The following is a 262,589-nucleotide window of genomic DNA, read 5'->3' on the forward strand; positions in this document are numbered from 1 at the left end:
GGATTTGTCAAAATGCCCCCTCCCCTAGGACTAGTTTAGAGCAGCTAAAAGCAGGTCTAAGCTGTGGTGCAACACCATTTTGGAGGATTTGATCGAGCTGCAGGCAGACATCATTTAAGCTCTGTACGTAAACTGTCCATCATTCTAAATGGTTGTTTGTCTACATTCTACCTAATGGGCTGGCGACCAATCCAGGGTGTATTCAAGGGCAAGACATTTTATTGCACTAAAGTCGGTCGAATAATAGTGACAACTATAGACATCTTGTGATCGAGAAAAGCTGATTGGCACATATACAACATAGTATATTTGTACCTACAAGATATGAGTCTTTTTGAAATCAAGGCCAGTAGCACCTTTTTGCACTTTTAGATTGATCAACTTCGAGACATAATAAAGACTTCTATATGTTACTCTTCAACGTTATATGTAAACACTAATGCTATTCATGTTGCTTTTCACTCGAACTGCTTAAATGTTACAAATGTTTTCCTCCTAAAATAAATATTGAATGAAGAAATGCACACGAATAAAATAGCGATCGGTACATATTTTGGGCTTTCCCAGCGGTCTCCGAAGGCGTCATAGCACCTCGATCCATTGATCTTCTGCTCCGGACGGACGTGTGTAGGACTGTGCGTTTCCACGCCCCCTACTTTCACCCCCATTGTGGAGAATCTCGGGCTCACACACACACACATAGACGCAAGCTGCAAGACCCGTTGGAGTTTGAGCTGCGGGGCCACGATTTTGAAAGAAAAACTTCGCTTCTACTCATGGATTTATTTGCTTCTTTTCAGAGATTTCGAAGACGGGCAATGCTTCGCGTCGCCAGGCATTTCGGAGAGTCATCCGGGAGGAAAAGGCCACACGTACCCCTCTGCACAAAGTTGTAAAAAAGAAAAAGTAGTAGGTTCTTCTCCTCGCTCACACTCGGTATACGCGTTGAAGATCCCCGATCATCATGGCGAGGTGGAGCAGGCACAGCACTTGGGCTTTGACGCCGACACCGCGCGCTCCTTTCCGGGATACGTTGCTCCGTCTTCGTGGGAGCTTGTCTGCTCGTTTGTGGAGCTTTGCATTCATGTGCACGGCTCTTTCTTGGGGATATTGTCGAGCCGACACGGAGTTTTCCATTTTGGAAGAAGCACAAGTTCTGTCCGAGCAGATGAAGAAGCTGTCTACGCAGGAGCTGGGAGTCTTTACTATGCAGGTAAATGGCATTTTCTCGGCTGGCTGGCTGGCGTGGAAATGAAAACCTGTGTGTTACTACTTGTGCCACTTAAGAGTGGCTGCAATTGACACGAAGCTGGCATAAAAGGCTTGGGGGGAGGATAGGAAGGGGGAAAAAAGGTTGCCTTCTAAACTACTGTCATATACATAAGCGAGACAATGAGGTGCCAAAAACATAAGGTAGTGCCAAAACAACAAGTTACTCGGCGTGTTTATGTGGAACATCAACACACTGGAGGTTCTCTTCGACCCCCCCCAGAAATCACATTTCTTAACCTTGTTGATATCTTAATTTATCAGTCAAAAGTGCCCAAAATAACCTTCCTGTCAACATAGGTGTCAGAGGTGCGCGCCTGCGTGCGTGCGCGCGCATGTGTGACTCTCCCTTGGTAAACCAGTTTATTTTCTAACCTATTTAAACAACGGTATGCGTTCGTTTGGGTTGACGTCATTCATTAAAGTCCATCTAAAATATATCATCCAACAGAATTTATAGCAGTGTGTTAAATGGTTGCATGCAGTTTTACACTTCGAGATTGAAATGATATATGTATGAAAAACTTCTCACTGAGATGTTTTTCTGCAACTGCAATGTAAATATTTGTGAAGGCATGTCATGCACAACACAGCACGAATTTGATGGTGTACCTAATCGAAATGTCTGCTGATTCAATGTCTGAAATGTACTGTTGCCCATCCCATCGATGTTAATTAGACCTGCAATGCTGTTTTCTGCCTCCAAAATAACCCCGAAAATTGAAAATTACATTCACTGCAGCGGCTCTGTTATTTGCTGTAGGGTGCTGCGTTACCGATTATATAATTGGGTTTCTCGATTTATCTCTGGTTAGACCCAAGCTGTGGATCATGCTGATTAAAATAAAAAAAAGGTAATTGATTTGACTGTCATGATCAAGTGTCCCAGATTTTACATGTTATCTCAGGCCTTAAATATTGAAATATATAGTATGTAGAATATGCAGCTGTGTATTTTTTTAAATCGATGAAAAGAATTTGGTTTTAGCTGAATTGATGACTCGGTCGGTGCACAATGGAAAGGTGAGATGCTTTGATGATGGATTCATTGGTTTAAATGGGAAAAGGAATCAATAATAAATGCAGTTTTCCTCAGCGTTAGCAAATTGTCTTCCTGAGAGCGTCAATGTTGTTTTTCCCCCCAGAAATGTGTGGGTTTTTTCCCCCCTAATGAGACGCCTGCATGTCCAATGACTTCCTCACTATGAAACTACAAAAGCATTGATTGGTTATTGCCTTGTGCATGTATAGCGGAGCTCCATTGGGTCGCCAAATGGCAGCGAGCGAGCGAGCGCTGAGGTGTGTGTGAGGCAGGAAGGCTGGAGGGGGGGGGGGAGAACTTCAGAGGCAGAAGAGCTCCCAGGCCCTGAACACAGAGGCGAGGCAGTGGGGGAGCCCCGGCCCCAAATGGTGTTTCATCTCTTCTGCTGGCACACTGAGATGCCTTTATCCTGCCTGTGGGAGTCAGCTTTGAGGGCTTCCTCTGATCCTGGTGGCTCTTCCTTTGTCACCCCTGCGCTCCCTCACCTGAGCTCTGCTTGGGCCTCGGCTGCCTTCTTTCTAATGCAGTGTGTTCCTCTTTACACGGCAACATCCTTTGCGGTCTTTTGACTTTTGTTTCCTATCAGGTCAGAAAGAGAGCAACGTTTTGAATGGACTTGATGTGGTTGCTCACAATTTTGTATATTTCTGATGGCTTTTGGCTGAGGAACCAGAGCGAATGGCGCTGTCTTCCTGAATTGTTCCGAGAGCTTTGTTGTGGAGGCGAGAGCATCCCTTTTTAAAATGTAATGCAAGCCTTCACTACTCCACCCTTCATTCTCTAGCAAATATGAAACTCCCTAGCCAACGCTTCGGAGTCACCTTTTTCAATTTGTCCTTCACGTGCGTAATTGTTGCAGAAGATCAGGCAGATGCTCGATATAGCTATAGTTGGAGGAGGGACTCTGATTTATTCGAGAAAAGTTATTCCGGTGTGTTGTTATTCAAATAATGTGAGCGTGCAAAGTTCTTACCTGACTGTAAGCAAGTGATCAGTCAGTGCTATGTAGCTGGACATTTGATTTGTAGCCACTGGCTGATGAATAACCTTGAGAACCTTTGTCATGGATTTGTCGAAGGAAAGAAGTTTGATGTAGAAAAGAAATTGGCTTGTTGTCATCCGCTTTATCTCAGCAATTGCAAGATTCAGTGTCCTGCATGTTTTCCTTGTGTCCGCTTGATTCATCTTCTATCTACACACAGTTCTTTGTCGCGACATAGTTTCACTCTCCTAACTCATGAGAAATAATAATGTGCAATGAGAAATTCCAGTATAAAGTAGAAACTTGAATCATGCCAATGCTTTCTTCGAAGCCACTTCACTAAATTCATGTTGGACTTCTTTTGGCATACGTTAGAAAGTTTTTACGAGTCACGGTGGATTTAGTCCTGGATGAAACTAAGTCATGTAATCTTCTGTTTCCATGTCATTAAAACAGATCTCGCTACAGAGATCCCGAATGTTTCCGAAATGTGACGGGACATGCGCTGCAAGCATATCAGGTGTCTCCTGTGCTTTTAACCTGACCGAATCTTGGACTATCGACTGATTCATTACAAAGGGAAGATTTCATTCGAAGGACCTTAATCTTCTGAGTGCTGGTAGTCTTGCTCTCCTGGTATCTTCCACTTCCAGAACTGAAGCTTGATAGTGAAAGGTAGAGGGTGTTTGCAAAGAGAAAAAGACAATTGAGCTTTATGGAAGCACCAGTTTTTCCTGTGAATTTCAAACTTGATAGTTTTCGATTGCACTGTTTGGGCAGCGTTGTATAATGACAATAAAAGGCTTTCTGATTCGGAAGCACACAAGCATGATCCTGGAATAGGGAGTCTAGGTCTTGCAGTATGGAGTAGAGGAGCAAGTTGACTGCATCATCTACAGACCGTTTGGCTCTCGTATCTGTGCAAACCTCACGCAGATAATAAGTCACTTGATTGAAGTCATTCCCATCGTTGATCTTCTTTTCGAGCAGTGGCTGTCCATTCCAAATTGCCTCCCAAGAGTATCTTGACTACCTTTGAATGTACCTGCAGCCTTTTTTTGCTTTGGCTACCTTTGTGCTGGTGGCCTGCATCCGGGAAGAAAGATAGTGAGGGAAAAATCTTTTTCCAAAAATGTCTGTCTGCCCCTCGACACAACAGGACTGGTTTTCATTTCAATCAAGCTGTGTTAATTCCTTTGCCAGCCTTCTGCACTCCCTCTTGGCTTCTGCTGGACTGTGGTCAGGCAAGATCTCTCCCTTTTTGCTCCAGCTGTTGTGCTTTAAATCTTTCCGTCTTATTGTGGACATCCTTTTTGATGGCTTTGCCACGTTTCTCAATTGAAGATGGCCTCTCTTGCTTTGGCCTTGACTGTGTGTTTTTGAGCCATTGCTTTGCCGGCCGGCTTTCCATCTGATCTGATGTGATCTGATGCTGACGTGCCCTCAAATGCCAAACTGCTGTTAAGAATCAACATTTCTATGCTTGCTATCTCTGGCTAAGATTGTTATACTTGGTCAAAATAAGATTCTCTTTCGGTCCTTATCTGTTTTACCGTAAAAGTCAGGATGGTGCTTGCTTTTTGTGCATCGTTTCCCGCTCAGGTCTGTGTACTGCGACAATTGGAAATGACTTTTGCGTTTCCTTTAGCCCCACTGGGACTGACCAGAGACCCCCAAACACACCCCTTCCTTCACTACCTTCATTGGGCGCAGCTTGAAATGAACTATCCTTGACATAATGCTAAAAAGAAAAGTGTGAGTCTCGAGTCAAAGGGGGCAGTGAGCAAAATATCCCATTGGGAGGGCAGGGAGTGAAGAGGGACTGGTTCTCTCCCCCAGACTTTTTAAGTACCCCATCCCCCACAACACACACACACACACACACACACGCATGCACTAGCACTGAAGAGGCTTTGCATTCTGGATGAGGAGCTTGGAGTTCCTATTGTGGAGAAGCACATCAGACTGTTTTCATGCCATTGTGTCCTTTTTTTTCCCTGCGTGTGTATGAATAAAAGCAGGGCCGTGGTAAATGGCAAGCCCAAACACAACGGTTTTCCAGTTCTTCGAGCATTTTTTGCTTTTTCCCCAAAATGCAGATGTAGTGTAGTGTTCTGCTCTTCAACAAAGTCCGTGTGGAGGTCCGAAAAGTGCCTATTTGTTGAACTTTTGTTCATTCCCAAGGCTTGCAATCTTCTCATATTTTGTCCTGTCATTTACACTGGAACGATTGATTTCTCACACAGTTGAGAAGGTCAAGTAGGTCTTGACTTTGTTCATCAAAGCTTCTGCACCCTGCAGTGTCTCCCGCTTTTGCAAAACCTAAAGCGCCATCCCATTCATTTCATATACGTAATACTCACTGACTGGTTGTTGTCTGAAAGAAATGAGTCAACACTGTTTAAGGTGTCGTATCCTTGCAGCCAGCCCAGCCCAGCCCAGCCCTACATGTTGTGGGCGCTGACTACCCCCAAAGTTCCTGGAATGCTCTTAGCTTTGAATAACAGTCATCAAGACTACTTTGTTTTGTTAGAGTTGCCGACGTCATTTGAAAGTCAAGTGGATTAGCTCGGAGCAACAGGCAGTTCCTAGTTCATTGTGAAAAGGGTTTGAACAGAATGAATATAGAGGGAAAACCACGTGTTGCCCTTCTCCATGACATCCCAATTGAAACGAACATTGTGACGCAAATAGAAATCGTTACCTTATTTTGTCAATGGTTATATACGTATTAAAAAGAAATAGTCGTGTCACTCACCAATGGAATAAAGCAGTAGGTGTATTTAAGTGAGGCTGGTTCTGGTGATTCTTTGATTGTCTTCTCCAGCTGCCGCTGTCGCTGTTCCTTGTTTTGCACGTTATGTTTGGTTACATTTCATGGCTGTGAAACAAAAACAGAATGCGGAAAAGGGTGAAAAACACATCTGTTCGTTTTGTGACTCCAACATTTTATTTATTTTTTTAAAAACCTATGGCCTACTTTTTGAAACCCCCTGCTGCTTTATATGTGGGAGTAATTATTATTAATGATTTCACATTTAGCGTCTTTATTATTGAAGCTTTTGAATGAATGAAGTCTTAAATTTGATCTTTGCATCCATTTGACATGTCTGCTCTTTACTTGCCACAATATCTTGTTGGATTGTGTTTTGAGCAAGACATCCATTTCTTACATTATAGAGGACTACTATTTACATGACATTACAATGTTTACGTGTCCCTTTGGTCATCACATCAACAGGCCAGCTGGCTGAAAAGTGAATCCCACAATGTCAATGAGTGAAAGGACTTTTCCTCACACTCTGTGGCAATGCTCGAAGTGTGTGTGTGTGTGTGTGTGCTTGTGCTGCTGTGGTATTAACGTGTCTGTTTACATTCCTTTGCATGCAGGTGTGTTGGACAGGCTTGAGTAATCGTCAGACAATGAAGAATTGGCAGGCTTTTTTTTTTTTATTATCATGGGGGAAGCAATGTCTTCTAGAAAGGCCATGCATGAAAGCAACGCAGTGTATGTTTTTCAATAGAGAAATGATCTACAGAGGAAGAGGTAGGAATGGCTCAGTTCATTTCTATTTTTAATCTGTCCCTCCCTCGCTTGTCCCCAACACTCGTCTTCCTGCTTTTCATTTAGCAAACTGTATTTAGCACATCTGTACACTGTGCGTGTATTTGATTTGGCTTTGTGGCTTCCTGCTGCAAGTACAACACATCATGTGTTCTCACTGGAAACCTGCCTGCCTGCCCTCCTGCCTGCCTGCCTGCCTGCCTGTATGTGTGTAGCAGTTGTGTTTAGAATTAGGTCAACATCAAATACGACCAGGCTTTATCATTTTAGTTTTTTGAAGTTGTTTAATTCTGGGAAGCGTTAACTTTGTGTGTGTAAAATGTCAGTCTCAGGCTATATGGTTGATTTTGTGGGTACAGTTTGTGCCTATATTTTCTTTACCAAGTTGCCTTCCCCGCGACACAGAGTTGCCAACACAAATTCTAGAGCCAGTTAATCATTCCACATCTTACTACGCTTCACCGTGTTCAACTTTACAGGAGCCCATTTTATTACACAGCTCACAGTTGTCTGATTGATATTGCCATTTATGATCTTCAGCAACAAAGGACGTCTCTTCCTCCACCCTTTGGTTTGTTTAGGATTAGTCGAAACACACCGCACATGGAATGAATATCAAATAAGATTTACTTCGGAGCTATTATGATAATCGAGGTGTCCTTGTGGTTATTGGGAAGGGAGAATTGTGGCTAAAATCAGGCTAATTGTGTGTGCGTGTTTGTAAAATGGTTAAACATTTCCAGCATTCTTTCATTTGAATTTGCGACCAAAATTGGAAAAATACTCTGAAGATGAGCAATTTCAATTTTGAAAAGTGCCTTCAGACTTCATAAGTCTGCTTTTAGTGGAACCGGTGTGACCACTGTGAAGTTTATTTTCATTCTTGTTCAATCTGACATTTTATCACCATAATGGACAAGCCCAGGTATGCGACCTTGAGCTTCCTTTGGAACGTTTTCACCTTGGCTCTACTTTAGCAGCGAGTTGTTACTCCCAGGATGCAAAGTGGAAAATTGTCCTCACAAACTGCGATTTGAAACATAAAATTAAAATTGTATCAAATAGAATTTAGAAAATGATGTCATGTATCAAATCTGCTGCACAAAGAAGCCCCAGAGATGACACGCCATATCACAGCAGGTTGTTGCTGGTGTGCAAGACAGACGCTGGCAGGCAAGGCATACGTTGACGACGTAAGCAGGGAGAAGTCCCACGTTCAAAATGGTAGACAGCTCCCAAGGTGGTCGACAACAGCCGGGCTAGGGGCCCATTCATACGAGGGAGGACGCCTGAGGGTGAAAACGCCAAAATATTTGCTTGCAAGTGACAGAGGCTTGAATACGGCAATATCTGAAAGCACCCTTTGGGAAAGGTTCAATACGCTCCGCTGTCGGGTTCCCATATACACGGCCCAAAACTCAGCTGGTGTACACGGTTCCGTCACATCCGTCTGACGCTACGAGGAAGTCAACAAACATGTGTGACGGCATTCGGCCGTCGCCACCCACAAATTGTTGCAGGGCGGCCCGGTCTCTTTTCCCCGTGACTGTTTCTATATGCCTTTCCTTTTCTACACTGACCTCCCCCCAAAATGTCTCCAGCTCCTGTCCCCTCTGCCCTCCTCCCCCCAGCCCCAACATGTGGAAAGCATTATTTTCTGTCTGGTGGAGAGGGTGAGCAAATATCCCCGGACGGGACCGAGAACTGCATCATGAGGACACTTGCCTGACCTTAACACTTTTTAGGAAAAAAAAAGGGAACCATAGCACCTGACAGACTGCAACCAATTGATAGTTTTTTCTCGAGCCAAGATACAATTAGTCCTAAATCTCGACTAACTCAAAAATGTGTTTTCTGCTTGCTGCTGCAGTAGCTTTTCTGAACCCTCCAAAAATGTCCCATTTCTCACTCGGTGTGTATTTTGGTCTATTTCCTGTTTTACTCTGCGAAGAGCAGGACATCTTTTTTTTTTTATATACCATGGTGTCACTCTTTCGACTTTTTATCTTTTGTGTGTGTGTTTTAGTTGGGGAAAGTGAGGGGAGGGAGAAAGTCATGGCACAGGGTCGTAGAAAAGGGGGAGCATTGCACACACATCAGAGGCAAAGCTCTAATGCTGCATTCCTAGCTTCAGCTGTTTGTAGTGCAATGAGTGGCTGGGAGCAGAAAGGAAAAGGAATACAACAAAGGAGAAAGGCAGCACCGTGAATCAGGCTGCAGTTCATTCAGTCTGCCGGTTGAATTAAACCCGACATTTTTGCCTCAACGGATAAAGGGTACCTATGTGAATACTCCATATGAGTGGAGCCACATTTTGGCTTCAGTCAACATTTGGTTGGGCCCCACCAAAGCGCTATACCCATTGTGCCATTTTCACACGAAAAAACATGTCCGACTGATCAACACACCCCAAGGACAGGATTAGTGCGCTTGTGCCCGCCCGCCCGCCCATGTAACTCCAGATTAATGCTGCACATAATGATACACTCTTATGTACTTTGTTTCCATATCCCTCATGGTTCATACATGGATGGATCTGCCTAGACATCTTGCTCTGACTGTTACGTCGCATTTTTGGACTATATTCCAGAATCCATAATACAAGAATGGGTTTAAAGCAGAAGAGTCACCACTTGATGGTATCCCCTTGAAAGGCTGGCAAATGAGAAGCAATTAAAAGGATTCCATCTGAACAGCTGGGTTCCTTGCTTCAACTGCTTGTTTGGCCGCTTTGGAAGAAAACATAATCCCCGTCCGTATCTGCTCCACCAGAATGAGTGAAACAAGCTAGCTTTGGGGAATTCTCTTCATGTTTATGGTGAGAATTCCTCTGAACTAATCATCTGTGGTTAGGTTAACCCCTAGGCGGAGGGATTTAAGAACTGGTTTAGTGATACAAAAGAGACCGACCGCCCTGTCATCAATAGAGGAGATTGTGAACATTTGGAGCTATTGTCCCATGAGTGCATATTAAATTTCACCCCAGTTTAGCCTGAACTTTGTCAAAGAACCAGGCTGACATCATCGATTTTCAAAAATATGCCATGTAAATTGATTGTCCTGATTTCTTTTTTTTTTACCATCTCGCATCACAATCCGATTTTTTTTCTTGAACACTTTGAAATGTACATTCCCTTCTTGAGTTGTGTTTTTGTATTGGACGGCTGTGGACAAGTCAGTGTTTGTTTGATTGTGGGTCAGGGGAGGCCACAATGACCCAAGCAACTTCAGGCCTCTCAGGTTTCAGAGGCCAGCATTCCTCCCTGGCTACACCATAGCTGTGAAAACCACAACGCAGCTCCAACAACAAACACTGGAGGCACTGGAGGGGATAGAAAGAAAGAAAGAAAGAAAGACGGCTAATCGACAGCAGCTTCACTTTTAACCTTGTTTGTCTTTGCATGTTCCTGTTTATTTGACTTTTGGAAAAAGCCCTGTCCTCGTTTGTTGTTGTTTTGCACCAAGGCTGCGAAAGAACAATACACTGTTTGACATTTTGCTTACAAGCAAGGTAGCCACACTTTTTCTCCAGAGTGGAAGCAATGCTTCGAATTCTGCTGATGTTTAGAAAATCAGGTGACACCTTTGAATTAGCTCAGGGGGAAGAAAGTTCGTAGCCAATCATAACAATCTACAAGGAATCGAGTTCATTAGACGTGCAATGTAAAAACGGTTCCGTGTTCCGTCTGCAGTGGAATGAGGCCATTTTAGGCCTTGTCATGACAATAATCATAGGATGCAACACGCAATGATGGTTTTTGAAATTGGATCCAAATATTGATCTAAGCTCACTGTTTTGTTCCCTCTCTTTTTCTTTGCAGAGGATTTTCAACTCGTTTGTGTACACAGAGAAGACATCAAATGGAGAGTCAGAAGTCCAGCAGGTGAGTAACAACATCTCACAGATGCTCTGTTGGTCTTGTCGAAGGTACAATTGATTACAAATGCAAGGCACATACACACTCCTAGTCACGTTATCCAGCTGGTTGAAGGTGATTTGAAAGGGAATTGAAATTCTGCTGCTGCCGCCGCCGCCGCCGCCGCCATCTCATTGGCTTTGACGTCATGCCTGTGTTTTGACACTCCTGCGTTGTCCTCAGACACACTTACAAGTGACAGCCACCTTCATGAATAGGCAAGGTAAATGGAAACTGCAGGAATTTCTTTTTTTTGTTTGTTTTGAGAATCCGTCATAATCCACCATTTAAAAAGCAGACCATCCCGTGTTGTGCTCGTTGTTGTTAGCAGACTACCAACAATTCCAGATTGAAACGTGAGCCCATCAGAAGGCGCTGCGCCTTACCGTGGTGTTGCGCTCATGCGGTTTCGGTCCCGGCCCCGGCCCCGGCCCCGGCCCCGGCCCCGGCCCCGGCCCCGGCCCCGGCCCCGGCCCCGGCCCCGGCCCCGGCCCTGGCCCTGGCCCTGGCCCTGGCCCTGCTCATCCCTATATTAACCTCAAGCATGCGCTCGCTCGCTCGCTCGCTCTCTCCCAAATAAGAGCCAGCAGTGGCTGTGGTTGAATGTTGTCTGGCAGTCATCAAAATCCGCAGCGTAAGATTTCAAAGTGTAGATGTGCGACTGCAAACGCCCAACACACACACACACACACACACACACACACACACACACACACACTCTGGTTGGTGAGTAGAGAGGAGCAGTGTGTTTGCTACAGCGTACCTGTAGAGCGCAGGTTGGAATGGTTTTCTTTGTCTGCACTGAGGCAAAGTGTAACCCAAGATTTAGCTCCCATGCTCAAAGCTTCTGCTTTGTGTTCAAAGTGGACTCTATCCTCCAGCCAGTCATGGAAACACTTCCCATCTGAACACTGGCCCGTTTTCCTTTTTTATAGAAAGTTCATTGCCACTAATTGCTATGCTGCAACAGACATGATGTGTGTTAGTACAGAACACATTTTTGGTGTTAACTTTATTGTCTGCGTGTAAGTGTCTCAGGAGGTATGTACGGGTGGAACCGTGTTTGTGGTGCTGGGGAAGTAATTGCGGGCTGTGTTGCGCTGACAGAATCTAATGGTTGCGTGATTAGGCGGGCCATCGGTCAGTGGGTCACTCAGCAGTTTCCTGTTCCTCTTTTGAATTACACCACTTTAGTTGGCGCTGGTGCTAATTATGGAATGTGAACAAAGGGCTTTAGTTAGTGTGGAAGCCAGGGTGAGTTTACGATGTATTGAGTTCAACAGCAGGAGTTATGCCTTTATTATATGTATTCCTTGCTTTGGAGCAATGTTGCCTTTTCACGGCCACAAATAAAATATGTCTTTTCGGCCAAATTGTCGACCGAAAATGACATCACAGTTGCTTGGGGCTCGGGTAACAACCAATCACGGCTCTCCGATTTTCCAAAGCTGGCCTCTGTGTGTTCAAGTCGGCCGACCTATGTAGTTGCGGAGTCTTCCGTTGATCATTGTTGTGTTTCTAACTCGACTGTCTTCCCTTTTTGCAGCTGGCCAAGAAGATTCGAGAGAAGTTCAACCGCTACCTTGACGTGGTGAACAGGAACAAACAGGTGGTGGAGGCCTCGTACACTGCCCACCTTACGTCTCCTCTCACCGCAATACAGGACTGCTGCTCCATACCAACATCTATGATGGAGTGAGTCACTGAATTATTTCCCCATCTACAATTTGAGCCCAAAAGAATTGAACACCCAAAAAGCTGTTTTAAAAATCCATTTTTAGCAGCTTGAGTTCCGTTGGGCTTATTACTTTTTGACGGCCCCTCATTGTTGAGCGTCTTTCTGATGGTTTGTGAAAAAGTTTTTTTTTTTCCTTAAAGTCCCACAGGGTGTCTGCGGCTGTTTTTTGAATTTCTAGCTTTAATACTGAAGATACACCATTCCAGCCAGGCCTGAAATCAAGTTGAAAGTGAGGCAAAGGAGGAGTAGCGCTAATCTACAGTGGTGCCGCTTTCTCCCTCCATTTCTGTCTTCTTCTGGCTGTGAGCAGTTCTTGTTCTCTGATTGTTTGCATTTGCAGTGCAAACTTCACTTGCTCCGAGGTCATCTCAGTCCTGTCTGGCTCAGGACCAACTGTAGCCAAAGCATGTGGATGGATGCACATACATCCTCCACAGACCAGAGCTTATATTTTCATAGCATTTACATCATTTTGCAGACAGGCAGTCAGGCTGAGGGAAAAAAAGTAAATGGAGGAGGGCCTGCGTCGGAGTGATGTGGGAACTCATCGGGCCAGTGGAGTCGGTTGCACATAGCAGGATAAAGTAGAGTGTGATAAGTCCAAAAAGTTCAAAGCATCTTCCCTTGGGGGTGGCAAACTGCTTCCATTTTCGCTTGCATGTGCAGGATTGCGAGATACGCAGCGCACACTCCCTCCCTCATTTCGCACATCAGAGCAGCATGCAAATTTGGAGAATGCTGTTTCTGTTTTTGGACGCCAGTTTTTCGGATAAAATCCATAATCTGTTCATATTGATTCATAGGATGATGCATTTTCCATTTCCAAACATTGGGTCTTTAATCTTGTTGTCAACTGACACATTTTCATTGCGATTTATGTCATTAGTTGTGTGTCGTCATTGCAAGACTTGAAGATTCCATCTTTAATATTTTGATAGGCTTTTGAAGAGGTTTTACTGTCAACATATTTGTTAGTCACAGTATCAATTTACCAAAGGGAAAAAAATCCCGCATTGAGTAATAAAAGAAGATGACACTCACTCAGTCTGTGCAATCATTGTGATTGCCCTCAACCATGACAAAGAACAAGCCAAAATGATGCATGGGAAATTATGGAAAAAAGGACAAAAATGAACATTTCTACCAAATGTGCTTAATTCAGTAAAGGTGTGCTGCTGTGTACCTTTTTGGCCATGCAGCTCCTCACATTGACTTTTAAATGTGTCACACGCCATGAAGGCAAAACATCATTGGAGTTATTTTAGCTGCTCTCCCGACCAATCGGCCCACTCCTTTGTTATTTATTTATGGAGCGCGAGTGATTCTTTTCTCCATTCTATAGCAATTGGGCAATTCTATAACAATGCTTTTCAAATGTTATCAAGTCACATTTGGTGTGAGATGAATTCCTATTCAGCGCTCCAGTTGTGTAATTCCCGCAATAAGAATCATTTAATTGCATTGAATGGAATCTATTGAATTATGTATGATAGCTGTTACCACAATTCTCGCCATCCCACGTGTGTGCTGCTGCTGCTGCTGCTGCTGCTGCCGCCGCTGCTGCTGCGGCTGCTACTGCCACTGCCGCTGCTGCTTTGAAGAATTGAAAATCCACTTTCATTTTGATTTGAGCTCTGGCGCAACAGTCTTGCCTCTTCGGTATAAATTTCCTCCCAGGGATTGATTTTTGATGTTCCGCTCTGTGGGTGCATTTTATTCTAATGCATGATACAAATAGTCGAGGAAATGTAGCAGGTAAACATGACTGCTTCAGTCAGTCTTTACTACCACACAAAAGACACCGGACCTTTTTTTTGTGTGTGTCAGTTTGCAGAAAAGAAGTACAGTCAGTCTGAATACTTAAATGTGCCAGTCACAATCTTCAGGCTTCTCTCTAATTAGTGCATGGAGAACATTCCCCCTTTTGGGCAGGTACGTATTTGCTAATCAATGCAAATTCTATTTTGACACAAGATTTCAACGTAAGCATTCTGCAGATGTCAATTGAACAATTAAATTTGTGCAAATAAAATGGTGCTGAAATATTTCAGTGCTCTTGTGTGGTGAGGCAGAAATAGATTTGAGTTTTTCTGCCTTCATTAAGATTCCTGATCAGAATGGAAGCCCCCTTCCAGCTCTCGCTCGCTCGCTCGCTCTTGCTCTCGTTACACAGGTTTTGATGTGAAGTTCAAAGCAGCCGCAAATGTATTTTTTATCTGGCGCACATTTTGCTGAGCGTCCTGCCCACACCTTCTATGCAAACCGGATTTAAGGAGAATAGTAATGACTTTGGCCTTATGGGACTCCAAATGACTGAAGTACAAACACGAGCCGTACATCACAGCATCTGCCAATCAAACTGGGCCAGGGCTCGCTCACTCGCTCGGCTAGCAGAGGGAGCCAATAAGTGTGTGTGTGTGCGCGTGTGTGTGTCGAGTCGGACCGAAGCGATGGAAGGATCAAAGCTTTGCAGCCTTGGTGCAGTGCAGAAGCTGCTGCTTCTCTGCATACTTCTCCTCCCCCCTTTGTGCTGTAGAAAGCATTTTCAATGTTAACATATACAAATGAGATCATCTGGAAAAAGTGCATATTTATTGGAATTTAATTTAGGATTAGGAGCAAGTGTGTGTTAAGCGCTATGTAGCATGCAGCTGCAACACTACTAAGCTTTTGGATGCTCTTGCCTAGCCGAGCATCTGTACCGTATTGCTGTTTCCTTGGCTCCCCACAAATGTGACGGATGGAGAACGTGTCCTATTTAAGTCGCGTCTTTCTGTCATTCTGAGTTTCCTGGGATACTTGAAGCAGAGTTGTAGTTCTTTTTTCAAACTCAACTTCCCGTGCTTTGGTTGCTCATTTAAAAACAAACAAACACAACCTAATCCTTCCCTGAAAACGCATTTGGAGAATTTGTTTTGAGTTTTTCTTGGTCCGTTTTATGAAAGTGTTGGCAAAGGATAAAGCAGCACAATTTAAAAACCTCAAGACTGTGCCATATAAATATCAACACAATAATCCATCTCCAACTTAATGTTCAGCAGCCAAAGGGAGAACTGAATTTTCAAGACTTAAATTAACTGTAGTATATTTTCCAAATCTGTAAATGGTTTACAGACATCAGGTCAAAAAAAAACATAACAAGTTTTATACCAATAAATGAGGAACGCAACTATAAGTAGCAATATGTATCGATTGTAATCAATATGCACTATTCCATTTGAAGTTTTGGCCGAATCCAGCATTTTCTGGTTCGTTGAGTCTTTTCAGCTCTCTCACTGTGAGATGTTCCAACCATTGTAGGTGTGCAAAACATGCAGTGTTTTTTCTCTGCTTCTTTTCATCGGGTCTCTGTGTTTTTTTACACGTGCGCCTTTCTTGCAATGATGCTACACAGAGAGCCCTTTCTTCGATACTCGTCCCGTATATACGTATCTGGAAACGTTGCTTTGTTGGGGAAAACACATTTTGGGCACTTTTCCATGGAAAATGTTATTCACCAAGAGTCGTAAATCCTACTTTAATAAGTAAGAGGTCTGGGCAACAGATGAATGTAGCTTGAATGAAAAGAAAAAAAAAACGGTCTAACTTTTCACCAGATGTTTTCTTCAATTTCATTTAATTCACAACAAACATTTTTTTTTTTTTTTTGACTATTCCCGCCAAGAGCGATGTCGAAATCCTAACACATGCACATAAAGGAATGCACGCAATACCTGCGACTTGACTTTTATTGGATGTAAAAGTCTGGAGTAGTAAACCTGTTGGTGCTGAGAGAGAAGCCAGAGCCAACAAATGGCTTTGGAAGTCTTCCATAAATTCTTCAATGTTGTGCCTCTTTTTTAGGTTTGATGGAAATTTCAACGCCAACGTGTCCAAGACCATCTGCTGCGACAGACTGTCCCCCACCGTCAACAGCCGAGCTTTCAACCCCGGAAGAGACCTCAACTCGGGTGCGTGTTTTTTTTTTGCAATTGAAGACTCTTGTAATTGTCATGATTGACATCCTATTGTCGATCTAAAGATGGCAAAGATGTGCAGCATTTGTCCTCATGTTGCTTTCTCGTCTCGTGGCATTTTAATGAGGCCCCGAAACTTTCTTTAATTGCGCCGCCTCACTCACTCACTCCTTCCTTCCTTCCACTGCGAGCGGCAAGAAAATTGCTGGCTTTGTGATGGCTGCTCCATGAGGATAATGTTGACTCTGTGACCCTACGAAAATTCACTTAGTGTCGAGCAAATACAGTTAACCTCGGAGTTTGGAGTTAACGCTGTTTTCTCAGCTTGTCACATGCACACATCCGGCCGGACATGGCGAATCAGAATCATCTTCGTTGGCCAAGTGGTGTTGAAAACGCACAAGGAATTCTAGTTTGCGCCACTCTGGTATTGCAACTGTAATAAAATGAACATTTTTTTTTTTTTTTTTTTTTTTTTTTTAAACGTTTATTTCGAACATTAAAGAAATACAAGAAAAAAATAAAAAATACAGAAAAATGATAACTCCATAGTACAATAGAATATAAAACAAAAAAGATATTGCATTATAATTTTCCTTTATCGTAAAATCATATTTGTTCAAAAAGGGAGTAGAAGGAAGCCTAAGCTTATCTGACTCTACCCCATGTAACTACATGTTTCTATTTAATTCTGTCAAGAAATTGTCCATAGTCAATATATTAAAGAAAAAAAAACCATATATACATTTTATACATATATATATTTATATATATATATATATATATACATATATATATATATATACTATATATTTTCTCATTAAAATACAAAAGCAACTTAAACAACTTCACAGCATGTTACGGTATCCCGTCAATGTTTTGTCCTTATACATTTTTTTAAACTTAGGTAAGGTACTACAGTTCTTTAATTCGTCACTGCTGGTGTTCCATAGTTCCACACCTCTAACTGTTATACAATGTAACTAAGTTTGTTCTCACCAAATCTCTTTTAAACATTTTAAACATCATTTAACATTTAGGACGTGACGCAGAGTTGTGAAGGATACCAGCTGCCCATTATTATTTGATTTCAATGTTTTAATTTGCTAATTGAGTAATTGTTTAGAGACATTTAGAAATCATCTAATGTTGGGCTCTCAACAATAGTTATATTTTATTTTTGTATTCATTCATAAAAACTGATATTATATATTTGCCCAAGAATGTTTTTACTTTGCAAAACAATTCATCAGGTGCTTCTTTGGGTTGGGACGACGAGCAGGTTATTTCTTCGACAAAGCTTTCGGCTTTTCAAAAACGTATAAAGACTATTCTTTGTCTATTGTCCCAGATTTGTTTTTTGTTTTTTCCAGTCTGTACTTTTGTGTCAAATTCCATCCTCGCTTTTCCATTGTTCTTGCTAATGCGTGGTTTGCATCTGCTCTAGTCTTTAGTCATGTTTATGATCTTCGCTTCATCTGGATGTTTCAATGACCAACTCACATGCCTTTTTTTCCTTTTTAAAAACTTTTATAGTCTAGTTGGAAGGCATGTTTTTAACCAGAGGCAAAAATTTGCTGCATGCCATCACATTGATTTCACGCCACCATTACACAACTTGGCCTGTACTTTTGGAATGACATCATCGGTCCCACCAAGCCAATGCTTGTCTTCTTTCTGCAGTGTTGGCGGACAATCTCAAATCCAACCCAGGGATCAAGTGGCAGTACTTCAGCTCCGAGGAGGGCATCTTTACAGTGTTCCCGGCCCACAAGTTCCACTGCAAAGGGAGTTATGAACACCGCAGCAGGTACAACACCAACTTTGTATGTATCTTTTGTTGGCCACACTTGTCTTCCTTCCTCTTCCTCACACACTTCCTTCCTTCCTTCCTCCCTCTATTTTGTTTTTGGTATTCCTCTTGATTCCTTGCCCTGTCACACCCAGTGCTCCTCCTCCCTCCCTCCCTCCCTCCCTCCCTCCCTCCCTCCCTCCCTCACATTGCTGCTTCTGCGCCCGCCTCCACCGCTGCTCATCATCGCCATCTGCCAAAGCATCTCCTTCTCTTTGCTTTTAGCCATCCAGTGTCACCCAGTGTCTGTATTTGTCTTTTTGCTGCAACCTGGGGGGGGGGGGTGGCTGGCGTGCTGGCGGCACGCTGGCGGCATGCTCCGCTCCTTGACCAAACATACCCTTGGCAGGAATGTGGCTGGGTACCACAGTGGAATTTCACACCTCCACTGTTGTGGTTTTTATTTGAGTGCCACTGAAAGAGCTCTCTTTCAATTGCGTCCTTCACCTTTTTCACACTTGCTTGGGGTCAAAGGTGCTTTGAGAAATTCTTTTGTTTTTCTTCAGGCTCATAAAGTGGCACATATCCGCAAGTGCGATTGTGTTCCTTTTCTTGCTTTGACTGTGAATGAGGCTTTGTTGAGTACATGACTCCACTTCTCCACCCTGTGTTATTGTCCACAGACCACACACACTGAGCTAACCCTTTAGCCTCCCAAATCCCTTGCACTCTACCCAGCTGTTATGAGCACATAGCGACACACTGAATGAAAAGCAGAGAAAAAATGATGCAGAAATATATTTGATATCTAGAAATCTATTTTAAGTTCAACCTACATTGCCTTTTGACTGAATGTGTGTATTTCCCACAGGCCGGTATATGTGTCTGCAGTGCGTCCTCAATCGAAACATATTGTTGTGATGGTGGATCACGGCGCATCTGTTACTGAAACTCAACTTCAAATCGCCAGAGACTCTGCACTGGTTATCCTCAATGCAATCGACGAACACGACAAGGTACGAGCCTGTATGAAATGAGTGTTGTTCTCCTTGGTGTAACGGTGGGTGCCTCTATCATTGCCGTCAAGATCGCCGTTCTGTCAGTGGCCGAGATGGTCCGCTCCTGCTCTCTGGACCAGTGCTACAAGAGTTTGCTTTCTCCGGCCACCAGCGAGACCAAGAGAAAGATGAGCACCTTCATCTCCAACATCAAGTCCTCTGATGGCACCACGCAACACGCCGTGGGTTTCCAGAGGGCTTTCCAGCTTCTCCGCAACACCAGCAGCCTCAGCAAGCCTCAGAGCGCCAGTAAGAGAATAACTCTGCGGGATTGCAAACAAGCTTCTTATCTGCCATTTGTGCTCAGCCACAGACATGGTTATCATCTACCTGTCTTCTGGGATTACATCTCGAGAGTCATCAGAGCCGGAGAAGAAAGCCACGCTGAGTGCGGTCAAAGAAGAGAACAGACACTTCAACAACTCTGTCATGATCCTCACGTATGCACTCATGAATGGTGAGTTCACCACTTACTAAGTGACCTCTGGAAAACAAAGTATTAGTCCCTTCCACACAAACAAGGGGGCAGATATAAATAATGCATTTTACTATGTTCATTTTCATTTATTCGTTCGAACTTAAAGCTATTTTGGCACAGTATGCTGGAAAGTAAAGCAGCAGACATTGATTCGACTCAATCACGACCAATGGAATAATTCAAACAACCTCCCTAAATTTCCCGAATAATTTGTGCATGACACACGTGTCGCAGCAACATGCTACTTTGTGCGTTGAGAGCAGACTGGATGATAGCGAAGTGCTCGGAAACCTCAAAGGCCTTTTTGTTTTGTCTCTGTGCGATTCCTTTTCCTATTTTATTGTCCATGCTGCCCTTGTAAGTGCCTCCTCTCTCTGCAACGCACATACGCTGCATGCATTAGCAAACAAATCATTTTTGCACCCGGGGAATGTAAATGAGGTCCATCTAAGAGGAGAGCGAGTGGGGCTTCAAAGGACGCATGGCTCATTGTGCTTGTGTGTGACTGACAGAGGACCTCGCCAATTTAAAGAGGTCTGGGATGAAAAGGAAGCAAACATCTATCATCCTGAATTTTATTAGCGATGCATGTGCTCGAGCTCACGCGGAGATTCTTCATTCAGGTTTGTGAGCCGTGCTGGCTGAAAAATCCTCACTGTGCTAAATAGCCAAGGCCACAATTGGATCATTTTCCAACATTAGGTCTGGCTCCTTGAAGATCTTCATTGTTTACTCTGTCAGCAAGAGTTGTGTTCATCTGACATTGCCACCCGTGATGACTTTGCCTTGCACGATGAGCCGCAGACGAGCCTCGGCATTAATTAGGGATTTTGGGCTAATCCTGTCACTGACTGGATTGGGGCACACATTCTGCTCTCCGTCGGAGGTGCCAACTCACTGTTCCAGGTGACAGCCGCGGCAGTGGTGGTTATCCCGTCCGGCTACATTTAATGACCTTCAACCGTACATTTCCACTGTCGGCTCTACGCTTCCATCCATTTGGCGTTTTGTCTACATGTAGTAATGATCTCGTATTGTTGTTAACGCTGCCTGAATATCTGTCCGCAGAGGGAATCACAGGTCTGAAAGAGCTGGCCTTCCTGCGAGACCTCGCTGAGCAGAATTCCGTAAAGTACGGCGTGGACCGTTTTCCCGTGGCGTCGTCATCTGGCTCAGCCGCAGTGGCGCCCGTGATGCCCGTCGTGAAGGGCAGCATGATGGTGCTCAACCAGCTCAGCAACCTGGAGACCACGGTGGGCCGTTTCTATATCAACCTGCCCAACCGCATGATCGACCTGGTCCGCTTCAGTCTGCCTTACGCCGACCCCATGGGAGACGGTGCGTACAAAGTGACAAATAAATGATCTACGTATTTTGCTGCACATTTGCTAACTGCAAACATGACAGTAGATTTCATTTACATACGTGTTTGTGTTGCGAATGCTCGGGGCTAAACGTAACCACAAGATGAGATGCCACTGATTTGAAACGTTGTCTTTCTTCAGGCTTTATCATGACCGTGAGTCGGCCGTGTTATTTCGGGAACCTGCTCCTGGGTGTGGTCGGAGTGGACGTCAACCTGGCCTACATTTTGGAGGATGTCACATATTATCAAGACTCTTTGGCGTCGTACACCTTCCTCATTGACAACAAAGGTCAGTCCAAACAAAATCTGGTCGCACGACATTTGAATCAGTTCTTTTTTTCCTGGTGTCATCCCAATAGTCCAGAGGCCATATTTGTATGGTGTGATGTAAGACAAGTCATTTATTTCTGAAGCACCTTGGAGACCATGTCCTCATTTTTCCTACAGTTTGGCAGGAAATTCAAATCTCTTTTTTTTTTTTTTTATGTGGGGTGTTGCATAAGCGCATTTTGTTTTTCCCAGGTTATACCCTGATGCACCCATCACTAACGCGGCCTTACCTGATGACCGAGCCCCCCCTTCACACAGACATTATCCACTATGAGAACATTCCTGGATTCCATGCGGTGCGACAGAACATCCTCAAGTGAGAATACTTGCAGTACTTGAGGGGAAAAGGTGAGCGTCCATCTGCTGTTTATTGACGAATGCCACGTACTTCCCGCAGCCTCCCATTGGGCAGTCAGGTGATTGCTGTTCCAGTCAACTCATCGTTGTCGTGGCACACTAACCGGCTCAGAGACAACAGCAAAGATGCGTACAATGTCAGCTACGCTTGGAAGCTGGTACGTAGGTGACGCAGGAGAACACGGTCTGCATCGATTGCGTTAACATTCTGAAGAGATTCCAAAATCCAATCTTGTTTTAGGTCCAGGACACGTCGTTCATCCTGTGCATCGTGTACGTGCAGCCAGAGATTCCAGTCAAACAGCTGAAAAATCTCAACACGGCACCCAGCTCCAAGCTGCTGTACCATCGTTTGGACTTGTTGGGTCAGCCCAGCTCTTGCCTCCATTTTAAACAGCTTGCGTCCGTCGGTAAGACCCGGCTCAATTCCCCACAACTCCAAATGTTTTTGTGTGTGTGTGTGTGTGTGTGCCGCTATGGGCTCTGAATAGCTCTCCGTCCGTCCCTCCCTTTCTTTGCCTTTCCTTTCTCAGAATCCCCCACAGTGATGCTGGCAGCTGGTAGCTTCTCATCTCCCTATGAGCACCTCAGCCAGCCAGAAACAAAGCGCATGGTGGAGCACTACACAGCCTATCTGAGTGATAACACTCGGCTCATCGCCAACCCAGGCCTCAAGGTAAATAAGAAGGGGAAAAAAACACTGTAATCCAAATATTTGTATTCATCACGAATAGCGCGACACTCAATTAGTGTGTGGCTGCAGAAGAGCGAGGAGAGATTTACCTAGAGTGATTCTAATGTCATGAAGCTCTACATCTTTTAAGTTGGGGACAAAAGCCCCATGCCGTTTTGGCAGTCTGTTTGCATTCCTGGTGTGGGGGTGATGTGATGGAGTAAGGGCTTTCAACTGTCTTCAAGGAAAAACCTCCGGCCAGTGGGCCAGGTCCAGTCGCTGCAGTGACTATTTTGGGACTAATTTCTGAATGTACTCGTCATTATTTGCACAAAAAACAACTTGAACAATTTGGAATAGTTATTCAAAGCTTATTAAGTCACAACTTATCCGACCGACCTTTTTTTTGTGGCAAATCTCAAAAATGAAATGTTTGTCTTCAGCTGTTGCCCTTCTTGTCTCCATCCTACTGCAGTCCTCTGTCAGGAACGAGGTTATGGCGACCAGTCACGTCACGGATGAGTGGATGACACTAATGGAAATGAGTAGCCTCAACTGCTACATTGTGCGCCGTTACATAGCAACGCCCAGTGGGGTGCTCCGGATTTACCCTGGATCATTGATGGACAAAGCCTTTGACCCCACCCGCAGACAATGGTGAGGCTTACTTTGAATGGAGCCAAGGGGCAAGTTTCTATTGGGGGGGGCTGAATGTGTGCAATCATTTGCAGTCATTCTTGTGTCAAGATGTTTTTAACTCATTTTAATGAATGCCGCTCTACCATCTACTGTAGAAAAATACTGCCATGTGGACTCATATCGTTTCTTTAATGTTTGATCCTAATTTGCCAAATATGCAACCTGTTCCTTTTGCTGTTTTGTGTACCAGGTATCAGCACGCTGTGGCTAACCCAGGCCTCATCACCTTTACCGGGCCTTACTTGGATGTGGGCGGCGCAGGCTATGTTGTTACCATCAGCCACACCATCCATGCATCCAGGTAAGAAGATGGAGGGAGGGAGGGAGGGAGGGATGGATGGATGGCCCACTTTGAAAAAGAATTTCACTCATCTCGCCTGATTGAGTCAACTCCAAAATGTAGTCCTAAATGTTGAGTTTCCAGAATGCAAATGTGATGGGGTTTATTGAGGGCAAATGAAGATGTTTTTGTGCCCCTGGTTTTCCTTCTCTAGCTCGCAGATGGCCCCAGGCTATGCAGTTGCAGTGATGGGGATAGACTTTACCCTTCGCTACTTCTATAAAGTTCTGCTGGACCTGCTTCCCATTTGCAACCAGGACAAGGGAAACAAGATCAGGTGGGTAGGCAGTCAGTCACCTGGGTGTCTCTGGTTCTGTTCTTTTTTTTTTTTTTTCTTCTTCCTGAGTTTCTTCTGTTTTGTGCATGAGTGAATTTACAAGAGAAGAGATAAGCTGATTATCTCTTTGGAGATGAGCCTTTCTGTATCATCTGCCCCACATACTTTCTTTGGGGTTTCTGCCTTTATTTATTTTGACTTTATCTGATGCTTTCACTCCCTCCTCCCTTTCTGTCTCCCAGCTGCATATCTTTTCCCGACGTCCTTTGTGTTGTCGTTCAGAGGGCCATATAAAACCGGATTAACGGAGAGAGGCTCTGGTGTAGAGGATCCGGCACAATGAGTCCAATTAGTTGCTGGGTCCTGTGAGAGGAGGAGGGATAAAACAACCTAGCATGTATTCTTTTGACTGCATATGACCGTAATCACATAAGTGGAAGCTTCAATTGCCTAATACCGTAGCTTGTACATATATTTAAGCCTTTAAGAAATGTTACTACTGTGCAGTTATTTTTTTTCTTCATATGTTTCTTTCTAAATGTTTAGAATCCCACAGCATAATAATAATAAGCAATGATTAATTGTATGTGAAAAAAAGTCATGACATGATCTATCTATCGATCTCTATAAAATATGTGTGTGTCTTGTAGGTGCTTTATAATGGAGGACAGAGGTTACTTGGTGGCCCATCCTACTCTCATTGACCCAAAAGGTCATGCCCCTGCAGAGCAACAGCACATCACACACAAGGTAAAAAAAAACATCCATCGTTTGTACTGTTTGTCTTCACTAGAACACAAATTGAAACTCTCTCTTTGTGGCGTACAGGCTCACTAATCTGGTTTGCTTTTTTACGTCAGGAGCCACTGGTTGCCAATGATATACTGAACCACCCCAACTTTGTCAAGAAAAACCTGTGCAACAGCTTCAGTGATCGCACCGTGCAGCGCTTCTACAAGTTCAACACGAGCATCATGGTAAGGACGCCTTTGTAAGGCCATGTGATGCTGCCATCGTGTAGTCATCGAAGGTAGTGCAACTGTGACTTGAGCTTCCATGAATTGGTCCAGTGTTTGTATTTGCTGTGGATGCTGTTAACGCTTTTCATATTGATATGGAGCCCTCCTGTCATCCTCAGGGCGACTTAACCAACCTGGTCCACGGCAGCCATTGCTCCAAGTATCGTTTGACCCGGATACCTGGCACCAACGCCTTTGCCGGTATCGTCAATGAGACGTGTGACTCTCTGGCCTTCTGCGCTTGCAGCACAGTGGACCGCCTTTGTCTCAACTGCCACAGGTATGCCACAGGTACCCTGGTGACCTCATACCCAAGTTTCAAGTGCACACATGCTTGTGTTGATGCCATTGCAGAAAGCCTTTCCCCTCCCCTCACAAAAGTATTTTCATTTGACATTTTAGAATGGAGCAGAATGAGTGCGAGTGCCCATGCGAGTGCCCTCTTGAGGTGAATGAGTGTACTGGCAACCTCACCAATGCTGAAAACAGGTCAGTAGCGCTGATCCACACATTTCACTTGATCTTCAACCTCTGCAACTTTATTGGAGTTACAAAATGTACTTGCTTTTGTCCATTCATTATTGACATTTATACCTGCAAGTACACAGCTGTTTCGATAATGCAGAAGTAATAATTAAAAAAAAAACATTTCATACTGCTTGACATTTCAGGACTGTTTTGGAGAAAATTGTATTTGGCGTGTGATGAGGCAGAGGAAATATTCGACTTGTAGATTTGAAATAGCACATGACTATAGTTATTATTCTCGTGTCAAATCGTGATTTTAAGATTGTTTGATTTGCCTCCTGCTGTTGCCTGCATTTGCTTTGTGGACGCATGTGCTCGTTTAAATGTCAAGAGTTTTCGGGGTGTTTCTTAATTGACTGTTCTGACTTCTTCTGTCTTTGCTTCTGTAGCTGTCTCCTTTCTTTCTGCCCAACTGTCCATCCATCATTCAGTGTCTGTCACGTCTTTGCTTTCACCCAGCACCTTTCATCAGGCAGTGTCACGTCCGCCCTCGCTTTCAGCAAGATGTGCAATTAAATCTTTTTTTTGTCTTCAGATACGTACTTCCCCCCTCCTCCTCGTCCTTTTGTTAGTCAAGTAACAGTTGCTGTCATTTTTGGGAGCCCTTTTGCACAAATTGACACAAAAAAGACAACAATTGGAGCAACATATTTCATGCTGAATGTATTTTGTGTCTTGCATTTGACAGAAATCCTAGCTGCGAGGTGCATCAGGAACCAATCACTTTGAATGTGATCGATCCCAGTCTACAGGAGACGCTGCCTCAATGTGTCAACACTCGCTGCAGCCAGAGATACAGCAGCAGGTGAACACACACACAAAATAAAATAAAAAAGTGCCACGCCGTTAGGGGGCGCTATAATACTTCTTTGGTACATGTATTTGGCCAATCGGAAGCATATAGATATAGTATCATGTGGAAACAGCAAAAGAAGAAATTGTGAAGATCATTTTGGGGATCCAACCCAAACTGGAGTTTTTCTTGTTGATTGCCAACAATGCCATATGAATAATAAGAATGACGTGTTCGGTTTCAGCGACTGCTTTGGTGTTTTGGACTGTGAATGGTGCATGGTGGACAGCGATGGCAAGACCCATCTGGACAAGCCGTACTGCGCCCTGCAGAAGGAGTGCTTCGGGGGCATTGTCGGTGCAAAGAGTCCATATGTGGACACCATGGGCCTCCTTGGTGAGTCAGTCATAATTTGGGATTTTCACAACTCTCCAGGCAGTAACAATGAACAACACTCTAAATTTGACGGTGCTGCAGAAATGTGTTTGTAGAGCACAGATATGCAATAAACGGCTCTTGCTCTTGTTTTTTTCCTTTCCTTGGAGGTAAATTGGCCATTCGCCTAGACCTAGCTGATGTTTTTTAGTCAGCTAAAAGCGATGCAAGTGCAAAGTGGACTTGCAGCTCCACAATCTTGGTTCTGTGTTCTTCTGGCTTGTTGCCACATCTCAAAGGCTTTCTAACTAACTTCTGACCGGCACCATGTACGTATGTGCTTCAGATGAGGAGGTGGCATCTTTGAACATGATCAAGAGTGCCCCTGTGGGTCCGGTTGCCGGGGGTATCATGGGATGCATCATGGTGCTGGTATTGGCTGTGTATGCGTACAGACATCAGATCCACAGGCGCTCGCACCAGCACATGTCGCCACTGGCAGCACAAGGTACTTTGTGGAGGGGGGGGGGGGGGTATTGAACTCTAAGGACTTACAAATAAATGATCCAAGTTGCAGTGTTCTAATTGGCCTTTATGCACATGGTTAGCTTCTAAAGCAAATACTGCCTTGCCAGAGAAAGTTTGATGCTCAATTTTGTCTTGTCTTGTGTGTACATACATTTGCTGAGCAATTGTTTTCAGATCTGTCTGTTTTAGCCATTGTTGCATTTGTGGTATTGCTGGAGCGAGTGTGTCTCTAACACTAATTGGTTGTCAGTGTTTTTGAAAGATGCCTGGCTTTTATGCAGTGTGACGCGTCGTCACACAGTTTCACACTGAATCTATTTGACATTCTAATTCCATTTTCTGATGCACCCCGTTGTACCAGAAATGTCGGTGAGAATGTCCAACCTGGATAATGACAGAGATGACAGGGATGACGACAGCCACGAGGATCGAGGCATCAGTAAGTTATGTTTGCGCTGTCACTTCACTTGACGGTGAGGATTTATCATACCTGATGGCTTGGCGGGCCTTCCAACCAAACTAACTGCACAAAAGCCATTTTGCTCAATGTGCGTGTGTGTGTGTGTGTGTGTCTCCTCTAAATTCTGTGTGTGCTCTTCTTACTTTTAGTAAGTAATACTCGATTTATTGCTGCGGTGATCGAGAGGCACACCCACACTCCGGAAAGACGCCGGAGGTACTGGGGACGATCTGGTACAGAAAGTGACCATGGTATGATACCTCATTTCATCGTTCGTTGACACGAAAACACAATGACACATCTTTTCGTCACACGCCTCTCAGTCAACTATGCAGTTTTTGTGTGCTATATATTTTTTAAGTTTGAGTTTTAGCTGTCATACTTGTGTTGACTGACTTCAGCACCAATGGGTGGACAGCGACACTCCGAAATGCCAATGGAAAAGGCAGTGACCCTAATAATGAAGTACTGTTACTGGTGTCCATCACCTAATATGCAATAGGGCAGAAACGTGCGTCATCCATCTTGATCATTTATCTCGTTTGACTCGAGTGGAAATCAGCATCCCGCACTGAAGATACAGACTTTTGGGGGACATATTTGATCCGGGAGCTTATTAAAGTGCAAACGTGAAGGTACTTTATGTTTGCACTGTTCTTTTCATGGCAGTATTTTATTTTTAATCACGTCCTATTGCGAGTGCTTCTGGCATTTACTGGGTGTGGGCGGATGGACAGTTCCTTTCACGTGGGCTCTTCACGCACGCCCACGTAAGGCATGGCTACAGAGCCATCTCTGCTCGTTGTTGCGTAACGGATGATGACGGAACAAACGCTGAAGATGAGTGTGTTCTCTGAATATGTAACACAAAATGCAATCACAATGCATGGCTTGCATTTAGATACGTAGCAAGTTGTTGATACGTTCTCACTCTTCACACTGCTCCACATGGGAATCAATGGTAGAGTAGGCGATGATCGTTCAGCGGCTCACTCAAGGACGCTTCCTCTCACCGCTTTCCCCAAGATGCGAAAATGACGAAAGATGAGACATCTGAGTGCAACACAAAGGCGACAAGGAAGATGATTCTGAAAGAATAGAGTGAGAGAAAGTGTGGGTGTTGTTAGTCCATCAGGGATAAGAAGCAAATACAGGACCAAGTTGACACTTTCAAGTGGCTACTTCTCTGCACTGACTCAAAGGTGTCCTCCTACACCAAGCTACTCTTAACTATTGCCTTGGAGTCATCTGCTGGGAATAACGCTAAAGGATCAAATGATGTTTTATTTCTAGTGCTGTCAAGCGATTAAAATATTTAATACATTTTTGTGTATCGTTAACTCGGTTATAAAAAAAAAATCTCAATTTTTTTTCTTTTCCCCGGATCCATGATCTCAGCAATTTTAGCGATATTGCAGGCGGGGGATCGCTGTAGTATTCATTCGATTCTTCACGTGCAGGCTACAGCACCATGAGCCCTCAAGAGGACAGCGAGAATCCGCCCGGTAACAACGACCCGCTTTCGGCGGGCGTGGATGTCGGAAACCACGACGACGACCTGGACCTGGACACCCCACCTCAGACGGCGGCCTTACTCAGCCACAAATTCTACCCCTACCGACACACGCACACACACCATCACCCACTCCACACGCACCACCTCCAAGCCGCCGTCACGGTTCACAGCGTGGATGCGGAATGCTGATCCGTGATTTACAAAACGTGCTGATTCAGACACTTGATTGCGCTCAGCATCGCTGCCAATAATTTGACTTTTCCACAGACCTGAACTCAATAAGTGTTGTCTTTTTTTACACACTGAAAATAAGCCAACTATTTTTATTTGTTTTCTGAAGGAATCCATCCTTCTGGACTCTTTTAAGAGCAAGCTTAAAAACCATTTTATGGAAGTTCATTGGAATAACTGGAGGCGTGTAAACCTGAGAACAAGCTTCATTTCCCCACGGAGGGCCAACGCAAAGCAACAGTTTGCTGGCTAGAAAGCCGAGCCACCAAGTTCTTACTTGTCGTCACTACTGGATCACAGGACTACCTTCTAAGCAAAAAACATACTTCACAAATAGATAAACACTACAAAGGTCAAAGATTTTCCTCCAAAAATATATTTATTCAAGTTTGCCAAACAGATACAAGAGCCACATTGGGTCATGTGATATTTGTTTGCACGTACATATTGTTGCATTCTCTTCACTCGGTGTGTCTTGTAAACAGCGAGCCTTAATCACGTGCTGAGTGATAGCAATTCAAAAAGGACAGACATTTGTTTCTTCCGTGACCTTAACATCCAGCTTCAGGTCCATGTACAACGTGGACTTGAAGCTGGATGTCAAAGTTCTTGGATAAACGGCTTTCCGTAATTGAACTGGAACTAACGCAACGTTCTTTGTAAGTTGGCAGCCTTTGGAGTGTTTCCTTTCCACTACGAGCTGAACACTTCCAGACGCTGTTGAATATTGGCTGTGTCCTGACACAGACACAGTGTGTGCAGAATTATACCGGACTTGAATGCCCAAGTTGGGAAGTCCCTGTTGTTGAAGAAGGATGGGAGAGAGAGAGAGAGAGAGAGAGATGCTGCTGTTTTACACAGGAGATAGATGCCTGTCTGATATCTCCTATGTGCTTAACCACTCAAAGTGTGCGTGGATTTTTTTTTATTTTTTTTTATGTGAGGACAATTCTCTGCATGGTCCACACAGGAAAAGTGACGGGAAGAATTTATGTTTACTGTTTGTTTGCGTGCGTGTGTGCATTTTCAATGAATGAATTATTTTCCCTCAAGTTTATTAATCCACTTAGAGTTTTCCTCCTGATGAAGAGTAACATGACCCCATCTGCGCTCAGTGGCGTTGATGTTTTTTTTTTTTCTTTCGAGATTCTTTATGTACGTAGTGTAAAGGGAGAATCATCTATCACTGCATATATTGTTGCCAAGTATGCCTGGAAATGATCCTCTGATGTTTGAGTTGATATGGAAACGTGTTGTCTCGCTATATTAAGGAGGCCTTGGATAACTTTTAGGTTTATTTTTCTTGAGGTCCATATTGGATGGAACTCGGTACTTGGAAGAATTCATACTTACTCACTTTTACATGAGACTTGTTGATTTATTGTCAAAGCTCCCAAAAGTTCTCGTAGGTGTGGAAATAAAACAACGGTACATTTTGATGCAGATGAATTTAGAAGCCGAAGCGTGGTATTCTACTGTGAGCAATGCAAACAAGCCTTTCAAGCTACATTTATTTTCCTTATTGTGGTGTGCATCTCTGGAAAGTGGAAAATAATTGACACGCACTTGAGTTCGAAGTAGGAAGGGCCACACTGATGGGACACACAAAATACAATCATTTTGCAAGAACAGCATAAATTGAAGGGGATTTTCTTCACAATGTAATGTAAGGACATCCTTTTATTATTTTTTTTACGTTTTACAAGAATATAGCCACAATATTAAGAGCATAAACCTATAACTGACTTTTCCCAAACCTCTCACTGTAACATAAAAATGTTGCTCTTAATATTAAGACTTTGTTCTCCTAACTGTGACCCCAGTACATGGACCCGTTTCCTTCTTACTAGCCAGCCGCACTACTCGTACTCACTGAGTGTTTGGACGTCAGTTTACAAGTCTCAATTCCAGTCCACGCAGACTTCCAGGGCAATTACTCTACCTGGTATTTTTGTGTGTGTAATTTATGTTTTGACAAGAATCATTTAGGTTTTTGTGTTTGGGCATTTTTTTATTTGATTTTTAACAGTATTCAGCAGCTGTTCTATATGCCGTGTGTACAGGCGTAACAAGTCACGTACTGAAGGATGTACATCACCCTCTCCCCCTCCCCTCCTGTACTGTATCATCTAAACTTATCAAATTGAGATTTATTGCAATGTGAATGTGATAAAGTTGCTTTTACAGATGTGTTGTCTTTCCTTTTTGGAAATACACTTCACCCTCCAGAGTAGAATGCTTTTTCTCCCACCCAGCAATGTTGTTATCGGATGCTCAGGCCTTTGTGAGCAGGAAAAAAAAAAAAAAAAAACTTTGTTTGCTGGAAATATTTCGTTTTTTGACACTGGCCTTGGAACTTTTCTGGCACATATGGCCTGTAGCAATTCTTTCTCGTTTCTGTTTCTTCATCTTCTGTTCCTTATAATGAAAGCGTAATTTAGTATTTTTTTGTTTGCTTTTATGAGAGTTGAATGAGATCATATCGATTAATTGTCAACAAATCAACTCTCAAATGAGTTGCCTCATGATTAAGAATCAAGTAAATGTTTTGAGATCATTTTGAACTCAATATTGTTCAAATGTGATTTCAGGTTCCCAAAAGCGTCATCTGTGCGTCTGTGACTCGTTAAGTGTCTTTTCAATTTCATTAGTTTGTCAAGCACTGTTGGCCAGGCTTAGCTCCTGGCCATTTCCAAGCAGCACATCTGATGAATAGATTGTACTCCTTCTAAGGCTTCCAAATCATGGAGGAAACTCAACTCGGCCACTCGTATCTATCTGTAATCCACCCAAAAGCTCATTTTTTTTCTTTGAATGCTGGAGGCTTGGGCTTTTCCTCAGCTTTGATAGCTTCATTTGCAAGCCTGTCACCATATACGTATCAATCAGGGAGGCGGCTGTTGCGATTTAACTGGCAATGCTGATATCGTTTCTTTATTTGGCCTCTTCCGCTTTTTGCAGAAGCTCTCAAACATGTTTGCTTTTTTCATTTCATCAGAAAAGGGTTTCGTTGGGCCACTGCACAGTAACGCTATGGCTGTGGTGCTCAGGGAGCCACACAAAAGAATGTTCTCGCCTTCTCTGCCGTCACCGCTACTTTGCCAAGCAAAGGCGGTAAATTAGAGCACAGAGCTCAGTGTCCAAGAGCCCTTGGGTCATTTCACTCTGCTCTGCCAGCAAGTACAGCAGGCGTGCATATTTCCCAGCCCTACTTTTCCAAAGTCGCCCGCCTCGAGTGATCATGCCGTGCAAGCCTTGCCTCTATCAAATATTTGTGATCATCAGTTATTCCATTGAGTAAAATTGTATCACCCCTTGTCATTAAGGTTTGTGATTGTGCTGATGAGCACTGAAATGAGGGCATCAATTGGACAGGGAACATGTGTTCAGGTCAGCTTTTTTTAATAGGCCACAAGCCCCTGCGTTGCTTTTACAAGAAAGTCACAGTAGAAAAGAGAAGCCCCTGACAAAGGCAATTTTCCATCCCGTACTAGCGTACAAAGTGAACAGTGGACGTCACCCAGCGCCCGCCCGGATACATTAGCCATCAACTCCTCCACGCAAGAACCACTTTGCCACTCAGAGTTCACTGTGGGCTCTTTGCCTTCCCGACGCCCACCAAGCGCGCACACACACACACCAGGTGCCACTCCGCTACTCGGCTCACCCACGCTTTCACGCTCTCAGTCCCGGTGAGCATTTTCCTCCAACCACCCACCCACCCACCTACTTCCAAACGCTACGAATCAATGGCTGACGGGCTCAAACAGCGACAGTGCTCTGCTTTCTAAAATTGTTGAAGGACTAACAAGCTTTTCTACTCCATTTGTCAAGCATTTCCAGTTTTACTTGATATGATGATATGTATGTCCAAACACTTTCCCAGATGCAGTTTAGGTAAGGATTCAGTTGAGTTCTTTTATTGTTCTGAACGTGAGTTCCGTGGGGAAATGTGAAAACAACACTGATTGCCTCATAGGAATTATTTTCAAGCACTTCCAAAAATCAGCCTGTGTGACCAAATAGTCCTCGCCTGCTTGTCAGAGAGCAAATGCTCAATGATTCATGTCCTCCAATCTGTCAAGCAAGATCTTGCTGTTTAATATCCTTCTTGGATGTAATGCAGCATAGCATATGTGGCTCTTGTTGAGAAAAAGGAGATCTTACCAAGCGGTAGATGAGAATGGAATCAACCTTCTTGCCAGGAAAAGACATTTTTATCATTTGATTCATATCGACTAAATATGTTCATATCTGTCTTTTTATATCATTATTTTGCAATATCTTCCTCGTATGCCGATGCCTGACTTCCTGTCTGGCTTGTGTGATTTCTTCAGCCTCGTGAAAATCTTTGCGCGGAATCCGAAGAACATAGAAATGCTTTCTTTTCTTTGCAGGCTGCTCCATATCCATCCCGTAGTCAGTGTGAACTGGGCATGGCTCGCCAATGTAGTGAAGATTCACTGTGCTCCACGCTATGGGCTCTGCAAGCAGCTTGGACTCGAGGCCGAGCAACATGAGACGGCCAAATGCCTGCAGGTACGCATATGCGCTTGCCTGGTGAGATCCAGCCAGCCCACCGGTCCTTTCAATAAATGCCAGTGACCCAGCAGTATATGGCACTTGGCTCACAAAGCTTGGCTTGGCTGGCTCCGAGACAGATCTGCCCTTCAAATGTTTTTAACTTGGGGTATTTGGATGAAGGCACGACATATTATCAAGACTTCCTCGCCTTTGTATGATGGCAAGGGAAATGATCAGATAATTGTAGATAATTGTAGATCTGGAACGATCTGCCCTCGTGGCAGTTATAAAAGGCACTGGCGCTTCATACGGAGCTGCATTTCCATCCTCTGTGAGATGTGAATTCACTCGGATAGAATGTTGACATTCATTTTTATCCTGAAACGACTTGGTTCAACAGAGTTCAATTCAGAATGCATTTTGTTCATCTCGTTGGCCATGCGAGATGATTTTCACAACTGTGATTGTCTGGACCTTGATCTGCCAAGAAACACTTCACACAGATGGCAAGAGAGAACATGGAGGTTGGAAGGTGCATGGGCTTTGATTTCAATATCGCTAAAGCGACCATTTGGATGTGGCTTCATGTGTGACATGTTATGTTACGTAGTTAGTGTGTGAATGTATTATTATTAGTGTTTTTGTGTCTGTCAGACATTGATGAAGGCTGCAGAAGCTCATTGTGAGGGCTGAGTGGGGATGCGGTGTTCCCAGTGTTTGCCAGGAGCAGCTTTCCACCCTCCTGGGGCAGGAATGCTCCGTTGGCTGTTAGGTTGGCATTCGCTTCATGACGTGGGTAGACAGAGAGAGAGAGAGAGAGAGAGGAGGGAAGCACACAACCAACCATTCATAGTCACATTATCCATAAAAGAAAATGGGAAGCTCAAGTGCTTTGCAGGTAGAAGAAATGGCTTCATTGGACTTCACCAGAGTGATATTTATGTACATGTATTTATGCATTCGTTTTAATTGGTCTAAATTAGGATGAAGAAGAACCCAATTTTGATTTGTAGATTATAGAGCATACACGGTAATATAATAAAGGGAAGATGTAAGAGTGAGGGGGCTCAAATGAGTGTCAGCGATGTGCTTTGTGGCACGCACCTCTTTAGATGTGAGACTGAAAAATCTCTTGTATATTTTGTGTCTGTCAAGTGTTCTTGCACAATTTGGGAATTTGTTTCAGCCACTCCATTTCAATCGGGAATAGCGTGTGTCACTTTAATCTTAATTACGCTTCAGGAAATTGGTTTGTCTCGATTTTCTGTCACTGTTTGATTCGATTTTGACTGTTAAATTTGACAATAAGGTTTTTCAACTGATGAAAATATTGCAAGGGTTTATCATACATATGTTGCGTTTATTGTGTTGCTTGTTTATGCATTTGTTGCGATTTTGCCTAAGCAGTTTGCCGAATGTCAAGTTTTTCTGTCTCACTCGCAGGCGCGCACGCGCGCACGCACGCACGCAAACGCGCACTTGACTTGCCCAGCACCTGCTCCCTGCCTCACTCACGTTCTTCCTTCCTGCACACTCTGCTCGCAGACAAGCAAAATGGCGGCAACGTCATCCATCCAGCCGCCGAGCGTGCACTCTTCTCTAGCGCAGGAGAGTGCAACTTTTCCGGCAATGAGCAGCCCCGAGAGCCAGCAGCCGGAGGATGAAGATGCGGCGGCTGCGGCGGCGGCGGCGGCAGCGGCTGCTGCAGCGGCAGCCGCAGCGGCTGCGGCAGCGGCTGGAGCGCAACCCGCAGAGCCAAGCCTCCGTGACTTGCCCGAGCTGGAGCCGGCGGAGATCGAAAAGAGGCTGGCAAAAACTCGCCAAGAGCTTCGCAACAGACGGAAAATACTCATTAAGAACCTCCCGCCCGACACAAGCAACCAGGTAAGAAGTTGACAGGTAGGCTGGCAAAGTCAAAGTAGCGCGGTGCACGTCCGATTTCCTTGGTGCGTGCGTAATAGTTTACGCGGGACGAAGTACTTTTCATAAGGGACAGATATTATTATTATAAGGGTGTTTTTTTTTTTTTTTTTTTTTTTTTACTTCTTTCAGCCGCTTTCATTTGATTAAAAAGAAATGAAATGGAAAAAATGAAATGGTGTCATTAGAGACCAGTTTTTAAAACAACAAATCAAACAATGATGACCTAAGCCTTTCGGAGTGGGAACATTTCTGTGCTTATTTGATTTTCAAAATGGACACATGGGCCAGGTGAGGTAGGCCAATATCAAAAAGAGGACTAATTAATCCCTATAATAATTAATTTGATCATATTTCATTAATTGACCAATTATTTGACCAAATAACTCCAACAAATTTAAATGTGTGTATGTAACATGTTTTTTATTCAAAGAATTCCCATATTAACAAAGTAATCAATTATTAGATTCTTAGGAATAAATATATTTGATTAAATAACATGAGGGCGAAAGCAGCTGAATTAATGCAACGATAATGACAGGATTTTGTAGTAGTACTAATGCAAATGCTTCGTGGGCTGGATTTAGAAAAGAAAAAAGTGGATTTTATTTCACCCCAGGGCTCGCTCATACTGTACCTGCGCACCTTTGATGTAAAATGAAATTCCCTTCATGTATTGGTATGCAAGAATTACTCACATTTGATCCCTTAGCTTTGATTACCTTCCCCGATTTTCTTTCAATGAATGTTTATGTCGGCGTACAAAGCATGTTATGGGATCCGTGCAAGACTACTATTTTAATTACATGGGAAGAAAAGGTGCTGTTCTAAAAACACATCTTTCTGTGCATTCCTCATCAAGTCAGTGTGTCAGTAGCATTGTGATATGTGTCGGCAGCCACATGATGTCTGCCCTGCTGAATGTGCACATCGTGGAAATGTGTCGTAGCTGTGGTTTGGATGTTGCTTTGAATCTGTGACTTACTGACTGACTGACTGGCTGCAGTGCAGGTCATTGGCACAAGCTCTGCTCTTGCTCACTCACACTTGTGATTTGTATTTATTGCAGTCGGACAGAATAAGCAAAAGAAACAACAGTACAAAACCGTAGATGACAACCTTCTTGCTACATGGAAGTTGGATTCTATTTGATGCGGACAGGCAGCGCTACACCGAAAAGCCTGCAACAAACAAACCCTTACGGAATCTTTCGGCCGCCCCCCCCCCCCTCCGTATGTGTGACAGAGTCGAAATATCCGAACTCTGACTCACTCTGATTTTCAAGGGCCAGTGAGCTGGGTCTGTGTGTGTGGGCTGCCTTACATGGCCATTCCTGATATGGAACATGCCTGCTGTTTGCTTTGAGTGGGCTGGAAAAGAGGAGCATATTAGAACGTTCTCAAACGCTGTTAGGCAATTGCTTTGTCAGTTTGGAAATGATCTGATGCATAGCACTGAGTGTTTTTTCATCAAAGCAGCAGTGACAAATGTTTCTATGGTTGCAGACGTCATTCCATCCATCCATCCATCCATCCTTTGTTTTTAACTCAAGTCCATAAGAGGGTTTGGGTTTGTTTCAGTGAGTGACAACAGAGAACTGTCAAAATCAAGGCATTTCAGGTTTTCTATGAGTTAGTCGCTCGATATTAATGTCAGACATTCAAACGAACCAGAAATTGAAGCCGAAATGCAATTAAAGTCATCCCTTATTTCGAGCTTGGCTCATGAGGGTACGGCTAACGTTCTTTCTCTCTCCTGTTTCAGGAGGTCCACGAAATCCTGAAAGAATATGAACTAAAGTACTGCTTTGTTGATCGCAATAAAGGCACAGGTAAAACTCACACACCAAAACTACATTGCAACTTCACAGACACAACAAATGTGTGAGCAGAGCAATTAGATTTTTCTTCGGAACTGTATGAATACATTGCTGCCCAAATGATCGATGGTTAATTAGCGGAGTGTACTCGAGCTCTTAAAAGTGAGCGCGGCTGCCAAGTTAGCAACTTTGTTGCTGTATTTCGACCTCTGTCACAACTCTCTTTTCAAAAAGTGGCTCGCAAAAAATATCGCTATTTGAACTGTTATGACTTTGGAAGACCCTGAGACTCCATCGCAGTTCCAGTCAAAAGAGTCGATATTCATTCCGTGGACACAAATTGGGCCTGGTTGCTGGTCCCTATGGAGGCGGGACTTTAGTGGCTTGACTCTCACTTATGGAAACAAAAGCTACGAGAAAAGAGTAGGACCATTGCTCTGTTACTTGCTATAACGGGAAATACGCCATCATGTTTTCTTATGATTTAAAGGATTAGGGAGAAAATGAGCATACAGTCAGCTGGGTTTGCTTATCATACAAATCTATCTCGCCCAGTGCGATTGTAATTGATTTATTTTTCAAACTGTTCAGTCACATTTGGAATCAGGATTGACCTTTTTCCTCGAATGCCACAGTGACACACATGGCTGTGTTTGCACAGACCCCCTGCCCTTAAAAAGACTTTTTCTTTCCAGGGAATTCTTGCAGAGCAACTATTTTTAGTCAGCACAGGCAGTCCAGCAAGACCAGCACGATCGTCCACACTTTTCGTAGGAGACATGGGGGATGTGTCTTTGGGCTAACAAGTTGTGTTGTAGGTGCAGCTTTTGATGGTTTTTTTTTTTCTGTCATCGAAAAACAACGATTAGCGTTTAACACCCATACTAGTGTGGAAAGCAGAGTCTCGTTATCATAATGGGATATGTCGCAACTGCTTTGTGAAGACTTATTTTGGCCAGTTCTGTTCGACTAGTACAGCGGAGAAGATCCTCTACTTTGACTTTTTTGACAATTTATTTAGCAGGAATGCAGTGGAACTGACTGGTATGAGAATGAAAAAAAACGGAGAGTTCTGTTCTGGGCCTCGTGAGAAACATGTGATAAAGGCTTCTAGGTAATATTGTCATGAATTTTTAAGAAGCCCTTAAATAGTCCATTATAGCAAGGATGTGGTTTTGCTGGAATCAGCTCACCAAACTGAGGTCTTCACTCACTACATAATATTTAGTAGGTATCTTGCTATAGAAATTCATATTCTATACATATGTATGGTTATGTTTTTTTCCATGAACTATTCCCATTCCCTGTTGTTATTTACAACGAAAACACGAATGTCGAGATGGTATCACATTTTTAATAGCATCGTTCCTCATGAGGAAAGTGCACGTTGTCCTGGGACTGGGGCTGTGTTCGTATTTTATGATTGCTGTGAAGTCCAGACAGCTCCAGCGTAAAAACACACTGCATGCAAGAGCAAGGGCAATATTTGTAAGATAAGTTATTGCTAAGGTTTAAATAGTACGGAGGAGTCATAAAGGCCAAACATGGTCTGAATAAAGTTCAGTCCAGTTTGTTCGTATTTCAAAGCCATTTTCTCGTCGGACATCTATTTGATTAATTGCCGACCGTTCCAATGTACGGCCCTACGTTTGTATCGGAAAAGTTATTTTGGTAGCTTTTAGTATGGAGCATAACTCTCCGCTTGCATTAAAATGACTGAGTGTACTCTCACTGAAATGTAGTTCTCAGAGAAGCTTCGGCTCGCTTCTTCACCTCATGACCATATCAGCCTCCGCTGTTGGACTTATTAGGTCATGATGATGGCAGTGTTTATGTCTGTCTGTCCTGCAGTGCACCTGTCTTTGTTTCAGCATGTCTTTCCATTTGTGGTTCTCCTTCATTCACCATTGCAATATACCCGCGACTGTCTGGATGAATGGATGGATTCGAAAACTTCAACGGGATGGACAGATGCATACATTTGCATTTTCACTTTGTCGTATAAAGGTGAGGTCCTTCTCCAAGCCTGCACGTGAGTCACTTGGCACAAGTGCGGAGGTTTACGTAGTCGTTGGACAACACTGCGGAACTGCGGATGTGAAAGCCAGAATACAATAGTCCGGGTGATCCTGGGTGAGCCGGCATTTCAATGGAAGGCTTTGTGATTGTCACTATTCACTGATCAGGCAAAAATCACATTGGTTGAACCACCAAGGCTAGCTTTCCTGTCATCCTTTTGATTGGATCATTTCTTCTGCCATTTATCGTTTTGTAAATGTCTGTTCAATTCACTCGTATTTATTCTTCCGACTGTATGCTCTGGCGTTTTTAAAGACGAAAGGCTGAGAGAAGAGGAAGATGCAGTTCAAATGTTTACTTGTGTACTTGACTGCAGTGAGGAAGTCGAGCTGAAATAAATGTGCAGATATGGGAAACAGAATGAGAGCTGCAATGCTCGCTAAGCACCACCATCAAGGCTACATTTAGTCAGCCTTATACAAGGCATTGGCTTACTTTTGCCGGTGTTTCGCACAAGAGGCCCTTGGGATTTATTTCGTTGTTTATTTGATTGATAGCACACCATTTTCAAAGCGTTTCAGTATCCTTACCAATCAAAGGTCTACTTGAAGACAGGCACATCCACAGACCCCTAAGGGGGCACATGTAATGCATGTGGCTATTAATATTATTATTATACACGTATATAATATCAGCATATTGCGAGGATATTTGCGAAAGAACGCCGCCTCCCTTCAGTGTTGTCACACCTGCTTCAAAATGGCTCAGGCTGACCTTTTTATGATAGGGAAGTTTCGAAATCCCGTCTCCGGCCTCCTGCTGTCTGCATGCTGTTTCAGCTCTGAAGGGAAATTGAAAGCAGTTTTTCACCTTTGGCTAATGAGATGATCTGTGAAATGGTTATGTTTACGTTTGGCCCGATGATGATTCATGGAAATCGTTAAATCAGGGTAACCCGACACATTCACCGCACCAACCTCTACATTTCTCATGCTGCTTTTTCGAGAAGATGCCTCAAGGCTGTCATTATTTGAATGGGATTCAAGATAAATAATGTTCGCATATTTAAAAAATAGCAAGTCATGTGAAAGATATGGTATTAAAAAGTATGAAAGTTATATGGACATTCATTTTTCCCTTTCAGCGCAATGACTTATTATTTTGAACGAGTTTCCTGACTCCACATGATACCTGATCCTGACCTTTGGACAAACATGAGGGGTAATTCCCATTAGGCCCACCTTGCATAAAACAAGAAGGGTATCTTCGAGAGGCTTTTCAGTGACGAAGACATTGTTTGAAATGCACCTGATTTGAATTCTTTTCTTTAAATGGGAACATAGTGTAACTTTGAAAATAGCGCTTTTCAAACAATTCAACTTCCTTTCCTTCCCAATTGCCGACTTAGTCCTCAGAGGAACAATAGCTGTGCCCCCCCCCCCCCATCATTAACATGCTGTTTTCTGTTGCTGCCCACTCCCAAATTGCAGTCCCATTATTTCTACGGTTATTTTTAAGCAATTTTGTAGTCTGACATCCGCCTTGTACTGTTGGAGAAAAGTAGTGTGCAGAATTTTGCACCATCCCACGCTTCTCATGCAACATTTCCATGATAGGCAAATGAGAGCGAAAACACTTCCATTACCTTGTAATGCTTGGTATCAGCCAGTACTCTCTGTTAAAAGGAGATTGGAATTTTAGTGTAACCAGTCCTGTGCACTAAGACGCGTCTTCGATGAGGCTTGAGGGAATTGAATCTTAAGGCAGTCACTTAGAACAACATTTTCTTTGTGCCATCTTACCGTCTTTGTCTTACACCAAATCTACTTCAATAGTTTAGGTTTTAGCCCCAACTTTGGATTTTTAGTGATGGATACAAAATATCGTTGCACTGTAAGAGATGTGCAGTTTTTTGGAAACCAGCAAGGGATACGTTCATCTTCAATTGCTTCAATGATTTTCTGGTCATGAGCTTGCCTTGAGAAATATTATGAATATCATATCAATATCCTGTATCATTTTGTGCATTGGTCCAAAGTCTCCAATCAAGTCCAAAGTGAATGCACACTGTTAAATAGTCTTAGCATTCACAGCTAGCATTCAAGTACTGTTAAGGATCACAGCTAAATGTGCATGTTCTTTGAAAATGTGCCTAAAGTGTGTATGTGTGTGTCAGTCACAGTGTACTCCCCCTACATTGTGGCTTCCTTTTGGCTTTATCGCTAATGTGTTGTCTTTCTCTTTGTGTAACTGTCTCTGTCTTGTCCTTATGACTGTCTGTGGTGTCGGTCGCATGTTGCACACTTCCCGACCTATTTTTGTTTTGTTTTTTTCTTCATGTGCATGTCTCTGTGAACTTGCCACAAATCTGTCTGCTTTGAATGTATGTTTGTCATCCGTTTTCATTTCTTTGTGTTGGTTCTTGTCTCTGTGTGTGTGTGTTTTTCCTTTGTGGCTGTCTCCATAATGTCCACTCCTCCAGCCTTTGTGACTTTGCTGAACGGGGACCAGGCTCAGGATGCCATCCGCTCCCTCCATCACAGCACTGTCCGGGGACGCCTGATCAATGTCACCCTGCAGCCGACAGACTCCCTGCTGTGCCTCACCAACCTGCCCCACACCTTCACCGGCCAGCAGTTTGAGGAGCTGGTCCGTTCCTACGGAAACATCGAGCGCTCCTTTCTGGTGTACAGCGACCTGACGGGCCACTCCAAAGGCTACGGATTTGTCGAGTACATGAAGAAAGACTCGGCTTCGCGGGCCCGTTCCGAGTTGCTGGGACGACCGCTGGTACGTTTGCTCGCATGTTGCGTTTGAGTGATACGAAATGGCGCCCTGCTGGAGTGATGCGAGAGAAAAACATTTCTGCCATTTCTAGGGGGATCGCTCACTGATGGTGCAATGGATGGATGTCAACCAGCTGACTCAGGAAGAGAACCTGCACTCCAAATGTGTGTGTGTGGACCGACTGCCTCTGGACCTCTGTGACTCTGAGGAGATGAGCCAAATCTTCTCGGAAACATACAAACCAGTCTTCTGCCAGGTAAAAGATGCAAATGCATCGATATAGTTTCCATCCCTCTATTCAAAACAGGACTTTAGTTCAAACATGAATTGATTCTAATGTCAAAAAATAGGCCCAAAAAAAGAAAAGTCATTGTTTTTTTTTTTTCCCCCTTTGGTTTTACTTGAGTTGAATCTGTCATTCTCAAATTCAAACCTCAAATTTGAGGGTTGGGATTGTTCTCGGCCTCAAAGTCAGCAAGCGTTTCCCTAGTGAGGTGTGGCTGCTGTGATATGCGCCCGCCCCGCCCCGCCCCGCCCTGTCTCTTCTTTTTTCCAACTTCAGCTCCCTGTTCTATTTCATCCACTCCACCATCTTGACATCACTCACTACGTGATCTATTGCCTTTCCCGTTTTAGCTCCACCCCTCTGGCCTCTCCCACCTAGAAATCAATAGACTCCCACCACCATTCTAGTCCCATGGTGCTTTGTGGGCGTTGAGCTCATGTTGCTTGGCTGTTACCTAGCCACTTGGCTTTGACCTATGGCTCACTGACTATATTTTGTATGATGCATTTTTTGTACAGTACATTACTGCTCTGCGGCATTTCATTTGGTTCTCAAGGCTTGTGAAAACGAATGAGCAAACCAATGCAGCGTCGGATCTTGGAGAAATAAAACATGCTCCATATTCAAAAAGGGCAAAAATAAAAAGGAGCTTAGTCATTGTCATTTTCTGCACTTGTTCAAATCGTTTTAGCTGTAGTTCAGACTCATCAAAGAAAAAAAAACATTTTGTGTTACTCTTTGCGCTTTGTATTTATTTGTCATGTATTGTAAGCCGTTTGATTCTCTAAGCCTTCCTCTATTAGTTGGGCAGAGCCTTTTTTCGGATCAGAGTGCACTTAAGCCTGAGCGTGACAAGTCTGCTACCCTTGAAAGGGCCCTTCACACAGCAGTTTCCTGGAAAGGTGGAGAAAGCAGAGGGTGAAAGAAAAAAAAAACATTTCTTTATTACTGGAGAGGCAATCGTGAACAAATGGACACATTAAAAAAAATACACAAAAGGGTGAGGAAGAAAATGGGAGAATAGCGGCATTTTAGACTTTGTTCAAGTTACCAAATAAATCCTAAATTGGTCATTTTTCAATCAATTCAACAAAGCTATGCTGTCAGTAAAATGTTAAAGGTGCTTTTCAGACCAGATCTTGTGATCATAAATTTGAAATTGAATATGGAATCAAATATGAGTGCTGATACAGACTGCTCTCTGACTTTTTGCATTGTTACTCAGGCTTGCATTCAAAGTTGATAGCCCACATGCAATTTGGACTCAAACTTGTTGAATAAATTATTGATGTCATAAGGTTTACATTTTAGCCGTCATCTCTCACGTCTGCACACAAGAAGAAGAATGAGCACATTTTTATTTGTTTTCCCTTCCCACTCACTCCTGTGCTCATCTTTTTTCCCTCTTGCCTTGTCACTTTGGCTCTTCTCTTTATCCATCCATCCATCCATCCATCCATTCGGAAAGCGAGAGAGTGATTCATATAATTTCCATGCAGTTTGTTTAATGTACGCTGATGATAATGGACTATCGACCCACTCGTCGACACACGTACCCATTTTGCTCTCTTATTCTCTCCATTCGTCTTGTGTTCAGACCGGAGGCACCGAATAGCAAATGAGTGGATGCAAGGTGGGAGGTTTTGTCCTCTTGATAGATTGACAATGGCTGCAAACAGTCATTAGCCCTCATGCTCGGCCCAATCGCTTCCAACTGATATTTTTTTTCAACTCATTGAAAAAACGATTGTTCAATATAATTCCCGTTATTACTTCAAATCCACGCAATCTGTGAAGTGAGCTGTTCAATCTATTCTTGCGCCACTACTGACCAAAGGGTGGGTGATATTTTAAAGATGAACTTGTCATCACCTACATACTAATATTTCCCATTAGTAGCCATTAGCTTCTCTGCATTATTTAGCTACCTCGTAGAAGCTGGAAAATGCTACTTAGTGGAAAAGAAAGCGGAGCCCCTGCTCAGCTCGTGAGACTTGCACTCACTCTATTTAACTATCTATGGAGGGAAAAAACTTAATCAAGCAATTCATGCCAGGTAAGATGTTATGTTGTTGGACTTCTGTGAGCATAACAAACATGTTGAAACATAGTGGAGTCCATACGTTCACCGAGATGGCAGATCAACTTTGTGATGGAAGACTCGATGAATATGCTGATATTGTCTACCTGATGTTCGTTCCCAGCTCGCTCAGGATGAAGGAAGTCCGGTGCGCGGCTTCGGTGTGGTGGAGTACGAGTGTGCCGAGCAAGCAGAGTCGGTGCTGATTGAGATGGACAGAAAAGTAGTGGGAAGACAGGAGGTCCGTCTGTCGCTCTGTGCACCCGGCACCTCAGGGAGAAGCACCCTGGCTGCGCTTATCGCTGCCCAGGGTATGGTGAGTCACTTTTACGTTTCAACACTTGAAGCAATTTTAATGAGCATAGAAGAAATATCATGAATTCACCCACCGGGTGACTACCTGAGTCAGCTCATTCTTTTCAATTCTATTATTTGGAAATGTTTTACAAGCCTAAATGGCAGTCATGGAAGTATATTTATTTAGTGCGGCAGAAACATCCCTGAACAGACCATTAGGCTATCGATTCACTTATAAGCTACATTTACTGACATCCTACCTTTTTAGCAGCAGTTTTGAAGATTTAATGGTATCATTTTTCTTTTCTGTTTTTTTTTTTTTAAAAAAATATTCTTCAGATATGAACTCACTCTCATGGTAGAAAAAAACCAGGAACAGCTAGCAAGCCTTTAGAACAGATCCCTATTTCATAGATGAGCAATAAAAGCAAGGACAAACATGGGGCTCAGCAGGTGCTGCCATTCTCACAGCTACTTCTAATTGGGTCTCCGTAGCTGCTTGTTTAGCACGCAACGCAGTCAGTGTTCAGATGCAAGAAAACTCCCGGCGTGGCTGAGGAAGTCCTTGTCGCTGTGCTATCCCATCCAAATCAGCAATGTGGCACTGAAGAAGCCCTGACATGATAATTACAGCTAAGAAGGCTGATTCGTCTCTCCTCAATTGGCTCCCGTCGTCGCAAATAACGCCAGCCACACTATGCATGGCGGCAGATGAGCACAGCTAGAAAAGACTGAATGAAGTGAACAGAATGGAACATTTTTCTTCGGAATTGTGATTGACTAATTGGCTGGCTGATTATATCAACTAATATTAGGCCTTTTAAAAAAAAATGGAATTAAATCCCGCTCCATCCTTTCATCGGGAGAGATTTGAGTCAAAACGATTCACACAGAGGCGTAGCCAAGCTGGGGCGGCGCCCCGGTTAGGACTCCTTGCTCCCCGGTTGAAAAAAATCGAGCTTTTTCGATTCATCATTTTCAAGCCGTTTTTTTCTTTCAGTCTTGCGCGAATGTGCTTGCGCTATTCTATGTGCGCGATGTTATCCATTCATCGTTTGCCTCCCGGACCCGGATGTTGTTTTAGCGATCAGCGAACGGCGTGGGTGATGTTCGATTTTTTTTTCCTGTGGGCGTGCGCCCCTACTGGAACAATTCCTGGCTACGCCTCTGGATTCACACAAATACAAGTCACCACTTCATGGCAAAGAAAATAACAGAGTGCAAGAAAATCACGTTTTGTCAATAACTTGTCACTTATGTCAAATTCCTCAGTTTATACTTGTTTGCAAGTTTTTCTACTTCCTCTCTGTCAAGTTAAACAAATACTGCACAGTATCATCATAATAATAATAAGCACAGTTTGAGAGCTTTAACTTGCCTCAACTACCCGACGGCTACGTCAGATTTATTTGAATAAATTTGTACTTGGGCAAAACAAACAAATGATATTCAAGAAAGAAATGACGATCCAGCTCGTGCTCTCAGGCGATTCTCTGATTTGTCCCTTTGGTCAATGCCATTGTGAATGCCAGGCACCAGATGGCTGCCTGCGTCCGCCTCCTTACGTGCTTGCCGCTTCTCGCTTTCCATTCTTCGCAGCTTTCTTACTTCTCTGGCACTGGAAAGTGTGTGTGCGCGCGTGTGTGTGTGTGTGTGTGTGTGTTCATGTGTGGGCGGGTGGCAGGATTATGTGCCTGCCAGTAGCTAAACAGATTGATGCATGCTGACATTTTTTTCCAAGTGAAGGAATAGCAATGAGAGAAGGTTTTCTTGCTTCACCTCTTTCTTTCTTGAAGGTTGCTCTCTCATTCACACACACACACACACACACACACACACACACACACACACACACACACACACACGTAGAGTACACGTGTGTGTTCCCTGTCTCTTGCTGACGTGACAGGGTTTACTTGGGCCAAAGTCATGCCTTTGCCCCAAGGCAGACAAGGAAGAAATAGAACTCGGCGGCTAATGTTTTAAATAGCAGCCAGAACATCCGACATGTGCAGACTAATATTTGCAAGAGATTCTGTTAAAAAAGAAATAATATGAAGCATTATGGTGCTGCCACTGGTTTGTTACTCACAATAATAATCATAAGATCATGAAATAAATCCGTTTCTATATCGGATGTCATGATTTTTCTTGCCGCTCTCCTCTTCTGACCTCATTGTTTCTCCTCTCTTGGCCTTGAGCTTTCTGACTTTTTTCCCATCTGGTCTGTCCTTTTCTTCCTTTGTGCCCAAAATGAGCTCTAATGACACGGCAGATGCATCCTGATGATGTAAATGAGAGCAAGTGTGACAGCAGCCACGGCAGGCAGGGCACTGGAGATGAGATGAAAGACGGGATATTTGGATTTGGCCCGCACACACACACACACACACACACACGTGTTCATTTGCTTGTCTTTGTGCAGATTCTAAGTAACAGGAAAGGGCTGTTGCCGGAACCCAACCTGGCTCAGGTGTTGACCAGTATGACAAACCCTGCAGCCTTACAGATCCTCATGAGACCTTATCACACTGGCAAACGGGGAGGTGAGACTGCGTGCAATCTCTTCGATCCAACACAGTTCGTATCGATGAAATATAAATATAACGGTGGGCTACGCTCGATTGGAACGGCATCATTTTTACATTTCCAGCGGTAGACAATTTAAACCCTGCCGAGAATATCATTTGCAGAGTTGTTGTTTTTTTTGGTCAAACCATGACTTTAATGCGCTAATTAGACTTAGCAAGTCTCATAAGGATCGCTTTGCGTTGTGCATGAACAGCACCGCCGAAAGGAATTCCCTCGTCATTGTGGAAACGACAACTGTGCACTCGCAACATAAATAATCTTCCGGATGGGATGCTTGAGTTCTTTCCTCAACTCAAGCAGTACTTTTGCTTCAAGCAGCTTGGAAGATAATCAAAGGCTCCCTGAAGAGTCTGCTCGGCTTGTCGGGGCCTTCGTTATTTGATTAATAGTTAATCAGGTATTAACATGAAATTGTCTGACATTAGCGGGACAAATGAGAGCCGGAAGAAGAGTAGATAAGAGGTGGGGGAGCTTTCTCTGAGCAAGAGCACACAATTCAAATCTATAATTAGGGCTTTGATTAAAGGTTAAACTTTCTCTACCTATTTCGAAGGGAGCTACCGTGAGTCTTTTTTTTGGGTTGCATTTAATATGAGATGGTGTGTGATTCGCGCATGTAAATCACATGTTCACAATGGATGGGCAAAATTGTACTTTTGTTTGCTTTTCAGGGAAGTATGGGCGTCGCATGAACCTGCCATTTCTCAGGCCGCCGCTCACCACCGCTCTTCTGACACTTGGAAAAGCTCAACAGGTTCCAGCCGCATCAACCCCAGTGTGTGTGTGTGTGTGTGTGTGTGTGTGTGTGTGTGTGTGTGTGTGTGTGTGTGTGTGTGTGTGTGTGTGTGCGCACGTGCATGCTTGCTTTACGGAATCATCTTTTGCCTTGCAGAGTGCCATGTTTGGCAATGGACTCCTTCTTCAGAACCTCCTGCACATACAGCTTGCTCAACAGCAGCTTCTACACATCAAAGACAAATGCATCAGCAGTGTAAGATGCGTCCGTGTGTGTGTGTGATGTTGGCTCCAGCACAGTTTTGCCATTTACAAAAAGCACAATTCAAGCAATAGGTTTGTCCCATTTTTGAGGATGATAGCTGCAATTGGATTGGACTGAATGGGTGGCAATAATGGGTAAATGCCAATATGCCAGACGCTAACAGCTCACAGCCCCACACATTGAACGGGACAAAAAAGAACTATGAACTAGTTCATTTTTGAAGCAATGGAAGGCAAAATGCGACTCATATTGGATTTGACCTGTATCAAAAACATTTTAAGGCTGAGTGGCTTAATTTTGATTTTTTTTTTCCCAAAACTACTACTACTATTATTATTATTCTTTTGAAATCCCACTGGCACGACAATTGGATAATTGGCTTTTGTATATGCATGATGTACTGCATGTTTTTTTTCTAATTACATTTTGATGTAATAACTTTCTCCTTGCACCTCCTCAGGCCTCCAGCCTGCTGGGAGATCCAGCCAGGTTGTTGGTGCAGAAAACTTTACCTCTGCGCACTCCAGGCCTCATAGCAGTTGGGAAAGGCCTCCTGGGAGACTCCCCCTCAGGTCACTAGACTGCCTGTCATGTAAAGCTGAAGCATAATTACTAGAAACTAATGAAAACATGTTGACAGCCATAAAACATTTTTGTTTGGCTTTTATTAAAACTGTGTTTATTGATTTTATTTTTCTGAACTCCATGTCCCTGTTGATTGGACAATAACTATGATAACATATCTTTTTTCTTTGCAGACTTTTTGCGAGCCTCTCTGATCTCTTTAAATGTGTTTGCATTCACTTACATTGATGTGTTTATGAAACTATTGAGCGGGAGTATTGGGAATGTGTGCACGGCTACTGCTAATGAAAACATGGATTAGTGCTGATGATTGAAATGAAAACCAGCTTTATTGGCTGTGTAGAGGCGACCGAGCTATAGGGGATTCATCTCCTTCTTACACTAATATTAAGAGTTTCCCTTTCGTCACTTTTGCTGTCTCTTCCCCTTGTGTGGACAGAATTTTGCAACGAGCCTGTGCCAGCGTCAAGCCACAACGCCGCAGTGGTGGTGTCGGCAACAGGTGCGATGCCCTACTTCCAGCCCCGACCTGGCGGAGGAGAACAAAACAGCAGCCAGTCCATCAGCGCTGCCCCTGCCGCCTGCTCCTCTTCCTCTATCACGTCTTCTTCTTCCCCCTCCGGCTGTGGTGATAGGCAGGCTGTCCCTTCAGGGAGCCTCATGCAGGGACACAACTACTCTTTGGGAAGAAGTTACTCAGGCCAAAATACAGCTACGCCCAAACCCCCAGGAGGAGTTTATACATCCGCCGGGCTTCACAACACTTCAGACGGCTCTCCACTCAGCAACATGGTGAGCGTAGCCAACAACACACCTTTGACTCCCTTAATTGGCAACATTTCATCTGTCATATTTGTCATTGGGGTAGGTTGTTACTCCATCGTCTTTCTTTCACAAATACAAACACAAATTGAGCCGCTATGTGATTAACAGCTTCGAGTAAAATGGAGACATTCAAGTTGACGGATCGACTTTTATCCCATTTGTCTGTTGGCCCACAAAGCAGCCCCAACACCAGAAGAGAACCTTTCCATTCCCCTGCAGGCAGGCAGGCAGGCAGGCAGGCAGGCAGGCAGGCAGGCAGGCAGGCAGGCAGGCAGGCAGGCAGGCAGGCAGGCAGGCAGGCAGGCAGGCAGGCAGGCAGGCAGGCAGGCAGGCAGGCAGGCAGGCAGGCAGGCAGGCAGGCAGGCAGGCAAGCAAGCAGGCAGGCAAGCAGGCAGGCAGCCACGCAGGCAGGCAGGCAGGCAGGCAGGCAGGCAGGCAGGCAGGCAGGCAGGCAGGCAGGCAGGCAGGCAGGCAGGCAGGCAGGCAGGCAGGCAGGCAGGCAGGCAGGCAGGCAGGCAGGCAGGCAGGCAGGCAGGCAGGCAGGCAGGCAGGCAGGCAGGCAGGCAGGCAGGCCACTCTGTCTTGCCTACGTATTTAACTGGAATTTTGCTGGCATCTATTAATTGAGATAATCATATTGCGAATCCCAGGGCTGTCTCCTCTAAAGTCATTTTTTTAAATGAATGGAAAATGTAATTAACAGAGAGAGAGAGCACAATTCTCTCAGGTTCACAAGCCTCCTAAAACTCAACCAAGTCATTGTGACTCTGAGTTAACTTCAAGAAATGTCTTTGAGCTGGTCATTCAATTCACTCTCTTTAGGTAAACAACGGTCAGAATTCTCTGCTGGGAGAGCCCCCCAAAGATGTCAGACTGCCTTCCAATCCGTACTTGAATCTAGCCAGTGTCATGCCAGGGGTTGTTCTGCAAGGTACTCTCGCACACAAGCAAATTCTTTTGCAATAGGACTCAGCTCATTTGCTCATCTGATCAAGTCTGGTTTCCCTCCCTGCAGGGTCACTGGGCACTAAAGCCCAGGGAGGGCAGCCTGCCTCGGCCATGTACGGCAACTCGGCGGCGACGACCCCTGTTGTCTCGCAGGCTGGCGGCTCCTTCTGTCAGAATGCAGCTGCTTCCGCCACATCCTCGTACAACACTGACACTTCCTCTGACTACAGCCACTACAACCAGGCCTACACACAGGTAGCGGAACTAGAGTTTGATTTTTTCATGAAGGAGTTCATTCTAGGCAGTCAACTAAATGCACGTGTACATGCGTAGGAGGCCATGCAACAGTGGTACCAGCACTACCAAACAGCACAAGGCTACAATTCGGCAACTCCACAGGTCAATACAGCCGCTGATTACTCCAAGGACCACACACAGGTAGTACACACACTGCTTATGAATTTGTTTTCTTGTGTAAATAGTTAGAATGCCTGCATTGGCGCAATAGCTAATTAAAGGATGGGATTTACAGAAGGGCTTTTTTGGGTTGTAGGTTCCACCGGTTTCCTCGTACAGCGATTACAATTCCTACATGCAGACGTTCACTCAGTATTATTCCCAGTCTACAGCTACTCAGGCCTATGCCGGCAAGGTACTCACACCCACCCACACTCATGCCAACCCAGCCAAAACTGCTGCCAAGAAAAAGCCAATGTTAACTTATGCTATCTGATTTCCGATCTGCTACGATATGCTTCTGTCCAACAGGAAATGGATGCGTGTAAGCCTCTAGGCGTGGCTCTTCATGCCGTCAACAATGGAGTGGCTTCTTCCCCTGCTGTCCTACCAACTGCTGCCATGCTGCCACCTTACAGCACCCTGCCTCTGATGCCCGCTTTCCTCGGTGCGCCGCACCCAATGGCGGCCGCGCCAAATGCTGTCACCCATGCGCAAGCTGCCGCCAGCGACTGGAACGCCTACTATTATGTGAGTCGCAAAATCAAAGCACACCTCCCTCCTCTGATTGGCCACCTTAACAGAAAACATTTTATTGTTCCTTCAAGAGAAATTCATGTTGCACAAGGGACACGATGACATCATTTAAAAAACTCAAAACCAGACTCAATAAATAAAAATTGCAAAATCAAAGAAACATCCTAAAAGCATGCAGTCGGTTCTTTTGGGTGCATTTCCTGACCTGATGATGATGCTCGTTGCCACTCATCTCATCCGTATTTAACAAGAGGAGCTTTTTCTGAAAGAGCTAGTCTAGTGATGATATTAAGAGGCAGGATGGATGTGGAAGCCTGCGCTCGGCAGAACTGTCTGGAGAGAGATTTCCATTTGTTTGGACAGAGAGCCTTTTGTGGCCTCCTCGCTAGCGCTCATTGAGCTCAAGCCCGTTAACCCGCTCTTATCCTAAAACACACACAAACACAGCGTGTTTGCATTGTTGTCTCGTTCATTTGTGCTGAACTTTGCCAAGCTATTTTGGTGCTACTGTTCAGAACGGAAGCTTCCTCTCTTTAAGAGACGTCACCATTCAGTTTGATCATCCATCCAGCCATCCTGCAGGGCAGCAGTCAGTCAGTCCCCAACCTTTTTTGCACACTTCTTTTTCAGAATCAGACGCGGGGCCACAAGAGGGAGTACCCCCAGTTGGCGGTGCAGGAAGTGACATCATCGGATGGCGGCTACATCGGGCAGCACTCTCAAGGCCTTGGGGGGCAGTATGCTGATTATTTCAAGAGGAAGAGGCTCTAGACTAGAGTGAGCAGCCCATCTTTCAATCTGGGTCCTCACTTTCGTTGCCCATCACAAACACTGTGGTCCTATTCACGTCGACACAACTTCAAATCTATTCGTGTCAAACAATCAACTCCAAAAGGTAAGTTGGGGAACTAAGTGTGCCTTCTTGTGCCGCGTGATGACATATGCCGCCGCGCAAGCCACTTTATCACGCACCATCGGTAACCTGGAAACCCCAATAATTGCCTACAAATGCTACAACATGGTGGCAAAGCACTACTTTTGTCTAAATACAACTTCAACATCAAGATTTGTAATCAAATATGTCTTACCGCTTTGACCTGGGCAATCCAAAAAGGTGAATTTTTCAGCAATGGATGGAATGTAACTTCCCCTAAACATCTGCCAAAAGGGGAATTTGTGGACGCCCAACTGCAACCGTGTGTTCATGTATGTGTGGAAGTGCTAACAAACGGCTCCATAGCTGACCTATATTGTCACGACTCGTTTTCTTCTGTGTAGGTTGTCATGGTTTCTGTCCGCCCGCGTCTGTGTGCTCGCCCCTCCCTTCCTGTGTCAACTCCCAATCAATGTACTAATTACAGTCGCCTGCCTCTCGTTACCTGTCTTGTATTTAAGTCGTGTCTGCGTGGCGCTCGCGTTCGGATCGTTGATGTCTTGATGTCTCACGTCTTTGTCGGTCAGTTTGGTTTCTGTTAGCCAACCCTGTCTGTCTGTCGGTCGGTCGGTCGTTTTGTTCGGAAGTTCTGTTAGTTTGCCGGTCCTGTTGGTCTTGTTCCCGGCTTCATCCTCCCTTCCAACTAGCTTTTCCCTCACTGGTCCAAGCTGCATTTGGTCGCCCTGCTCAATTCCGATCCGTGACACGTATCTGATTTGAAACGGTTGGTTTCCATTTCTTTTTTCAAATCTGACCAGGGCTGTTAGCGCTTTGACATCTTCTACTGCTGTGTTGCTCTTCAATATGTGAACAGCTGTTTGATGTGCCTCTATGCGTGTGTGTACTGTTCATGCGTGTGCCTAAGCTGTATCCATAGGAAGTGTCAGCCATTTTCTTCTCTCAACACTGGGAGAACATCAGGAGATAGGGCATGGACCAAAAAAAAAAAAAAAAAAAAAGCCCCTTTGACATGTAAGAGTTTCTCACCGTGGAGTGTGACCCGTACGTCGAGTGTATTTAAGATCCACATTCAGTATGTTTACCCGCTCTGTTGTGACTCGAGCACAATGTACAAACTACAAAAACATGTAAATATATTGTTTTCCAATCCACTAAGCTGTATATTTGTAACATGCTTTTGTACTCCCTGCAAAAAAAAGTATTTCTGCTTTTTTTCATGGAATTGTACAAAACCAAAAAAAAAAAAAAACTATTGCTTTATCCTGGTCTGTTTTTTGTTTTCTACTGGACTGGTATTTTAAAGCTAGGTTGGGGAGGCCTTGACTCATTTTTCCATGAAAGTCAAGCCATGTTAAACAAGGTCAAAGTTGACAAAGTTCAAATGATTTCAAGTCCGTGCGACTATTCTTTTTCAAGCAGGGGCTACACTCCACTTTGTGTGTCACTTGTGAGGCCTGTTCCAGATATGTGTATTGACTGCTACAGTATAGCGTTTGCGTTTCCCATTGGATTTGTGGAATATTTAATCCAAATGTCAATGAATATGTAATCCAGCACGTTTGCTTTCAACCATTGTGTGCGTAATAATGATCAAAGAGGTAGAAAGCATTGCATTTGAAAAAGGATCAAATGTAGTCAAGTAGTACGTAGTTGTCGCTCTCTGTGTCATGTTTGCTAGCGGTAAATACAATGTTGCTGCAATAAGAGAGGCACGGTGGGGTTTTGTTGCTCACCTTTCAATAACCTTCTTTTATAGAAGCTCATAAGAGCGTGAATCTGATTTCTTTCTGTCTGGCAAATGTTTCTCTTCATGTTCAACTTGAGTTGATGAGGGCTTGCTGCTTTACTATTGCTGCTTGCTATGGCAATAACGATCTGCTGCAAAATGTTGAATGTAGTCCTATTTATTGCGTTAGTCAACATTATTATAATCTTATAAAGGACTAGTCATTTAAGAAGTGATTTTAATATTGCCAAGTGGGATCTTGTGTTCACACAATTCTATGTTTATAGCAATATTAATTTTGTCTTGCATTTATTCTTGCAAAATTGTAACTTTATAGCAGCGATTCTGACCATATTTACTGAATTTAATGACTATTCTTGTAAAAAAACAAAAAATGTAATATACATTTAGTTTTCTTTGTTTCATGCAATTATTTCTATTTGTTCTTTTCAGTGTTACCCTTCAATATACTCTTGCAAATTTTTTTTTTTTTTTTTAAACCCGTGCTCTACCGTTGCGTAGAATTGTAGTGCCGTACTCGCGGCGCCTTAGCACCACTGAAAAGCAATAGCAGATGAGATTAACCTTTTTTTAGGGTCACTGGGCTAAAAGAATATGCTCTTCCATGACACCATTCTATTATTCTTATTCTATCATGCTTAGTGTACTGTGGCCCATGAATATACTTGCAAGCACGACATCATTCACTTCCATGTTTAAGTACTGTATTGGCCATGCATTTGTGTCATGCATGTGGGTGGACGACTGATTGAGCCTGTCAACTGCTGAGTCAGGAGGCCGGAATGTGCTGCCTCGACGCTGCTCGCCAGTCATCTGTAAGTTATTGCTCAGCCTTTTCTCTCTCTCTCAATGTTTTGACTCGACTCTTGTATGTTGTCAATTGGCACAGGTGGGAAGCGAGCGGACAGCGACAGCTTTTGATTAGGCCCGCCATACAATTTTAAACAAATTCAAATTAGTATTAAGTGCTATTGCTTTTCTATTCATTTTTTTATGTCTGCAATTGTACTGTATTGTTTTGGTCGGTGTGTGGCAAAGGTACCAGTCTGCCTCCTGCCCTACAAAGTTACCTGTGTGATATTTACAATACTTTAGATGAAGGATAGAATGTCTGTGATTCACGCTTTGTAAACATAAGGCTTTTATTTATTTGGGATCTGATAGAGATTTTGCTACATTTTATATCTCTGTTTTACTGTGAATGGAATATTTTCAGGAAAATTTGCGAGGGTTACATACAGGACATACTATATATATATACACACACACAGTGTATATCTTCAAGATATAGTTATTACATTGCATTTGGAAAGACAAGACAGTGATTTTATTTATTTTTCCATTGTCTAACTATGGAAGTTATAACCACCATGAGTGAAACTGTTTCTTTCAAGAGGAATTGTCTTTTACATTCCCTAATTAAAATGTGGACTCGAATGTTTCCTTTTTCTTTGTCACATTAAAATGGTAAAAGCTTTGCTGAAAGCCTCCACATAGAGTGAAATGGTACAGATAAAATGAAAATAGACATAAATGTAAAACAATTGTTTAAAATACATTTGAACTGAGAATGCCCTGTAAAATAACTAAATAGTAAGGTGCGACTATCAGTCTTGCAACATCTATACTTTTTTTTCTTTTTTAAATATATTTTCTGGAAAAATAACTTTGTCAAATGTGACGCTAGCAAAGGAGAATATACTGAAGTGCGACCAATCTGCCTGCAGGATCAATGAGATATCAATCAGCTGAAGACGACATTCTTAGCTCTGGTGCATCGTTTTTGAAAGGACAAATCAGTGGTGAGTTTTTTTTTTTTCCTTTGTCGTACGCAAATGAGGGCTGGTCGGAACTGGAAATGCTCCACCAGCCAATGTGTCACGCATGATCCATGGCTCAGGGCACTCCCTCCGAGAAAGAGGTGACACTCAGGATTTAACTAAAATAAAAGCATTCATCCAACCACCAAGGGTGTCGCGAGCGCTCTGATGCTTTGGGTCTTGCGATGAGATTGTTTAGCCGCCGCCAATTGGCACATACGGGAGGGAGTAGAGCACACGGTATGTTACAGCGGTTCGATCATACTGATTAGTAGCAAGCTGTGTGGCGTGGCGTGGCGTCCAGAGTACAACCAAAGTGCTGATGCGGGCTGAAGTTTCATTCGGGAGAGCCCAGCTGCTGCATGGCGCTCAGCTCGTCGATGAGCTGCTTGAAGGTGATCCTCTTCTCGGGGGCGTGCTCCCAGCACTTGCGCATCAGCTCATAAACCTGCCACGACAATCACAAAATGGGACAATCAACAGAAGCAAGCTGACAAATGACTTCTAAATTGTTCAATTGCAAATATGTTGGAGTAGTCAGGAGGCGAATTATTGCAACCATCGTTTCTGTCAGAAGAGGGTGCCCATGATCATGACAAATGATTCTGATAAAGAGGTAACGCGTTTTCAACAATCTATATAAAATATTGGGAGGCAAAACTCCAAGTGTCTTACAGGTTCAGGGCAACCATCAGGTCGTGGTAACCTCTTGCCCTCCTCCAGCACTTGGACCAAACGAACAATGATCATCTGACCATGGTATGAACCGATCATCTTGGAGAAGAGCTGCAGAAGGAAAAGAAAGTACTCAATTCGAGTTGATCAGAAAATATCAACTGCTACAAAAAGACAAGGCTGTTTTCTTGACTCAAATACAATGTGCTGCATAATCAGGGGCTAGGAACAGATGCTTGGCGCCATCCTGTGGCATCTTTGTGCAATTCAGAGAACACAAGCGTGTTTTTCAAGTTTATATCAGCTGTTTTTTTAAGTGTTGTAATCTCATAATTTATCATTACAGAGCTTTAATACTTGTATGAAATGAAAAAAGGTGTTGTGAGGTGACAGATAGACTGTCCCTAGAACACATGGACTCGATGTCCATTCCTTCCGCAAAGCTTCCGACCAACCGTACGTATCACAAGGGGAGGCGGCAGTACGTAAGTGATTATGAGCACCTGCATGGGGACCTTGGTGGGGTCACAGTAGGTGATGAGCTCATACATGGTCACCCCAAAAGACCAAACATCCGAGGCAAGGTAGAACTTGCAGTGAGTCAGGCACTCTGGAGCGTACCTGAGGAGAGATTGCAAACTGAGCAAACTGAGGATCAAATGAAATGAAGTGAATGAAGCCACATCTTATTTACCAGTAAATAGGGCTGTCAATGTCATCCTTGACTGTGTAATAGACTTCGTTGTCCTTAATGCTTTTGGTCAGGCCAAAGTCGCCGATCTTCACCGTCCGCTCGTTCTCCACCAGTACGTTTCGGGCGGCCAGGTCACGGTGGATGTAATTTTGAGATCCCAGATAGTCCATTCCCTAAAAATGGAAGATTGTATTAGTCTGCTGTATACGAATTCAACCCATGCAGTGGTTTAGATGAGTTCTTTATGAACGAGTTCTTTTTAGATGAGTTCTTTATGAATGAGCGAGAAGATGGAGGGGGACGAGAGCCGGTAGTGCCTACCCGGCATATTTGAGTGGCGTAGCTGAGCAGAGTGCTGAGAGTGATCTTGCTTTTGGGGTTAGGCAGGTAATCTTTCAAACTTCCCAGAGGAAGGAATTCCATGATCAACTTGGTGGCCCGACCACCTGCTTGCACACAAATGAAGATGGCGGGAGGGGGGCGGGCACAAAATGGCTTCCAATGTCAAGAGGCAATTGAGATGTTCACTGACCCTCTTCCAGGCAGATGCCTTTGTACTTGACAATGTTTTCATGGTAGAGAGCCTTCAGTATATTAATTTCGCTGGAGAGATTGTTGCCCTTCTGTTGTCCGTTCTCAGGCTTAAGCGACTTCACCGCCACTAATTCGCCAGTTCCATCTCCTCGGGGATCATAACGACACAGCTCCACTTTTCCAAAATGACCCTACAGAAAAATCGAGTGACGTACCAATGAATGGTTATTCACCTGACTCGGCCTAAAATGATGTTGCCAAATCATAAAACAGCAATGAGTGCCGCCGACCTGTCCCAGATCTCTGTGAAGCTTCAGAAATCTCTTTTCAAACACAGTTGGGTCCACTTCGGTCGAAGGCTGTGGTTTGATCGATGGATCTACGGGAGAAAAAGAAGATGCTTGAAATTCCTCAAGCTAACCTAACAGTAACCTTGACTGCCTGCTGAGTGACGTGTCAGCAGAAATGTTTGTCTTCAAAAAAGAAAGAAAGAAAGAGTCATGGGCTGCAGAGGATACCCTTAGAGAGTGCGGTCTTACTTTTTTCTTCCAGTTTGTCAATGTCTCGGACTATGGCCCTGAAGAAAGGTCTCTTCTTTGGGTCATAGTTCATGCAGTGGATCATCAGTTCAGCTAACTCTCTGTAGTCAGGGGTCGCGAGCTGGCACTTGGTTTCATAAAACCTCTCCTTCTGCTCAAAGCAAAAAAGAATACAGGCCTGATCAGTTTGAAATGTAGACAAAAGAAAGCCATTGGATTGTGTACGACCTCTGTGAGCTTCTTTTCTTTAAGTGGCTCTTCTCCATCATAGCAAATCTCCCACAGGGTGGTACCAAAGCCCCACTTGTCAGCTGCAACACTCAGGGAAGACACACTCTTCACGCACTCGGGTGCGATCCAGGGTATGCGATGTACGCACTCTGCAGAAAAGCATAGTGCTTACGTTTGCCTTCGCCATTTCCAAATCGTGATTACACAAGCATTTCGGTTGGATTATTTGGAAAGCAGACATACCCTCTCTTGTGAGGACAGTGATTGGTATTCCTGAGTCACTGAGCTTGATAAAGGGCCCTCCTTCATCATCATCCAGACCCCCTCGAGCTAGCAAAATGTTCTTCGCGCACACAAAACCATGGACCAACCTTTTGTCCTCCTGTATGTTCAAATGAAAACTCTGTGTGAAGCTGTTCTTGTTTAAAAGGTGAGCCAAGGAAAATATTTGTTCTCCCCCTTAATGGAAAAAAAGATGTGTGTGTGTGTGTGTGTGTGTGTGTGTGTGTGTGTGTGTGTGTGTGTGTGTGTGTGTGTGTGTGTGTGTGTGTGTGTGTGTGTGTGTGTGTGTGTTTCTTACCAAATAGCTGAGAGCTGAGGCCAACTGCTTGGCCACCTGGAACTTCCAAGCAGTGCTAAGCGGGTTCTGTTGTCTCCTCATGAACAAATCCAGTGGCCCGAGTTTCACAAATTCTTCCACGATGATATCTGACACAGAAAAACAGGTTTGCTAATGAGTGCTCTTACACAACACACACACACACACACACACACACACATTTATTCTTGCAGCTCATCCAATGCACTTACTCTCCAGGTGGCGGACACACACTCCATACAGGAGCACAATGTGCTTATGGGAGACTTGCCGCATCATACTTGCGGTTTCAAAGAAGGCCTGCAAACAATAAGACAAATATGACTGAATTGGAACGTGTACATGGTACATTTTATGGCTACACATGGCCCTCGTAAGAAAATGCATCGTTCTTGTGAGCGTGAATCTTACCAGGGAAATATCTCGGTGTCCTGAGCCCAGCACTTTGAGCACCACCTTATACTCTTGTAAGGATCCGTAACCTGCATCCTCATCGTTTTTTACCCTCAGCGTGCCGGAGAATATGTTAGTTCTTGTGCCGCGACCAAGATGCTCCTCCTAGTGCACAGCGGGGAAGGGAAACCACAGCATTGAGCGGAAACATATACATACTATATATAGTGTACACAGAGCACAGCCTTTGCGACTGATACTAGCTCTAGCTACGAAAAGAAAACAACTGCTATAACAGTATCCAAGACTTTGACTTTGATACTTTGACATAACGGATGCATATAATTGCTACGTATGATTATTATATCATTCTTTCTTTTCCTTGAACAATTCTGAACTTGACAAAGTGGAAGTATGTGTACCTGTTCAATTTCTTCCTTAGGAATGCGATGGATAATGACTTGGCATTCCTGCATTGGCGTCTGAGATACTGGTGCTCTATCATTCGTGACCACCAGCAAGTTGGAAATCTCTGCAACATAAGCAGTGGGGCAACTGAAGTTCACTCGCCTAAAATACAATGTATATGTATAATGGCCGATGGGGTTATCGACGCAACACGCGATCTGAGTAATACACAACGAAACGAAAGAAAACAAACACACTTCCTGTATATAATCTTATAACACTACACAGAAAAACCTGCGACACGTTCTGCAACCCATACAGAAGTACAAGCCAAAGTGCGTCTCCGGAAAGCCACATTTACAACTCTCTTCCTCTCTGACACAGACACACAGACAGACGGGTGTGTACGTGTGTGTTTGAGGATATGCACACATCTGAGACATGCATGCACACTACAAGTGCGTCTATTGTTTGCATTATGAACTCTTCGATTGAAATTTGGCATGGAAAAGTGCCAGCAAACTACAAGAAAAAAATCCAGAAAATGTTTGATGGACTAATGAGACAATGATGAACTTTTGCCAGAGCCAGTTTGCAGTAATAATAATAATTCATTCAATTTGTATAGCGCTTTTCAAAAACCCAAAGACGCTTGGGTCAGTGGGATCGAGTGTTGTTTGATTCGATGTTATGTCACAAAATCAAATAAGCTGCTCGTTGTGTTTAAAGGTCTTACCTCGAGGTTGAGGAGGGCAGCAACGGAGCAGATGGAACTGGAGATTGTCAGAGCGAAGACTCTGGCCCTCCAGGTGCTCTAATAGCTCCCTCAGAGTTGGCCTTGCCGTTTCTGTGCCGTAAAGGCGGAACTCATTTGGAGTGACTTCGATTTGGAAGTTTTTGTACTGTTTCACAGGACGGGATTCCTGGAGGTCAATCTAAATGGAGGAAAGTCCGTTTAATAGGAGTCTATAGAAAACGAGCACTGGCAGCTTTCATTGTATTTCAAAAAAATGCTTGCTTAATTGAATCAAGCTTGCACCAAATCAGGATTTATTCAGTGATGTTCTACCTCATTGCACACCACTGTGATGATAATGTACTGGTAGTCAGTGCAGCTCCAGCGTAGAATGTACATGCCCTCCTCATTACCCTCCTGACGCAGCTTTTGGATGGCATACTCCGTACTGGTGTGGGGAACAAACAATAGTGCGAATCAATTAAGACAGGGGGAGGGAGGTAAGAAGTTCTGTGCTGTCATAGTTCTTTACAATAAGATCTCAACTCAATTGTTAGCACTCAGTCGATCAGAAAAGACAACAACAACAACAACTCAATCGTGTATGCCCAGCTCAAAATTACAAACTGTACAATGTGCTGAGAAACTAGGTCAAACGAACGGCGTGCAAAGAAAACGACACCAATGCAAAGTGGAAAAACAAACCAAATGGGGCCATGGCAGCCATTGTTGATGTTGTGCACCACTGAAGAGGGAGCCACCTCTTTGCACAGATAGTGGTGGGCATCCACTGTTAGCCTGAAGTACCCATCCACGAGGGCTGCAAAAGACAGAGCCTCAGACCCAGATGCCATTTGCAACTCCTGACGAAACAAAGGGTGGTCAAATGTTAGCTTATTCCCAACCGCAGGCCAGGTTCTTCAAATATCACAAATCAAATCAATACCATATATACTGCATGTATTAAAGCCGGGTATCCATTCAGATTTTTTTGTTCAATCCAATGAAGCGGATTTTCCAGAACCCCCAACTCAATGGTAATGCTCTCTTGCTGTTTGTCTCACCCACCATTTTCTTGTGATCCTGTCTGTGAATTGTGACTGTGGCCTCTTTGATAGCAGCGTGCATGATCTCATGGAAGTCACAGAATCGTTCCCAGCCTTCATCAGCTTCTTTTTTTCTCAGATGTCCATTGAGCTTGTTCTTCTTTGACCTGCCTTTCTCTTTCTTGATTCCCAGCATCTATTTTGAAGACACACATCGCTGGTGTTATTTACTGTAAGTAGACTCTGCAAATGTGTTCAGGTGACAAGGCTGTTTTACAGTTTACCTTTGTACCAAATTCCTGTTCAGGCCAAAAAGCAATTTCAAATGACACATTTAAAACACGGCAAATGCATGCTATTGAAAGACAGAATATTGTTCTTCCAATGATAACAGTCCGACTTACTGGGGGCTTCTTCCTCCAGGAAATGCCTGTTGTACCAGACATACATACTTGTACATCATGCCAAGTATCCATGCTCTGATTTGGCCTCTTTTCTTGGATCTGGTTGTAGTACACTGTAAACACACACATACAAATATAGCTTAGAAGTTCAAAATACTCAAAACCTATACGTGCCAGAAAAGTGTGATCGAAATAGCACTAAAACCCGAAAAGATGTCATATTCAATCTCAGGTGCTAACAACATCACCTAATAAAGAAAATAAATATGATATGATTTGAGCATGTCCCGCCAATAAGTACAAATGGAGAAAATGTCCAATTCTGACCAAAACTTCCTCCATTCTCGACGTCTCCTTCTTGCGTGACACTCAGCGAGATGGGCTCCATTAGCTCACTGCCAAAGCCATTGGTCAGCCCCTCCAGAGTAGCCAGATACTTAGTCTTCAGGTCGTACAGACTGATGTCGCTGCCCTTGACTGTTCGGTGGTTGAATTCACTGAGGAATTTCTTGAAGACATTGTTGATGCGGATGCGGGTCAAAATGTTACGCTGTTTTATGCTTGCATCTAACGCCTCTGGAATGAAACGTCTGTAGCTGGAGGAATGAAGACAAAGAGAGGAAAAAAACATGAGCAACATCTCGCACGGCTACGACTATCACGAAGATGGACGTGGGCGTCTTACTTGAATGCTTGAGAAGCAGTAGACAGGGGCATTTCCATGCTCATGGCATGGTGGGTAATAGCGAGCACAGCCATTCCCAGACACTCATTTTCCATCTCATGTTCCTCGACCTCGGACAGGCATGTCCGAAGGAGCACCATACCTGAGTGAAAATCATGCTGGCCCTGGAAAACAAACATGAAATATATAAAAATGTCCAAATAGAGCCCACACAATGCATGCATGCACATGAAATCTGTACCTGGTAAAAAAGGTAATCAAGAGAGGCGGAATCCAGGAGTGGCGCTCCTTCAGGGGTTCTCTGCTGGCCCAGGCCTCCTCTAAGTCTACTGATGCAGTGTCTCCAGACTGGAGATTCACCTTCATTGGCGCCGTGCCAATTACGGAAAAAGAACCTGAGTGCGACAGTAAATAAGGGCAAAAGAGTTTAGTGAGAAATATTGATTGGATAACTCGTTTAAAATCAGCCTGAATGAGCTTGTTTCTCTTGATATTCATATCCACTTATATATCATCAATGTTGGCAAGGTTCATATCAAGTGGGAAAAGGTTGATCTGTATGATTTGCAACAAAACAGTCATTTGTCACGTGGCGTGCCCGACCGAGCACGCTCGGCCGTCAGCTTCCCTCCCTCAGCCACACCCCTTCGTTATCGTCATGTCTGTCACCTGCTCCCTCTTGTTACCTTGTGTATTTCAACCCTGCCCGCCCGTTCCTTCCTCCTTGTCGGTGTCTACTGTTGTGGTCCGTCCCTGTCCAGTGTTCCTGTGGTCTGGTTTTCCCCCGGTCTGTCTGGAGGCTGACGGTCAGAATTGTATCCTTGTCCAAGTGGACTTCTGTCGGTCTGTCTGTTTGCTGGCCGTGAGTCTCTCTCCCGTCTGTCTCTTGGGTTCCCCAGCCAGCCAGCCAGCCAGCCAGCCAGCCAGCCAGCCAGCCAGCCAGCCAGCCAGCCAGCCAGCCAACCAACCAACCAACCAACCAACCACCCACCCACCTGCCTCCCTTCCAACTCCCTTTCCCTTCAATGAATCCTGGTTCAAGGTGCATTTGGTCGCCCTGGCTCAACTCATTCCTGACATCATTCCAGGTCAGGCGGATTACCATACATCCTATAAAGCAAATGTTTATCTCAAATGCAATGCAATCTTACCTCATGCGATAGTGTAACCTAATGTTGGTCTCATCTGTGATCTTGAATTCATAGTTAGGCGGGCACCACGTGCCTGTCACATCATTGTACAGGGCAAAGAGATTGTGGCACAGTGGAGAAATTGCTGATGAAAGGGAAAGAAACAAGGAAAACAATCAAAATCATGCCTTTTGTTTTGTCCATCACCCCCCCCCCCCCCCCCCCCCCCCCACCAGAGAGCTAACATGAGGTCCCACCACTTGTGAAAGACTTTATACAGCTTCTAAAGAGACACTTCCTGTGATTAGTGGCCAACTAAATGAAGGCTATTGTGGTGCCTAGAGTGTTTCAGTGGAAAATGGATTTGTTCTTTTAACAATGTTTATGTTAACGATTCACATGACTATCAGCCGATCACATGATGCCACTGTAGTGCGCGGTGACAATACCATGAGAGTATGGTCGATATATTTTGACTTGATATACACAAGTGCTCTGATTTGTCTATTACCTTTCTTCAAGATGATTTTTGATGTGTTTTTGTACTTTTTCTCAGACAAATTCCAACCTGTTCTCTTCATCTTCCAAATTAATGAGTGGTTTGCTTCTTTCTATTAGTGCAAGTCATCTGTCAACATTAGACTCATGTCTTCTGGAGGTTGTCATGCTACGTTGGGACCGAATGTGAAATGTCGCTTCGACTCGCATGACTCGTTTGAGTTTGATGGCGTGACGCAAACACCTTAGCTGCTTCATCTTGGGTTTTTTTTTTTTAGAAAGGCATGTTAGGCAGCCCAAGGGGTCCTTGGTTACGTTAATTTACGTCAGGCATGTTGTTGGGCGGCCGAAAGGGGTCCGTTTGCTATCCGTCATTGTGAAGTCTCCTCACATTTCGAGGTTAGTTGACATTTTATTAAAGAAGAAGCAATAAGCAGATGACAATATCAGGCACATTGAGTCTAGTTAATAAATGCTAAAATGTAGGGCTGAAACGTGTCATTGTTTTTGCCGGCGAGTCACTTACAGCATTTCTTCGCAGCCTCCACGCAGAGATCCTCGCAAGTGTAGCAACCTCTGAAGAACTCAAGCTGATGCACATCTGGTAAGTAGAAATGGACTTCCAAGCCCCAAGAGGATGAAGAAGAGGTGAGTTGAGCCCTGCTGCTGCTGGTCGTCCTCATTTTTACACACAGTAGCCTGCTCAACTCCATCATCCCATGAAGTGGCATTCAGACTCTGAATTAGGACATGATAACATTCATTCAATGACCAAAGGAAAAACACAATATATAGTATGTCAATGGCTTCATCCACAGAACCTAAAATCATCAAATACTTTCTCAACAAGTGTAAGAAGTCATCTTCTGTAATGGTAAGCTTTCATGGAAATTAAGTGGAAAGATGACTGGGTCAAGGATCGATAGGTGGATGATTCACATATCGTTTTTTTTCCCAAAACTGTGCAAATGTTTGGAATTTCTCTTTCCCAACAGTAAATGTGATCTTATTTCTGTAGTTCTTCATGAAATTGTGTTGAGTCAAAATAACGTATGCACTTTTTCTACTTTGTAAAACAATGGATAAATCCAACATTTGTTTTGCAGAGGTCGACTGTAGTTTTGAAAATGTAACATGCCCTATATGACAACACTAGTAGGCTGAATAATTTGGAATTTTATGCAGGACAAACATACTGTCAAAATTTTGAGTGATTTACATTTTGGGTAGGGGTGTACAAAATGAGTTCTTGCTCTTAATATTGGTTTCTTGTTCAGCACTTTTTTTTTTTTTTTATGGAAGAGAGCCCTCTTGAACCGGAAAAAGAATTGGACAATTACTGTGCACTCTGAAGTAGAACATTTGTTAGAAATAGAATACTGCACTGAACAGTATTGATCCTGTCACCTCATCTATGCTTCAGTGTCCAGCCAATGCGCACAGAGATACACGATCCCAGTTACCATATCATAGATGATTGTTGTTGTTGTTGTTTTTTAGCTCTTCACAACTGAGCGTTTACTGAAATGGGTGCCCATTTTTAGAGTACAATATGCTATATGTTAATACCGCGGTTAACTACTGGTTTAATAATCAGGTCACCGAATGGGTTTGATTTGAACGTTAAGATGCTGTTATTACGTATATGGATGATCGCGTAATAACATTGTAATAGCCCTCAACACCAACAGGCCAGGCCTCATCTTCCTTCCTGTTCGGGTATCGTGAAAGCAGACACAAGAACATGAAATGTTAGCTAAGCCTATTCGCTAAGTAGCTTCGTAAGAGTAAGTGAAGCGGAAATGGCAGCAATCTCCGCGAACGTGACATGACGGACAATGACATCTTTTTCGAATTAAACGCTACGTAATGCTGTCACTTACCAACAAGCTTTAGCCAGACAGCTGGCAGGATACTTCCGTTTCGTTTAAAACATTTGACGCTCCGACCAACTTTAAAAAAAAAAAAAAAAAAAAAAAAAAAAAAAAAAGCTACTTAACTGCGTCTAAAGCTTTTGAGATTCACTCATCGGGAACTAGACGACATAACATCAGCAAAAGCTTCCAGGGCCCACGGCACTTGATTTCTTTCGGAGGTTATTTAGTCAATTTCGAAGAGCTCGAGACGGTAGAATCTCGCTACAGCTTCCTGACAAACAACCTCCCTTTTCCCGAAAACCACGCAGGCAGCGGCCATGTGAGCACGAACGTCGATTGGCTCTTCAGCCCGTCACTCACTCACTCACTCACTCACTCAGAATGATATCAGCAACCCGGCCTTCGACGCCCTGCCCCGGACAATCGAAAAAAGATTGGCCCCACTTATACGTACGAGGAAAATAAATACAGACATTGCTGAATATCTATCGTTTTGATGGTCATTCCTTGTTTTTGTTCCTTTGTGTATGGAATCTTTCTGTGTTTATAAGTCCCCTTTTGTATTTTTGTCTTTTTATGCTGTGTTGTCAACCACAGATATAGAGATATCAATAACTGTAGCAGAGTATTTGATTTTTTTTTTTTAATGTAATGTGCACTATAAATATCATTTATTATTATTATTTTGTCACTTCCTACAAGTCAAGTCCTGTGAAGGTATGGTTCATATTACAAAAAGTTGAGTCCATAAGATGCACATACACATTTAAATACAAGGTGTGACATTTATTATATAAACACAATGGGGCGAAAAATGATCATATTGCAAGGTCACACATTATACTATACTACTACTGACTTAATCACAGTGAACTGAACGTGTTTAACAGTTTTTGTTTACATACATACATATATTCTCACACATGCTGTGGCAAAAAAGTGCCATTTGGTCCGCAGTACAAGTGCCAAGTTGGCAGCCATCCTTCAGTTATCACAGTACTGTACCTTGGATGGGGACAGCATCAGCACTGTGATAACTGAACCAGGGCAGCCTGTCAAATCTAGAAGTCTCCAGGCGGGCATCTCCTAACCATCATCTGTAGGATGATGTGGTGCAAAAAGGGGGTTTCTTTTGGCGCACAGTACAATATTGGCCTTTTTTGGGCTAAATGGAGATGTCTGACTTATGGTTGTAATAAATTAAAAACGGTCATACATATTGCAAATTTAAAAAATCTCACAGAACATCGCCAGATAAAATGTCACAAAAAGTAGATACAGCTCATGTGCACACTTGTGACTTCAGCTTGTTCCAACATACAGTAATTATGCCGAATCATTATATAATGAATCATTTCAATGGGGAATATTAATTTGATGTAAGAGTAAACTGTTACAGTTTACGAGTTTGGTCTTAGAACAATGAATCTCCCAAATCAAAGTAGTACCACTGTATTTGAATTATGATGCACCCTACCATCTGTTGATGCACATGACTGCGCATGCATGTCACAAAGGAAGATGCTTTATTCTGTGTGGAGGAATTTACAGCATTTCCCCAAATTGCGTATTTACTCCCCACCAACATGGGAGATGGCTCCCCTAATTCAATACCCATAAATATTCTTCCTCATTCTTGTTCGTGCCTAGAGCATGGCAGAGACATACAGTGTATTTCATTATTCATACCAGTTGCAGAGGGCAAGTGACGTCGGACTGGTTGATTCTGGTCGCAGGCTCCGCCCCCCTCCGGTGGCGTCTGTTGTACGTGGCGGCGGCGGCGGCCCGCCTCCGCCGCCTCCTCCGCCTCAGTCCAACCCTCTGCACTTCATGTAAACAACTCCATTAACCCCGCAGCTCAAAACACCGACACACACACTGTCCACGCGTGAATGGCCAAAACGCGTATGGCCAAACGCCTTTTCACAGTCATAACGGTTCTCAATACCATGTTGTCAACATGAACTGTATATTTTCACGTCATATAAAGGTTGTGGCGTGACCGCCAATCTTCCATATGTAAAGACTGTAGCCCTGCGACATCCAGTGAATAAACTATCAGGCAAAAACAAGCATAAGAATGTCGATAGTACCACAAGGGTATCCTTGATTGCTGCACTTTTAAACAAAGAAAAGTCAACAAAAACAGCGACAGTATGCAAGACATCACCTATAGATTTTTTACCGAGGAGAAATGGTTTTACATGAGAAAAAAGTACAAAATAACGATACGCAGCCAAATGTTGACGCCCAACCTTGCGCGCACACACAAGCGCACACCCCCCTTTCTGGTTAAAAACAAACAGAATGCTACAAGATCCTATTATCAGCTTCTAATTATAGGAATAGCATTGAAGCGTCGGTACATAATAGTATCGTTTGGCTCACTTACCCGCTTTCCGCCCGTTGAGCGTCCCGTGTTTACATGAATATTTTTAATGACGCAGCAACAGCACACGAAGCAACGTGATTGTCGCCATTTTTTGTTGTTATTGAATTCTCCAAAGCCATGTGACAAGATGATCGCGGTTTGTAAAAGTAGACTTCCGATTGCGGAAAGGAAAATTGAGGGGGGAAATGTTTCAAATGAGCCGAGAGCAGGTTGATCCTCCGACTTGTTATGGATTAGTCTGCTTACTGACTGAAGACGTACGTGTGCGCAATATTTGACAGCTCAGGGACGGAGCTACACGGCTTGGCTTGCAACAAGTACTACAAGTACATCATTCCTGTTAAGGAGAGCAGCGACAATTAAAGACGTCTCAGTGGGATGGGATGCCAGCAAAAAAAAAAGCAAGCTTTCATATATACATGTCAAGTGTCGGATACAAACTTGATCAAATCATATACATTGACCGCGTGGCAACCACAACTGCACATAATAAGCAACCACGAAATAACAGGTTCACCACATCACATTCCAATAAATATTGACTGAATATTTGATGATTGTTGCTTTAAAAAAATGTTAGAGGTCAATTTGACTCGTCCAGCTCAACTATCACTGGTATACTTTATTATTATTATTACGATTGTTATTATTTTGTAAAAATAGATTTTGCGGTGTTTAGTTTTGAGTCGTGTTTATTTTACCCGTCCCCCTTGAAAACATAACAGAACATTTTAAAATAAATGGTCATATTTCCAAAAATATTGGTGCCTAGTTTGCCTTACATCTCTGTAATGACATGTTTAATGTAGACTGAGAGCAGGGATCCCGTTATGACATTATTACAAGATGATAACAAAATATTTCGCAATGGAGTAATTGGCAACAGTGCCCTCTGCTGGGAAATGTGGGATATTGCGCTAGGCAACGGACAATGAAATGTTTTATGAATTAATTATAGAACAATACAGGAAATAAAACTGCGTGTTTGAACTTATAGCACATGTCAAAGGTGCTAAATGATTATTGTTTGATGTATTAGAGATTGTGTGAATTTGTCGCATATATGATTTTTCAACTGCTGGATTATTTCTATATCAGGGGAAAAAGACTACAGATACCACACCGCCCTACGACATGCGGGTACGTGAACCATTCGTCCGCCTTTTCCCTGGCCGATGTGCGCAGCAAACTGGGGCGTTGTAGAGACTCTCGTGTCCATTCGTGGAATGAAATGTTTTAAAGACACAGGCTACCGTAATGTAAGCAAAAGAAGACCTTAAAGAAAATGAGGATATGCGCGCTTTTGCGGTAGGAGAAATAGCGGAAATGGGCACCAAGAGAAGCTTTTGCGACAAGCTTCCAACACTTTTGAGATAAAAACAGGGTTTTATTTTGCCTTCCGAACATTACGAGTGGGGTTGGAGGGGGGCGGTTTCATGCGTTGATCTTGTTGGGAGTTTCCCATTTTAACGAGGTAATTTTGGTTGCTTCTCTTGCAAAAGGCAAACGGGACAAGTAACATTACCAGAGTTTTATTGGATATTTGACGGGAGGAAATGGCCAAGTTGTTCCGCGCTGCAATAATGGGTCCTCCAGGATCAGGTAAAGGAACCATATCAGAGAGAATTGCACAAAGGTTCGGTCTGCAGTATTTATCCAGTGGACACTTTTTACGCGAGAGCATAGCAACTAAAACAGGTAAGATCAACTCCATCGCCGAATGTTATTCTTCATGACAAAATAAAAAAAAGAAGGATCCGTGAAGTGAGGCGCTAGCTATTCTTTGTTTGTGAATGCTATTAAAGTCGACAACGACATTTTTGGATCATTGGGGAAACGTCTATTTTGGACATGATCTCAAAGATTTACTCCACAGACCGAGTGTAAGTGAGCACGTAGCTTTGATGCATATCGGAAAAGAATTTGTCTCGCTCGAGTTGCGTCCGTTACGCACGTTTACTCGAAACGACGAGGTGCAACGTAAAGGTAATTGTAGGAGCAGTTACAGTCTGTGTCAGTGACGTGTGTTTGGATTTGACACTTGGGCTTCAATCCACAACGTGCTTCATCCACTGCCATTGTCGTTTCACAGCACTTTGAAGCAAGCCACATTGTTTTTGCACATCTTACATAACGATGTCGGACAGTCCAGTTGGGAGTTGTTTGACACCTCCTGTGGCAAGCAGCTGAATGAATCTTTTGTTCAAGAGTTTCAGAGGAAGTACTCTTAAGTTCATGATCTATCTATCTATCTATCTGTCTGTCTGTCTGTTGTAAAACAGAGGCAGGCGTGGAAGTCAAGACATATGTGGAGAGAGGCATGCTGGTACCTGATCACGTGATGACCAGGCTAATGATGCCCAGACTGGAACTCCTGAGTGGCCAAAGCTGGCTTTTAGACGGTAAGAAATACTTGCCCAAACTGTTCCTTTGTGTGCAGCTTTGATATATTGTACCTCATCTGCCATGCAAAGCAGTGGCTTATTCATAATAAATGGGAATGGGAATGGCAAAGCGTTCCTTCTCAGTGATTGGCCAACTTGCGTCCACTCCCATCATCTCAGATGACTTCTTTAGGAGAATGGAATGCATTCTCTATACAGTGCTTTTACAGTCGTACATAATGGGCTCGCCATACTTCTATTTACAGCAGCGCAAGAGAGGATTGTCACCATATGTTTATTGTCTATTTTGACCAGCAGCACCAATATTTACACAAAACGATTTTTCAGTGAGGCTAAACAACATATATAGAATCAAATCATATTTTTTTTGTCACAAGAAATCTGACTCCTGCATTTGGCCCATAACAATTGTGGACACAGTAAGCACACACGTTGCTTGACACTCATGATCACAAATGCCCCCTTTTTATTTCAGTGGAGCTGACCTGAAAGCACACCAGGTCACTGTCTTTTTCGAAGTTAAATATTATCTAGTAACTTTAGTAGTGTCCAAACATTGATGAACGCTACTGCTTGTTGAGTCACATAAAAGCTGAAAACAGGATTAGTAATCAATCAGTCAACATCATTTTGAGGTTGGCCCGGAATAAGAGCAGTTACACAGTTACTTTTCCATTTGAAAGTACATATACAGCATACTTCACTCATAGTTAAACCACTGTACAGCACGGTTACCTTTTTCACCAAATGTCATCCATCTTAAAGTTCTTAAAAAAGACATTTAAAAAAAAATCCATATGTTGCATCCATCTCGTGGGCAATTTCCAAAAGAAACATTTTTTGACTTAACTCTCATGCTCCAACAGTCCCTATGAACTGCCTGTCGAACATTTTTGAGATGATCTTTTGAAAATTGCCTAATTATTATTTTCAAACTAAACTAAGCTAGCATAGACTGTAGAAACAAAAGGTGTCTGGCACAAAGCGCAGTCTGGCTGAAGTTTTCTTTCATTTGATATTTCGCTAGACTTTGCACAAGTAGAATTGGGCTCTTGCCAGACCAGATGAAGGCGAGACAACTCTGTGCGCCCGCCGGGAGCAGAGTGGAGCAACAAGGCACGAAACTGTAATCAGACTGAACTTGCGCTGGCAAGAAAAGAAAATGATGGCTGTTTTTACCCTGAGTGCATGGCCACCGGTCGACCTAAATAGAGCCCTTAGTTCTTTGCAGCGCTCCAAAACATGATGAAGTCATGTGTCAGCCATACATGGAAGTGAGGGAGGGGCGTGACTTTGGTTAGAGACGTAATGGGAGAAAAGAGGGACGTGAAATGAAGCCAGCTCTTGGAAAAGTCAGCACCCCGCCCCCCTTAAACGTAACACACATGTGTTTTCGAATGTGCCAGGAAGCTGGACAACAACCGAGGCAAGCAAGGGCAAGACATGCAAAAGGCAGCTGGGATTCAAACTTACAACCTTTGACTGGGAATCAGACATGCTTATCACTTGCTGCAGTTTTTATTCATTCTGACTAAAATGATTGATTTTTTTTAATGCTTGCCGTACGTTTGTGTGTGCACACGTTTTCTCCTGCTTCTCTGGTTATTCACGCTGCCCTTCTTACAATAGTGGGCTGAACGGAGCATTCCAACTGGTAAATGTGTGAAATGAACAGTGACTCATCATGCCTCCCTCTCTTTGTCATGTGTGCGCCTTACAAAGTTTGTTTGTTCAGTTTTTCTTAAAGTTCCATTGCTGGGGTTTTAAAATTGTTCCACCTGTACAATAACGTTCCTCCAATTTGCTGCAACGAGTACAAGGCCGGAGCTGTTTTGAAACTCAATCAAAATTTGGTTTGTTTTTATGTTAGTTAAATCATTTTCCAAAAGTTGAATGCTTTTATTTACTTTTTTTTTGCATGTTTTTTTTTTAAAATGAAACACACCTATGATAAAACATTCAAATGTTACAACATGAATTCATATATTTGAAGAAAAAAAATAATATTCAGTATTTATTGGATGAATAATCGGTCATGTTTATTTTTTCTTTCAAATATTGGCACTTGCCTCACAAAAAGCATTTGCTTTCACGATCTCACAAAATAGTTTTTGGACTGTGGGAGTAAGCAGGAAAACCCACGCAAAGTCCAGGAGGAAATATTCCACACTTGGTCTATCTATTTCTTGTTTTGAATGAAAGCAGCATGTTTGGTGGTTTGACAGGATGGCGCTGGACTTGCTCCTCCGTATCTTGTTTGTGGGCAGGTTTTCCACGGACGCTTGCACAGGCCCAGACCCTGAACAACTTGTACCAGCTGGACATGGTGATCAGTCTCAACATCCCTTATGAGACTCTTAAAGACAGACTGAGCGACCGCTGGATCCACCCAGGGAGTGGTCGAGTTTACAACATGGGCTTCAATCCACCCCGAGTGCAGGTCTGAACATTTTCAATTGCTTTGCCATGTGAACAAATCATTTTTTGGTATCATTCAATCTCATGTTTCTTTTTGGGGGGAGGAAAATATGGGTCAAATTTGTCTTTTAGTATCCCGCATGTGTTACCAGCTTTGAGCTCTACAGGTCATATGACTTAACAAACTTCATTCCGTCTCCACTTCATTTTCTGGTTCTTTTATGCGAGTGTTTTGTGGTTTCTATTTACTTGACATGTTTCGTCATGATACCTTCGCCTTCATCAAAGAGTCACGAGAAACGTTGAGGTGAAACAACCAGAAGACTGGGAAATGTTTTAAAAAGCCCAAATGGATCAATTCCATACTTTGCATGGGACCATTCATACGCACGCACACTTCTGAGCGTACGAAATGAGGCCCCTGGTGTGTGTGTGTGTGTGTGGACCTTTTCTTCATCCACTGTACACAGTAGCATAGTGGAGCACTGGTTAGCACATCCGGCTCACAGCTCAGAGGTGCAGGGTTTGATTCCGGCTTTCCTGTGTGGGTTTCCTCTGCGTAATCTGGTTTCCTGCTTTCCAAAGACATGCGTGGTTGGCTGCAATTAAAATTGACCACTGGTTTCAATACAATGAAATGTTTTTTTTTACAGCATGTTTGCAGCTGTAACGAAGCGCTTTACACATAAAAGCACAAGGATACAATGACAATGAAAATGCTCAATTAAGAAACGAATTAATGTCACTAACATGTGTAGTAGACACCATGAAGTCATAGAACATCTGTCTTATTTTGGTTGAGGGGTTAGACAAAGACAAATAGAATGGAAACGTCTCAAACGAGTTACTAAGCAAACTTCTCGTGAAGTGAAAATCTTTGCTGGCATGCACATTTGGCCCAACAGAAAACCTTTTTCACTTACCACGTGAAAATGAGTCATCGTCAATATTAGTCATAATGTTGTTGCACAACATTGTCATGCGAGCAAAGGAGAGCTCAGCTTTATGGAAGGAACTTCTATTGATGCCATAGAAAGTTCATATCATATTCTTTGAGTGTGAATTTAAGACCACTGGCTCCCATTGTTGGATGAAGTTTGCTTTTATCCAAGTGCATGGGATTATTGTTCATCATTTGCTTTCATTCTCTCTCTGTTTACTGCGTGACGGACGCCTCAAAGGGCAAAGATGACATCACCGGGGAGCCCTTGATTCAGCATGATGATGACAAACCAGAAGCTTTAACGGCCAGACTGAGACATTACAAAGATGTGGCTAAACCTGTCATAGACTTATACAAGTCAGTACATTCTTATTTCTAGCTCACAAGTTGATTTACAGTTTCTGTGTAGATAATCTGTCACCTGTTCTTCTATGTCCGTACTCAGGTCACAAGGCATCCTGCACTCATTTTCTGGTACAGAAACCGATCGGATTTGGCCTTACATCAACTCTCTTCTCAGCACCAAGATGCACATACAGCCATTGGATGAGCGTCAAAGCCAGGCGCCCTGACTTTGCTCCAACTCATCAAAGGTCAAGAAGGTAGAACATTTGGAGTGAGTTTCTCCCACGATAGACTGTTTGTCTTTCAGGTTCCTCACTAACAGTGGAGTTGAGAAATGGCAGGATCCAATCTAGTTTCACGCAAATGTCATTGGAAGGTTCTTTTTTTTTTTTTTTGAAATACTATAAGGTGTGCTTGCTGGTGTGTGCAGTAATATAATGACTTTGTATTGAGTGAATAGCAAATCAGATCAATAGGCGTTGTTTTATACAAACTCATTTTTACTTGCGATGTACAATCTAATTTTGCAGAATTTCAATTGGAGCTGCGCGTAAGATAATATAAGGACAGAACATCAGGTATGAAGACAGAAAGCATAAGGAAGAAATATGTCAACTATAAAGGAAGATCTCCTTCGGAATATCGCAAACTATGCAATACACCACGTCAGACTGTTAGATTGACAAAAAACCTGTTACACAATGGTGCGAATAATCATTCTTGAACTTTGCCAGTATTTACCAATATGACCCGGTAACACCTCAAGAATCTCAAATCATGTCTCTTTCGAAATCCATACGGTTAATTTGTCAGACGTACAGTAATCATTATGAAGAATTAAAACAAATGTAAATGGTCAAGAATGTCTGCTAGGATTGCCCTTCGAGTAATGTCGTGAAAAGATATGGTCGGACCCGAGTTATTATGCAACTTTGTTCCTGAAAAGTATCGGTGGGTTTTCCGAGTGCAACCTTTGTACAAACTATATACTCTCTCTCTTGAATTCCGAAGTAACATTGATGAGGTCATTTGTAAAGTTTCTGTAGTACGCTGTGCAACGCAAGCTAGGCAGCTGTTTTGTAAACCAATCACTGACTTCCTAGTTACTCTTCTACTTTGGAATATGAATGCTACGTATTTACGTGCTTCCATTTCTGTTTGTGCTGCAAATCATGTCTCAATGTAACTCTACAGTGCCCCTTGTGGTTTGGTTCTTGTAACGTGCAAGATGCGCCACGCTGCTTTTCACATTCAAATAATCATCATCATCTCTCAATGTTCCTCTTTCAATTTCAAATATCACATTTGTGACAAGTTACATTAGGCTCGAGCATGGATCAGGCAATAAAGTCTACTTCTCTGCCTGTTTCCATATATAAAGATGCATTTTATTTTGGGATATGTGAGGGAGCACACACGTGAAAATAAAAAAGCGTTTGCCTACGCCTCGGAAAGTGGCTTAGTTATGTGTTAACTTGTCTGGTTGTATTGCGGATGCAAATTCCTTGTCATTTTCATAGCGATGAATGATTTGATAGACCGGTTATGCAATGATTCAACACAACCAAATTGCTCTTCTACTGTAATGACGCCTGGCAACAAACAGCATGTGCACCTCCCATTTGCACATTTGGTTGGGCATCTCAAATCAGTCTGCAGTTCAACTTACTGTGTACTGTTAATCCCACTCACTCACATGGATTTGAGATTGTAACATATAGATGAGGTTCAACATTCACCTTGTAAAAATTGAACAGGATCCATTCATCATCCGAACCGCCCAAAGTAGGCAGGGTTCACCCTGAACTGGTTTCCAACCACACCTATGGCTATTTTAGAGCACTCGATGAACCTACCGGCCGTGTTTTTGGTACGTGGGAGGAAATCGGAGTATCCGGAGAAAACTCAAAACAGACCAGAACATGCACACTTTGTGCCGTGCTTAACATGACATTGTTGTTGACATTTTAAGACATTGGTTTTTGTTTTCACACTGAATAAAAAGGTGTTGTCAAATCAAATGGTTCCTTTTACAAGGAAGGACACGGAAAAGACGAGACAATGCTCTCACTCGTCGTGACTACAATGGGAAAATGCCAAAAGATTTGTTGACGGTGTCGATTTCATGTGAGCGCACATAATAAGGGTTGGCAGCTTTTGTTCACCGGGGAGTGGAATGGGTGTGGTGAAAACATTTGCAGGTGGTAATGACTGCTTTTCGTGTAAGACATTTCTTTTCATGCTACTATTTGCATCCAAATTCTGCTCAATCTTGTTCCATTCAAAAGGCAATAAAAAGCAATTCTGGTGAATATATTCTTTGTTTTGATGTGATTCATTTATGCTTTTGAACCAAATGATATTCACGTGCACAAAAAGCCGATTGAAATATGAATGTCGCTTACAAATAGATGTGCAAATACTTCAATCAAATGTACATTTGCTAGTTCGGCCCAGGTTTGACCAGGTTGCTCCAATTCTAGTAGTGCACACAGGATGCACTGGGGGCGCAGTTTTGCGGGTCCATGTAGCGTACGCGTGTGCTAGCACGGAATTAACCCCGGCCGGCGGCGGCGGCGGCGGCGGCCACATCTCGGGATTTACCACAAGCTTGGATGCTGTGGGCTTCTCCTGCATCCGAATGTAATGTGTTTGCTGCTGCTGCCCGCTTCAAACGCATATCTGGGACAAGAAACGCGTTGACCTTTGACTTGCAGCTGATGACAACACAAAGGTCGCTGAGTGACAGCGAGAAGCTTCGAAGCGCATCTTTGCGGATCGATAGGATTGCGCTCCCGAATGCCTGAATCCATCCTGAAAGGTAAATTTATATCGCGTGCGTTTCATTTGTGCATGGTGCATCTGGCAAAAACGGGGGATGTGCTTAAATAGTCATTCTGTTACCGAGCGGACAGACGAAAAAGCCGGATGTTGTCATTACGTAACACACGCGCACACGTCAGTCCGTGGGGAATATCGTGCATCTTTCCTCCTTTTTCATTTGTAATCTGACAAGTTGTGTTGCAAAATGAGCACGCGTACATGGCAAGGGCTCTCATTTGCGGGAGCCTGTGTTGCGTTGCACGCCGTGCAAGCGTTGCATTTTGCGCGAGCGAGCGAGCGACTACGTGCCACCATTGCCTCACATGCGTCATTCACCTGATCGTCTCCAGGTTAGCGCCGTAACCTGTCACTTTGACGTTTAAACCAGTGTCTTGTGTAAACAATCCACAATCAAGATAATAATAAAAAGCAATGTCTGTGTTGGCTCACAGTGACGTCACCGCAGTTACGTCACTTGAGCGGCTTAGCAACTGTTTAGGGTTTTATGTTCCTGAGTGGCCTTCTTGAATGAGACAGACTCAAAGGTGAGCCACAGTTGGAACAATAATGCTTGCTCAAGCAGGGGGAAAAATATTCAGAAAACGGATTCAGTTGCATTTGCAGTTGCGGGTCATACCAAAGACTATAAAAATGGGACCCATTGCCTCCCTGCTTGGCACTCAGCATTAAGGGTTGGAATTGGGGGGTTAGATCACCAAATGATTCCCGAGCGCGGCACCGCTGCTGCTCACTGCTCCCCTCTCCCCCAGGGGATGGATCAAAATCACATGGGGATGGGTTAAATGCAGAGGACAAATTTCACCACACCCAGATGTGTGTGTGACGATCATTGGGACTTTAACTTAACTTTAACTTTTATTTTTTAGGTTAAATGATAATTACGCACTAAATAGATTTTCAGTTACCTTGCGATAACTTGCTAAACATGTGAGTGTCCAAATCAGCGGGGCAATTTTAGGACTTGCAGGATGATGAAAATGAACTTGCTGGGCTAAAAATGATGAAAAGGAAGGACTGTTTGGAACCTTTGTGGACAACTTGCATTGCAATGCGTGAGGTCTTTGAGAGGTGTGCAGGTACAGTATTGCTCTTCCTTGGAGATTCGACACATTCACTCCCAGGCTGCCATGGTCAGGAATGACAAGGGAAACTCTAAGAATGGAGCGGTTGTGCATTGGAGGGGTATCGTTTCCTCCCTCTTGAGCATTCCGTTCCCGCTGTGCTTCCATCCGCTCGCTGGAGTTTCCCAGGCTCATATCCTCTGTTCGCAACCATGAAAGTGTTGCCAGGGGACAGAGCAAAAGGAGGAAGCATTCCACCACTGGTCAGTGTTCTGCCCTGCTTAGACTCAAGGTCAAGATTTGAAATGGAATCGCATTGAATAAAAAGATGCCTGACTGACTGAAATCCGCTGACCCCCCCCACGAAAGCTCCCTTTTCTCAAGTAGATGACACTGCAAGTTTTTCAATTGGACATTTTTCACCATCAGTCTTGCATAATGGTTAATAATAAAAGCTTCCATCCAATTAAGATGACATGAGAATGAAATGCAATACTACATATAATCATTCAAGTGGGCAGAGTGCAGCAATCGATCAGTCTGGGTAGCAAAGAGTGGAGTAGAAGTTGTTGGAGTAAGGGATTCAATACTGGGCATGGAAAGGGCTACATGGGGGCACATTATTTGCCTCTTCGCCAGCATACACGACTGTGGAACACTGCGGCACTGGAGGGAGAGAGATAGGGCGACAGAGAGCGAGCATGCGTGCGAGCGAGCGAGCGAGCGAATGACGGAGCACACCAACCTCCCTCCCTCCCTCCCCCCGAGACAGCAGTGAGACCGTCCGTCCGTATTCTCTCCTCCCCGGTCGTACATGTGCTGCATCTAGCGGTAGCAACGATAGCATCCGTGCTTGTGCAGGAGACGGCACGGGGCGCCTTCAAAATAGCTTTGGATTTTTGGGGGGCGGGGGAAGAATATCTTTACTGCACAGTTGTTGTTTTTTTGTGATGAGCTTGCTGGGCGCATATAAGAAGAAAAGCACTTATAATGGCTATGAATGTTTGCAGTTGGTCGATAGTGGCAGAGATAGCTTCATTACCGGCAGAGGAGGAGGAGGAGGAGGCACACACGGAGCAGGCCCGGTAGCGGCTCTCCACGGACCCAAGGCCAGCCCGGGGAAAGTGGAAGACCGCAGCACCATGGACAGCTCAGGTACGACACCGGTCACAGGCGTAATGGAGTCAGCCATTCTTCAATTGGCAGATGGCTGGCACTTCTTTTCAGGCCTCTGTGTAGTATGCTGTGGTGCCATGTCACCTCCAGCTTAAAATGAGTCTTAAGATGATTTCACAAAATTGAGGAAAATCAGCAAGCATTTCCTGTCTTCCTAGATATATTGCCTTGAAAGTGTACTCTGATTGACTGTTATTATTATTATTATTATTCATTCTCTTTTTATTCTGGTCAGGTCTAAGACTAAAAGCCATGACTATATTCGTCTTATTTTAGGTAAAGAGAACTGATGACATTTTAGCAGATATTTTCAGTCATGCAATTCTATTTGATCTAAATCCATGAATACATCCATTTCAGACACTGAAGATACTCTGATTTGAATCATCTTCAGCATATTTTTCTAACCATGCACATCCCTTCCATTTAAATAAAATACCCCCCCCCACACACACACACACAAACGCATATACACCGTTATTGATGACATTTTGCTAGCACCTCTGCTGAAGAAATTGATGGACATGATTGAGTGGTTTAGTTGGTCTCTCTCTCTGTGGCAGGCACCATATTGCACGTCTTTAAATTCACCACTAGGTGGCATTCAAAAAGTCTACTTTTGCTTTCTATTTATTTTCGTCTGGTCAAATGTTTTCTTTCTCCAGATATGGATGCCAACTACGGTGGAGGATTGTTGGATATGGTTAAAGGCGGAGCTGGAAAGTTCTTCAGCAACTTTAAAGACAATCTCAAGGACACACTAAAAGACACTTCCACCAAGGTCATGCATCAGGTTGCCACGTAAGTATTCGTAAATCATGGACTTGTCATATTCATCTTTTGGTCTACAAAAAAAAGGAATTGACCTTGCCGTTCCAATACTTTTGGAGGGGACATGTTGTTTTAGCATGCGTGTGCATTATACGCTCCTTCCATCCACATTCATTTGCAGAGCTCTGCGTCGATTCAAGTGACTAAGTAAAAGAAGAGAATTCAAATCTCTTCTTTGATTTGTTGTGTTTTTTAAATGAGGTGAGCTATATGTGAAAGAGAACACCAGAGTCTGGCACAGCGTGCTCCACTCACTGTTTGTGCACTGGGACCACAATGGGGGCTCTGTTTTGCAAAAAGACCACATGGATTACCTCTCACTATTGACTCACTCAGCAGATCTGATCCTGAATATTCCTGCCCCCCTCTCCTGTCCTGTTGGTTCTTCTTTACAGCTTTGCTCATCTGTTTGTACTCTGGCTCTCCCCACAAATAAATTATTCATGCTAGTTCATTGTGCTAAATGGCCAGTGCACTGCTGTTATGCAGAAGGCTGCATTTCATCACTACATGTTTGTTCAGTGCATAGACGCTATGCGTGTAGGAGGCATGAACAATGAGGGAGGTACACTGCTATAGCAACCAGCGCAAAGCTCAAGATGAAAAAAGTCCTGACTTACACACATTCATTTTGGACTCTTGGCTGTGTGAATGAGTGTAATCATTTGATATGGTGAAGACTTTCTCCCTCGTTTGATTGACTTTGACCTTTCTCTGTGAAAATGTGCATAAAAGGGAATGCTCTTTTTTGCAGGTACACCAAAGGGGAGCTCGACATAGCCTACATCACGTCAAGAATCATAGGTGAGTGCAAAAGTATTTTGTGTGTGCATTTTGACTGGCTCCAATACGTTTGCTCTTTGTTCCACTGCTTGACGTGTCAAGTTAGCTGAGTTGTTAATGATGTCATTTTTCAGTGATGACCTACCCAGCCGAGTCTGTGCAGATTGGCTACCAAAACCACGTGGAGGACATTCGATCCTTCCTGGATACGCGTCACGCTGACCATTACACTGTCTTCAACCTGTCACAGCGCAACTACCGCGGAGCCAAATTCTCCAACAGGGTAAAATAAACACAGAGAAACGGTCTTTCTTGTTCCAATGAATCCAAAGTGGCCAATGTATGTCCAATTTTGTTTTTCATGGCTAAATGTAGCTGTTGTGCCTTTTAATCAGTGCTGGAAAAGAACTCTACATTTGTTTTACTTGGACTGCCCACATGTCCAGTGGATTCAAATGAAATATTTTTTACGCAAAACTACCTGCAAGGCAGTTGTGGAGTTAATCTAGTGGCCTAGAGATATCTTGCCTGTGGAAGGAAGTTAGCTACTAGCGTACCTTGACACATCATTGTGTTGTGTTGCTGGAATGCTGCTACCAGCCAGCGCGCTCTAACTTCGACATCTCATCCTTGCTCTTTTGTTGGGTTGTTTTCACCCTTTCTTTTCCTGTCGTGCCATCTCCGTGCTCCTCCAGGTTTCCGAGTGTAATTGGCCCGCTCTGCAGGCTCCCAGCCTCCACAACCTCTTTGCTGTTTGTAAGAACATGCACAACTGGCTTAAACAGAATCCCAAGAACGTGTGCGTCATCACCTGCTCGGTAAGCATCTCTTTGAAAGAAGTGACCTGCAATGCACAAAAGACTTTCAGCTTGAAAGGTTCCATAAGAAATGGAATCCAATTTTGGCCCCTAATGACTGTCTTTTTCTGTCCTGTGTAATTGTTTGATGGGAAATGTGAAATCCAATTGAACACTTTTCTGTCATTTGCTCCCGCAAATGAGAATTGTTGCCTCTCATTAACCTGAAAGGAACTCGGCGCAATGAGCTCGTAATAGTACTTGGTTTTTTTTTCCACCCGATGTGAGATGGTCAAACGGTTTGACGTTACGTGCTCCTTTTCTTCCGAGAAATTGAACTTCGGATGTGATGAGCGCTCGCTGTGTGCTTTTTAGGACGGCCGTGCGCCCTCCGGTGTCTTGGTTTGCGCCATGTTTTGCTTCTGCCACCTCTTCAACAATCCCGTTCCTGCCATGCAACTCCTCAGCGCCAAGAGACCAGGCTCGGGCCTCTGGCCTTCACACCGCAGGTAGAGTAGCTGAAAATTGTACTCAAGTAGCGCCCAAGCAGGAAGTCTGCTGCGTTGTGGGGGTTCAAATTGCCATTTGAAGGGTTCCAGCATAAAGAAGTCAAAGGCATAAAGGAACTTAATAGGTCACAACACAATTGTTTGTATTCGTCTTTGTGAGCAGAACAACATTTTGGGGTCTAGAACTACGTCAATAATGGACATGTCCAAATGTGGTCATCATCCAGATAGTGAAATGATTTAATTGCATATTTACCTCGGCGCAGTGGTTCATAGGCTGGGAATGTTGCTCTCTGGCAGGTACATCGGCTATGTATGTAGCATGGTGTCGGAGAAGCCCAGTCTACCCCACAGCAAGCCTCTGAAGATCAAGGCTCTCACCGTCAGTCCAGTGCCCTGTTTCAACAAGCAACGGAGCGGCTGTCGGCCCTTCTGCGACGTGCTCATCGGAGAGACCAAAATCTTCTCTACGGCGCAGGACTACGAGCGAATGAGGTACAGCCAGACGCATTTGGACACTTAACACTTTGATATGATTCCATGGATTCATTCTATTTGGGTATGATTAGAGAGCACAGAGTTCAAGAGGGGAAAGTGGTTTTTCCTCTGGGCGTCAGCGTGCAAGGAGACGTCGTCGTTTCTGTCTATCACATGAGGTCCACCATAGGGGGACGTCTGCAAGCCAAGGTACATCTTGTTTGGTGAATTATATATTCAAATGCAACCTTTCAAGGTGAACATTTGAGATAAAAAAGAAAAAATCAAGACAGTTTGTGGAGTTTCATTTTTTCCAATTTAATTCATTTTTTAAATCACACTACTTTTAATAATGTTAGGATCAGATCCAGCTAATATCAGTTCAACAGGAAATATTCCAATAAAACTTTTCTTTAAGCCTCACTTGTTGAAAGTAACAGTTTGCTTCACCCTTTAGGTGTCGAACATGCAGATTTTCCAGATCCAGTTTCACACTGGCTTCATTGCACCCGGAACCACTATGTTGAAATTTAACAAGTAAGTATTGGTGACTACTTAATTAATAATGGAGTACTTGTACAGGTCTCGGTCTTAAAAAACAAAAACCGTGTTATCCCTACATGTAACTGCTGTTAGATACTAAAAGCACTGTCAGTTTATCACCTCATATCTCCTGTCAGACCAGAGCTGGACGCGTGCGACTCTCCAGACAAGTATCCCCAGCTGTTCCATGTGATATTGGACGTGGAGGTGGAGGGCTTAGACAAACAGAAAGACCTCACGCCACCCTGGGAGCAGTTCCCGTCAAAAGATTTGAGTCCCAATGTGCTTTTCACCTGCCATCAGGAACATCAGGATGCTCTCGCCATCGCCGGTACTTGTCCTACTTATTACAATATAGTGGTTCTATGAAATGAAAATAATTGACGGATGTACTAGACATTTATTTGTGCAATGATGATAACAAATACTGATGTAGCAAGAAATAGTCCAAACCCAATTTTTCCCAATGAAGTTGGGATGGCATTGCCGCAGAATAGTGCTGTTTAACTAACTTACTAACACTCGCTCACTAAGTCACTTTTATTTTTGCCCCACCAAGATGAGATGGAAGGCTTGGATTTGGAGGGTAAGACAGTAGTGGAGTAGAACTGTACAAAACTCCAGTCTAGCAAAACAAGGGGCCATTCAATTTGATCATGGAAACTATATTTATAAGCATATTGCATTTAAATGATTGCTTCAACTACTGCAAACACGTGTGATTTAATCATGTGTTCAAATCTTCCGTGATTGCATTGAATGGAGCCTCATCATTGTTCTGGCATGGGAAAGAAGTGCTTCAAATGCCCCTGATGCAAATCTCCGTTGTAAATATAAAGTATGACTTTAGTATAGTTTAGTTGAAGCGGTTGTTCTCAGGCTCCAACCCTTTTGACATGACAGACAAGACGCCGTTGATTGTGCATTTTGATGATGCGAAAACATTTAGTTGGCCATCATCCATTATTTCCCATTTTGACTGCATCATTTCCCCAAATATAATTGCATCTATCTTATTGCTGCTTTGAATTGTTGACATAGTATTTCTCTTTCTCTGTTCTTCCGTTCATTCTCCAAACGGTCCTCCAGAGCCAAGCAGGCCCCACGGGGGTCCCGACGGCCGAGGCCACGGTGAGGAAAGCGAGCCCTCTGACGACGACATGATCTCCCTCTCCAGCCAGCGGAGCAGCACCAGCACAGCCCCCCATAAAGGGGATCAGCCTTCTCCGACCCCCGTGGACCCGGACCCCCCCGGAGAAGTAGATCTCCTTGGCCTGGGTGGTGAAGATATCAAGCAACCACCTCCCGTTACCCACGCTCCATCTACGAGCACTGACCTCCTGGGGGACTTGTTCGGGGCTCCACCGCAGCCGACCAGCGGGGCGTCATCTAATCACTCCACTCCACATAAAACAGTGGCGAGCTCTGCCTCGCCGTGTGCTTCCCCTGGCCCACCAGGTGAGTAGACAGAATGCAATTCGGTCGATTGGCAGATGTTCTTTTCTATTGCAAGATGCTCCTCTGGTGGCAACAGTGCCATCTGTTGTCAGCAGTGTTAGCCAACAAGCTTTTTGTCAATGTTTCACTTCAAGTCAACACTAAGCACTCACAATTGACAAGAAAAGATAGCAAATAGCTCTGTGTTGTAAAATTGGTGTCTAGATTGAATGACTTATGAAGCAAATGGAAAATATCCCATGGAATGAATAACTTGAATGCATATGGAGCCTAGTTTTTGTGTGATCCCCAGTGTTTGACCCCTTCGGAGGCGGGCCTAAACCTCAGGAGATGATGGGCTCGTTCCTCGGAGCAGGTACGGAGCAGTCGGCCTCCTTCTTGCATGCCGCTCGCTCTCCATCCCCCACCTTACAGCCCACAAGCTTTGGTGAGGCATGTCTCTTCTGCTCTCATGCTCGTTGTCGTTGAGCAGTCACTGCCAAAAGATAAGAAGCAAAAATTGTAGGAAAGACTCAAGCTGATCGCAAACATAACCAGGGTGGTAAATGACTGTTCTCGAATAGGACGGAGTTCCCCCGTCCAAGCCGCTACCCCGAGTGTCAACATTCAGCAGCAAAACGTCATGGGAGGCTGGGAATGGAACAGGACAGCCACGACCGGCACAGGTACAACCGAGCTGCACCCAACCCAAGTACGATTATAAGAAATGAATATCCTCTCTAATTTTGGAGGAGGAGGCGGCGGCGGCGGCGGCGGCTTGGGAGTGGGCAGTCGATCAGCCACGACGAGTCCAACGGGCTCGCTCCACAGCACACCCACCCACCAAAACAAGCCAAACACTCTGGACCCCTTTGCTGACATAGGTAACCTCGGGGGTAAGTTACTGCCCTGCATTTCAAGTCGCCGCATTGGAGTTTGGGACGTAAACTCAGCCCTTTCTTCCAGGAGGTTCTGGATTCTCCAGCAAGCCCACCACACCAACAGGAACAAGCCCTTCCTTTCCTTCCACGGGCTCTCCATCGCGGTCTCCGCAGCATGCAGGAGGGTGGCAGCCCCACTCGGGAGCTGCTTTCCCATCGTGGCAGCCTAACACTGCCACAGGAGGCTGGCAGCCGCAAGGACAAGGAGCCACTCCCCAGCCAAAGCCAAGTCCGAGCCACGTGCCCGGCGGGCCTCACACTTCGCCGCAGAACCGACCCAACTATAATGTTCGGTTTTCTGCAGGCGGGGGTGGATCACCCAGTGCTGCGGGCAAAGCACAGACGGGATTGGGTGAGCATCAAACTTGGCTATTAAAAAACGAATAATAATCATGAAATTCAAAAAAATCTTTGAATGTCTCTCTGCTTGCTTGCTTGCTTCCTTCCCTTTGTGGCAGGCTCTAAGCCCAAGGCTTCCAATGCCAACTTTGATGACCTGCTGTCTGGTCAAGGCTTTGCAGGGGCCAAAGAGAAGAAAGGACCCAGGACTATTGCAGAAATGAGGAAGGAAGAAATGGCCAAAGAGATGGACCCGGAGAAAATAAAGGTAGCAGTTTGTCTCACTTTGGGTGATGTTGTCAATACACACGCCCGTGACTTGTTTGAAATGACTTTATTTTTTTTAGATTCTCGAATGGATTGAGGGGAAGGAGCGCAACATCCGGGCTCTCCTGTCCACAATGCATACAGTGTTGTGGGAAGGAGAAACCCGCTGGAAGCCAGTTGGCATAGCTGACCTGGTGACTCCAGAACAGGTCAAAAAGGTCTACCGCAAAGCCGTCCTCGTCGTCCACCCAGATAAGGTGAGATGAAAGTGTTTTGAATGTTTTTAACCCCCACACATTTTACGGCACTATATATTACATTATCAACTCATTCGTTAATATAATAATATATCGGAATAATATAATGTCCTTTCATTTTATTGCATCAAACATTATTTGCATTGTTTTTTTCTCTGAAAAGTATGGTAAGGTATAGGCCATCAAATCCTCATCGTATTTTAATCAATGTTGCTCAGGAACTTTCTGATACACGACACAATGAGATAAAATATGAAAGCCATGACCAGAAAAATGATCAGCCCCTCAATAATGTGACTCGTCAAAGTTCCAAAGGTGGGCTTCAACCAGTCAAACAAAGACGTATTTTCCTGGTGAACGACATTTGTTGTTTCACGAAGGTGGCTAACTATATTAGCAATGGTGATATTATAGTCAGGCACAAAGGTACAACATTCAGATCCAATGACAGAACAAGTCCCCCCTCTGGCCGCTAAGAGAAAATCCAAAGCCGCTCGCTTTTGTAAAGCCAGCAGTCGAACCGAAGCCAGTTCGCTCGATATGAGCCCGAGCGCCCTGCCCCTTTCGTTGGCGATAATCTCCATCGCGTGAGACAGATCGGCCATTTGATGCAAAGCCGACGTAACGCCGTAAAAAGAGCACCAATGGCGTTCTTGAACGGGGACTGATGGTGCGTCCGGAATGAATCTGAAACGGCCCGTCTCGGCCTGTGAAGAGGAGCTCTCTTGGGTAACGACCGAGTCACTCTCATAGATGACGTACGCTAAGCCGCAGCGGCCTTTGTAATCCACCGGAAGATACGGGTAAGCCATGTTGCCGCACACCCAGTACATTCCCACCGGAGACGAGACGGAGCAGAGGGCAGCGCGGTGAGCCAGCGCCTTGAGCCGGGTCGGGCCCGCCGTCTCCAGGCACCGCTGAGGCCTCCGTTGCACCGTCTGAAAGTCACCGTCGGGGTGACTCGGGTCCCGCTTAAACGTACGAAGGCAGTCCGATTCTCCTACGGGTGCCGTCCCGTCATTTTCCAAACACCAGGAAAACTTTGGAGGAATGAGCTGTACAGGAACGGGATTAGGCGTTTTCACACACTTGTTGCAGTTTGTGCGCGGTCCCGAACAGTTGAGAGGTCGCATTTTGGACAGACAAGGGCATTCGGGGTGAGAGTAGGACTGGGAGAAGGGGATATGCAGAAGGTGGCAGGTGTCTCAGTCAGAAGCGGGCAAGGTCATCAGGGGCAAGCCCGCTCCGGCCGTGTAGGGCGTCAAAGCGCAGACGTAGCAGCTGGAATTAGGCTGGAGGTGCTGGGCGACTTGCCTCGCCATAGTCAGGAAAAGGTTGATATCGTCCACCCTGGCGTCTGAGGTGACCTGTGGCGCACCGAGGATGGACTCCACCAGGACCACCACCACCAGAAGAAGCGTGGGCATCCTTATGGCAGGCAGGAGAAAAAAAGGGGTCCTCTCATGCAGACAGTGTCTTTAGATTTAAGAGCAGCACCATCATCAGGGTTCAGCATCTGATTGTGGAGTCTCCTCCCTTCTATCAGCATGTCACACGGTTCATTCATCAATCTTCACTAAGCAATCACTTTGTGATGTTGGGACTTTCAGGAAGCTTCAGAGAAACATTTTGACAGCATTTGAATAGGAGACTGCAGCGAGCCTGTGTTTGCCTCCACCTGGAGCAATCTGGTGTCACAGTTCGATGTTTGCATGACGCTCTTTTCCATTTGCTCCTTAATGTATTCGATGTTTGCATGACGCTCTTTTCCATTTGCTCCTTAATGTATGTGTGAACAGGCTCCATTTGTTGACACTGTTTCTTGGCTTGCTGCTGCTTCAGAGTGCATTTCGGAATTTCTCACCAAACACCGGCTGAGCTAGGCTTTTTCCATTTAAGGATATCTTAAGGAGTCTGCAAAATATATATATATATATATATATATTTTTTTAACCAAACCCCCAAAATTCTTCCAAAAACAAATGTGTATCCCCACAGGCACATTTTCCACTTGTGTGCTTCAGAGAAAATGCCATTCGTCACTAATTTCCGTCTTTCGTTACCCATCACAGGCAACGGGACAACCCTATGAACAATACGCCAAGATGATTTTCATGGAACTAAATGATGCCTGGTCAGAATTTGAAAGCCAAGGACAAAAACCTCTGTACTGAAAAAACAAAATGGATTGCAAAGAAATGAGGGAAGAGAAGATCCTGACATGTTTCAAAGCACTCTGGTCAATATTTGCCACCTCACACATTGAACACATGTTCTTTTACTGCGATCGTGTAAAACCTCCTACTGTGTATCATTTGTGCAATATTATCTCAGCGCTCAAACACTATTGAGTGTCTAGTGCAAATCTGACTTGATCGAACTAAAACAGTCGATAGTGCCCATACAAGATAAGAATAAACCTCATCAGCGAGTAGACTGTGACCAAGTTGACTACACTAAGTGTTCCCGTTGACAGACTCCAATATTACAATAAAAGCTGACAATAGATATTGTAGAACATAGCGATACCAATTTTGACCATTGCCTTTTTACTGGCTGTCATTTCGGATCAGCACATGTACAGTTGTAAACATGAAGCACTTTGAAGCGTTGTCACTCAAATGAGCTCCGTTTTAGTGCTAGCTAGTTTGGTCAAAGCACAAACAAAAGAGGAAAGGCAATTATTATTCAGCATTTTGTGCATTATCAGCACAGGGCTCCTTTTTTTTTTTTTTATTATATAAATTGTGCTTGTCTTTTGCTCTATTTATTGAAAAACTTGCAGATGTCTGAGCCAGTAACTCCTCAACAGAGTTTCCAACTCCACTAGAGTAATCAGCAAATGTTACTCAATGCCACGAATCGCCTGTTGCTCCCCCAACTCGTTAGAATGCAATAATGGGTTTACTTTGCAACAGGTCTGGAATGAAATCCTAATGTCATACTGACGGAAATCTTGATTTGTCTCCATAAACCGGCTGGTACTGTAAAAACCCACTGAAATTGATGCCGTGAGGTTACTTGTGTATGACCATTTCTCTCAGAGCACTGACACTTTTATTTGTTTTAATAATAGCATCAAATTAAAGCTATGTACACAGTCTAATTGACATATTTCAAGACATTTACAGTCCATTTGATGCCTGTTTTCAGTTCCCATTTATTGGAATCGCGTTACTGTTGTCATTTTGTCCGAATCTTTTGTTTTCAGGACTCTCTTATCTGTATTTTGTATAGTGACTGAAAAGTACTCAAAGCAAAAGACGCTTTAATTGATGTCTGGGATCCAACATGATTTGAATCTCGCAAAGCGTAGCGGGCGCTCAGAGACACTGAAAAAAAGAAAGTGCAAACACAGGATTTGTTGTGTATGTACTATTGTGCTCTACTTCCAAGGATGATCAATGTGAAAGTAGCTCCTAATCTGAATAATCCCTCTACAGTCTTACAAATCATCCAAATACTATAAATATCTGTGTTGTACTCTGTGGATGTGTGTATGGAAGTGATTTGGACTATTGGATATTTCATGTCTTTGCCTGTCTGCTGTATTACTAAACCGAGTAAAATACTGTTGATGTGTTCCCTTTCATTTGCATACGTACGTATATGCTACGCGCGCACACTGTTGCTGCACCCAAAGATTTCCCCCCACCACCCAAATGGCCATCAAAACGTTTATGCAATGAAAGAGTCATCAATTATTGGACTCATCGGGCAGGCACACAAACAAACAAGTCTTAAGAATTTTCTTTCATGTGTTCCTGGAAGACCTGGAACCATACAGGAAAACAAATTAGCACTTCTCAGTAAATGACTTGGATTAAAAGCAGGTTAGGTATTCCCTATTTTTGCAACTGGAAAAAACAACTTACTGCATTCAAATATAGCTCGCCATGTCCTCGCGTAAATATGATTTTTTTTTTTCCAATAAGTGCTGTATTGATTGTCCTTGTCTGTTTTGGTGTTTCAAACGAAACATCCCATATGGGAGCAGTTAAGCTGGACCGTATCAGGACATTGCCAAGGGGCAATTTGGGGCAATTTTCAATACCCCTGTAATCGGATGAATCACTTGCTTCCTCGCTTTGCCTTTTCTTCTGTGTCCCTTGTTCTCTCTTGACGTACTTCCCGAGAGCGCAGGCTGTTTTGTTTTCCATTCTGTGTGTGTGTGTGAATATTATTGTTAGAAATGCCACCACATTGTAACGTTCCTTGAGTGTGTACTTTTGAGATGATTTGGCTTTGGGTGGTGCCTTGCTTGCCACCTGTGCTGTGGTCAGTACATAGAAGGTTACTGGCAGTTTAAAAATAGGTTTTCATTTGTGTTCCACAGGGTCATGTGGGGGCCTTAAGCAAAATAATGCCAAGGGGCTGATAATATCTTTGGTCACAGTGTACTGTGCGAACCCAGATTTGACATATTTGTCCGATTGTGTCACACTTGTCATCATCCCAAGTGACTGGCAGTACTTGCAGTAGATGGTGCCAAACTTCATTCTAAAATAGGGAAAGAATTTGTTGTGCTTTTCCTTTTTCAAGCTCACACAAATAAGATGTTTTGAAGTCAAATGAAATCGAACCATTTCACAATGTACTGAGGAAGGGTTAGTTTGCCAAAACAAATGAATAAAGAGTGGCCACTGGACTCTAGCGAAAAGTGTGCTAAACTAGCTGATCCTAAAGTCCCATACTGCAAGTCCAAGGTGGGCGATTCATTTTTTGAACGAACCACACCAATATGGATATTTATATTTGCAGCAAATGTCTACATTTGGTGGGTCATGAGAATTTGCATGAAAATAAAAGACTGTGGCACTGATGATTTGATGAACACAATTGTGATGTATCCTCCATTGAAACCATGACACAAAAATGGCCTCACAGGTCAGGTTATATTGCTGCTATAGTAAGATATACTTTCCACTGACAGCTGGGTTACATTTGCGCTGCTCCGACCGAGTGAGTGAGTGAGAAGGTGCTACAAAGTGGCACCTCCTCTTGAAACATCAGAGGGCAGCTCAGATATCAATTATATTTAGTGGAACAATTTGGCATGCAGCCACTCTGGGAAAAGCCCTCTCTCTTGACAGTATCATTGAAACAGGTGAGTGACAGAATAAAGGTGAGCTTTGGATGAAGCTGTTGTCTGTCAGTGAAATCCTTTAGGGCAGGCACACAGCTGTCGTGACATCCATTTGGTGTACATGCGTACAAAAATAGCGCTATGCTCCATGCCAACTACCATCTACGCAACAACTTGTGCAAATGCACTCGTGCACCTCTTGCCGTGTACTGTGTGTATTCTAACACCGTGTCTCTGAAATAGCATAGTATACCCAGAGACACACACTCTGCATCGAGATTCCAGTTCATTGGACCCACAATGTTGGTGAGAGGACTTTTATCGGATGGCCAGCTTTGTATTTCTAGCTGTGATACTGGACAAGTAAAGACTCAAGATAACAGATGAGTCATTTTTGATATTATGTGTGACACAGGCTACACAGACTAATTTTACTTTTAATCAGTAGCTAAATTGTTGCCAGGAAAACAAAAGCTTTATGACTTTTCATTTTTTCTACTGAAATGGAAAAAATTACAATACTCCCTTTTGATTCGCATCTGATGTTTGGCTACATTCTTTCAAAATGAAATTTGGGTCTCAAGGCCTTTTATAAAGTTCACATTTTTCTTGTGTGAGAACTGATCAGTTACTGTTTGAGCCACGACAAAGTTTGACCTTTTGTTTTTGTTGCGGTTCCCAATTCCTACTGCTTGGAAGCTGATGTTCAATGTATTTTGAGTATTAGTGATGGTACGTGTTGGAAACACTGATTTTTAAGTAAGTCGTAAAATGAACGTCACATGACTATACTGTACAATCTAGTCAATGGGTGTATGGCAACCCAGTCAAAAGTGATGCTAAGTTTGTATACAAACATTCAAAAGGAGCCTTGAGCTAAATCTGTGCCAGCAAAACTCAAGACAGCAGCCTGCCAGTGTCTGACATTAGACTCCTGTTGTAACGGCCAATTCACCCATTTGGGTCATTGAAGCTGTGGTTGCGCAACACATAGCCAGACATATCCATGGTAACAAAGGGCTTCTGCACCGTGCCTGTGGCTGCATTAGACCTTTTAGGTGAAAGATAAACATCAGCTCAAAGTGATCACATCAACGTATTATAACGCGGAGGACTACGTATGTGTTGATGTTACTCATTAGCCATTAAGTCAACCACAAGGTCACACCTCATGAAGTAGCAAGTCTATTTATTGGATGGAGTGCACAACACTATATTATTTGAACAGACTAACACACACACACACACACGATGGATTATGGAGGCAGGACCTGTCGGTAATTTGAAATGTCAAGGTGTGTTAATATATGAAATTTGAAGCTGGATGAAAAGCAGACAAATGGAAAACCCAGAGGTGGAGGGATGTACTGTACTGCCCTCATTTTTGTTCTGCATTTAGTGTTTTGGATCTTGAATCAAATTAAAAAAAAAACATCAGCCACTTTGCTTTGGAACATTTGAGTGCCGTTTTTTAAGAAAACATAATTAGTATACTTGTATTACTTGTCCTGTAAGAGGACCCAGAAATAATTTGCTTGACTAAGGTGAAAGGATCTTTCTTCAGCTGGCTTAACAACCTTAGTCATTTCCTAAAATGTAACCAAGATATGAGTCAAGGACACTAATTGGCCACATATTCTTGTGCTGCTAAGCAATTAATGAGGCTGTCAGTTAACTTCTATTTCCACAATAATAAATGGTAAAACATGTCATGAAGAAAAAGGCACGCCCCACCCAGTGCGTGACACAAAAGTCATTTACATGTATTTTGATAGCGAGTGTGAGAAAACACAAGGTGCATACATATAAGCTCAAAATGAAATGTGGTAGCATGTGAAGGGGTCTAAGAACTGTATCCATGTGAAAATAATGTCACAGGTACCAAACTCTTTCCTTAGAGGTGGGGGTGGCCAAGGGGTGGCCTTGGCCACCATGTAGCTCTGCACCTGCATGTGGATTTGTTGACACGCATGATATAAACATACACCGCATGCGTGCTCCACATATTGTAGTAAAAGTGTTCCACAGTGCTGAGAAAATAAACCATGCTTGCTAAGCTCAACTGAAGCAAACATTGGGCAGGGCTGCCTTGGCTAGGCTGCTCGAGTGGTCATCCAAAGGCTGTTGCCTCGTTTCCGTCCGTACAACTAAAAAAAAAAAGATCTGCAAATGGCACCTTTGCTGTAGTATGCTTCTTCTCAGTCTTGCGAATGTCTTGTGTACTGTGTGTTTATTTGGCTTCCTCAATTTCATTTTGGTTTTATTTTGTCTGAGAACAAACAGGAAGCTCTGTATTATTTGTAACATTTGAATATTCGAAATAAGAAGAAAAAAAAAAGGGTTAAAAGTGATTGCACTATGTGTACATATATTCCCTGCCACACTCCTTCCCAGTGACTTCATTGTTCCTACGGGACGCGAGAGCTCATTGGATTGTAGACAATCAAATTAAAAACACAAGTCTGGCATCGGACACCTCAGCACTTTCCTACCTTCAGCCTTTGAGTATTTCGTTTTCTCCATTTGGATCATGTAAGAGAGACACACCCTTCTTATTCTACTTGGTTGGTGTACACGTTGCACATTGTCTACAATGCTAGTGATGTCACACAGTCGCACAGAGCTGCTTGAGGCTTTGCATTTACATTTGCGTGTTGACGAGGCAGACCAAAACAACACAAGATGCTTATTTTGCCAAGTCAAAGCTGGCATGTTTGGCCACGGCTTTGCTAATGATGGGATGTTACCCATTCACATCTGGCCCTAATGTGTGTTGCTAACACGGTGCAGACCAACAGAACATCTCTCTTTGGGCTCCACAGCATTATCACTAATAGGACTCATTATATCTATTATCTTTCCATGCGTCCGTGTCATTATAGTGCGCTGACTCACCACTGTCTGTGTGGTTTTGTAAATTAGTATTATAATTTGCTCTACAGAATAATGGTCAGATAAACATTAGTCTAAAATTTATAAGTTTTGGTTGGGCGAATACATTTCTGAAAAGAACGAGGGCGGAAAGATGGGGACATTAATTTGTCCCGTCTGGTCAGTACACTGGCCAAAATCGAATTTGTGGTTTAACGCTGCATAGCTAGTTGACAGAGTACATTGACTCACTGTTTTTTCCTCTCCATTTTGCAGACACTGCTTCCCTTGAGAAGTCATTTTTGGCAGGTGCTAGATTTGACTTGAAGCGTTGCAGTTGTTCTCCATTAGTTCTGTAAAATGTGGAAAAGGTTGTCTCAGAACAGATTTGTATGCACTGTATATACAGTATTTTAGTGCACGTTCCGATGATAAATTCCAAGAAATACAGGAGAGGAGGGTCAAAAGAAGCCCCACCCTACCCTACTTCACTTTGGCAGAGAATGGAATGATTTTGAGCTTTTTACTTTTACAGTAAATGGACCGTTGTGCATTTATACAGTGGAACTGTTTATCAGCATGTTCTGAAATATTTGATCATTTTGCACTCCCTAGCTTATATATCATTTGACTCATTGGCTGATGTCAGCAGCACAGTACTGTACTCTTTGACTGCTGTTTTTGACAAGTTGTCTGCTTTATCGATTAGAGAAGACCTGCTACTACATGAACCAGTTCTCATGACGAATGTAACATCAGCTTGTATTTCAGCTAGAGAAGCTTTTGAGGGGGTCATGATTCAGCTACGCCCTGGAAAAGACATCATGCTGCAACACTGTCAGCATTACATGATGATGATGACCACACAAAAACTCTATATGACAAATATCCGAAAAGTGCGAATGCCGGTATTGAACCCGCTGACCAGTACATGTTACTCGCCATGTTATATTGGCCACTTGGTGGCAGGAGTAGAATAAACAATTAAATCAATTGCGACAACATATTATATCGGACCATTCAATGACATCATCCCGGCAGTATGACATCACCCTCTTGGTATGGAGTCCCCCATGCAGGCGTTTCCCCTAGTTCAGAGCAAGCTCATAAATTATTCATGAGCAGTCTCCAGCTTTTTTTTGGTCTGTAAAGCGCACTTAATGAGTTCAGGAAAACGTCATCTCATAATGTTGCATATCTTGCGCTTGACTCAGCAGGAGCTCTGACATCATCTTACTGTGAATTCTGTGACATGGGAATAACCTGAATGAGCTGACGTTAACGGGACTAAATGACAACTAGAATGTTAAAAATACAAACCAGCCCCACCCACCTTCATAACTGCATAAACATCCAGTACAATTAATTCATTATTAAATTGTTGGATATTAATATTCATGGGTACATTTTGTGTCAGCAAATCCCAGAAAAAAAGAAGAAGGAAAGCAAAGTTTAGAGCATCATCAATAAAATGAATTTATCATTCAGTCACTTCTTCAACCAACCCTTGTGCATCTTTGCATTTGTTGATTTACAGTCATTTTCACAAATGGATGACGTCATCCCTAGATTGTTCTGGATGATATCATTTGAGCGGATGATGTCATCCCCTTGCCAAGAGGGCTGCTGCTCAAGGGTGTTTTCCTTCATGTGCCTTTTTCCTGCTCTTTTATGGTCATTGAACGTCACATTCATATTCAACTATTTTAAATTTGATGGAATGGGCAAGGGTAAATACAGCAAGGTTTGAAATCCATATTCATGCTGATCACCAGAACTGTTTCAAAAAATACCGTTGATTTTGACATCCAGCTAAAGCCACTGATAACAGTAATTAAAATAATCTCTTTTGCAGTCATTAGACTGTGAAATAATTGCACCTCCCTAATGATGCAGCTCAAGGAAATGGATTTGCATGAATGAAGTTCCTTCCCTTCTCACAGGCTAGAGATATGCAACACAGCACAGTGACGCATTTTTTCTACGTCATAAAGTTTGACTGGGATTGTTAAAAGTTGCATTTTTGACTTTGAGACATCCTGAGTGGAGCTTATTAGACCATACAAAAGTTTGATACAGATCTTTAACCGAAGCTAAGATAACTGTATTTAAAATAATACAAGATTTTCTTTTTTTTAACACATTTAAATTCTGGCAGTGACCTGAGCTGTGACCTGTGCGAGACCCTCCATCAATTTATGGCCCTTGACAATGCTCGTGTCTTTCATTGACTTGAATATTTTCCTTCAGCACTGCGCCATGGTCTCTCCTCCCGCCCAACCAAATTAATCACATGGCAAAATACTTGAAATTCTTATTTTTATTCCTCAATAGTGAATAACATACACTATTTTTAGTATCATGGACATTCCTTCTTTTCAGACAGCGTATTATTGAGCAGACATTTGGAAAGCAACATTTACTTCTGTGTGGCTTATTGTCCACATCTGGATGGAACCTTTTTTTTTTTTTCACTCAAGTAGCTGGTTGTTTTGATGAACTTGGGGAACTGGGAAGACTTCATGGGATTCAAAGCATGACTTTACTGTATATTTAGTTTAGTATGTACTATTAATAGACAGCCGCAACATGGGGGAACATAAACATTCATGATGATGATACAACTGATTTGGAGATGCAAGACATTACTCATGCACTGATATAGAAAAAAAAATGGTTTACTGATGTCAGCTACAAGAATTATTTGTCAAAGATATATTGTGTTTTGTGACAGCCTCAATTTTTTTTTTTTTTTATTGTTATCATGAGCTAATTTAGTATTTTTCTTTATTTTTTTAACCAGTTTACAACATTTCCAAAATGTCATGCAGATAGTAAACATGTGAGTAAATTAGTTGTAAAATGCAACAATTAAAAAAAAAACTAAAAATCCAATTTCTGCTTCGGTTGAAATCTTCCCGAGGTTTCCTGAATGTATCTCCTTGGGCTCCACCCATTTTGGGTGACATCACTACTCCACTTTCTTTCTTTTAGCAGAGCTGCTTCGCTCACTCAGGTTTGCCAGTCGGGTAGAGGAAGAGTGTTGATGCAACATCCAACGCTAAGCTCCAATAGTTTTCACGCTTTTAATGAGGATTTAAAAGTAGAGGTGATCTCAACAAGACCCAGGAGAGGTGATGTAAGAACAAACTGATATTATTTCTGCGTCTTTGTTTTCATGCGGACTTTCTTATCTCACTAGTTGGAATTCTTTTCCTCTGCTTTCTGTCCCACTAACTTCCACATTTGATGGGTTAGTTATCACTCATCTTTTTTCATCAGTCAACGATTGACTATTAATAGAGAGTAAGCATACAATTTGTAGTACTGTCAATAATCCTCCCAGAACTAGTTCTTGTACTTACTTCTACTATCAGCACTTTCTAGATAGGTTTCTTGTCACGTGTGATCTTCTCACTTATTAATTGAATGTTTTTTAAACTTGCTGGACATATTTTGATGCTGCTGCCGGTAATGATCATAACTAGTGGTGCTGATAATGAGAAAAAATGAGTCCAACTAATCTCCTGATTGTACCAAGCAAGCAGCAGTTTCCCACTGGCAGAAGGTGAGTCAGACCAAGATGGGCAGTTGGCAAAGAGCCCTCAGGCAGGGCAGGAACCATGAGGTTCCTTCGCATGTGGAAATGACACCAGGCACAAATGCCTCACTCTGCCTAATTGAATCACGTATTTTCCAAAGAAGATTCAATTCAAAGAAGATGTGTACAGTTTCAAAGAAAAGCAGTTCATTTGCAGCTGCACGTGAACGTGATGGTGAATGGATGTTTGTCTCGATTGACCTTTGCTTGACTGGCGACCGATCCAGAGTGGATTCCCACTAGAGAATGCAGAGTACAAAAACAGGAATATTTGCTAGTGCACATTGAAACGTTGGCGTTGCATAGCTAAAATGGGAACTCAAATGTTGCAGGTTTCAGCTATGACTGATTAAATGACAGTCGAGTTCTCCAGCTATTTTGCCCCGCCAGGTCTGATGGAAAAGTATTTGCAGAAACGGGCCCTTCCAACTCCTTACACAGCATTGTTTTTGAGACATCTGGAGAATGTGCAATTCCCCGAACAGTTGTGACAGTTGTGTTGATGCTATTGTGTTGTAGTGATTGATGTTGGAAATGGCTGCCACTTAGTCTGTGTAAAGCAGCCTCTGTTCCGTGTAACACAACAGATTCATCAACACTTTCCTAAATACCCTCATGCACTGTTCATGCGTTTTTTGGGGATGTTTTTCATTTTGGTTCAAGTCGAGCATTCCACTCAATGAATTCAATTCATACATGTGCTTATCAGCTGGTGGGAAGTCATGCTATCAATCACCCTTCGGTTATTTTTCTGGGTCAAAACAAGCAATTGGAATCAAATTGGATTTGCTACAAAAAACAAATTGGTCCTTTTTCTTGTGAAGGTTTGGTTGTCGTTTTCTCCAAATGGTCTCAATTCAAAAGGAGGAGATTTGGAGGAAATGAGCTTTTGAAGAATAGAGGTTAAAGAATGTCTCTTTCTTGTTCACGCAGTAAAAGGGAGGAAAAGCCAAGCAAAGCCATGTCCACGCTGTGAATGCAAGAATGTAAGTAGCGACATCTTGGCCGCTGTGAAAATGAACTCATCAAGTGCGAAAGAAAGAAAGAAATCATGACTGTGTGGATTGTCTGTGGAGGGCCACTTCAAAACAGCGTCTGACATCATTGCTATGACAAAGCAAAGCAAAGCGGGCGGGCGGGCAAAATTCACACCTGATAACAGCAATCGATGGAAACTATACAATCGTCAATAGTTCCTCATAATGAGATAACTGATCCGTCAGAAGAGAAAATATTTGTCTTGGGTTTTTATCTTATCTGTAAAACACAGAATTGTAATTGAATGCGAGTCCAACATGGTCTGTGCTCTTCTAGAATTCATGCTTCACTTTTCTGGGCTGAAAATATATTAGATTTTTTTTTTTTATGCTATTGAATAAAACAAATAATTTTTTTCACCATGTTTATCTTTTTCTTTCTCTTTAATTTACAGTACATCACATTTGAATAATGTAGTCATTCATTAGTTTTCAGTGTTTTTTTTCAACTGGCAGTTTAAAACCAATATTACAAAAAATCATGACGTCATCAACTGGATGTTGTGAAAAAATATATATCGTGATCATGTTTTTTTTTTTAACCATATTGCCTCCTCGCAATAAGAACATGTCTGCTGAGGTAAAAGGTTGCTGGTCTTTTCATGATGTACTAAACGCCTGCTAAGTCATTAAGCACTGGATTTGCATTTTGCCAGAGCTGTTTTTGCTCATGCATCCTTCTATGTCTCTCCACAGGGGCCAATCTGCGATGTTGTCCGTCCTCATCCATGTTTTGCTGATACTCACTGGTGAGTTTTACCTCCAACATGTTGAAGCTCTTTGGCTGATTTCCATCCAGCCTCAATTCAAAATGAGTAAATCTTTGAAAAAAGAAATACAATACACCTGGATTTTACTCGCTTCATTGCTATTTGATGAGGTAAGACTGAAGGTGTTTTGTGATGGCGCACAATAGCCTTAAACACATTCCATTCTTGACACACTTGACACATTGCTAGAGAAGACGGACTTCTCTTGTGTTGGGGGGGGGGGAAGAATCAAATAACAAAAAGAATCTGTTGTGCAAACAAGTGAGCTCACTTTCACCTGAGCGCAATCAATAGTGACTTCTACAAGGGATTGCATTTCATTTTTGCCACTTAACAATTGCAAAAGCCGAAATTCCAAATGCAGAAGCACCGCTAACCCCACTGTGTCTCCTCCGTCACAAGGAACTGTGTGTACCAAGCCTGAAGAGGAAGCAGGAGTCTCCTCAGGTGTGCTGGACTTGCCATGGCAGGACCAAGCGTGCTATGACTCGCCTCCAGCGCAAGAGGAGGAGGAGGCTGGCGACACACACCCTCACTGCTACTTAGGGAGCATAGCAACTGGATTGAGTCTTAAGAAGGACTATGGCGGTAAAAGACTTTTTGATCATTCATCATATTTGTTGGACATGAGTAAAGAAAGAAAAAACCTAAGCTATGCTAACTAAATAGTTGTCCAAACATTGGCTTTGGGTGTTAAAATGAAGTTCTCTTGACTTCCCGCAGCTATTATGGTTGCGACATTTTTCCCATGATGATACGTTATGTTTCATTGCTGTTGACGGATTTAGTCAAGGTCAACCAGCAGTCACTGAATGAAGGAAGCGTGACGGCTAAATCAAAAGAAGGGCTGATGATGCTCGTCATCGGACTCGGTGGGTGTGTTGGCGCATCACCACGATGGCTCGTCAGTGGCAAAGGCTCTGAGCCCCCCCCCCATAGGCTCATTAGACTTGATTGTCTTTTTATCTGGCATTCCCCGCAGCCGCCGCAGCAGCCTGTGGTAGCCTGAGGTGGCCGAGCGGAGCGCCACATCACATCTGCTTGTGCTTGTGCTTGTCATCCAATACATTGCTAGGATGAGCTCAAGCCTTTTACGTTACAGTACTTTGGGGAGATGATACCTAAATCGCGTCATAATTGTTAACAATATGATTGTGGCGTTCATAGCTGTAACTTGAGAGAATGTACATTTTATTAAAAAAAAAACAACATTATATGACAGAAAGAAAACACCCACCATTGGTCTTAAATTTCGAAATAACCAAATGACCTCGGTTCTCACATTTTTGGAATGTTCCTCGTTCTCAGGAAGTTGGAATAGGAAGTAAAGCTTTATGAGTGCTGCGTTTGAAGTTTCACTCTCTCTCTCTCTCTCATGTGAATGTCTTGACAGGCACCTGTTTGAACATGCTGTGCAGGATTGACGAAAAGTGGGAAAGTTTGACTTGTGATTTGGGGCTTCCTTCAGGCAAGCGCCTTCTTCACTCTGCGCCTGTGGCAGTCAGCCTCCAGCGCTTCAAGCGAGTGCCTTTGTTTTCTTCCTGTTGTTTGCCACGGCTTGTGTTCATGTCCCTAAATTGCCGGTTTCCGTTTCAAGAATGCATTTGATCTGCCGACGAAAAGCTGTTTCTGCGTCTGAACAAAAGAAACCTATTTAAAACTCCTCAAAGTTGTTTCAATGTGCATGTTGACCCTGGTGCGGGTCTCATGTCGTATTGTAAAGTAGGTTGTCTTTTGTTTCCATCTCCAGGCCCCTCAAAAATGACTCCACCAATCTGGAATCTTACCAACCGGTGGTCTGTAAAACAAAGGATTCCGTCCCATGTTCAATTTCTATCGGCACCGCAAGTTTTGTGGCTGTTGTAACTGCCCGCATATATGGCTGTGAACTTGGACCGGTTCTGCTCAATGTGCCGGCTCGACCTGGTAAGAAATACATGTATTCTTTGTTTTTATGTGTTTGAAAAAAATGGAATTCAATCGTTTTTTCTTATCTTCCAGTAAAACCCAGGACTCCTTTGAACCTGTCACATTTCCAGACAATCAAGCCAGAACTGATTTTACAGTGGGATGAGCCAAAAGACCACGGTTCTGCTCCTCCATTAAGATATGAGGTCCGATACTCGAACGCCACGCATCCTTCTTGGCAGGTGAATCCCAATCCTTTTCGCTTACTTGATTGCGGTGGGCCACTGTGGCTCTTTACTGCAGCGCCTCGTTACTCTGGAATAAAAATGCAACAATTGACGTGCAGAAAAGTAAATAGGAGACTCTGGCTTCTGATGGATGTTTTGAATGCGGAATGTTTTTTTGCTCTTTATTTCCGGCCCCAAAGTAGGGTGAGCAGAGCTGTGTCGTGAAAATGCCACCTGACAGGGTTTCTGATTGGTCTCATTAGTTTAATTATCATTCATTCAGATGGTTGCATAAATAAAATCCGTTTTCGTACAAGACATGGTGTTCATGAAAAAGGTCACAAGATCACCCACTTGCAGGGTTTGGAATCTGAAGTGTTTCCCATTCAGCATGCTACACCTAAGTGAAAGCCACAATTCAGTGAATAAAGTCATTTTTTACTTTATTTACGTGTGTGCATTTTTTTTGGTCATATTTTCTATATAATAAGATTGGCCTCATTCATGAAAGGATTAGAGTCGAGTGTTTCCTTAAATACTTGAAGCCACATCCTGCTGCTGTATGAGGGTTTTGGCTCTTGTTTTGTGGTCTTCAACTAAATATTTGACAGGTGTTTTGTCACTTCCTCCCTGCTGGCTGTAGATGGTGTCTGCAGGGCTGGAGCGCAGACTCATTCTCGATCTGGAGCCTGAAGTCAACTACACCTTGGAAGTTCGATGCTCTGACCTGCACGAACCTCCGTTGTGGAGCAACTGGAGTGAACCGCATCACATCTACCTTGGCAGTAAGATATTCTTTCATGTTTTCTTTTGCTTGGAACTCAGCAAACGCACACACACACACTTGCCTGTTCACTGCGTTTGTTTATTTTGTTATTATTTTAGTCACAGAGGGCATGGTAGCTTCCTACTGTGATTAAAAATCCCAAGTGTTGTGTTCAGTAAGCTTTTTTTATTATTTTATTTTATTATGATTCTTTTAAATGATTTTTTATTATGATTAACCTGTTGGTTACTTTGTTGGTAATCCTATATATTTTCAGTGGCACATTTGAGCTCTTCAAATTTTACCTTGCTGACATCCTCATGCACGCCCCTCAACAATAATTCATTTCTGGATGTGTGTCGCATTAATCCAACGACCTCAATTATTTCCTGGGTAAATGTCCGTCAGTGCTCAAGCAATAAATAAAATGAGCGTTACTCATTTGCATATTATGCTCAGCGTCAACAGACTGTAAGGGTCAGATGGCGCATCTTGGACTCATCTCGGAAGCCTTTCCATGTTGTTTTAGTTTAGCGCCCTTTTGTAGTGGGGAAATAAAAGTGGAACAATGCGACAAGAGACAGACAATTGCTGTGTGGCCTCATTTAGAAACTAAAAATGACGCCTTTGCTGTCTTTCAGACAATTAATGAAAAGATTCACAGATGCTCATCATGGACTTTTTATAAAACCGCAAATGACGATCAATACACTGCAATGAGCTCGATGACAGCGGGGGGACGGGAAAAAAAACATGTGTGCCATTCTTGACTTATTCTCTAACGTCTTGTTTTGCTGCCTTGTTTTTATGTGTGTGTTCAGTGGTGAGCTACATCCCTGAAAAGGTTTTGGCCCATCCTGGGGAGAACGTCAGCGTTTATTGTGTGTTCAACGACCCCGGCATTAATGCCAACTCTGCCGTATGGATGCTGAACTTTGAACAGCCGCTCTCTTCCAGCCAGTATCACTCTGTCAACCAACGGGTAGGAGTTCTTGGATGGGGTGCGATACGGCAAACGCTCGCTTGTCCTGACTAAATGATTCCAACGCAGGTCAGCCACGTCACAATCCAGCCCTCAGACTCTGGGATGTATGAGCTGCTGCAGTGTAGGGCTACCAAGGAGTGGACCATCCCATACAGCATCATCTATCTTGAAGGTGAGCGCTAATTGGAAACAGTAGATTAACATTTGTATTTTATTGATTTATTGATTGATTTCTTATTCAATTCCTAACATCTTGGAAAATTGGGGGCTGTGTGTGGTCTGAGCTTGGAGGTTCAAATCCGTGCTTGCTTGGGCTTTTTACTCTTTTCTTTTTGGGTACTCTAGCTCTCTCCTAAACGGTATATATAAAAAAGAAAATCTGGATATTATGTAATATGAATACAATTATTATTCCTGCTTTCGTCCCGAAAAGCGTTTGTTCCCGTTTCCTGCTGTTGACAAAGGCAGGATGAGAGTGGAGACATGTGACACTTGAGTATCACAGTCAAGCTTGATCTGTTCTTGTTTTTTAAATTGAACTCTTTTTTATTTTATTTTGCAGGAGCCTCTATTGACATCAAATGTGAAACGAGTGGTGATATTGATGCTATGGACTGCAGCTGGAAAAACACTTCGTGGATCAAACCAAAATTCCAATACATGTAGGTCATGATTATTATTTTGTTTTTTCAGGAGCTGATGACGTTGAAGTGCCCTCGCATGTTAATGAATGCTCAAATCAGTCCTTGTTATTATGCGCAACTTCACTGAACACAGCGTACTGAATGAGACAATGCTCTTTTGGGACACACCCAACAAATACATGTGTCCAATCCTGCACAGCAAGAGGATGCCAGCAAGTTGCTCAATATCTTTTTCATTTTTTGTTCAACCTCACAGCAATACATTAATCTTTACAAAGTCAGCGAAGAGCAACGCTTCATAGTTAGCCTTCCTGTTGAGACTTGTTTTGTGCCACACATTTACTCTTCAAGTTCTTATTGTACTATAGTCATCCCACTCCCCCATGGAAGAATTCACTCCCATCTATTTACAAAGGTTTCACAAATTGGAATGAAATTTCAATAAATTAAATAAATATAATAAATAAAATAATAAATAAATAAAAAGAATATACAAAAATAATCTAAAAAATCTCAAATAAATTAAGTTTGAATGAAAGAAAGCTATCCTAAGCATCTCAAATGCCGACTCCGCAGATGGTCTGACCTACCCTGTGATGCGATGGAGGAGATGGAGCGAAAGGGTGAGAACGTCGGAGAGATGGGACCCGATTGTCTGCCGATCAGATCCAAGCAACAAGCCTGCACCATCCAGGATGTACGGAGGAATTGCTACAAACTGTGGCTGGAGATGCTGTCCCATCAAGGCCCGATCCGATCCAAACCTGTCTACGTATCACCTCTGGAATATGGTAGGGGAGAAATGCTACAATGGGTTGAAGACAACCATAAGCGTCCCATTGTGGTCAGCTCAGTGCCTTCAAAACTAACATGGTGTGTTCCTCCGTGGTCAGTAAAACCCAACAAACCATCCGATGTGAAGGCAGTGAATCTTAAAAAAGGGGTCCTGAAGATCACGTGGCGCCCTCCATCTTTGCCTGTGCAGGGGGTCCAGTGTCAGCTCCGTTTCCACTCTCCTTCTACCATCAGAGCACAACCAGATTGGAAGGTGAGCTATTCGTGGCAATTTCAGATACCAAAACTGAATAGATCCATAAAATTCAATTCCTTTGAACAACTAATAAATAAATAGATAGATGGGAAAAGAAACGACATCTGGTGATCCCCATGATCTGACCAATTGCTCTCACTAAATGCAGTTCAGTAACGCAGCGCGGGTGTCGTCGTCGGCGGCGGAGATTCCAATTCCGGACATGTGTCAAGTTCATGCGGTTCAGGTGAAGTGCATGCCCGCCAACCGCACTGGCTACTGGAGCGACTGGAGCGACTTGGTCTACTCGGTACCCCAAAACAGTAGAGGTAATCACTGGGTGATATCTTGTACAATTTCACACTTTCCCAAATATTAGGAACCTACCTCTACCACCACTTGGATGTTTCTCCTGCAGCTCCAGAACATGGCCCTGATTTTTGGAGAATTCTTCAAGATGATCAGCTCACAAACTCCACAAATGTGACTCTCCTGATCACGGTATAACGCGCACGATGAACATATCCCCATTTACACTCCGAGCATTACAAATCATGTCAATTTGCCGTTTCTAGCATCTTCCAACTGCGAGCCGCTCCTACTGCATTGACGGCTATATCGTCCAGCACCAGAGCTCCGGTGCTATCGTGAAGAGGGAGAAGATTGAGCTGGTGTCCTCCTACAGCTTTGAGTGGAACCGAGATTTCCAAAGTGTGACGGTGGAAGCATACAATAGTCTGGGAAGTTCCAATAAAAACATGAACATGACCCTGGAGAGACGACCCAAACGTGAGTGATCAATCTCGATGTGGTGGTGTTCTTCACTTTAATGGCTGTACTCCGGATTCAGAGCGAACGTGCTAACAATTTATTCCCCCTCTTCTTCCAAAACACTTCTTATGAATGCCAGTTTGAGCATAATAAATAAACGGGAAAAGCGACAGTCTACAAAACGTGGACAGTCTGTGCTTATTTGGTCGTTAAACTTGATTGGAAAGAGAGCCGGTGAATATTTGATAGTTGCGACAACACTGCTCTGTGTCGTGTGCGCACCAGGCCGGAGCGTGCATTCTTTCCATGTGCTGCTTATCAACAACACTTGCGTGTCTCTGCACTGGAGCCTGGTGGACAACAGCTCGGCACCACTCTTCATGGTGGTGCAGTGGGCGCCGCAGCGGCCACCGGATGGAATTGACAGTGGGCGCACGTGGCTCAGGCTGCCCTTCACTGAGCGTTCCGTCCACCTAACAGGTTGGACGCACTCTGTGCTTTTGTTTTCTCAACATGACTGTCGATAGAAGAACAACATCAAAGTTGATCTCTGCTTTCAGGTGATTTCTATGCATCTGAGGAGTACGCTTTCTACTTGTATCCGGTGTTTTCGGAGGGAGAGGGCCAGCCTGCTTTCACAATCGGTATGCAAGCTTAAAAAAAGAAGCCATTGTATTGTTATGCCATGCAAACCACTTCTGATTGGCCTTTGCTACATAACGCAGCCACCAGAAGAGACCCTGCAGCCTACACGACTTTTTTGGTCATTGCCCTCCTCTCCGTCGTCCTCTTTGTCACCTTGGTCCTCTCCCAAAACCAGTAAGTGGAGTTGAGTGGCTCGCTGGGTGATGTTTATATGAATTGAGCAGCCACAGCTCATGTAAGAATGTTAATGGGGGTGCTATAAATACTATCTGCATATCCTTAAAGCAGCTGTGCTTCATTGTCAGGATGAAAAGGTTTGTGTGGAAGGATGTGCCAAACCCCAAAAAGTGCTCCTGGGCAAAAGGACTCAATTTCAAAAAGGTAAACAATACTGGCAAACTTTCATTCCAACTTTCTTCCGCTGCCGCCGCCGCCGTGCAAGCAATGTGCCGCAGCTACGTTTGGGCAACCCTTGAATGAGATCCTGTCATGATTGTTTGTCAGCCTTGCAATTGCAAGGCTGACAAACAATCATTCACAAAAGCCAATTTGAGGTCGAGAAATAAACGAGGACTTTTGCGGAATGCACGACTCGGGAAGCTGAAGTATGCTTGCCGTTGCACAGCCCCTTTCTTATTCTCTCTTATCTTTGCAGGCTGACACCTTCCACGAGCTCTTCCAGGCCTCAGATGTCTTCCCAGCCTGGCCGCTGCTGCTTCCCTCTGAGAATATTTCCAAAGTAGTCATCATGGAGAAGGCCAACATGTCAGTTCTAGGCACGGCCTTGGTCCGAAGCCCACTCGTGTCCCCGACTCCCGACGCAGTGTCCCTTCCCTCGTTTCTTGAGGGGAACCAGAACGCATCAGTGGGCGGCGAGGCTCGCTTAGGCTTGGGCCTTCCCCTCTCACTCCTAGATTTGGATATTTTAAGTACTCCCAGCCCGCGGCTTGAAGAGCTGCAGCTGATGGATCCCTCACCGAGCGTCACGGAGAATTCAGCCCAGTCTTCAGTAACGTACGCCACGGTGCTGCTGACCAACCCAAAGCAGGAGAAAGAGTCCGCTCGTCTCTCCGACCGGGACGGCAGCAACTCCAGCGACGAGGGCAATTTCTCGGCCAACAACTCGGACATTTCCGGCTCTTTCCCCGGTGGCCTGTGGGAGCTGGAGAGCTGCCACGGCGGAGAGCTGGACGATCGTCATCGTCGATCCTGCTCCTACAACTCGGCGGAGGAACTTTCCGAAACCTCCGATCAAGAAGATGCGACCGAAGCCAAGGACTTGTACTATCTCGGCGTAGACTATCAAGCTGAAGTCGAGGAGGCTGGGGGAGAGGCGGAGGAGAAAGAAGAGCTGCTGAAAAGTGTCCTTTTCAGCTGCTCGGCAGCGGAGTCGCACCTTCCGCCCCCCGAGCTGGTTTGCGCATCCACGTGCGACTTGTCCCCACTCTACATGCCCCAGTTCAGGACTGCGCCGTACACCAGGCAACTGCCAGATTGAAAAAGCTCATTCGATTTCTCGTGTTGTGTACTGCATCGTCACAAAAAGAAATCGGTTCCGATTGATATTGACTGTCAAACAGCGTCAAAAAGCTTCAAATGGTGTGATGTTCATCAATGCTGCTATTTCTTTGTTCAGGATGAGGTCATGGCCCTGGCAGTAGGCACGCTTTCTTTATATTGTGATTGGCAAACTGCTTTCACAATGGTCACTGATGAGGGTATGTGAGCTCAGGAAAGGTTATATTTAAACAGGGAGAAAAACAAATGCTGCCGTTACATAAATGGTCGGCGCTTACAATTCTTGTCAGCTTTTACGTGACAGATGTCGTTGTACGTTGCTATCACTTGTAAATAAAACCAACAAAGATCTAAGAAGAACTGAGTGGAAACATCTGCCTTTATGAATACAATCAGATCATTATGTTGTTTTGATTAGGTGTCCAATCTGAAAAGAGTTTAACAACAATACTCAAATATGATTATTAGCTGTTGTTGCACATTGATATATTTTGTCTATTTTTCATGGTGAATATAAATTATTTGTTATTAGACTTGTGTGCGTGTGTTTATTAATAGCCCAGAGATTGCACAATCTGGCTGATTACTTGATTGCTGCATTTTTCTCAAAACAAACACAACTTTGTGCAATCACAGTTTCTTCCAATGAAATTGTCCAAATATTGCATGGATCTAAAAATCACATCAAAGTGTAAAGCCTGCTGCAAACGTTTTGGAATGGAAAAGGTCATTTCCTTTGTTGTTTACTGACTACATTTTGCTTTCAGGTCAATATGTAATGAGACAAAAACTAAATGCTCAACTCTAGAATTTCTGGTTCATATTCCCATTTATAGTAGCAAGCTGGAGTAAGGCTTCTCAACATTAGTAATACGTATGTCGCCCTCTTGTGGCTACAGCTGGTAGACGCAATGTATTTGACCGCAACCACGTACTTTATGCACTGTAATCATTAGTGTAATGAATGCATGGTTTGATGTGGACTAAACATTATAGTAATCCCTTTCTTTTTATCGCCTGCTCTCTCTGTGCTGTGTGTGCTAGTGTTGGCTCGTGTGTGAACGATTCGTTCAAAAGAACAAATCTTTTCAGTAAACGAGTGACTTTTTTCAGTTCATATGACTTCAACCAGTAGGTGTGAGTAATGCGCATTGAAGCTGGTGCCACCTCACCGTAAAACAAAACGAAGAAGAAACTGACGTCACTTCCCGTTCACAAACGAGTCGTCAATTGCATTTCCCGTTCCCCAACTGAACGCATCTGTGAGTGAACGAGTCAGTGAGTGAGCGAGTGAGTGATTTGCATTTCCAGTTCATCGCGAGAACGGATCAGTGAGGGAACGAATCGTGACTTTCCCGTTCGCGAACGAGGCAATGGGTCAACTGCCTTCCCTCCTTCCTTCCCGTGCGTGCGTGCGTGCATCAACGGATCAGTCAGTGAAGGTGTTGCGTCTCCCTCCTGGCGTCAACTATGGATGCCAGAATGTCCATTTGCCATGGAAAGAAAGAACCACTCACTGAAACACCACTTCTTTTATGCACGTTTTATGCTAACTTTATTGCATGAGAGATTATGCTTCACTTTGGGTCATCTTGATTTTATAACACTTAACATAACGTATATGCATATACACGCCTAAATATTGCTATCCAATATATCTACTGTAATTTCACATTAGATTGCTGGTTTGAAATTTACTTCTTATTATTATTTTAATAAACATTAAAACCTGTTAAACCTTGTCTAGTGTTTTATTCCTTGTTTTTATTTTTTTCGGCATGAAATCAAAAATCTGACATTTGGTTAACTGCTTTATATGACAATATGTATGTGTTTTACGTTCTGTAATATGTGTTGGTGTCTTCCAAAATAAAGAGCAAGTAGTCAAATACACATTCTTGACACGTACAAAAAATGCATAAAGTTATTAGGTACACTTGAAAATGGTGGTGTACCTAATGAAGTGTCCGTGTGACGTCACAGATCAACCAGACAATCAGGAGGTGGGGGTGAGGGCGGATGTGGCACTTTTCACTTTCAGTTCAGCTTTGGTCATGATTTTTCCCTAATGAAGTGGCCTGTTATTAGGTACACCTGAAAATGGTGGCGTACCTAAAGGAGTGTCCATGTGACGTCACAGATCAAACAGCCAATCAGAAAGTGGGGGTGCACTTTTCACTTTCAGTTGAGCTTTGACCATGATATTCCCTAATAAAGTGGCCTGTTATTTGGTACACTTGAAAATGGCGCTGTACCTAATGGAGTGTCCGTGTCATTCCCTCGTTAAACGCACCTGCGTGAAAAGTTTTAGCTCCTGCGGAACGTGAAAGGAGCTAAAACTTTTCACGCAGGTGCGCTTAACGAGGGGAATCTTGGAAAACATGTTGGAACGCGGCCCCAAGGACTAGAGCTTGCCACCTGTGACCTTTGACCATGATATTTCCCTAATAGAGTGGCCTGTTATTAGGTACACTTGAAAATGGTGGTGTACCTAATGGAGTGTCCGTGTCATTCCCTCGTTAAGCGCACCTGCGTGAAAAGTTTTAGCTCCTGCGGAACGTGAAAGTGACCAAAAACTTTTCACGCAGGTGCGCTTAACGAGGGGAATCTTGGAAAACATGTTGGAACGCGGCCCCGAGGACTAGAGCTTGACACCTGTGACCTTTGACCATGATATTTCCCTAATAAAGTGGCCTGTTATTTGGTACACTTGAAAATGGCGGTGTACCTAATGGAGTGTCCGTGTCATTCCCTCGTTAAACGCACCTGCGTGAAAAGTTTTAGCTCCTGCGGAACGTGAAAGGAGCTAAAACTTTTCACGCAGGTGCGCTTAACGAGGGGAATCTTGGAAAACATGTTGGAACGCGGCCCGAGGACTTGAGCTTGACACCTGTGACCTTTGACCATGATATTTCCCTAATAAAGTGGCCTGTTATTAGGTACACTTGAAAATGGCGGTGTACCAAATGGAGTGTCCGTGTCATTCCCTCGTTAAGCGCACCTGCGTGAAAAGTTTTAGCTCCCGCGGAACGTGAAAGTGACCAAAAACTTTTCACGCAGGTGCGCTTAACGAGGGGAATCTTGGAAAACATGTTGGAATGCGGCCCCAAGGACTAGAGCTTGACACCTGTGACCTTTGACCATGATATTTCCCTAATAAAGTGGCCTGTTATTAGGTACACTTGAAAATGGCGGTGTACCTAATGGAGTGTCCGTGTCATTCCCTCGTTAAGCGCACCTGCGTGAAAAGTTTTAGCTCCTGCGGAACGTGAAAGGAGCTAAAACTTTTCACGCAGGTGCGCTTAACGAGGGTCACTTGGAAAACATGTTGGAACGCGGCCCCAAGGACTAGAGCTTGCCACCTGTGACCTTTGACCATGATATTTCCCTAATAGAGTGGCCTTTTATTAGGTACACTTGAAAATGGCGGTGTACCTAATGGAGTGTCCGTGTCATTCCCTCGTTAAGCGCACCTGCGTGAAAAGTTTTAGCTCCCGCGGAACGTGAAAGTCACCAAAAACTTTTCACGCAGGTGCGCTTAACGAGGGGAATCTTGGAAAACATGTTGGAACGCGGCCCCAAGGACTAGAGCTTGACACCTGTGACCTTTGACCATGATATTTCCCTAATAAAGTGGCCTGTTATTAGGTACACTTGAAAATGGCGGTGTACCTAATGGAGTGTCCGTGTCATTCCCTCGTTAAGCGCACCTGCGTGAAAAGTTTTGGCTCCTGCGGAACGTGAAAGTGACCAAAAACTTTTCACGCAGGTGCGCTTAACGAGGGGAATCTTGGAAAACATGTTGGAACGCGGCCCCGAGGACTAGAGCTTGCCAACTGTGACCTTTGACCATGATATTTCCCTAATAGAGTGGCCTGTTATTAGGTACACTTGAAAATGGCGCTGTACCTAATGGAGTGTCCGTGTCATTCCCTCGTTAAATATTCTGAACCAATTCTAAAGATTCAGTTCACGGCAGATCTGGAATGCACATCACTAGTACAAAACGGTGCAGACGACCGTGGGCTGCCAGGTCGACATAGCCGACTGGTTAATGACACGGGTTCTTGCTCGGTAAAAACTTGGTTCGATCCCAGGATAGACCTAAATGCACTTTTATTGTGCAATTAACCCTTTATGTATTCTTTTTTTTTTTTACCTCGTGTAGTGTACCTATTGAAGTGTCCATGAGGTGCATCTACACATATTGTCATATAAAGCAGTTAAACAAATGTCAGATTTTTATGTTTTAATTGGCGAATATAAAAACAAGGAATAAAACACCAGACAAATTTTAACATCAATGTTTATTAAAAATAATATTAAAAGTAAATTTCAAACCAGCAATCTAATGTGAAATTGCAGTAGATATATTGGATAACAATTTTTAGGCGTATATACGCATACACGTTATTTAAGAACTACTATAAGTGTTATAAAATCAAGATGACCCAAAGAGAAGCATAACCTCCCCGTTGTTGCATAACGGCGCATCCGTTCATGCAATCAAGTTAGCATAAAACGTGCATAAAAGAAGTGGTGTTTCAGTAAGTGGTTCTTTCTTTCCATGGCAAATGGACATTCTGGCTTACATAGTTGACGCCAGGAGGGAGACGCAACACCTTCACTGACTGATCCGTTGATGCACGCACGCACGGGAAGGAAGGAAGGAAGGCAGTTGACCCATTGCCTCGTTCGCGAACGGGAAAGTCACGATTCGTTCCCTCACTGATCCGTTCTCGCGATGAACTGGAAATGCGAATCACTCACAGATTCGTTCGTTGGTGAAGGGGAAATGCAATTCACGACTTGTTTGTGAACGGGAAGTGACGTCATTTTCTTCTTCGTTTTGTTTTACGGCCAGGTGGCACCAGTTTCAATGGGCATTACCGACACCTACTGGTTGAAGTCATATGAACTGAAAAAAGAACGAATCACTCCAGTCTCGTTTACTGAAAAGATTTGTTCTTTTGAACGAATCATCGTTCACTCACGAGCCAACCAACACTAGCTCACAGACTTGACGTACCGGTGTTCGATCTCCATAAATGGACATGAAGGTGCAAAGAGCAACTGGCTCTGGCAAAGGCAGTGCAAATGATGCCATGCTCTGTTCAGCTCTGGTTATGGAAAGAAAGGCAGGCTCAGAGAAACGTCGGCTTTGTTGTCATTACACAGCCAGCCGTGGACCTCGGATACTTTCCTGATTTGCCTTGGAAAGAATGTCATTGAGTCCAAATGTGAGAGACACAAATGTTTCCTTCCGATCAAGGAGAAAATGAATCCATTTCAATGAGCTGGGAATAAAAGATATGCCAAGTGAAAATATGCATTGGCTAGAAGGACCCGCTTACCTGCAATTTTGAAGGGGGGTCAGTGAGAAGTCACAGCTTGGACTGGAGCCTACATAGGTGGAACCACACACACACACAGCTAAAAAGACCAACAAACAGCAGATGTGATTCAGGAGATCAACTCAACGTTGTGTGTTGTGGCATTGGTGTTCCTTGCTAATGGGAAGGTTTCAGCAGCTTGACATTGTAAATCCTTCATTGATCGCCTGATGTCAATTGATGGAGCAGTAATGACAGGCTTTCGCTACCAATGCTTTTCCACGGCAGCTTTGAAGGACCAAAGGTCAGATGGTGGCAAGTTCACGATAAAACACCACAACCACAAAGGAAATGAGGGGGAATTCTCCTTCGGTGTTTGACTGAGTGCTGCAAGCACACGTCGGTCCTTTTTTTTTTTTTTTCTTCTTCAGTAAACAGAGGGCTTTGGTTGCCTGGCACCGCACTACTTCATGCCGGACACACTTTGGCTCCCAGGGAATGTAAATTCTCTCTCGCCCTGTAATCTGTAATCTTAGCTCAAATGCAGCTCAGTTGTGTGCAAATACATCATTACATTCACAAGGGTGCACAAAAAGAAAAAAATGGAGATGAAAGATGTGACTATGGACAACATTGACCAAAAAAACAAAAACATTGTTGGAATGCGGTTTGGAGCAGCGAGTGTGTCAGAGTCAAACAAACATCATGGGAATATTTGGTGGAAAACAAACAACAGGCAGGCAGGCAGGCAGGCAGGCAGGCAGGCAGGCAGGCAGGCAGGCAGGCAGGCAGGCAGGCAGGCAGGCAGGCAGGCAGGCAGGCAGGCAGGCAGGCAGGCAGGCAGGCAGGCAGGCAGGCAGGCAGGCAGGCAGGCAGGCAGGCAGGCAGGCAGGCAGGCAGGCAGGCAGGCAGGCAGGCAGACAGAAGCATCCCTGCCCTCGCACAGAATAAGAAGAAGAAAACAGGAAGAACACAGCTGAGATTCCAAGCCTTAACCCTTAGATCAGGAGCTGTTTTTACCAGCAATCAGGGACATAAGTGGGTTGGGCCAGAGGAATGGCTTCAGATCAGTGGGTGCGTGTGTCACAAAGCGTGTTTGTCTCTGGCTAACGGGGTGAAAGGGGGGCAAGTGAAAGGCCCCCTTTCACTCGGACGCTCAATTAAAGCCTAATTGGTTGGCTACGTGGCGACGCTTCTTTCAAATATGCCTTTGATGTAGGAACAAGCAAGGTCTTTGGCATCAGGCCTCATGAATAGGGAGGGGCAAACCTTCTTACGCTTCATTTGATGATAACGTGACCTAGTCAGAGCACCAAAGTCAAGTGAACTGCGTCGCCACTTGACTTTGAAATATGTGCATGTGTGTAGTCATGCGTCCAAATGCGGTTGACATTTCTATGAGCTGCATCAGCAATGTCGAGAAGGCTTTTTGGATACTAATGTAGAACATTACTGGAAGGCACCGTCTCGAGGTCTGTGCACTATATGTCAACGAAATTACACGTTCTCATATTTGCCTCATCTATATCTAGCAAAACAGAGATGACGGTAAACGTCTGCAGGCGTCTTCCATCAGATGTTCAAAGTAATATCGACCGCCAGAGACCTTGAAGTGAAGAACAAACATAAGAGCCTGGCTATGGTCAAGCAGATCAATACTCCAGGAAGGCTTCAAACAAAGTGAACGCCATTCATGTGATCTATTCTCTCTCAGAAAGAGGTTTTGGCTCTTCCACATTATTTGGACTCGCTGTCTGAAACGTTTCTTTCATAGCTTTTGGAGAAGAAAGCAGCAGGTCGCTTCCTTCCTCTCAGCTGCTAACTCTTCAGCTCTCTTTTCAGCCTCCTGGGAAAACACAAGAAGCTGTCTGTCTGTCTGTCTGTCTGTCTGTCTGTCTGTCTGTCTGTCTGTCTTTGAGCTCCTCACAAATGGCATTTGGAGTGCAGACAAGGTAGCTAATGGCTGCTACTCAAAAGAATGATGAGCACGAGGAGGAAAAACGATTGTGAATCAACCCCTTCAAGCCAAGAGCCGGAATAAATGACATCTCATCCGACTTGTCTGTGGTCGGCTCGGGATGATTAAGAGAAATTCACTTGACTTTTTTCGAACAGTTCTGAGCGAAACAATCAATTTCAGCAGCCTGCTGGGATTTGGTCGTGAAACAATGTTCATTTCTATACAATCAAATCGTGGACATCGATATAGTAATGGCTTTTACAGCTTTGCTCTCTGCATTGACATATGGTCGAGCTCATTTGGAACGAAAACCACAAACTAGTGGAGCAGACAGTCTCTTTGGCATGCGCTGTTACTTTCTAGCCAGCGCATATGTTGAAAGAGGAAGGAGGGATTTGATGACGTCGTGTCGACTCTCCGAATGGAGCAAGCAAGTTCTCAGTACAAGATTCCATCGTGACAATGCGCCAATTTTGACAAAGAAATTTACGGTCTACAATCTTGAGGCTAACCAGCGACTCCGCCCCCACAGCGTGAATGGAACGTGCTTTCTGCATAGCACCAACTGTCTGGAAGACTACTCATCTCTCCCTGCTGTTTACAAAAGACATAAAAAATGTTTGATTGATCAGAATGTTAACGGAGTTTTATTTTGAAAGTCATGCGTTCACCTGTCCAGTCAAAACGCTCATCTCAGTCTCGGTCTCGCCCCTTTAAACACACAAGCAGAAGGCAGGAGCAGGCAAAATACATTGATAACCCGATACCACAAAAATAGTGCATCCATCTTGAGGGAGATAAGGAAGGAAGGAAGGAAGGAAGGAAGGAAGGAAGGAAGGAAGGAAGGAAGGAAGGAAGGAAGGAAGGAAGGAAGGAAGGAAGGAAGGAAGGAAGGAAGGAAGGAACAAGCATGTACATCATACTTAAGGTTTCCACCAATCAGGCACAAATGTGCTTGCAATAAGGAAGTCAACATTTTGGGTCTGACAGAGAAGGCATATTCCAAATGTACCTACAACGAGCCATGGAAAGTACTTTGACATCAACGTATGGCCGGCCCATGGTAGTAGGTGAAGCACTGAGGGTTCAGTAGAAGACACCCATTTGGATCATGTGGATGGCGAATGAGGGGAACACCCTCGACATTTAGCTCAAGTAACTAGCGCCACTTGTTTGAGACAATCATGCTCACAGATCAGAACACTCATGTTAGTGTAACACACTAATTCATTGTATTAGCATGTAGCAAAATCGGGTGAGCCAAATGGAGTGAAATGGGTCAACTTTGGTCTACGACACTGACGTGGTGTAGATTCTTGATAGAGACAACCTTGAAAGATCACAATACCTCAAGATATATCATTTATAGCCAGGAGGAAAATTGTTGTTAAGCTGTTATTAACAAGGACTGTTTGGGGGTGAACGGCAACAATAATGTTTCAGGGAAATCCTTTCACTGTGCTTGGGGTTGAATTACGTATAAGCTAAAAGGTAGCCTGAGAAAACACGTCTGCACAGGACTGGTACCATTGTAACTTCAAAGTGAAAATAATATCATATGATTATTAATATCTCATGTATAGTGTGCAAAGAAAAGTTGCTTTCTTTCCTTATTGCAGAGAAAAGCAGCCCGTTTGTAGACATCATTGGCTGCTCAGTAGTTTCACAAAAACGTCACATCTTCTTGTGACTGCACCCAGCGCCAGTGAGCATCATACTCCAGATGCATTTTGCCGTTTCCAAGTTTGCAAGTATCCAAGTCAACCTTTCCGTTTTTGTAAGCTTTACATTTGGGGCTCTGTTTGAGGGCGATGCGAGCGCGGCTGCCGGTCGCTGCCGTCTTCTCCACGTTCCCGTTGGCCTTAGTGCTCTGGCTCAAGGTAGCGTTCAAAGAAACCGAGCCTGCCTCGGCCACCTCGGTGCAAACTAAAGCATCTGGCTTGGCTTCTGGAATGTTGTTGGGAACGAATATCTTTCCACTTTCACCTCCAGCGACCCCGTTTCCATTGACATCACTGATAACGTTCTCATTTGATCGGGAGTGAATGTCAATCGGAGCTCCGTTGCCAGTCTCTGTAGGCTTCTGTCCAGTCGCCGTAGCAGAGACCTTGGGCGAGGAGACCTCCGCTGTCCGGCCCCCCGCAGGAGCCTCGGAGACCTGCGGCGTGGAAGAGCGGATGACCATCGACTCTGAGCTCGAGGGACAGTATTCGTCCATATCGTCCGCCAGGGTGTCCAGGTAACTGCCGATGGAAATGTTGTCCAGCTTGTCGTTGGAGTCGTGAAGGCTGCTCCAGGAGCCTCTCCAGGAGGTGTTGGGGCCTTCGCCCAGACTGTACTGGCTGCTGGTCAGGCTGCTGCATCGGCTGGTGAGTGCGCTGCGCTCTTCCAGCAACCATTTGACTGCCTCGATGCCCTCGTGGACGGCCAGCAACTGCTGTAGGATCTTAATGTCCACCGAGCGCAAGTGTGCCTGTGGAAACAGAACAAATGGAAAGAGCTTTTGTCTTTTCTGAAGCTCAACAACACAAGAGAATAAATTGGGTGAGACCAAGTCAATAAGGTCGAACAATACACTTCAAGATCATGTTTATCTGGCACCTTCCATTGCTTTGTTTACAATTCCTCTCAACTCTCATATCTCCCATGCATCATTTGAAAGGGATTATTCCAAGCCAATCACTCTCCCTAATGGTTGAGGTAGGGCAATGAGACTTAGCCTCAAAATGTGAGAATGTCTGCTCTTTAAAAAGCCAAATGTGGCTGCAGAACCCCCATGACTGTCTGAGTTCTATCTCTATCTATATTATGTCTCGTTTCTTCTAGTGCGTAATTATTGCCCCGTCGTGTCCATGTGAGAAGGCAAGAAAATAAAGGATCTCTCTTCTAATCTGGACTCAAAAACGGATTTCATATACACCTAGCGCCATAGTTTGCAATATTTTCCTGACCTGTTTGAGCTTGTATCAAAAAAAAGATGAAACATTGCTTCACTCCACCCGAGCCAAAACAAGTCTTAATTGGTGCTGCGTTTTGTGAGCACTTCCAAAAACGGTGCCACCCACCGCAGCATGTCTATGAGTTGGTGGGTGGTTGATAAACATGAAAGGTGCATGGGCTTGAGGTTGGAGCCCTGGCAGACACTCAAGGCCTAATGAGAGTGGCAGTAAAGGTTCTTCAGGCCTCGTCAGCGCTGAGCTAGCGCAACGCTAACAAAGCAAAGAGTGAATTATCTTGCACAATGGTGCTTCATTATAGAGTGACGCTTCCTGGTTATAAAATAGAAGAGGATTTTTCTTTGGAAAAAGTCAAATAGCAGCAAAGGTTGATGAGAACGATAGCTGGAAGACGTGGAATGGACTTGTTTTTGTGCCAAAAACATTTCAGTTTTCCTGCTCAGCAAAAAAGGGCCAAGCAATAGTAGTCAAAGCTTGTGGCTAAACCTTCTGGAGAAGATAGTTTGCGCTGCCATTTTTACTGATGGATATATTGTTGGACATCTGCTTGAGTGCAGTTTTCTTTGGACACGTTCTGATTTTTTTTTTTTCTCAGTTAAACTCATGGCAAAAGAAATTGTGGTTTAGATGGAGTTTGGAACGTTGGTGGTTTCTCTCCTTGGAGATCTCCAGAGAAAGGATTTTATTAGGCAATACTGCTGAGGAATAACTTTTTTTTAAATCTATAAATATCTCATTATTAACGATATTCCCCATCTTAAAAAATGAATACTGTGAACCCAAACAGTCAACTTGTGGCTGGAAAATCAAGCCTGGGAGCGAAGCGATGCAATAAAGTTTTGCCCAGGGAAGGAAACTGTAGACAGCATGTGAGACTCATTAATGTTTGAATTATAAATGACAAACCTAGCTTCTACACTTTGACACCAAGGAGCAGGGAATGCCATTTATTTCAACCACTAACAAGTATTACATGCAACATGTTTATGACGAGACCTTTCCTTGAATAATATACCAAACAAACCAAATGACAGTGTAAGGGGTGTCAAACTCGTTTTTTCTTGCGGGCCACATTGTAATTATGGTTTCCCTCGTGTGACCATCGTATATTATCACATACACACAACAGAATCCAGCATTTAAGAAAAGTAACAATTTTCTAATTTACTTTCAAAGTGGGGTTTCAAAAAAAATTGCAATATCCCACTGGAAGACAATTTGCAATTTTAGTATTTTAACAAGAAACATTGAGTTGACACGAGTCGGGCCACATCAAATGATGTGGCGGACCGGATCCGGCCCCCGGGCCTTGAGTTTGACACCCGTGTATCAATGTACAGCGTGTCTCTTGTTAAACCGACACCTTCAAAATGCAAATGCCTGATCTGATAAATGACGCAAATGCTTCCGCCTGTCACCTTCTAAGTGCTGAATCACTGCGAGCAGAAAAAGCAGACACACAGCGCCGGCCGGCCGGCCGGGCTTTCAATAATACAGCAGCCACTCACTCACTCGCTCGCTCGCTCGCTCGCCCACCCATCTCTTTCGGCATGTCCCCCCCCCCGGTGTGGTTTCACCTTGCCAAGTCAACCCAGGCAGACTCTTGACATCCTTGCATTCACCATGAGACACATTTTCAAGCTCATAAAACCTCATTGTGCACAACTCAGCACATTTTGATGTAACAAACAAATGGTGCTTTTGCAATCAGTGATTGATTGGTGAAGCAGAGTGTTGTTTTTTTTTTGCTATCTTGAGAATCATCCAAATACATCAATATTGTATAAAACAAATCGAGAATTTAAGATAACAGATTGGGCCTCTTGTATGCAACGACAGTATGGCTTTGGCTCCCTTTGAGGAAGCCCTTTGCCAATATCCACATAGGGACAGATGGTAGACTCATTCATTGATATAGCTTTTTAGCAGAAATGTTTGTACAGAAAAGGTTTTCAGCCTCAGTGTTATAAAGTGCAACGTTCACAAGTCTACTCCTGCACTTACTTAAACACAAGAAGGAGTAGTGCTCGATGTGCAAGTGTCTCTATGCCACATTATCAAAAGCCACAAATGTGAATCAATCCATCCAGTTGTTTACTCTTGGCATTTGTCCTTTTGCCAATCTAAACTAGCGCAACAGTCACTAAATCGTTTTTATGCAGTTCAGAACTACACATGCGGTCGTTGCATTTGCATATGACATGAAATGAACACATTTGATGCAAGTTGGATAGAATATTGTGCATGAGCCATACTGCAACGCGCGCGCGCGCGCGCACGCACATGGAACGCGCAACTGTACACTCACCATCTCGGTCTTCAATATTGTTATCTTTTCATCGAGGCTTTTCTTTCCAGTCTCCTTGGTGGTTTCCTGCGCGGCGGGGGCCAGTTTGTCTTCTCCCCGGAGAGAGGCTGCCTCATCCCGCATCCACCTGAGCAACCCCTCGGGGGTCTTGCGGCCGATTTTCGCCTCTATGTCTCTTAGGTCCGGAGTGTTCTCGCAAGAAGTTCCGTCATCCATCATGGTCATGGAGCGCTGGTTGAAAAGAATTGCGAGACTCCTGTTGTTTTGTCCGCAATTGTTAGAAGAGCGACTTTCCGCAGTACATCACATGCGAGTCCAGCTGAGGTGGACTGCGCCAACCTCGAAAAACAAACCGACGAGCCACGTAGGACGGGCGGGATGCGTGTGGCCGGCCACATGCATGCAGGCGGGCAGGCAGGCAGGCAGGCAGGCAGGCAGGCAGGCAGGCAGGCAGGCAGGCAGGCAGGCAGGCAGGCAGGCAGGCAGGCAGGCTCCCGTCCCGGCTGGAAGCCCCGTTAGCAGCTGCTAAAGTGCGCACATTCCACCTGCATGATGACAGCAGCCGCACCGCAGAGAAGCTGAGAACGCGTCTGCTCTGCAGCACAGCACAGGCTGTCAAAGTCACTCAGGAATGACATCACTTTAGTTCCGGTAAGGCTTTTCAAAATTGGACAATCCAAGGAGCATGTTGTAAAACGACCGAAATAAAATAACGAAGCGTTACAAAGGCAAACGCACATTTTTAATTTGTTTTTTTTAATAAGAGAAGCAAGAACATTTTTAATGAGATTCTGCCCTCGTTTTTGTCAAAAAATATCAACTTTTTATAATTATAATAGTAATATAATACTAACTTCGATTACATTTACTTTATATATCCGTATAAGTAAAGTGGTCATTTTGATACTAATTAACATAAGATTCGATAACCCTGAAAAACATTTTAAGATTGGGAATAATCCTAATGAATCAAGGTTAAACTGTATTAATGTCATTGTTGAGATGTGCTTGATAGGATGGATGAAACTATTTAAACAATATTGATTTACTTACTATTCAAGGCAAAGATCGTCATTGAAAATTTGTTCTCCTGTATATTTCTTTTTCATGCAATTGTTCTGGTTACCATGATGACCACGATGGGAACAGTGAAACCAGTTTATTTTTAACACCCCCGTGTACTGCCCACACATACCTGTGCTTAGAAACACACATTATGCAACCTCGGCGTGCTGTCAGGATAATACTGGTGCAACAAATAAATCACAAGCCAACTTCTACAAAAAAAAAAAAAAAAAACCTTCACTGGTGCAACAAATAAACCACAAGCCAACTTCTAAAAATAAATGTCACATAATCAGAATAAACTTAATGTCGTGGTGCTGATGAGAAATGACTAATCAATTGGCACTTTCATTGGAGCAGTCGCAAACGCGTATGTCGTGAAAAGGAAGCGGGTGTTTGGTAAACGCGACTTTCCTTTCGGGGCTCCGTGGTCACTCCCAAGTCCAACCGGTTCAACCTGTCTGCAACAGGTGAGCGCTGCCATTGAGTCATGTCAGAGCAGCAGACTGAGCATATTTTCTTTGCACTATTCAGCAGTGGCAACGCATGCAGTATTTTAATCGAACCGGAGCTTTTCATGTGTTGTAATGAAGCTTATGTAGGGTGGTAGGAGGAGGAGGAGGAGGGCGCTCATGGAAGCGGACAAAACAAAGGACATTGAGTCCTTGATGGACGACATGGATTACATTCCTGGTCACTTCCACTTGGACCTAAACCTCAACTGTGATCCCGTTGGACCTTTGAAACTGAGACACAGAGACACTTACCTGAAACAGGAGAGTCTCAAGGGGGAGCTGGAGGCTGAATCTGGATATTTACAGTATGCTGTTCGCAATCTTCTCGGACTACTGGCCTTTCATCTGGACCACCTTCAAACCGCAGAGGAAATATTCAGGTGATCATGTGCACATTTTTGGAAAATCTCACACTTTTGATTTGCTCACATCTTTAAAATACAGCCATTGCTCCATCGCTAACATGATGCTTAAAGTGAATTTGTTTTAGTAGTCTTTGTTCAAGTGACATTTTCTTTTGACCTTTTGATGATCAGAAACAATATTGTATGACCACAAATCCCTCTGACTGCAATTACAAATTTGAAATGAATGTTGTCTGCGTTTTGGGATATCAAGACCAATGTGATCTTGCTAATCCAAATCTAGAATATGATATCTATTCGAGAATGCATCGCGTAGGGTGCAAGTCTGTCAAATGAAGAATGTGCTTCCTTAAATTGCACGTATTATAAGCAGTCATGTTTGGTCATTAAAACTTCAGTCACGTTACTCGCATGATTGGTTTGTCAGGGTTTTAATGGCATGGTATCCAAGGCAAGGCAAGGTGTTGGGTTAGTGACACGTGAATTGAAGGTATTTGTTGTTTTATCAAGTGCTTCCCCTACTTATCAAATGAATGAAGTTCAAGAACAACAGAGCTCTCTCGACTTGTCTGAATGCAAATTCCCATATACGGTTCAAGTCCTAGACCAGACTTACCAAATGTAGTTTAGGGTGTAGTCTACATGTATAGCAGTTAAACTAGTTGTACGTCGTTATTATAAATATAATGACAACGATGCCAAGTGGCAAAAGGTTGGGTAAAAAAAAAGCCTCATAATATGCAACAATGGATTTGTCTCTAAATCTCCCAGAGGCATTTGCAAAGAAGATCCGGGGAACCTCAACGCTTGGGCCAACCTTGGCTACGTGTACGACAAGCTGGGAAGAGAGCTGGATTCCGGGGAATGTGTGGAGAAAGTGTCCCAACTGATGGGCTTAGATGGTGAGGAGCCCACCAAGGAAGACAGCAGGCAAATGGCGGCCCGCTGCCTGGCAGAGCAGGCCTACGTTTACCCCTATGATGTGGAGCTGGAAAGAGACGATGACTTGAGGGAGAAACTGACTGCAGCCCTGATGCTCTTTAACAAAGCTCTGGACTACGGCGGGCACCTGGTGAGCTGGAAACACACACCTAAGAATGAATTCATGCCAAAAGAGCATTTTGCAGATCATACATTGCACTCTTGATCAAGAATTAATCGAGGAAAGTTTTTCCAACACTGTTTTTCAGATACCAGTGGAAGAAAAGCGAAGCTGGTACTTCAAGATGGCGACCATTTATATCAGGTATAACACAAAATAACTAACAAAGGTACTGACATCATTCTCATTTCTTTGTCTCTCTTCCCTGCAGACTAGATGACATAGTAAAGACCAAAGGGGATGCTGAATATTCCAGACTCTCTCAATATAATAAGGGCTTAAGGCTTCTCACGGAAACACTCGAATCGGAGAAAACACAACTAAAAGGTAAACAAAGGCGTTATCGTATCACATCGCATGGTATTGGATCACATTCCCCATTTGTCCTTTCTAGCTCTTTCCTGGTGTTATGTTGGCATCATGCTGGAGAGACAGGATGAGTTCACCACAGTGCCCATGTCCATACACAATTGCGGCTACTCAGCTACCGATCCCTTGTCCTGCTATGGAAATGTACGTTCCGCTCCACTAAGGCCAAAAATTAGAGCCCTACGATCCGCTGAAGAGTCCAAACATTTCAAAAAGCCCCTGTCTATAATTGGTTTTGCAGGCTATAAAGTTGGCGAATGATGACGCGTTCATCCTCAACCTCCTGGCCAAGCTGTTCTTTCTGCTGGGCAAGCACGAGATGGCCACAGGGATCTGCAACATGGCTCTCAATGTGCTGCCTGACCCGGAGCTCAATTGGCAGGCCTACTGCACCCTGGCCAAGGTACCAGACAACCACACTGGCCCAAACATTTTCCAACTAGATTCATGAAAGAAAAAAAAAACTGGGGCTACACAATCACAAAAATTCAGTGCTCTTCTCTAGCCAAGACTGGTCACAACAACAATAACAATTCCTTGCTGATGTCTTCATCGCCTTACGTTCATATCAACCAATTGTGATTGATTTAGATCAACACAATGCTTTACATCAGAGACCTAGAAAAGGCCAAAAGTGGGGAAGGCGGTGTCCCAGACAGACAAATGTTAAGCGAGGCCCAGAAAAACCTGGACAAAGTCGTGGCTGTGTGTCCTTGCTTGAGGACTCACCTGGAGATGGCACGGGTAAGCAGCCCCGCCCGCCCGCCCGCCCGCCTCTTAATAAAATAAGTTGACCAGAATGTCAATTCATGTCAATGACGAGTATTCTCCTCGCTGTTCACTATGACAATATCTTCTCCATTAGGTGTATTACTACATGGGTGTAGATGCACTGCAGGAGAGCCTCTTAGTGGACGAGGGGGCAATAAATAACGCCTTGGTGAGTCTGTCCCAGGCCCGACTGTACGAATTGGGAGACAGCTTGCCTGATCTGCACTTGCTCAAAGGACGCTGCCTCCTACTGAAGGGCGAGGAACAAAACGCCGCAGACTGTTTCAAATGCGCTCTGGACTTAGAAAGAGCGTCAAGTAGCGACACCGCGGCCCTGCGCTGCCTCCTCCAGGCCTTGCTGGCCGTGTTCATTCAGGGAGGGCCGGAGGTCAACCACGTTATCACCCAGATGGAGCAGTGTTTGCAGAGGGCTGAGGAGAAGTACCCCGAGGACGTGGTGAAGGCCGAGCTGCGGTGCCTGTACCGGACAAACACTCCGGAGGTCACCGAGCTGTCTCGAGCCCTCATCAGGACGGGACGAATGCAGCTGGTCAGAAGGCTACTGCAGACTGTGGCGCCGAAACAAATGGACAAGAAAAGAACACTTGCCAGATCTTTGTCCTTTGCGTGAAGCCCCCAGAAATGACCAAAGCAACTTGAAAAACGCATGACATATTAAGCAAGGCTGTACTGAAATGAAGTTCGACTTCAACATCATATTGACACTGTGAACTCACCATGACGAATATAATCCCAAGTCATTAAAAATATAAGAAACATAAATAGAGTCATACTTTTTCTGCATTTAGTGCGATCCACAATGTTGTTAACACAATTAATATTACGAATTAGTAGCCAGCTGAGTCACTTGTAAAGCAACCTGAAAGGTTTTTCAGGACAGAGTTGAGACACACCTGCGTGACGAAACAATGGCCACTTGACGAAATGCACATTGCTGCCATGTATTCAGGTTCTGCTGCATTGCTCTGTGTTTTATTGGACAAGATTCTCACACTGTCAGTCTTCTCTTGCTTTCTTCACCTGTGATAAGACGCAAGATCAAGCAGGTAAGAAATAGTTCTCGTTCTGACATTTGAATTCAGATAATGCAAGGTCATATTGTATTTGTAAATACACAAGACTGTTGAACAAAATTGTTTTCAACCAGCAATATTTTGAAACTGCATAATGGCGGGCTTGATTCGCTGTTAATAATTAAAAAAAAGTGTCACATTTAGGGATCAATGCGGATTGCGCAATGGCAAAATATTGCAAAGACAAAAGTAATATTTGGCATAAGCATTTCTTAATCTCGTCTTAAAAATACACTTGTCAAAGCAACATTTTTACAGCCGAAGAGCTGCAAGGTGGTTATAGTAAAAACTCTCAGGTTTAACTTGTCTTCATTGAAGTTGGTTTACACTAAGAAAGCAGTAAAAACACTTTTTGGACTTCGACGTCCGAATTTCAAGATTTACACCTGGATGATTGAATCTCATCAGCTGAATGATGACATCGTGTGCAACTTTTTTAATTTACCAATGGACTTATTTGATCCTTCAGCATGTCTCCAAAGCAGAAATTGACAGAATGGGACAGTGGCCTTCTTGATTGCTGCCAAGACAAAAGCTCATGTAAGATTTGTTTCTTGCTTTAATAATACCAAACCCGGGCAGGGTTGGGTGTGACTGCTTATGTCACCACACGGTTAAGTACTATGTTGATTTGTTCTTTTTACTGCCTGCACGCCGTGTGTTTTGTCAACACAAGCCATCATATCGATGATCCAAATGTCAATTTTCAGGCTGCTATGGATTCCTTTGCTGCCCCTGCCTGGCCTGTTCAGTTGCGGGAACATTTGGAGAGAACCGATGTCTCCCGTTGTGCGACATGCTCAGCCCGGCTGTCTTGACGGCTTTTGGGATCCCTCTGTTTGCACCCCCTGCAGCTTTGGCCCTCAGGGTGGGAATTCGCAATAGATACGGTGTCAAGGTAATTATGAAGATGATGGTTGGAGGAGATCTTTAAAAAACAACAACCACGACTATCAAATGCAATGCAAATAACAGCACTTTTTGTTGACAGGGTTCAATGTGTAACGACATCTTGTCGTCGTGTTTCTGCATGTGGTGCACCTGGTGTCAAATGCACCGTGAACTGAAGTTTCGCAAGAAAAACCCCACCGTCGTCAATATGCAGCCGGCACCCCTCTAATCGGCTCTTGTACCCAACTAAATCTAGGCTGTGTGAGCAAGTCATTACTTGTGTGATTAAGTTGCAGCTATACAGATGAGCATAATGGGTACAGAAACCAGGTGAGAAAAATAACTGGGCACAAAATTGACGGCAAGCGACAGTGAAATCCATCGGGCTAAATTGTACTTAACTGTATAAACGAGAGAGTATGCCAAATGAGCACGCTTCTAAAGGTTTCTAATATTGATCAACAACTTGTTTCGATTCATATTCAGGCATAACATTGCATTTGATACATTAATCACGATGACAGAAAAATGCTGGGTTAAAAACTATTTGGGTGGTTTGAAAAAAGTGTTTTTATGCTAAATTAATAAATCTTTTAGTTCACATGGAGAGTCCCGCAATGTTTAGGTATAAGGAATTTTTTTGAGGGCAAAGGGCGGGGGACAGTCTTATAGCTAGTCAATGTATATTTAAAAAAAATAATAATAATTTGACCATTATTACTGTCATGCGACAGACGACTTCCAAACACAATAAAAATTCAGATTAAACCCAACATTGTGTCTGTAATCTTAATTGGATTCATTTGCTTTAGTAGTGCATTCCTTGGATACATGCTGCCCCCTAGTGGATATAAGCTGCAAGTGAAATATGCCCTTGCCTTTTATGTGAAGGAATCAGAGCCGGGTCTAGGCAGGGGCAAGGGAGGGCGTGGTCCCCTCAAATAAACGGTGTGCCCCCTCAAACTAAATCTCCGAAAAGTATTTTTATTATCTCATGCTTCATGCCTTTCCCCCTCAAAATATAAAATATATATATATTCTGAATCCTTGACTTCTAAACTATGAGACCAATCAATAACAACAATTCCTAATTCTATCCATCATCTGAATCTAATGTGAAATCGCCGATCGTGCCACAAAGCAGTGTGTTCGCATTGATGCAGTCAAGCCACGCATGTACGCAGGCATGCAATTGTTTATAGGGTAATAAAAATTGGGACCCCCTCATGCAGTTCTTTCTGTGTATTTTGTCATTACTGAGTCATTTGAAAGCACACAATCCTGTTTTTAAAAATGGAAAATGATTGAATTCTTACAGAATGGAACGGCACTTCTTACATATCTTGAGGACAATAGGGAAGTTTAACAGATGTTAGATAACTGATCAAATCACATCTGACCTTTCAAATCATCCGTTTCTGTTACTGCTAAACGATACGCGGCACAGTTTCACTTATCAGCAAGCAGCTTCCAGATATTTTGAAGGCAACGCCTTTACTTATTTGAGCTTACATCATTTTGTACATACTAGTGCCTGTATTATTCTAATTGTTCAGACGTGGTTAGACACAAGTTCAAGTTGGGATGGAATGTTTTCCACCGCAGAGGAAGCCATTCACTGTGACAGCAAAACGGTTAGAAAAGATACATTAGAAGGAAGAATGGCACAATTAAAAACTCAACCCACCTCTCTGATAAGTAGTACAAAAACTGGCTCTCATTTTCTGACCAATTTGCAGGAAATCGTATTTTAACCATTAGCAGAGTATTGATGTGTGCCTGTATAGTGTTACTGTACATTTGGGGGATTTGCATAGTTTGCAGCATTCAAATCCACTTTTTTGGTCACTAAATCGACAATCAGGACTTCATCGCTGGTGTTCTGCATTATTAACAGACCATTCCCTGTCAGAGGCAACGTTGGCAGAAAGAGAAACACATTTTTTTTCTTACTTGTACATGTTTGATACCTCTGTTGTTTTGTTTTGTTTTCCCCTAGGCATTCAAGTTTGGCAGCATTTTTCTATTTCCTAGTCTTATATCACTCAGAGTGAAACAGCCGTCATTTCACCGCAAGTGCACCAAGACCACATCAACCTTCTTCAGGTAAGATTGAACAATTAAGACAATATTTTATCCCTTGTATTATATGAAGGTGAGACGCTGCACTACTAGACCAATTATAGTGCATTAGATTTGGAATTGGGAGTGTAACACAATTCAAATTGATTTCATTCTCGAGGAGCCTTCCCTCTATAAAGTAGATTACATATCAGGTTAATGAAAAGAAAAAAAAAAAAAAAAAATTCCATAAATGTTGCCAATTCCATGCAAAGTCACTTTTAAACCCTTTTACTTGGGACCTGTCACTTCAAAAAAGGGGAACTATTAAAAAATAAGACCAGACTAAAATTTGTATGATTTTATATTCATTTTAAATGGAGTATTTTTTTCCCCTTCCTTTCTTTTTATTCAATATTTTATTTCATTCCTGTGATTTCTTTTTTTCGGTGTTTTGAATCACACTTGTGAATGGCATAGAGTAATTTGCTGTCCGCTTCCCCACTAAATGTAGAGATGGCAACCCAACCAGCTCTCACAGAGTGGAACAGTGAGCTCATGGACTGCTTTGAAAATGCCAGTACTTGTAAGATCTACGTTTCGTAGCGTCAGAGCGCACATGGATTTTCCACCGCTGCTATCTTCACTTTTGTTTTTGCTCAGGCTGCTACGGTTTCTGGTGTTGCCCCTGCATGGCCTGCACGGTGGCAGGGAGATACGGAGAGAACCGATGTCTGCCCTTGTGTGACATCTGCGCCCCTGCCTTGTGTGTCATTTGCGAGATCCCTCTGTTTGTGCCTCCCGCAGTCTTGTCTCTGAGGGCAAGCATGCGAAGCAAATATGGTATCAAGGTAAGGTGGATGAAGACGGACGCCATTTGTATCCATTCATCCCCAACTTGAGCGCATGGTGTACTTTTGTCCCAGGGCTCCCTTTGTAAGGACGTTGTTGCTTCCTGCTTCTGCATGTGGTGCAGCTGGTGTCAGATGCACCGTGAGCTCAAACACCGAAGCCAAGTTCCAACCGTCATTAACGTGGTCAACCAAACTGTGGTCACTCAGCCTGCTCCTATGATGATGACCATCCAAAACGCAGCACCTCCTCCTCCTGCTTATCAATACGTCATTCAAAAATAAGAGGCCGTGTTCCAAGGTCGATTTTTGGATTATTTTATCCTGGCTTATTTGATAACCATGAACTCGACTGAACGAAATGAAACATTTTTTAAGAGATTTTTTCCTTCATATTTGTGATGGAACAGAGAAGCAATGTATTAGCGAGCATTGATGAGAATTAACATGATGTTAGAAGTATACAAGTGATTTGTCACCATTAATAAGAATAAACACCAATTGTTCTCCTGCTCGTTCATCTGAGGTTACGTGTCAATCTTAAATTTCTTCCGCAATTCGTTTTTATCGTGATTTGATGATCCTAGAAATATTCAAATCCAAGAAAAAACATAGTTGAGCAGAACTTCAGCGTTCATTGCACATGGTTGAATGGGTGTAGGGCTATGATGCTAGTTTTAAGGTCCTGACTTTTGGTAGTTTTCTTCTTTTTTTTTTCTAACGAATGAATAATCGCCCTACCCCCATATGACAAGAAAAAAAAATGTCGTGCAATTAATTACTGTAGGCTGGAAAAGGTAATACAAAAAAACATAACTGGTCGATTGGTTGAAAAGTAGATCCTGCGTCACAAATGCTCTGACAACCTTTCATGTGATTAATTGTCAAGTTTGAATTTTGTTTCCCTGTTTGCATTCAAGTTTGGCAGCATTTCTCAGGTTAGCTGACCCATAATACTCAAGGTAACACTCCTTCCATGACTTTATTCACTGCACCTTCCCCAAGGCCACATTCACCTTTATCAGGTAAGATTGTAAAATGACATATTTTGACATTTTTCACAGCTATAGGTCGTCACCTCCTGTTCTTCGGCCTTTCTTTTTGGTCTTAGCGTGAGCGTCGACTCTTTTTATGTTATATATTTATTGTTTTAACTGTTGAATTTTTACTTTCTGTTCAGGTAGCTGTGGTTATTTTTAAAACACACTATAAATAAAGATGAGCTTGTTTGGAAACGAACAAAAAAGAATGATGGATAATACGTGCATTTTACTTTGAAACCTGACGGTAATACGGCACACTTTGCTTTCATTAAGCAGCCTGCGAATTCCAAAGTGCATTACTACGACTAATATTACTATGATCATAAAAATATTTGACAAATTCACTAGACTGACACGCAATTTAACACTTAAATTCACACTTAGTTTGTGGAACAGTGGCAGTGAAAGCTACCTTTCAGTGGACACCACAAAAGGAAACTAAAAAAAAATAGATAAATAAACAAAAAAATAAATAAATGCATAAATAACAATAACAGTGACGATATGTAGTAATTTGCTTTCTCCTCCTTGTGCTCAAGTAAGGTAAATGATGATGGACTCGGAACCAGGGCTCACTGAGTGGAACACTGACCTCATGGACTGCTTTGAAAGTGCCAGTACTTGTAAGATCCAAACACAAAACAGCACCAGAGTGCCAATTCTTTCTTTTTTTTTTTTTAATATGGTTTTTGTTTTTGCTCAGGCTGCTACGGTTTCTGGTGTTGCCCCTGCATGGCATGCACGGTGGCAGGGAGATACGGAGAGAACCGATGTCTGCCCTTGTTTGACATCATTGGCCCTGCCTTGTGTGTCATTTGCGAGATCCCTCTAATTGTGCCTCCCGCAGTCTTGTCTCTGAGGGCAAGCATGCGAAGCAAATATGGTATCAAGGTAAGGTGGATGAAGACGGACGCCATTTGTATCCATTCATCCCCAACTTGAGCGCATGGTGTACTTTTGTCCCAGGGCTCCCTTTGTAAGGACGTTGTTGCTTCCTGCTTCTGCATGTGGTGCAGCTGGTGTCAGATGCACCGTGAGCTCAAACACCGAAGCCAAGCTCCAACCATCATTAACGTGGTCAACCAAACTGTGGTCTCTCAGCCTTCTCCTATGATGATGAGCATGCAAGACCCTCCTCCCTATTACGTTCCTCACCAAAAGTCGCAATATCCGCAGAGCTGAGGCCGATTGTCCTTCCTTTACCGTCAGCCGGTATTTGATTCATTTGTTTTCTTCCTCACTTATTTAAGAATAACCATCTCGGGTCACCTCTTAATTTACCTATGGGAGGGGCACTGGTTTAAAAGTCAAACTATTATTCATCACTTTCTGTTATTTACATGAAATAGAACACTTGGTAATTTGTCTTCAGTGGTAGGTCTGTCATTATTTATTTATTTAGTATGGTTACTGCGTAACAATGACCAATCTGGCATGAAGGACATATTCTTTCTTGCGCAACTCGATGTTTAATTTCCGAGGGATGTTGTAGACATAACCATTTAAAGATGCTTTCAGAAATGATACGGAAATCAAGTATTTCACATTGATACTTAAAACAAGGCTTGGAATAGGTTTTGGGATTTTATTAAACAATAACTATAAACAATACCATGAATGAACAACTGACTGTTTTTGGGGGGACGGTCTGGGATTTTCAAATGTTGCTATTCAATGTGTTTTGATGAGGGGCACCTGGCAAACTGTGTCATGAAAGAACTTTTTTCCATGATTTATCAGTTTCTTAGCAGGTTAAAAAAAAAAGTCATGTTTATTTCTCTAGCCCTTAATCACAGAATCACGTCTCAAAGGGCTTGACAAATATAGATCAACATTCCCTGATCAGTATTCATAAACATGATCAATATGAATATAAAAGATCATTTGAGCAAAGCTTTACATCATTATCAATGAAGTAGTGCTCACTCAGTTTCGAAAAGGTTGGCGAGCCCTTTTTGCTCCCATTTGCACAACAGTCAATTTTCTTTCATCAGATAAAAATTGATGAGCAGCATTTTCACAATGCCGAGATTTTCTTTCCTGTTAAATATTGCTTCCAGAATGTCGAGCCATTAACTAAAATGATGAAGCTGGGCGTGCCAACCTTGACAAAAAACCTGCAAAACAGAGAGCGCATTGTCAAGGGCTTTAAGGAAGTAAGGTCGAAACACGCGGTCAGAATGATGGCAGAAAATGGTTTACTGTACGGCCGCCATTTTAAACTGCTGTGTATAGTTTGTGGGCTGCTAGTTTAAAAACAAAAAACAAAACGCTGTTCTCATTATTTTTACAATATTCATAATCGACACGCCTCTACCACACCTAGTTCCCTTGAAAAAATATTTTGTGGATGGGAAAGGAACTATGCAGTAAACAATGCAGCTCAGCCTCTGGTCATGCACGTCCTTGGCTAGCCATGCTTTGGCGCAATGTCAAACACATTTGAGTATCAGTGCAGATCGGGGGAAAACCCTTGATGGGTGCGAACGAGATTCATTCTTGTTCATGGCAGTATTTATGTTCAATTATCGTCAGTTTATTCATCAGTCACTCTGAAATGACGACTCTATTGTCGACATGGAAGCAATTGACAGCTGAAGTTGCACCGGTTCAAGAAAAGGAAAGTAAAAATGAAACAATGTTTTCAGTAGCAGTAGCTCAGGCTATTTTGGTAGCCGAGTCATGCGGGGTTGGCAAATACGCCATGCTAATTATCAACACATGACACACACTATAATTGCGGCATGGGAATTATGGGTTTATTTCCTGCTACAGGTCTTAGTCATGCACACGTGTGAACTAGGTTTTGTTTGGAAATGAATTATGGCTACACCTTCCAAATGACAAACTTTGTGTAAAATAGATGCTAAGTATGTCAAATGTCAATAGCAAACCATGCAAATGCAAGGACTACAATGAGTGCTACATGGACTACTGGTACAATAGTATAATCAATTGAACACATTTTCAAATTGTCAGAGCAACCTGTTTCAGGCCCTATAATAGGGACAAATTCACTCAGACAAAAACAAATGAAATGAATAAAAACTCAAGCAAACGCCATAGAATCTGTTTGTATGTGTGCTGGTTGATTGTGTGACTCACCTTATTTGGGATTTCAGTCCTGGAACCTTTCTGACTTATCTCATAAAAGCATTTCTCAAGTGTTTGGACATAATTACCTTTTGTGTTGCAATACTTTTAAAAGTGAAGTTTCTGGGTCAACTTTGTAGAGCGTCTCCCGCTCCTCATCCTCAAAACACAGCTACAGAGGGAGGAAAAGGTGGTTACGCAAATGGTGTTTGCTACACCAATAATAATGAGTTGTTGTTTTTTTACAATTAGAGAACAAACCTGCAGATTTTGCAAGTGATATTTTCTGTCCACATCCCAAGGTGGGAGTTCGTCCCCAAACATGACAACAAAGTGATCTAAAAAGCTGGTGCAAACAAAACACAAACATAAATAATGTTCTTTTTTTTTTTTTTTGCTCAACAAAGACTATTGTCGACATGGTGTCTACCTGTTGTTCTCGCAGAAAGCAGAGATGAAGTCACTCTGCTGATGTTCCGGATAGAGGAACATCACAGGCCAATGCAGGACACGCTGCTCATCTAGGAAGACCTGAGCTCCCGTGGCCTTGTGAGAGCTGAGACCATCCAAGCTCAGCTCGGCTATTTCAGTCGAGGCCCCTTCGTCACGGTCGCCGTCGCCGTCTGAACCCGACTGATGAGGCTTCGCAGGCTTGAGGAGCTTGACGCCTCGTTCCTGCAACAAAAACACAGGTTGAAGAATATGTTTGAAGGTTCCTTCAGTCAAAGACAGAAGATTTCTTAATATGTCTTTTTATGACCTTTATTGCAGCCATGAGAGCTTCTTTCTCATTGTTCAACTTCTTTTCTTTGACCTTGGCCTTTCTCGCATCTCTTTCTGCTGACCTCTGTGGGAAAGAAGAACGAGAATAAAAAGAGTGAATTACATCCATTTACCCAAATGTAACTTCAAGACTGATGCTACTTTGTGTTTGTCTGCAGTTGTTCTCAGCTCCAGCAACTTCTTATCTGTAGGATGAGCTTTAAGACCCTCTTCACACCACTGAATGGCTGTCGAGAATTTCCGCAACTCAACGCAACACTGAGCACCTGGACACACAAAATGACATCTCCGTATAACTACTCCAATAAGTAAGGATATAACAATCACTGCAATATTACGATATTAAAATGTGCAAGTTATCGTTGGCATGATATTTGAAGCAAGTTGGCTACCACCAACCTCATTAGTGTACTCCATACCTCGAATCAAGGCTTTAAGATGGTCGGGTTTGATCTTCTTTGCAGCTGCAGCATCATTCAGTGAAGATCGCAAGTTCCCTACATGTCAACAGATCACATCGGAAAGGATACTCAAAATCAGTTCAAAGGAAATTGATTTCTTTGCGGTGTCTAAAGGAGAATATTGTACCAAGATGAAAGTGTGCAGCGGCTCGGTTGGTGAGAAGAACAGTACCCAGATCTTGGTCACCGCATTTATTCTTCAAAGCTGCCGTGTATGCCACTATGGCCTTTTGGTAATTCTTTTCTTTGAAAAATTCATTGCCCTCATTCTTCAAACTGTGCGCTTTTTCTGGAGAATGAAACAATCGGCATCACTTCATGTTGGACACATATGACATGACCATATTACAGTTCATATTAACAAAAGGATAACATAAGTGGCACGTACACTTACCCTCTGGGGTCCTGTCTTCATCGTGGATGATAGCTTGGAGATGAGCGAGCTCGGGATAGTCTTTGGGGTCGATCTCATCGGGTACCGTTTTCATGAACATGGGTATTTTATCAAACTCCTAAATAAAGACCACAGCATTGTGAAGCACGGGATTCCACTTCGATGGTTGATTATGTAAAGTTTACATATTACTACATATTACACATTTGTAATTGAGGGATCTGTTTACGTAAACAGATCCCTCAATTACAAATGTATGTAAACGTGCAGCTGGTTGCTCATATATTTTTAGGAATCAATGTGCATGTCACTCAACAATTCAATGTGATGGAATGGCATACAACATTCTTATCAATGTCGGGGTCACACATCTACAAACATTATCTAATGTTTCGCTGTCACGTGTCCTTGGCCCAAACTGCATTGTTGCTCGTTTAAAGTCTACATTCACACAAAGACGTTTTTACGCTACAGCATTTGAAAACAAATCTGCACAACAAAATGACGGTCATGTTTACAAACACAGGATGGCGCAATGGCGTATGTTCTTACCTCTTCCCATTTGTCTTCATCGAAGGCATTTTTGTATTTATGACGCTTGAACGCTTCCGCGAAAACGTCGTCATCGTCACTGTCATTTTGTTTAGCGGGGGAGGCCATTAATCGCCAGTCAATTACCTTGACACCCTATTTCCCAAGTCAAAACCGTCAAAATAAGTGAGAATTTTAAGAGACCCGAAGACTGCACGTGTGACGTTGGTCTGACTGGTCAAATGATCCGTGCGGAAACAGCCACGAACCACGAGTTCCGCCTCAGAAACCTTATCGGACCAGGCGAACACGAACACACACTTATTATACAAGTGTAAATATCAATTATGCGTAATTTAAATAGACAATCTATTCACAAATCTTCCAATGGGGAAGCAATTGTGTTGTTAATATATATGTGAATTTGTGATCCACTCATAGAATAGGTTTAGAAAAAACCCAAACTAATCTCACCGAATTGTTGTCATTCCTACAATATTCTCCACACTCAAAACATGGTAGAAAATTTAAAAAAAAAAACTTGATTCCGTGGAATAACACCACACTTTTATGCAGTTCATGAAATTGCCATTAAAAGACAGCTCAGAACAAATTTCAATCACATGATTTCCACTTTTCCCAAAAGACAGAATAACTCATCCTTACTTAAGGACAATGTCTCATCAGTCTGCTGACAGATCACCTCAAACCTGGGTGTTTCCTCTAGCGCCCCCTGTCCAACCACAACCACATACGGGTAGCCCAGTCGCTTGGCGTCCTTCAGCCTCTTGCCGATGGTCATTTGGGTGCGGTCATCAAAAACAACCTCACCTCTCAGACGTGGCAACGTCTGTCCTAATGTGTGAACGAGCTCTTCAGCCATAGCGGCTGCCTCAGCTGCCTTGCTGCCCTTCTTGGGGGGTAAAACACAAACCTGGTAAGGGGCTAGAAGACCCGGCCAACGGATATTTTCATCTGTCGACATCACCTCGACGGCCGCGGCGAGAATGCGCGTCACTCCGAGGCCGTAGCAGCCCATTTCCGCAACGCTCGGCTTGTTTTGGGCGTTGCTGAAAGCGGCGTTAAACATGTCCGAATATTTTTTGCCCAGGTAAAAGGTGTGGCCCACCTCGATGCCCTTGGACTCGGTAAGGGTACCGGTTTTGCACTGTGGGCACTCAGTTCTGTTGGACACCACTGTCTCTACATTGGCAGAGAAGGAGCAGCTCCCGCAGACCAGAAGCTTGTCTTCACCGACGTCCGCGGGCAGCTGGAATTCATGGGAGAGTTTTCCACCGATGTTCCCTGTGTCGGCCTGCACTTGCACGCAAGGCAGGCCCAGCCGCCCGAAGATCCGAGTGTACGCGTGGCACACAGATTCATAGGTCTCATAAGCGGCTTCCTCACTCACATCAAAAGAATACATGTCCTTCATGTAGAACTCCCTTCCTCGAAGCAGACCAAACCTTGGCTTTGGCTCATCTCGAAATTTGCGGGTGATCTGTTGAAGCCAAAAAAGGTGCTGTTTATTATGATTGACTTTTACTGTTGGCAAGTCAGTTCGGTTCAGCTCCAGCTGACCCACGGACCTTAAACCGTGTTTTTCCACCCGCGATAGTTCAAACTAACCTGGTATAGGAGTAGAGGCAGCTGTCTGTAGGACAGAGTGGTCTGGTGAGCCACCAGATTGGTCACGGCCTCTTCATGCGTGGGTCCCAAACAGTAGTCGACACCATGGCGATCTTTCAGACGGAACAGCTCCTTTCCCATCAAGTCCCAACGCTCGCTGGTTCTCCACAGATCAGCCGAGCACAAACTGGGCATGTCCAGCTTTTGCCCACCTATCTGCTGCATCTCCTGGTCGATCACTTTCACCTGGTGGTTGGAATCGTTTGTAAAATGTCACCTCTTTTTCCTCAAAGATAGGACTGGTAAGTTTTAGCATAATTGAAAATTGTATTTGTCAGTATTGAGGAAGAGTACGTACTATAATTATTACGGTATTTAATAATTACTATGCAATATGGCTAAAATACTGTTAATATCATTGCATCTCACCAATTTCTCCATGGAGCGCACAGCGGCAGGAAGGTAGTAGTAGCATCCTGGATTAGAAGGATGAATGAGTCCTGCCTGCTGCATGAGCCGCTGGCTCTTACAGGTAACCTCTCCATGCATTCGGCTGTCAGGGCCCATGTCACGCAGGTTTGACGGCTGATAGAGACGAGAGACCAGGAGAGGGACTTTCATTTGCCTGCCGTGGGATGGGGATGATGCGGGAGGAGCAGTCGGCTCAGCAAAGACCGAGTGGTTCCTGCGGCAAAGGAATCCTGTTCTTTGGAGGCTCCAGAAGACTTTGTGTCCAATTCGATGCGTTACAGGTTCCATGATGGATCTAGTTCACAAAAAGTCAATGAGGAGATACCTTCCTTCCTGATTATTGTGTTATGCCAGAATTCATGTACAAACTCTAATGTTGACTCCCAAGTGGCTCATATTTAAAAATATAACAAATACTAAAAGTAAATAAGATCTGGCTTTCGTAGTGAAAGATGATCGGTATTACCCACCGTCCACAGAGGTTCTTCTCACTTCCTAGATGGTGCTGTAGCTGTACCTGCTCACCTAGCAGAGGTTAAATAGTTAACCTCGCAACTTAGCGAAGGACCGCTCCAAATGACGATAGCAAGACTTCCATTAGAGGCGCAAAAGCTGCAGTCCGTCGAATAAACAAGTCATCTAAAATACTAGCGTGTCGAGTTGTTTAATAAGCCTTGGAAACATGAAGCTTTCGATACCATGTTGTCAAGTCGGACTGCAGACTTGGCCTCGTCGCACTATACTGCCACCTACATGCCTGGAGGAATAAAGCAGAACCTCGCACTATACTGCCACATACAGGCCTGGAAGAATAAAACTCAGCATCTCTTTTTTATAATTCCACGCCTGCTTTCGGACCACTTTATTTTTATTTTATTTTATTTATTTCATTCATGAGCTTTAAAAAGGAGGTAAATGTACTAAATAGTTCATTGAACTGACAGCAGTATTATTTGAAGACATCCATGCTTTTGTCCACCCATTTTTTTTTGCTTGTGTAATTAATACAGTCAAATTGTTTGTTAAGCACATAATTGTAATTCAATATAGTAATGAGTCAAAAGAAAACAAAAGGCCTAGGCACTAAGTGGCTTGAAATCCTTTTTCGAGTGTCATTTAACCACTGATGCATGACCTCTGGATCACAGCCATTGCTTTTCTTTCCAACGAGGTGTCCTGCGCACCACATAATGGATACACATTTCTCTCAGCAGTGCTTTACAATATGCAATATCATCATTAGCACCTACCTCCTTGGCTTTATAGCATTTGATGTTGCCCTCAGTCAGTGGGACCTAAGTGTCAGCTGTTGTGGTTCTTTATCTTACTTGCGTCTTTTAGCCCAACATTTATGGTGGATGATGCATATTCTAGTTCCAGACCTGAGATAAAACGCACACACACATAAACGGGCGTATCGTGACTTTGTCGTCATGACTTGTTCCAACATTTGTTCCCGTAGAAAACAGGCGACCAATTGTCTCGGTTAGATCAAAACAATCCCCTGAGCACAGATTCAATCTTCAAAAAACCAATGAGTTGATTCGATTCATAACAATTGGTTCCATATTTCCAGACCAAATACAACCTCATCAAAGGAGAAAAAGCATAAAAGTACAGTAATGAGCACTCTTTAAAATAAAGAAATATTTGGATGTATTTTATGTCATGAAACTCTGACAGTGGATAGTATGATGAACAATAACACTGGCGGAGCGAGAGGGGGATGACTGAGGGAGCACTGGCCTCTTCCCCCAAAAAACAAAAACATGCCTAGTCGTGCCAGGCCATTTATTTGACCTTTGGGTGTTTACCGATTATTCCAGAAATTTTGTTCAACATTTCCACACATTCTCTGCCGGGAACATATAGTGAATCTTTATCAGTGTTTCCTGAAGATTCTTTGGGGATTCGATCCGTCACTCTGGCCACCCCACTGAACAATTTCTGGCTACGCGTTTGTATTGCACTTATTTATTGTATTGCACACTGGACTATTTTTTTTTTCTTCCCCCAAGCAAGCATGGTCCGACAGCATGAGCAACGTAAGTGTGTTTGCTGATAACAATCGCGCCAAAATGTCATGCAGACTATCACACTGCACCATGAATAGCTGTATAATGACCCGCCTGATGGACTGTCAACATTGACTTTTTCCTCTCATATGGTCCAAAATGCTGTAAAGTAGAGGGCATCCCGGCTTTCTAAGTATGTAAATGCTCCAAACATCTGCTTGAGAGTGGGAGGGGGTCACTTTGCATTACCTAATTATCCATGCGCCATCGTAAAAGGTCAGCGCAATCTCCACGTAATCACCTGGAGCAGAAAGGGTTGCCCTCATTTCATTTGATTGCCATTTGGAAGTGCTAAGAATGGCTAAAGCGGCCAAAAAGCGGAAACGGTGGGCGGCCATGTAAACATGGATGTGTGGAACTGGGATGGGCCGAGGAGCAGCGAGTGGGAGGTGCGGGGATTCTCGGCGCCCTGCCACTGATAGGTGGATGGCTATATAGTGAGGAGAGCATCCATAGGAGAGGAGATCCACTCACAAATAAGATCCCGTTCAGACTATCAGCAATTTAAAAACAAAACAAAGCCAGTTTAGTTATATCCAGGATGCGTGCTCTTGTGGTCTTGCCTCTGCTGCTTTGTGCCATCGCGTGGGTTGGCAGCGCAAAAAGCGAGGTCAAAGCGGTGAAACTGTGCGGCCGGGAGTTCCTGAGAGCTGTGGTGTACACTTGCGGAGGATCCCGTTGGAGGAGGTTCCAAGCAGAGTCAGACATGGATGGTGAGGCAACTATTTCATTTGGTTTGCCCTGAACCTATGAATACAGATTTTTTCTTGAGTTTATAACTTTTTTTTTTTTTTTAAAGTGAAAAGTATTGAGCCAAATATCCAATGTTCTTGCTTGCTGATTTATTTATGCATCTATTGCTGGATTTCAAATTTGCACAACTCAAGGCCAGATCTGACCTGCCACATGTTTATGGCCCTGTAAAAAGCAAATAAGGTTTACTTCATGTTTCTTGCCATTGATTGGAAAATCTGGAATTGAAAATTTCCTTTTCAATTTCTACATAAATGAAAAGCACCCACCCGGTCAATTCCTTTTGAACATAAATTGAAAAATAGCATTTAAAATTTCCAGTCACCATTTTGCATGACTTTAAGACATTAAGATTTTAAGTCATGCTAAATTTGAATGGACACCGTCACAATGTTGTAGAAGCACGTCAAATCATGAGAATCGTTTTTTAGTCTAATAAATTCACCAAAATATTGAAATCAGCTCTCACTATATAATGCTGCAGTGCACGGTTGCAAACCTAACAGAATAAAAAGAGAATAAGCTTCAGCCATTGCCCCATATTTGAGCAATGCAAGCCTATTTTTCCATGCATGTGTGGGCAGACCAGGACATGATATGAACATCATTAAGCCGCTGGAGCACACATCAAGATTAGAAGCGCTCTCACTCTGTTACACATACGAAAATTCAGTTAGTCTTATCAACTGGAGCGATCACCAAGAGGACAGAGATGCTGGACAAGGCAAATTGCATGGCGGAAATCTATCATTAGGCTCATATTTAATGGGAGCATCACAATAGAACCACTCTGTATTTAAAAAAAAAAAAGTATATTCTATGTAACACAAGTGTTGTCTGAGCTATTCTTTGTCCTTGCATTATTGATGCAGGTGTGTCCACAGGAGAGGAGAACTCTTTGGAAAGTTTGCCAAGTATCAGAACCCACCCAGGCTCAGACTTGAGCAGGCGGGACATGAACAATATCCTTACTACAGTGTGCTGCCAGGTGGGCTGCAGGAAGAGCGACCTCGCCTTCCTCTGCTGAGCGCCGCCATCCTGCTGAGCATCATCGTCGTCAAGCCACCAAAAATTAATCAGTCAATCTCAAAAATGCTTGAAGACAACTTGATCATATGAATTACAATTCTCATTTCCATAAATTCATTTTATAATTGCTTTTTTTGTTTTTAAAACGTTATGGATGGGGTTTATTTTTTTAACTTTCATTTAAATGTCATTTTATTTTTGGTAAACAATGATACCAATATTTGGACTTTACCAAATTTTCAATTGAGAGTGTTGCATGTCATAGCACGGTCAAACCATAGGGAGGAAAAATGACAATTTGGTTGAGTCCAAAGCACTCTTTGATATGTTGGTTTTTATTTAAATGGAGGGAATATGCTTTCATTTTGTTGTTTTGTCAAATAAATGTTATTGCACAGACTCTTACTCTTTGATGAGTAAAAAAAAAAAGCACTTTTAGTACTGGAATTAAAACAAACAATCAAACAAACAAACAATACAGAAAAATCCAAAGAATTGAATGAAGTTAGAACTTTTATTGATTTTGGAAGGAAGCAAACTAATTTCCATTTTAGTGTTGACTTTGCACGTGGTTTGATGTTAAAGCATTCTTACTCACAACACAGCAAAAAATCTGATCTTGTTGACAGTAATACAGGTGAGTACACAGCACAAAACATCATTTGAAATTCCGCACCTGCTTTTTCTGCATGCTCTACAAGCAATGATGACTTACTGCAGACACATTCACAACAGATGAGCCTCTGCACCCCAAAAAAATCATCAACTTCAGAATATTGAATCATCCGTCACAGTTAATATTTTAGCATTGACTGATGTCATTAATTCACTTAGCGCAAAAAAAAAAGGTGTGTTCCAAGAATGGTTCAAATGAAAATAAATTGAAAGGACTAATTGAATTTCAGACCAGTTAAATAATAATTAGTTTGCGTCACCCTAAAAAAATAAAAAAATAAATTCACATCAAGTAAAACAATTTCAGGTAGCACTAAATTAATTGTCAAAGCTTAAATATTGGGTGTGACATAATGCATATTTTTTTCAAGTTCATCCACTGTTTTTTTCAGTGTGGAAACACTTTTATACGAAAGGATTGAGGTGAGTGATAAATGACTGGCAACTCGTATGCATTAGAAAGCAACGGGCCATCATTTCAGAAAATTTCCTCTGATTGCTTTGATAGTTACCAAAAACATTACAACTTACCATCAGAGCTAGACAAGACAGGAAATTAACTCTCTATTTGTTTGTTCCCACTGGCAATTAAAAACAAAACCAAAAAAACGACAACATAGGGAACACTGATGTCAGGATAACTTCTTTTACCGCTCTAAGCCCAGTTTACGATGCTTCTACAACACATCTTACAAGACCAAGTTTGGGTGTATTTAGCACAATATTAACATACAATACAGTATCGTGGGCTTGGGCAACACCTCACACACACACTTTTATGTTCAGAAGGCGTGTCAAAGAGCATTCGGAAAGATAGACATTATCGGCACAGTGTTCTCCCCCACAATAAAATATTTTTCTGTTTTAATTCTGCATTGAAAATATTCCCCTTATTCTCATTCGTAGAAGGACACGCACACACACACGCCGCACACACAAAGCATTTTGGTCAACTTAACCTCCATCTGCAACCTCATTACGTCATCTCACAGAGACCATTACAATTGTGTCAAATAAAGCTATGGATTCAAGCGGGCGGGGCAAGACGACCAGGCCGCTGCCTGAAATGCGACTAGGGAAAGTCACATTGGAAGTAAAAAAAAGCAAAGCATAGAGAAAGATTGTAGCATTAACAAGGGTCGAGCTACAGGAAGAGGAATTATGTCGACCAGTGGACTTCCCTTTATTCATTCATTCATTTATTTATTTAAAGGTCAGCAGGCAAATATCCTTTTATGACCAGTAAACCGTCTCCCTCATCTTGAATTAAAAATATTGTCATAACAACATCTAAACGGGATTATTGATTGACAGCTGGCACAGACAGAATGGATGCCATGGATCCATCATCCTCGCCTAACCTCCAGCGTGAACGGAAATGTGCATTTCCGTGTGAACCCTTGCCAAGTCTACATTGCCACTGCTTTCACAAAGAAAAACACAGCAGCCTGGATGATATTTATCATTTGAAGTTACCTGACCCAACCCACCCACCCATATATACATATCGCTCAAAACTTGTTGCACTTGAATTAAAAAATTATATCTGAAACAAATTAAAAAATTATACGTCATACTGTACACATTACTCGACGACACAGATAATAGAAAGAGTTCAAATATTTATACCTTGAAGGGTATTGAATTAGGTGACACCATTCAAAATCGAATAATATACAGAAGCACATTTTCTACAACAAATCATGTCATGAATGACAAAAATAAGATGCTGTCATGTCATCTGGAGTTGTCCTGGGAACAACAGAAAGGCTATGTGACCATACAAGTTAAACACCAAACGCCCTTTAAGATATAGATGTATATATTATTCATCTTAAATGACACTTTGTACACCTGGGATCTTCGGAAAAAACTCCTTTTTTAAATCGTCATAGCCAGCAGATTCGTTTGTCATTGCAGCTGCCTACCAGCTAAAACATTTGTAGCATCGGAAAGAAATAGAACAGCAATTGGACCGACTGTTCAATCCGTTTTGAGTACATCAACGCAGTACTAGAACTCTATTGAACCACTAGATGAGTCATGAATACTGTATTGGCGGTGTTCCGATCGATAAGTCGATTCCTGTGGAAAACTGTGATCGATCGGTATGTTGATCAATGACTCTCACTGTCGATCACCCGCAACCCGTACGTTGCCTCGTGTGGCGGGTTGAAGATGAATGACCGAATGAAATCAGATTCATCAAATTAAAATAATCATTAGTCTAAAATGTAAAAATCAGCATTGTAAATGATATCAACCAATCGCACTCACAGATTATTGGTATGATAATTGTTGTCATTGATTTGAACCAACGGAGTCTTATGCAAAGTGGAAAAGGTTCCGTCACGTTCTACATCCTGGCTGGTCAGGCAGTTGCAATGAAGACTCACCACCACACAGACTTCCAAAAGAAGGAAAGAGTCCAGGAGCACGACACCAGCAATTCTGATGTCATGCAATAAATAAATAATACCACCATGAATACAAACGCCATTATTAAATGAACTCAAATGGTTCCACCAAGCTAGATGAAGGTTTTTACAATACTGCTGGGTAGGCTGCTGTCCTGGGCTGGGCTGGGCTGGGCTGGTGTGTGAAGAATGTGGGTCGTCATCTTCTTCTATCTGCTGGACTTTAGTGTTCATCAGTGCGCTTCTGGACTTAGTTGTCCGCCAGGTATTTTCCTAAAGGACAAAATAGGTTGGTTAAATCATGCAGGTACTAAAACGACAATCATGACTATGGATGGCGCTCAACGATTGCAAACTCACCAGCGGCGAACCTCTTTTTGACGAGCGAGAAGCGATAGCCAGGCCCGGCCAGTTCAATATCACAGCCTGACAGTGTACTGCCCTCACTGGTGAACTGCACAGCCAGTGGAGCTGGTTTACTTGGGCCTTCTGTTAGCTGGAAGCGGGCTAACAAAGATCCAACACCTACACATAAAGAAAATGCTGGAAATTAATTGAAAATGGGGAGGCAATTTAAGATTATCACCATGGAATATTTTTGAATCCATCACGAGACACCAAGGTTTGTGATCAAAATGGTATCCAAATCTTTGTACAGACCTCCATTTTCAGATTTTTGCGAGATATCTGGAATCTTCCAAAGGATTCTGTGCTGTTCTGCATTCCTGTTAGGACAAGGCGGCATGATTAGTCCAGTAAAGCACAGCCAGAGGCTTTTTGGTACATGGCTGTCAATTTTACCATGCCGCTGGGGGTAACACAGCCTGGAGTTTGGAAACGCCTCCATCAACTGGGACTAGAAACTGGACGTTGTTAAGCGCCATGGGCGTCGACATGGCTTCGCCGTTATATTTGTAGTCTATCCTCAGGTCTGTGCTGGTGGCTTCACAGCGCCAGCTCACGGCCAGATTTAAAGGTGTGGACGCGGGACCCTGCACCGATACCTGGAAAAGGGAAATAGCATTTTTATTTCCATCATTACAAGCATTGCTTTTCCTGACTGGTGTACTTTTGCCAACTCACCTGATACTTCAGCATGTCCACGTTATAGTAGGTTGCCAGTGGCTTCTGTTCCGATACTTTCTTGAGATGCGCTATCAGGTTGGGCATGTTCACCCAGAAGTCCTTGGCATCAGCCTCGGCTTGCGTGGCGGTGTCGCTGATGAGGAGGCACACGGGGGAGAAACAAAAGCCAAGCGACTTTTCAAATGCGTGTTTTTAAAACAAATAGGATCTGGCTGAGTTCAGTGGAGCTACATGCAGAGAATAATAAAGAAATGAATTAGGTTTCCAGAAAAATAGTGATAGTGAGCGAAAACAAATACTGTACATGAAATATTTTTGAAGTGAGTTTGAAAAATGAAGGACGATATAAATCAATCAATGTCTGGCGGTACTGAAAATGATGTCATGCTTTTGATCCTCCATGCTCATTAAGATATTAAACATTGAAATGAATGAGGTCCATATATTTAACAAGAATAAGTGAGGGCATTCGGCTTGGCTGTCAAATGAAGGGAGAAGTTGGATTGAATTTCCGAGTGTACGGCAGTGTCATTACCAGCAGAGCAGTTGGGGGTTAGGCAACACATGCTCCAGTCGATTGTAGTTGCTTATGCTGAAGGTTAACACAGCGGGGGACGAGTTATTGGCAAAGTGCCTTGTGATTCCCGCTGGAAACGACAAAACCATCTCACCTATGATCTTCACAACACATCTGAGGGGAGACAAGAGGGAGAGTTGATGAAGAAAGAAGAAGGAAAAAAAAAAAAAAGGAAGTGAGACACCACAAAGTCACTATCAAACAATTCAAAATATATTTTTCAAAGACTCAGTTCAGGATGGGAGTAATACAATTTGTTAAGAGTGCAGAAACAATGGCATCATTAAAAAGTGCCTCCTTCACACAGCCCATTGCCAGACTCATCCAAGATTGGACTGCTGAGTCAGCAACAACACATCTCTTTCCCTAATGAGGGAGAGACTGCTTTTGTTTGACCTACTTGCCAGGGTCGGCCCCTTTAAAGAAGGCATTGACTGTCTCGGTGAATGCAGCAGCCACAGGGAGCGTGTCTTGAGCCCCCATGGTGAGAGGACTTGGTCCTCTGGAGCAGCCTAAGACAAAACACACATGTATGAACACACAAATAGATTTGTACTTTTATTACATTCACTGCCAACCCAGTTAATATCTTTGACGTCTATAACCGTCAATGGCACTGAATGAGTTCATTCCCAGAGTGTAAAATATGTTATTCATTAGCTTTTGTGGCAAATGGAAGTTGACGTATACGGAATGTATACAGTCATTTTTATATTGAGCGTGTGTGACTATGAGGAAGAACAGGAAGTAAGGACAAAACATTACAACCATACATAATAGTCAATCACAACATACGTATAGTTCATTTCTCTCTGTTCTTTGACTGTGAATTAAAGTATCTCAAACATATGCACACAATGTTAGAAAGAGGCTGTCAAACATGTGCAAGCTTTTTTGAGTTAAAAGACCGCAAAGTGCAAAGATCAACCCAAAAAGAGAAACAGCGGAAGGAAACGGTGAAAGACATTAAGTATCATGTGCAATGAATGATGATGATCCTTTAAGTGGGAAAGAAAACAAAATGAAGATGAGCAATGTCAGGAAGACAAGTTTGGGTAAAATGAGACCACAGCGTTAGTCATGATGGGGCTCAGCCAGATGTTAGTTTGCTGCTGACGGGATAGGGAAGGTTTTTTTCTTAAGGAAGAGGAAGTCGAGGAGGGAGCAGAGTAGGGGGCAGGCCGGGAACCAAGCTTGCACAAATGAGCCTCAAAGAGTATGTGTGTGTGAGTGTGTGTGAACACTTCAATTCGCCGCTACTGTTGTCGATCAAACTTACCTTCAAAGGTTAAATAAAACTTCCCTCTGTCAAACCATACAAGGGATGGCTGGTCATTCTCTGTGTCGGGTCAAAGGGCAGAAGTGGGGATGGGACATCGGGCGGGTGGCAGAGGAGGGCGATGAACGGGATTGAAGGAGGTGGGTGAGGGAGGGAGGGGAGGAGAGAAGGAAGTAGCGTGAGTCTCACATGGCAGGTTGCTCACATCACTGTGGGGTGAAACATATAGGTGGAAGCCGGGTGACATGTGGATGCGGCGGGGAGAAAGGACCACGGCAACCCCACACACAATTATTATGGGGGTGAACAATACTTTTTGCTGCCACCAGTAGAATACTAATCATTTCTCATATGAACTATATCCTCATGTAAACGGTGCTGGTCGGTCGACAAAAAAAAAAAAAAATGGCGTGCAATGTTGAGAGACATCCTGCAGGAGGCCTTCGTGAGACCTGCATTGCATTGTGCGGGAAAAGCAGGACTGGCTGCTGCAGAACTTTGGAATGTTGACCAGAAAGCAAATTATATTTGGCACAGTGTGTAAAAAAATAAAAAAATAAATAATCCTGGTTTTGCGATTGGGATGCAAACGGTGGACTACAGCCAAACAGCAGCACCTCATGAAGATAAAATGGCAGGTGTTCAGATAGTGAGTGACCACTTTGAAAGAAAGTGGAGTCAGGGTTCAAGTGTAGGAGGAGATGGCCGCCAGTCACCATTGCTTCATTTTGTCATGCTCCAAAAGTGCTTGCTAGAGAATGGCATGAATACAAAGCAGCCGCTTGCCTTCCTAATTTGGTTTCGTCCTTATGCCTGATTTCAATCGACTAATAGCCAAACTGCTCGGATAGTGTGAGTGAGTATAGTATGAAAAAAGAAATATGGCCGCAAGGTTCCACTGAGACATGGACATTAGCATACTGTGGCACAGTCATAGTCAAGGTATCCTTGGGTGCCTGCGCAGCGCTCAGCCAACGCAAAATACAATGCGCGTCGGGAGAAAAAAAGAGACAAGAGGTTTCCATGGCGACATTGTGAGACAGCCTGCCTGTAGCGCACAGTCATAAACCAGAGAGAAAAGCCCCGAAGGCGAGTGGATAGGGAAGCCGCCCAAACTTGGGAATGGTGGAATGCTATGTCAAATTACAGAGCATGAAAAGCATGAAAAATGCGACATGTGGGCCAAAAGATAACATGTCACGGTGATGGGGAAAGAATGCCAAAGCCACGATGAAAATCAGTCATCTGTGATGATGACAACAGCAAAGCAATGAAGAACAATGATGCAAATGGTACAGCAGAAAATATCTGTTGGATTCCTGATCATTTTTCCAGCCAAACTTGAACAAGTCGAGTCAAATATAACGGCAACGAGATGAAGTGGAATAAAATGTCTTTCAAGGACAGGACAAGGCAGGACAGTCTTTCATTTTCAATTCTTTAATCCATCACTGGATGGGGTGCTTCTATTCTGATGTGAGTATTGGAATGATCTAACTCCACAATGGGGAGAAAAGGTCAGGTTCGATTTTGCAAGAAATAATATGTTAAAAGGATCAGGGATAGGCAATACAAACCTGACACAGAGAGGTCTTTACTGATTGTGGGAGTGGTAGCAGCACTCAGGGAGTTGGTGGAGGAGATGGAAGAGGTGCTCTCTGCCCGGGCCAGAGGAGCAACTGGAGGCTGACTGGCTGCTGCATGAACTGGTGGACTAAATGGACGATTCTGAACCATGTACAAAAAAAGAGAAATAAGTAGTAAAGTAACCATTTTTAGGTGGATTGCTATGCTTGGAAAAACCTTCTTCAAATGACTTCTACACTTGCACTTATAGCAAAATACAGCAGTGAACTATATTTGTATTTTTCAGACTAGTCGTCTGACTTTTTTGTTTTTCATAGTTCCTATGACGACAGTACAAAATTAGATCTTGGACTGGCACCCAAATTCTCTACTGTACTTGAACTTAGTTTTTATCAAATAAAAAAATAAACTTGGATTCCCAAGCAACCTGTACGTTTTTTTTTTCTTCTTCATAACGATAATTTTTTATGACTGGTACGACCTTTGTACAGCCCAAAAAGTATGGTCGAGGACTCGTCACCAATCTCCACAACACATTCGATTGAATTTGTGCTTAAATAGGCTCGTCAAAGTGCCATGAGGTAACATTTAGTGCGTTACAAAAATAAGATTGAAATGTACTTACAGTATCTCCTACACTTGGTTTTCCTGGTGGGAGTTTGGGTCGTGAAGGGGGTCGGGGTGGAGGAGGAGGCGGGTTGACGCTTGAAGGAGTGGCAGGCCGTACTGGAGAGGAGGAACCTAGAAAACGGGTTTGTTGCACGGTAAAGACGACGACATTCCCAATTCACAGAATAGTGGAAACATGACATTGTCAACTCACCGCTTTTTGCACCAGGCGCACCCGATGTCGGGCCTGGGGACGACACCACCGTCCGGTACGTTGGGGGAGGAGGTGGTGGAGGTGTCGTACGGTTACCCTGGCTTGCATCTTTGGGGGAAGTGGCAATTTCACCTTCATCCTCGTCATCTGTATTCTTTGTCTGGATTGGTGGAAGGGAGCGTGTTGCCGTTTCCTTTTCAGGCAAAGTCGCCGAAGGGGGCGGGCTCGCTTTGGGAGCTGTCGGGATGCCGGCTGGTGTATCGGGAGTTGAAGTCGGAGGAGACGCCAGCTCCTTGGGTGAAGGGAGGGACGAAGCGCTAGGCGAGAGAGGATTTCGGTCTTCGGGTGTAGAAGGCCCTGATGGGACAGAAGGCTCCTCTAAACTTGGTAGAGGGGAAATCTGAACTTCTTTTGGAGAAGAAGGTTTAGGGGGATGAGATGTTGTGTCTTGTACTGGAGGTGGCGATGCAGGTAAAGGTGGGGCTGGAGATTCAGGGGGTGGGGGGGAAGCTGGTAATGGAGGTGCTGCCTCCTCTGGAGGAGGGGGCGAAAGATTAAGCGGAGGTGCTGGCTCAGCAGGTAGATGTGGCCCGTCAGAAGACTGCTCAGCGAAGCACACCCAGGTGTCACCTGCATTCTCATTTACGGGGGCAGGCTGCTCTGGTCCAAAAAGATTGTCCAAGTCAGCTATGGATTTCTTTCTTGTTGAATTCTCAGCTTCTGTTGATAAATCCGAGACAGACAAGCACTCTTTAATCCCAGAAGATAAAATATTCCCGATACACAAGGAAGCAAGAAGATAATGGAAGTCCATGTATACAGCACCCTTAGGACTAAATAAATACATTTGTTAAGCATTGTCCACAAAGAACAGGACGAGTGAGGAAAAAAATAATTTCCCTGATGTAATGTATGGAGGGTGATAATGAAATATTAAAATGTATTATTACCTGTGTCATCTGTAGAGACAGGGTCAGTTGTCAGAGGCGATGTCGGGACGTTCTTGGGTGGAAGTGGGGGTGGAGCTGCAGATATTGCCAGTGAAACAATTAACACACACTCCTCGTTTTTAATTTAAAAAAAAAAAGAAAGAGTTAATGTCAGTTTGGTTGATGTGAGGATGTGATCTGATTTTCTATGTTAAAAAAATCAAGAGTAAACAACACCCACAATAAATAAGGCAATGTCCAATGTGGTTTTTTTCAATTTAGGCTGTCAGCATATTGGGTAGCTTGTTTTCAATTTACACAACGAACGTCATTGGAAATGGGATTTGCCTATTTCATTATCTTTTTTTTTTTAGCTGCACGTACAATTATTCTGCCGCCATTATAAGTCACACTGGACAGTGCCTTTTTTCAAATCCCTCCAGGTCTGGACACAAATCAATATCTTTAATTAATAATACCCTTACATGGTTGGAAAAACGGAACGGACAAAAGATGACCCAGGAAAGATTAACCATGCAACATTGCACATCCATTAACCACCATGCTAGGAAGAAAACAAGAAAGGTCGGCCGGTCCTCGAACTTTTCATAGTACTGAACATGAAAGGAAGAAAATGGTTGTGATCAAATGAAAACATTTAGTGAGTGTTTCAGTCCTAGTAATCTTGTTTTAGTAGATGAAGGGGGCTTGTGAGATGATTTGACGCACGGATGTGGAGTCACCAGGGAGACGAAGGCAAAATTAGCAGGAAATTCTAAACTTACTTCCTGTGGGGAAAGCTCTTGTCAAAGAAGACTCGGGCTCTGACACAGTAGCCCCCCACACATCAGACTCAGACAGAACCACTTCATTCAGGAGGAGACACAACACCAAAACACCAGAGTTAAACACTCTCCCATAAAAATATGCACAAATAGTACCGTAAAAGCACAGTTTGGATTTGATTTTTTTCAGACACTGCTCGAAAGTGATTATGAATCCTCACTCAGAGAGGTTGTGTATGAAGAAATGGGTTTTTGCATTTTTTTTTCTCTTTCTCCCTGAATAAATAGATGACATGTGGGGGTTACGCAACAGCTAAGAGCTCTCCTACAGTCGGCATCGATAAATCCAACAGGTTGAATAAGAGCAGCTGACTACACACTTTGCATATAAACAAGCTACACCGTGCAAATAACAAGGGCGCTGAGTGCCACTTGAACATGACCACAGCAAAGACAAAGTGACATGGTGAAGAAGGACATTCCACTATCGGTGACAATAGAAAGGCAAACAGCGCTAGGGGGAGCAGGATTTGGTTTACGAATGCACAAATACAGTACGATCAGTGGAAAGATCAAATACCTTCTATTTTCTCTTCTCCGAATGCGGTTTCCAAAGGAGGCCCAAATAAATCTGTAGTTTCTTCAGAGGCTGATGTTGGCTGGCTGCTGCTACTGCAGAGAAGAAGAAAAAAAAAAAAGTCACATATAAATGATGTCCTCTCATTATTCAGGAACTACTATATTGGATAAAACCGAGAAAGACGACACTGTGCTTCCAAAACAGTATCAGCCCCGCCCGCCACAGTTATCTCAACATGCATTCGTATTGAAGACACTGCGACCGTATTTTTTAATGCAGTCGTGATGACGGCTAATATTTGCCTGTATTGCACAGGGTTGCTGAGATGGAGATACCTGGGAGCTTGTGATGCAAGAGCAGGTGCCACGGTGGGAACAACACGTCTTGGTCTGACAATCTCTTCACCTGGACATAACATTTGTGCAATATACGTTTTGCATGGCATTCAACTAGTTCTGCAGGAGTGAGCTGAATGGGAGGCTTAAAAAAGAAAAGAAAACGAGACTTACTGGAGGGGTTCCTTTTCAATCCCTATAACAACAACAAAAATATCATTTAAAACCCTAAAAACCCTCAAGTATAGCACGCAAAAAATATAATTATTGACTCATTGCATTTTTAAAAAACAGGAAGTTGTAATGAGTAAGCACAAAACTGAAAAGAAAGATAAGCAAGCAATAAACCAAGGATGACTCGACAAAAACTGACCTTGTACATAGTATCAATGTACAAAATGTTATTTCCACTTCCATTCAAATTAAAATGTTTCTTTTTCCATATAACATGGCCATATTTAAGCACATTTAAGACATGGCAAAGCAGAGAGCACTGCAAATATTTGTCTATCCTGACTAAACGACACACATCCCTCAGCCAATCACATCAACCCATATTAATAGTTAAGAAATAATTGTATGAATTCAAATTGCTCAAGCAGCAACATGGGCAAGGAAGGAGGCCGTATTGAAAAGCTTTCAATGCCTGCTCCAAGCAAAACGGCGGAAAAGGAACTTTTGTTGTAGAGGCAAGCGAGAAACGACATTGCAGCTAAACGCTCATGTCTGCATGTGCATGCATGGGCAGACCACAGTCCAGCATAGAGAGGAGAAAGAGTGAAAGGTTAAAGCGTGGGCGCAGAGCAAAGGATGACACCATGGGTAGAGAGAGACTGAAGTAAAACAGCAAAGAGTTCAGCTGTTGCAATTGATTGTAAATATTTGGGAGCAAGCGTCAATCGGTTCATGACGGGAAAAGAAAAAACGTGCACGGAAATGACCTTGAGAGTCAAATTACTGCACAATTTCGATCCATATTGTTTCAATGCTTGACTTCAGTCACTGACCCTGTCCGTTTATATACTATATGACAATACATCTTTATTGATACATACGTATATTCTCTTCTAAGTGGAGCTATATGATGTAGTGCGCATATAATGTGAGCAAGGAGAGATGGAGGCAAAGGACACTTACCGGGCTACGTCTCTGTGACCAGCAAAAAGGAAGAGAGAAGAGATACCTGGTCAGAGAGTAACAAATCAGTAACACAGACATCACGTGAATCAGAGCTGCAGCAATTTGCTGAGGCGGCTCACATGTGCGGAGCGGGGTGAGGATGATAGCGCAAGAAAGAAGATGTTAGCCTCAACTCTCCAGGATTCTTTTATTAAGTGGAGCAAAAGATGAACAGTGGAACGGGTTGAATTGGTTAAGCAAGAGTTGAGCAAATCTAAAATACCCCAATGAATTCAAATAAATATAGAAGTCGCTGAGGGTTGTTTGATCTCAACTGATTTGGACCTTTTAGTGTGCACTTTAGCCCCATCAATACTGTAACCTGGAAAAATGTTTCTTTCAAGCAATTGGGTTAGCTTTCCCCGCTCGCTGTACATTTAATTGTTCTTATCTGATAAGCAACTTAGTTTAAAGCCGAATATTCTTAGCATCCATTAATTGTTTTTTGTCTTCATGGCTTTAATTGACACTGAAGTCTGGCCCATCTTCCTGCGTCGCATGAAGCATTTTTCTCCCTCTGGTCTAGTGCGTGTTCCAGTTGTGCAGTGAGCCGTGAGCGATTACAGTGATGCAACAGGGGGGAGGGGCCTGATGGAAACGATTCCTTTCATTGGATGCTGTGGAACTGCAACCAGAGCCAATGAGTGTCATTCTCACAATGTAAACAGGAAGTGATGACACTATGACCTTTCGGTTATCATTAGACGTGTCCGGCGCAGCTACCATTTCAAACGTTTCCATTGCTATCGAGAAATGATTTGTACTGCAGTAGCAGAACTTAAAACTGCTATGTATAAAGAAAACAATGACATTAGAAAAATACGCTGCTTTAGAAGACAAAACCCGAACGGAATGCACAGTATATAGTCTCCTGCACGACTTTCATACCTGATCAGTTCGACAACGATACAGTCTTACTGGTTATTAATTATTGAGAGAGATCCAAAGCTCGTGTGACTATCGGCAACCTGAATGACCCGCAGGTTGTGTGTGCCCACTTTCCTAAGTGAATTATTCAGGGTGGTTACCCAAGCTACCTGTCATCACTGCTAAATAGAGGTAGAAACACTCATGTCACAATTGGCATTCCTAATTTTGGCCCTCATTCAAAGCACAATTTTCACACTGTGCTGTTTTGGCAGCGTGTCATCACCAGATGGTTGATGTTGTGGCGGGAGTGCTTTGTGTGACAGATGCTCCATGAATAGGAGAAGGCTGAGGTCACATAATAACTCGGAGTGAAAAAATAAACTTGCTGTAATCACAACATGAACTTTCTCTCAGGAAAATTCTAATTCTGGAACGGGAGTTAATCAACTACGCACCAGGTGCATCCGTCGTCTATAGTTCTTAGAAATTATTCATCTCGAAGAATCCACACTTCCTTTTACCATTTTGAAGCATTGTTGAGTGATGGACGACTTTTGTAAATGGCACCCGATGCCAAATGTAATGAAACCAAAATTTTTGCCGCATGGCTGACGTACACTGACGCCACTCCACAGAGGGGGCAAGTTCCTCTCAGCTGATGATAATGCGAAAAACCAGGAGCAACTTGCACATGCTCATCACGAATGCAGCATACTGTTTATGAGAATGGAAAATGTGGGCCATGTGACTCACCAGAGGCGAAGGGGAGAGAGCAATGTTGCCTATGGAGGCTTTGAGTTCTTCAACCGAGGGCACTGAAACAACTTGATCGGCCGGGAGCGGCTTAATCTTAATTTTGAACTTTTTCCTGTGCTCTTCCTCTCCTTCCGACTCGTCAGAAGAGAAGAAATGGGATTTGGGGACAATGTGGGAGAGAGGTGTCAAGGAAAAGTGTGACCTTTTAATGGAAATACATCTAGGTTCCCAAATTGCATGAAAAAAGGAGCATGAATGATGTTCGTCCACAGCGAACTACGATTTATCAAGCATTGGTTGAGGATATTTTCCTGGTCTGCCTCATCTTCAGGTCTGATGCTATAACCCTCTTCATCCACCTCAGGAGAATTCTGAAATGCAACAAATGAATGTAAAGCTCCATTATTGGGAAGTATAAATTGTACGATTGGCATTTTCAGTTCATCTGCCAAAATTGCTAAATGAGTTCTTACATATCTTTCCCAGTCAATTTCTCCATAGAATCCATTTGGGGCTCCATTGGTCTTCCTCTGAGACTGAGATTCGAGAGTGAAGTTACAAGCATGTCATTATTTCGCACTAGTGATAATATTGACTAAATATTGCTTCTATTGTTTTCATTTCGGTCAAAACTAATTTGTTTATTTTCTATTAATGATTGCAAATAAACATAGTATGCCAGTGAAATGTGTCATTTTTGACCAAATAACAACATCAGCAATAATCGCCTGTATGTTATTTGCTACCTGAGAGTCTGCTAATGTAAAAGATACTAAACTAATGTCAAACTAAACTATTCTACAAGCTAATCTACTTTGAGGACTAGAACTTGACTGTATTCTGTACCGATTCAACCTCTTGGGAATCCTGGCAAGTCAATAGAACAAAGAAAATTCAATTGATGAATTTGAATGCCAACTGGAGTGAGCACTAGCCTATGTAACAACATTCAAATTCATCAAATTCCTCCAAACAAATCAAAAAGATACAATTTGACAACATTAAGCTTGCACCACAATGGTCAAATAAAAGAATTGATGAAAAAAATGAAATTGAATTGAAGCGTACTTACACCCCCCTCTCTGTCTGGGGACCCCCTGTATGAAATGAAAGATGAGAGAAGAAAGAAAACGCAACTTTATTCTGTCCCAAACACATTTCAAATGACAAAGTATCACATAGGCAAACCTATTAAAACAAACTCTTATCACTTTGGTAATTCCTTTGGTCCTTTTGTGGAGGCACCATACAAATGATATAATGTATAATATATAATGACGGCCATAACTTACGTTGAGTCATTGTCTTTCTCTTTCTTGCGTATGCCAAAGGCCTTCCTGGTGCGTTTTTTCAATCCTGAGAAGGAAGAAGAGGCATTGATCAGGCCAATGAAGTAGGATCAACAACTAAAAATACTGTTAACTGACACTTATCAAATACCCTCTGTATACAATGTATTTATGGACTGTTAGACTTATGCTTCATCAATGTCATTATTGATCGTTTGCACTCTTCTTACTCCGAACGACATATAGTGTGTGTGTGTTCATGGCCAGCCTTGTGAAACTCAAGGTTGTTGTAAATAGAACCTCAATTGCTATTAGAAGAATCAATGTAATAAAGATTTTTAGATGGCTTGGTGTGCCGCTGGAATTAATACATTGTTATTTATTTTGACAAAGCTATTTTTTTTCCTAATTAAAAAAAACTGGAAACTCATCTTTTCGTGCCAACCACAAATAGTAACAGTCAAAACAATTAAATGCTCTTCCAGTACACAACAGAAAGTACATAATAACTTGCACGTCCACATTTTTCTTTTTTGCATTGTTTTGCCGAGTGGTGAGAATCCCACTTTAAGTGTCATTTCATGTTTTAAATGTATCCCCGTCATCCTGAAGATGAGTCGGCATGAATGCCCCAGGGCCACACTCTTACTTACCCCAGATGAAAGCCCAGTTGTCACCCTCCATCTCTCTCTTCTTTGCTACTATGACTCTCATTCTGACCAACGTCAAGCTATCCCTCCCTGCTCAACTTCATGCATGTACATACAAGTACACTGTGAACTGCAACGAGGCAACCTAATGCTACTCCACACAAACCTGTACTGTAACGCACACCCAGACACACACAACGTAACACGATGCCAAAGTCACGACTCCTGTTCTCGATCCGTCTTGCACTCAAGTTCACTAGCAGTTAATCCATGCGTGCAATAAAAAAAATAATGAGTAAAAATACAAGATGGAAAACAATGATTGGCCATAGCAGTCTTGTATTGGACATGAACAAATTCTGACATTTGTGGGCTTATTTGCAAAGAGCATGTAACTGTAAAGACTACAGCTAAATCCAATTGCACGTGAAATAACATAAACACATACAGTAGTACATAAATCAATTTTGTGTCCTATAACAGAGACTCATGTACACATTGTATAATGACATAATGACATCTGCTCAGAAGGATGCTGGCAAAAGTGCTAATGTCATTTGGCAGTGTCCTATTGATAGCCGTAATTTCATTTTGGAAAATGCAAGATGAATCCAAGTCGACGTTCAACTATACCCTACGTCAAACCTTAAATATACATTTGATGGGGTTACAAATTGGTCCTTTCCTTCATTTTTAGAGTCAATTGGGGGAGGAAATAAAAGCCACAGAATGAACATTACTCAGAGCAGGAGAGTACGTTATCATTAAAGACGATTTGAACGTACTTGGCACACCAATAGTCACCAAATGTATGGATGTTTGCCAAATATTTGATTTTTATTCCAACCCTTGAAAATATAAAGCCACTGCGCAAGACTGCTAGCCCTATATTCACTGTAGCTGCATGCTTCAGTGCAGTTCCAGTCTAAGAATCGAAATGTGGCGGCGGCGGCGAAACGGTCTGTTTGTTCATTTTGGTGTGGATGCTAAAAATAGGCCCTGGTTGTACTATCCAGGTGGCTCCACTGCAAGCTATCTATCAACTTGCAGGAACTATGCTTTTAGTGCAGACTCAAAGATGTTGAGAAACATCCGCATTGGATGCCACTTTGGTTACAGATGTTCTTTGGGGTGGGTGGGGGGGGCTACTCGAGCTGCTTCATTGCACATCATTCACTGTGAACAAAAGTGGGTCAGTGCCAGAAAGCATATAACAGCATCACAATTGTTTCTGTGGAGCTGACCAAGAGATATTTGGAAATGCTACAAACTCATGATGCACCCATCTGTGCAATTGCTGTGTTAATATTCATTTGAATCATTATAGTGAAACTGAGGTATTCAATGATATCGTTTTTGGTTTTAAAAGAAGTCTAATTAACAAATACTCAAAAGTAACAAAAATGTACATTCTCTTTTATGTTTGGTCTGAGGACAATAATCAACACATTTGCATGTTGATGTTATTTGTCATTTGGAGTGAGTGGGTGATAAATAAAATTACATAACTAAAAACATGAATAGAAATAAAATAAATCAAATGAATAAATAAAATAAATACAAATCATGTAGCAGAATGAAGCTCTTCACCAAGATGTTAAGAAAAGCAAAGCAAAAAAAAAAAGGTGGTCCACCGGATTTGCTGTTTTGTTTGTGCAACCGCATTGTGGCCAGTGGCAGTTTGTGCAATCAGCATTCGACACCACTGAATTGCCTCGCTACTGCCAACAGTTGTCCAACATTAAAACAAAGCAAACTCAATAATGTGTGGGGCATGTGGGACAACAAGACCTTAGCAACCAATCGAGAAAAAATGCAATTCCTCTACACTAATCTAGGGGTCTAGATATTCAAATGAATAATAATGCATACCTCACCTCCACAAAACCACAGGAGATTTACTTGCAAGATTTGTTTTAATACAGTCCACACAAAATGGCATCGTGTGTCCCTTACAGGTGTTTAAGAGTGAAAGTGGGGATTGTCATGAGATTTGGTGAGTACACTACTGTGCTTGATTTTACTCCCATGTTTGTCTTTTTCTCCTCATTGCTCATAAAATGTGTGGCCGTGGCTGCTCTTCTGTAGAGAAGCTGCTCAATTCAGATGAGTCACCCATTGGAGAGCTGTTGGGAGAATGAGACAGAAGACAGATCTCCCCCGCAGAACAGTAGGAAAGATTCGATGGCATCAAAATCCATCTTTCATCACTGTTTCACCTTTAACACCATTGATGTTTAGGAGTCTGTTGTTTGCAATGCATACAATAAGCCTTTGAAAGGTATGCAAAATAAGTGGTTGGAGGTACAATGAATCGATTGACTTCAATAATAATATAATATAATAATTTGATTAATAATTGAGATACATTTTTTAAATTTGTTTAATTTAAGTTTCGACTTCTTTCCCCCTAGCCGACTGGTATCAACTAAATACGTACGTCTAATCTTTTCCTGTGGCTGTGTTTTTGCAACACTGTGCTGGTGTACCCTTTGTTGATTGGAACTGACGTCTGTTTGCATTGGGTCTGCTTCGAAAGCCATACACTGCAAATACATAGCGTCCCTGGTCACACTCACCCAGAAAAAAAAAGAAAAAAAAAAGACACTTGAGAATAAACCTGTCAGCTGCCTGCCACAGAATTACCCCAGCATGTCTGTTTATTATGTGTCAGTACGACTGGGTGTGTCTGCTTTAAAAAACAAAATGTCATTCGGGAAGGTTGTACTGTCACTGAATAAATTCACAAACAAGCGCTAACAACGTGCAAACAAGATCAAACCACAACACTCTTGAGAGTGTGTCAGCATGCTAATGTCACAGACATCCAGATCAAAAATGAGTACCTGAGCAGTTCGACTTGTTCGCAACTTTTTGGGCTGTGATGTAACATGGATGAGATGACACAAGGTTTTAAAAGTACCGTAATTTTTGGACTATAAGTCGCGTTTTTTTTTCATAGTTTGGGTGGGGGGGCGACTTATACTCAGGAGCGACTTATATCCATATATATGTTTTTTTTTCACTTTTTTGGGCATTTTATGGCTGGTGCGACTTATACTCCGGTGCGACTTATAGTCCGAAAATTACGGTAGTTTGACCTGAGCCACCAGAAATGTTCATGTCAATCTCATCAAAGCTGACAGGCTGGTTACGAAATGCCATTTCTGCCATGTTACTCGAACTAGTTGGAGTCCATTTAACCAATTCCTAATGTTCTTTGATGCTGCCAAAGTGGGCAAAATGTAAATGAAAAAAACATCCAGAGTATGAACAACTTGGATTACGTGCATTCTTCTCAAACCCATTCCCGAAACATTCATGAGTCATGTTGCCAAGGAAACCAGATGGTAGCAGCAGAGATCCTCGAAATGACTGTGGATTAATTGAGCATAGTAAGCAAAAACATTTCCGAGGGTTTGATCATTTTTGCATGACGGTGTGTGAATATAATGATGTATTGTACATTTGAAGCCGGTTATTACCAAGATATATTGCACCTCAACTTGATTGACCTTTAGGTCTGACACCTTGGCGTGTCCATTGAAAATGAATATTTTTATGTCGTGTTTTGTTGCTCTCAGAAATGTTGCTTCAGAAAGAGTTTAACACATCCTCCCTGTATTTGCCAAATATTTGGAGATTTTTGGAGCTTGTCAGACATGAACTAACTATTGAACACTTGCTCCCGTACCTTGTAACCGGCATAAAGTAATGATTAGAAGTCTTCAAGCTCATGTAGTACCCATACGAGCCATGGCATGAAGCTTTAAAAAGCAGCAAAGCTAACAGGGATTAGCTTCCAATTTTAACACTTGACTATAATCCTACAATCACAGAGGCCATGCTAAGCCTGAGCTAGCCATGCAAATAGAAGTAGAGTGGACAGACTGTTTTTCTCTGTTCAACTCAGGCTGGCTTGAGAAAAATCTGGTCAAAGAAGGGGCGCTCTACATGACCTCAGTCTTTAAAATGGTGTCAGTTGTGCTGTTCTAAGTACAATATTTGCCTGTTTATTACTAAAAAAACAGATTTTCGTGCAGTCATGGAGCACTTGATTAGATAATCTGCCTCAAAGTTGTGTGAAATATGAAACAAACAAGCAAAATCCACCCGTTTTTATCCATCTCAGGGGGCGGCCATATTGCCACCTGCTGTCGACCGAAAATGACATCACGGGTCTCAGGTTTCAACCAATCACGGCTCACCAGTTTTCTGCAGTTAAATGGTGATTGGTCGTGAGCATCTGTGATGTCATTTTCAGTTGACAGCAAAATGGCCACCCCTTTGATGGATAAAAACGTCTTAACTCATGTTCCACAATCGCAAAATTAAGCAAAATACTGTGTTTAGACGAGTGGGTGCGCATACAACATAATAATGGAATGTCTTTTTTGGGGTTGCCTTACCCTTTCATCTCATTTTGGAGCCTTGAATCAGCTTTTATGCTCCCCTCAGCCTTGCACTGAACTCAGAAAATGGATGGATGGTGGGCATGCCATTATTATTTTAGAATTCCTGAGCCATCACACTCAAGTCCCAACAAATCAACATGTCTGTCTAACTGTGTATTTTACAAAAGCCCTTTGTGGTTTGTGGGTCTCACTCTGACTCCCAGGTAAGTGTGCTGTATGTTTTAGGCAATGTGGAATGTTGACAATGTGTGTCATTTATCACTCACTGAAGTGGCTCGCACCTATATATTTCTGTAGAAATAGGAATAATATTGGAGTGTGAAAGTTGGCATGACATGACTAGGGATGTTTGATACCACCTTTTCAAGACTAATACGAGTACTCAAGTCTTGAGTAGTCACAGATATCAAGTATTGATGCTAGTCATTTTGATACACAAACATACAGCTCTAATAAGGATTCAGAACCACCACAGCCACATTTGCAAGAATTGTCCTGATTTGCAAAGTAACACGTCCATTCGTCTCTTATCCTGACTCGGGCTGCAGGTGTGCTGCAGCCTAACCTGACCAGAATTTGGGCGAAAAGCGATCACACTCGCCACTGCTCAACAGCCAAGCACAGACACATTAAACCAATGTTAATGATTAGACATAAAACACAACAAAGGAACTATATTAACTGGAACAGAGATGGAGTGGGGGGTACTTGAGTGGCAGCTGCGGCCTAATGGTGTCATTGTGGAGTCGTAAAGCCATGGTTAATTTCTTCTTGCGTTCACGATGCTTAAAATGGCTTAACTGAAACATGGACATGAGCAAAGACATTACGACTATATGCAGACATAGAATTTATTCAAGAGTGCCAGCTGGGCACATAAGCCTCCCTTGCACAATACCTCCAAATAATCCTTTACAAGGGGAAGGGGGGGGGGGGGCGTTGTGTACAAAAACATACACAACTAAACAAAAGGTACACACGGTCCAATTAGTGTCACCATTATGCCTATTTGATATAGTGTGTGTGCCCTTTTCCCTCGGAGCAGCATTCAAGTCATTGGAATGTATGCACTGAAAATAGCATGACACTTTATGACATTTGAACCGTTGCCATCCCAAGCTGTGTAGGACAAGGACATACAGTAAAGGGGGATTAACACTGAATCGGAACAGGAACGAGCGTAGCATGTTGGTTGGAGAAAAAAAAAAAAAAAAGACTTACCTTCCATCATGGTTGCAGATTTGCATTCCTCTACCTCCAAGGAGTCTGAACGAGATGCGGGCAAGAGAAGAAGAGACCCCAGTTACTGCAGAGCTTCGTCGGAATCGATGTGCACCACAGCGGCCGTGTGTGTGTGGCTAACGCCCTGGCTAACACTGAGCCGAGCCGAGAACACCCTCAGCAGTCGCCTGTCAAGCAGCCAGGGAGAGCGAGAGAGAGAGAGAGAGAGAGAGAGAGAGAGAGAGAGAGAGAGAGAGAGAGAGAGAGAGAGAGAGAGAGAGAGAGAGAGAGAGAGAGAGACAGATAGGAGGTGGGGGGGCCTGTCAGACTAGCTGCAGATATGCGCGAGGGGCTTTAATCCGTGCATGCGTGCATGCATGCATGCCGCTGCGGTGGTGCCTGCCTGCCTGCCTGCCTGCCTGCCTGCCTGCCTGCCTGCCTGCCTGCCTGCCTGCCTGCCTGCCTGCCTGCCTGCCTGCCTGCCTCTGCTGCTTCTGCGGCGAAAACGAACACATTCGGCAAAGGATGCTAAGAGGAGGGGGAAATAGAACTGGAGGTTATAATAAATACAGACGAGAGAAGGGAGCGAGGGTAGGTTTGTGTTTGTGTGCATGCCTGTTTGCAAGGGGGGGGGGGGGGGGGGGCAGGTTGATGACGTCATATCGGCTCAGCCAATCCCTGTGAGGCGTCACATAGCCTGCAGCCTGACTCATAGAACGCCCTCTTCCTGAACGAATGATGATTTTATATGTGCGCAATTTAAGGAGAAAAGCGAATACACACGCAATGGGTCGAGATGGATACAGATGCAATGTAAACAAATGTCAGCGGCTGCAAACCAGCCTACCTTATTTTGCCAGTGCAGTGTGCTAGTGGAGAATGTCAATTATTTCCTCTGAGGCAGACAACTGCTATTAGAAGCTCAGGACCACCCACACTTCGAGCGCGTGCGCACATACATTGCCAAGAAAAAAAAAAAAAAATCAAAAAGAAAATTAAAGTTGATGACATTTAATGTGCAAATCTCACAAGTGAAATTCAAAACTCAGCACTCACTTGTACAAACAGATTCACTCTGCTTATAAATGATTGACTTGCTTTTGTCCATACGCAATCTTCGAATGTCCTCTAGTGCTATTTAATGGACTCAACGTACGTACGTAGGCATGAAATATGTTTCCACACAATCAACAAAAAGACTAGTTGATGAATGGTGTTGACGCCATCTCCTGTTGGCTGTTGATATTACTAGACATTTTAACTTTTCATTCTTGCCTTTTTCTCTTGGTGGCGCAACTCATTTAAAATGGGGTATAAAAATATGAACCAAATATAGCCTGTACTGTATTTCAATTTTGACCTTCACTTGTAAGGGTGACGTGACACCGCGGCCTGTAGGGGGTGCTATAGGACCGTCAGAAATCCTGGAGACTCTAGTGCACAATAAAATGCATTTCAAAGCTAAAAAAGTGGATTTCCCATGATGACAAGTGTATGCCACACACTGGAGACAGAAAATAATTTGAAAATGCTACAAGTGTATGCCACACACTGGCATTTGACAATCATTTGAAAATACTGCGGGGTAATAAATGTATTCGAGTTGGGCCCACTTAGATAACAATATAAAATGGCAATTTACTTCTCTCTATGGGGAGTAAGCCAGTAAATATTGTGACAAAACTAAACAGCACTACAAAACTAAACTACCTGCAGTTCTGCTTTTTATCTCGAGTTGGCAAACACACATTTTGTTTTGTCTCTGTCCGTCTTCCCCTGACTTATGTTGCATCTGTCACGTCTTCTTTCCAAGACCTTCTGCCACTTCCATGCAAACACTCCACCCACCGCCCCTTATAAACCATTGACTGATAAGGGGTTATGATTAGGTAGCATACCGATTAAGCCGCAGTCAAAGCAAAACAGAATTCCACTCAACGGCAGGGAAAGACATGTTGAATGATAAGATGGGAAGATGGCAGGATGCCTTTTCCAGGGCCTACGTGCCAAGCGGCCACTCTCGATGGATGCACTGTCTGTTTGGGCTGGCAGCCAGTCAGTCAGGGGCGCTGTTCTGTCATTACCCCGCCCAGAGGGACACAACTCAAGCATACATACGCACCACAACAAACAACACCCACTGACTAATTATTTGATGATGCTGAGGCGGGCGGCTGATGCCTGTCAGGCAGACTTTGTCTGTTTAGTCTAATGCCACTGAGACTACTTTTTAAACACACAGTTTATATTTGGACTGTAACTCTTTTTTTTTTATCATTGTGCCTCTATGCATCACAACCATGATGGGATTGAAATGTAACAATCAAAGTACCGTAATTTTCGGACTATAAATCGCGCTTTTTTTCATAGTTTGGGGGGGGGGGGGGCGACTTATACTCAGGAGCGACTTATATACATATATGTTTTTTTTCACTTTTTTGGGCATTTTATGGCTGGTGCGACTTATACTCCGGTGCGACTTATAGTCCGAAAATTACGGTAAATGAATTGTAGATGTGTTTTTTTTTAGGAGACAAGGAGAGTTTTTATTCTAATATTTGATTAAAACTGATATATTGCAATTAACAAATGAATATTTTATTTAATGAACAGATTATTGGTTCTCAATTTTTCTAATCTTGGTCTTAGGTTTCACAAATAGATGTCAACATCAGTCTAACATGCCCTTTCGTAGTAGTTTAATGATAATAATGCATCAGATTGAACTGAAAACATGCTTTGCATTGTAAAGCATTTCATAGGTTACAACCCAGCTATATTAAGAAACGGTGCATCGTAAAGTGTGCCAATACAAGGAGACTGGCTAACCTGGATGAAATGATAGAATGAAGGCAAGTGAGCTCAGAGGAATTTGTAAAATGAAGATTACATCAAGGCTTTCCATCCACCTCCAACACCCACAAGTGTTGCTCATATAGGTTACCAGTGAGTGTACGTGCACCATATTACACTCAAGTAGGAGTCTGCCCGGGCCTCCCAGTGACGCATTTAATTCTGTCCCCCATAATTCATGAAGCGTCTTAAAATAGGTGTGTGGATTTTCAGGGATCTGACGACACATACTCAAAGGAACCGTGCTAAGCTAGATGGGACAAACACAAAAAATCAAGTGCTGGTGCCTACCAATCATCACATAGGATGAAAAAAACAAAACACTTTATTGGGTGTACAGTCTTGCTACCTGATTAGTCTTATTCAAGCATCCCCAGGCATAATGTTACAAAACACGGTCAGCATAACTTATCAAACAGGTTAATAATTCCCCAAGCATATTGTCATCATTTATTGATCTTGACTAATCAACCTGAATGAGATCATTATGTACACTTTGCCACATTAATACTCAGTGCTTTCAGGCTAAAATGATATAAGTCTACTCGTAGAGGTTAGCAAGCTGTGAAAAGGTTGGATCAGCATTTTTTCGGAAATAAAAATCATCCAACATTTGACGAGACTTGGATTTTCAAACAAAATGATCATATTCTCAATTTCTGTGAATTGTGAAATATTACCTCTGTATTTGACAAGAAGGGGATTTGATTGAGGTTGTTTTATTTGTATCATTTCAATTCAGGTATGCTTTTATTGAAGGAAATGTTTTCTACATTAGAAGCGTAAAAGGGAGAAAAAAAACGCCTGTGGAAATGTTGCTTGCAAATGATGACGGTGGCGTTATCCCACAGGGAAATGTCTGGAAAATGTGTCTCGGTATTTAACATTGGCACAGTTGCTATGGCAACGTGACGGAGAGGACTTGCTCGTCCTTGTCACTGTGTGAGAGAGGCCCTGCTCAAATCCAACAAGTCTTCCTCGTCATTTGGTATTTCCGACCAATACCTCCTCCTTCTTTCACGCACGGCATACTAAAGTCACATTTTGCGACATCCATACATTTTTTGGAAGAATGTTCTGCATTGTGGGCCACTCCCCTAATTGGCTCAGAGGGTATAAATAGCCACAGCCATCACAAGACTGATTTACTTGCTCGACTTGCAAGGTTAATGCAGCCCCAAGGGACCCTAAGCGGGTCATTGGGTTATCTTTTGAAGAGCCACTGTTCAAACTGATACAGGAAGGATACCTCATTTGAGCTTTGAGAATTGCAGTCAAAACGTAATTGGCATTCATTTGATATTTTACAGATAATTGATCACTAATACATAAACCACAGGGTCTACATATTTGAATGAAGAACTTATATTTAACCCTAGAAACTAATGAGTCAAAAAAAAAACAAGAAGCAGATGAAATCAATTCATGCTTTACCTTTAATCGCTTCTTAGAAAAAGTATTTCTTTTTAAACACAATATACAATATAATGCCATACATTGTGTGAAACATTTATTAACCCACCTGCAACAACGGGTGGACCTAAATGTAGAATAAGAAAAAATCACCTGTCATGCAGATAGTGCTAAATCAGGCTAACCATTTGGACAACTAGGACCAAAAAGCATCAACATAGAGATAAACAATGTTAATACTGAACAAAATGGTTTGTCCAAAACTGCTAACAAGTTTGGTCAGGAATAGTTTACACAGTAGCACAGTTACATAAGAGCATTTTGCTGTTATCGCAGATCAACTGCGTGTGTGTGTGAGTGCCGTGCGCATGCCACCAAGACCGTTGCAGTGACATCCACTTTTACATGATGTGCAGGAGATCATTTAGCCTTGTGATTCTCAAACTTTGCAGCTTAGAAATGAGCAGTTGCCATGAACAAGCTGCTGAGATCAAATAAGAAATTTGGATATTTGGATAGGAAATGTCTGTTCTGCTTATGTGTCCTATTTCCAAGCGTTAACATCTGGGTCACCCAATGGCTGTCACATGACAACCTTGTAGCTTTGAAAATTATGGTCCTGATAAACCAAAGACAAATTAGCATGCAGCTAAAAAAAAAAGACATCAGTTCGTAGCGATGATATCATTTTTGGTTTACGATTTCGTTCAATCATTTTCAAAGAGTTGAAAACTTTGGTGATTTGGTCACGTTGTCGTTACAAGGTTGTCATATGACAACTTTCCTTCAGCTCCTACTTTGATGGGCACTGGAAAACAGTGTGCAGTTTATATACACAATGTCAAATTGTGTTTTGTGTAAATATATCGATAGAACAATATAGAAAACAAAACAAGACTCCAATCTAGAGTCTTCTACACATTAGACACCACCACTTCCAGGTAATGCAAGTGCATATAAATTAGAAAATTCACTTTACACTCAACCAGAATTTCTTATTTACATGCTTAACATATCCAATAAATATACACTGTTATAAACAGCAGAGAGACCAACTTGAGCTTTTAGCGACAAACACTTGGAGACAAAGGTGAGGCGTGATGGGGAGGAGTATAAGGCCAATGGCAAAGTCAACACACTCCACCGTACAAAAACACACACACATGATTGCCAGTGAACTATCCTGGAGTGAAATTTGACCAAGTACCATTTTAGTAAACAAAGAAAGGTAAGCTCACTAACAAGACAAACAAACTTTGACCGGATGAAACGTGAGGTCGACAACCCTTTTCAAACCATCGTTTGGAAACTATGATGGGAATAAAATCTTTTCCAATTTGCTTGACTCCATGCGAGTCGATTTGTAACTGTCCTAGAAACCCAAAACAGTAAAGGGGCTTTTTTTTTTTCATGCTCTCCTTTCAATGACGTCATTGGGCGGAAGCAGCACTTGAGGGATTTTCATCACAAGAAAGAAATAGCTGGCCTGATTGTTTTGGCTGCTGACCTTGGTGGCAAGAGACAGAGAGCGAGAGGGAGGGAGGGAGGGAGAGAGGGAGGGAGGGAGGGAGAGAGGGCTTTGTCAACTATGTTGCACTGATGAGATGAGAGCAGAGCAAAGCTGGCAGCTGGAAGAGCACCTTAAATGTGCAGGGCCTTGATTGCATAGGGGGAGAAGGACATTGCATCAGATGGGCCTGGCTGGGGTCACCAGCAGTTCCAACTAACAGGATTATTAAGACTGCAGCATACCTGCCAGTTCAAAATAGAATTGCCTCGGATGAGAAGTTTTTTTCCTTAAATTTTCCATGAAATAAAAGTACTCGCAAATGCAACTAAAATGCCATATATATATATATCTTTTTTTTTACAATATGAAATTCTTCTTTGACCCATGAGACCGGCCCTCTAGTAAGTTAGGTGAAAGTGGCCCCGTAGGTTGTTTTCATGGCGTCAAACACATGGTGGTAAAATATATTGAAATGATTATTTGCTGTCATTTTGTGGCAGGACTATGGTTGAATTTTGTTTTCGAGTTTGGATGTCATGCTCGTATGGAAAAACGCTGAAAAAGGCAAAACAAAGTTAATGACTCCAATTTTCCATCATTCATGACTCCACTGTGCATGAAAATTCTAGTTTTGGCCTGAAAAGTTCGGAAGCCCACACTGTATTCGTACTATTTTAAGACGAGCGATATTTCATTGAGAAGTATGAAAAGATATACGGATGAACGTCATCATGAAACGGAGCTGCGTTGAAACAATGTTGCGCTCCGACTAAGAAACAATTGTGACAAAACGCATTCATTCACTTTCCCCAATTTCATCCAAGGGTCGGTCGGTCGGTCGTTTGTCGACATGGGATTTCTCTATTGCCCAATACACGGAAGACTGTTCTCCTTTTGACATACAAAAATGATTTTACTCTCTCAGATAAGAAAAACATTTCACAGACATACTGTACTAGAGTGTTCAATAAATAAAAAAAATATATAAAGACATTAGTAAAAAAGGCACACAAAAGTTCTTCGACAAATGGTACAGGAAAAAGTCAACGCTTTCTCTTGCTATACAAACAGGTCTTCATCAGTAGATCTTATTCTATGCTACTTCTTTCTATATTATATCTGTGTAAAAAGTCTTAAGTTACAAAATGTCTCTCAGTAGTGTCAATGTCCATTTACTGCCAGTCCCATTTCCCAAACTGGCCTACAGCCTTCAATTTCTACCGCCGTTCTTGCGTGACCATCAAGATGTTTGCAGTAAATATTTCCTGAGAACTCTGAAGCTGCTTCTCCCGAAACTATCCGTGCCTGGCTGGCTGGCTTCAAACACCCAAGTGCAAGACGGCCCCGTGCGGGCCAAAACTAAGCCTTTGCTTCTGAGGCCTTGTTAAAAAGCACAGCTGCGTGAGGATCGCCCCTCTTTTTCCAAAAACTCTTTCTGCTGCTGACGGAAGCCCTATGTGTCTGTGGGCGACGCCTCGTGCGTCACGATCTCGATGGTGGACGTGGGCTCCATCGGGTCGCCCTCCCGATAGTCCGGAGGAGGAGATCGACAATCTCCTAGGCTGTCCTCCTCCTCGTCGATTGCCTCATCTTCGTCCTCTTGCTCCTCCACTTCGCCGTCTTTCTCTATTCCGTCCAAGTCCTCCTCCTCCTCCAGGGTTAGCTCAAACTGAAACTTGTCCCCAGGTCCCTGGCCTCCTGTGCCTCCGCCATGTCCATGAGAACCCTGATCGTAAAAGGGTGGGGAGGGACTTTGGGGGATCATGCTCTGGTACCAGTTCCTGTTGTCTTCCAGCGTGTCCAGGATGTCCTGGGCATCGGGATGGACCAGATCGGCCCAAGTTTCCCACAGAGGGTGGACGATGTAGTCGATGAAACCCACCTGGAAGAAGAGAGATGCGGATTAGGCGTGCCTGATTCTTTTCTTAACAACTATCACGCTCCACCTCACCTGGCTCTTTTCCACTGAAGCTGTATGTTTATCGCACATGGGACTGATCTCCATGCCTCGTTCCCTCTCTCGGTCTCCCTGGTGGAAGAATTCCTCCATGATCCGATCGGTCCACTGACGATACAACTCCAGGGATTTTGTGGGGTTACTCAGGTCGGCGCAGTGCACCATGTTTCGCAGCACCTTAGGACAAAAAAAAAAAACTGTTTAGCTTGGCAATGAAAACTACAAAATGGTGGAGGCACCTTGAAGATGTAAACTGATTTTTTGAAATTGTCTTTCAATTTACTGGAGCCACTACAAGCAAGTAAATGAGAGGTTGAGGCCTTACCTGTATTCTGTCTGTGTAATTGTCCAGCAGCAGCACTCCGGAGCTCGTCACCTTCTTGGTTTCCACCATTGTCTTCAGATCGGCCAACAGACTCATGTGTTTGGACATGTCGGTAGCTAAAACCTAGGAGAACATTTTTCATGTGAAGCCGATCAGAATGCAGGATGCAGATGAGGAATGGTGTCAAGGTGTCGTACCATGTCGATGACCATCTTGCGTAGGGACTGTCGCTGCTTTTTGGTGAGGTTCTGGAAGACGTCGCAACCTTCTTCCTGCAGGAGTTTGAATCCCACAGCCAAGTGGTGATTCTCCAGCACGGACTCGTCGTTGTACATCAGCGCCAGCTCCGAGTCTGCTCGCAAGTGAAAAACCAGTGATGAGTCACTCTCTCCCAAAAAGACACTTGACGGACGGAGCCAATTGACAAAACATACTGGTATTGATGAGAAACTGGTTCGATACTCCGGGATGATCAACATCGTGGATGGCAGCGGCAAAGATGGCAGCGAGGATTTCAAGGTCGGTGAAGACAGCCTGGAGAAATGGGAAGCCGAGCACAAACTTAATCATAGATCAATTGATCTAATTTGCTGATCCATTTCATAAGTGACAAATGTTTGCCGAGTATTGTTGAGAGCTTGTCTTAGCACCAAACAAAAGATGACAGCTCTGTGGCATTCATCTCGTCTTCTTTTCATCCATGTGTCGCTTGTGCAATTCTTTGTGCTGTAACTTACATCGAGGGCTGGAGTAGAAAGGAGGATGTGCGTGGACTGGGCGACGTCAGCTGCATGCAGGCTGTTGTGGTAGGCCACGTCGGAATGGTAGTGATCCTCCAGCGTCATCATGTAGGCCACAAACGTGTCCACTGGAATCTTAAACGTTTTCAATAGCTCTCGCTCCTAAGAAACACAAGATTGGGAGACGTGTTAGTTGAGATGAATCACTTTCAACATGAGGAGAACGTGGACGCTTCCTACCTGAAAGATGGCGTACATGATGCAGGTAAGAGGTCTGCTGTTGGAGTACTCGGAAACGGTGAAGATATTCAGGCCCCATTTGTTCAGGTCCTCCAGTTCCTTGGACAGCAACTCCTCTTTATCGGTTTTGACACCGAAACGCGAGATGCTGCAGCTGGAAAGCGAAGAGCCGTGGGAGATCTTCTTGACGCCGCTGATCTGCGTCATCAGCTGCTGCTTGTGCTGCTTCTTCTTCTCCCGTGTCTTGGAGGTGGGCGATGGGATCTCCACCTCATTTTGTTTGTCTGCAAAAAAAAACAAAAACACAGATGGTGATGCTCTCATTAGGAATCAAAAGACAATTGTGTGTGAGTGAAGGTGGCCATTGAAGCTTTCATAGTAGGCCTTTATTTCCTTGGAATTGCTACCTGAGAAGGCAGCTGGTATGGAAACACCTGCAAGCTATTAGCCGAGGTCATTCATTCAGGTCGTCTGCACGTTCATTGGCTGAGTCTGTCCTGTGTTGTCCACCTGCTGTCTCGCTCAACTGTTCATTCATCCATCTCCTGCAGCAGCCTTTGCACCCCCCCCCCCCCTTCCCTCATCACGCAACACTGGGGGTCAATTGTGACTCGCTTCAGACAGCTTTTATTGAGAGCTTGTCTCGAAAGCTTCTACGTATAATGTTTCATATTCTACGCTGATCTGTATTTGCCGTGCTGCCGAAAATACTTTGTTTCGTCGGTTAAAGTGCTTTTCTGTCCTTTCCTAAGGAGGAAAGTTACTTTCTGATCTGATTCTCTTAGGAAGGCGTTCCTGCAGTGAAAATGCACTGAGCTGGAGATGACTCACCCAATCTGGTAAGCACCAGCCAGCCAGCCAGCCAGCAAAGGGGGTTCCCTCTATACCTCTTGTTTTTTTTTCTCCTTCACTGCAGTCACTTTTTCTCCCTCCCTCCCCCCCCCCCCCCCTCCCTCTAATCCCCCCCGCCAGGGATCCAGCATGGAGGGATATGCCATTTACACTACGCGGAGCAGGATGCCGATCGATCACAAGCACAGTGTCTATAAATAGACCTCCTCATCCACATTTTCTTCCAAATTCAGACGCACCCTCAATATATCACAAATCCTTTCTTGAGGAAAAATCGAAGCCTCTCTGAGAACATTTGTTGATTGTCTACTGTTAAAATTAATTCATGTTATCTGATTGCGAAACCTACATTATATTATTACAGCAGCATTTTCTCTTGAATGTTCAAGCCACATTGAATGGGATTTTAACAACTAACTCTTTTTTTCCAACTCAATTGAACATTATTTTTGAATTTGTCACTGAGCATTTTGAGGCTGCTGCAATAAACCTGGAGACCAAACTGGATGGCGCAGTGTTTTATGCTACGCCCCCACACCAGAGCAAAACAGCAAAAATGTACTTTTGTGAGCCATTTGGCCTTATTGGGTGTCAGGAAATATTATTATTTTATTCAGTTGTGTGCAAATCACAGTTTTGGTAAATATTGAGGGGAAAATCCAAATTTTTCTTTGTATTTATGTACTGATGTATTTGATTGTTTTACCTAGGAAAGTGTTGGAGATGAATTCGGACACCTGATTCCCAGAGCGACTCATCTCAGATAGGTGCGTCAACTCCCGATTCAACATTCTCTTAAACTGCAAGAGAGAAAAGGGAGGGGGGGGGGGGGGAGAGAAACAATGGCGTCAGTTTCCAGGGAAAACCTAGGAGAAAATGGCGACTCTGAATTTGATGGAAAATTCTGCACTTTTAGATATGTCAGTCGTGGAACAAGTGGAGGAATCCTAGCAGCCCACCTCCACTCAAAATAATCCTCATTTCTTTGACCTCTGCCCAAATGTTTTAAACTCTCAAAATTGTCCTTCTGGAACAGTTTGCTTACATTCCCTCATGATGCTCATTTGTCATTTTTACATGCGTCACTTTTTTTGCAAACATCAAGCAAGAACACCTTTGCTTGCACTTCAATACATTTTGTTCATTTCAATGCTGTTTCCCTTTGAACATGAATTGACCATTTTGAATGAGTACACGGAGATCCGGCCAGGGCACTGCAGAAGCAGCTGTTGACAGACTGATGCATTCGCACGCACGCACGCACGCACACACCGCACAGCAACACACTTCAAACATAGCTCTGCAGATAGAGATGGAGCGACAAAAAAAAAAATATCAGTGCATCAAAACTCCAAGATAACTATTCCACAGAATTGGATAATTAGGCTTCACAACACAGTATGTAGTTAAGAATCACACACCTTAATGTAACCCCAAGACACAGAGAGCAGGTAATTGGCTTCAGGCATTTTGGATCCCGTTTTCTCCTTCCCAATCAAAGCCAGAACTATAATCCAATAAGGAAAAAATATATAGGATTCTCTCAGCGGCACCCCAAAATAAAATCCCGTCTTCTTCCTTTTTAGCAGCTTAGAGAGCAGCTTGGTGGTGGCTGACAAAGAAGCCAGCTTGGTGTCTCCATGCCTGTGGATGGATGGATGGAAAGATGGATGGATGCAAGGGCAAAATGGGCGCTGCTCGATGGGCTGGAGCAGCGGCAGCAGCTGTGAGCCGTAAGCAGAGGGACTCACAACGCACTCATGAATAATGGAGAAGAAATGACTATGGGAGGCGGGAGGGGGGGATAGCGATGGAGACAGGAAGGAGGGAGGGAGGGAGGGAGGGAGGCTGCGATGTTCATCTGACTTGAGGGGGGGTTCCTCTGCTTGGTTTGTCTCGCTTCGATGCACTCACCAATGTCGTGCTAGTGCCTCCCCCTCCTCCCATTGACCACCCTCTCTCTCTCTCTCTCTCTCTCTCTCTCTCTCTCTCTCTCTCTCTCTCTCTCTCTCTCTCTCTCTCTCTCTCTCTCTCTCTCTCTCTCTCTCTCTCTCTCTCTCTCTCTCTCCTCTCTCTCTCTCTCTCTCTCTCTCTCTCTCTCTCTCTCTCTCTCTCTCTCTCTCTCTCTCTCTCTCTCTCTCTCTCTCTCTCTCTCTCTCTCTCTCTCTCTCTCTCTCTCTCTCTCTCTCTCTCTCTCTCTCTCTCTCTCTCTCTCTCTCTCTCTCTCTCTCTCTCTCTCTCTCTCTCTCTCTCTCTCTCTCTCTCTCTCTCTCGCAGCATGTTCATCCCTCCTCCACTTTCCCCCAAAACTTAGTTTGCCAGCCCAAGCAACACGTTCCATGCAGAACACATGATTTGACAGAAAGTGAAGAAAAGGGGAGGGGGGAGTGATGTGCTTCTGATTGGCATGTGCTATAATTCTGTATATGGAGGGAACAAAAATGTTTTCTTCTTCTGTAGGATACTGTCCTATATTTTTCCCCCAGATAACTTTGGGAGGAAAAACAATCCGCGCAAATGCTGCAGGTATCAATCAAGCTTCACCTGTATTATGAAGGCAGCCATTGTGAGGAAGGAAGGAAGGAAGGAAGGAAGGAAGGAAGGAAGGAAGGAAGGAAGGAAGGAAGGAAGGAAGGAAGGAAGGAAGGAAGGAAGGAAGGTGTGCCACAGTGTGACAATGAATGGCGCTCACATTTTAGGGAACGTGAATGCGCAGCATCTTATCACCAGCTCTATTATCAGTTTCTCCACGCCCGCCCGCCCGCCCTCCTTGTCTTCAATTCTGTTGTTGTGCTTCTGACAGCCAGCCTGGAAGACTCATTAGTCCCATCACTGGGCACATCCCATGTTCGACGGCGTGGAGGCTTATTTTCAGCCAAGATGGTGGAGAGAAAAAAAAGGACGAAGGAGATGAGAGATAATTGCATCCTTTTCCAATTTAGCTGACATCAACCCACTGATATCTGTTTGTGCCGCGTGTCCCAAAAATGAGAACACCCAAACACCATGGCAACAACATCAGGGAGACAGTATGCGGCTGGCTCTTTTCAGGAGGGAGGGAGGGAAGGAGGGAGGGAGGCGAGAGGGAGGATAGGTTTCCCTCTTTCCTTTGCAGGCAGACATGTGCTCTAGCTGCTGAGCTGTCACGAGGACACACCACACACATGGCCTCAGCTCACATCCAAGCCATACAAAGTCAAAAAGGTCTCTGGCTCACTTCCATGTCCATTTCTCTACTGCCCGCCTGCCACTTGCCAACAATCGCTGTCTGGTTGCCTCACGGGCACAATCGATGAGCTGTCCTGGACGCATGCCGCATTGTATAAGGCTCCATCGGGCCACCTGACTGGAATATAGCCTTACGTGAGGGCCAGTATGGATGCAATGCACTCCACAATATCTGCAAGGTTTTTGCAGGGATACCCTCCTGCTAAATAGTTTGATTTCAATCCATGGGAAGCTCCCTTTTGGCTGAAGATGTGTGCGGATGCATATAGGTGATAAAGACGAGCAGGCAAATCAAAGCCTACCCTGAGAGGATTCCAGATTAGGGAAAGAATTCAGAAAGAAAGAAGCAAGAGCTGGCAAATAGGGATAAAGTGCGAGAGAGTGCTTTCTATATAATGCTGCAGTGCAGAATATATCAAGAAAGGCAAAATGACTGATGATGTCTCTCTGCAGTGTGGTGAAGAGCTGCGCTTCCTTCCCCACAGGCTGAAAGAAATTCCCGAGTGCACAAACAGACAGAGGCAGTTATCTGCGCCGACCAATGCTCACGTCTGACGTTTATGTTTTAGCACCACTGTAACTTCTATTGGCCATATGACAAAAACAATATCAGTCGCTTACAGCTCATTAGTCAACTCTCTCTTTTTTTGGGATAAATGCTTGATCGATTTTTTTCAATCGTGCATGAAATGTGATGTTCTAATTGCTTATCATGTCTGTCATTTTTCTGCTGCCTTCCCGAGTGTCGCTATTGCTCTACAAGCACATCTTCCCTCTGTCTCCCTTTTCCCCTTGATTAAGAAAGCTGCTGCAAGGTGAAGGGAGCCTGTGGCATTTCAGTGAGAGTAGAAGGGAAAAAAAAAAACACACTATGCTCCTCCATTCAGATATGATCCCATTGGACAGCTCAATGTGGAGGCCAGCCAGGCGCACAGGTAGTTGCGAGGGGGACGTGGAGTCTCCCTCCCTCCCTTCAACGTGACACTTTCTCTTTGCCCGTCTGTCTATCCGTCCGTCCGTCCGTCTACCAACTAACCACGCACATGCCCAAATGCAAGATCAGTCTGTCCGCCCATCCATCCAAATCATCCATCCATCCATCCATCCATCCAACATCTCCTTAACGATACAAATCAAAACGTCCACTAGTGGGCGCTCCGTGTTAAGGCTGCTGTAGGCCGGGACTGACTGACCTTTCTAACCTTGCATCCTTACACATCTCCCAATTTAGAGACTATCAAAATGACAGACACGTAAAATTTTAGATTAAAGTGGAGAATTTAATCTCAGATAATATCTCAACTCCTGTCACTGTCTTTTAGACACGACTTGTTTTTCATGTTAAGATTACGCCTATGGCGTATACAATCATCACAGCACTTCCAATTCAGTTTTGGTGTCTTCTTAAGCAAATGTGCTGCAAGCAAGTCAAATCAGTTAAGGCACTTACAAGTGGCAATAATATCATTTGTGTGGCTGGACCTTCATTTTCTCAAGTAGAACACTTGCAGATAAAACAGGAGGGCAAACAAAGAAAGAAGGTGGTCCAACACCTTTTGGGGGGTTTGGAAGACCCTAAGAATAGTCGTGTAGTGAAAAGCCTGCACCTGAGTTGTATCAAATTTGAAAAGCAGTAAATGGAACAGAACAATTTGCCAAAAAGTAAATAATTGATTCATCAATACCCAATACAGTCCAAAAAAAAAAAATCTTTAAAAGCTTTTCCCCATGGGTGGATGTAAAGTATATTCGAATGTGTGGCCAAATCACAAGTTCACTTCATTATCATGCAATATTCACATCCAAGTTTTGTGAACAACCAAGCTATGAAACTATCAATTTCATGACTATGGGCTATACTTATGAAACTCACTAAACTTAGACTTAAGCACAGCATGTGAAGGCAGCACAAGTGAAATCCACAGAAAGGAAAAAAAAAAGCGCCAAAAGTGTTGAGGGGAAACTCACCTTTCTCCAGCCATTCAGCTTCCCTAACTTCCTCTCTTTCTTGTCAAAATAGCAGGCTCCCATGTTGCCGTTGAGTTTCGAGCAGCCGTTGGTTCAAGTGGCTCAATCTGACTAGAGCATGAGTAAAAGAACCAAGCGTGGCGTGGACTCTCTGACGCTGGGAAATGCTACAGCTCCAATGACTCACTAGGGACTGCGAGGTCTGACTAGGCTTTACCTCATTCGCCGTCTCTTTATGCGTGTGTGTGAGAGAGCCAGACCTCTGCCCGACCCAAACACACTCCCCTCGCGAGTGTAGTCCCGCCTCAGGACTGTTGTCTGTCCATCATCCCATTTGCTGTTGTACCCTCCTGCAGCTGACACACTCAATTGGGACCATCATTCTGATAGCAAGAAAACATTTTTGGGATTGACTCTTCTTCAAAGATGCCTTTACATTTGGAAGAGACACTCACTCCAACCAAGCAATTGAAAGGACATTTCAATGCAAAATAAGACAACAACGGGCTGGGGGAAAAAAGGCAGCCAAGTCAATCCCAAAAATAGGTTGATGCAAAAAAATGCTTTTGCCCCAGGGCACAATTGGATTCAGTCTACACAATCAACCAAAAGAAAAAACCCGCTCTATTTGTGGAAAGCTGACAAGATTTTTCATGTTAGGGGCTTGCCACAATGATTAGACGTTGGCATAGTCTATGCATCCCACACATTTTGATGGGAGTTTGGTAATGGCTGAGAATTGGGGTCTAGCATATCCACTAGGATGTTTGTTTTTTTGTCGAGTAGATATCATATTAAGGTGTGCGAACAATTTGTAGGATGTTAAATTTAGCTTAGCACAAGTTGAGACACATCTGTTGTCAACATGCAAGCAGCAGAGAGAACTCCAGTTGCCATTTTTAGAACTTGTGACTTGCTTGCCAAAAACCTGCCAAGACTGACTTTCTATGACACTTTGCAAAGTTTATTAGCGACGATGTGCAAAGATTCTGTGACACTGCAGTTTTTCCATGGTAAAAACAAGAGGTCGTGAGGGGCATTTTGCCTGACGGGTAGGAATTAAAGCAGGTCAGATGTAAGCCGAGTAGAAGTTGTGTAATTTTTAGTTTCAAGTAGAAACAAAGGAAGACGGGGAATGTCTCGGCGTTACTATATTTCCATAAACGGATGTGTTGCTTATCAGCTTGTTGGATCCACACGAGCTTACGTGCTGGGATGCAGCATGGCAGTTCCAAGTCCCACATCAACAACAACCACATAGTGGTATACCTGAAATATTGCCTACGGAAACAGAACTGTTATGCACGACAGAGTTTTATTTGGATCAGATTGTGAAAGTGTTAAAACCAGAAAAAAAATAATGACAAAATTGTCTTCCCGTTTAAGGAATTAAGAAAATAATTTGAACAATACAAAAGGACACCACTACTGGTGTATCAACAGTTTGAAAGTCTGGGTCTGTGTTTGTCTAAAAATGCTTCCACAAACGTTTGCTCATTTAAATATTAATAGCGTTCATGTTTCACCTTGTGATTAAATAACTGTGATGTAATATATTGCATAAAAAAACAAGTTGAACAGGTTGTCTGCTGAATTTAGGTGACCACAGAAAGAGCGATAGAAATGTTGAAAAGGATAGCTAACTATTAGCTTAGTTACAGTTGCAGCCTTTCCCAAAAGTGTCAAACTCAAAAGTGAGTCATGTCTTCCATCTTATTTGATTGGATTTCTTCAGAAAACCCTCATAAACACAAAAGCACAGATGGAAACGACTGACATCAAGTTTGAAAGACCTTCTGGTGTACTCTGAAAAGACTGTGACGGTGGAGATGAACTGGAGGCTTATTTCAATAACATTTGGCTCCTTTTGGGTGATGGACTTGTAAAAGATGCTCAATTCCAAATGTGTGTGCAACAAATGAATTTTTTTTGTTCAATATTTTCCTTCATGGCAGGAAAACATGGCAGATATTTTCTTGAGCGAAAACCTTAAGCTGAATGCAAAAGGAGCAAAGTTGCCCTACCTTGGTGGAGGCCATGTCGCTGACAGAGCGATAGGTCTGGATGGTCTCCAGCTGGTCCAGACACCAGTCCAACTCCTCCGTAGTCTCCGTGGCCAGCTTCTGGTACGCCTCATCTGTCACCAAGCAAGCAGCACAGTCAGAACGGACTGAGCAGAAAGCTGCACCCTTGCTTAGCTGCTTCGAAGGAGGCTGAATCATTAGGTGGCACCCAAGAGTGGCGCTCTCTTGTCTCAAAAAATAAAAATAAAAAAAATAGCTCTGGTACCATGGTTGAATTCGGAGTTCTTGGCCAGAGAGCCTGAGTCAGCATTTTTCTGTGTATGGGAGGACAGTACGCACAAAGGCACCTTCTGCTCGTGTAACAACATCCAATTTTTATACTACGTCCATCACTGGCATCGCCAGATGGACAAACAAACATTTTTCTGACCAATTGCGCTGTATAGGTCAAGCCGAGAAGATCCCGGTAACGGCAATACAATTCTGACAATATGGCAGTCCAACTATTCAAGAGTTGCAAGTGCAAACTCGGTGTATACTCGGGGTATCCTAGCTGCAGAGCACAACACGGCGGCCGGTCCGCATTGCGCCGACCTTAGCGTGGCTGCGTAGAATGTGTCTCCCGCTCTGATCTTCTTGCCATCAAAGATGTGAGGCTGTTTGCTCTCCCAAACATGAGAGGCACCTGGCAGCCTGCCCGTCCGTCCGTGCACAGGCTCTGCCGCTGCTCCTGCTGCTGCCGAGGCCAGCCAGAGAAACAGAGGGAGGCTGTGCAACTAGTTGAACACCACATGCCTCTGATATTTTAACTAACTCCACTGGAAATGTTTTTTTCCCCTTTTTCTTTCCTGGTATTACTGACGCGGTTGAGGTGGTTTGTGTTTATGAGGAGCACTTTTCTTCTCTGAAACATCTTCCCAAATTGGAAAAATCTGTTTAAACAAGAATTTTTGTCCAAGAAACGCTTTGTGGTTTGCATCAAACCTTATCTCATAGTTGCTTTTGACTAACAAGAAAAAGGAAAACCTCTCTATGTAGGATGGAGATCAAATGAGCATAAAAAAACGTTTATATTAAAAAATAATAAACAATAGATCCAGAGGTTTCCTCATTCTTAGATTTTTCTTTTTTTTTTTTTCTTTTCAAGTCCACATTTGGAAAAAGCTTGAACAGAGTTAACGCCAGTAATCTCTGGTCTCGCAAAAATCCCCCCCCCCCAAAAAAAAGGGGGAAGCGACAACAGCTCCAGAGGGAAGAGTCTTCTTTGCTTTAATTGTTTTGTTTATGAGCAGTACGTGGAAATGTTTGGCTACATCGTGTTACTGTTTTTGGAATGCTATGACTCTGTACTATTGCTGAAATTTCGGGGCCGCTGCTTTCCGACATCTACGAATTGTCTTTAAAATGGGATGATTTGGGGGCTGATGTGCAACATGTGCTTTTACGAGAAACAGCAAGCAAGATTATTGAAAGCAAACATGTGGTTACACAACACTTCCTAACAAAGACCAAAGACGGTGATAGCGGTTGGTTGGATTTTTTTTTTTTTTTAAACTCTTTACAAACCAAATCATGACAAATTACACAATATTGCAAAATCGATCATCCACATGTAAAGAGAAAAAAAAAAAAAAACGTTCTGATGGGCATGGCTCACTACATTCAGGGAGATGCAGCCTGAATTATGGCAAGTCACAAATTAGAAACATTTAACTATTGCAACCGAGATATTTGTGAAAGATGCACTGGGCATGCATGCATCCAACTTAAATATGACGAGTGGTGTGTCATAAAGCCACATTGCTCACCCACTCATGCTCTGCTGGGACAAATTGTTCCCCGTCGTCCTTATCATAACATACACATGTACACATTCCACTTGGATTTACTATAGAACACAGCGGGATGCAATTAGGAAGACAATGAATCGGAATAAAAAAACAACTGGCTTGAGAGAGACACTGCACGGTGTTGAAGACATTTTTCTATCAATATCATTTTTGAATAGGGGCCTTTAATGTGCACTGTTTGCACCAATAAAACAAACTGCCTGAATAGAAAATGCTCTACGTAAAATTTCAGCACCCAACACACAGTATGAGCTGTAACAAAAAGTACGGGCTTGACATATTTTTACGATTCAGTATTTAGGTTACTTCATGTAAAAATACACATTAAAAAAAGAAATCCTAAAAGAATATAAGAAAGCCCTTCAAACTTTCATTATCAGCATCTTCATATAATAAAAATGCTGATAATATGTTGTATCAGTGACACCCAGCAAAGTAACCAAAACTGTAGCTCTTCCCACAACTCGCGCACACACACGCGATTCCCACACTGTGCGTTCTTCACACACAGATAGATAGACATGGGAATTTACGCACATGAGACGGACGGGAAAGAACAAAGTTACGGGACAGGCTGACCTCAGTGGGGTTCCTCCAAGGCCCACAGGCGTCAGTATCAGTCTCGCATCTGCCGCTATCACAAAAATGTTTTCTTTGACAGCTTGACTCATTCTGATAAGTTAACAGACGTCAGTGAAGCTCTTTGTGTGTCCTAGCAAAGATTCTGCTCGAAGGACCGCTTAGTTTAATGCCATCTTGGCCTTGAGAAGAGATATCTGCTTTGAGTCCTGCGACCAAAATGACTTGGTTTTTACTTAGTTCATTCAAATACAGTCCATCGCACACTTTCACAGTATATGTCTGTTACCTGAGCTGAACTATGTTAGGAGAGACAAAATCGCTCCCTCAGTCTTGCTATAATCAAACACAAGACCCGGGGGCCCTGCCCATCATTTGATGTGGCCCGCAGAGGCAAATCATGTGTGACAACTCAACGTTTCATGTTAAAATATCCAAACCGACAGTGAGATATTGCAACTCTTTTTTGTTGCAAAACTTTCAAAATAAATGTGAAAATTGTTCAACTTTTTTTTTACTGGATTCTGTTGCGTATATGTGATAATATGAGGTGGGGGGGGGGGGGGCATCCATTTCTATTGAAGTCATTAATGGCACCCTAGACACTAGGTAAGCAAAAGCCGATATGGACAGCAGCACGCTTTGTTGACGCGTTTTGGAATCAGTGCAATTCACAAACACACATTATGACTGTACCGTTTGTGTGTTTGTTTACTTTCAGACTTGAGCTCGCAGCCAACGAGTGACGCCATGCACACGCTGTAATTACGAGATTCTAATTTGGGCATCTCGACGCTGGTCAGCGGAGACTCGTGTTCCTCCCTCTTATCTACAAAGTACTTCGCAGAACTCATTGCAACAAGAGAGACTCAAACTCTGGACCTCCCCGTCCGTGTTTGCCAAATTAAAATGCCAAAGAAGCTCGCTATGTTGCTAAGAAAAGAAAATGATGACGTGACAATTTTGTTTGATATGTGTTTTTGCTTTGTTTTTCCAAATATGCTTTTGAGATATTTTTCTAAGAAACATGACACTTATGGATGAGATGTAATTGTGTGTTGAGTGTGGCGTGCTTAGGCATTGGGGCTTTGCGTGCAAAGGAGGATCCAGAAACATATGAAGAGCAGCTGAGGCCGCCAGCCTGGAGTGACCTCAAACAAGATGAGTCTTTACGTAGCAAACGAGAACCCAAGCGAGAGCCCATGTGGTTCTCCCTGCATGCTGTCCACCACATAAGAGCATCGCATAATCAAATTGAAGCAATAAGGATATTTTGGCACTGCAAAATATGATTGTTTTTGCCAGCAAACTTTCCTGATCTCAGATGAAACATTCTTGTAAAACGGGCATGTGGCACCCATTGCTTCAAAACCGTGGACTGCCCCCCCGGCCGGCCTAAACACAAAGCACATTTCGATGAAGGTCATTCCAGGCAGCTGCAGATCACTTTGAGGAGTAAAATGTCTTTTCATTCTTATTTGGAAGTCACCTTTCTGTCATTTTCCACAAAGAATAATGGTGAGCTCAGGGGGAGGGGAGTGATGGTTCCAAAATACCCAAACAAAAGGGTCCGTCCGTCTGTGTGTTTCCGAGCATTTGCGCTGGGCTGAACAGGCCAGGCCTGCTGGCAAGGGAATACTTGAGGGGAAGAACTGCCGTCTATTTTATGACTGTGCTGACGTCAATGGCATAATTCGAATAGTTGCAGAATACAGGCTGGAAAGCTTACTGAGGCTGTCCTCGCTCTCTTTCGGGGAGGGACGCCGATAAAACCTGACGTGGATTTCTCCTTCAATTGAATGACAAAGTGAAACATTGAGTCAAGTGAAGAGTAGGAATTCTCAACACAGGATCAATTGTCTATATTATAACACATTTTATTGCAGTTTTTAATTGAAACATTTAAAAATAAAATTGAAAACTATTTTTTTCAAAAATTCAAATGGCCCAAATCTGTTTTTAACATGTGACGTCATTATGTCTCGCTACCTCATTCCATGACTGGAATCTTTCAAATGAACATAATTAAGATTTGTTTTTGTCTTTGTTCTGGATTTCCCTACACTTGGATGGACTTGGTGTCAACATGGATTGCAAGCTATGAGGAGGCTGGCTATTTGGCACTTTGGCTTGTTTATGACATTGCAGACTTGGGAGCAGGCATGTTTTTGCTGCTCACATTTCGACGCTGGGATTACGTACATCCGCTTAAACCATCAACTGTATACTCATAATAATAACACTCGCACACACCTCTCTTGGGCATGGGAAATTGAGAATCGGATTACGATTTGTGGATAAGGTGATGTGACGTAACCGGCGTTTTGTTTCCGTATCTATTAGCCCTTACTATGAAAGTGAAAGCATGTGGGAACGCCATCTTCAAACAGAACGTCCATGGCGTCTGTCCACATGAAATCACACGTGATGTTGTTTTGAATCTTCTAGGAATCTTTTCATGATACCCTGCGAGTATTTTCCAGTGATTGGACGAAAAGTAAACACAAATGCGCATGTTGATCACGGGCCTTGTCTTAAAAATATTTTTTTTAGTATTGCTTTACATCCACAATGAAGGAAGGTTAAAGATTTGCTGAAATTTTGCTTTACTTTATTACATAATACTTTTTTTTTTTTAGATCTTACACTTGACCAATACTCCATACGTTTAAAAAAAGTAAGAAAAAAAAAAAAAAAAAACAGCACTAAAAAAATACAAACGGGTAAACATTTTAAAAATGAATTAAAACTAACTGAATTTCAGAAACAAATGTCAAAATGGAAAAAAAAAAAAAAAAAAAGTGTTTTCTTTCTAGGTTATATAAATGTAAAGAATTTTTTTTTTCCCCTTAAAAAAAACAGCACCGTCATCCTCAACTGGTCTATGAACGCGGGTGACAATGCAATATTCTTTTCTCTTATTGATTTATTGTACTAGCTATAACATATTCCCATCATGGTCTCCAAAACAAATCACAACATTTCTTAGCTGACAGCTGGGTGATATGGACTCAAGTTGTGACTCGGTAAACTGTTACGCATTTTACACACAAGCGCATACTGCAGCTCGTAGCAGCATCAAGAAGCTCCGCTAAGAAGTGGTGATGATGTCACTTTGCTGCCAAGAGTCAGAACATATCAACAACTTCTTAGATCTGTCCAGCGCCAGAGAGCAGGCGGTTTAAAGGAGGGATGAGATATTCCTCACATCCTCTCTGAGAACAAACACGAAGCTACCCACATCTGTCACAAGTGTGCATGCACACGCGCACACGCACACATCCATCTATATGCGCGCACATCCAAATGGGAGGCTCTCACTTATTTACAGTCCAAACACAAGCAGCCTCACAACTTGAACGAGTGATGCGAGGAGGCAGCGTTTGTGCAAACAAGGCTTCTGTAAACATTCACGCACACAAACGCACCCCTGAGGATGTGAATACACAGAGAGACGTGCATTTTGCAAAGCAACCTGCGCTGTATACACAATACTTTTCAGCGTAGCACATCCGTGTTACCTGCGAGGCCTAGCCAGAAGAGTGCTGACACACACAGGGCAGTTTGATGACTTGACTTGTGCGGGCCAAGGTTCACGCTCTTCTTGAACCATTTTTCTGGACTGCTCGTTTGCCCAACGGTAGCATAAATTACAACAGAGCAGACAAGTCTCTCAACACTTCATTTGTCAGGTAAGTGTCAACTACCACCGCAGCTGCTTGTCAAGACACCCCCAGCCCCCCAATGAAAGAAAAAAAAAAAAGATATATTTATTTATTTAGAACTTTTATAAGGAGGTAGCGAATTCATTTATTAATATTGATTATTTTTACTTCATTATTTATTTCACATTTGGCACCAACCAAACGCAACCTAAATCTAAACGCATTAACAAAGAGAATGACTTGAAAACGGTCAAAGTGTAAGGAGAACAAAAGTAGCTGAGTAAAATTAGTAAAAGATCATACACTGGCAACATTGAACCACATTTACCTATAACCAAGACTTAAACATTTAAAACACAGGAAATAAATTAAAAAGTCGTTTTCTGAAATGACTTTCATACTATTGAGTGTATACTGTATGTATCATCAAGTTCTGCAGATAAAATAGAGAGTAATGTTATAGGAATAGATATATGATGTATGGAATATGTATTTCCATACAATTGTTTACTGTGGAAGGCGCCTTTAAAAAAACAAAAAAAGACGGCCTGACACTCAGCACGTACACACATTCCTGTCCATTTCATGCTGACCTACGGCGTTTAGCTCAAGGTTGAAGTGGCTGGGAACAGATAGGGGAGAGGTCAGGTAAAGATGGCTCAACAAGTAGCTCACATCTCCGGACATACGAAGAGATAGATCTAAATGAAATGCTATGAATGGAGATGTTCCTTAAAGAGCAAAGAAGTCTCAGGATTTACATAACAGTCTCTTCAGGTGAGCCTCATCCATATTACACAAAGTGCGCTATCAGCATGTGTACACACAGAACTTATAGAACCTGTCAACATGTTCCATCTTTGCCTTAAATGTCCAAAGGACCTTCTGCTAGAACTGTGCGGGGCCTGTCAATATTCATTGAAGCAAATTCCAGTCTCGTCATTCCAGTCTTTCAAGTCGGGTGCTTGAGTTTGTTTGACTCGAACCCGCGTTCGTTCACCTTTGTGACCTTCAGTTGAATAGTGAAGCCAGCAGGCAAACTCTGGTCCTGACGCAAAGTCATTCAAAAGAAATATGGATTTATGCTGTGTTTTCCGCACCATAAGGCGGGCTTAAAAGCCTTTCATTTTCTCAAAAAGCAAAGGGGCGTCTTTTAAGAAGGCGCGCCTTCCGAATTCCAAAATGTGTAAATGTTGTGTGGTTGCCGCCACATGCAGGGATGTCATATGTAGACGTAATATCATAGACTGTTAAGAACAAACTATACTTTCAGCAAGGCTGAACACCTCATGTATTGACTATAGCGTTAAGTGTTTACACAGGTGGATAAAGATTAGTGTCGGAACATCTTTACCGTGGCGGAAAATGTGATCAAGAGAGCGATTGCGATAGAAACTTGAAAGAGACACACTTGACAAATACAAACGGCACGTAAAGTACAGTATGAAGACCATTTGGGAATGAAGGTCAGGCTAGGTGAAGAGAAGCATACAGTATCCTGTATGAGAGCATTTCATGTCATGAGGATGACTTCATCAGGAAGTCAGGTCAAATCTGTGACAGGTTCTCACACACAGAAATGTTGAGGAGATGGAGCACAATGTTTTCCTGATCCTGTTATGAAGCGCACATTATCCTTTCAGGCTACAGAGGGACAGCAGGACATGTATAGCATGAAGTGGTTAGAGTCAAAGAGTGAATCCATTTTGACACACAACATATGGTACATGCTCCCTGCTACAAAATCTTTTTTCTTTTTTTTTTACCACAAGCCCATGTGGCGACATCACCGCACAGAATTACAGAGTCGGTCTTGCGGAAGTGGTGGAGAGTTCGAAGGAAACCTTTTGGTATGCCTCTCTTCCCTGAATTTGCATTGTTTATTTATTCATTGATATTATTTATTACTTTATTTATTATGATTTTATTTATTATATATTATTATTTATTAGTAGTAGTAACTTCAGCAGTTGAGTATTTCTTCTTTGTGCTTATACAAGGACAAGACTTGTGTCCCGAGAGAGTTGGAATGTGATTCACCTGTGCACTTACGTATGATAACATTGTATTAACGTGTGCATTGTGTGGGCAGACACAATCAACGTTTGTCTCACTGCATCCTATTTTTCTACTTAGCGCTGACGCACACATTCGTACACACAAACACCTCCATATATGTCTACACACACGCATGCACACACACACACACACACACACACACACAAAGGTGCAGACGCACGCACACACAAAACTAATCTAGACACAGTTCCTCTTAGCTTCCGTCAAGTCTCAACGGTTAATGACAACAAAACAGGAACAATCTGATCTTCTCTTCCTGTCTGACACTTCCTGCCCACCTCCTCCAACAGATATATGGCTTATAAGAAAAAAGAAGCACGATTTTCGGAAAAGAGATGAAGGCGGTCTACGTCGGTGGATTTGCATTGACTGGTGCAAACAGCAAAGGTGAAACGGAAATGCTGAGCTGAGCTGAGCTGGGCATGACCGACCATCAGATGGCGTTCAAGCCAGAATGTTGAGCGACTTTACCGCCATCAATCATCAGAATAAACGTGCATCTTTAAGCTCTTCATTTTGTTTACAACTCAATTTCACCCAGAGCCAAATTAGCCTAATCATATAAATATAACTCAAAATAACGAACTAACTCATGTAACTAAAAAAATGTTTTAATCCAAATGGTGACCCCGCAAAAGCAAAAAAAAAAAAGAAAAGCTGAACAGCTCCTGTGTTTATTGGAATGGTGGAAGGATTTCCTCATATATCCTGATTTAAGCAGGTGTTTGCTGTTGTTGTTGTTGTTCATTGTTCTGGCGCATGTATGCCGCCGGGGCGCTTGAAAGAAAAAGACTTCATTGCACATGATTATGATGTGCTCAAATGATGTCATTTCCCATTTTTCTTCCTCTAACAAACATTTGAATCATATGCAACTCATGCCTACATCTTTGAATGAAGTCAATTCAATATATACGTAGTAGATGTACATTATGAAACTTTAGAAACTTTAACTTCCCTGTTTCATGTTACACCCACTCACCCAATTCTGTGTGTCAGCCTTTTCATTTTGGTAAAAAAAAAAAGAAAGATCTATCCTTCGTAGAGGAAGCAATAAAGATATGCTCAACACATAATTAAGAAAGCGCCTCATTTGTCTTTACAGCAGGCCTGAACACAAAAGTGTGACACACACACACACACACACATACACACACAGCACCTGATGAGCTGCGGTTCTGATGGAGGAAGTGAAAACTTGCTCCATCTGCTTTGACAGGAAGTCAACACAAGCCGCAGAAAGGCACACTGACGTCAAGCAGAGCCACAGGAACACCTCCTCACACCACACACACACACACACCCAAATAGTGTCACAATAAGCACTCACTCACTCACTCACTCACTCACTCACTCACTCACTCACTCACTCACTCACTCACTCACTCACTCACTCACTCACTCACTCACATTTAAGGCCCATCTTGCCAAAGCAACCACAAATGCTCAGATAAAGGTTCAAACCATCACAGCTAAAAACTTCACACATACACATTCAAGTATCTCCAGTGCATTAAAGAAACATTTACGGAAAAGGATTTGAGAGGAGGAGAGAAAAGAAATACCTCCTGCCAATGTCATGCCGAGTTATAAATGTAAAACTCATGAACGCTGACGAGCTTTTTTCTTTTTTTTTGCAGCTGCATGTTCACACATGTGACGTTGCCTTTCACTGACGCACGTAAATGCCACAAGAAAAAAAAAGACATCACATGCTGAAAGAGGGAGGTTTCTGTTATCGCTCAGTCGGCTGCTTTATCGCATCACTACGTATGCTCCAGATAGTTTTGCTGTAGTGATGATGCAGATGACAAATACAGTTGGACTACAACGCAGATAGGATTCAAGTTGTCTCAAATGCCATGAAGTGAGGAAAAAAAATCATCAATCTGGGGTACATCCAAAAATGACAGCAGATAAATGGAGATGCCAAATTCTCAAGTGAGCTTCTTACCTGGGAGGCACACTTTGGTGACTGCAGGCTGATTTGTGGCGGCAGCAGGAGTCCTCCTGGAAAAAGGGAAGACAGTCAAAGCAATATTTGTCAAAATAGATGAAATTCGATATTATGAGTAAGTATACTATAATATTGGGATCTTTAAACTCTCCCCAAACTCATTCACATGGAGGTGAAGTCTGTCCATGTGTCTGCTGAGGGACGGACAGAAAGCTGAAAGCTGAACTCAACCAGAAGCCAACACAAGCCCAATAGTGCCATCTTATGGTAACCTTGCTCATCTCGCAATACGCAGGGCTTTTTGGGAGGGAGTACATTTGACATGTTCCCAAAAATAAACATATTAAAGAAAGAATAACTTACTTGCTGGAGGCACACTGGACATTGGTCAGTACAGTGAAGTTATTTCTCACACTTCGAAGGCTTGCCAGGACCTGGACACATGAGATATAGATTGTCATTAGTTATCATGCATTTATTTAGCGCTGGTTAATTCATAGTTTGGTTCATTGGTATCAGGTTGAAGTCCATTGGAGTATCTAGTTACACAGTACATTCATTAAAGGGGAAGTTACACCAAATATTTTTCACAGGACTATGTTTTATGCTCCTGGTCTAGTCCAAACAATACACTTAACTTTACACTTGATGACAGATAAGAATTTTAAACGATGCGTAAAGTTGACTTCAGCCTTCCTTTCCAACTTTACAGTATCTCTATCGAATGTTTTGTAAAAGCACACTCGATTGTTTTTATTCTTCTCTAAGCTTGCTGTTTGAGTGGCTGAATTGAATTGGATTTGAATGATTTCTACTGGGAACATTTGTTACGAACTCCAAACAAATGACAGCGGTTTCCTGCAATTGAATGTGTTCAAGCTTACAAGTTCCTCACTTTCCACAGAATTTTCAACAATAGATGGGGAAATATTTACCTGAGCAAAAGGCGTCACGATCAGGTCATCACCATGTCTGGAAGGACACACAAATGTCTACTAAGAAATGTGTTGGAATGCTTTTTTCTTTTTGCTGTTGATGGCTTTTGAAATACTTCCACGTTAGCCTTGGACAGAAGCTAAAATGACCCAGCAAGTCCCATCACTGTAATAAAGAGGGAAAGATGGACTCCAAAACATCTGGGAGAAAGTTCTTCAATTCTGGGGGCCTTCCTTGTAAGGCATTGTGTAAAATGACTCATCTATTTAACATCCAAAGTCAAAACAAGACCGAATTATCATTATAATAAGATGAAGCAAAACTGTGGTCAATACTTGAATGTTTCTACTCACAGCTCAGAGGCAATGGACGAGTTCCGTGACATGGACTTGGGTGACAGATCATAGTCGCTGTCAGAGCGATATAAAAAGGACTCTCTGCGCTGGTTGTGATTTGGGAAGTTGGTGTGCAGGACAAGTCCAGAACCAGGGGAGGCCTGGGGGTCCAGAGGACTGCAGCTGGCTGAGGGGCCATTCTCCACATCAAAACTGCAAAGACAACAAGATCATTCAGGTCATTTTCAAGTGTGGATGAGCGACACCACAATCGATATCTTCGGCACATTGATTCAAAATCAAACAAAAAGCTTGGACCTTGATACTATTTGCTGTTTCTCTTGATTGGGTAGCTTTAAATGGTTCCTATCAAAGTGCAATAGAGTACAACATACATGTTCACACATGCATGCATGCATGCATGCCTGCCTGCACTTTGCACGCTTGGCTGCCTTGCCTTGCATTTCAAGACCATTTGTGTTGGGCGTGACATTTTTTTGAACCAAATCCTCAGTGACACTAACCGTCCAGTCATCAGCTCTTTCTTTCACTTACAGTTAGCGAATTGTTTTGCGCTTTAGCAAAAGGTAAGAAAATAATCATTGATCTTGTGGCTGCGTTTTGCCCTGGAGTGTGCTTAAGCAGACAAAAGAAGGATATCCAAGCATTTAGACTTGGAATAACAGTACAAAGACAGCTCTTGGGAACAAAGAGTCTTTTCTGTGTAATCGGCTGGGAACTCATTCTTACTCGTATTACTCGCGCATGCTTTCGCATAAAATCCATCGATGGAAAAACACTGTCGAGTGTCACACGACCGTCCACTGTTCGGGAAGACAAAACTTTCATGAGAAAGGTTCACTCGTGATTTTTCTTGAATGAAAATCAGAACAAAAATTCAATAGGATTCTTAGCAGCTACAGAATTGCCACAATCAGTGCGTCCACGAAACGGTGGCTCACAAGCAAGTTTTGGCAACAGAAATGGCGCTAAATGACATCCAAATCAAATCAACCAAAGTGCTTATAAAGACAATACTGTATTGTTAACTCATTCACTGCCAAGCCAGTCAATATCTTTGACGTCTACCACCGTCAATGGCACTGAATGAGTTCAAAATGTTTTCCAGGATTTCTCTTATTTCAGCCTCCGTTTGTTATGAAAGCAGCTAAAGAATACTCTGGGGCACTTTGTGTGGGCAATCGACAATTGTAGCAAAGCATCGATACTTTTGTTAAGGCCAAATGAGTCCATCCAACAAAGCCTTTCTTTCCTATCTCATGTTCCTCCACCTGAGGCAGAATACCCGCAGTCCTCACGGGGGGAGGCCTAGCCTACTTTTTCACATTTCATTTCTTCCATAACCTGATTAAACAGACATTCTTGGGTAAACACAAATGATCACGTGTCAATGCATTACATCCTGAAGTTGAATCCGCACAAAGTAGCTACCAGATGTCGCTGTAGTAAAACATAAGCATGATTTGCAGTTGCCAAGAAAAGACTTGTGAGGGGGGGGGGGGGGGGAAACATATCACAAGATGCCAATACAATAATGATGTTATGTATGCATGGCAATTTATTTAATTGCCAATGGAATTAGCTCACCGGTGTTTATTGATGATGTGACTACTGTTGGGCAAATTGCTTTTAAAGAAGAAAGTCATTCGTTGTAATTAGTTTCTCTAACCCTGTTGAAAAAAAAATCTACAATTATGTTAAGGAATTCACTTTTCTGAGATGATTTCTCGGGCCATATTTAACATCATTTTTTTTGGACTTTGGACCACAACTTGAAGCCTGAATGAAAATATTTCATACAATACAACATGGAGTCATTGCTTTTGACTCAGTATCATGTAAAATAATTTTAAAAAAAAGTCTCGCAGCTTCCAGGTAAACAGACTAGAAGAGCTGCGAGCAGAAACCTGCAATACTTTAAGACAAAAGCATACATGGCGCTTTCTCATCAAACTGCTTCTAAATGAAGACCAGAGGCCACATTACTGATGTCAATGGTCCTAACCTGTTAGCGTGGCCATGGTTGGCGGCATGGAGTTTCCTGATGACTTCCTCGCTGAAGTCAAAATGAACCCTTCCTCTGGCACAAGGTGAACGCCGCCGGTACATTGCCCCAACACACGTACACATGCACACACTACCTGGCACACACATGGAACCGCAGACACACAAGGCAAGCAGCTAGTCTGTCACACAATTCAGCAAGCCATGAATACACACATCCTGCCATTCTATTCAATCACACTCACCCATGCAGTGCCTATGAAAGCCACCTTAAAGCTACACACCATAAGCATGGCTCCAAAAAGTTACCCAGCAGTAAATATCGCTGTAAAACAAATATTCAGACATCCTGACACTCACTCGAGCTCATGTCAAATCACATCTCATCATGCAATTCTTGTCTGAGCTTAATCTGGACTCTACTTGGCAAAGACTAAGTTCCTCCTCATGTTGTGTGTGTGAGTGAGTGCTTCTTCCCTTCAGCGTAAAGCGAAACCTTCAAGATCAGGAGTGGACTCTGTGGACTGTGGAGTCACTCATCATCATTATTTATGGGTGTTAACATTCACTGACGTCAGAGCTGAAGGTAACCTCAATTGAGCTAAAAATACATTTTCTTGATTTCAAATCAAAGTGCGGGATTGAATTTTGTCTTGAGGTCTCCACCTTTTCTTGCTTGTGTTGGTGCCATCTGGCATGCTTGTGCCCGATGCCTCTCCACTGTAAGCTTCTAGAAAACAAAATTGCTCATGTATTTCAATCGCTCACCAGTGAAAGTGATTTTAGAATTGTTTTCAAATAGGAACAAACCACCAATCAAAAACTTTAGAAGCATCTCTTTTTGTAAAGTGTTGCATTACAACACCAAACCAAACAATAATAATCATATTGCTGCATTTTGGACACAAAAAAAGAATGGGACTATAAACCCTGTTAAGGCAAATAAACCGCCGTCAGTCATCTCCAAACCACAAATCCTGCAGCAGACAGCTTCAAACCACAACCACACCACACTCGTGTAAACACTAGAGGGCGCCATGACCGTTCTCAAGGGAGGAATTTGCAGCCACAAGATGGCAGTGATTTACTGCATCGGATTCTCATCTCGTGTTAAGTCGCCAGGCATACATGCATGAATTTCACGTGGCACGCAAGATATGGGGAAAATGCGACCCGAATAATGTGACAGCCATAATGGATCTTCACACTTGATCTATCAGGCAGGCGTGGTAAAGCAATGGGGTCCTGTGTCCCTTGTTACAATTTGACTGCACCTCTTAAAATGTTCAGTGGATAAATGTCAATGCAATAAAGAGGAAGCACAGTGGCACTATTTTAATAGGTACCCCATAATACTGCGCAGTCTGCTTTATGTATTTAGAAATCATGCAAGAGGACAGACCTTTTTTTTTTTTTTCATCTGTACTTTTGGCCCAAGTGTATTTGATGATTGTCAAATTGCAATTGTCTCAGCTTTGATCTGCAAGTTTGACCTGACTGAACTCAATATCAGGCTGCGGGAGACTGATACGAACATGAGATAGAAAAAATAAGAAGCTACCTTCTGTATCAAGTGGCGTTTTTAATAGCCTGACAAGACGGTCAGAATATTGGAACACGTTTGCATGCTTGAAGGCAGTGATTGAGTGCGCCAGCCACTCATCTTGCCACATTATTAGTACAAGCCGTGACATAAAAGTGCTGCTCTCATGTCGGCCATTTTTATACAGTGTCGACACTAAGCCAGACATGATACCTCAAAGCAGCTAAAAATAGCAAGGGACAAAAAAGAATGATGTGTTTTCAACAACAACTGCAAACAATTGGGGCGCTAAGAACTCTCATTTGATTGTTGTCATTTTTAAAGGGAAGAAAAAGAATTGCTGCTCCAAGATTTAGTTCCAGTCCATTATCACACTACAAATGTATCTAACTCACATTATATCACATATTTTTGCTTGGGTGTCAAGTATGCAAATGCTATTCATCATCTTTCATGATACTGCTAGATTTGCCAGATGAGACAAAACTAATTGAAATCATGGAACGTCGACCACTTTCGTCTTCCAAGAAAAAAGGACGTTGCGCAATTCAGACAATCGAATTTGCATGCGATTGGGGCTTCGACTCATTTCAGCAAGCTACAGATATGAGAGAGAATAAATGAACTGGAAAAAGGAGGCCAAAGAAAAAAGCATTCTGAAAAGACAAGGAAGAAAAAAAGTCCTCCAACAATGTGAATACTACATCTAATGGGTCTCTCTGAAAAATGGATATTTGATGTCATCTGTGCCAGTGGAGCGCTGCTCCTTTCAGCATCACAACACACTCCATTCAAATTGACGTCAGAGCCAATCATGCTGTGGTGTACATCACCAGGGGGGCTTGCAAGCCTTCAATCTCCATCTTTTAAACCAAATCAACCATTAATGTAACAGAGAAAACCGGCACATTAAAACAGACATAGCAAGTCGCTCTGCAAAATGGAATCCTTCATGTCGTGACAGCATTCTCAATTGCGTGTGTCATGTTGTCCTTTGGCAGAATGAAAAATGTTGTCAAAAACATTGTTATCTGATTGAAGAAGAATTGCAAGTTTTACACTGGTCGAGCGAGAAGACGGAACAAAACAAGAGAGAGAGGCTAAGTTGAAACCCCACAAACAACATTGCAAAAGAAGAATGCAGGAAAAAAGAGAGCACTGCATGAGAGAGACAGACTTGAAATTGCAATGAGCTTTGAAAATTGCATGTGAGTGCTGAGATGTTGGCAGCCAGCCTAAAAACCATAGAGGGACATGGAAATGAAGAATATCAAGCAGAAGTAAATAGTAAGCCAACCACAGCAAAATGGCTCACGTCTTTTTGATTTGGAATGCCCTGAAGCAAATTAGTAAGACAAAGCACACAACGGCATTAGGCTAATTGCTTCCCACATAAACATTTCATGCTATCCTACTTCAAGAGATTGTGTGTGAAAATGATTCAGGGAGCACGTGACTGGCACAACCAGGCCACACATCCGGAACAAAAGCGTCTTTACAAACTAAACATTGACCTTTCCCTAAAACGTTGCCTGTTTAACCTTCTACCTATAAAGACTTTTTTTTTTTTAATTTAAAAAAAAAAAAAGAATAATAAAATAAAAAGATTCTGCAATGAGAAGAACAACTGAACAGTAGTGTGCAGTCAATTATTTGACCACTGAGGTACCTTATCAGTGACAACCAACTATGTTGATGTCCTCCAACTACGTACTGCTACTCATTTGCACGTGACGCAAATAGTCAAGAAATTTGAACAGAAATAACAATCAGCGAGCGAGCCAGCCGCCCTATCATGTCTTGTTTAAGTTCACATACCCGACCCAGGATGCAGAAAGGAAGCTCCAGACTGGATGATGTCATCATCTTGATTAGCCTCCGAAACAAAAATGTCTTTTGTTTCTGCTTTGTGTATTGCGCCCAAAGTCTGGGCTCAGTCACTTACTTGATTTGATTCATGACTTTGGCAAGTTATTAATGAGCAGCTCTCGTGATCAAGTGCCTGCCACCCAGGCAGGCAGATGATGCATCCTGGAGTCTTTGCTTAACCATCATCAAGGCAGCATAATATCAAAAGGTAAGAAAGAATCCCCATTAAGGTTTGGAAAAGTCTCGCGGTGTTCAATACAAAATGGCCAGTTCACCTAACACAATCCACATAGTCCATTTTTGGTCAGGGCATCCATCCCATTCCAATTGTCCTTTCAACTGCTTGTTGTTTTTGTACGACTTCTTTGGGCGTCTCTCTGAAATGGACACTTTCTTGTCCTGGCCTCAGCTCAGGTTTTTGTGGACCACATACAGGTCACATTTCATGGATGATCTCTGAGCCTCAAGTAACCAAAGAACCGGTTCACCTCGTATGTGTACCCTGCATGGCTAAATTTGATTTGCACAAATGAGAATTTAACAGTCAGCTAAATTATAATCTAGCACATTAGCAGTAAAGTCCTTCATTGTCACATCTAAACATGATTTTAAAAACATTCCTGTCGGTAAGTGCTTGCATTTTCAGGTTCTAAAACAACAGTTAGCCGAAACTAATAGTCGTTTTTTTTTATCTATTCGAAGTTAAACAGTCAGCCGCAAAATTACAAAGTCGTTTATTTTCTGTCCGCTTATCTCACCACAGCAATATGTGTTCTTACTTTTGCCGATAGTAGAGCAGCAACAAACCGCAAAGGAGATAAGGACAACAATTATGACTTGAGTTTGCATCGAACGCCTCTTTGACCTCTGAAAATGGCACACTTCAATTTGCCTGTTTGGAAAAATTGGCTGTTTTTCCTCTTGACACTTAACACAGCTTCTATAGCTTTCCGCAAGTACAAACAGAATTTTATTTGCACCCGCCGCTAACTTTGTTGGACCATTTCGAGTGCCGTTGTTGAAGTGGACCATTGAGAAAGTGCAAAGCAAAAAGTGGATTAAAAAAAAAAAAAAAAAAAAAGTGCTCGGCTGCTGAATATAATATATGGAATAAAACGGACATTATTCAATTCAAAGTTGGAACAGACATGATCAAATTCACTTAAGTGAGTGAAGATCAAGTGGTGGGCTAGCAAAGTAGACGTGTGCTTGGATTGTTGACAGACGTTTCGGTGTCAGGTCAAACATTGCACGGCCAAAGCGCGGCGGCGGCTCAGCCGTGCGTCGCAGCCCACCGACCGCGCGCTCGTCGACCCGTGGGCTCCACGGCTCCTCACGGGAAGCTGCATTGATCTCACACTGTTTTCACTTTGACAGCCTTTGAATGCTCCCTTGCAGGGGAGACACCAGACAGCTCTCAACATCAGCACCAAAGGAAAAGAAAAAGTCCATTTGCCTCTCAATTCAAATGTCATGACATGTCGTGTGGTCATCCAAACACCATAAATATTGTTTCTTGTGAGCTTTGTGCATGAATGCAGCTCAAAGCTTCCAATCACTTCCTGCATCTTATTTCTTCTGCGAATGATTTGATTGTGATCAACCGTATTTGTTTCCTTCCTTTCTAATATATGAAAGTTACCATATCTGGCTGCTGTTGTCAAATAAACTGTGTGTCCCGTTTTATATGTTAGTCGGATCAAGTTAGATGCCAGCAGAAGATAGAGAGCAAGGCAAGCTCCAGGCCAGGCTCTCCTGGAGATCCTCAGTTATCCAGTTACACGATTAGAGTAGTGCAGTGACGTCAAAGTGTGTCGAGGTATACTTCCTGCGTGCATACAGGGGGGCACTTTAAAAGTGCTCTTTGTGCTCACGGCTACAACAGTGTGTGTCCCTAGACACACACAGGGCAGTTTGCAACCCGAGTGCAGGACTCAGATTCCAAGCTCTCTCATACGCTCGGAAGCCTTGTCCTTTGGTCCACGCACATGCATAGGAAAACAAACAGAGGGCTCGCAATCTAACAAAAGGCCGAGATGGATTGAAAGGGAGCCTTACGATGCGTTTGTCATCGGCACTGCAGAAAGAACGGACGTGCGTCATTCACGTATCAGCACGCCGTCTGGCGCTCGCTCTCCGATGTAACTGGATTTATTGATTGACTGAAATGAAATGATGATGATGCTACAACTATGATTAAGTCATTATGAAAATGGCCTACAATGAACAAGGAAGAAATTCTGAAGTCCATTTCCATTCCATACGAGTACTAGGTTGGACATGCAGCCTAGACGTGAGCCACAAGTACAATCAGCAGCATATTCAAAAGTGGCAATAAACAAAACATTAAAGAGGGACGAGCAGCTCGAAATCCAGCTGAGTCATTCACTGCAGAGCAGCCGCAGAGCCCAGCCGAGCCGAACCGAGCCGAGCCGAGCCGAGCCACCTCTGTTCTGTCTGGTCCTGCCAATATTCAGTTCACAGCACAGCACGGCACGCCACGGATAAATGATCAGTCAGAGCGGCGGCGGCAGCAGCTTCTGCCTAACAAGACCACACTGACACAGTCGTGGTGTCTGCATTCAAATGCGCTCGCACCTACCATGAAAAGCATTCTGGTAGTTGAACCAGAATCATCAAGGTACCATTTATAAGGCTGCATAATATGGGATCAAAAAGCTCACCACCCAAAAGCAACCAAAGGTTTCACAGAGTAAATGAGTCAATTGACATGCTCATGCTGTCTCCGAAAAAGCTACAATGCCGTGGGTACACTTTCCTCCTCAGGCCTTGTCATCCTTCCTTCCTTTTTGGTAGCAGAATGCATTTTACAAAGAACAATTGTGATTGTGCAAGTGGTACCAAGTCACAGCAATAACATAGCCCCTGGTTCATGACCAAAACAACACACACACACACATTCCACATAAGTGTAGAAAAAAAAATATTTTCTTCATGTTAGTCATCTAACTACTTTGGTGTCACACGCTCAGCGTGAGAAATCCTGTTGTGAGCTATTACAAACAATGAGCGGCCCTGGCTGGCACAGGAAAGAGGAAACATTTCAGAGTGCACTGGCCAAAAATGACTGTCATCAGCATCAAACTAGTTTGCTCAAATCAAATTCAGACACACATTGCCCTCCAACTCGTTCTACTTTAACGTCAGGACAAACGACTGCAACTCAATACAAAACTGCTTTACAGCTTTAAATAGACACATCTTTGTAGGAAAGGCGGGGGGGGGCTACAAGGCAGAAAACCCCCCAAAACAAAAAAACAGCTGTTTTATTCTTGCTTCCATAACATATGGGCAACTAACACAATCACCTGTCTTGCTAATGTTTGCCATCTTCACTGCTTAGCAGACTTTGCGGCATATGAGTTTGAGCAGAAATGAACACACAAAGCTGGAAGCAAGTTGCTATTAAACGACTTAATCCGCTCCTGCAGCAAACGCAGGGTTAAGTACTTTGAGTTGGCCCACAAAATGACACACAGCCCATCTGGGATGCTAAAAACGACATCAGTAAACAAGGCTGTAATTAAAAGTGCGTTGCTTTTGTGTCGCCCTTGTGAAACGGAATTGATTTCTCAGTCTCATGGATGCACCTCCATAGCTGCGGCAGATGAGATGCCGTCTTTGCGCCATTACATCTGAGGCTGCGTTAAATTTGCCTCACTTGGGTATTCAGAAGGACTATGTCGCTGATTAGTATCCGTACGACGCTGAATGGGAGAATTCAATTTGACACCTTTTAACGGTGGCAAAACACCATAACCTAATTGAGACCGGCATCATCATCATCATGTTCACTATCGCGACCTTTTTTCGCTGACCTCGGAATAATTGCCGTCTTTGTCAGCGCCGAGCGTCGTCATTCCAATTAAGGCTGCTGAGAGTCACTGCCATTTAGCACCCATCAGCCTAAATTGTCACTTATGAGCAAGAGGAGGTGTCAGAGAAGTTGTGTACGTGCGTGCGTGCGTGCGTGTGTGACTTTGGCGTGTTCCAGAGGGTTGTGTTGTTTTGTGCAACGCGTCTGGCCTCCTTACAAGAAGCAGTGCAAAGACGATGGCAGATGGCAAGACTTGGCAGGAAGATGGGAACTGAATGGCGTGTGACGGCTGGCTGGCTGGCTGCGAGCGCAATGGCCATGGGGCTTGTCTGGTGGCGCAGGTCAACAACGTTCAACACGGCACGGCAGGGGCGCATCTCATCAACACCAGTTGGTCATATTTTGGATTTGGCGCGTGCTTGCGATGACTCATTTATTACCTGCATTGTAAAATGCTAGTAGGAAGAATGCATGACAAACGGATGGTGCAAAATTATACCGAACAGTTTGAGTTTTGATTTTGAGATCTGCGCAGTAAAAGTTCTTAAAATGATCTGGTTTTTATTTGAAACAATTTCTGTCAAGCATTCTTATTTCGACTGATATCTTCATTTCTGCAAAACGATGCTTTTGTTTACATTTGATCATTTTCTATAGCTCCACTACTGGATGCATTTCTCATTTGATACATGCCACTTCAAAATAAAATGATCATACTGTATCATTTTTCATAGACTATCTTGTAGTATATTATCATGATAAAAAAATTGTCCATAAATTGTTATAGAATAATTTTGCCCAGCACTCCTATATAAATTTTAAAATCCTATAAATAAAAAAAATGAAATGCCGTTTCACAATCCTCTCTATTTGAGGGTTTTCGAAACAGACACGTCGCTGGTTATAAATGTCGAGCCACACATGATTCACGCCGTTACCATGGTGACCGAGTGACAGCTGTCTCGGTTGACAAGAGCCATTATCACCCATGACATCTCACGACTGTCACACACAGAGAGTCATTTCACTCACCTTCCATCACGAGCAAATGTCTGGACACTTACATGCTACTTGCTTGACTAAGGAGACTTGAGGAGTGACGAGATGGAGATGGAAAGGGAAGGTGTGCCTCCCTCCCTCCCCTCCCCTCCCCTCCCCTCCCCTCGGTGTGACCCCATTGCAGGGAAAGCCGCCAGTTGAATATTCAAACTGGCATCATACATGAACCTCATTGCTCTGGATGTTGTTGCTCGTCTATTTGTCCGTGCAGTATTTATTGTTTCATTCGGCTTGTAAACAGCAGCCCAGGCAAAGTACAACTCTGTATTCAACGTGGATCTGGCTGACATGGAATATGCTGATCATCATGCAAATAGATGCCCTGCATATTTTCACGCAACACCAAATATTTTGGAGATAAACTGCAAGCAAGTCACTAGAGAACACGATGCCATCCCACTCATATATGTACAAGTTTGACTTTTCATTTTTGTTATATATATATATATATATCACTGGAAGCATGTGTGGCTCCCGGGAAAGAATCGTCTGCATGCCAAGAAGTAGAGCAGTGCATTCGGTACAATGAGAAATGACCAAGAGTGGTTTCGACAACATTTGCTACTGACGAAACTTCATGTACGCCTTCTCATAAATAAACACAGACTACCCAAATAAACGATTAAGAATCAAAATGAGCATTGGGTATGACACAGTTAAGATGTTTGCCAATAATAATGATAATAATACCATTTCATAATAATGTCCCTTTGTTTTTGGTTCTTCTGCACCACAATTGAATAAAGTATAGAAGTAATATCTTTAACATCTCTAATTTATGTATTGCAGAAATAGAGTTGATTTGGTTGATACTAAACTGACTTTAGAACTTTGGACACATGTCAAGTGGACTCTTGTTGGGTAATAACCCATATTAGCACTGCTCTCTCTCCACCACACAAACTGCACCATTTGGCTGACAAGACCTGATTAGCTAGCTCCCCTACAGCCAGCCTGAAAGATGTCACTTTATCGCCAATTATCTTGCCGTCGACCCACCCGCTGCCGGCCCGCCGGCTGGCTGTCAGGACGCGAGCAGCTTGCGGAATCATTTGCTCAGTCTGCAGTGGCCATCGCACAAGGCCAAATGTCCAAACTGACTAAGACTGGTTCATTTGTTTGACCTCTTGGCCATATGAGGAAAAATTCCATACAATTACCACAGATGGATTTTGACACCAACATTTTTGACACTGAGCAATATTACAGAATGTCCAATCTATTTTATTTTCACTATGCACAATTTATATGAATATTTTGACAATTTAGGGCCTCAAAAAAACAACAACACAGTGGAGTCCACTGCATACTTAAAAGTTTTACGCCAATGGACTTTTTAGGGTTTACTTTATTTTTTGTAATTGTAGTGTCATCTCGGTGGCCGTCAATTATATGTGGTAGTAATTCATATTTATTTATTCATTTATTTTTAGAGCTGTTTACGCTTAAGTTGGTCGCGGCAGAAGATAATTCATCTCCATCATTCCATTTTGATGAGAGGCAATTGGTATAATTGGGGGCTATTAATGGTCTTCTAACTATTTTCTGGTTAGTCCTCTAAGCACAGCCCTGACGCTAGGTTCCCTGGTGTTGTAGCAGCTGCGATGACTCAGAGTATATAAGTGCCTATCCTTCTCTCTGCCTCCATCCCATCTTTCCTGACAGTCTGTCCCTGCACACACAAGCCAAATGGACAAAAAAAAAAAGGAGCGAAAACCAAGTGATGCTGCAGGCTTCATTTGGGAAATGTGAATTTTGTTCTGGAACCGGACCGGAGACACGGACTGCGCAACAATAGCCGAGAATCCTAAACTACCCCCACCAGGTCCCTCTTGGCCATCCCCAATTCAAAATATCCCACTAATGATTTTAATTAAGATAACAGAGTGAGCGACGGTATCAAGCTAAAGCCTTGAGAAAATCTAGTTTGGTGATAAATTGACAACGGAAGGCGATGTAAAGGTTGATGAGATTGAATGCAAGCAAAAAATAAAATACCTAGTGAAAGACATCTATTACAGTTAGTTGACACTACAAGCAGCCCTCAGAAACAATACCGCAAATTGTTCAACACTCTTGGATAAATAAGCTTAGAATACGTATTGGTATCTTTCTTTTTTGTGCCAGCAATTAGAATAGGCTTTACAAATGTGATTGAATAACGCCATGCATCTGAAAGAGACGTTTGGGCTTCAGGCACCATTCGTCATATGACAAATGAGAAGCAGAGGAATCAAAGAAAAGGCTGGCGTGTTGAGAACAGGAATACACAGAAGAGGGGGAGGCAGATCAGAAAATATGGCTAGAGGGAGAAAATTGACCAAAAAAAAAAAAAAAGAATGAACCACCCCAAACATCCTCAGCACAAGTACGCATCTAAATAATCTCGTATCTGTGACCTGCAAAAGCTTAAAAACCTTTTGTAACCTAAAAACTAACTTTTCCATTTCCTGCAGATTTGTTTTACATCCTGCCAATAGGGACAATGCATTAGCATTATCATAAACATTATGCTAAGCAGCCCCTCGGTTTTAATCCGGTTGCAAACAGATGACCTCGAGATCATTGCAAACTATTAACATATTCAAAATAACCTTTGCCCCATTGAGGCTTTCATTAAACCATCAATCTGGATCTCACAGGCTCTAACAGCCACGTTCATCTGTCTTTCTTTTTTTTTTTTATATATAAAGCTGGTCCTCATTATGAGTCATCAATTGCAGACTTTAGAGACTCAAATCCGACAAATTGGGATCCATGGCCATTGGTTGTGCCCACACTGACGTCTTTTAATAAATGATCAATGTACGGAGGGTCCCCCATACACTTGGGAGTCCCTCAATGAAAATACTTCTATCTACAACTCTCTAATTAAATCTTCTGGGGTGGTGCAGACTTATTCATCAGTAGGATTCTTATAATCAAAGACAAGGACACTAGAGGTGCTGAAGGAGAATCTCCATCATGCGGTCGGACTGCTCAGTAACCTTCGTTGCTCCTTTACTGTCTAATCTACTGATTTGTTGCCAACACCAATGACAGATTTAGGGATTTGCAGGATTTTTCTTGGCCGCCCAAGAGCAGGATAAATAGTCGTAGAGCCTTAGTAGGTTACTTTGCACGTCATCTCCGCTCAAGGTTAAGTAAAACTGACACATAAGAAGAAATCCTTCAAATGTCACATTCCATGATGATCACAGCTCTTTGGAGACATTTATTCCAACACTTTGTATTAGTCCCCAACTTGTCAAACTACCACAACAACATCATAATCATAATAATAATAATAATTTATTTACAGACTGGATCATCCGGATAATGAAACATGATAATACAAAAATATATAAAATATAAAAGGTCTACAAAAAAAGACAAAGGTGCCATATACAACCTATTCACAATAAAAAAAAAAGAAAAAAAAAGAAAACTATTTCCATTCATATTTACACATAGAATATACTGGGACAATAATTTTAGCAAGTCTAATGTACGTTTTTGCTCTCACAAACACGCACGGCACAAACTTCAAATCCAATTGTACTCACTTGATCACACATGAACATGCACACTGCATCGCACTAAGAATCTGAGTGGTGGTTCCCCAAAGGGTCATTGTGACAATGAGTCAAAGAGACAGCAAGTGCATGCAGAAGCAGTCATTGAAAGCATACACGCACGCATGTGACAAAAACACACACAGGTATATGCAAAGGCAGATGAAATAAGCGGCGCCCCCCAAGTTGACTTTGGGCGAGGCGAAGGCGAAGGCTTGCGTACACCTTTGAAATAAGCAGCCATGCTGAAATGGTTACATTTGCTGTGGTCAATTTAAAAAGAATCAAATTCGACCGAACTTTATCGATTCGAGCATAGCAGAAACAATGGCTGGAGTTTCTGCTCCAGTCGCGCCGTGCACTTCATTCCATCAGATAAGGAGATGAATAATGAAGATCTTGCCTCACTTCTGCATTGGTGCACATTAGAATTAGCTCCAAGAAGATGGTTGATGTTGCACTTTCTTTTCAGTTAATGTCAATATATATATTTTTTTATTTTTTTTATTTCATGACTTGGATTACCCAGTCAGGGTAAAGTCAGCTGTTTGGAGATTGGAAAAAGCACGAGTCTTCATATCCGTGAGCTTGACGGAATATTAACCAAAGTTCACGTCAGTTACGTAATTGAGAAGACAAAGTGATACATGAGACACAATCTCGCAATGTATTATTTAAGCCTCTACGACTGGACAAAGTGGGGTTTTTTTTCTTTTTTACATCAGCATGTAAAATTCCTGCTTCTCTCTGCAGTACATAGCAGAGAAGAGCACAAAAAGGGCAAGAGTAAAGTGAGGGACCGATCCACTCCGTCACTTGGATTGGGAGTGACAGCACTTGAAGTATATATATATGCTACAATATGTTCTATAGCCGCAGCAGAAGGGAACAAAAGTCTTCCCTTAATTCAGTGGCCATGCAAACACTTTGTTTCTGCGCTGAACTTTGAAACAGTTGTGCAGGGTCGATAAATACAGCCAGCAGTCAAGAGAAATATTTGAAGAAATGAACACAAATGTAATGTGCCATGTGCTTCATTGACGTGTCAAACTGAAACATGCTCACAAGTGTTTTTGCCAATCGTTGCCAAGATAATCATAAACATTACAGACATGGGAATGCATTCTCTCACACACACACACACACACACACACACACACACACACACACACACACACACACACACACACACACACACACACACACACACACACACACACACACACACACACACACACACACACACACACACACACACACACACACACACACACACAGAGTCATCACGCGCCCTCAGCCATCCCTAATAGTTAACTTTGTGCTTGGCTGATTCAGCACAGCGAGGAAGCAGCAGATAGAAATGGAGGGTGCTGAACCAGGTCATGAGAGGAGATTGAAGAAGAGGAAGAAGATGAGGATGGTGGTGGTGCAGGTGGAAGGACGTTTTATGTTTCACTTCATTAAGTAAGATGATGTGCGGTGGATTGAGCCAATATGATGGTCAACTCATCCAAATGTGTTTTTAATTAACTAGCCCAGATAATTAAAAGGAAGTCAAAAACCTTTTCACCGTTATATATTCTGATAACAACTAAAGCAAAGCAAAGTTCAAGTCACACTTACTTGAATGTTGCCATTTATTCAAGCAATGGCGACATGTTTCATTTGCCTTGATCATGCTCGTACGTCAAACGGTTGATATCTCGGATCATCGCTCCCTATCCAAGTTAATGGAAATGTCGCTGATCCCTTCCACCAGAAAACAGCAAGAAAATGTTTTGGATGGGAAAATGTACTCAACAATATTGTACTTTGTGATTGCCCATGAATAACTAAATAACATAAAGGTTTGCTGCTGCCATCTCGCGCTGGCAATTCCAATTATAACAAAAATCAGCATTCTCCTTCGCTCCTGCGATATAGCGAGGTTACTTTCCTTTAGTTTCTTTTTCTCCTGTCTTGACATGCTTTTTGTGGGAGTGGAAAACAGAGCAATTATACGCCTCAGCTAGCCGCCCGCCCATCAAACATTTACTCATGTGGTGCTTTGGATTACAAAAGCAGAAAGAAAGCAGAAAGCCTCCCGGCAGAAACAAAGACACACACTCAACCCAGGCAGTGTCGATCGAGTGTGGAAGTTGCACAAAGAAAGCCTCAGACTGAGAGCAAAACAAAAAACACAGAAGACGACAAAGAGCGTAAAAATGACAGACCGGCAGACAGACAGACAGACAGACAGACAGACAGGGGAACAGCTGAGTGGCTCAAACAGAACACTCATTGTCTGAGTGCCAGTGGTCAGGAGTTCACATGGGACAAATCATGTTAGCATAAGCAATAGCAACGACAGACTTGCTTCAAGGCAAATCCATAACTGACTCCAATGCTCGAAAATGTCTGGGTTCAAAGTTCAAAGACATGTCAATATGCTCAGTGGCCTAGTGGTAGAGTGTCCGCCCTGAGACTGGAAGGTTGTGGGTTCAAACCCCGGCCGAGTCATACCAAAGACTATAAAAATGGGACCCATTGCCTCCCTGCTTGGCACTCAGCATTAAGGGTTGGAATTGGGAGGTTAGATCACCAAATGATTCCCGAGCCCGGCGGCACCGCTGCTGCTCACTGCTCCCCTCTCCCCCAGGGGATGGATTAAGATCACACGGGGATGGGTTAAATGCAGAGGACAAATTTCACCACACCCAGATGTGTGTGTGACGATCATTGGGACTTTAACTTTAACTTTAACTTTAATATATTCTTGATTATTTGTTGACGATTTGCGGTCTTAATTGGTCTTAAACCCATTTAGTAGGCCGAGGAGCCTCCAAAATATTTCCATTGATTAGAGTGTACTCCACAGACGGACACTTCTATCTGTTCTCGGTCCCATCTTTTCTTTTCTTTTTTTTTGAAGCTTGCTCGTCCGCAAAATGATTTCTACAATTCCCACGTCTGCTTTTGTTCTATTGTAAGTGGACCTCTGAGGGAAGCCATAATATTGATGTGACTGGAATAGGCTGTTGAATAATACTGGATTGCCTATAAAGGTGAAACGTGTACTTCTGTATTTCATCCCTTTTAGAATTGGACTCAATGTGTGTTTACTTCAATTTGATTGTCTTTTCAGTTACAGAAAGATGCACTTAAGGGAATTTTAGACTGTTAATTGGCCAAACTGGCGCCAGTTAATGTGTTGTGCTGTTCCATGCCAAACTTAAGCTCATAAACTGTGGAGCAATTCAGGAGTAAACACAAAGGGTACCTACCGGTAGCATGAGTTTTTTTTAAAGAAAAATTCTCTCGTACATGAATCCCAACCCCCCCACAAATCCCGCTTAGCTCAGAAACAGGCTATACAAGAAGAGATAAAGCGATACGAGTCCCTGGGAGCTGAGAGCAGAGCCACACAGAAGACTCAAAAGACCTAACATAGCGTTCCGCCAATATGCATAATTCTACACATGCATGTACATGAATCCCCCCCCCCCCCCCCCCCCCCACACACATGTGTATAAGGTGTCACAGTCAGCAAAGGCATACGATCTCCATAAAGAAAAAAAACCAAAAACACAGAGAGCAGAGCATGTTATCTCCTTTCCATCATCCAAACAGTGCAGCTTGTGGATACAGATTCATATCTGGACTCATTTCCTTTCTACGCACATCATCCGTCCGTCCGTCCCTTCCCTTGCAATGACGAGCCCACTTGGTCATATGCTCTTTTGTTTTATGCTATCCCCTTCAAACTGTGGATGTTGTTGTTTTTTTACAAGGGCAAAAGTCACCTTGAGGCTGAAAAGTAGACAGCCCCCCCCCTCCCACCCCCATGCCACTAATCCATACATTGCATAACCCAGCAAACACTCCCTTCGCGTTCTCACTGGTGGCAGCAGCAGCTAACTGCAGAAAAAGCAATGGGGGTGGGGTGAAAATGCCAAAAATAGAAAACGCCAAAGCCATCCATCCATCCATTCATAAAGTCAGGATCTGAGGATGGAAGAAGTTAATGCCGAGGCAAATCATGTGCTCTACATATCATGTCTAGTAGTCAGTCGGGCTACAGGTTCAAATTGACGCTTAGATGCAGCAAACGCAACCAGCTAAAACCGATTCGTGCGCAAGAAAATAAAATGCATCGAGGTCATGAGCAAATGGAGATCCAAATAGAGGACAGGGAAGTCTCGATCTGATTTGTAGTATTAGATGACATCATTTTCATCCCAGTGGCACATCACCAGACAGGTGTCATTTCTTTAGTTTGGTCTTACTTGGAAATTCTCATTTAAATCGGAATGATCTGTTATATGGAAGATTATTGACTCCATTTTTCTTGACTTGTTGTGCGTGTACATTTGCTCCACTTGTCTTTCCCCCGCATTTGTTTGTGGACTCCCTTATCTCAGGCAATCTTTCTCTCAATTCGACCCAATTTGCCCATCATTTAGTTTCTTGTGGCCATTTGCTTACCAGGTGTGAGCGACAGTGAAGCGTCGCCTCTGTCTGATGCTCTTGTTGACCATCAGCTTCCGGAAGAGCCTGGGCGAGCTCCGCGGGGAAAGTTTGGGGGACGTGGCGCCCCGTTTCCCTCCCACCACCTTGGGAGGCTCCAGTTCTAAATGCATATGCTCCTTGAACGTCCGAATGCACGAGTCCATCTCCACGCTCAGCTCGTTTGAGGACATCTCTGTGGCCTGGATGACTTTCAAATTTGGCTTCAAAGTCAGCGGCTCCGAGAAAGCAGGTTTAGTCTTCCTCTTGATTAGAGCTAGATACAAGTCATGCAGCAGAAAGTGGCTTTGCGTTGTTTGGGGTTGCTTTTCCTCCGTGCTTTAGGGATTAGCCAGACAGCAGTCATGCCCACTCCCTTTCTCTGCTGCAATGTGCTTTTCTGCTGCTCGTCCTTTCATCTACACACAGCAAGCAGGATTACATCCAACTCCTTGGAGGACACAACAATTTGCTGCCGCTGCTGCTGCTGCTTCTTTCCCTCCAACCGACCAGGATGACTCATGAGTTGCTCCTTGCTGTCTTTCTGTACGTGTCACTCTGGCTCAAACTCTTTCTGGCAGTCCATCCACGCAGTTTGATGCTGGAGAGCTCCCTTATAAAAATTTCAAAGGGGCTTGGAATTGCCTCCTCCTGTCTTGCTCTGCTCTTTCCATCAACTCTTCCTCGACTGACCTCCTTGGTGGGAAAAGAGCTCAGAGGTCCCCGAAGGCACGCCCGCTGTGATTCCAACTATGCAGAGCCCCGAGTCAGATTGAGCGTCACTTTCACAAGCGGAGTGGCGAGCGAGCGAGCGCAACACAACACGCTTCGCTTGCTCTTTCATTCAGGATACGCGCAAGTGCGGGGATGAGAGCGGGCACGCAACGCAGCGAGCGCAAGCCGCGCCTCCGCTGCAAATGATTGGCTGGCCGCTGGAGTGACGACAAGCTGCCATGCTCGGTAACAGGTTGTCGGGCTTATTTATGCTTTTTTTCAGGGGATTTGTGCTCATTCTGATGATGTCGTAACCTTTAGCGAGGCAGGGGAGCGGCAAGTGTAGGCCAAGAAAAAAAAATATTTGCACAAGCGATTAAGGCTTAATGGGTATCTGGAACTGAAACACAAAAGGTCTCAAAAGGGCAGATGATTTTGGAAAAAAAAAAGCTTTTCAATGCAATGGTAGAAAAAAGTTCTTTGAAATAAGACACGCATTAAAACGCTGTATTCATAAACACACACACACACACACACCTTGACGTTGGTCTAATATTAGGATGAACCCACATTCAGTTCAAGTCACGACTATAAAAGTCATTCTAGGAGTGTGCTTTCCCAAATAAATCTTCATTGCTGCTCTCAGAAAGTCAACTGAACATTTGGGCCTACTACGCTACTGTATTTTTGGAGTCTACTTGTTTGTTTGTTTTAAAGCTTTCAGTTGTTTTTGCCCTCCTCCCCTTGAAATGTGTCTTCCTTTCATTATTGTTCTCTAAAAGTCCTCTGTTGTTTAACAACCACCGAGAGAGAGAAATGCTCACATTCACATCTATGACCAACTAAGTGTCTTTGTGATTTTGGATAATGGGAGGAAACCCAGGGAGAGTGGGGAGAACAAGCAAAGCTTCAACTGGAAGCATTCATTTTCATTAGCAAAAACAAATCCCTTCCAATGTCTGCATAATTTGAGCAATCAGTCTGCAAAGCCCACTCAGCTTTGAAACAATTAAGTTTCTCAGCAAGAGAAATCACTGATTGCCAAAATAACCACCATCTCTCTCCTTCCGATTATTGATAAAGAACTTAAAATAAATAGGAGTGGAAAAGCAGGAGAGGCAAGTACTAAAATTGCACACATGATATGGAGCCATGCACATGCACACATGCACTGTGTGCAATGTGCACTGAGAAATAAATGGACCTAATTGAGGATGGTCACTATGCCAGGGATTAACACACACCTAGCCTGCCGTGAACAATACGAACTGGACCGAGCTGTATCTCACAAAAGAAATGACGACATAAACGAGGACGTCATCACATCCTCAAAAGACCTGAGTCAAGCCGAGAGATGCGGGGAGGAGAGGGGGGTTGCCAAATACATCTTTTTCCTAGACTTATTATTTATATTACATCGTCCTCATTCCAAACCAAATTAGGATTCATAATGTAACAAGAAGGGGTAAACGCTGCTTTTTATGATGATGATGTAAAAAAAGTGAGTTTTCACTGCTCTCTCGTGGTAGAAAGTGACATTGCAAGTCACAAAAAAAACCCTCAGCACCATTTCAATCTGATTGATGCCAAATAGTTGGAATAAACACGTGCTTCTTACATTCACTTTTCAACGTTTTACAAAGTTCTAGGCTGACAGTGGCATTTTTCAATCTTCTCTTCTAGTTGTAAAATACTTCAAAGTCATGCACAAATCTCAATATTGCTTGATGGGTTGGTTACCTCTTGAAGCCCAATAGAGTAAACGTACCGTAATGTATGGAGACGCAAACTTAAACTACATAGCATGCATCTTCTAAGACATATTTGCTCATTTCAAGTCTACCAAAAAAAAATGAACTCACCATTCGCCATCAACAGGCGTGATGTCTATCCTGGGAGGGGCTCCAAAAGGTAATGAGGTGGGCCGAGACATGACCTCATTGTCTGGTGTCCGGGCCCTCTCCCCCTGACGCCAGGACAACGGTGGCAGCTGCAGGTTGCCAGATAAGCGCCTGCGGCCTCTGCGCAGGTCCACCCCGAGCGTGCATGTCGGGGACGTAAAAGACTCGCTGAGGCAACAATCTGACACCTCTTTGCCATCCTGAAAAAAAAGAGAGATCAAGCAATGAGGTTGCATGAAGTTTAGATAGCGCTCATTACATTTTTTTTTTTGGCATGTCATAAGTCTTCCCACTGAGGGGCGCTATAGCTATGCTTAAGAGTAGGGATGTACTTGAGAACTAATATTCACTCAAGGGTGGGTTGTTGGGGTTTGAAAAGAACATTGTTCTGAGGGAGATGACCAAAGAAGGTGAAGACCGATGGAGTGAATTTCATTTTGTCTGATGGCCACTGGTTGCTTATGAAATCATCAAAGGTGCCATCACTGTGATGAATGATTCAATCTCACCAAATTTGGTATCACAACTATATCTTACGCCGGCAATGTCTAATGAACGGGCAGAACAATTAGATGCTTTCAAATCTCAAATGTATTTCAGATTCGAGAACACGTTCTTGTCAGATCTCAGGGCACGTATAGGCTCAGCGACCCCAAACACTTGCCATTTTGTCACGGGAAGGAAATGACGACGAGGTGAGCCGAGAAAATGGCACCTGGAAGAGCCATTGAGAGGAAAAAGATCAAGAGTGGTCAGGAAGATTGCTAGATGGATGGATGAGTTGCTAGGGTAGGGGAAGAAAAGTGAGAATCTCATGCGTCTTCAGGGTGTGGCCTCTGAGTCAATGCTGGACTGACAGACAGAGCCCCCCTTGCCTGTGACGAGAAAATAAATTGGCCACTTTCTCTGGAGAGCAGAACATGCGGCGACATTTGATACATTTGGCTAGTCTGATGCTTGAACATAAAAGGGCCAATTTTGCTGAAGGCACTTTTATGACTTTGCTTTACATGCACAACCCTTTTGTGTTTGTTGTCCAGGGAGTGCTAACAACACAATGAGATACAGATTACATCTTCTCCTCTATTGTCTCTCAGGAACGATTTTATGAGCCACACACAAATAAATGTTTCCACGTTATGTAAATAATGTCACAGGATATGTATTTACAGCCCAATCAACTAAAACGTTTGCTTGCACTGCTGGTGCCAAATGCATAATAATACTGGCTGATCATTTATGCCAGACACCCAGGTTCTGTTCTGATCTGAGAGTATTACGGTTTTTGTAAATACAAGCCCGATTACCTCAGCAGGAAGCTGCTGACAACTGTGCAGAGCAGATGTCCAAGCTCAAGTCAGATGTCAAACAGGGAGGGATGAAAAAGAAAGGTGTTTGTGGAAGAGGATCCTGGACAATTAGTGGAAACTATTAGTGATTGAGTTTTTTTTTTTTTTTAAATGTACAACTATCATATTTCTATTCAGTTCAATGGCTTGTTTGGGTGCGTGCTGGATGGAGCAAGTGAGTGTAGGTGTCTCCAGGAATAGAGAAATGGAAGCCTGAATTACTTGTTCACGCACGACTAGATAGCTTTGTATGTCCTTAAAAAAAAAAAGAACTGCATTTTGTTTACCCAGGTCATACACATTTGTCTTATAATGACACATTACATTTGTTTAATGATCTTAAGCATTTGAAATGGGAAACCATACAAATAAAATGAGAAAAGCATTTTTATAGCCCTGTATTCAGATAAGCAATAAATTGGAAGTGCATTCACAATAGTTGATGCAAAACAAATGAACAAAGTGTTTATCACGCACATATTTTCAAACTTGCATCAGGAGATTGAGTGAGTGAGTGAGTAATACACACCCACATTCTCCGCAAAAAAACATGATTAGACACCCACAAGCACAGGAGAGTGCAGCACAAAGTACAGCTGCACGTCCTAAAAATACCCAGGATCATTTTTGAAAGGGGAACATATGCTGATGTGTAAACATGACACATTGCGCAATTATACATTAGAGCTTTGTGGGAGGCAAAAGGCAATTTGACACGACATAGTGACTTCTCTAAACTCCATCAGCCACAAAGGTTGGCACGTTCTGATTTCACACAATATCTCAAAGAACTGCGGTGAGTCTCAAAGGATTAAGGTTGGATTATAGGCAAGTCATTTATCTTTGGATGTTTTAATGGCTCAGTTGCACAAATACTTGCGCTAAGAAGGCTCGGACTCGGTAAGATTAACAGAAGAATATGAGAATGAGAATAAAACTCGCGCATGGCCGTATTCTGGAACTTGCAATTAACAATTATTTCAAGTCAATTAAAAAGTCAGGGTTTTTTTCCAATGAATCAGACTTTGAAAATATGGATTTTCTGTACTGTAGTGATTGAATGTCTTACATTGTTTGGCGACACTGTGAGGACACTTCGGCTCTTTCTCATCTTTCCTCACTGTCTAGCAAGGTGTCCTCGCATAAACACCTGCAAAACAAATAGAAAAACACAGTTAAGGAAAATATGATGCTAATCACATGGCATGTCAGAGAGAGCGAGAGAAGAAAGATGGTACAGTACAAATTGTGATGACGCCATACAAATGCTTATCCAGTACAGTGCAAAAAATGAACATGAGATTTACTGTTGCAAATGGAAGGCTCTTAAAAATGTGTTTTGGTGGGCACGCTCAAACAATACCATCTTGACCATATTCCCGGTGACTGTTTTAATCACAGGCAAATTAGTTGGATTCTTTTCTCGCTGTCATCTCCATTCTCAGAATGAATCAGCAAGCTAATGAGACCTGACGCAGACTTAATGGTTTTAGTCATTAGACGGCACATATCCTACCATCTTATGATTTTTTTGTAACTCAATGAATGAAGAACAGATTTAATCATTTTCATCCATGGTGATCTGAAAGGACGGCAAGGCGTTGAAAAAAACACTCAAATGATAAAATACGCTTTCATTTTATGCAAATAACCGCGTTAGGGCACTCGGGGTTCTCACTGACTATTTGTTTTAACAGGATGAAATTAGTCCCAGAATGTGATTTTGCTTCCCCTCACTTTCAATCTGTCATTTGGACATGGAGAGCATGGCACCCTGTCACATTTCAGCTCCGGTCGGTCTGTGCTGCATGTCAAGGTCGCTCACATGCATCAATAGAGACGAAGTTGTGAATCGGTTTAATGGAGTGAAGATAACAAGCGCAGCCCACGCATCCTTTTGACTGACTGGCCCAGTGGGACAGGATATTTAAAAAAAATAAAAATGGGTCTTCAGTATGGTGCAGGTAACATAACCACTGTAAATGTCACAGTTGCTAGGCAATACATGAAAATAGTTGTCATGTCAAACGTCATGATTTTTTCCATTCAGCTTCAACAGCAGGGAATCTTAGTAGCCGACCGATCACAGTGTGTACCGCAAGTATGAAGTCATCCATAATGTCACTGGCCGTATAGATAAGCCTTTCATGCATACGCTTACCCTTTGCTGCTTTACTGTTTGCAGTCAACACACTTGCAGCCCTCAGGCTACAATTTCAGGATACAACAGCTTCACTCGTGTAGATAACATCGAAAATAAAAATGACAATACATCAATGACATACAGCATGTATGGTAAACCAATCATTTCATTCAGCAATTTCAATGAGTGCCCTACAATGGGTAAATTGCCATTTAGCATACAAAGCACCAGATGCTACCAATATTTATGAATAAAGCATTTCGATGAAGTTCAACAGATAAATGCTGACATGCAGATGGCATTTAACAAGGTCAAATTTAAAAGAGTGTCAAAATTGCCACAGCTACACTCAACAACCCTTCAACTGGAAAATGACATTCATAATACACACGGGAAAAAACTATCCTGCTAATCACTCGCCTATATCGCCTCTGTAGGCCGCCCACGTTGGAAAAAGGGAGAATGAACAAGTTAAAAATCATATGCATTGCTTTGTTTTCCGTTGGCCACACTATATTGAAGAGAATCATTTTCCTGACTAAAAGGTTAACTCATTTGCATTTCATTATTTCACCATCCTCTGACCTACATTGCAAAGAAACAAATAGACATTTCTGTTACGTGTACATCTTTGCTCAGTCAACATAAAAAAAAGATTTTTTTTAAACCAGTAGATTCTAATCACTGGCACATACACTAATGTTTTGTGCATGTGGATAAGCGGCAGAAAAAAATGGATGGGCGGATGGATGGATTTGACGACACCACTGTATTTGCATTGTATTATTTTGGATGCATTTTGTATCAATTGTACACATTCATATTGATTGACGCTTGTGATTCCATCTAACGCGCACACACACACACAAAGTGGCATTTGACAAAGCAAAGCCTCGCACGTTTGTCGCCACGTAAACATGGAAGATAAGCACTTGTGCATGCCATTTTCACACGCAGCCTTCATCGTTAGCAGAGGATTATGTGCATGTGATCAACCTACATTTCAAACAATCATCAGACTGCTGTTGCTTCTAAATCCATGCCATTCAAATCGGGCTCCAAGCCTGCAGCTCGACTTCCATAAACATTGCAGTTGCAAATTGGTTGTGATAGATGACTTCATCAGGAAAAGTAAAAATACTAAATGAAAAATCAGGAAATGCAAAACCTGTTAATGTTAACTAAAAATTAGAAATAAAATAAAATGTCACACACACTTCATACACCCTAAAAAAGAAGTTTAGAAGGAACATATGACCGAATACTGTTTATCAAAATGAAATGATCTGAGAGAGATAGCTAACAGAACTCAGCCCTTTATCATAAAATGTGCCTTGACTATCAGTGATACGATTACAATTTCCTGTGGAGCACCCAGTTTGCATTCGTGGCCACAATTCAGTCAAAAATGAATGCATGCGCGCGCACACATTTGTCTCTACATGAAATGTCAATTCCACTTAGCCTGCAGAAATGTAGGCATGACCAAGCAGAAAGTGAAAGGCCAATAGGCATCACGCAAGGTGGACATTGGTTGCGTCTGTTGGAACTCCGTGTCATCCAAGCCATCACCTGATTCAATCATTGTTCAACAAAAACGTTACAATAAAGAGTAAATAAGATACTTGTATTCGTTATACTTCTTAATTTTTTCATGTTTATTGTTTGGATTTCTTTTCCTTCATACTTATTTGCACTGGAAAGGGAGAAGCTCTCCAATTTCATGATACAATTGCATTGTAAATTGACAATAAAAGGCCATTCTATATAAATCATGCACAGATGAGGAATCCGGATCCACAAGTCCTTGCCACACTTTGGCTTTAGCCACAGGTGCTTCCACTGACAGGTAGAAGAGTAGAAGCACCCGTGTTAAAAGCCAAACCGTTTTTTTTTTTTATACTCTTTGGACCCGGATTCCTCATCTCTGATTTATTATCATTGTGTACGCACAATGCCTCATGCATTGTGATTGAAATCACAGGTTTTAACAACTACAAATATATTGTGAAGAAAAATTGGAACTCAGAGGTATATTTTGTGGCAAAATGAAAGAAGAAAGATAATGGAGACACACTTAAGTGACTTCGTGCCCGCTACCCCCAAAAAGAATTGTTTGTTTATGAACAGCCATTGTGCTACATAGTTTTTTGGACATCTTCACCAAAACACGCTAACCCAAAATATTTAAACGTAGCATTAAATGTATAATGCAAAACATTTTCGGCATCAATCAATAGAGTGCATGGCTTTCCGGACAAAGCTCCGTTTGACAGTAAATATACGCGCGCGCGCGTGCACAAATTTCTTTTCAAATGTATTCCCGTGCAACTTTTTCAAATGATTTGTATTTTGAAAGGTTGAACTATTGAATTAGCAAGGCTTTTTTGGAAACAACAAATGGTTATGCAATTTACTAAGCGGACACAAAGCGAGTGTTGCTTACCTCAGTTGAGCCTGCTCCACACGTGGGGACAAAGGGAATCCCGGTGCTTTGACGATTTGTTTTGTTTTATTTACACGGTGAGGAGCATCTTAGTTACCGTAGCCTTCACGTCTTTGATCCCTTGATGATTGCGCCATCCTCTTTGTACTTGACAGCTTGCTACCTCAACAGCGGGCTGGCTGGCTGGCTGATCCGTGCGTGCGCTTCGATCCACTTCTTCTGGGCTTCGCTGCCACTTCTTATATAAACACCAATATTCCGCAAAAGAGCGTCAACGACAAATCGTGAACCCCAGTTGAAAGTTGTCCCGTGCAAACACGGAGCTCCATCAGCGTGAGTTTCCCTCCCTCCTGTATCCGCCCCCCTCCCTCCCTCCCTCCCTCTCTCTCTCCTCCGCTGCGTGGACCAATTGAGAGACTTGAAGGCTCAGGTTGGTGGGACAACGACATGTGTCAGTCAGCTGAAGGATAACAACACTCTGGTCCTACGAGAGCCTGTTTTGCATGCAACACACCCGCTTGAAATAATCAGCAGGCTCAGAAAACAATGGTGATCATTTCAGGTGCGTTGCATGGAAAACAGGCGGGGCATTTCCATATATGGCTCCCCTAGGACTTGATAAAAAACTGCAGGAGTAAATGGAATGATGAGAAATCGGCCAATAACAAAGATGCAGGCTTTGGAATGGCGGGACCATACAGAAACTGCATTCATGTCAAAAGTTTCTTGTTTACCTGCCGGCTGATTCCAAACACCTGTGGCAAAAGACAAACTGTGGGTGGCAGCATGTTCCATTTCTGGACCTGGATTTGGGTGTCATACTGAAGTCCTATTCGGAATTAGCAGAAGAAGTAAGATAGTAAAACAAATGTTGTGGCGAAGGTAAACAACATAAAGGCTTAAATGACAGAAAGAAAGAGGTCACTTTGCTTTCATTCAAGGTAGGGCTATTGTCATGGTGATGAGGAGGGAGATGAGCCAAAGTGCCCGCTGATTGCACTATATTTGGAGAGAAAAGGAAGTAGGCTCACATCAACAATCACATCTGATGGGAGGCCAGGCACTCAACGTTTGATTACATACATATATATCCTCTGCAATACAATGTTTTCCATTGTCAAATGACTGCTTGTCCATTTTCTCTAGCTTGTAAACATCTGAGATGACAGCAGAAGTGTTGCTGTGGTGAGGCAGATGAGGAAGATTAGGATGGCCATCTGTTGATAAACAGCTCCGATGAGGCCGGCCGGCAGCTGACACATCTCCGCCAAAATATTGGGGATTTACGTGTCTCAATGGGGAAAGATAAACCGGCAGATCAGAGCTCAGTGGAAAAATACCTCATTTAGTGTCATCAATGTGAAAGAGCAAAGAGAGTTGAGCAGCATTGAAGCTGATTATAAGGCCTGCCTGCCTGCCTGCCTGCCTGCCTGCCTGCCTGCTTGCTTGCTCGGTGATGTCAGGGGAAATAGCAGAAAGACGGACCACGCTGCTTGAATGAATAAATCACTGATGATGAATTCATATTTGGGTAGATTGGGCGATTTGCATTTCCAAAGCAGCAAATCATTAGCGTGGTTAGTCTTCCCGTAAATGAATATTTAATAACACAAAGGTAGTTTGAGTGAATCAGTGACTTTAGAAGTCTGCATCACACTGGTGGCCCTTCACATTAATTCGTACCCCAGAGGTAGTCTATGTTAAGAAAAGGTCGGTGACCCTTGGTATGAAGAGACAATATTTTAGAAAAAGAAAAAAAAAGAATAAACAGCTACCTCTCGTGGCCACTGTTGGTAGTGCAGTAATGCTGAGAAATGTGGCTCAGAAGAAATCCAGTAAATGACAAGAGAAAACCTGAATTGAGCATTACAAAAATATTCTTTTTGTAACTATAAATTTCATTTGGAATTATAATTTGTCTATTTTAATTGACTTATAAGAACACTTTATATTTTTGAATTTTAGTTCCTCACAGTTCAAGTTACTGAGATTACTCAAAACATGGATTCATTTTGAATGTTCATTCACTTGAGAACCCACAGGATTTTTCAATAGTATGCAAAAAAATATATGCTCTGTCACATCAAGGTACATTTTTTAATATAATCATAATAATTGTGAATGATATAACATGGGTATTTCTGCTCACAAATTTCCTGCATCAATGACTACAGCAAACTACTTCATGACTTGAGGGAACACTAGAAGTTATTTGTGAAGACATTTTGCTAGCACCTCTGCTGAAAAACGGGGTGGTGGGCTTGCGAGTGTGGCGTCTTTGAGGCACCATAGTGCATGTGCTTCAAAATGCACACGCTTCAAACTCAAGTCGTTACATTCTATCAGTTCACCACTAGATGGCGACAGAAAAATACACATTGTCCCTTTAAATAGTTGATTTGATGTGTTGTGAAGATCAGATGACCACTAAAATAACAAATAGTTGAAATAAATAAAATAAAACAACTCACCAACTAGAGTTGAGTATTTATCTGGAACGTTTCATCTGATTAAAAAAGAAAAAAAAACATGCCGGTGGGTTATGAGCTCAAGTACAGGTAAAACAATCCAGTCACTGCATGTATGTTGTTGCGTCAATGTTACCTTATCAAAGATATACAAGAGCAATACAAAGAGAAAAGCATCACGTGGGCAGCAGTCTTGAAGTAAAAAACAAAACAAAACAAAGATTCTCCTGTGGTGTTTAACGAAACCAAGCAATTATAGGAGCTCAATTCTCCAAGTCCGCTCAACAGGATACAACAGTAACAGCGAGATGGAAAAGACGCCCAGGAACGAAGAAGCGAGGTCCACTTGTTTGTCAATGGCAGGTAACCGAGGAAGTACGTCTTTATCAAGCGCCATCGATGCGTCTACACAAACATCTTCAAGTTCAACTTCTAGGCTAACACAACTGTGGCCTTCACATGGACAGCTTTATCTGCACATCTAACAATGACAACGTATATATTAATTCAAACGCGTGAATGTTTTTGCAAATCAACGTTTTGCTAGCTGAACATTCTGGTAGAGGCAAAATAAGATTTGGGGGGTGCAGGGGGACGGATGAAGAAGCAACTATTTGGTTTCGCAGGATAAAGACATGATGCTCAAAACCAAGTTAACTCTGGAACCCTTTCTTGGGGGCCACAGCCAAAATGAGCCAAGTCACAACCCTGCAGGGAAGGAAGGAAGGAAGGATACCCAGGCGGTACATTCGCTTGTTATTCTAAACTCCAAAGTATAAGCTTCGATATCCGTGCAAATGTTAGCAGTCCAAAACAGAAATCAAGTTTGAGGTGAACACCTCCGTCCTTGATTTACACGTTGGATAACGCAAACATGAGTCCTGCATAATATATGCACTTTAAAATGTTTAAAATGGCCATTGGTTTTGGTCCGAGCGGGGAGGTGTCCAAGGGAGAGATCCTGTCCTCGAGAGTTGCAGGTTTCGATCGACTGGCCATGTTAAATGCAAAAAAAGGAAAGGCAACGTGAAACGTACGAGTCCAGCATCAGTAGGGAGCCACGTCAGTAGTTCTTTCCGAGTCGTACCAGAGCAATCTGCAGGCGGCCCAGTCGCTTGTTAACGTTGCGTAACAGATGCACCGATCCGTCCGGGAAGCACGGCGGACTTGTGTACGGAAATAGGCGAGTGATCGCACTTTTAAGAGTTGAGGTGTCTGTCGCACAGCTCCTTATAGATTCGTTTGCGGATGCGAGGCATGTCGTCTTGACTGAACAACAGAGGCTTCTTCAGCGAGAGACAACGGCAGTACTGGCGGAAGCACAAAGACAAAGACACGTGAGAACCTGAGCTGGCTCGGATGTCAAACGCTCAAGACACCGCAAGTTCCTTCTTCATATGTCATTCTGCCAAGACGGAAAACAGACCAGGCGACGGAATGACAATGAAACATGCACGTGATGAGACGCAACTTGAAATGGAAGAAGTCCTTACCTCAAGGACAAAAACGCCACAGTCGCTGTCATTTTTCTGCTGAGGAATCCCCTGAGGAGTCAACAAGTCGAGCTCAATAACAAATCCTTCATTTGTATTCATATTCATGGCACATTAAGTCAAAGATATAACAGGCAGGAGTATTTCAAGCCTCGTAGATTACAATTTCACATTTCTTAACTGCTTACCTTGATGATTGCAATCTTCCAACCTTTCAGGAATTCCGTCTTTTTCTTCTCTTGAGCTTCAGACTGAAGGTACTTCATGATGTTCTAATCGAGGAGCAACAACATTTTCTCTTAAAGCGATGCGATAATGCTCAAGTGAGCAAAAGAAACACAATATTCATCTGAATCGATGCCTAGCTCAAATGTTCAACATCACAAACTCAAGAATCGGCGTTGCTTCAGAAACAACATCGACGACAAATCATCCGGTGTCATGAGCAGCGTTTGGCATCAAATGATATCAACACAACACTCACGTCCGCAGTGTGTCGGAAGACAATGCCTTGGCTGTCAAAGTAATTGATGGTTTTAGTTGCCATGGTCACGCTGACGAGAGACCAATGGATTTCTAAATGGATGGGAATGAGCAGTAGCCACTTAGAGAATAAATCCACCTGAAAGAAAGAAAAAAACAAAAACATCGATACACTGATGCATATGATACACTCACTGTCATTATCATTACAGTATTAGTACTAAAGTAAAATGGTAGTAGAACAAGAAGGTGCTATATTTGCTGAACTGCAATGTGATTCTTTAAAGTCGAATGGTGTCCTTACTTTTTTGGTCCATCTCTTTACACCTTCATAGCCTTTGGCATCCAACTGCTTGTGGAAGAAACTGTTGAAAAAATGGACCTAGAAAGTAGAAATACAAAAAATAAAGATGATTTCGTTGATCTAAAAGCATAATTCAGATTCTACTATGCTCTGACTTAGCATTTCCAAGTATCACTCACATTGTGCTGGGCAGCTTCCATAATCAAGTCTCCATATGTGTTGATAATCTGATGAAACAAAGAGAAGCGGTGTAAAAGATGATTTAAGTGTCTCGACGTAGCTGCTCAAATAAATGTTCTACTTTGTGAGCGGTCATTGAACACATCTCAGGTTTACTGAGATCACAAATGTGTGAGTAAAGTGGAGTGGAGTGGAGTGGTGTGTGACTGTGACGAATGGAAAAGTGTCACTAGTTTGCCTAATAATAGTCATTACTCTTTTGTGGCTGCTGTGCACAGTTTTAGGGCAACGTCATGAAATGGCTTGAATAAAAAGCCAGCAAAGTAATGAATGGATTTTCTTTCGATCGAATTTTGAGATTTCCCCTCACCTGGTCATTGATCCAGTTCTGGTCCTCCAGCGTTCCAAGATCTTCCAGACTCAACGTATGTTTGTTATAGATAACCATGAAGCCGGCAACAGGTGCAGAGGCTAGTGCCGCCTTATAGCGCGCCATTTCCCGTTGGATGTTTAGACCCCTAAAACAAAAATGTGTCACATTAGCACAAGAAAAGTTGAAAGCTAAAAGAGCATTTAGCGTGCACTAACAGCTTTCTGAAGTCGCCACAGTCGCCGTTTGTCTTCAGGTATTCCAGAACATCGGTCTCGCTGAGGGGAATGAAACTGCCGTATTTGATGTAGAAGCCCTCCAAAAAGTCTAAAGCCAAGATTAGAGGTTTTTCATGATGAAAGCAGATGGAAAAACAGATTCAATTCAATGCTTACGACTCTTATGTACGTGCAATTTGATTTCAATCATGTTAAATAGTGTGATGATGTGAGGACTACCGTTTGTGTTCCAAAACATCAATCTTACCATGGACTAGAATAATAAGTCTCTCCAGGCTATCACTTGGCGTGTCTCCATCCATCTCTTGCACGTCTGTTTCTTCGGACAGGTTCTTCTCCCACGTTGCGGGGTGACAGTACAAACGGTGGTCTATCAGCGCGCAGCTGTACTGCGTGCTGCATACGCGAATAGGATCACGGTTTGAAGTAGAAAGCGCACTTGGATTCGCACAGTCCGTTTCCATGGCTGTGGCGCCGGGATCGCGCTCTGCAGGTGAACTTTCGTTTCCATTGGAAAAAAGAGGTGAGAGGCAAAGAGATGACGAGTCCGTTCTGTTCCGCTCCAGTTCTACTTGCATCTCTGAGTCGTGGTTCTGAGGACTTGCTGGCCTCGAAGGTGAAGCTGAGCCTCCGGATGAGCAAAGCGTCCCGTTTCCTGTTTCGCCGCTTTTGTCGTCAAGTGTCTCCCTTTTGGATTCTGTTTCAGACAAACCCAATGAATCTCCGTTTCCAACCTGCGATGTAACTGATGCACTGTTGACGTGAGCCCCTGAATCGGACAGGGTTTGGGCATTTTCAGAATTGTCATTTTCTACACCTTGTTTCATTCCAATGAAAGTTCCCCCTTTTGAAGCTGGCACGCTCACTTGCGGGAAATCCGCCTGGCCGTTGTCCAAGACGTTCCCATCGAGTAGAGAGATACAGACACGTGAAGGAACAGTTGGCCCTGGCTGGGTAGTTGATATTTTCATCCCTTCATGGATGTCATTTTTATCCTCAACATCCTCCAAGACGTCCCCTGTCAGATCAAAGTCTATAATTCCCATAATATCGTCCCCACTTTTGTCATGGATGTTTCTTCCGGAGCCCCTTCCTCTGCCTCGTCCCCTCCCTTTCCCTCGACCTGAGGTTGTGACATCATGTCCCCTTTTGTTGGGGCCGCAACAGTCACAGGTCTTGGGAGTCCTCTTTCTGCCTGATGTCCGGCCATTAATTGTACTATGGGCGTGGGTTGCTGGGTGGGAAGAGGACCAGTCCGAGGCCGGACTTGAGTTACCTTGAAGTGCTGTTTTAGGGGTTAGAACCGGTGAACCAGCTTCTGCGAGATTCTGAGTCGTGGGCTGGGGGATATTTGAAATGGAGGTAACATTTGAGTCAAGTGCTTTAGCTTGGATATGAGACGGGTCCTTGTCAGAAGTTTCTATGAGAGGCAGCACTGGAAGAGGTGCTGCTTGCTCAGGAGGTGCTGCCTCTGTTATATTAGGTGGAAGAGATGTTTTCATTGGGGAAGCAGAGTTGCTGTGAACCATGACGTACTCCTTTGGTCATTTAACCCCATCCCAGAGACTTCAAACTCTGATCTCTTCTCCCATATTGCTCTTTTTTTCCATGTGGTGAGGAATATTCTTGGTCTCTCTTTTAAACTGGACCCAAAACAAAAATAATCGTTTTCCTCTGGGTATTCCCAGACAATGTTACAGGTGGTAGCAGAACACAAATTGGTGGTATGGAGTGTAGCTCAGTTGCAGTTCGATATCATACTTTGGATCAGGATTACTCCACAAGTGACTCCTAATGAGGAACAAAAAGAAGAATTTCAAGTGTGAAATACAGAAAGAAACATCAGCATACAGCACAGAAGGCATATTTTACAAAGTATATTCTCTCTGGAAAATAGGATTTAATAATATGGTGTACTTGTGACATTTTTACATTTCTGCTGTTATGCAGCAAAATGACATGACCACTAATCATGAACTAAATTCAATCAACTTATTTGCATTCGTGCATGCTGATGAAAAATATTCTATTTTGTTTAGTGACACAGTTGCTATTTGGTGAACAACTGGAGATGAGGGTTGCACAATCAACTGGATTTGACGAGATTACACTTACCTTAACGCAGAACACCTTTTGATAGACTCAAAAACATTGTCATCATTTCACCGACTTTATTCGATCATTTGCAAACAGTGCAATGATTCCCCGCTACAGCGTCTGCTAATGTAAAACCAATGGTCAAATCATTCGGCCAAACTAAAAATATCACATAAGCGGTTATGATATATACATCTATATATATATTTTAGGATTCACACCTCTGGATGCATGTGCTAGTAAGTTATTTTTGTGGACTTGTAAAGTTAGTCGCCATCCTGAAGCTAACGGCGTTAGCTAGAGCCAGCCAAAACAGAGACGAGGCGACGGTGGACAAAGAGAAAGTTTGGAGTAGATACTTTCGATTCTTACTGTGCATATTGTCAAAGGTTGAGACAACGCATACATGAAACAATCATATCATTTACCTTGTCGGTGGGATGCAAGAGTTTTGTCTCATATAGTGAGGATACGAGCATCAAATTGACGACGCGCATTGATGACGTCACGGTCACGATGTCAGTTCCCCTCGGCTCTTTCCGGAGACACACGAGCGAAGCTTCGTCTACCAGGGCAAGCGCCGATCTATCGTCATATCTCTCTCTCGCTCTCGATATAAATCCACAATAACATAGCACACATAAATACCATTAACACAGCGCATGGTTACTTTCAATTTAATTACAAATATCAAGAAATAAAAACAATAAATACAACTGTCAGCTGAAGAACAGAAGGAAGTATGCACAAAATGAACATCAGTAAAATAAAATGTCAATCCTAAACATAAAAAACAAGGCAACATAAAGGGTTTTTCAACATAAATTCTGTTTCTTCCACAAGTACAGCAAAAACAGTGTGGAAAAGGCATGATGCTTATTGTTGCTGGAAGAGACCCAACATATATAAAACACAAATATTCATACACATTCCAGGGCAAAGGTTTAAAAATAAAAACACCTGAAATACAGACTATTTGCGTTTACACATAAAAGACAGTGTTGCAGTCCCACTGCAATAAACACAATCCATAGCTATACATTTCGTACTTGAGGTCAGTGCTAGAACATTTTCTAACTGGGATGTCTACATAATAAAAGAAAACAAAAGAGGCGTCCAATACCACTTTACGGATGTCATCTGGTTCCAGTGGCAAAGAGTGCCTTCTTAAATTGAACATTGGCGTATATCTTTAGTCCACCAATGTATGTAGAGTGTATATTTTGTTTCATTTTATAGTGAAAAGTATGGTATTGGGAAAAGTCATCAAGACAAGAGGGAAAATCTTTATCTGCTACTCTCATGACTTAAATAAAAAACAGTTGTTGATTTTTAAAAGTTGGTTTTGAAGAATATGTTGCACAAAAGTGGTGCAGCAGAGTTCTGTAGCACTTGAACCTGAAAGGAAAAAAATAGAGGGTTATGAATTGATGGGAAAAATGCACGTTTTTAAACACATCAGCATGAAAAGAAAAGAAAAACTACCTCACAGTGCAGGAGTGTGAAAAGTCTTAGAGACCGCAGTGCCATTGCTGCCTCCGGCTGTTAAAACTTGAAGTCGTACCTGGTAAAGGCTGTCATTCTGAAGGCCCTGAACTATCACCGCCCGCTGAGACTGAGAGGTAAGACACATTTTCAGCAATGGAAATGGTGACTCATGAGTGGCTGCTTAAAATAATAAACAGCACGTGGACTTCTGTCTCACCGGCGCAATTGTCTGTGTCTGAGAGATAAGCGTGTCCTCGTGACCTTCTGCTCCCAAGGTCACACCTGACTGCAGGGTCCAAGTGAATTGGAAGCCATGAATCTCTGCCAGGTCCAGTGCATGTTGAGAGACCCTCCAGCGAAACATAGCCAGCAGTGTACCGTTGGCTTGCTGAAAATCTGCCGTCAGGCGCTCTGGGCGCAGTACCACCTTTCTGCCTGCTAGACGGCGCTCTGACCAAAAGAATAGGAGAGATTTCGTTTCAAAATCGACTTGGTATTTGTTTTCATGCTGTGCGATTGTACATTGACAACATTTTGATTTCAGTCATTCAAATGTGTATTATGAAAAGAAGCATTTTGAGTATGGTCCGTATACCTTCATTGTTGCAGGCCAAGGCTTTGCCTCCTTTGACCCTGACGGATGAGCAAATTGGGGTGGTAACCCAGGCAACGGCTTCTGACTCAGGATCACTTTTCATCGCCACAGCTAGCCAGTACTTACATGCAAACAGTAAGCCCGTAATGGTGTAATGGGTACCCTGCAGGGTGAAAATACGGCCAGATTTGTGAGGTAAGCCATGATTTATTGAAGTGACATATTGCTGGGGGGGGTTTTCCCTTTTGGAAACTTTTAGAATATTTATTTCATAATGCAATAAAGATCACTTTCAACAATGTGACCTTGGCAGTTAAGTATATTGGCACTATTAAAGAATGAAAGATGTCTAATAAAGATTGAAAGATGCACTGAACAAAAGAAACCACTTTCAAAGAGCATCATTTTCATAAAAAAATGCTGCAAGTGTATATTTTTAGCGAGCACGGATTTTTCAGTTCTTGGTCAAGACACACTTCAATAGAAGCTAAGAAATCGGAGACAGAGATGATGACAAAAGTAAAGTGATGATGGCCAAGAGACATGCTTACACTAACACAGTAGATGGGGGCATTCCAATGAAGGGGGGGGGGGGGTGAGTTATGGTTTTGAAACCCAAGCTCCCTGAGTCACATATGTAACAGCAAAACTGACACATCATTAATCAAGCATGAGAATGTACCTGCACGCTCGCTGTGCCCTCACTTCCCGTAACGTTAGCACTGCAAGCATGCGGGCGCCACCGCAAAATGTATGGACCGGGGTGACCATTCCTGGCTGCAATACAAAAAAACAAAAGCAACACGTCCAAATCCTGTTATTCTACATTCATTTTGATGACAGTCCAAAGTGAGATGTTATTCATTTTATAAATCTCCTCTTACTATCCAGCTGCCAAAATCTACAGGGCAGATGAGCGTGGAGAGCCTCCCTTGGGTTTTGTCTCTCATGCTACATTTGGTTCTGTTCTAGATGATATCAGAAGAGGAAGCCTGCATGAACAACTCAGGGCTAAAAATCCCTGCCCTGCTGCTACCATCCTTTCAATACAATAAGGGGCACGTTTCATTTTTAGCCAAAGCTCTTTTAAAAAAATACATGGAAGAATTAGTCATAGTAAAGTCAAATATTTTTCTCCTAAAAAAGGTGTGACCCTTTTTATCTTCTATGTGTCCTATGAATCCCTTCTATTTGCACCACAGTAGAGAGAGGGACATGATGATTCCACCATTGTGACGTCCTCAGCAGTTGCGTGTTCCTTGATCAACCCACCATGCTTCGACCTCTTCCAGAACACCTTGACCCGTAGCTGACCGCCACGGTAATGGGGGGCAGCAACCTCCAGGCGAAGGTCACCAGGGACAACGGGGTCAAGAGGGGATTCGGGGTGAGGAAGAGAAGACAAATGGGGGAGCTCAGGGGAGGATGGGGAAGAGGATGACGGGGATGATGAGGAAGACGCCGAGGGGAGCTCATTGGAGAAGGCTTCTCCTTTCGTAGACTCTAATGGAGAGGAGGTGGGGGGGGGGATGTTTTTAAAATATAACAAATGAAATGGAACAATCAGATAACAAAAGGGTGTTGTATATAATTGACCTTTACTAGGGACTGTAGTAAAGGCAATGTGAGCTCTTGGGCTCTTGAGTCTCTTCTGACCCCAGTAGGCCACTGACTGTACAGACAGGAAGTAGGAAGTATCAGGGCGAAAGCCCTGGAGCCACAGCTCACACTGCACCTAAAACACAACACAAAAATGGAATCTTCACTATTAGATCGGGTGACGGGTGTCCTATACAAAAAATACGCCAATGCTCTGCTGCTTGAAAAACCACCACCACCACCACAGTCATTGCTAATGCTATATTTATCATTCTTCAAATTCTTCAATCCTCTTCTCTTCACACAGTGATGATGTGTTTGCTCTCCTCTCATTTGATTGACAGGCAAGACCTGTTCTGCATTAGACCACTATTTGATTGACAGCTCATTACCGACTCTTAGTCAATCAAATCTGTCTGGCCGTGTGGACCCGAACCAGCCACAACAAAGAGATGCTTGGACGATAACATGTTAGTGCCTATGTGTGTGTATAAGACAAAATATCACAGACCTGAGTTAAAAGCAGTTCTTTGGTGACTGGAAGAGAAAATGAGCTTCAAGTATTTCTAGTGCAACCAAGATTGAAAAAACATATGGCCGTGTGTATGTGACATTCAAAAAGAAAAGCCTGGATTTCTTTTTTTAGCGATGGGTGTCAGATGATATATGAAAGAAACCAATATATATTCAGAAGTACTAATTGCAGTTTTCATGTTTGATGAAGCGTCCTTCCATTTCCTTTTAATGCCGCATATCCCGCAACGTCTCTAAAAAATAACCTCCTCATCTTTCGTGATAGCCACTATAATAACTTTTGTGCTGTTCTTGCTGCTTGCAACCTGTTGTGATGCTCCTGTCTTTTCGTGTGCCTAGTAAGTTGATGCAGCTGCAAGTAAAAAAAAAAAACACTTGTTAAGAGGCCTCATTTAAATTCCAGGCCTCCCAGCCAAGCAGAACACAGGACCTGACTAAAGATAAAAGGCTCCAAAGGGCCCAGTCTGGGATCGCCATTACTACTTAGGATGGCTAAAACCATATGAGCAAACTTGCATTCAAAAGGCTTCATGTTTATGCCCTTCATTTTTATTTTTTTCAAGATCGCCGATTACGTCAAAGGCCCTGATACACTTTGCTAACTTACCATCAAAAGATATTGACCGGAAAAGGCTAAGTTCAACAGAACATGGCTTCCAAGTTTTAATCGTATTTTCATTTTAATGGTTTCCATATGAAATAAGTCAATTCATTAGTTCCAGGCTCAAAAGGTCACGATTGTAAAACTTTGATTGTAACTATACAGTTAATGTAGAATTGAAATAAATATTTGCTTACCCCTTGAGTCATTCTGCTGTTGCTTCTTTTTTTACTCTCCTTGATAAACTGGCTGCGCGTCTTGTGATGTAATTCCTGTGTGTGTTTTTGTCTCCTATGTCGAGACATCCAGGTGACTCTGTAGTTGCGAACTGGCAAGTCTCCATCCTCAGGGGGGTCCCAGTGTATTAAGGCGGCCACGCTTCCCCCTGACCTATGGAGACCAAGTCAACATGTCAAAACACGGCAAACATAAAAGTCAAGCAACTTTTGGAACCTTATAATGACCTTTCGGTTAGTGCAGCAAAAAAGATTCACAATCTGTATTATGATTATTATTAGCTGAGTACCTTTCTGTCATCCCAACCAGAGTTTGGTTGCTCACTCGTATATTTACCGGAGCTTGTGGAGGTGCCGGATCTGCAGCAAGAGAGAAAGCGAGAAAGACATTTTATTTAGGACTTGAGCCACATGGAATTGCTTTCTCTTTATCCGGCTATCAAATATGTTGCATTTCAAAAAATGCAATGAAATCAGAGCTCTCTAGACTTGTGCCTGATCAGGGTAAGCGCAAGGGGAAAAGGCTCATTTCCTCTTGATCTGATTGAGGTCCATTCAGCCAATTGGATTAATAGCATCAAAGGTGAGCGAGCGTGACAAGAAGGTTTTCAGTAGCTACCGCAACGTAGACATCTACGTTTGCATCGAAGTACAAGTGGTGAGGTCGCTGATATTTGGACACAGAGCCTGTGTCTCGTTAGTCCCTCGCTGTATTTGATTACAACTACAAAAAGTATCTGATTAAAAGCACTTCCCCCATGGCAGCTCTCCCACTGGCCAGAGACCACCGGATGGCCTTTCATGCACAGGCCAAAGTTTCATATTAGAATTGATGGGCTAGGTCATGTTTTTCTCTTTCTCCAAGGCCTTTGTTTATTTTGTTGCTCATCAGCCAGATGGATTTGAGTATTTTGCAAGACATCAGGATGAGTTCTGAATTCCACATTCTCCTGTGATTACCAAAGAGAAGCGGCACTGTCGACTGGTGAGGTCACGCTAGAAAACACACGAGGAACCTGCTTGACATCTGCTAGCTTCCTGATTTCTAACCCCTGACCCCTCACCCCTGACTAATCAGTCCAATGAAGTAGAAACACACCACTCTGACTGCTATCAGATGCTATTTGGAATGTCGGTGTGTGTGTGTGTGTCTTTACCCTTTGACACCGAACCCTAATTTAACACACACACACACAGGTATGCACAATTTTAGCATGAAGCCAACAAATCAGCTGCACTTTTGTTGATATTATGGTCAGGTGAGTAAAGCACAGCTCACTCGGTGAGTGTGCTCGTCTGACCTTTATTGGAGATGTGGTGCTTGCTTGGTGTGGTGAAGCCCCTGCTGCCTTGACTGTTGACTGCCGCCACTCTGAACTGATACCAACGCTGAGGTCTCAGATCTGACAGTAGCGCATCTTCGCAAAGAGTCTAAAAAAAACAAAACCAAGATGCAGTTGAGTGAAAAAATATGCTCAAAATGATTCACGGTCCTTCGTTGTCAACACTTGATTCATCAAACCAAAGTGATGACTGTCTGTCATCATGACTGTCATCACTTGTGGAATAAATTGCAAGTGCATACTTTGAATGTCAGTTGTGGCAGCAAATGGAGGCACTCGTAATAAAAGTTTGAGAAAAAAACTTTTGTCAGAGGTTGTAAGGCTAAGTTCTTTCAACAGCACATGCAAATGAAGTGCGAAAATCATCAAGTGTGGTATTTGTCATTTTCATTTGACAGTGCTGAATATGGGATGGAAATATTCATGGTGTTGCTAACAAAATAATAGATGACTCATCCATCTATATTTTATTATAAATTGCTTGTGCTCATTAGGTAAACCTATTCCAAATGAGGTTGGATACAATCACCGATTATAAAAATGAGACAACGGGGGCCACTATTGTAAATAAACATTCCTCTCACAAGTGCATGACCATGCTGCCCTTCGTAAAATAACATTAAAATGACATGAAGACAGGCAATAGTAATTAAAATACACATCAGTGTCAAACTGCTACAGTTGTGTACAGTAGCTGGCTCAGCACACACAGACACGAGCCGTCATCTATTTAAGTCCATAATGAATGTTCAGTCATTCAGAGTCAGTCGGTGGAACCACTGTGGCTCCCAGTGGTTCCTTTTTAAGCTCTGCTTATTTACCTAACCTCAAACAGCCTACACGCACACTCTCCCAAACGTTCATACGAGTGTGTCAGACTGGGCTGGGGAAAAGGTTTAGGCAGTCCACTGATGAGGTGGAAAGGCTCCATCATCCCCGCAGTGAATGATGAGGTATGAGATACGTTGCACGAGCTTTTGAGCTTGTTCAACTGTTAAACCTGCGGCAATATCAAATCCCCCAAGGCTGGCCTGGGATGAGAAAAAGATGCTTATTTACCATGGCAACAGTCATCCACGGGGACGCGTTATCTTCACTGGGGTGAATGCCCGTGTTCCAGCGTGACTGGAGGACATAAAGAACCGGCTCCACGCTGACGTTGAACTTGGACACCCACGTCACTTTGAGCCGACCCGTGGGATCTTCCGCGAAGCTCATATCTCGGCGGGGTTTCAGAGGAACGCCTGCAGGTGGAAGAGAACACTTTTGTTTTGTAATTATTCCTACACACATGGCAAAAGTGCTTTGCAATTCTGGTTTTATATATTAATAGTTGTGCTTGATTTCTTTTTACCCATTGAAATCTGTGAACAACAAAACAGGAATGACTTTTAATCAACAAACATCACGAGGTCGGTCGGTCGGGGGTCACCTTTGTAAAGATTAGCTGGCGTTTGACACGTGCGTCCGCATCCATTGAAGCAACACTTCCGAGGGGATGGACAATGTCGGTCTAGCGAGCAGCTTTCCACGCAGGCTGCGGCAAAACCGGTGGCACGCTGTGGCGGAGGGCAGTCGCCCTGTCTGGATGACCTCAGAGAGGTCAGAAACTCGCTGCTGGTCATACACTCCGTCTGCTTCTGTTGAACGCATGAGAGACGGCAATGGGAAATTCATTCGTTCATTCGGAAATAAAACAAATAGAAATCAAAACATAAAAATAGAAATAGAATGGAAATTCAATCAAACAGTGCTGATATTTTACCTCACATGACTTCAGCATCTTGTTGGTGTCCCAAAGCTCTTTACATGGTTGAAGGCACTTGATACAAGGAAGAAGAAAATAAATGTCACTTTTTATTTGGATTTCTGAAATGATCACGTCCAACAAATGGCATTTCCATGAAACTTGAAAGGAGCTTTAGTAATGTGTGGGAAAGGGAATCAAAAAGTGCAAATGTTGCAGATGTGCAGATTTGGGAAGGAGAATATCATCAAATAAAATGTTGGTTCTCGGCCCTCGATGAACAAGAAGCGAGAGGGGATAAAGCAGATCGTATTTTTCAAGGGCTCAGACAACACACAGAAGGTTGACAGAACTGCTGAATGATGGCTCTTTGCAAATCACAACCAGACAGCATATAAAAACCGAGGTTTCGGCCCCAACCTCCAGCCCACCCCCCCCATCCGTCTGTCCGTCCATCTCCCTCAGCTACCCACTGTTTCTGGCTTCAATTATTTCTTCCATCTTACTGATTTAAAGAGAACAGAACAAAAATCCATAAAAAGTCCAATTTAAACAACTAATCAGATACTTATAGATATAAATGGTATTTCCAACAACACCAAAAAAGTCATACATATGTGGGAAAAAAACACATTATACACATATAGTGGACAACTTGTATCAGAAGTTTGAATTGTAGTAGTAATTAAATGATTAAAAATGTTTAAATTTGAAATGAGATGATTGTAATTAAGTCGAGTTCAAACTAAAGAGCGTTGTTTTTGTCGCGCCCTAGGCTAAAATTTCAATTCCGTAAAACAGATACTGTACATGTAGGCTGTTTCTTTTGTAAGCATGTGTAAATTGCCAACGGAATGGGTGTCAAATAAAATCTTTTCTAAGGCGCTACAATGTGTTAGTGGACATCCCGCAGCCTCGCACCTGGTACCTATTCTTATTTTGCTATTGTGAGAAGGACGGAGATAAAATGGGAGTAGAAGCGAAAAGAGGAATTTGCTGCTGAGTGAGTTTTCCATGGATTTGCTGGTGATGTGACACAAACCATATGTGTTGCTGCAACATCTGTCTGACGTGTGTCTTTGATATAGAAAGTTCATGTCATCAAAGAACAGATAAAACACGACAGTTTATGAGACCCAGTTTACCAATATCAGCTGTCTCCCGCTTGTTGGCTCAAATGGACTCCAGCCTTGGTAATATGAAGTATTTATGTTCCTAATGCCCTGCGATTTGCGCTATAGTGCAGATAAGATCTGCTACAAGTGTTTCATAATGTGGCAATAATATATGAGGCTCCTCTGGGACTACCTTCTCCAAGACTTTGTGGAAATGTTCCTCCAAAGGTTTATTGCCAAAAGGCTTTATGAGAGCTTCAATAAAAAAAATGAATTGATTGAACCTGACAGTAACTTTACTGTAATTAATTGGATAAACGTTTGGATGAAAATGACACTGGTGTTTACAGTGGTTTTCTGCCAACATAAGAAAATGGTCGAGAACTGATGACAAATTTAAAGTACTCCAAAAAAAGGACCTTTCCTCTTCTAAATTACCATGGCAACCAATAAGCAGTGCATGGTTGTGTGCAGTTTTTGTCCATACTTGGTAACTAACGCTACCAATGAGGTGTGATTTGGCCCAGAAGATCAGATGTGAGAGCATTTTGATCACACCTGACATCGGTTAATGCTCTTTTGTGTTCACAGAATAGTTTATGGCTGCATTCTAGTTAACATACAATGTGCGGGATTTTGTGCAATGTGGTTCATAGAGACACAGAACCATTTTGACCTCCATATTCCTTGTGAAATGTACATATTGCTTTAGTGAATGATGCAAACTTGCAGCCAAGATGGAAAATGGCAAAAATGAAATATGTCTTCCAGCTGAGAAAAAAACTTGTAAAACTGAGCCTCCAGCACAGACACTGGAACTGTTGGAAAAGGATGGTATTCTAATAAAGGTGGATGGAGTTTAGAATTATAATATTTATTCAAGTAGTCCAACATCATGATGAAAGTATGCATTACAGTATTCACACATTTTCAAAACAACTCAATAGTTGCTCAGACACCAAATAACAAGAGCAACAGAAATTCAAACAACATGACGTCAACTGAGGTTAATTCAGTGTTGTACTTCAACAGCATTTGTGTACTTACCTGTGCACAGCGCCTGTGGTTCTCACACCAAACCAGAACTTGGTCATTCTAGGGGAAGAAGAAAAAGGTATTCAAATTTAGAAGGATGAATACAGTCTTTTCTTAAACATGTCTTTTTCTGTAGTAGCCACTAGGGGGAGACTCCCGTTGATCGAAAAAAAACCCGAATTTCTTGTAGAAAATGATGTTGCTTATTTGTTGAAATAACTTTCATTTTAGTTAAAATATTTATTAAATCATTTCAGAAAAAATACAGTTTGTCAAATTTGTTGAAAGAAGAAAAAAGTTCAAATGCAAGTCATGTTAGACTCCAAACCCAACAGTGATGTCACAAGTGCAATACATATCTATAGATACTATTTTGTAGTCTCACATAGTTTGTTGCCTATAAAATGCTTTGCTACCATAATTGTGTGAATCCGCCATTGAGCATCCAAACATCCCTAACAGCACAACCTGTCTGTTGCCTCAATAGTATTAGCCTGTATCTGTCTGTCTGTCTGCCTGCCTGCCTGCCTGCCTGCCTGCCTGCCTGCCTGTCTGTCTGTGCGCTTATGTGTAGGAAAGCTAAGCCCTTTTAATGACGACTAAACCCTCTCCTAAGTGAGCTGCATTTAGCTTAAAACTCAACTCACCCATGTGCACACACTTTTCTCCTTTATTGTGACGTTGGCGTGAAGGGCTAAGAGCTTCAAGTTGAATGAACTTTTAAGACTGAATGATAGTGGCGGTGTAAATACAACTGACTTCAACTCCCCTCACCTGCATTGACAAAAATATTTCTTCTCCAGAACATGTCATTGTACTCCATCGGGATCGAGTTTATGATGGAACAAAACAACGGAGTGCTTTTAGTGCTTTTGGCTTGACTTTCCAATTCTTTTCATTTTGCAGAATGCCATTGTAGTGCTGCCAGATGAACGTAGTCGACCTTGTATTAAGGAGCCTTTTAAACTCCACGCTGGAATTCTATCAATCAAATGCTCAGTGATGCTCAGTCAAGACGACTTGCGGTTCGACGACTGTCTCCTTATCTTTGGACGGATCTACTGTCATCTTTTTTTCCTGTTCCTGATCCAAATACAGTCAAGACTGCGGCCCGGTCCCGGTTGCTTTGTCAGTTAATTGCACTTCAATTTCATCTCAAATTGAAGCATAAACATTCACACACGGAGGTATGCAATGTGTGATTTGAATCGTAAAGTTAAAGATTGATTTATACCACGTAGAATGCTAAGTCTACAGTGGAGTTAATCATAGATGTGCCATAACATAAGTACTACATGGCCACGCATAACTAGTGGAAAAACTGAGAATTGCTCACGTCATAGTGTCACATTTCCATATCCAAAGAGGGGAAAAAAACAAAGAAATCCCAGACTGACACCACAACACCAACACAAACAAACATATGAGGACACTGGGTGCAATTATTCAGCAAGCATCTTTGCCTTGTTGTCAAACTGTTGAATTTAAAAGCAACTATGTTAAATGTTGATTCGTGTTCTTATCAATTATAGTAATAGTGCTGAGATGATTAATTTGTTCGATGATGTTCAAGAAGAATGTATGATTTCACAAGTGTCTAAACGGGCAACCCTTGTACAGCTGTGGACATGCAACAAGACCGATATAAATCACACTTGAACCAGATGCGTCAATAAAAAAAAAAGTGTTTGCCAGAGAAAAGGAAAGTAAGGGTGCATGTGGGTGTTGCGGTTACTCTTTGTGGTGAGGTGCAGTCAAAAGTCCATTTAACATGCGGCATTAACTCGGCTAATCAGTCGCAGATGACCAGAGACGAACAGTGTGTGAGCACCAATGCTTGTAAATGCATCATGACTAGCTTCCACTCACCAGTGCTTCCCAAAAATCACAATTCTGAGGTGGAACCTTTCCCGACAGAAGCCCCTAATTGTTCGTGATACGTTTGTAGTCAGGCCACATCCTGAAAAGCATCGCAACAGTTGGAATTCTACTAGTTGGAAGTATTCGACTTTAGCATCACAAAGTTTCAGCCTATATGGATGAAAATAAATAGAGGAGCCGCTCCAATTAAGATGAGAAATCCCAGAAGAAATTCAAAAGTGGCATCTCCATTTTGTGGCATTCGAGTTGCTAAATGGCCCAGCCAGCCCTATTATAAATAGTAACTGAATTCCAAATTGTACAACCGTCTTGGAATGTCTTATCTAGGTTTCAGGTGACAGTCACCCCCACATCAGCAAAAGATTTCTCAACCCTCTCGGACCGATCGAATGACTGGGAGGTCTATGCAGGCTGCTTCTTGATTCTGCCAAATGAAGCAAGTCTTTATATCATTTCAAAATCATCATCTTCTTTGCCGCGTGCGAGACAGTAAACCTAACATTGTTGTTTGCTGCAATGTATTTCACAAGGTAGACCATCAATGAATTCAACAAACAAACATTGTGTGCCAAGCTGCGGTTGTAATTGTTCGCATAATCGTTCACATTGTTCGCAATGTTCACATAATTACAGCTACATTGTCCACTCATGCTCAAGCAAGAACAAGTTTATTTTGGGCTTTGACTGTGGATTATGGTTTCAGTCATTCTTTGACAAAAGCCATGTGTATTTACGTGGACGAGCACCATAGCCAAACATGGATATTCTTCATCGCATGTGATTCGAAATGTCTGTAGTCATGATACATAGTCAAAAAGAACGCATTAGCATTGTAAAAAAATGACACTAGTCAAGGGCCGCTGCACACAAACAATTTACAAATATGACTAAAAGTGTAGTTAACAGAAACAGAAACAAATCAATAAAATAAACAGAACTTATTCGAAATCAATTTGGACTTCCTCTGAGGGCACCCGTGGATGTTCTTATGCAGGAACTATTGTGCCAGGCTACCTCCATCTCTTCCAGCAGGGAAGCGCAGCAAGCCCGAGGAAAGTACGACGCACTCACACGAATCAAACAACCCGAACCAGAAAGCTACCAAAGACTTAATCACTGATAAAGGTGTACAGATATTTTCTTGACATCCAAATGGATTTTAAGACAGCTAGTGCAAAAGACTGACGGAAAGACAAAAGCACCGCTAGTGGCTCCATTTCTCTCTCTCTCTCCATCCTGTCTTCTCGCCTGACTAAGCCTGAATCGGTGCAACCTGACCTTACCGTTGGTTGTCTCTGGTCTTTTTTCAGAGCATGACCGCTTGGTCCGATTACCTACCGCAGACAAACTGCCACTCATAGACACGCATAAATAAATAAGACAGACGGTTCATTCACTTGTACGGGCTCTGGGCCTTGGCTCGGCCTATCCGGCCATCGGTACTATGGACCTACTTTGAAAAAAGATGGAACTATCCAGACGAGGCTGTTTTGTGGAGTTTACATGAAAGCAGCATTTGAATGTGCACAGACAAAAGAGCTCAAATTAAACGATGACAACATACGAGAAAATAAGTCTTGGAAAATCCACAGGCGCCCGAAAGAGAGGTGGCGAGATTCACATTCTATTGGCTAGAGTCAAGCCACACACACTTGAGCAAGCCACAAACACAGGGTTCACCGACATCAAGCCGGAGGAAGAATGCGAGCTTGAGTCAATGTGTGGTGACAGAGGAGGATGAGAAAAACGACATTTTCTCTTGCTATTGTCAGACTTTCGAGTCATGTTATCAAAAGTCCTTTCAAATGTTATGATGGTGATTTCTTTCAGGGTGGGGACTGCACACATTGACAGATCATAACTTACACATGATCTAGTCATCATCACCCTCAGATGGGGACTGTTGAATGCAATACAATATATTTAACAAGTGACTCAAAGGTCATATATCTTTGTAATTATAGTGACTATATCACGCTTGTTAACATGTAAAATATGGCTCAGCATATGGGGGATTTTGTGCATGACATGAGCATCACATTATTTCCATGGCAGAATATTTCAGGGCAGCGGATGGATACATGCAAGTCAAATGACAGAGGATAAATGCAGAGTATAGAGAAAACGTGGCATGATTTCACACAGCGGTACACAGACTGTAAACAAAAGTTCTGGAAGCATATTGTTAGCAGCACAAAGTGAGGAAATCCTGCTGGTGAAAGCAGGAGCTAAAAACAGCAAACAAACTCACACGGGCAGCGTTACCAGGCTGATTCTTGTTGGAGATCATTGAGTCCCTTTCGCACACCTCCATTTCAAACACCCCAGTACACACACACACACACGTACAAGCTTGCGTACCCCAACACACACATACACGACTTAGTTGGAGAGTCAACTCGGGGCCACGCTCATTAGCCACGACACAGGTGGTGAAAGTCAATTGTGAAGGGACGGGGTGCAGGCCAAAGCGTGCTTTTATGCGTCAACATGTGGAACATGGTTCTAATGGTGGAGTGGGGGCTCCACCATTAGAACCATTTGGGCTGAACTTTGTGGTTAATGACTTTCCCACCTACTCCACACCATGCACATGTTGAAGCTGTTAAAAATAAGTGGCTTTTCAAACTCGGTCATGGCCTAATATTGCTGTTAATCTTGCATTCCACACAATAAAGGAATTTGAAATAGATGATTCATTTTGTCAGCTATACAAATACATGTTTGATTTTCAAATACACAAACTGCATGATCAACAACTATAAATGAAGCTTCATGCTTTAGACATGAATTGATGAGGAAATCAGATCGATCTACTGACCTGGAAGTGTCTGAAGGTAGCGGTAATCTGGGTCATATGCAAAGTGAGACACCTGGAGGTGCATCTGGCGCTATTCATCTTCTCCTCAACATCCTCGTGCTCCGCAGAAGTCCGGCGAGCGCGCGTCACAGCCAGGACCGCGCACAGGATCATCAAGACGACCCCGCGAAGTGACATGACACCGACTGCAGATTGCAATGATTCAATTGGAAGTGGCAAGTCCGCTTGTCCAGATCTTCTCGTTGCCGTTATCTCTTTGGGTCTTTAGTGCGCGCCAGTGCCAGCTCGCAGCGAGGGAGTGAAGCGGTTCCTCGTGGACACGCCCATCACGGAGGCAAGTGCAGCCCCCGGGCTTTTTCACGCACACCTGTTCAAGATTCAAGAGTTTCTTATTCGCCATGTTTGAGCGTGTCCACCAACTGGGAGCATAAAATACATAGAGCAGTGCTTTCTAACGTTGGCAGGACTTTGGAGATGTTTTTATGGTTGACTAAAAGCTTGCTTCAGGATTTACCTGCAAAGAAAGTCAATTGAAGTCAATCCAAAAGTCTAAAAGAATATTGTCAGTTCAAACAGTACTATACTTCCATTTGTGACTCAACCATGAGTGGCACAAAGACGCTTAATTCCCCACACATACTAACAACATTGCATGGGCTTGAGATCATTCACATACACGCAACTAAAGCATTCTACTGTCTGTTGAAGTTTGCTCCGTTATTGAAGCCAAATGTTGTTGAATTCACTTGAAAGGGGGCAACATTTCAACAAGCGTGTCAGACAACACGAAGGACATCCAGGCAGAGGAATAAGACCAGAGGGATCTGATAAGCAGATTTAAAGTGTACTTTTTTTGAACATATTTAATTGGTAAAAAGCAGATCATTGCTATCTGCACACGAGTTTGAAGCTGTCGCCACAGAGTACGAGCGTCGACATTAAGGGAACATGTGTTGAGGGGTAAAAAAAATCTAACAACTGGTTTATGAAGCCAATTTGAAGCTTCATTTGATAGTCTATCAACTATGAATTGGAATAAGTACAAACGTACGCACAACTCTTGCTACAGTTATATGAGTGTCGTAAAATTGTAAGGTAGCAGCTGGATCTGCTAAAATACAGGTATACTGTCTCGCAAATCATTCTCGCCAAACTTCAAAAACCAAAAGCGTAGGGAGGAAGGAAAGAGCACGTTGACAGTTCTAGGGCCAGGAGGACCAGACCAGACCTTCTTTCAAGCAAGCATCCTTGCAAAATTGTTCACCAGGTGTGGAGGAATGTGATCCTTCTCTACCTGGAGCTGATTAGAGAGCAATAAATCCACTCATTGTTCTGCACTTGAAAGTATTCTCGTACAATATATTTGAATGTTGAAAATGGTGGTCAAAATTGCCATTCCAAGAGTAGCAAAGGTTTCCAAAGGCTAAGTTTGAAGTGGGTTCAGATCAGGCATTTCACTGCGCCTCTTCAAGGTATTTCCGTTCTTAAGGACATTTGAGGCCCCCAGTAGGATTCTGCACTGAACTAGGACATTTCCAAACAAAAGCTATCCAAGAACATGAACTGAGGGGCAATTCATTTGTTTTTATTGTCTTTTCATACAAACAATTCCATTTTGCCTCTGTATCTGATTCACAGCGAAGCTGCGGTTGCGCAAAGACCGTTTTGAATTATCTCCACGAAAAAAGTGAATTTGATCATGGGAGATGTGGCCTCTTCAATGTCACTGCATACCACATTGTCCCTTTTTATGAACCACCAAACAGAGTGTTTCCCTTTTTAAACATGCCACTGATTTCATTAAATAAGCATTTAACATGTAATTGTCTCAAGGGCTTTTAAGTATTTGTATTCCAGTCCAAGACCATTTTAACTTTATCCTCACCAGCTGGAACAAGACAGCTAAGATGCAAAACATCAGAAATCACTATGTCACTTTCAAAGTCTTCATAAAAAATGCTTTTCAGGATTTGTTTCAAAAGACGAATGTGGTCTGCTAATGTCGGGTTATTATATTCTGGTGGAAATTAGTAATTTTGCCTCAATCTGCCTCTTGCCAGGTTAGCAAATTGGAGGCGTGGGAGCAAATCTCAGTGGAGTTACAGTGCCACTATGTGGCACGTTCAAATCATTGCAAGGGAGCCATTTTTAAAGGACATTTCACCACTGTGGAAAGCCACCAGTCCAAAACATACATGCGAGTGTGATTTGCTGAACACAAGTGTTTTAGACATAATAATAATAATAATAATAAGAAAAACAAATGTCAAGACGAACTCAAACTGGCTCTTTTCTCCCACTGACCTTCAGCTGCCCCCGCCCTCACTTTGTCCGCTTCCTCTCCCATGTGTGACTATATTTTTCAAGCCAAAGGATTTTAAGGCGTCTTAAATTGCATGTTAATAGTTCATCAATACCGTCTGTAACTCATGAGTGCAATTTGGTGTCCCACCTGTACCGCCGCACAACAACCGATAGAGGCGGTAATGTGCCGGGGATGAGGGAAAAAAAAAACATTAACGTAAGCCGTGGGAGAAGAAGACAAGACAGCTGGTTTGGTATGTCACGACACTTCTGAGGAATTTCTGACAGTTTCACATTTTAACCAAGTAAAGCGTATTTTATATTTATTGTTTAATATACAGCAACAGTTTACATGAATAAAAAAGGCAATACCGCCTTTCGGCTGCGATGTTTCAACTGTCATGGCTAGCATAACAAAAGCGAACATTGTTATCTTTTAAATGCTTTGGAAAGCTATCTTCAAAAGTACTATTAACATTCTAATGTCAAATTGTCTGTTGAAAGGAAAGTAGCAATTCCATTTGTAGGTAGGAATGTCAACCAAAATGTTACAATTTACGCTTACCATACAGTTCTAGTACTGTATGGTACAATTGTAGTGCCTAAAGATTAAAATACATCTGCAGAATATGTCTGGAACGTCAAGAAAAAGAAAGCGCAAGAGGTCTTCCAAGGAAGACGAGGTAAGACTCATCTTTTATTATCTTGTGTGCACTGTTAGACTATATATACACAAGTTACATTTGAGGCTAATGAATTGACTGTAAAGTGATGAACAATGGATGGATCAAATAATAAGCCATTAAGATCTTCACAAACAAATTGTTGGTACAGATTCAAAGTCAAGAACAGACGTGTTGAAATGTGATTCGATATCTATTGTATCTTATTTTAGGGATCCAAAGATCAACGAAAGGATGACACATCCAAAAGAAAGGACAATGAAAACCGAAGTTCTAGGTGAGATATAATTCTTGCATCTTCAATGAAAATTGAGTGCCACCAATGATGAACGTTTTGCGAATAATTTCTGTCCTTGTCGTTGCATTTCTTCCTCCACTTAAAGCCAATGTACAAAACACAGAGAAGGTACTGCTCGTGTTGAAGAAGAAAGTCGCCAAATCAAAAAGGCTGTCTACAAACTCCATACTACAGAAAAAACAGACAAGAGACGGGTGTCTCAGGCAGATGTGGCCAACAAAGCGGAGCCTCCAATTGCAAACAAAGATAAGGTCACCAGTGGTAGTAAAATCAAGGAAAAGAGTCCATCAAGATCCTGGCACATCAGAAAGCGAGCTAGAGATGATCTGAAAGACAAAAAAGACTCCAAATATGATTCCGATGAAAAGTCTCACTACATGAGCCCACCTAGACTAAAAAAGAAGCAAACGAGTCCCATTTACGTTTCAGCTGAGCAACGGAAACAGTGCCAGGATTTGCTGAAGAGTAAATGCAAAGAATTGCACAAGAACCAGAAAGAGAGCAAAACTATCAAGACCGAAGAACAAAGCCAGACCCTTCCTCACGCCAAGGACTCGATAAGGGACAAGCAAACAGAGATAATCCAAGAGACCTCTAAGAAAAGTCCGGAACTGTCCTTGGAAGAAAAAGTAATCTTGGATAGAAGGAAATCCGAAGAACAGTTCTCTCATTCATCCAAGCCCAAAGTGTCCTTTAAAATCGCTAAGGTGTCAATTGCTCGGCCCAAAATACCAACAATTCTACATTCTAGTTTCAAGATTCCAAAGAAGGTTGAACCAGAGCTAGTGGAGGCAAACACAAAAGACAACAAGAATGATGTTACGGCTACAAGCAGGACAGCCACATGTGGGAGTGAACACAGTGTTTCTGAGGCAGCCACAAACAGCTTGAAACATGCTCATAGCTGGGAAAAAAAAGACAAGACTTCATCTTTGTTATATGTCCCTCCCACTACAAGTGAGGTCTTGGCACAGCAGGTGAGTGTGTGCATATGAGGCCTGAAAGTTAAGTTCAAATCATGCTTTTTGTTGTCCATTCTAGATGCAAGTGGCAGAAGAGCTTCACCTTGCCCGCTTTGAGAAGAGATTAGAGGTGGATGTAATGCAGAGCTATGGAGAGCTCACCTGTATGGATATAGACCCCCCAGAAGAGAGGGCGACAAGTACTCTCTGTGAGTTTTGGCACTGTCTGATAAAATGGGAGAGATAAAAAAAAAAGATCAGCAATTGCGTTTTAATAGTATTTCCGTTAATACGGTTGCAGTTTGCACTTACTGCATCACACGCTAAAGTGTCCTGTGAGTTTAGTTCGGACAAATTGGACTCTATATTATGACATAGGGATGGGAATATTTGATCCAAATGTCTAAACTGTTGTCATATCACCTCATGAATGTTTACTTTTATTTTTTCAGGTGCACATCCTGCTCAGCAAAATGTAATCCTTGTTTTGGACACCAATATTCTCCTTAGTCATTTGGATTATGTGAAAAAGATGCAACATCGGGGCCTTGGAGGTGATGTCAATTTTGAAATGATGCCACAATTTAAAAAGACCCTGCCATAAATGTTGGAATTGTGTTATCACAAGCTATATTGGCCATGTTGAGATACCTATCGAATGAGCTTGTCGTCTGATGCACATTTCCTGTGTTTGTAGCTTTGGGTTTGCCAATTGTCCTAATCCCCTGGGTGGTGCTTCAGGAGCTGGATTCTCTCAAAAAGGGGAAAGGCCTCACAAATTCCGTGGCTCATCTGGCTTGTCCCGCCATTTCCTATATCTATAACTCTCTGAAAAGGCGAGAAAGACACCTTTGGGGGCAGTCAATGCAGCAGGCTGCTGAAAGTAACAGTGAGTACAGTGCTACCGTATGTCCACTAAGTGGTAGTATTACTCTGCTATTTCTTTCTACAGGTAATTCAGTCATTATATCGCTCATGACGTGGCAATAATAAGTCAAAACTTAAACCTCCAGATTGTGCTTTGCCTTCTGTGTGCTGGAATTCTTTTTTTCTCATTCTGTCTCTGTCATTCCCCTCAGATAGTCTTATGGCTGAGAATAATGATGACAAAGTGCTGCAGTGCTGCCTTCAGTATCAGAGTTTGTACCCAGACTGTGCTCTCATTCTGTGCACGTGAGTTTCCCCCTCGCGACACTGCTTCTGCAGCAGCAGCCCTGTGTCCACTGCATATCATGCATATGCATCATGTCATCTTTTCTTCTCATTTTCTCCTGCTACTTTAGAAATGATAAAAATCTATGCACCAAGGCTGTCCTTAGTGGAGTTCAGGCCTTGAGCAAGGCCGACTTGGAGGCAGAGGTTGAGAAATCACGACACGACCTGAAGCACCTCCAAAGCAATGTGCTCCAGAGGCTTCCTGAAATGGACGCGCCAATGCCCCCGCTAATGCCGGGAAGCAGTTGCACAGCAGCGCCGTCGCTTACTCAAGAACGTCTGTCTTTATGTCTCCCAAAGGAAGGTGAGACAGTATGAACAACAAGAAATAACTTGGCAACAGCACATACTGTACCACCCATGCACATTCCATGTTCGCCTTTCTTATTATCTCTATCATTACCCCTCCTAATGCTCATACCTCAACACCCATCAAACACATTTAGGATCAACTCAGACAGAATTTTCATTTCATTCATGAAGTTATAAGGATGATAATCCTTGTTATGTGTTCCAATAGTGTCAATATGTGTCATATTTTACACATTTCTGTTTGATTTGTTCCACAATATTTTCCTTTTATTCATTTTTTTGTTTGTTATTTAAACAAACTGTGACTTCTCTAGGTGTAATCACCAGGTGCTCCAATACACTTGACATTGCATCGCAGTGTATGTTCAGTCATTTCTGTCATGTTAACATGTACATACGTGTTTGAGAAAAGCTTAGCTTCTGTTCTCATGACTGTACCTCCACTCATGTAGACACATGCATCTCATTCCAGATAGCAAAAGCCCCAGAGTGGAAGAGGACAAGAATATCGAAAGATGTGTCTCTGAGCTCAAGGGCTGCCTGCAGGAGGTGCTGTCCAATGTGCTCGAGATGGAGATGAAAGCTTCTTATGGTGACTTATGGCAAGAGGTATGAATGTAATGGAGGAACATTTTCACTTCTGATGGAACATGTGCAAATATTTGAACGAGTGATTTAGTGTCATCTCAATTCTAAGTTAATCACACCTGCTGGTCTGTTTGTTTTCACGCAAATGTGTCACATGCATTCAAATATGGGATTTTGTGTACTTTTCTCTAGATCATCTACATCAAGCCGCCCTGGGATCTTCTTGACATTTTACATTGTTTGAAAAAGCACTGGATAGCTGTATTTGGCTTCATTGTCCCACGACCTTTGCTGCAAACAGTTATAAAGCTCATCGACTTCTTTAAACGAGGTAAGCAGTCTGTATAATAGGTAAGAAACAGGATGTGGGAAAAAGAAAAGTCAAAGTCAAAGTCCCAATGATCGTCACACACTGGAACTCACATTTTTAGACAATTTATTTGTAAATGATGGTAGAAAATAAGTATTCAATGATCAATCAATAACATACATGCAAGGGCTAATATGGGGTGCCAAAAAAATAGAACTTGTAGAACCTGTAATGTAATATGTGTTTCCAAAATTGTGATGATTGTCTTACAAATTGAAATGCTAATGCATACGAGCTGTAAAGAGCTGACTGGTTTCTCAGTGAACACAAGTTGTAACTGAGTCATCCATCGCCTGCTCAAAAGCCTCGGTCCACTGGGGAATGACGTTGGCTGCTCTGCACTGCAGCAGAACTCCCCAGAACAACAGACGGAATTAGGTCACCTTCTCTGATATGTGTCAGTGCACTGCTGAGTCATTCTGCGGCGGGCGCCTCGTCATAGGGCTGGCTCTCAGTCCCTTTACTGTAATCTAATGAAATGACCCTTAATCATGTATCATCAATGCAGAAAATCAGCCTCCCCTTCTTTCCAACTGTGCATCTGGGTAGGGACGTGTACTTTAGCACAGTCACTCATCCTTCTCGTCCATGATGTTGTTGCGCGTGTCCTTGGTCCACAAGCACTATTGTCCATTTGTGCCATTCCTGTCTAAAAGAGCTGGCAAATAATGGAGAAGGTAGAGAAAAGGCTTGCCTCTGAAGGCTGAGTGGTGGGAAAATGACCAAGCTCAATTCTAGGCTTCTTTTTTTTTTCTTCAATAGGTCGAAGTTATCTTTGAATGCTAAATGTTGTGCAAGAGGGGCATCATAATATGTTGTTATTTTGTTATTGCTTTCAAAGACCTTGTTGTTGGGTTAGGATAGTGAAATGTATGATGAGAAAGGAAATATATTGGGAGCATGTATTTTGCACACATGCACATATTTTGTCCATATTTAAAATGGCCTATTTATGAGGCATCCGATTAGGAGTGCGCGGTGGTGCTGTTTGGCCACCGAGTAGCACCGATGAAAAATTGCCCATCCCTGCTGTTGCTTGTCCCTTGTAGCTATATAAAGTCATGTTGGGAACACAGCGGTCGCGGTATGTTGCGCTGCGGTTAGTTCTACAACACTATAAACTTTAACTGCAATACCTCGCATTATTAAATACCTTTCCAGAAGTGTCAAACTGAACATTAATCTCCAGCATAATTTGGGTACCTATATTTGGTATTGATTCCACCATTCTAATAATAAGCAAATCGTCCATTTTGCGTTTCCTTCTTGATGTATTGCAGTTCGACATGGATGTCATGACTGTTGCCTTTAAATATGGATGAGAAGACCTTAAAGGGCATAAAGGTGTTTTTTTTGTTCTTGCAGGTCAATCTAGGGACCGTAGTTCAATTTTGGTGACTGTTCAAGAAGCAAAGGAGTTTGTCAAGGAATTTGGGAAAAGGGTCAGCCTGGTTCCCAGGGCACTAACTGCAATGAACAACATCATCCAGAAGCTACAACCTCAGGTCTGCTTGATTCATTCATTTTTAGGTGCGTTGTTGTTCTACAAATAAACAAGGTCTCCTCTTCAAATGTTCTCATCAAGCCTGAATCAGCCGCCAGTGATGTTGTAATGAACGAGGATGACGAAGCCAAACAACCACCGTCCTCTCATGTCCCTCACCAAGAGGTCTGGGCCATGTTTGAGAACATTTGGTGTAAAGTCTGTGAAATAAGGTGAGCGTAGTGGCAGCTACCATATTTTGTGTTTCATTTACACACTAAAAATATTTGTCAAATCAAGTAGTTTGGATATGTTTGATATTTTTACTTTATTAAATTGGTTTCATTAAATTATAAATACGTTTAAAAGAATGTATGATTACATCATTTCCAACACATTTGTTTTTCCCGACCTCATCTTCATGTTACCTGTCCTATCTTGTCAGTTTTAATGATGAAATAGGGCCCCTGAGTACATAACTTTGCCCAGCACTGGAGGTTTGAGGCTTGACAAAAATGTGTGCCGTCTTGTCACAATGTTCTGTTCTACTTGTTCACCTTGAAGATCCACATAGTACAGTGCAAAGTACCACGGGAAGTCCACGTTATGTTTCATTTTTGTATTAGCCTTTTTTTTTCCTGCTATTTTCCCATACTGTCGTATCCGTGTGTGTAGCTTATGGCTTTACACACAGTTTCCAGCAGCCAGGGCAACGCTATTAAGTTTTACTACTGTAAATCATTTGGACAGCAACAGCACCAATAAGAAAGAAAAAAATCTCTGAAATGTGAAATTTACTGCCGGTTTGTCTACTTTTCTGTCATCATCCCAGCATGGAAGTGTTCAAAGCTCTGGCCTTTGACCCTCATACCAGACAGAGTGCCTTGTCAGTTGGAGGTCCTGCTCCACCACAGGATGCCGTTGTCTGTCTGAGCCAAATATCCTCCATGGTCTCGCAGCTGCTCCAAGCCTTTATCGGGTATTTCCACATACTTGCCTCACTATCACAATCCAGATTCTCTCATCGTTATATTCAGCGGCTCTATTATATTTTTGTGATCAAAAACATGAGACCAGGATCAATTATTTTAATTTTTCCACCATTAGGACGATCGATAGCCTATAGTTAGAAGCTTTTCAATAAGAAAAATAAGGCAGACTGAGATAATGTGGTTGTGCAAATTATGCTCAATTAAGATTGTGATGTAAAATTTGTAATATAGTAAAAGTCTGTATGTCACATGGACATTTTTTTTATTTTCATTGATTTTTTTAGTGTTCTGTGCTCTTCTGCCGGTTTGCGAGAAGTGCAGGAGCTTCTCAGCACCATCAGATCCAATAAGGTCAGTGCCTATTTTTGTTGTCACTGAAAAGTTGTCTAGATTTGGTCCGGCTTGAGTTTGAAAGTTAGTTTGAATACTTGTGCATTTGGTTTCAGATGGTTGATGTTAATTTCCCACTGGCGGACACGGACCTACTCTCTTGTTTCTCACAAACCGACTATAGGTAGGACACAAATACTGTTCATCAAATCACTGAGGAAGGAGATGAGTGGATGAACATGCTTTGTGCTACCCAACAATTATAGCAAAAGACCTGGTGAAGATGCACAGTGAAACAAGATTGTTTTCTCTTAATGACCCGGAATAGTCGACGGCCTAAAATAGCGTCAAGGCTGGAAAGCACTCGTTCATTTGAACATAAATGACACTTCACAACAGTAGGGGGAACGTTTGAGCAATCCGAGTCATTTAAGCAGGACCAGACGAATAGAACATGTTGAACCAAGCTTGAGTAAACCATGTTCTTGTTTACTCAAGGTCTTAAGTTCCATTTATTTCTTTTCCCAAAACAGCACACATAGCCACAAGCAGCTTTGCAGGGGGTTCATGAACAATGACCAAAGTTTGGCACAAACAAAAATAGATGAATGAGTAGCTGCAGTTAGATCACCCATCATATCTGCTGATTGGTCTTTTGGAGTTGCATTGGAGGGCCTCCTGTTTATTTAGGCTTTTGCCCAGAAGTCAAGTTGTAACTGAGCCTGACTGAATGTGCAGTGCATGTGGAAAATCTTCACAGTGCTTCACTTTTTCCACATTTTGCTGTGTTACAGCCTCATTCCAAAATCGAATACATTGATTTGACTCTCACAACTCGCATACAAAAGAATGCAGTTTATAGACACAAAAGTGTCTGAAATGATACAAGGCTTGCCTAATTAGATCAAGTATCTTCTTTATAATACGATATCGCTTATTTGTATTATTGTTGCTGGCTAATAATATGAATGGGAATAATGACGCTGATTAAAAAACTATCATTGGTTAAACATCTGATGGTGGTGTTTGGTGTTGGTAGGCAGCAGTCCTTTGTGTTGACTAAGAGATGGTCGCCATGGAGCTAGTCAGCCTGCCCCGTGGTACTTGAATGAGTGATGTCATCTCTCCGGTGTCTCATGCGGCTCAATGTTCTGTCATTACGGTTGGTTACCTGTCACGTTTGGGCAGTTGCGTAACACAAGAGGCTCCGAGGCACTCCAGCTTTTTGTGCGTGCGTGCGCTCGCACTGTTGATCAAGTCCAGTGGCTGTGACAGTGACGTTTTGCTTGTGTTGAGAATTCTTTCACTCTTCTGCTTGTTGAAGCGGTCTCTCAAAATTGGTCTCTTTTACTAAAGCATAGAATGGAAGGCTAAATCAATTGCCAATGGAAGGCAACATGCTTCTCCCTGAAATGCTGTACTTTGACACAAAGCAAACAAACACCGTGTTCCCTCGCTGCGTCTGCTGCTCAGCAGCCGTTGCCAACACTGAACTGCAGCCAAGGTTATTGCCGCTCTTTTGTCTTATGGCAGGAGGGCGCCAATGTCTAACCTCAAAGTGGTTCATGAGTAACTTCCCATTTCGTGCCACAGCTCAGTGTTTTATAAGATAAGATAATCCTTTATTATTCCCTATTATCCGACTTTGAACACAATGAGAGCACTTGCATTCATGGATGATTTGATGAACGTTTATCAACACAAACGGTGGAGCAACGCATTTTGACACATGGTAGAACAATAATCACAGGAATACATTTGACAGCACCATTTCAGTAAAGAAGTTAGGGATTTCCGTTTCCGCTTTGCCAGGCGTGTATAATCCTTATGTTTAAAAAAAAAAAAAAAAAAAAAAAGTTTGTTTCTTCATGCAGGGGGTGGCAAAAGAGATTCTGGCTAACTTTCTTTTGAATTCTTTTGTACCCCTAGAGAGAAACTGAACATTGGTGTGAACCAACTGACAGAGCTAAAGGAAGCCTTGGACCACTGTGTTCAGACCACAGCTCAGCACGTCAACCTAAACATGTAGTCAACCTTCACAGGACCAGCTCACGACTCAGGTTTGACTGACCAATGTTATGCTAAACTGTGGGAGTGCTTGGTGTGTTTGCAATGAGCTCAAAAAGGGATCCAAAGTGAGTTCTTGTTGTAGCTGGACACCTGGATAACTCGGGTGTGTAGCAACCAGTCTGCTACAGGTTTTGTTGTCCTTGTTCTCCATCCACAATATTTGTTTATATTAGTTCTTTTGAAAAATGTACATAAAATAATATCCGTTACATTGGATTGTTTCAGTTATGTGGACAAAAACGCAGTCCGGAAAGCTTCGAAGGAGTTTTGTATTTTTGAACTATGAATGTGCTTTTGTTGATTTAAATACAGATGAACCTCGATTTTATGCCAAATTTGGGTTGCGCGTTATTTAGAAAGTGGAATAAAATCAGAAGCATGCATACGAGCGTATCGGGAAATACCTACCAAGCATACGTGCTTGTATATCTGACAGATTGAGAATTGAGGTCGATTTGGTCGTGACATCCTGTTCCGCACGTAATCCTGAGGTCACGCATCTGCTGTCTGCTCTGGCATTCTGTTGAGGTCAACTAAGCAGGAAGCACATCTGTGGTTGTCTTGAGAAATTGGTGGCAATGAAAGATCAGACTTGACCTTATCTGTGGATGAAGTAAGGTGCTAAATATACAGTAAGCCACAATCAAGGCTTGCAGTGTGTTCAGTTACTGATCGTCTGGCAACTTTGCCATCTCCATCTCATGATTCCCATTTGAACTAAAAGTCAATGAATTAGGACACAAATCAAATTGAAATGATTTATTAAGAAATATTATAAATGTGAGAACGGTCGTCTTCATAACACTCCTTCCAGGAAAAAGAAAAAACTGTCATTGTTTGACAAATGCCAAAGCAGACATCTTTCCAGTAACTGCATCCACAATCACAAAAACTAAGTTAGAAGCTTGGCTCTGCATGACACCAGCAGACAAAAAAAAAAAAAAATCAAAACTGGCACTGGTTGAAGACTTAAGCTGTCTGCTATCAACGTTTTGAGAAATCTTGTGTATAAAAATATAAAAAGGCCATTATTTAAGATTCCAAACACAAACCAAATTGTTTAAAATGAGGGGGAATCAGTGATAGGTGTTAAATCATAAGGCTTCGGAGTAAAACGACATCCAACAGAAAACTTCAATTCTTATCAAACTTGCACTTTCATAGTAACCAGTAGTTGTGAAAACCCTCACGTTTCAAGTCTAAAGAGGAAAAAGAAAAGCACTATGTGTGTGTGTGTGTATTAAATGTTGGCATATGACACTAACAATATGTACAGCACGTAGAACAATGTACGCAATATGAAAAGGCTTCATTTGTGTTGCTTTGGGCAACAAGCCCTGCCCCGCCTAATATAAGCCAGTCTTCACTGAAGACCCCTTCGTCAAAGATTCTCCCTCCCCAACATCCACTCAGCTCACGCACACACACACACACACTCACACACGTATATATATATATATATATAGGATCACGAAACACGATTATGTCACTAAGCCTGTTAGTTTGGTTTAGGTGCAGCAGCGCTGTGTCACTCGGGGAATGGAAAGAGGGGCTTGATGCAGTCGCTCCACTCGTCCGCCTCTGGGTTGTACACCTCCATTGTGTTCAGGAAGTTGTTGCCGTCAAAGCCGCCCACGGCGTAGATGCTGTCGCCCAGCATGACCACGCCCGGATTGCTGCGGGATGTAGTCATGCTGCCTAGCATCCTCCACTCATTCCGTGCTGGGTCGTAGACCTCCACGCAGCGGAGCGCGTGGGAGCCGTCGAAGCCGCCGACGACAAAGAGTTTGCCTGGGTAACACGGGTCGGTAACAAATGAAAATGGAATTGGGGGTTGGGTGCAACTCGAGCTTACCATCACAGACGGCCACGCCAGCCCCCCTGCGGGCCACATTCATGGGTGCTATCAGGCCCCAGGTGTTGTTCAGAGGGTTGTAGCGTTCCACGGTGTTCAGACAGTTCCAGGACTCGGCACCTCCGATCACGTACATAAAACCATCCAACTCGCACACTGCAGCCTGGTGCCGTCCTGAAAAGGAAGCAACCGGTGATTTAGCTTGGATACCACCAGAACTGGAGAAGAGGGTAAAATAACACTTACTCATGTTGAGGGGAGCGCAACTAGCCCAAGTTTTGGTGACTGGGTCAAAGGCATCACAGTTCTTCAGTCCTTTCTGCCCACAGGGGTCTGACCCTCCCACGACGTAGAGTTTGTTGTTCAAGGAGCAGACACCTGCATTGCAGCGGTTGGTCCTGAGCTCAGGCACCTGAACCCACTCATCAGCGACTGGATCGTACATCTCCCCACAGCTCAGCTCGTCAGAATGTCCATTTGAACCTCCGATAACGTAGAGCCGTCCCTGTCAAGTACATATGGAGAAGATTTAGCTCGAAGGCACAGGAACCCTGACTTCATTAAGTACAAGAGCTCCCCGTCGGAGAAGCCCAAGTGGCATCAAGACAACCAGCATACCATTAGCGCAGCCATTTGGAAACGAGCCCTTGGAGTTCGCATGGGCGCAATGAAGGTCCAGCGGTCCTCTTTGGGGTCGTAACACTCTACAGTCCTCAGACATTCCTCTCTGTTGTAGCCCCCTGCAACCAGGTCAAAAAGACAGTCAAAGACAATCAACAGAAAGGGAAAGAGCCTTGGGATCATTTGTGTACCAACCTGCTGCAATAAGCCTCGAGTTGATGGCGGCCGTGCCCAGTCCAGAGCGGGCGTAACTCATGGGGGGTAGTTGGTGCTCCTCCAGCTCCTCGGGTTGGGCCTCAAAGCTGAGGCTCTTCAACAGGCAGGGGGTGGCAGTGGGAGACGTCTGGGGGCTGCTGCGGCCGTGCAAGAAGATCACACACAACACCCCGTCCAGCACAGCCAGACACAAGTAGATGTTGTCTGTGGGGAAAGAAAAATTGTGCTTACAGACAAGGACAGGATGGCGTACACGGCACACTGTTATAAATGGGCTTACTTGTTGTCTTCTCAGAGGCGATATACTTCCACTCTCTCACGGTGGTTTGTTTGGGGGCATTTGCTGCTTGGTTGGAGGGTGACAGGCTTCCCGAGGAACTGGCGCTCATTGGTCTCTGGGTGCTCTCTCTGACCGGCTTCTTCTGCAAGAGCATAGCGCAGCTACAGAAGCCATGCCTGCTCCACGCGCACGCCCGCACGCAGACACCAAAAGCCAACTGATGCCGGCTAATCGGACTTAAGGCTGCCTTCTCTTCCGGTTGCTTTAATGTGGACCCGTATAATCTCACCCCTGACCTCAATTCTGACACAGACAATTCAGAGTCCAGTCTTCAGATGAACCTTAACCCAAACTGACAACCACCGACTTTTTAAGCCCGCCCACTATGTGCGAAATCCTTCTAGCCTTCTGCGGATCAAAACGTGGTCGAGAAGTCATTGCAGTGAAGCTGACTAGGCACGCTTCTTGAATACCTGCACAAACTGAAGGTGGTCCTCCTCGCCACCAAACACCTCAGTATGCCCCTCAATCACCAGCCCTCCATCCACCAGCTTGTGGTCAGATGAGTAGTACAGCATTTGCACCTGGAAGACAAACAGGAACAACACACCCATGTGGCTGTCTCCATGGTAACGCGGTATAACCCCCCCCCCCGCCATAATGGGGATAAGAGGAGGAAAGCGGAGAGGGACAAGTCCTTGAAACGGAGCTTCTTGGGATGAGGAGTTTCCTTAAAAGACAAACTGAATCCACGGCACATAGACGTCAACGTTTGTGCTCAAGAAGATGCCAAGAGCCTGGCTGGCAAGAGTACTCTTCCTAAAATGCATCGAAAAACAAACAAAAAAGGGATCGGGTGAAGAACGATGCGCTCCAGTCAGCGAGATCTTCTGTGAAGGATGAAGAATAGCGGGGGCTCTATTTGTCCCCACATTTTCCAGGCTGCTGCTTCCCCCAGCTGAAGAAGCTGCTCATTGTGACGGAAGTCACAATAGGCAGTCAAACACACAAGGCAAAACATTTGTGGCCTAATCGCTGGGCGCCGTTATCAGTTACAAAAAAATTTCGAGGTCTGCGTGTTTTCTGTTGTTGCCACATGAGTAAGGACATCTAGCAAAAAAAAGTGTTTTTGTGGGGGGGGGGGAGTAGCGAGGGGGTGGTGGAAAAATATATCTGTGAAAGGCAGTAAGGCTCAGTAGCCAAATGGATGGATGGATGGCTAGCTGCCTTTGTGGGGATCTGCGTGGTTAGCCTGTATTAGCTTGCATTTTGGCAGTAGTGAAACAAATCTATCGGTTCCTCCGTAGTGAGAATTGCATGTGTGCCATAGGCACGGACAGACAGATGGTAGCAGTGTTGCTTGGCTGCAAAGAGAGGCTGCCAAGAGGCAGTAGCGAGCGCTTCTCCATTCTCTGACTCATTACCCTGGCGGCTCAGTCCCGGCTCCTCAGTCTGGTCCCTTGCTGCTGCAAATAACCCTACAGGAGAGATAAATCAACGGGGAGGAGTGCCTGTTAGTTCTGGAACACAAGAAACGTGCACCTGTTCAGATAGTCAAGTGGCAGTAAACCGATGAATCAAGGGTCAAACCTTCAAGAATCTTTTCTCTGCGTTTCACAGCAGAAGAGCACTGTAATGCTTAGATGGTGTCATAAGAAAATCAACCACAACCCAAAGGAGAAGAGTGAAAACAAAGCAAACCAAAAAAAGAAATAACCAAGAGCAAATAGGGGCTCTTTTGGTCTCACCTCTAATTTGTGGCATGGTTCAGGAATACAGTTTCTTACTGCAAAACCTCAACAAATCAGAGGGAAAAGAACAATCCTGACATAGCAGCATGACAACAGCATGCTAGCTCTATTTGAGCCCCCTTCATGCCTTCTTAATGTCAAAAACAGGAGGAATCAAAGGGGGGGGGGGGATGACAATTGCGCTTAGAGTTCAAAGGGCACACACAGCCTACTGACCTCCTCCATGAGTTGTTCCAGTTGCTCTCCATTCTCCCAAAGGCTACGCTGCACCCAGGTGAGCACCTTGGAGTAAAGCTTGCCATTGCTGGGCAGAGTCAGGTTGTCTTCTAGCATCACTTCTAACTGTGGACAAACAGGAGGAAAGAGTTTAGTTCACACGCTGGAGTCAATTAGGCCAATTTAGAAATATTCTAAAGGCCTTTTCGCACCGCACTTGGTTTTCTCGGGCATGGCCAACAGCAGGCACTCCAGGGCACGCTTTCACATATTTGAAAGGGATTGGTTAGCAGCCGAGCAGGAAGTAAAACAGATGCTTTTGCTGTATTACCGTAACTTCAATATTAGATCACCCGGCCAACCCAGTCTCCTATTGGGCAAGTCATCTGACGCCGCTGCAAAGCAGGTTCCGAGTAGAACATTTCTTTGTTTTTCCAACTAAAGGCGCGGCAAACTGCCACCTGGCAACTTGACCGTGTCGCATCATCGCTCCCTGATAGTACAGAAGCAATGAGCGGCTTTTGTTGCGTGCGTGTCGCTATTTACAGCTCACGCAACCTATGGGTAAGGTTGCATTAAAAGGTGAACTAGTGGGTACAGTAACAGTTCAAAGACAATTCATCATGCTATTTAAAAATGTGTGATTTGCCTTGGCCCAAATCTACTCGCTGAGCAAATACAACTGACACGTAATCTGGTTAAAAGTCAAAACGGTAGCCGGTAAATACTAATCTTATCCAGTGTTAGTCCAAGTAAGACTCAGCTGCTGGCTCGTAGTGTACTTAATGGACAAGACTAAAAGGTCAGTCATTTTGTAACTATATTTGACCAGCTTGGTTGCACATGCCAAGTCGATGACATTAGTCGTGCATGTGTTGTCACACGTTTCACCTTGAGGCGGGGAAGTTTGAGAAAGTCATCCTGTTCAGACACTTCCAGTAGATGGTCTTGGATGTAGGCATCCACTTTGGCCAAAACTCTGGCATCTCCCATTGAGCTGGCAAAGTTCCGAAAAGAAATGGCGTTCTGGGAATCCATTTTAGACAGCAGGTAGTCGCCGCAAATCTAAAAAAAAAAAGGTAATTATATCACTTTGTATGGTTCCACCAAACACAAGTTATCTCAAGTATTTGATGGAAAACAGACCTGCTTGACTCGCTCCATCTTGAACCTTTTGGCAGCAGAGTAGACGTCCTTGACTAGCTCCTTATCTGCCTTGAGCCTGGGATACAAGAAAACAAAGTTTGGTAAACAATCCTACAGTACTATTCTCATGGGAGAACATCTCTCAATATAAAGTCAAGCAAAAAAAAAAAAAAGTCAGCGACTAGTACTTACTGGGCAGTGTAGGCATAGTTAAGCAGGATCTCCACAGCCTCTGGGTCCAAGTCCTCAAAAGTGACATGAGACACTCCATGAGGTTCAATGTCACTGTTGAAGATTTCAAACAGGTATGGACTGCAGCAAGCCAGGACAGCACGATGGGCCATCAACTCGTGGCCACATACCTGTCCAAAAAAAAAAAAAATGGTCTCCATTTTCTTTGTGTAATAGCAAAGTTTGTTTCTTTCTGGAAAGCACCATTGATATGATGCACTTGCACATGTGTTTGAATTTAGGTCATACCTGCAGTCTAACGTCGCAGAACTGCCCACTCTTTCTCAGGGCATTCATTTTGGCCACAGTGGAATCCAGGAAACTCTCGTCCTCAAAGATCAGGTAACCGTTTGGAATCATTTTAGCGCAATTTGCTTTGTCTGCCTGTTGAAAAGTTCACAGGTGTTACCGGCGGTTTAAAAACAATTAACCACACAGCACACGGGTTATTTTTAATATCATTGTTAGCAGCTAAACATATGACATGAATGTAGTCTTACCTAATGAAGAATAAGTCAAATCTGGGGAAACGCTGCTCCAAGTGTCGAACGGGAGCTGAAGGTAGTCAAACAGGCAAGAGTGTCTGGGGAAACTCTAGTCTTCTTCACCCAAAGAGTGGGTGGGATGGGGAAGTGGTGAGAAGAAATGCTAGTGGACGACACAGGTGGCAGCAGAAGGGAGAGAGGCAGCAAACTATCAGGCTTGAAGCGACTGTAATCAAGTCCTCGTGAACCCGTTGGCTATAGAGCTGTACTTATTCTGTGTTTGTCGTACATCATAACCTGGAGGAGAGAGGGACAAAAAAAAAAAAAAAAGCCATGAATGAACAAAGGCTGAATTTTTGATCTCATCAATCAAGAAGTCCACATTTTAAACCCAACTGAAGATAGACTAGGGCAGCTGGCTCAATCTGAAATAGAAAACGCGCTTTCGCAAATAGACTTACTCTCGGTCGGTACTTGGCATACGATGCGTTATGTGTGCAATGTACTAGTCAGCACAGTAGCGATATGAAGTGTAGTTTAAATGCCCTCTTCACCCTGAGCACAACACTAAAAAAAAGAATTTTCTGTGTAGGGAATTGAGAATGTATACATGCATAAATATACAAATGCAGAACTTGTGACTAGTCAGATGGGGAAACCATTTACTTTCAAAGCGTCTTTATTATGCAATGATGTAGATGACCAAAGATTGAAATAAAGCAAAACCACACGGTGCAATGTGACTAAAACAAGACATACAACATCCCAACGAAAAAAAAATGCATGGAAAGGACAAAGTGGACTGGGACATGATTATGGGGGGGGCGGGATTTCTTTGGGGTTGGCAAAATTTAGAGCAATAAGAATTTTAAAAAAGGGTTCAAGAAATGAGTTTATTGCTGCATTCCTTCTAGAATCCACTAAAGCACAAGCAGAGCAGCACCGGCGTTCCAATTCTCCCAGTTTGCGTTGATGGTGGGAACACTGACCTACTTTGGACTGATTACGCAACTCCCAGTGAATGGTCTAAGCTGCACTTTGTCTGCTGACTTACTACCCTCGTGCCTCCCTCCACCCAGTAAGTAGCCCCCAGCCCCACCCACAGCTCCATGGGGTTATGTCAACATTGCATCACATTACCACTGGACACAGAAATACATCTACATTGTGCAATCAATTGAGGTTTGTTGAAGTAGTGACGATTATGCTGAAAGGAGCATAGGAAAGAAGAGGGGGTTGAGCCCCGAGAGCAAAAATTCC

The 262,589-nt window shown here is 43.0% G+C and overlaps 18 protein-coding genes and 4 long non-coding RNA genes across 47 annotated transcripts; 12 read left to right on the forward strand and 10 right to left on the reverse strand.

Moving 5' to 3' along the window:
- The first annotated feature begins 660 nt into the window (after positions 1-660).
- Positions 661-30,739, forward strand: cachd1 (cache domain containing 1). The gene is made up of 27 exons (XM_037249235.1): positions 661-1,213; positions 10,680-10,742; positions 12,322-12,470; positions 16,357-16,463; positions 18,153-18,279; positions 19,133-19,277; positions 19,349-19,568; positions 19,627-19,776; positions 20,866-21,135; positions 21,303-21,452; positions 21,686-21,809; positions 21,891-22,008; positions 22,092-22,260; positions 22,384-22,526; positions 22,999-23,180; positions 23,413-23,523; positions 23,717-23,839; positions 24,490-24,589; positions 24,700-24,816; positions 24,978-25,138; positions 25,261-25,347; positions 26,075-26,191; positions 26,424-26,575; positions 26,901-27,062; positions 27,444-27,521; positions 27,692-27,793; positions 29,003-30,739. The coding sequence occupies exons 1-27, from the start codon at positions 965-967 to the stop codon at positions 29,245-29,247; spliced, it is 3,921 nt and encodes a 1,306-aa protein (XP_037105130.1). The 5' UTR covers positions 661-964; the 3' UTR covers positions 29,248-30,739.
- Positions 30,740-34,056: 3,317 nt separating this feature from the next.
- Positions 34,057-56,086, forward strand: raver2 (ribonucleoprotein, PTB-binding 2). Its single transcript, XM_037249056.1, has 17 exons — positions 34,057-34,711; positions 35,359-35,697; positions 37,498-37,564; positions 42,054-42,361; positions 42,450-42,614; positions 44,849-45,040; positions 47,447-47,567; positions 48,285-48,367; positions 48,506-48,604; positions 49,074-49,185; positions 49,638-49,990; positions 50,846-50,954; positions 51,039-51,226; positions 51,305-51,409; positions 51,525-51,623; positions 51,740-51,958; positions 52,595-56,086. The coding sequence occupies exons 1-17, from the start codon at positions 34,688-34,690 to the stop codon at positions 52,733-52,735; spliced, it is 2,724 nt and encodes a 907-aa protein (XP_037104951.1). The 5' UTR covers positions 34,057-34,687; the 3' UTR covers positions 52,736-56,086.
- Positions 55,990-67,177, reverse strand: jak1 (Janus kinase 1). The gene is made up of 25 exons (XM_037249049.1): positions 66,881-67,177; positions 65,524-65,735; positions 64,521-64,644; positions 63,611-63,764; positions 63,370-63,533; positions 63,012-63,280; positions 62,685-62,797; positions 62,303-62,476; positions 61,940-62,097; positions 61,568-61,682; positions 61,235-61,433; positions 60,513-60,622; positions 60,109-60,255; positions 59,910-59,997; positions 59,680-59,807; positions 59,343-59,481; positions 59,097-59,248; positions 58,869-59,019; positions 58,620-58,708; positions 58,328-58,520; positions 58,117-58,241; positions 57,796-57,968; positions 57,605-57,722; positions 57,102-57,212; positions 55,990-56,874 (listed from the first exon to the last, which is right to left on the reverse strand). The coding sequence occupies exons 2-25, from the start codon at positions 65,726-65,728 to the stop codon at positions 56,764-56,766; spliced, it is 3,510 nt and encodes a 1,169-aa protein (XP_037104944.1). The 5' UTR covers positions 65,729-65,735; positions 66,881-67,177; the 3' UTR covers positions 55,990-56,763.
- Positions 57,957-58,268, forward strand: LOC119121481. The gene is made up of 2 exons (XR_005097683.1): positions 57,957-58,032; positions 58,064-58,268. It is a non-coding gene; the product is annotated as an uncharacterized LOC119121481 (long non-coding RNA).
- Positions 67,178-70,549: 3,372 nt separating the features above from the next.
- ak4 (adenylate kinase 4) lies at positions 70,550-76,827 on the forward strand. 2 transcript variants are annotated; one of them, XM_037249068.1, is made up of 6 exons: positions 70,550-70,964; positions 71,549-71,668; positions 73,939-74,111; positions 75,271-75,389; positions 75,478-75,634; positions 75,908-76,827. In XM_037249068.1, exons 1-5 carry the CDS (start codon positions 70,823-70,825, stop codon positions 75,602-75,604), a joined length of 681 nt encoding a protein of 226 aa, XP_037104963.1. In that variant the 5' UTR covers positions 70,550-70,822; the 3' UTR covers positions 75,605-75,634; positions 75,908-76,827. The 2 variants fall into 2 exon arrangements, with proteins under 2 accessions (XP_037104963.1, XP_037104961.1); XM_037249066.1 differs by having other exon boundaries at positions 70,552-70,964; positions 75,478-76,827.
- On the reverse strand, positions 76,512-92,742 carry LOC119121480. Its single transcript, XR_005097682.1, has 4 exons — positions 92,731-92,742; positions 92,567-92,572; positions 79,620-79,622; positions 76,512-76,590 (listed from the first exon to the last, which is right to left on the reverse strand). It is a non-coding gene; the product is annotated as an uncharacterized LOC119121480 (long non-coding RNA).
- On the forward strand, positions 77,889-91,229 carry dnajc6 (DnaJ (Hsp40) homolog, subfamily C, member 6). 5 transcript variants are annotated; one of them, XM_037249055.1, is made up of 19 exons: positions 77,889-78,198; positions 80,293-80,437; positions 81,124-81,259; positions 82,044-82,093; positions 82,207-82,355; positions 82,768-82,890; positions 83,245-83,378; positions 83,679-83,873; positions 83,948-84,065; positions 84,313-84,392; positions 84,536-84,729; positions 85,488-85,856; positions 86,149-86,283; positions 86,420-86,521; positions 86,588-86,731; positions 86,802-87,128; positions 87,235-87,383; positions 87,463-87,639; positions 89,712-91,229. In XM_037249055.1, exons 2-19 carry the CDS (start codon positions 80,425-80,427, stop codon positions 89,811-89,813), a joined length of 2,697 nt encoding a protein of 898 aa, XP_037104950.1. In that variant the 5' UTR covers positions 77,889-78,198; positions 80,293-80,424; the 3' UTR covers positions 89,814-91,229. The 5 variants fall into 5 exon arrangements, with proteins under 5 accessions (XP_037104950.1, XP_037104946.1, XP_037104947.1 ...); XM_037249051.1 differs by lacking the exon at positions 77,889-78,198 and having other exon boundaries at positions 80,073-80,437; positions 86,591-86,731; XM_037249052.1 differs by lacking the exon at positions 77,889-78,198 and having other exon boundaries at positions 80,073-80,437; positions 86,594-86,731.
- On the forward strand, positions 92,603-110,505 carry lepr (leptin receptor). Of its 2 annotated transcripts, none has more exons than XM_037249047.1 (21): positions 92,603-92,746; positions 92,969-93,108; positions 100,931-100,983; positions 101,407-101,593; positions 102,393-102,524; positions 102,755-102,930; positions 103,006-103,154; positions 103,783-103,924; positions 104,727-104,887; positions 104,957-105,062; positions 105,453-105,552; positions 106,111-106,325; positions 106,428-106,582; positions 106,734-106,893; positions 106,983-107,065; positions 107,140-107,353; positions 107,621-107,815; positions 107,896-107,979; positions 108,061-108,154; positions 108,286-108,361; positions 108,636-110,505. In XM_037249047.1, exons 1-21 carry the CDS (start codon positions 92,696-92,698, stop codon positions 109,476-109,478), a joined length of 3,516 nt encoding a protein of 1,171 aa, XP_037104942.1. In that variant the 5' UTR covers positions 92,603-92,695; the 3' UTR covers positions 109,479-110,505. The 2 variants fall into 2 exon arrangements, with proteins under 2 accessions (XP_037104942.1, XP_037104943.1); XM_037249048.1 differs by having other exon boundaries at positions 101,407-101,592; positions 102,398-102,524.
- A 7,864-nt stretch (positions 110,506-118,369) lies between these two features.
- On the reverse strand, positions 118,370-123,987 carry lurap1 (leucine rich adaptor protein 1). 3 transcript variants are annotated; one of them, XM_037249065.1, is made up of 3 exons: positions 123,889-123,987; positions 122,057-122,287; positions 118,370-119,264 (listed from the first exon to the last, which is right to left on the reverse strand). In XM_037249065.1, the coding sequence occupies exons 2-3, from the start codon at positions 122,279-122,281 to the stop codon at positions 118,455-118,457; spliced, it is 1,035 nt and encodes a 344-aa protein (XP_037104960.1). In that variant the 5' UTR covers positions 122,282-122,287; positions 123,889-123,987; the 3' UTR covers positions 118,370-118,454. The 3 variants fall into 3 exon arrangements, with proteins under 3 accessions (XP_037104960.1, XP_037104959.1, XP_037104958.1); XM_037249064.1 differs by having other exon boundaries at positions 122,057-122,395; positions 123,889-123,985; XM_037249063.1 differs by lacking the exon at positions 123,889-123,987 and adding an exon at positions 122,602-122,807 and having other exon boundaries at positions 122,057-122,395.
- On the forward strand, positions 123,474-129,001 carry ttc22 (tetratricopeptide repeat domain 22). The gene is made up of 11 exons (XM_037249057.1): positions 123,474-124,016; positions 124,773-125,073; positions 125,192-125,247; positions 125,315-125,430; positions 125,498-125,616; positions 125,714-125,875; positions 126,064-126,216; positions 126,338-127,310; positions 127,807-127,877; positions 128,048-128,235; positions 128,329-129,001. The coding sequence occupies exons 1-8, from the start codon at positions 123,754-123,756 to the stop codon at positions 126,872-126,874; spliced, it is 1,707 nt and encodes a 568-aa protein (XP_037104952.1). The 5' UTR covers positions 123,474-123,753; the 3' UTR covers positions 126,875-127,310; positions 127,807-127,877; positions 128,048-128,235; positions 128,329-129,001.
- LOC119121482 lies at positions 124,138-124,722 on the forward strand. Its single transcript, XR_005097684.1, has 2 exons — positions 124,138-124,383; positions 124,512-124,722. It is a non-coding gene; the product is annotated as an uncharacterized LOC119121482 (long non-coding RNA).
- On the reverse strand, positions 127,167-137,707 carry ttc4 (tetratricopeptide repeat domain 4). 3 transcript variants are annotated; one of them, XM_037249061.1, is made up of 10 exons: positions 137,467-137,707; positions 136,915-137,032; positions 136,648-136,809; positions 136,479-136,556; positions 136,201-136,325; positions 136,037-136,123; positions 135,707-135,951; positions 135,538-135,622; positions 135,366-135,448; positions 127,167-127,284 (listed from the first exon to the last, which is right to left on the reverse strand). In XM_037249061.1, the coding sequence occupies exons 1-10, from the start codon at positions 137,572-137,574 to the stop codon at positions 127,281-127,283; spliced, it is 1,095 nt and encodes a 364-aa protein (XP_037104956.1). In that variant the 5' UTR covers positions 137,575-137,707; the 3' UTR covers positions 127,167-127,280. The 3 variants fall into 3 exon arrangements, with proteins under 3 accessions (XP_037104956.1, XP_037104955.1, XP_037104957.1); XM_037249060.1 differs by lacking the exon at positions 127,167-127,284 and adding an exon at positions 133,758-134,300; XM_037249062.1 differs by lacking the exons at positions 127,167-127,284; positions 137,467-137,707 and adding exons at positions 133,758-134,300; positions 137,149-137,432 and having other exon boundaries at positions 136,915-137,093.
- Positions 132,094-133,794, forward strand: LOC119121479 (cornifelin homolog B-like). The gene is made up of 4 exons (XM_037249069.1): positions 132,094-132,165; positions 132,723-132,806; positions 132,887-133,074; positions 133,150-133,794. The coding sequence occupies exons 2-4, from the start codon at positions 132,731-132,733 to the stop codon at positions 133,363-133,365; spliced, it is 480 nt and encodes a 159-aa protein (XP_037104964.1). The 5' UTR covers positions 132,094-132,165; positions 132,723-132,730; the 3' UTR covers positions 133,366-133,794.
- Positions 137,708-137,959: 252 nt separating the features above from the next.
- pars2 (prolyl-tRNA synthetase 2, mitochondrial) lies at positions 137,960-140,292 on the reverse strand. Of its 2 annotated transcripts, none has more exons than XM_037249058.1 (4): positions 140,016-140,292; positions 139,504-139,840; positions 139,075-139,320; positions 137,960-138,946 (listed from the first exon to the last, which is right to left on the reverse strand). In XM_037249058.1, exons 2-4 carry the CDS (start codon positions 139,831-139,833, stop codon positions 138,065-138,067), a joined length of 1,458 nt encoding a protein of 485 aa, XP_037104953.1. In that variant the 5' UTR covers positions 139,834-139,840; positions 140,016-140,292; the 3' UTR covers positions 137,960-138,064. The 2 variants fall into 2 exon arrangements, with proteins under 2 accessions (XP_037104953.1, XP_037104954.1); XM_037249059.1 differs by having other exon boundaries at positions 140,012-140,285.
- Positions 140,293-142,009: 1,717 nt separating this feature from the next.
- insl5a (insulin-like 5a) lies at positions 142,010-143,814 on the forward strand. The gene is made up of 2 exons (XM_037249635.1): positions 142,010-142,333; positions 143,246-143,814. The coding sequence occupies exons 1-2, from the start codon at positions 142,162-142,164 to the stop codon at positions 143,398-143,400; spliced, it is 327 nt and encodes a 108-aa protein (XP_037105530.1). The 5' UTR covers positions 142,010-142,161; the 3' UTR covers positions 143,401-143,814.
- Positions 143,815-143,897: 83 nt separating this feature from the next.
- sgip1a (SH3GL interacting endocytic adaptor 1a) lies at positions 143,898-165,098 on the reverse strand. Of its 6 annotated transcripts, none has more exons than XM_037249631.1 (23): positions 164,856-165,098; positions 158,573-158,636; positions 158,353-158,377; positions 157,754-157,816; positions 157,588-157,651; positions 157,278-157,451; positions 155,613-155,624; positions 154,650-154,671; positions 154,476-154,545; positions 154,141-154,232; positions 153,561-153,641; positions 152,797-152,871; positions 151,847-152,566; positions 151,649-151,764; positions 151,014-151,164; positions 149,437-149,496; positions 148,558-148,669; positions 148,116-148,271; positions 147,578-147,713; positions 147,296-147,498; positions 147,155-147,219; positions 146,855-147,019; positions 143,898-146,767 (listed from the first exon to the last, which is right to left on the reverse strand). In XM_037249631.1, the coding sequence occupies exons 2-23, from the start codon at positions 158,580-158,582 to the stop codon at positions 146,745-146,747; spliced, it is 2,595 nt and encodes an 864-aa protein (XP_037105526.1). In that variant the 5' UTR covers positions 158,583-158,636; positions 164,856-165,098; the 3' UTR covers positions 143,898-146,744. The 6 variants fall into 6 exon arrangements, with proteins under 6 accessions (XP_037105526.1, XP_037105524.1, XP_037105525.1 ...); XM_037249629.1 differs by having other exon boundaries at positions 151,847-152,578; XM_037249630.1 differs by lacking the exon at positions 164,856-165,098 and adding an exon at positions 159,223-159,761 and having other exon boundaries at positions 151,847-152,578.
- Positions 165,099-171,113: 6,015 nt separating this feature from the next.
- pde4ba (phosphodiesterase 4B, cAMP-specific a) lies at positions 171,114-220,404 on the reverse strand. 6 transcript variants are annotated; one of them, XM_037248985.1, is made up of 16 exons: positions 220,293-220,404; positions 216,773-216,853; positions 214,316-214,554; positions 193,385-193,579; positions 193,031-193,067; positions 192,459-192,529; positions 192,093-192,148; positions 181,966-182,078; positions 175,452-175,545; positions 173,894-174,177; positions 173,651-173,815; positions 173,348-173,447; positions 173,111-173,265; positions 172,914-173,036; positions 172,583-172,765; positions 172,085-172,513 (listed from the first exon to the last, which is right to left on the reverse strand). In XM_037248985.1, the coding sequence occupies exons 2-16, from the start codon at positions 216,812-216,814 to the stop codon at positions 172,085-172,087; spliced, it is 2,286 nt and encodes a 761-aa protein (XP_037104880.1). In that variant the 5' UTR covers positions 216,815-216,853; positions 220,293-220,404. The 6 variants fall into 6 exon arrangements, with proteins under 6 accessions (XP_037104881.1, XP_037104882.1, XP_037104885.1 ...); XM_037248986.1 differs by lacking the exon at positions 220,293-220,404 and having other exon boundaries at positions 171,114-172,513; positions 216,773-216,814; XM_037248987.1 differs by lacking the exons at positions 214,316-214,554; positions 216,773-216,853; positions 220,293-220,404 and adding an exon at positions 211,719-212,595 and having other exon boundaries at positions 171,114-172,513.
- Positions 220,405-222,370: 1,966 nt separating this feature from the next.
- On the reverse strand, positions 222,371-228,439 carry LOC119121963 (sentrin-specific protease 5-like). Of its 4 annotated transcripts, none has more exons than XR_005097789.1 (11): positions 228,355-228,439; positions 226,077-227,620; positions 225,809-225,917; positions 225,591-225,738; positions 225,220-225,267; positions 225,041-225,118; positions 224,738-224,875; positions 224,442-224,525; positions 224,254-224,304; positions 223,848-224,070; positions 222,371-223,751 (listed from the first exon to the last, which is right to left on the reverse strand). XR_005097789.1 is itself a non-coding variant. In XM_037250088.1 (11 exons), the coding sequence occupies exons 3-11, from the start codon at positions 227,356-227,358 to the stop codon at positions 223,960-223,962; spliced, it is 2,049 nt and encodes a 682-aa protein (XP_037105983.1). In that variant the 5' UTR covers positions 227,359-227,620; positions 227,945-228,046; positions 228,355-228,439; the 3' UTR covers positions 222,371-223,959. The 4 variants fall into 4 exon arrangements, 3 of the variants coding, with proteins under 3 accessions (XP_037105983.1, XP_037105984.1, XP_037105982.1); XM_037250088.1 differs by adding an exon at positions 227,945-228,046 and having other exon boundaries at positions 222,371-224,070; XM_037250089.1 differs by having other exon boundaries at positions 222,371-224,070; positions 226,077-227,611.
- Positions 228,440-228,587: 148 nt separating this feature from the next.
- anos1b (anosmin 1b) lies at positions 228,588-243,231 on the reverse strand. Its single transcript, XM_037250308.1, has 15 exons — positions 242,922-243,231; positions 238,232-238,279; positions 236,088-236,144; positions 235,755-235,962; positions 235,382-235,566; positions 234,281-234,410; positions 233,270-233,339; positions 232,941-233,133; positions 231,606-231,744; positions 231,282-231,512; positions 230,692-230,786; positions 230,010-230,172; positions 229,632-229,864; positions 229,412-229,541; positions 228,588-229,324 (listed from the first exon to the last, which is right to left on the reverse strand). Exons 1-14 carry the CDS (start codon positions 243,096-243,098, stop codon positions 229,413-229,415), a joined length of 2,058 nt encoding a protein of 685 aa, XP_037106203.1. The 5' UTR covers positions 243,099-243,231; the 3' UTR covers positions 228,588-229,324; position 229,412.
- A 2,190-nt stretch (positions 243,232-245,421) lies between these two features.
- Positions 245,422-255,457, forward strand: swt1 (SWT1 RNA endoribonuclease homolog). 2 transcript variants are annotated; one of them, XM_037250370.1, is made up of 17 exons: positions 245,422-245,479; positions 245,852-245,908; positions 246,121-246,185; positions 246,292-247,183; positions 247,248-247,377; positions 247,621-247,722; positions 247,866-248,057; positions 248,248-248,341; positions 248,452-248,687; positions 249,168-249,304; positions 249,476-249,614; positions 251,019-251,158; positions 251,239-251,369; positions 251,969-252,115; positions 252,413-252,479; positions 252,575-252,642; positions 254,388-255,457. In XM_037250370.1, the coding sequence occupies exons 2-17, from the start codon at positions 245,855-245,857 to the stop codon at positions 254,485-254,487; spliced, it is 2,694 nt and encodes an 897-aa protein (XP_037106265.1). In that variant the 5' UTR covers positions 245,422-245,479; positions 245,852-245,854; the 3' UTR covers positions 254,488-255,457. The 2 variants fall into 2 exon arrangements, with proteins under 2 accessions (XP_037106265.1, XP_037106266.1); XM_037250371.1 differs by lacking the exon at positions 245,422-245,479 and adding an exon at positions 245,555-245,752.
- Positions 255,273-261,477, reverse strand: ivns1abpa (influenza virus NS1A binding protein a). The gene is made up of 13 exons (XM_037250372.1): positions 261,345-261,477; positions 261,094-261,228; positions 260,806-260,975; positions 260,614-260,689; positions 260,359-260,532; positions 259,468-259,593; positions 257,974-258,084; positions 257,501-257,642; positions 257,200-257,424; positions 257,002-257,123; positions 256,630-256,888; positions 256,384-256,557; positions 255,273-256,319 (listed from the first exon to the last, which is right to left on the reverse strand). The coding sequence occupies exons 2-13, from the start codon at positions 261,202-261,204 to the stop codon at positions 256,057-256,059; spliced, it is 1,953 nt and encodes a 650-aa protein (XP_037106267.1). The 5' UTR covers positions 261,205-261,228; positions 261,345-261,477; the 3' UTR covers positions 255,273-256,056.
- Positions 261,141-261,638, forward strand: LOC119122163. The gene is made up of 2 exons (XR_005097807.1): positions 261,141-261,230; positions 261,354-261,638. It is a non-coding gene; the product is annotated as an uncharacterized LOC119122163 (long non-coding RNA).
- The last annotated feature ends 951 nt before the right edge of the window (positions 261,639-262,589 follow it).

Source organism: Syngnathus acus, chromosome 4 (assembly GCF_901709675.1).
Source record: "Syngnathus acus chromosome 4, fSynAcu1.2, whole genome shotgun sequence".
In the NCBI taxonomy this organism is placed as follows: Eukaryota; Metazoa; Chordata; class Actinopteri; order Syngnathiformes; family Syngnathidae; genus Syngnathus; species Syngnathus acus.

Bases quoted from the DNA above. Each gene is read 5' to 3' on its own strand.
- cachd1 (XM_037249235.1), top strand. From the start codon at position 965: ATGGCGAGGTGGAGCAGGCACAGCACTTGGGCTTTGACGCCGACACCG. The intron at 22,009-22,091 runs GTACGTAGGTGA...ATCTTGTTTTAG, and splicing joins TCAGCTACGCTTGGAAGCTG to GTCCAGGACACGTCGTTCAT. The intron at 24,817-24,977 runs GTAAGGACGCCT...TGTCATCCTCAG, and splicing joins AGTTCAACACGAGCATCATG to GGCGACTTAACCAACCTGGT.
- raver2 (XM_037249056.1), top strand. From the start codon at position 34,688: ATGGGAAGCTCAAGTGCTTTGCAG. The intron at 42,362-42,449 runs GTACGTTTGCTC...TGCCATTTCTAG, and splicing joins AGTTGCTGGGACGACCGCTG to GGGGATCGCTCACTGATGGT. The intron at 47,568-48,284 runs GTGAGACTGCGT...TTTGCTTTTCAG, and splicing joins TCACACTGGCAAACGGGGAG to GGAAGTATGGGCGTCGCATG.
- jak1 (XM_037249049.1), bottom strand. From the start codon at position 65,728: ATGCCACTTCATGGGATGATGGAGTTGAGCAGGCTACTGTGTGTAAAA. The intron at 61,434-61,567 runs GTAGAACATCAC...TCCTCCATTTAG, and splicing joins TCACAGTGGTGTGCAATGAG to ATTGACCTCCAGGAATCCCG. The intron at 60,623-61,234 runs GTAAGACCTTTA...CTTATGTTGCAG, and splicing joins CTGCCCTCCTCAACCTCGAG to AGATTTCCAACTTGCTGGTG.
- ak4 (XM_037249068.1), top strand. From the start codon at position 70,823: ATGGCCAAGTTGTTCCGCGCTGCAATAATGGGTCCTCCAGGATCAGGT. The intron at 71,669-73,938 runs GTAAGAAATACT...GTTTGTGGGCAG, and splicing joins CCAAAGCTGGCTTTTAGACG to GTTTTCCACGGACGCTTGCA. The intron at 74,112-75,270 runs GTCTGAACATTT...GACGCCTCAAAG, and splicing joins TCAATCCACCCCGAGTGCAG to GGCAAAGATGACATCACCGG.
- dnajc6 (XM_037249050.1), top strand. From the start codon at position 80,233: ATGAGCTTGCTGGGCGCATATAAGAAGAAAAGCACTTATAATGGCTAT. The intron at 80,438-81,123 runs GTACGACACCGG...TTCTTTCTCCAG, and splicing joins CAGCACCATGGACAGCTCAG to ATATGGATGCCAACTACGGT. The intron at 83,874-83,947 runs GTACAGCCAGAC...GGGTATGATTAG, and splicing joins CAGGACTACGAGCGAATGAG to AGAGCACAGAGTTCAAGAGG.
- lepr (XM_037249047.1), top strand. From the start codon at position 92,696: ATGCAGCCACTCTGGGAAAAGCCCTCTCTCTTGACAGTATCATTGAAA. The intron at 106,894-106,982 runs GTAATCACTGGG...TTTCTCCTGCAG, and splicing joins GGTACCCCAAAACAGTAGAG to CTCCAGAACATGGCCCTGAT. The intron at 108,155-108,285 runs GTAAGTGGAGTT...CTTCATTGTCAG, and splicing joins TTGGTCCTCTCCCAAAACCA to GATGAAAAGGTTTGTGTGGA.
- lurap1 (XM_037249065.1), bottom strand. From the start codon at position 122,281: ATGACCATGATGGATGACGGAACTTCTTGCGAGAACACTCCGGACCTA. The intron at 119,265-122,056 runs GTGAGTGTACAG...CTGTTTCCACAG, and splicing joins CAATATTGAAGACCGAGATG to GCACACTTGCGCTCGGTGGA.
- ttc22 (XM_037249057.1), top strand. From the start codon at position 123,754: ATGGAAGCGGACAAAACAAAGGACATTGAGTCCTTGATGGACGACATG. The intron at 124,017-124,772 runs GTGATCATGTGC...TAAATCTCCCAG, and splicing joins ACCGCAGAGGAAATATTCAG to AGGCATTTGCAAAGAAGATC. The intron at 125,876-126,063 runs GTACCAGACAAC...TGATTGATTTAG, and splicing joins CCTACTGCACCCTGGCCAAG to ATCAACACAATGCTTTACAT.
- LOC119121479 (XM_037249069.1), top strand. From the start codon at position 132,731: ATGATGATGGACTCGGAACCAGGGCTCACTGAGTGGAACACTGACCTC. The intron at 132,807-132,886 runs GTAAGATCCAAA...GTTTTTGCTCAG, and splicing joins CTTTGAAAGTGCCAGTACTT to GCTGCTACGGTTTCTGGTGT. The intron at 133,075-133,149 runs GTAAGGTGGATG...CTTTTGTCCCAG, and splicing joins GAAGCAAATATGGTATCAAG to GGCTCCCTTTGTAAGGACGT.
- ttc4 (XM_037249060.1), bottom strand. From the start codon at position 137,574: ATGGCCTCCCCCGCTAAACAAAATGACAGTGACGATGACGACGTTTTC. The intron at 136,810-136,914 runs GTAAGTGTACGT...TTCATTCTCCAG, and splicing joins TGAAGACAGGACCCCAGAGG to AAAAAGCGCACAGTTTGAAG. The intron at 136,124-136,200 runs GTAGCATCAGTC...TCTTTCCCACAG, and splicing joins CAACTGCAGACAAACACAAA to AGGTCAGCAGAAAGAGATGC.
- pars2 (XM_037249058.1), bottom strand. From the start codon at position 139,833: ATGGAACCTGTAACGCATCGAATTGGACACAAAGTCTTCTGGAGCCTC. The intron at 139,321-139,503 runs GTGAGATGCAAT...TCCAACCACCAG, and splicing joins TGCGCTCCATGGAGAAATTG to GTGAAAGTGATCGACCAGGA. The intron at 138,947-139,074 runs GTTAGTTTGAAC...TGGCTTCAACAG, and splicing joins TGCCTCTACTCCTATACCAG to ATCACCCGCAAATTTCGAGA.
- insl5a (XM_037249635.1), top strand. From the start codon at position 142,162: ATGCGTGCTCTTGTGGTCTTGCCTCTGCTGCTTTGTGCCATCGCGTGG. The intron at 142,334-143,245 runs GTGAGGCAACTA...TTATTGATGCAG, and splicing joins AGCAGAGTCAGACATGGATG to GTGTGTCCACAGGAGAGGAG.
- sgip1a (XM_037249629.1), bottom strand. The intron at 157,452-157,587 runs ATATCCTCAACC...CCTCTCTCCCAC, and splicing joins AGATGAGGCAGACCAGGAAA to ATTGTCCCCAAATCCCATTT. The intron at 147,714-148,115 runs GTAATGACACTG...CCTCCTCATCAG, and splicing joins AACCCCCAACTGCTCTGCTG to CGACACCGCCACGCAAGCCG.
- pde4ba (XM_037248986.1), bottom strand. From the start codon at position 216,814: ATGAGAAAGAGCCGAAGTGTCCTCACAGTGTCGCCAAACAAT. The intron at 174,178-175,451 runs GTAAAACAATCA...TTTTTTTTGCAG, and splicing joins CATCTCCAACACTTTCCTAG to ACAAACAAAATGAGGTGGAG. The intron at 173,448-173,650 runs GTAAGTTACAGC...CCATTTCTCCAG, and splicing joins TTTCTACTCCAGCCCTCGAT to GCTGTCTTCACCGACCTTGA.
- LOC119121963 (XM_037250089.1), bottom strand. From the start codon at position 227,358: ATGGTTCACAGCAACTCTGCTTCCCCAATGAAAACATCTCTTCCACCT. The intron at 225,918-226,076 runs GTAAGATTGATG...TCTTGGCTTTAG, and splicing joins ACTTATTATTCTAGTCCATG to ACTTTTTGGAGGGCTTCTAC. The intron at 225,739-225,808 runs GTTAGTGCACGC...TTTTTGTTTTAG, and splicing joins TGTGGCGACTTCAGAAAGCT to GGGTCTAAACATCCAACGGG.
- anos1b (XM_037250308.1), bottom strand. From the start codon at position 243,098: ATGTCACTTCGCGGGGTCGTCTTGATGATCCTGTGCGCGGTCCTGGCT. The intron at 236,145-238,231 runs GTAAGTACACAA...CCTTGTATCAAG, and splicing joins ACCACAGGCGCTGTGCACAG to TGCCTTCAACCATGTAAAGA. The intron at 235,567-235,754 runs GTGACCCCCGAC...TTCCACCTGCAG, and splicing joins GCCAGCTAATCTTTACAAAG to GCGTTCCTCTGAAACCCCGC.
- swt1 (XM_037250370.1), top strand. From the start codon at position 245,855: ATGTCTGGAACGTCAAGAAAAAGAAAGCGCAAGAGGTCTTCCAAGGAA. The intron at 247,184-247,247 runs GTGAGTGTGTGC...TGTCCATTCTAG, and splicing joins GTGAGGTCTTGGCACAGCAG to ATGCAAGTGGCAGAAGAGCT. The intron at 247,723-247,865 runs GTGATGTCAATT...CTGTGTTTGTAG, and splicing joins GCAACATCGGGGCCTTGGAG to CTTTGGGTTTGCCAATTGTC.
- ivns1abpa (XM_037250372.1), bottom strand. From the start codon at position 261,204: ATGATTCCAAACGGTTACCTGATCTTTGAGGACGAGAGTTTCCTGGAT. The intron at 259,594-260,358 runs GTGAAACGTGTG...GTTTGTCCACAG, and splicing joins TCAAACTTCCCCGCCTCAAG to TTAGAAGTGATGCTAGAAGA. The intron at 256,320-256,383 runs GTAAGCTCGAGT...CGTGTTACCCAG, and splicing joins TGGCGTGGCCGTCTGTGATG to GCAAACTCTTTGTCGTCGGC.